Source organism: Girardinichthys multiradiatus, chromosome 18 (genome assembly GCF_021462225.1).
Source record: "Girardinichthys multiradiatus isolate DD_20200921_A chromosome 18, DD_fGirMul_XY1, whole genome shotgun sequence".
Taxonomy (NCBI): domain Eukaryota; kingdom Metazoa; phylum Chordata; class Actinopteri; order Cyprinodontiformes; family Goodeidae; genus Girardinichthys; species Girardinichthys multiradiatus.
Genome location: NC_061810.1, coordinates 51,096,886 through 51,319,385, shown reverse-complemented (window position 1 = coordinate 51,319,385; position 222,500 = coordinate 51,096,886). Strand labels below are relative to the sequence as shown.

The window sequence follows — 222,500 nt, the reverse complement described above, 5'->3', positions numbered from 1 at the left end:
TCATTGTGACTTTGTGGATCCAGTTGGTGAGTTCTGACTTGGTCATTAGATGTTTCTGATGTGTTGGAATTTTTTGTGTTTATGCAACAACAAACCAACTAACTTCCATCATCAGAGATTGTGAACATGTCCTCATTACATCATCTAGATTCTTCTCTGTAGACCAATGATATCTGTTTCCGTACTGAAAACCGTTTGTCCTGAAATCTTAAAGGGTGGCTGTCCAAAGAGAACCACAGCAAGGAGACCAATAACAACCAACATAAGATCTTTGACAGCTTAATTTTGTTTCTTTTGTGCAGCTTCTCCTCTGCATCAGCAGGAATTAACACAGTTGTTGCTGCTGTGTGTTTTCTGCACATACCCAGTGTGAAACATTGCATTGCATGATATGAACTCTTCCTGGTTCTGGTCTCACAGATGGCGTTATCGTGATTGACCCAGTGCAGCTGAAAGGAAAGAAAGGTGAGCTTTTGTCAGCATCATCTTTGGGAGCCTCAGAGTCTCAATTAGGGCTCAGTATTTGTAATCTGAAACACAGGTACGTTCATTATGTTCATCTGATCAATTTTAGTCTGTGGAGCCAAACCGCTCCAGGATGAAATCATTCCTTTGGTTTCAGGCTCGGGTGCACACTGCTTCTGCCTCTTTAGCTGATGTATGCCTCTACTTTTTTCTGTCTCTGTCAGTTTACGTGATGCTGTCATGCACATTTCGATATGGTCGCCAGGATATGGATGTGATGGGCGTGGCCTTCAGGAGGGACCTGTTTGTGGTGACCCGCCAGGTTTACCCAGAGATGCAGGACAAAGACAAGCTGACCCACACCAGGGTCCAGCAAAAGCTGCTGCACAAACTGGGTGACAACACCTATCCTTTCTTCTTCGAGGTGAGGATTAAGGTCAGAGGGTCCATGAAGGTGTTCATCCAGACCTAGGTCTGCTCTAACCAAGGTCTGACCCTGCACCAGGCACAGCTCTGTGGCAGGTAGAGGGCAGACACCAGGATGGAGGTCTGTGCTTAGACCTAGGTTGGACTGATGACAATGTCTGGCCTTGGATTAAGCAAGTATTGGGGTCTATATTAGGACATTTCTGACTTTGGACTTAGATGTCACTCTGGACCAAGGTATTTAAAAGTACGGACTGAAGCAGGGGTGACATCTTAGCCAAGACTAGTGTCTGAGCCCAGTTATGCCCTCATGGCAGACTAAGGTCTTATCCTGGACTGAGTTCTAATCCAGAGCTTAGGTCAGACCCAGAATTGAGATTTGTGATGCTCATCAGTTAAAATCTTGGAACATGTTCAAACATAAATCAGATGAATTGTTGTTGATAGTCCAGTTTGTCTACAACAAAACTTTTTCAGTTTCCAGACAACCTGCCATGTTCTGTGAGTCTACAGCCCGGTCCGAATGATGTGGGAAAGGTAACAGATCCTCCTCTATCATCCATCTGTTTGTCCATCTATCTCCAACCCTCTTGATGTATGAACTGCGGACTCACCTGTTGTGTGCTTGTGTTGGGCAGAAATGTGCGGTGGAGTTCGAGGTGAAGGCGTTCTGTGGGGAGGATCAGGACGAGAAGGTCAACAAACAGTGAGTGTATCTCAGTTTGATGCGCTTGAATTCAGTCCAACAGCGTTAATTATGTGCTTTTCTTTTTTTTTTTTTGCAGGAGCTCAGTTCGTCTCACCATCCGAAAGATCCAGTTCAGTCCAGAAAACACTGAAGTAGCTCCATTTGCAGACATGACCTTCGAGTTCCTGATGTCAGAAAAACCGCTACATGTGAAGCTCAGCCTGCCCAAAGAGGTCAGAGTGGGCCTGGTTCTGAGATTAGTCAATGTGAGACAAATTATCCATGGTGTAGGCTAAAGTTCAGTCAAAATCAGAAGGCCCAGCCAGGTTGGATGAGACTGTGGTCCAGAATTAAATAGAGAACAGGATGTTCTGGGATCAGTCAATGTATGACAGATCACCTGTAGTCAAGAGTAAAGTTCAGATCAGTCAATGACAGATCACAGACGTCAGACCATGGTACGAATATGGATTTATGATCTTTACAGCCTGTTTTCAGATTGTCTGACTGTTGACACAATGCCACCCGGTTTCTCATCTAATCTTTATTTAATGCATCAATAACCAGAGACATTTCTCCATTGGGATCCACCAATCATCTGCTCTCTTCTGATACTTCTGCCTGAGGTCTAGAGTGTGTTACAATCAGTTGCTTTTCCAGACTCAGTGTTTTCCTCCATGTTTTAGGTTTACACACATAATATTCACATATAATGTCTCTTTAACACGGTAACAGCTCATCTTTCCATCTGTTTCTTTGTCTGCAGACGTTTTACCATGGTGAGCCGGTCAAAGCTAACGTTGAAATCACCAACTCATCCAGCAGGAACATCAAAGACATCAGTTTGTCAGGTGGCATCCTCTTACTTCACATCAAACACCTTCCACAACTTTACACATTCAGTTTTACACACCTGCCATCCCTTTTATACAACCTAACTTACCTACCGTCACTTTTGCCCATCTGTACTCACCTGTCCCATGTGTGATTAAGAAGATGAGCTCCTTCTTAGCATCATGATGTGATCATGAGTTGATCACATATGAACATGACAACCTGTTAAAACACAGCTGTGTCATAGAAGTCATTTGAACATTCACCATAACTGAACGTGGACCAGGTGACCACCTGTATATGAACTAGTGACCTCCTGTCTGTCTTATTATTGTGTTTTTTTTTACTGTGTTCAGTTGAGCAGGTGACCAATGTGGTGCTTTACTCTAATGACAAATATGTGAAATCCGTGGCCAAAGAAGAGACTGAGTAGGTGTTAATGTCTCCAGTGTCCTGTGACAGTAGTGACTTACATGTTTTCTGTAAGAGTTGTATTGTTTATGTGGTTCTGATCCATGTCCCAGTGATTCGGTTCCCTCCGGTACCACATTGAAGAAGGAGTACACTCTGTACCCTCTGCTGGCGTACAACAAGGACCGCAGAGGAATTGCTCTAGATGGACGACTCAAACATGAAGACACCAACCTGGCTTCGTCCAGCATGTAGGGACACAGTGACACAGGACCTGCTGTAGTTCCTTCTGTAGAAAGTTGGAGGTGCTGCATTGGAGGATCAAGGAGGAGCTCTGATTCTTGTCTCTATGTCTCAGTGTGAAGCAGGAGGTGCTGAAGGAGGTCCAGGGGATGCTGATCTCCTACAAGGTGGTACTGAAGATGATGGCATCTGGGTGAGTGAACTTCTGCTGGTCTCATATCAACCATAGCGTTTTAACTGCAGTTTAGATGTTCATTCTGAAGTTCCGTTTATCTTCAGTTTTTTTTATACCTCGACAGGTTTGGAGAAATTATTTCCAGTAAAGATCTGTTGAACCTTCTGTTGATCACATGACCTGTCCCACTGAATGTTAAATTAATTATTGTGTCTCTGCCCTCCCTGCTGCTGCTCACTAATAGGATGGTGGGATCCAGGTACGTGCACGCTTCAACACTGTCAGTGTGTGTGTGTGTGTGTGTGTGTGTGTGTGTGTGTGTGTGTTCTTGTACTTGTTGCTGAGTGAGAACCATTTTTCGTATTTTTATCGCAAAGTGAGGACATTTTCCTGGTCCTCACTTTTTCAAATTCCGTTCTTGGGACAGAGGTTAGGTTTAGGACTAGGGTATGAATTGAGTTATTGTTAGGGTTGGGGTTAGGTATTAACTGGTTAGGGTTAGGCACTAAAAATCAAGGAAAATGAATGGAAGTCAATGGAAGTAATCGAAAAGTCCTCATAAAGATAGTAAAACATGGATGTGTGTGTGTGTGTGTGTGTGTGTGTGTTTCTTTTGTGATGTGTACACTTACATCTCTGTGTGTGTTTCAAAGTGAGGTCTCTGTGGAAGTTCCCTTCAAACTGATGAATCCAAAATCAGAACCAGGTAAGGACTTGTAGCCCAGACCCTTGAGATCCTTAGACTCTGACCCAAACCCTTAGCTTCACTCCTTCAGATCTCTGCAGCCAAGCTGGGCTCATTGTTTCAGAGTACAGTGATGTTTCACTGATTGCCCCAGACAGACTGTTCATGTCCTCTTTTCTCTCATCTTCTTCTGCTGCTGACCGTCAGCCAAGGACAGGTGAGATGTTTGCTTGTTCAGAAGACATTTCCGTCTCCAAACTGTAAAAATCAAGGCTGGAAATGACCTTAAGTTTAGCTACTTCGTGTGGCCATCCTAGGACTCTCCAGCTTTCTCTCTGACCTTTGCAGTGAACCTGACGACATGGTGTTTGAAGACTTTAAACGGGCTTACCTAAAGGGTGTGGTCTACGGAGATGACGATGAGTCTCCAGCTGAGGCCTAAACTACAAAGATGGCCGCCGGCATCGACAGTTCAGTTCTCCACCTGCAGATCAATAGTCCTTCAGGACAGAGGAGCCATCAGAGGAACCTCAGATGATAACTCTGAATGTTTCTTGTGAAGTTCTCAGAGTCAGATAGTACCTGTAGTTGTTTACTTCTGACACTTCCTCTGATGGTGAAAGTGGAGATGTTGTAGCTCAAGTCTGTAGAAATGTTTCTGTAGCTTCTAGTGAGTCAGTAACAAACCACAGAGTTCAGATTGGAGATTCACAAATTAAAGAACTTCTTAAACCCAAAAGCTTCTGTGATTGATTCCATCCATCCAGTCAGTTATTTTCTACTGCTTATTACATAGTGGGTCACAGGGGAGCTGGTGTCTATCTCCAGCAGTCTACAGGCGAGAGGCAGGGTTCACCCTGGACAGGTCACCAGTCCATCACAGGGCAACACACAAACAACCAAGCACACACTCATTCATACACCTAAGGTCAATTTAGAGAGACCAATTAACCTAACAGGCATGTCTTTGGACTGTGGGAGGAAGCCGGAGTACCTGGTGAGAACCCACGCATGCACAGGGAGAACAAGCAAACTCCATGCAGAAAGACCCCAGGCTGGGAATCGAACCCAGGACCTTCTTGCTGCAAGGCAACAGTGCTACCAACTGCGCCACCGTGCAGCCCGTCCATCCATCCATCCATAAATCCATCCATCCATCCATCATCCATCCATCCATCCATAAATCCATCCATCATCCATCCATCCATCATCCATCCATCCATCCATCCATCATCCATCCATAAATCCATCCATAAATCCATCAATCATCCATCCATCCATCATCCATCCATGATCCATCCATCCATCCATCATCCATCCATAAATCCATCCATCCATCCATAAATCCATCCATCCATCCATCCATCATCCATCCATCCATCCATCCATAAATCCATCCATCCATCCATCATCCATCCATCCATCATCCATCCATCCATCCATCCATCATCCATCCATCCATCCATCATCCATCCATCCATCATCCATCCATTCATGTGAAACACCCCTCTACGGTTTGTGGTACACAGACAAAGCTTCTTCTCTGTCTTTACTCAGAAGACTACATGATGGGACCCTGTATCTGGGGTCCAAACATTATCTGACCCGTTTTAATGCAGAGAAGCAGTGACTCAATCTGAACCGATAATGTCCACATCACAGCATACGTTAATACAGTTCAACACGGCTCCCACTCGTCAACATACTCTGACCCCTCTGCTCAGCTTGGGGCAGTGACTCCTTCCTCACTCAAAGCTAGGACTACAACTGTGTTTCTACCCTTTTCATTAAGAGCATTAAGGTCTCAACTGAAAAGGAAGTGGAGAAATCCTCATATCATTATGATGGAGTTTGTCAAGATGGTTCCAGTATGATTAGTTTTCTGAGTAGACTGACCTGGTGGCTGAGAAGTTAACTCATAACTGCTAATAAAACCAGCACAGTCATTCTGTGGGATAAAATCTAAGTCATGAGAAGAATTTGATAAAAATATTCTGAAAATGGTTCAAACTGAAGCTACAGCTGCTATAACCTTCTCTGTTCTGCTGGTTTGATCCTGAAGCCTCCTGATATCCCTCCTGCAACTTTGTTCCTGCTCAGATTTATAGTCCACGGGAAACTGGTTCCTCCTTGCTAAAACTTGAATGATTGACGAACACCTTGCTACCTTCACATGGGGTTGCAGCACATAAATTAGCTTATGATGCATGTTCCACTGCTCTGACATACACTTCTAAAAACTGGCTTAGTGCAGCCAAATAACGGTGCTTCTTCATCAGGACCATTTTAGGCTCCCAGCTTTTCTCTGTTGATATTATAAAGTCAGATTTTATCACACATTTGATTTATACTTTTTATTTATATATTTTTTTACCTTTTTGGATTTCACAATTCTAAAATTTCTGTAATTCATGTTTTATAAATTAATTCTTTCTCTTTTGATTTATCTGCCACAACAATAACTAAAAACATAATTTCATTCATCTGTTATTTTTACAACCTATACGATCTGGATAAAAACTCAGTTTTTAAACATGATTTTCTTCCTGGTCTTTGTATTTTTGCTCCTGATGGTTCTTTTCACTGTTTGGTTATTATTCTTCCAGTTGGATTCATCTGAGTCTGCATGTGGAGAACAGAGGATTATCACTTCATGGGTCCTTTTAGGCATAAAGTTAAAGAAATACTTAATTCACATGAGTATAGTTGAAGATTTAGGGTCCTTCTGTTACTTTAGTTGTTTTTGGATCAGGAAGTTGAAAATATATTTACAAAGACTGCAAAAAAAAGACAAATAACCTTTCATTCTCATTGTGACATTTATTAAGACTAAATGTTTCCTGTTTTAGGTCAATAAGATTAACATATTTATTTTTATTTGCTTAATATACGAATAATGATAAAAGATTTTTTCAGATTACTTTGTTTAAATTTAGAAGTTTATAAACTCTAAGATTACAACGGTTTTAAACAGCTTGTGAATGCCCAGATGATGAGGTCATGGATTAATGAGCTTCTGATTGGTTAACATTCAAGTTAAATGGAGGCACACCTCCCCATCTTTTAAGGGAAAATCTCAAACATACAACTTTTGTCAGATATCGACAAATCCAAAGATATCAGGAAGACAGCTGTGGGCCTCCACAAATCTGGTTCATCCTTGTGTTGAATTTTTAGATGCCTGAAGGTGCCATATTCATCAGGTCAAACAATTACACTCACCGGCCACTTTATTAGGTACACCTTGCTAGTACTGGGTTGGACCCTGTTTTGCCTTCAGAACTGCCTTAATCCTTGGTGGCATAGATTCAACAAGGTACTGGAAACATTCCTCAGAGAGTTTGGTCCATATTGACATGATAGCATCACACAATTCAATTCAGTTTTATTTATATATTTATCTGACTGGGTGAGAAATGGTTAGATGTCCATGGAAAAGATGTCTTCTTGAAGGCATCAAATGTTGCTCTGAAAACTCTGCTGGACTTTTCTGCACCAATGTTTTCACCACAGAAGTGGAAATGACACAGTCTCCTTCCATCATAGAGTCATAGAGACTGGTCGCTGTTAACATGCTGGAAGCTCCTTTTCCATCAATTTAATTCAATTCAGGTTTATTTATATAGCACCAATTCACAACACATGTTGTCTCAAGGTTCTTCACAACAGTCAGGTTCATACATTCCAATTAATCGTAACCATTGAACAGTTCAGTCAGATTCAGTTATTTATTCAAATTGGATAAAAAGTTTTTCTATCTAAGGAAACCCAGCAGATTGCATCCAGTCAGTGACTTGCAGCATTCACTCCTCCTGGATGAGCATGTAGAGACAGTGGACAGTCACTGGCGTTGACTTTGCAGCAATCCCTCATACTGAGCATGCATGTAGCAACAGTGGAGAGGAAAAACTCCCTTTTAACAGGAAGAAACCTCCAGCAGAACCAGAACCAGGCTCAGTGTGAGCGGCCATCTGCCACGACCGACTGGAGGTTTGAGAGAACAGAGCAGAGACACAAAGAGAACAAAGAAGCACTGATCCAGGAGTACTTTCTATGGGAAGGAAAAGTAAATGTTAATGGATGTAGCTCCTTTAGTCGTTTCATCTAGAAAGAAAGAACAGATCAACTCTGATCCAGTTTTCAAGCTTAGAGTCTGAAAGAGAGAACATAGAGTTAGTTACAGTAGAAGCTCAGTCAGTAGCCATGTCTAGGAGAGAGAAAGGGTTAAACACTGAAAGACAGGGTCATGTGGATCATCTGTAGAGGGTGAGCATTAAGTTGTCGCCAGGAGAAGCTCAGACGATGCCCCTCTCCAGAAAGGTGTCACAGGTAGACACAGAGTCAGGCCAGGTGTAGCTTCTAGGAAGAGAAAACAGAGAACAAAGTTAAAAGCTGAAATAACAGTAAATAATGCAAAATTGGAGAGTAGTATGAGAATGTAGCGAAGAGGGTGAAAGTGGTCATTATGTCCTCCAGCAGCCTAAGCCTATAGCAGCATAACTACAGAGATAACTCAGGATAACCTAAGCCACTCTAACTATAAGCTTTATCAAAAAGGAAAGTTTTAAGCCTAACCTTAAAAGTAGACAGGGTGTCTGCCTCACGGACTAAAACTGGGAGCTGGTTCCACAGGAGAGGAGCCTGATAACTAAAGGATCTGCCTCCCATTCTACTTCTAGAGACTCTAGGAACCACCAGTAAACCTGCAGTCTGAGAACAAAGTGCTCTGTTAGGAACATATGGACCAATCAGATCTCTGATGTATGATGGAGCTAGATCATTAAGGGCTTTATATGTGAGGAGGAGAATTTTAAATTATATTCTGGATTTAACAGGGAGCCAATGAAGGGAAGCTAAAATAGGAGAAATATGATCTCTCTTTTTAATTTTCATCAGAACTCTTGCTGCAGCATTTTGAATCAGCTGAAGGCTTTTAACTGCATTTTGTGGACATCCTGATAGTAAAGAATTACAATAGTCCAGCCTCGTACTCATCGTCTTCCGCTTATCCGGGACCAGGTCGAAGCTCATTTCCGCCGCTTGTATCCGGGATCTCGTTCTTTCGGTCATGACCCAAAGTTCATGGCCATAGGTGAGGGTTGGAACGTACACCGACCGGTAAATCGAGAGCTACGCTTTTCGGCTCAGCTCTCTCTTCACCACAACGGACCGGCACAGCGCCCCCATTACTGTGGCAGCCGCACCGATCCGTCTGTCGATCTCCCGCTCCATTCTTCCCTCACTCGTGAACAAGACCCCGAGATACTTTAACTCCTCCATTTGAAGCAGGAACTCCCCTCCAACCTGAAGAGGACAAGCCACCCTTTTCCGGTCGAGAACCATGGCCTCGGACTTGGAGGAGCTGATCCTCATCCCAGCCGCTTCACACTTGGCTGCAAACCGCCCCAGTGCATGCTGTAGGTCTTGGCTAGAGGGGGCCAGGAGGACCACGTCATCTGCAAAAAGAAGAGACGAAATCCTCTGGTCCCCAAACCAGACCCCCTCCGGCCCTTGGCTGCGCCTAGAAATCCTGTCCATAAAAGTTATGAACAGGACCGGTGACAAAGGGCAGCCCTGCCGGAGTCCAACATGCACCAGGAACAGGTCCGACTTAGTGCCGGCAATGCGGACCAAACTCCTGCTCCACGAGGGACACAGTCGAATGCTTTCTCTCCGGACTCTCCTCTCCAATACCCTGGCGTAGGCCTTACCAGGGAGGCTGAGGAGTGTGATCCCCCTGTAGTTGGAACACAACCTCCGGTCACCTTTCTTATGAAGGGGGACCACCACCCCAGTCTGCCAGTCCAGAGGCACTGTCCCCGTCCGCCACGCAATGTTGAAGAGGCGTGTGAACCATGACAGCCCTACAACATCCAAAGACTTGAGGTACTCAGGGCGGATCTCATCCAGTCCCGAAGCCTTGTCACCGCGGAGCTTTTTAACCACCTCGGTGACTTCAGCCTGGGTGATGAAAGAGTCCAACCCCGAGTCCCCAGCCTCTGTTTCCACCAGGGAATGCGTGATGGCAGGGTTGAGGAGATCCTCGAAGTACTCCTTCCACCGGCCGATAATGTCCCCAGTGGAGGTCAGCAGCTCCCCATCCCCACTGTAAACAGTGTTGGCGAAGCACTGCTTCCCCCTCCTGAGGCGCCGGACGGTTTGCCAGAAGCGCTTCGGGGCCAACCGGTAGTCCTTCTCCATGGCCTCACCGAACTCCTCCCAGGTCCGAGTTTTTGCCTTTGCCACAGCCCGGGCCGCGGCACGCTTGGCCTCACGGTACCCGTCAGCCGCCTCAGGAGTCCCACAAGCCAACCACAGCCGATAGGACTCCTTCTTCAGCTTGACAGCGTCCCTTACTGCCGGTGTCCACCACCGGGTTCGGGGATTGCCGCCGCGACAGGCACCCCAGACCTTAGGGCTGCAGCTACGGGCAGCAGCATCTACAATAGATGCGGAGAACATGGCCCACTCGGACTCTATGTCTCCAACATCAACCGGGATCTGGTCTAAGCTCTCCCGGAGGTGGGAGTTGAATACATCCCTGGCCAAGGGGTCCGCCAGACGTTCCCAGCAGACCCTCACTATGCGCTTGGGCCTGCCAAGTCTGTCCGGCTTTCTCCTCCCCCAGCGGATCCAACTCACCACCAGGTGGTGATCAGTGGACAGCTCAGCCCCTCTCTTCACCCGAGTGTCCAAAACATGCGGCTGAAGGTCTGATGATACGACAACAAAGTCGATCATCGACCTCCTGCCTAGGGTGTCCTGGTGCCAAGTGCACTGATGGACACCCTTATGTTTGAAAATGCTGTTCATTATGGACAATCCGTGACTAGCACAGAAGTCCAATAACAAAACACCACTCGGATTCAGATCAGGGAGGCCATTCCTCCCAATCATACCTCTCCAGGTGTCACTGTCGTTTCCCACGTGGGCGTTGAAGTCCCCCAGCAGAATAATGGAGTCCCCAGGAGGGGCACTATCCAGCACCCCCGACAGGGACGCCAAGAAGGCCGGGTACTCCGCACTACCGGCCCGTAGGCTGAAATGATAGTCAGAGACCTCTCTCCAACCCGAAGGCGCAGGGTTGCGACCCTCTCATCCACTGGGGTAAACCCCAACACGAGACGGGTGAGCTGGGGGGCGACAAGCAAACCCACCCCAGCCCGCCGCCTCTCCCCGTGGGCCACTCCAGAGTAGAAGAGAGTCCAGCCCCTCTCGAGGAGATGGGTTCCAGAGCCCACGATGTGCGTGAAGGCGAGCCCGACTATTTCTAGTCGATATCTCAACCTCCCGCACCAGCTTAGGCTCCTTGCCCTCCAGTGAGGTGACATTCCACATCCCTAGAGCCAGCCTAAGCATCCAGGGTCCGAGGTCTCCACCTTCGTCCGCCGCCCAATCCTCTTTGCACCGGTCCCTCATGGTTCCCCCTGCAGGTGGTGGGCCCACTGGGGGATGGTCTCGCGTCTCTCGTCCGGGCTTGGCCCGGCGGGTCCAGCGAGGAGCAACCCAGCCACCAGGCGCTCTCCGACAAGTCCCGACCCCAGACCTGGCTCCAGGGTGGGACCCCGGCTCCGCCGTACCGGGCGACGTCACGTGCCTCGATTTTGTAGTCGACATGAGGGGTTCTTGAACCGCTCTTTGTCTGACTCGTCACCTAGAGCCTGTTTGCCATGGGAGACCCTACCAGGGGCATTTAGGCCCCAGACAACATAGCCTCTAGGATCATTTGAGCACTCAAACCCCTCCACCACGTTAAGGTGGCAGTTTAAGGAGGAGTGGCGGTTCAAGGATGTAGCAAGCACAAAAACACAAACCCAGATCCTGACATCTTTTTTAAAGACTCCGGTCCAAAGACGACAACTTCTGTCTTGTCTGAATTTAGAAGCAGAAAATTTAAAGTCATCCAAGTTTTTATATCTTCAAGACATGCTTGTAGTCTATATAACTGGTTGGGTTCATCAGGATTTATGGATAAGTAAAGCTGAGTATCATCAGCGTAACAGTGAAAATTTATCCTATGCTGCCTGATAATTTGACCTGTTGGAAGCATATATATAGTAAAGAGAATTGGCCCAAGTACTGAACCCTGTGGTACTCCACAATTAACCCTGGAGTTTAAAGATGATTTATCATTTACATGAACAAACTGGAATCTGTCAGACAGATAAGATTTAAACCAGCCTAGCGCTGTTCCCCTGATCCCTACAGCATATCCCAGCCTTTCTAAGAGAATATTATGGTCGACTGGATCAAATGCAGCACTGAGATCTAACAGAACCAGAACAGACACAAGTCCATTATCTGAGGCCATAAGAATATCATTAGTGACTTTCAGCAGAGCTGTTTCAGTGCTATGATGAGCTCTAAAACCTGACTGAAACTCTTCAAACAGGTCATTTGAGTCCAGTGAACTCAGTGTCATGTTCACGAAACCAGTCTGAGATGATTCGTGCTTTATGACATGGCTTGTTGTCCTGTTGGAAGTAACCATCAGAAGATGGGTCCACTGTAGTCATAAAGGGATGGACATGGTCAGCAACAATACTCAGATAGGCTGTGGCGTTGACACGATGTCCAATTGGTGCTAAGGGGCCCAAAGCGTGCCAAGAAAATATCCTCCATACCATTACACCACCAGCCTGAACCGTTGATACAAGGCAGGATGGATCCATGCTTTCATGTTGTTGACACCAAATTCTGACCCTACCATCCGAATGTTGCAGCAGAAATCGAGACTCATCAGACCAGTCAACGTTTTTCAATCTTCTATTGTCCAATTTTGGTGAGTGTGTGCGAACTGTAGCCTCAGTTTCCTGTTCTTAGCTGACAGGAGTGGCACCCGGTGTGGTCTTCTGCTGCTGTAGCCCATCCGCTTCAAGGTTCCATGTCTTGTGGATTCAGAGATACTTTTCTGCATGACTTGGTTGTAACGAGTGGTTATTTGAGCTACTGTTGCCTTTCTATCAGCTCGAACCATCCTGGCCATTCTCCTCTGACCTCTGGCATCAACAAGGCATTTGCGCCCACAGAACTGCCGCTCACTGGATATTTTCTCTTTTTTGGACCATTCTCTGTAAACCCGAGAGATGGTAGTGCGTTAAAATCCCAGTAGATCAGCAGTTTCTGAAATACTCAGACCAGCCCATCTGGCACCAACAACCATGCTACGTTCAAATTCACTTAAATCCTCTCGGATTTAATGTCGAACTGAAAAAATGTCATTTTTATCCAGCTGCTATTCTCTTTGTAATGTGAAAGTTTCGCCAGCAGATGGCAGTATGTGCTCCTCTCAGCCCCTCCACTGTGCTGTCCACTATCTGCCGCTAGAGGGTGCTGATTCGCCGTTGATCATCGGGGTCCTGAGGATGACAGGATGGCGGAGGCAGGGGGACCGGAGTCCACTGCAGCCCGGTGCCCGGACGAGTCTTCGGACAGCGAACCGGAGCAGGAGCCCGGATCTCCGCAGAAACTTATCCGGAAAGTGTCTACGTCCGGTCAGATCCGCAGCAAGGTATGAGAGGCTCACACCCGGGGGCTTTATGGTGGGGTATCAGTGGTCATTCAGCGGAGTGGGCCCCGCAGAGCCCCGGACTGCTCCGCTCTGTTCGATGGAACATTGGTGCACCAAACCCCCGCAGAAAAACTGTCACTTTTTATAGCTCCAGCCCTGAAGAAGGTGTTTTAGAAAGTAAAAAAAATTATATGATCTCTTTCTGACTACATAAAGATCGTCCTATAATCCGTAACACAACAGACCGTCACTGGGTTTATAATAATCTGTTTGTTACCGAGACCTTTCCCCCTCATCCGCTGCCCGATGTTGGCGGCCGCAGCCAGCCTACTGAGGGTATAAAATATGCCACCCGAACCAGAATCTGGACTAATGATCCGTTTTAGTCGATGCCGAATTAAGGACTGGGGTTGTTTCTGTCCTTTCTGTCCAGTTTGTTCAAGCGACCGATATCGTAGAATAATTAAAATCACAATCACTAGAGTTTTAGCTGGAGTTTGGTTAGAGTGTTTATTTACCTAAAAATTCAGAAATCTTAGCTGATGTTCAGTTTGTTTAATGAAACTGTATTTAAAGTTCGTTTATTTTTATTCTCTAACCGTTTTTAGGTCTGGGTTGAAACCCATTTACTTTTTAGATATATATTCAAATTGACTTCTGACGGATTTTAAATTGAGCTTGGTTCGGTTGAGTTCTGCGTGCTGCTGGTGAGGTATAATGATGAAAGTAAAAGAGTGGTTTGTTTCTATCCTTCGACCGCTTTGTTTAGAGATTAATTACATTTTAGATCTGACGGTTCTGAGCTGGAGTTTGGTTAAGAGTTTATTCATCTAAAAAACTAACGGAACCTTGAGCTGCTGGTGAGTTTTCTGAATGCCGACATAAAGACTGGACGTGTTTTACGTTAATCCGGCGTTAATAATCGTTTATTGTGCAGAAACGACCGTTTGTGTTGAGATTAATGAGAAATTGTGACGGATTTTTGATGGAATTCGGTCTGAGTGCATCCGACAGAACACCGAGATATTTGTGGGTCAGAACCTGTTGGTGCTCACCAACTCTGCCGGTAAATCATTTCACACGAGCCGATCAATAAAAAGATAAATAAGTTTAGTTTAATAAACGTTTATCGGCCTGTAGCATCGAGCTAACTCCAGTTTAACGGTTTCCTTGAGCCGCAAAATCTGGTTCCGCTCAGGAAGGCGGAAGCCGGGCTGACCAGGGTTACGGTTAGTGTTCCTGCCGGAATTTGGATGCCCTGTTGCGGGAACACGCAAATCTATGAAGACAATGACCCACGGAGCTACTTTTAAATATATTCGTAATAATAAACTGCATGTTATCCATGTAGGTCCTGAAAAAGTGTTTTTGTTTGTCAGATTAATTCAAGAAATTAGGGTTTTGGTACCTTTTATCTCCCTTGCCAAAAAACGCAGGTCCTGTTATCTTGGAGGAATAGAGATTTCTGTAAGGTAAAACATTTCTACATGATGTCTGATGTACTCTGAGCTACTGCCCCTATTATCTGTTTTAGGGTTAAAGGACACAGGACCAGCATCTCAGCAGCAAAACTATGAGCAACACCACATCCTATAAGTGTAGAGATTTAGTGTTTGGAAGCAAATTGTTACCATATTTCAAATGAAAAAGCATTTCCAGAAATGCTTTTTCATTTTAAGAATGCGGCTGCATTATTTGACCCATAAATAAAATTAGTAATCAATCATCCTATTTGCATTTTCTTCTTCATGACTTCACATTTTATGCCATAATCAAAAAGAAAAAAAGCAGAAATTGCTTTTTCGTTTTCGTGGTCTGCCCGTAAAGTCCTGCCCAGAACTAGAAAATGAAAAAACATTCCGAGCTGCGGGCGCAGAAGAGTGACGTCAGCAGCCGCTCTTCCTCAGCTCCCTGCTGACCGAGCTACCCATCTTGTTCGGTAGGGGGCGCTGTGCACGTCTGCATTGCATTACATTGCAAACATGCCGAGAAATTGATTGAATTGCAGCAGGACCGATCTCAGTTTGTGGCAGTGGCAGGAAGAACTGGTAGTTCTGGTGGCAGCCTTATGGCATCCTTATGGCCTGGGACATCCAGCGTGCTTTTAAGCATTTATTTATAATTTTCTGTGAGTGACGATTCAGAATAGCCTCTCTATAATAAACCGGCTGTTTGTGCAATAAATCTTCGTCATCCTTTCAACACGTCACACAAACACATAGTGCTATTTATTTTCCATGTCAAGTAAATACAATCACCTTATGTTATGGGTCTAAAGCTGTTTATTAAATAATAATCAATAATGAAATCATTATTTAAAGGTAACAGGCTATAACAACAATGACATCCCGTTTGCCGATAATCAGCATCAGCTTCCACAAAAACAGTGGCAACTGTATTGGCAAACTTTTACAGCCGGTCTGGCACCTTCTGGCATCCTCGCAGAATCCCCTGCCACCCTGCGGCAGGCTGTGGCAGCTCCGGTGGCAGCTTCTACCAGTTCTTCCTGCCACTGCCACAAACTGTTGGCCCTGCTGCAATTCAATCAATTTCTCGGCAATGTAATGCAATGCAGACGTGCACAGCGCCCCCTACCGAACAAGATGGGTAGCTCGGTCAGCAGGGAGCTGAGGAAGAGCGGCTGCTGACGTCACTCTGCTGCGCCCGCAGCTCAGAATGCTTTTTCATCTGAAATATGGTAACAATTTGCTTCCATATTAGTGAGGATGCAGTGAGAACTCAGTAATAGTTTTTTAAGAGGGGTTCACATATACAGGTCCTTCTCAAAATATTAGCATATTGTGATAAAGTTCATTATTTTCCATAATGTCATGATGAAAATGTAACATTCATATATTTTAGATTCATTGCACACTAACTGAAATATTTCAGGTCTTTTATTGTCTTAATACTGGATGATTTTGGCATACAGCTCATGAAAACCCAAAATTCCTATCTCACAAAATTAGCATATTTCATCCGACCGATAAAAGAAAAGTGTTTTTAATACAAAAAACAGTCAACCTTCAAATAATCATGTACAGTTATGCACTCAATACTTGGTCAGGAATCCTTTTGCAGAAATGACTGCTTCAATGCGGCGTGGCATGGAGGCAATCAGCCTGTGGCACTGCTGAGGTCTTATGGAGGCCCAGGATGCTTCGATAGCGGCCTTTAGCTCATCCAGAGTGTTGGGTCTTGAGTCTCTCAACGTTCTCTTCACAATATCCCACAGATTCTCTATGGGGTTCAGGTCAGGAGAGTTGGCAGGCCAATTGAGCACAGTGATACCATGGTCAGTAAACCATTTACCAGTGGTTTTGATTTCCGAATGACATGCAGAATTTGCTTTCATCCGAAAAAAGTACTTTGGACCACTGAGCAACAGTCCAGTGCTGCTTCTCTGTAGCCAGGTCAGGCTCTTCTGCCGCTGTTTCTGGTTCAAAAGTGGCTTGACCTGGGGAATGCGGCACCTGTAGCCCATTTCCTGCACACGCCTGTGCACGGTGGCTCTGGATGTTTCTACTCCAGACTCAGTCCACTGCTTCCGCAGGTCCCCCAAGGTCTGGAATCGGCCCTTCTCCACAATCTTCCTCAGGGTCCGGTCACCTCTTCTCGTTGTGCAGCGTTTTCTGCCACACTTTTTCCTTCCCACAGACTTCCCACTGAGGTGCCTTGATACAGCACTCTGGGAACAGCCTATTCGTTCAGAAATTTCTTTCTGTGTCTTACCCTCTTGCTTGAGGGTGTCAATAGTGGCCTTCTGGACAGCAGTCAGGTCGGCAGTCTTACCCATGATTGGGGTTTTGAGTGATGAACCAGGCTGGGAGTTTTAAAGGCCTCAGGAATCTTTTGCAGGTGTTTAGAGTTAACGTCGTTGATTCAGATGATTAGGTTCATAGCTCGTTTAGAGACCCTTTTAATGATATGCTAATTTTGTGAGATAGGAATTTTGGGTTTTCATGAGCTGTATGCCAAAATCATCTGTATTAAGACAATAAAAGACCTGAAATATTTCAGTTAGTGTGCAATGAATCTAAAATATATGAATGTTAAATTTTCATCATGACATTATGGAAAATAATGAACTTTATCACAATATGCTAATATTTTGAGAAGGACTTGTATATTCATAAATCAAACTTCTGTGAAATCAAACTGTCCTCTTAGGAAGCAACACTGATTAACAATTAATTTCACATCTTGTTGTTCAAATGAAAAAGACAACAGGATGAAATCTTTGGTGATTATCAAGACACTCAATAAAGGAGTGGTTCTGCAGGTGGGGACCACAGACCACTTCTCAGTACCGATGCTTTCTGGCTGATGTTTTGGTCACTTTTGAATGTTGGTGGTTCTTTCACACTCGTGGTAGCATGAGACGGACTCTACAACCCACACAAGTGGCTCAGGTGGTGCAGCTCATCCAGGATGGCGCATCAATGCCAGCTGTGGCAAGAAGGTTTGCTGTGTCTGTCAGCGTAGTGTCCAGAACCTGGAGGCGCTACCAGGAGACAGGCCAGTACACCAGGAGACGTGGAGGAGGCCGTAGGAGGGCAACAACCCAGCAGCAGGACCACTACCTCCACCTTTGTACAAGGAGGAACAAGAGGAGCACTGCCAGAGTCCTGCAAAATGACCTCCAGCAGGCCACCAATGTGCATGTGTCTGCACAAACGGTTAGAAACTGACTCCATGAGGATGGTATGAGGGCCCGACGTCCACAAATGGGGGTTGTGCTCACAGCCCAACACCGTGCAGGACGCTTGGCATTTGCCAGAGAACATCAGGATTGGTAAATTCACCACTGGTGCCCTGTGGTCTTCACAGATGAAAGCAGGTTCACACTGAGAACATGTGACAGACGTGATGGAGTCTGGAGACACCGTGGAGAGAGATCTGCTGCCTGCAACATCCTTCAGCATGACTGGTTTGGCAGTGGGTCAGTAATGGTGTGGGGTGGCATTTCTTTCTCCATGTGCTCACCAGAGGTAGCCTGACTGCCATTAGGTACCAAGATGAGATCCTCAGACCCCTTGTGAGACCATATGCTGGTACGGTTGGTCCTGGGTTCCTCCTAATGCAGGACGATGCTAGACCTCATGTGGCTGGAGTGTGTCAGCAGTTCCTGCAAGATGAAGACATTGAAGCTATGGACTGGCCCGCCCGTTCCCCAGACCTGAATCTGATTGAGCACATCTGGAACATCATGTCTCGCTCCATCCACCAACGTCGCGTTGCACCACAGACTGTCCAGGAGTTGGTGGATGCTTTAGTCCAGGTCTGGGAGGAGATCCCTCAGGAGACCATCCACCGTCTCATCAGGAGCATCTCCAGGCGTTGTAGGGAGGTCGTAGAGGCACATGGAGGTCACACACAATACTGAGCCTCATTTTGACTTGTTTTAAGGACATTACATCAAAGTTGGATCAGCCTGTAGTGTGTTTTTACACTTTCATTTTGTGTGTGACTCCAAATCCAGGCCTTCATTGGTTCATAAATTTGATTTCCATTGATGATTTTTGTGTGATTTTGTTGTCAGAACATTTAACTTTATACAGAACAAAGTATTCAATGAGAATATTTCATTCATTCAGATCTAGGATGTTTTATTTCAGGGTTCCATTTATTTTTTGGAGCAGTGGATGTTGTACTGAGGAATGCGTGCTCCTGCAACATTGCATGCCCATCTCAGGACTTGGCTGGGCCTCTGGGTACTCCACTGTTCCCACCTGAGCATTGATAAGCTGTAAGGTGTTGGTGGGAGTCACCACAGTCTGGATATTGTTCCCTGCTGGTGAGCAGCTGTTTATTCAGGTTCTGTTCTGCTGAAAGAGGAACATCTGTGTAGATCATCGCTGATGAATGTGAGAATCCGTTACTGATTATCGATTAACTGCTGCATTCAGGGTTATGTTTAAAACTTGAAATAACCAAACTTCTGAGACACCGAGCTTCAGAAATTTTTGAATAAAATCAACTTACTTTTAGTTTTTGTGATGTAATAAACAATTCTTGTAACAATGTGACAGAAATGTTTTAATGTAAAAACAAACAGCAAGGAGACTTACAGACAGTGTTTTTTCTCCGCTGGAAGCAGTTTGATCCTTCATGTATATAAACTGATGATCTGAGGATGACTCTGTAAAGCTGTGAGTTTCTACGGCCCCTGAAGGCAGCGGTGGCTGGGTTCAGGAGGTTTAATTGGAGTCCGGTTTCTATTTAAAGCTGCATTTTTTCCTAGTTGGGGTTAAACACAAGGAGAATGAGTCTTGTGGGAATAACAAGGAAGGGCTTAGTGGTTTTCTCCACAGCGTTCCTTCGGAGCGTTCATACGTCAGATCATCAACATCAAAGTGATCTGAGCTTTAACCCCTCACAGTGAAACTTGGTGTTGTCTGACCTCCCTCAGAAAAACTTCCAGCCTGTCTCTGAACAGCTTCTTTTGACCGACTGTGTGACAAGGCGGTGACACAGCGCCTGCTAAGACAAGCAGATCTGGCTGGAGGTCTGCTTTAAGCCAGCCTCCAGATGAGTCCAGAAACATCCACAGGCCTCAGAATAGCATCCTGGCAGGCAAGGGATACTCCTATAGACCTGTAGACCATGTCCTCTGCAGCCTTCAAGATCTGATGAATGGTTTTAGAGATGGTGGTTGGATTGACAGAAACCAGATGATCACTTTAAAATAAAGAGCCTGATGGTATGAAAGTAGCTTCATAGATTTTTAGAAGGATTGTATTACAACTATTTCATACCAGTGAAAGCCAAACATTATTAGTATTTAAAAAGTTTGGACCTACCAGTGACCCAGCTTCTTTACTTAATAACAGTCATGGGCACTCACTGAAGTCTGTTTGAATGATGGGACCACAGCTGCCTCATACCAGCGACCTCAAGGATTAATATGATCATTTTTCTTCTAACACCGGATGAATTTCTTACCACAGAGGACTTAATGATCTAATTACCTCTATTAGAAAGATTGGATCAGAACCAGCTCTTACCAGTAAACTCCCAAGGATTCTTAGTGTCATTTGATTTGTTTTTCTTTGTTTGATTTTCTGTATCATTATAATATTTTTCCTCATGTGCAGCACTTTGAGTGCCTTGTTGCTGAAATGTGCTATATAAATAAACCTGACTTGACTTCATTACAGCTTAGATGTTTCTACAGCCCAGATCAACATCTAACAGATCTCAGTAAGAGTGGGAGCAAACATTTCATTAGAAAATTTATGCAAGGTCTTCAGTGGGTTCCTGTTTTGGATCGCCTAAATAGTCTGTAGGTGTCACACAGGTCCCAGATAACAGCCCTGAGAAACTCCACATTTAAATAAATGAGTTCTTAGAATATGCACACTGCTCTTCCTGGGCCCGTTTCCTCTAGCACCACATTAAGCATCAGAGACGCTCCAAGAGACTCTAAGGATTTTGCTCAAGCAAAAGGTGTTGATATCACAGTTTGGACATCTGTAAACCAGATCCCTCAAAGACAAAGAGATCTTCCTAAAACTGCTTATGCAACCGGTCTGAGCAGCTTCTGTCGAAGGACGGAGGAGGAGGATGGTGCTCTTCATTCTGTCCTGAAGGAGGGAACATTGCTGAACCTGTTGATGATGGTGTTCAGTTCAGCTTATTTTCATAGCACCAATTCACACAAATGTCACCCTGAGCAAATGTAGAAATGCTACAGAAATATATTGTTTCCTTTTAATTCTCATAAGTACTCTCACTGCAGCATTCTGGATCAGCTGAAGGCTTTTTACTTTTCTTTTGGCTTCCGGATAGTAAAAACAATTCAATAATCCAGCTTTCAAGTGAACAATATGTGGACTAGTATCTCTACATCACTCTGGGACAGGATGTTTCAAGTTCTAGCAATATTGCAGGGTACAGGAGGCAGTCCTAGAAACCTGTTTAATATGGGATTTAAAGTACAGGGGTTGGACAATGAAAGTGAAACACCAGGTTTTAGACCACAATAATTTATTAGTATGGTGTAGGGCCTCCTTTTGCGGCCAATACAGCATCAATTCGTCTTGGGAATGACATATACAAGTCCTGCACAGTGGTCAGAGGGATTTTAAGCCATTCTTCTTGCAGGATAGTGGCCAGGTCACTACGTGATACTGGTGGAGGAAAACGTTTCCTGACTCGCTCCTCCAAAACACCCCAAAGTGGCTCAATAATATTTAGATCTGGTGACTGTGCAGGCCATGAGAGATGTTCATCTTCACTTTCATGTTCATCAAACCAATCTTTCACCAGTCTTGCTGTGTATATTGGTGCATTGTCATCCTGATACACGGCACCGCCTTCAGGATACAATGTTTGAACCATTGGATGCACATGGTCCTCAAGAATGGTTCGGTAGTCCTTGGCAGTGATGCGTCCATCTAGCACTAGTATTGGGCCAAGGGAATGCCATGATATGGCAGCCCAAACCATCACTGATCCACCCCCATGCTTCACTCTGGGCATGCAACAGTCTGGGTGGTACGCTTCTTTGGGACTTCTCCACACCGTAACTCTCCTGGATGTGGGGAAAACAGTAAAGGTGGACTCATCAGAGAACAATACATGTTTCACATTGTCCACAGCCCAAGATTTGTGCTCCTTGCACCATTGAAACCGACGTTTGGCATTGGCATGAGTGACCAAAGGTTTGGCTATAGCAGCCCAGCCGTGTATATTGACCCTGTGGAGCTCCCGATGGACAGTTCTGGTGGAAACAGGAGAGTTGAGGTGAACATTTAATCCTGCCGTGATTTGGACAGCCGTGGTTTTATGTTTTTTGGATACAATCCGGGTTAGCACCCGAACATCCCTTTCAGACAGCTTCCTCTTGCGTCCACAGTTAATCCTGTTGGATGTGGTTGGTCCTTCTTGGTGGTATGCTGACATTACCCTGGATACCGTGGCTCTTGATACATCACAAAGACTTGCTGTCTTGGTCACAGATGCGCCAGCAAGACGTGCACCAACAATTTGTCCTCTTTTGAACTCTGGTATGTCACCCATAATGTTGTGTGCATTTAAATATTTTGAGCAAAACTGTGCTCTTACCCTGGTAATTGAACCTTCACACTCTGCTCTTACTGGTGCAATGTGCAATCAATGAAGACTGGCTACCAGGCTGGTCCAATTTAGCCATGAAACCTCCCACACTAAAATGACAGGTGTTTCAGTTTCATTGTCCAACCCCTGTAGATGACCTGGTCACAGAGGACCATGGCTCTATATATTACTGTTTGAGGCCAAGTTAATGACATCCAGAGTATGTTGCTTGTGGAGTACCACAGGGTTATGTATTTAACCCTGTGGTACTCCACAAGCAACCCTGGTGTGTGAAGTTTATAGGTTGATGATGGTGATGGTAAGGCTCTGCCCTCACTTACAGACTGCTCTCAGAAAAGGAATGCTGCTAATGCTGATGATGCTCCACCCCCTCTCTTCCAGACTGTCCTAAAGGAAGGAACGCTCCTGAAACAGACGAACTCTTTCCAGCGCTGGAAGAGACGATACTTCAAGCTGAGAGGAAGGACTTTGTACTATGCTCAGACCAGCAAGGTGAGTTGTCAGGTAGAGGAACTGTGGGTGGAGCCTGAGTTTGATCGGGAGCCACCTGAATGGTTAGTGATGGATAAGCCCTCATGTTTCTCTACAGTCGATCATCTTTGACGAGGTGGACCTGACGGACGCCAGTGTGGCCGAGTCCAGCACCAAGAACGTCAACAACAGCTTCACTGTGAGTCCAAGCACGTTCGCCCACTGATCCTTCCACCGCTGAAAGTAGTCCGAGCAGCATCAGTCTGCAGCGGGATGAGCAGCAGGATCCCGCTGCACGGCTCCACCGCTCCACCAGGTGGTGTCCGCTCCACCAGGAGCCGCCTGCTCCACAATAAAATCATACAGATGTTCTTTAGGACCCTTTTAAAATTCATTCTTATATTTTTCCAAATTTTGTTTTATAGTTTCCTAAATTAATTTTTTTGTGAGTTTTTTTTTCTTCCAAATTCCACGTTTCACAAAGTGAACAAATTCTTTCACCTCTTGGCCCGATACAGAGAAAGAAGGGCTTTAGACCAGAACTGGTTTCCTTTAGTTACCAGTAGAACAAACTGGGAGCAGAGGAACTCAGCTTCAGGACCACTGGGAATATTTCAGACTGATACCTGCCTCCAGTCTGAGCCCAGACCCGGTTCATTTATGTTGCATAATCCCATCTTCAGACCTCTGGCCCTGGTTCAGGTCCACACTACTGCTCTGAGTCCTGCAGGAAGTGATGTCACTTCCTGTTGTGAGCATGCAAATGGTTAGCTGCAGGGTGAGGCAGCGTGTGTTTGTGTGACTGATCATGTGGTGGAGTGTATTTACAGCCTGCAGGATAAACTGTGTGTGTGTGTGTGTGGGTATGTGTGTGTGTGGGTGGGAATGTGTGTGTGTGTGTGTGTGTGGGTATGTGTGTGTGTGTGTGTGGGTATGTGTGTGTGTGTGGGTATGTGTGTGTGTGTGTGTGTGTGTGTGTGGGTATGTGTGTGTGTGTGTGTGTGTGTGTGTGTGTGTGTGTGTGTGTGTGTGTGTGTGTGGGTATGTGTGTGTGTGTGTGTGGGTATGTGTGTGTGTGGGTGGGAATGTGTGTGTGTGTGTGGGAATGTGTGTGTGTGGGTGGGAATGTGTGTGTGTGTGTGTGTGTGTGTGTGTGTGTGTGTGTGTGTGTGTGTGTGTGTGTGTGTGTGTGTGTGTGTGTGTGTGTGTGTGTGTGTGTGTGTGTGTGTGTGGGTATGTGTGTGTGTGTGTGTGGGTATGTGTGTGTGTGGGTGGGAATGTGTGTGTGTGTGTGGGAATGTGTGTGTGTGTGTGGGTATGTGTGTGTGTGGGTGGGAATGTGTGTGTGTGTGTGGGAATGTGTGTGTGTGGGTGGGAATGTGTGTGTGTGGGTGGGAATGTGTGTGTGTGTGTGTGTGTGGGTGTGTGTGTGTGTGTGTGTGGGTATGTGTGTGTGTGTACGTGTGTGTGTGTGTGTGTGTGTGGGTATGTGTGTGTGTGTACGTGTGTGTGTGTGTGTGTGTGGGTATGTGTGTGTGTGTGTGTGTGTGTGTGGGTATGTGTGTGTGTGTGTGTGTACGTGTGTGTGTGTGGGTATGTGTGTGTGTGGGTATGTGTGTGTGTGTGTGGGTATGTGTGTGTGTGTGTGTGTGGGTGTGTGTGTGTGTGTGTGTGTGGGTATGTGTGTGTGTGTGTGTGTGGGTGTGTGTGTGTGTGTGTGGGTATGTGTGTGTGTGTGTGTGTGTGTGTGTGTGTGTGTGTGTGTGGGTATGTGTGTGTGTGTGTGTGTGGGTGTGTGTGTGTGTGTGTGGGTATGTGTGTGTGTGTGTGGGTATGTGTGTGTGTGTGTGTGTGTGTGTGTGTGGGTGTGTGTGTGTGTGTGTGTGTGAGAGATGTCAGACAGGAAGTGGTCATGAACTGTTTTAAGGGAGGTGGGAGGGGCAAGTCAAGGGAAAGACAGCAAGTGGATCAGAGCAGAGAGTCTGAGACTAGGATCAGGACCAGAATCAGGCCCGTCAGCAGGATTTTCAGGAGGATCTGAAGTCGGTAAGACGGCTGCTCGGTCCATTAGGTTTTGATGTCACCGTGTGTGACAAACTCAGACGTGTTTGCTGAGATTATTTCTCTGTTCTTAAACTCAGCTCACTGCTCAGTTTATTCTGTAGTTCATGGTGTTGGTGATGAGGAGGATTATCGTTCCTTTCACTCGGCCTCCTGCAGGTTTTTATCGCCTCCTAAACTCTGCAGCCTTCATGCTGATTGGACCTCCGCCCCAACTCCACCTGATGGTTTGTTGTTCGTTGTGTCTTGCGGAGTTTCAGTGGTTTCTTTTCTCTGCAGCTGCTCTGCTTGTCAGTATGATCATGTGACCAACTTTTTAAAGCTCAGATGAGTCCAATCCTCCAGATACAAGTCAGCTCCTGAAGCCCAGCTGCTCCCATCAAACCCAACAAACATTCAGAACTAACAGAACTATTAATTCCTCCTGGAGATACACTGATCTGAGTTATCCAGACACTGGACCAGGACTGGGACACACAACATGCTGGGGTCTGAACTGGTTTTCTGACTCCAGGTATGTCCAGGATCAGAGTTTTCATCCCAGTTTTTGGAGGAAATTTTAGTTGGAATGTTTTAATGTTTTGATCCAAACCTATTGGTCAGGATGGATGGTTCCTGAACTACATGCTGATGCCTCCTGGAACTGAGACGCTGAGATCTTCAGAGGGCATCAGGAAGACCTATCAGAGCCTCTGGGGTGGGAATGTTGTGTTGTGTAAACCATTTTCTTCAGGCGTGTTGCACCAGGGACACATCTAAGAGTTGCAGAGGACTGGAGTGAGTTGCCAACCCCTGATCTAGAGGTTTGGATCAGTGTATGTGCTGGAGCTGCTCCATGTCAAATCAGAGCCAGAACCTCTGTGATGATGAGTTCTGAGATGTGAAGCAGAACTGGAGGCGCAGGTAATACAAGTCCTTCTCAAAATATTAGCATATTTTGATAAAGTTCATTATTTTCCATAATGTCATGATGAAAATTTAACATTCATATATTTTAGATTCATTGCACACTAACTGAAATATTTCAGGTCTTTTATTGTCTTAATATGGATGATTTTGGCATACAGCTCATGAAAACCCAAAATTCCTATCTCACAAAATTAGCATATTTCATCCGACCAATAAAAGAAAAGTGTTTTTAATACAAAAAACGTCAACCTTCAAATAATCATGTACAGTTATGCACTCAATACTTGGTCGGGAATCCTTTGGCAGAAATGACTGCTTCAATGCGGCGTGGCATGGAGGCAATCAGCCTGTGGCACTGCTGAGGTCTTATGGAGGCCCAGGATGCTTCGATAGCGGCCTTTAGCTCATCCAGAGTGTTGGGTCTTGAGTCTCTCAACGTTCTCTTCACAATATCCCACAGATTCTCTATGGGGTTCAGGTCAGGAGAGTTGGCAGGCCAATTGAGCACAGTGATACCATGCTCAGTAAACCATTTACCAGTGGTTTTGGCACTGTGAGCAGGTGCCAGGTCGTGCTGAAAAATGAAATCTTCATCTCCATAAAGCTTTTCAGCAGATGGAAGCATGAAGTGCTCCAAAATCTCCTGATAGCTAGCTGCATTGACCCTGCCCTTGATAAAACACAGTGGACCAACACCAGCAGCTGACACGGCACCCCAGACCATCACTGACTGTGGGTACTTGACACTGGACTTCTGGCATTTTGGTATTTCCTTCTCCCCAGTCTTCCTCCAGACTCTGGCACCTTGATTTCCGAATGACATGCAGAATTTGCTTTCATCCGAAAAAAGTACTTTGGACCACTGAGCAACAGTCCAGTGCTGCTTCTCTGTAGCCCAGGTCAGGCGCTTCTGCCGCTGTTTCTGGTTCAAAAGTGGCTTGACCTGGGGAATGCGGCACCTGTAGCCCATTTCCTGCACACGCCTGTGCACGGTGGCTCTGGATGTTTCTACTCCAGACTCAGTCCACTGCTTCCACAGGTCCCCCAAGGTCTGGAATCGGCCCTTCTCCACAATCTTCCTCAGGGTCCGGTCACCTCTTCTCGTTGTGCAGCGTTTTCTGCCACACCTTTTCCTTCCCACAGACTTCCCACTGAGGTGCCTTGATACAGCACTCTGGGAACAGCCTATTCGTTCAGAAATGTCTTTCTGTGTCTTACCCTCTTGCTTGAGGGTGTCAATAGTGGCCTTCTGGACAGCAGTCAGGTCGGCAGTCTTACCCATGATTGGGGTTTTGAGTGATGAACCAGGCTGGGAGTTTTAAAGGCCTCAGGAATCTTTTGCAGGTGTTTAGAGTTAACTCGTTGATTCAGATGATTAGGTTCATAGCTCGTTTAGAGACCCTTTTAATGATATGCTAATTTTGTGAGATAGGAATTTTGGGTTTTCATGAGCTGTATGACAAAATCATCCGTATTAAGACAATAAAAGACCTGAAATATTTCAGTTAGTGTGCAATGAATCTAAAATATATGAATGTTAAATTTTCATCATGACATTATGGAAAATAATGAACTTTATCACAATATGCTAATATTTTGAGAAGGACCTGTATCTGATCCAATCGAGAAATCCTACAGATAATTTGGGTCTTGGTCCACAGCAGATTCAGTTTATCCATGTTTGGTACCAAAATGTTACTGGAATTGTAGGAAAAACTGTTTTTACCCTCAGAATTTATGTGTGTTCATGTCAGAAATCCATTGCACTGATCCCATTGAACGGATCAGAACATAACCTGTCTCCAATAAGGGTGCTTGAGCTGTTAAACTGGGATGTTACAATAAGGCCAGGAAATGGTTTGGAAACAGTGACTGAGGAAGATCCAGCAGAGGAGCAGCTTTCCTCTTCAGATAAACAGACACATGATGGTCAGGGAGCTGGAAGAGCAGATTCTCTATTTTACTGGATCTATTTCTGTCGTTGTGGGAACAGAGGCTTCATTGTTAAATGTCTGACAGGAAGTGGATGTCTATGTCACGCGCACACTTCCTCAGGGCTCAGAGAGATATTCAGAGTAAAACCACCAGATATTCCCTAAGAACTGAGACTGAAAACATTTTCGGTGGCGTCAGAGCAACTTTGTGGATAATTTCTGATGTTCAGATGACAGAAGGTCAGAGTGTCCCTGAAGGCAACGTGGAACCATCTATAACGTAGATGCCTTCTGAAAGGTGCTGTCACAACTGTGGGAGCTGCTTCCTGAAAACAGAAAAAAACAAGAATTTTACTGTTTCCAGCTTCCAGGACAGACCGCATGGAGATGGGAAAACTGAGACAGGACTTCTTGATATTAGTTTCATAACGGTTTTAACTTTTAACAAGTTCTCAATGAGGTCATATAACTTTAACACCTAAGCCTCAAAATGTCCGCCCGGTCTTTTTTTGACTATTTAATCTGTAAAAAGGCCAGAAAATATCTTGTGTGCTTCGCCCATTTTTCAGTCATAAACCAATGGTTTATGATTTTAAATATAAAATTTGAACAGTATGGAACATATTTACAGAAAAGATAATGGAGTATTTGTCTTTTAATGTGCAAAAACATGCCAATATTAAAAACTATGTGCAGGCGTTTTTCTGCGGTCATTTCCGCCTTAGGTGCAAACTCAGTACGTTCACACTTCAGAGTACTGGTGGTTCTGCCAGTGACACTTCCTGCCTGGTTGCAAACACAGGCCCACATCATAGTCCTCCCGCTACCATGCAGTGCTTTGGTTGCAGACATGCTGGAAAACAGTGGTGGGACCCCAACAGTCTTTTCCCAGTGCTGCATGGTGGCCCCAATACACTCTGGGTGGAGAGTGGAACACTTGGAGACTTCTCTGCTCCTCCTGATGAGAAAAACTGAAAGTGGAGATAAATATTCAGCTAGTCTCACACACACTGTATAGAACAAACAAGGCATGGTACACTTTGCAAACATTATACACATACATCCAAATAGAGCTGAACTCAGCCCAGCGACGCCATTTTTCACTGAGCAGTGCACATTTACTCTTACAAAGTACAAATAGACTTGCATTGTACACACTTGGCACACTGTTCTAAATAAGTTACCACACAATAAAAATCTGAATTTACACCAACAACAGTCTATACACAGTAAAAACTAGATCCTATCGAGCTTCAATCATCCAGAAAAACAACCCGGAAAAATGCACAGACCTAAAGTTACCAGAAGTTCCTCCATCAGCCGCTCCTTCAGTCTCAAAACTTTCAAGAAATCCAAGAAGAGTTCAACTTGTAACCTGGGAGGAACATTTTTTTACACATTTATGTTGTTGTTTGTTGCTCTGCTCTATATCTCCACTCGCATGTTTTTCTCCAACCCGTTCTGCACTGCCGGGATTGTGGAGACAAAGAGTCTGTTTCGCTAGCTTTCTGCAACAGCCTGAGTGAAATTACCAAAATAATTACATGTTGACTGTGAAGCACAACTCCGTAGCTTTCAGAAACTGTTGGAAGTGTTCAGATAGCACAAACAGTGTAAATAAGAGGACCTAACAAGGTCCTAGCAAGGTCTTACCGAAGTCTTAATGAGGTCTTACTGAAGTCTTAATGAGGTCTTACCGAAGTCTTAATGAGGTCTTACCGAAGTCTTAATGAGGTCTTACCGAAGTCTTAATGAGGTCTTACCGAAGTCTTAATGAGGTCTTACCGAAGTCTTAATGAGGTCTTACCGAAGTATTAATGAGGTCTTACCGAAGTCTTAATGAGATCTTACCGAAGTCTTAATGAGGTCTTACCGAAGTCTTAATGAGGTCTTACCGAAGTCTTAATGAGGTCTTACCGAAGTCTTAATGAGGTCTTACCGAAGTATTAATGAGGTCTTACCGAAGTCTTAATGAGATCTTACCGAAGTCTTAATGAGGTCTTACCGAAGTCTTAATGAGGTCTTACCGAAGTATTAATGAGGTCTTACCGAAGTCTTAATGAGGTCTTACCGAAGTCTTAATGAGGTCTTACCGAAGTCTTAATGAGGTCTTACCGAAGTCTTAATGAGGTCTTACCGAAGTATTAATGAGGTCTTACCGAAGTCTTAATGAGGTCTTACCGAAGTCTTAATGAGGTCTTACCGAAGTCTTAATGAGGTCTTACCGAAGTATTAATGAGGTCTTACCGAAGTCTTAATGAGATCTTACCGAAGTCTTAATGAGGTCTTACCGAAGTCTTAATGAGGTCTTACCGAAGTCTTAATGAGGTCTTACCGAAGTCTTAATGAGGTCTTACCGAAGTATTAATGAGGTCTTACCGAAGTCTTAATGAGATCTTACCGAAGTCTTAATGAGGTCTTACCGAAGTCTTAATGAGGTCTTACCGAAGTATTAATGAGGTCTTACCGAAGTCTTAATGAGGTCTTACCGAAGTCTTAATGAGGTCTTACCGAAGTCTTAATGAGGTCTTACCGAAGTCTTAATGAGGTCTTACCGAAGTATTAATGAGGTCTTACCGAAGTCTTAATGAGGTCTTACCGAAGTCTTAATGAGGTCTTACCGAAGTCTTAATGAGGTCTTACCGAAGTCTTAATGAGGTCTTACCGAAGTCTTAATGAGGTCTTACCGAAGTCTTAATGAGGTCTTACCGAAGTCTTAATGAGGTCTTACCGAAGTCTTAATGAGGTCTTACCGAAGTCTTAATAGGTCTTACCGAAGTCTAATGAGGTCTTACCGAAGTCTTAATGAGGTCTTACCGAAGTCTTAATGAGGTCTTACCGAAGTATTAATGAGGTCTTACCGAAGTCTTAATGAGATCTTACCGAAGTCTTAATGAGGTCTTACCGAAGTCTTAATGAGGTCTTACTGAAGTCTTAATGAGGTCTTACCGAAGTCTTAATGAGGTCTTACCGAAGTCTTAATGAGGTCTTACCGAAGTCTTAATGAGGTCTTACCAAAGTCTTAATGAGGTCTTACCGAAGTCTTAATGAGGTCTTACCAAAGTCTTAATGAGGTCTTACTGAAGTCTTAATGAAGTCTTACCGAAGTCTTAATGAGGTCTTACCGAAGTCTTAATGAGGTCTTACCGAAGTCTTAATGAGGTCTTACCGAAGTCTTAATGAGGTCTTACTGAAGTCTTAATGAGGTCTTACCGAAGTCTTGATAAAATCTCTTTGAGGTCGTAATAAGACCTAATGAGGACAGAATATAGAATCTGACCTGATGTTCCTAGTCAGACCATCATCAACTCTGACCTGACCTTTAACCCTATACCTGTCCTCCAGGTGATCACCCCCTGCCGGCGCCTCATTCTGTGCGCTGACAACAGGAAGGAGATGGAGGAGTGGATGGCGGCGCTGCGCAGTGTTCAGAACAGGCAGAACTATGAGGTCAGACTGGTTTATTCATCAGTACACAACAGGTTTGTCCAAGTTTGTGCAACTCACTGTGTCTCTGTCTCCCAGTCCACCCAGTACAGCATGGACCACTTCAGTGGGATGCACAACTGGTACGCTTGCTCCCACGCCAGACCTACGTACTGCAACGTTTGCAGGGAGGCGCTGTCAGGAGTCACATCCCATGGCCTGTCCTGTGAAGGTACGCAGATGTTACTACACACAACTACTACACAATAAATGCACAGCTGCACAGTAAAGGCAGAACATAGTCGGGCGTGACTCCGTCCGAATCCACGGTTTATTGTCCCCGGACAGCGTGAGGAGTCTGACCGACTGTGATCTGACCTTTAGACAGCAAAGCCTCAGACTGCAGCACCTAGAAGCCACTGACAGTCTGTTAAACACACACTATTGTTTTTAACCAGCAGCTGATCAGACTCACTTTATCCTGATACGCTGTGTTTGTGTGTGTGTGTGTGTGTGTGTGTGTGTGTGTGTGTGTGTGTGCTGCAGTGTGTAAGTTTAAGGCTCACAAGCGCTGTGCGGTCCGAGCCACCAACAACTGTAAGTGGACTACTCTGGCTTCAATTGGGAAGGACATCATCGAGGATGAGGACGGGGTGAGCCACAAAGAAACAGTCCTACACCTGAGACCCCTGACGCATGTTCCCCTCACCTGTCCTCTCACCTGTCTTTCCAGGTGTCGATGCCTCATCAATGGTTGGAGGGGAACCTCCCTGTGTCAGCTAAGTGTAGTGTCTGTGATAAGACATGCGGCAGCGTCCTCCGACTGCAGGACTGGAGATGTCTCTGGTGTAAAGCTATGGTTAGACACACTCACTCTCCCATAAAAACCTGATCAGGTGTGCTACCAACAGATGTGCTGAGCTTCAGGTGTGCTTTGTCTCTAGGTGCACTCAGGCTGTAAGGAGCAACTGTCATCCAAGTGTCCTCTGGGTCAGTGTAAAGTGTCTGTCATTCCTCCAACGGCGCTCAACAGCATCGATTCTGATGGTGAGGAATGCTCTGCTGCCTTCCAGTGGTTGAACACAGTGACTGCATGACAAAACAACATTCTTCCTCTACCTGTCTGTGCAACCAGGTTTTTGGAAGGCGTCCTGTCCTCCATCTTGTACCAGTCCTCTACTGGTTTTTGTAAACTCTAAAAGTGGGGACAATCAGGGTGTGAAGTTCCTGCGACGGTTTAAACAGCTGCTGAATCCGGCGCAGGTGTTTGACCTGATGAACGGAGGACCTCACTTAGGGTGAGACACACACACATCTATGTTTTACTGTCTTTATGATGACTTTTCAGTTACTTCCATTAATTTTCCTTGATTTTCAGTGCCTAACTCTAACCATAACCCAGTTCATACCCTAGTCCTAAACCTAACTTCTGTCCCAAGTCGGAATTTGACAAAGTGAGGACCAGGAAAATGTCCTCACTTTGTCAAAATCTCCTCGCTTTGCAATAAAAATATGAAAAATGGTTCTTACTCAGCAACAAGTACAAGAACACACACACACACTCTCTCTTTGACAGCATATTTCATAAGGAGCATGTGGGTGGTAACTATAAACATGTTTCTCTGGCAGTCTGAGACTCTTCCAAAAGTTTGACACGTTCAGGATCCTGGTTTGTGGAGGAGACGGCAGCGTTGGATGGGTTCTGTCTGAGATTGATGCCCTGACGCTGCACAAACAGGTACCAAATGTAAGGTTATCATTGGTACAGACCAGCCTAACAAGGCGCCCTTAGCTTGAAAGTGTTTACCGAGCACAATGACTCTAAGGAGGTTTACCTGTCTTCTTGTTTCAGTGTCAGCTGGGTGTTCTTCCACTTGGAACCGGGAATGACCTGGCTCGAGTTCTAGGCTGGGGCTCAGCCTGCGACGACGACACACAGCTACCTCAGATACTGGAGAAACTGGAAAGGGCCAGCACCAAGATGCTGGACAGGTGAGGGGTGTGACATCTGACAGGTGTGTCCTGTACTCCTGGTGAAACCGGTAACACTCATTTGTCCTTCTTATCCTTCAGGTGGAGCATCATGGTATATGAGACAAAGTTTCCACGGCAACACTCTGCCTCCACAGTCACGGAGGACTGCAGCGATGACTCTGAGGTAATGTGACATCACTTCCTCCTGCCGATGCAGTGGTAGATTGAAAAATATGACCACTGTATTCGTTAATAGACTTCACAAACAGAACCTCCTGTAAGTCTTATAGAGTTAGGCTCACCTCTTAAGGTAAGTTTATTTATATAGCGCTTTTCAGTAACAAGACTTTCAAAGCGCTTAAACAATGGACACGTCACATCCAGAATGATCTCACATTATATTCCATTGTAAAGTCAATTGTGTATTTATGTACATTAGATATTTTCTATTTTTAATATATATATATATATATATATATATATATATATATATTAAAAAAATCTTCACTGAGAGCAAAGTGTACCAGAGTCAAATTCCTAGTTTATCTGTTCAAACTTGGCAATAAAGCCAATTCTGATTCTGATTCTGAGGACCTGACGCTGGTTCCTGATCCAAGATCTCACATGTGAAAACTGTACGCAGTGATGCTGTGAACATAATGATTATATTAAGAGTTTTCTAGCAGGTTGTCTAAATGTTTCATCCTCGGATGCAGGTCCAGCAGATTCTCACCTACGAGGACTCTGTGGCCGCTCACCTGACTAAGATCCTGACCTCAGACCAGCACTCAGTCGTCATCTCCTCAGCCAAGTAGGCCCATTTCTCTGTTGCAGATCTCATAACCACCATGGGCTCTCGTGCTGTTCTGTAACAGACTGTGTTTGTGTGCTTGGACCCAGAGTTCTGTGTGAGACCGTGAAGGACTTTGTGGCTCGTGTTGGTAAAGCTTATGAAAAGAACACGGAGAATTCAGAGGAGTCTGAGGCCATGGCCAAGAAGGTACGCCTCTTACTTAATTTTATTTTGGACGGTCCTTCAGACAAGGAGAAAACAGGCTGTCTTATCTAAGCCCAGAGTTGAAATTATATTAGTAATGATTCTTGATTATATTTATGCCACGTCATGTTGTCATACTTATGTTATGTTTGTGTTGCAGTGCGGCGTTCTGAAGGAGAAACTCGACTCATTGCTGAAGACTCTGAATGATGAGTCTCAGGCCTCGTCGGTGCTCCCCCCAGCTCCTCCCCCCACCATTGCTGAGGAACAGGAGGAGCTGGAGATGGTCAGTCTGCCTCCCCCCCTTCATCCTGCTCCTCTTTCTCATCCTCCTTCTTCACCGCGGACCACACCCCCTCCATCAGCAGCGGCCACAATTTTTCAACCTCGGGAGCAACTGATGTTGAGAGCAAACAGCCTGAAGAAGGCGATCCGACAAATAATTGAACACACAGAGAAAGGTAGGTCACCTGCCAGGGAGGACAGCTAAATGTGTTTCCAGGTGTGACTGATGTTTGAACTTCCAGGTGTGACTGATGTGTTTCCAGGTGTGACTGATGTTTGAACTTCCAGGTGTGACTGATGTGTTTCCAGGTGTGACTGATGTTTGAACTTCCAGGTGTGACTGATGTGTTTCCAGGTGTGACTGATGTTTGAGCTTCCAGGTGTGACTGATGTGTTTCCAGGTGTGACTGATGTTTGAACTTCCAGGTGTGACTGATGTGTTTCCAGGTGTGACTGATGTTTGAGCTTCCAGGTGTGACTGATGTGTTTCCAGGTGTGACTGATGTTTGAACTTCCAGGTGTGACTGATGTGTTTCCAGGTGTGACTGATGTTTGAACTTCCAGGTGTGACTGATGTGTTTCCAGGTGTGACTGATGTTGGAGCTTCCAGGTGTGATTGATGTGTTTCCAGGTGTGACTGATGTTTGAACTTCCAGGTGTGACTGATGTGTTTCCAGGTGTGACTGATGTTGGAGCTTCCAGGTGTGATTGATGTGTTTCCAGGTGTGACTGATGTTTGAGCTTCCAGGTGTGACTGATGTGTTTCCAGGTGTGACTGATGTTGGAGCCTCCAGGTGTGACTGATGTTTGAACTTCCAGGTGTGACTGATGTGTTTCCAGGTGTGACTGATGTTTGAGCTTCCAGGTGTGACTGATGTGTTTCCAGGTGTGACTGATGTTTGAACTTCCAGGTGTGACTGATGTGTTTCCAGGTGTGACTGATGTTTGAGCTTCCAGGTGTGATTGATGTGTTTCCAGGTGTGACTGATGTTTGAACTTCCAGGTGTGACTGATGTGTTTCCAGGTGTGACTGATGTTGGAGCTTCCAGGTGTGATTGATGTGTTTCCAGGTGTGACTGATGTTTGAGCTTCCAGGTGTGACTGATGTGTTTCCAGGTGTGACTGATGTTTGAGCTTCCAGGTGTGATTGATGTGTTTCCAGGTGTGACTGATGTTGGAGCTTCCAGGTGTGATTGATGTGTTTCCAGGTGTGACTGATGTTTGAGCTTCCAGGTGTGACTGATGTGTTTCCAGGTGTGACTGATGTTTGAACTTCCAGGTGTGACTGATGTGTTTCCAGGTGTGACTGATGTTTGAGCTTCCAGGTGTGATTGATGTGTTTCCAGGTGTGACTGATGTTTGAGCTTCCAGGTGTGACTGATGTGTTTCCAGGTGTGACTGATGTTTGAGCTTCCAGGTGTGACTGATGTGTTTCCAGGTGTGATTGATGTGTTTCCAGGTGTGACTGATGTTTGAGCTTCCAGGTGTGATTGATGTGTTTCCAGGTGTGACTGATGTTTGAGCTTCCAGGTGTGATTGATGTGTTTCCAGGTGTGACTGATGTTTGAGCTTCCAGGTGTTATTGATGTGTTTCCAGGTGTGACTGATGTTTGAGCTTCCAGGTGTGATTGATGTGTTTCCAGGTGTGACTGATGTTTGAGCTTCCAGGTGTGACTGATGTGTTTCCAGGTGTGACTGGTGTTGGAGCTTCCAGGTGTGACTGATGTGTTTCCAGGTGTGACTGATGTTTGAGCTTCCAGGTGTGACTGATGTGTTTCCAGGTGTGACTGATGTTTGAGCTTCCAGGTGTGACTGATGTGTTTCCAGGTGTGACTGATGTTTGAGCTTCCAGGTGTGACTGATGTGTTTCCAGGTGTGACTGATGTTTGAGCTTCCAGGTGTGACTGATGTGTTTCCAGGTGTGACTGATGTGTTTCCAGGTGTGACTGGTGTTGGCATGTCTATTTTTGCGTTGCAGCTGTGGATGAGCAGAACGCTCAGACCCAGCAGCAGCACATATTCACAGTGGGTCGGACTGAGCAGCAGGTGGGTCTGGTGGAAGAAGAGGAGGAGGAAGATGGTGAGGAGGACAAGACGTCCCTGCAGTCATCCTTTAGCTCCAAACAGCGCAGCAGCCGCCGAGGTGAGGCTGGGTCCTAAGGACAGGTGAGGCTCATTCTACATACATAGATGCTCACCTGTTTGTCTCTCTGTTCTCAGTGAGCAAGACGCCGTGTGAGAAGCTGATCCATAAAGGTAGCCTGTCACTGGGGAGCTCCGCTTCACTTCCTATCCATACAGGAAGTAGGGACAACATGCCTATGCTGAACACAAAGATTCTTTATCCAGGTAAGATGCTGTCTCCATGCACCCACCTGCTTCACATGTACGAGTTCCTGTGAGGTCTGAGAGCTGTATGTCTGGGTGTTTCAGGCTCTCTGTCGAGCGGCTCAGTCGTCAGTCGGCTGCTGGTTAACGCCGACCCGTTCAGCTGCGACGCCGACAACATGTGAGGCCGCTGCCTGTACACATTTACCTTTAGGCTAAGCATACGTGTAACACAGCAGTGTTTCTGTTTCAGGGACTGCTACACGGAGAAGTGTGTCATGAATAACTACTTTGGCATAGGACTGGATGCAAAGATCACTCTGGATTTCAACAACAAGAGAGACGAGCACCCGGAGAAGTGCAGGTACAACATCTGCATCTGCAACTTTCCATTTTGCCTCCTCTGATCCAAACCTTCCTATCGTATTTTAAAGCGGCCCTGTTCAGCAGTTCTGCAGGCTTCTCGAAGGTCTTACAGGGTTGGCCTTTGGACCTTTGCTGATTAGTCACCCAGTTCCAGTTCAACCCAGTCCCTGGTTTTTTCGCAAATGTTGTTTTGGTTGTTAAGCATCTTCATTCTGACCTCTGAACCATTCAGCCAGAAAAAAGGTTCAAAGGATGAACCACCAACACATTGACACACAGAACTCTGCAAGGAGCTACTTTGGATCTTCTGGCTCTTCGTTTCCAGCAGCAACCGTTTGACAGACAGTAAACAGGGTTTCAGCTCCAAGATGATTCCCAAAGTAAACCTGGAATATTTGTGCATGAAGTATAGTTTGTGGAAGGTAACGTGAAGGACAAAAGAATCTGAAGATGCCAACAAGACGGTGTCATCGCTGTCTGCAGGCTGGTGAGAAAAACATTTCCAATGTTGGGAATTTGGTTTGCTAAATAACTGGACTGAATGAACATTTGAGGTCCCCATCAGTATGGTCTGTATATCTGGGGAAAATTAGGCCAGATGAGAGTCCAGCTGTTAAACACGGTGAAGGTTTCATTATGCTAAGGGGCAGAACTTCAACCTGCGGTTTTAAGGATTTGATTAAACGGATTTCTTTTTGGCTGATTTTCTGTTTGTGATTCTGTCTGTTCAGGAGTCGCACGAAGAACATGATGTGGTACGGAGTGTTAGGAACCAAAGAACTGCTGCACAGAACCTACAAGAACCTGGAACAGAGAGTCCTGCTGGAGGTCAGAACCAGAACCACAGTAAGACGCGGAGGCTGCAACAGGCTGCAGGTGTCACTCAGTGTGTTCTCTGTGTCTGCTGCAGTGTGACGGGCGGCCCATCCCGCTCCCCAGTCTGCAGGGAATCGCTGTGCTCAACATCCCGAGTTACGCAGGAGGAACCAACTTCTGGGGCGGAACCAAAGAGGATGATGTAAGAACTCAGCCACCTCTGTCTGTCTGTGTCCCTGTCTGCTGTGATTGGTCAGTCTGATGAACAGGTGTGCTTCAGGACTAAACAAAGTCATCAGAGTTATTTGAAGCATTGGTTTCCACAGTAGAAGTTCTTGATGATGGTTCGGTCCGACCACACATACCAACACTCACATCCAGCTTGTGGATCAGTCTGGATCGTGTTGGATCTGATGTTGTCACCTATTGGCTCCAGGAACAAATTAATGTTAAAACTGTTGCTGGTGTTCATGGTGTTTCACTGAGTTCTGCTGCTGCTGTCGGGTTAAACAATCCCTGTACTGATCACATCTGGATCAGTACCTGAACAGCAACAGTTCCCAGCTCCAGCTCTCAGTGTCCACCGTCCTGCAGGTTTCAAATGCGACCTGAAATAGCATCAGTCAGAGTGGAAATCCCTGGCTTCGGAACATGACCTGTGGTCAGCTGACCAGTGATGTCACGGTGTCTGTTTGTCTCTCAGACCTTCATGGCGCCGTCCTTTGACGATAAGATTCTGGAGGTGGTTGCCGTGTTCGGAAGCATGCAGATGGCTGTGTCCAGAGTCATCAACCTGCAGCACCACCGCATCGCCCAGGTACCTTCAGTATCTCTCTGCCTGTCCACCTATCTGTCTTACCAACTGTCTAGCGGCCTGAATAACTGTCCGTCTGTCTCTCCATATGTTTCTATGTCCCTCCATCTTCCTGTCCTCTGTCTCTAACATCCTCAGTGTCGGACCGTAAAGATCACCATCCTTGGGGACGAGGGTGTCCCCGTTCAGGTGGATGGGGAGGCCTGGATTCAGCCTCCTGGATACATCAAGATCATACACAAGAACCGGACCCAGACCCTGACCAGAGATCGGGTGAGTCCTTCTGCAGGCTGTTGGTCCCTTCTGTTCAGGTTCTGGTCCAGGCCCAGCAGTGGTTGTCAGTGCATATGTATGTCTTACAGGCGTTTGAGAACACCCTGAAGTCCTGGGAGGACAAACAGAAGTGTGAGTTCTCTCAGCCCCCCCACCCAGAGACCGTCTCTGAGGAAGAGGCCTTACTGATCAGTGAGTTTGGTCAGGCAGCTGGAGTCCTCATCCACAGGTAGATCCTTCTTTCCCTCGTTAACTAATTAACTCCTGCTTCCAGCTGGACTCTGACGCTGTCTCTGGTGCTTTCAGTATCCGTGAGGTGGCCCAGTTTCACCACAGCTTGGAACAGGAGCTGGCTCACGCTGTCAACGCCAGCTCCAAGGCCATGGACGTGGTCTACGCCAAGAGCCCCGAGGTACTATCCTCCTCTCCACTGTCCTCTGCTGCCCCCTTCTGGCCTATTTAAAGCACTGATCCTAACACACACAAAGAGGTCCAAAGAATAACAATTCCAATGATAGCAGAGTTCTGTCCATCAGCAGGACCTGAACATACAGTGTCTTCTGGGGAAAATCTCTTGATGATGTTCTGATCGATTAACCAGAAGCTTCCGTGTTTTCAGGCTCTCAGCTGCAGCTCTGTGGTCCACATGGTCAGTGACGTCAAAGCATTGCTCAGCGAGACCGAGCTGCTCCTGGCTGGAAAGATGTCCATGGTAACTGCTTCTTCATTTACCCCAACATTCCCATCATTTGGTACGGTTCTGGTTGTAGACTGCAGGTCTTCGGTTCCCCCTAAGACCCTGCTGATCTCGTTCTTTTCACCCAGAACTGATTTCTCTGCCCTGATGACCTGGCTCGGGTCCTCGCTAAACCTGGTTCAAAGTCTAATCCTAGTCCAGGCTTTGACCCTGATTTTAGGTGTGGCCCTGCACCGGGTTCTGACAGTGGTTCTGTATCTGTCTGTGCAGCAGTTGGACCCTCCTCAACAGGATCAGCTTAACGCGGCTCTGGGTTCTGTGGCTCAGGAGCTCCGTCGTCTTTCTGATGTTTCCTGGTTGTGTCCTGTCATCGACCCGTCGGACCAGGAGGTAAGCCTCACCCTCTGACGTCTCGATTCTGCAGAAATGTGTTTGTACCTCACTCAGAACATGTGGTTGGGTTCAGTTCCCGTTCAGCTGAGTCAGGACTCGGGTCTTTCTCTGTTCAGGGTCCACTGGCGGATTTTTCCAAGCGGAGTCAGAGCGGTAAGTTCCGTCTCGTCTCAAAGTTCAAGAAAGACAAAAACAACAAGAACAAAGAGATGTGCGCCACCCTGTCCCTGCCAGGTGAGCTCTGAACCCGTCCAGGTGCTTCAGTCTGTCTATAAGCTGCGTCCACAGGGCCCGGGATCACAGAATCACAGCTAAAAGGTGTCTTTCTCTCTGTTTGGGTCTTTCCTTTGTGTCTGAACCACTTCCTGTGGGTGTCTCAGTTCACCAGTGGGGGACAGAGGAAGTGGGGGCCTGGTTGGACTTCCTCTGTCTATCTGAGTACCAGGACATATTTACTGGTCACGATGTCCGTGGAGCTGAGCTGATCCACCTGGAGAGGAGAGACCTGAAGGTAGAGGAGAGGATGTGTGAGAGAGAGTGTTGTTAAACATGGATGTTAGATGATGAACGAAGGTTTAGATGTTTGGATGTCGGTCGTGTTTCAGGATGGATGTGGGGCGGTCTGCAGAATCAAGGCATGTTTTGTCTCACTGACTTTCCCGGTCCTTTCCTGTCCATCTCCAGGACCTCGGAGTGACGAAGGTGGGCCACATAAAGAGGATCCTGCAGGGCATCAAGGAGCTGACGAGGAACAGCAGCGCCAGCGAAGCCTAACTGCCTCTAGGTTGGTTCTGATGATCCAGTCAGACCAGATTTTCATGAATCAGGTCCTGGTCCCAGTCTTGTTCATCTGCTCTGAGCATTTGTTTTTGTTCTAGGAGCTGCTGCCTGCTGTCCTCCCACCTCATTCACAGTCAAAACCGATCTAGGTCCATAACTCAGTGGTTCAGACCAGGATCAGATAAACTGAACAGGATGTTTCATAGGGACCTCCAAGTTCTTACCTGGAGAAAGAACCAGTCAGATGATTCATCAGTGCCTTCTCATTTCAACCAGAACCAACCTGTCCAATTCAGAGTCTGCTCGGTTCTTTACTACTGTCCACAACCATTAGACTGGCTCTATTCAGAGCACTCAGATGTGTCCTGATCAGAACCACGAGGTCCACCTCAGAGTCCTCAGAGCCCACTCTTGCAGGTGTTCCAAACACAGTACCAAAGACTGGTTCTGAATTCTGTTTCTGTTTTAGTTGTCTTAAGATGGTGAAGATTTCTCACAGACTGATTCAGAACCCTGACTGGGTTCAAGCCGAGCCATGCCAGTAAAGTCCAGCTGCGGGTCTGCAAGCTGAAGTCTGGATCAGAGTGAGCCAGGACCGAATCATTGCATTGCTACTCACACAAGACGAATCAGTTACTGTGGTGGTCCATCATCACTCAGATCCACCTCTGGTTTACCCTGCATGGAACACCATAACCCAGCTGACCCATCAGAACCTCTCCAGTTTCTCCCTTTGCACTAAGATGCACCAGAACCCTTTAAGCAACAGCTCAGAGAAAATCAAACCTTTAATGTCCTCAAACAACCAACATCCAGGAGGAACAGACTGAGACCCAACTGGACGGACTGCTGACCCAGTCAAGGTGATCACGCCTGGCGGACAGATGGACCCAAACCAGGCCCGACTGAAAGCTGTGGGGGTGTCTATGTTTCTGGATGCTCTCAGCCTGATGGACTTCCTCGCATTAATAATGTTTGTAATCAGAAACCGCCTACAAGGTTCTGATGATACACGGTCAGAACACTTTCAAATATTTTCAGTCTTATCAACGGTTTGGGGTCCAAAACTGAAGGACAAAAAAAAAAAACGTTTATTTTTAAACTGAAACAACCCGACAGATTCAAGAACCCGTCTCAGGCCTGGACTCGGTCTAATATCGAGGGCCAGACCTGTGTCAGAACCCAGACTGAGCTTTGGACATGGACTTCCGGGTTCATGTTCTGCTGAAATATCAGAAAGACCCTCAGGCTTAGTCAGCAGCTTGTATCTGCCACATGGAGACTCTGATGTCCCACGGTCCTCGAATGCACCAGCAGGTGATGATCAATCACAGACTGAACATTTCTGACCAATCTGGTGGAGATTTCAAGAGTTTACCAAAACATTTATCAATCGGTGCCTTAAAGACACACCAGCTGATCTGAGGTCAGTCGGCAAGTATCAGAGATGTATAACTGAAGCTTGCAGCGGGTCTCGGATCAGAACAGAGGCTCCGGATCAGCCTTCATGGTGTGTCTGAGTGATAAAGCTTGTTTTATATAGATCTTTGTTGTTCTACAGTTGATAGGTTCAGATTCTAGATTAAGATTTTTGTAAACCTTGTTCCAAATGTTTGCAACAATCACTCCAAATGTTTTCTTGTGGTTCCAGTTCTAATCAGGAGCCTTTCCAGATCCTGTTTCTGATACTTCAGAAACCACATGTGTCTGTTTTATTGTCCAGTTGTTTCAGATTTTTGTTCTAGATGTTTCCAAATCTTCATCCAAGCATTTCACATACTGGACCCAGACATTTCGGAGTCCCTGTCTACATCTTTCAGATTCTGGAACCAGCTGTTTTAGGGACTTGACTCTAAAATATACAGGTATATTCCAGTGTCTGAGTCTTATTACAGATGTCTAACTGCTGGGTCCAGACTGTTAAACATCTTGGTCCAAATGCTTTTGAGTGTGACCCCAGATGTTTCAGAGTCCTGCTCCAGATGTTTCAGATTCTTGATCTAGATGTTTTGTGTCTGGTCCCAAAGATTTCTAAATCTTTATTAAAACATTTCATGGTCTGGACCCGGACAGCTTGAGTCCTGTTTGAAATCTTTTAAATTCTGGATCCAGATATGTACAGGTTTGGACCTGGTTCTGGATCTGGATCCAGATATGTACAGGTCTGGATCTGTATCCAGATGTTTCTGGTCCTGGATGCTAGTATTTTAGTGTCCAAAGTTTATTACAGATCTTTTCACCTCTGGATCCAGATGTCCAAATCAAGATGTTCTAGTTTGACTTCAGATGTTTTCTTTCAAAATGTGTCACTCTTGATCCAGATATTTGTGCCTGATTCCAGATATTTCTGAATCCTTATCCAAGTAATTTAAAGTGTAGACACAGAATCCCCCAGATGTTTCAATGTTTTAGTGTCTAGATGTTTCAGATTCTTGATCTAGATGTTTGTGTCTTCTTCCTCACATTTAAATGCTTCTTTAAAGCCTTTAAATTTCTAGACCCAGACACTTCTGAGTCCTGCTTTCAAATTCTGCATCCAGATATGTGCAGGTCTGGATCATAATGTTTCAGATTTTTTAACCTCTGTATCCACACCCTAAAACATCCACATCCAGATGTGTCTGATGCCCAGGCGTCCTCCTCCTCCTTAGTGCCTTGCTCGAGGGCATGTTGACATGTTGCTGTACTACGCTCATCATGCGTCTATTTATTGTGTAATTTATGACCAAAAGCTGACACTGTTCTGGTTGTAGGAGCACCCCCTGCAGGGCTGTCACTGTAAATACAGAGAACCACTGAAACGTGTGGGTAATAAACTTCATGTCTCCTCTGAAAAGCTGCTGGTTTTTCTTTTAGCTTCTCTCAGTCAAACTTAAGGTTTCAAACAGCAAACATCATGTGCTGTGAACCGTGGAAGACCGGTACTAAATGGTCCTGGAAGTTATCACTGGTCCAACCAAACATCTCAGACTAAACCAGCATGTCTGCTTGACTAGGTTCCTGAATTAGGACTGAAACCTAAACTCCGTAAAACTATGACAACCCAGATCTCATTAATAAAGAAGACACCGCAGCCAGAATCCTGGGTAAAGGGTTTCTGGAGCTTCAGTCCAGGAACTGGTTCAGACTGGTTTCAAGTCTGAAACCAGTTCATGCCCGAATGAAACCCCATTTAGAACTGGTTGTACCCTGGTTGGAACTAGAACACATTAAAGAAAGTCTGATTAGAACCAGATAAGCTGAGTTGTTTCTCAAGTTTAGCAGAAAAATAAAACTACAGATCATATTTTGTTGGTGATGTCAAGACAGAGTCCCAGTTTCCGACGGTAAGTAAATGCATCCTGATGTAGAGTTTGGTGGAGATAAAACTGAGAAACTGGATGATTCTCCTCTGGTTCTGAGATGGATGAAAACCCGGCAGAACTAATACATTTTAATAAAAATGTCCTCATGTCCCAGTACAGCTTGAGTTTTATTAATGTTGGTACCTTGAATGGAACCAGATTCTGCAGCAGGTTTGTTGGGACCTCGCTGACATTCTGTGTTAATGCTCTGAAGATGCATTTCTTGTAATGACCAAATGTTCTCATGAAAGTTTGTGAACACCTTTGGTGCTAAAAAACATCTTCATGTTACTCTAGGCTAGAAGAACACCTGACATGAAACAGCTGAGGAATGAAAGTCCAAACTGTAGAACCTCCAGAACTGCTGATAAATATCATTGGATTAACCGGCACCCAAAGCATGAAGTCAGATAAAATATGGCTGCAACATGAAAAAACCCTTTGTGAAACAGCTACAACTCTTTTGAATATTTAATCCTTAGTTTTCCTCATCCAAATTGCAAAGCACTAAAACCACTTCTGTTTGTTGATTTGTACCGTCCACCAGGTCCTTACTCTCAATTTTTAGATCAGTTTTTAGACCTTTTATCTGATTTAGTGTTAAATACAGATAAAGTTATTATAGTGGGGGATTTTAACATTCATGTTGACGTTGAAAGTGATAGCCTAAATATAGTATTTAATGCTATCTTACACTCAATTGACTTTGCTCAAAACATTAACAAACCTACCCACCTTTGTCTTCATTCTCTGGACCTTGTGTTGACATATGGCATTGAGTGTAAAGACATAACAATATTTTCCCATAACCCTGTCCTGTCTGACCATTTCTTAATAACCTTTGAGTTTAATTTAACCGAGTTCTCCACACCTGAAAGAAAATTTCATTATAGTAGATCATTATCAGGCGATGCTGTAACAACCTTTAAAGAATCTGTTCCACTTTTAATTTCCTCATTATCACTGAAAAGCACAATGGAGGGCAATAATTCTGTTTCTGCTCCTTCACAAATTGATTCTTTTGTTCATAGTGTTTCTTCATCATTGCGTGATGCATTAGACAATGCAGCCCCCTTGAAAAAGAAGGTATTTATTCATAGGAGGCTAGCTCCTTGGTTTAATTCAGAGCTGCGTACTTTAAAGCACAATGTTAGAAAATTGGAGAGAAAATGGCGCTCTACACACCTAGAGGATTCCTACTTAATCTGGAAAAATAGCCTACTGTTGTATAAAAAGACACTTCACCAAACTAGAACAGCTTATTTCTCATCATTAATAGAAGAGAACAAGAATAATCCTAGGTTTCCCTTTAGTACAGTTGCTAAACTTACACAGAGTCATAGCTCTGTTGAACCATCCATTCCCTTAGCTCTTAGCAGTCATGACTTTATGGGATTCTTCTTAAATAAAATTGATTCTATTAAAAATAAAATCTTTGACATACTCCTGAAGATGATTACTTCATCCTCAGCAAGTGAGACAACATTGGAAATAACTGCAGAACCTGATTTGTGTTTGGACTGTTTTGATCCTGTGAAGCTTCCTGAGTTATCAGAAATATTAGCTTCATCTAAACCTTCAACTTGTATGTTAGACCCAATCCCAACCAAATTATTTAAGGAAGTGTTCCCTCTGATTACCAGCCCCATTTTAGATATGATTAATCTATCTTTAGTAAATGGATCAGAACCACAGGCTTTTAAGTTAGCTGTAATTAAACCTTTACTTAAGAAACCTTCTCTTGATCGAGATGATTTAATAAATTACAGACCTATATCCAATCTTCCATTCTTATCTAAAATTCTTGAGAAAATAGTTGCTAATCAAATATGTGAACATTTATACAGCAATGACCTGTTTGAAGAGTTTCAGTCAGGCTTCAGAGCTCATCATAGCACTGAAACAGCTCTGCTGAAAGTCACTAATGATATTCTTATGGCCTCAGATAATGGACTTGTGTCTGTTCTGGTTCTGTTAGATCTCAGTGCTTCATTTGATCCAGTCGACCATAATATTCTCTTAGAAAGGCTGGAATATGCTGTAGGGATCAGGGGAACAGCGCTAGGCTGGTTTAAATCTTATCTGTCTGACAGATTCCAGTTTGTTCATGTAAATGATAAATCATCTTTAAACTCCAGGGTTAATTGTGGAGTACCACAGGGTTCAGTACTTGGGTCAATTCTCTTTACTATATATATGCTTCCAATAGGTCAAATTATCAGGCAGCATAGGATACATTTTCACTGTTACGCTGATGATACTCAGCTTTACTTATCCATAAATCCTGATGAACCCAACCAGTTAGATAGACTACAAGCATGTCTTGAAGATATAAAAACTTGGATGACTTTAAATTTTCTGCTTCTAAATTCAGACAAGACAGAAGTTGTCATCTTTGGACCGGAGTCTTTAAAAAATAAACTGCTTAGTCAATCACTTAACCTGGATGGCATTAAATTGACCTCTGATAATAAAGTAAAAAACCTTGGTGTTAACTTTGACCAGGACATGTCATTTAAATCCCATATTAAACAGCTTTCTAGGATTTCCTTCTTTCACCTCCGGAACATTGCCAAAATTAGAAATATCCTGTCAAGGAGTGATGCTGAAAAACTAGTCCATGCATTTGTTACTTCAAGGCTGGACTATTGTAATTCTTTACTATCAGGATGTCCACAAAATGCAGTTAAAAGCCTTCAGCTGATTCAAAATGCTGCAGCAAGAGTTCTGATGAAAATTAAAAAGAGAGATCATATTTCTCCTACTTTAGCTTCCCTTCATTGGCTCCCTGTTAAATCCAGAATATAATTTAAAATTCTCCTCCTCACATATAAAGCCCTTAATGATCTAGCTCCATCATACATCAGAGATCTGATTGGTCCATATGTTCCTAACAGAGCACTTTGTTCTCAGACTGCAGGTTTACTGGTGGTTCCTAGAGTCTCTAGAAGTAGAATGGGAGGCAGATCCTTTAGTTATCAGGCTCCTCTCCTGTGGAACCAGCTCCCAGTTTTAGTCCGTGAGGCAGACACCCTGTCTACTTTTAAGGCTAGGCTTAAAACTTTCCTTTTTGATAAAGCTTATAGTTAGAGTGGCTTAGGTTATCCTGAGTTATCTCTGTAGTTATGCTGCTATAGGCTTAGACTGCTGGAGGACATAATGACCACTTTCACCCTCTTCGCTACATTCTCACACTACTCTCCAATTTTGCATTATTTGCTGTTATTTCAGCTTTTAACTTTGTTCTCTGTTTTCTCTTCCTAGAAGCTACACCTGGCCTGACTCTGTGTCTACCTGTGACACCTTTCTGGAGAGGGGCATCGTCCGAGCTTCTGCTGGCAACAACTTAATGCTCACCTTCTACAGATGATCCACATGGCCCTGTCTTTTAGTGTTTAACCCTTTCTCTCTCCTAGACATGGCTACTGACTGAGCTTCTACTGTAACTAACTCTATGTGCTCTCTTTCAGACTCTAACCTTGAAAACTGGCTCAGAGTTTATCTGTTCTTTCTTTCTAGATGAAACGACTAAAGGAGCTACATCCATCAACATTTACTTTTCCTTCCCATAGAAAGTACTCCTGGATCAGTGCTTCTTTGTTCTCTTTGTGTCTCTGCTCTGTTCTCTCTAACCTCCAGTCGGTCGTGGCAGATGGCCGCTCACACTGAGCCTGGTTCTGGTTCTGCTGGAGGTTTCTTCCTGTTAAAAGGGAGTTTTTCCTCTCCACTGTCGCTACATGCATGCTCAGTATGAGGGATTGCTGAAAAGTCAACACCAGTGACTGTCCACTGTCTCTACATGCTCATCCAGGAGGAGTGAATGCTGCAAGTCACTGACTGGATGCAATCTGCTGGGTTTCCTTAGATAGAAAAACTTTTTATCCAATTTGAAGAAATAACTGAATCTGACTGTTTGATGATTAGGATTAATTGGAATGTATGAACCTGACTGTTGTGAAGAACATTGAGACGACATGTGTTGTGAATTGGCTCGATATAAATAAACTGAATTGAATTGAAATTTATTTTATGACTTGTTTGATTCAGTTCTGATGAATAAATAAGTCCAGGTTAGGATGTAAACTCTGAGGGTGAAATCACAGTGGGCTCAGTGTTCCCTGCAGCTTGTTTTACAGGATGTGGGTTCTTCCTACACCAATAAACAATCCAGTCACTCTTTACCTGAGCCACAGGTATTCTTCCTCAGAAGGTGACCTCCAACTTCCTGTCTTTAACGGTGAGTGATGAAAAACAAAGTCTGTCAGAACTCGGGTTGGACTTTCATCCACAGTTGTTCCCTGTTCTGCTGAGCAAATGTTTGAACTGTGGTGAAAAGTCAGCTGGACCTTCATTTCACCTGCGGACAGACCCTGAGGAGGCAGACATGTCGTTCATGCTGTTGACTCTAGCCTTCCTGCTGAGCTGCTCCATGCTGGTCCAATGTTCAGGTGAGAGTCTGACCGACATGACCCTTTGTTTTTCAGATCCACATTTTAAAGCCAAATTATAGCAACTGCGGCGAATTGTGACGTCGTTACCTTCTTCTGACACTGGAGTCTTTAACTGAGCTTCAGACTATTAAATCACTCACGACCGTCTTCACTGTTTGATAATTAAACACAGCAGCAGTCAGTGTGAAATGGACGTCTGAGTAAAATTTTGTTTACTCCTTAGTCTTCCTCGACAAGCTATCTGCTGTGCAGGTGCTGCAATCCTCCACTAGGAGGCGACGTGCCAACTCCTTCTCTCTGGAAGAGATGTTACCAGGAAACCTGGAGAGGGAGTGCTATGAAGAGCGCTGCTCCCAAGAGGAGGCAGCTGAGATCTTTAAGACCCACGAAACCACAGTAAGACACACTTTGACATCAGAGCCACTGTTATCAATTGACCAATTTAGGTGTTTTAGGTATTTTGTCCTGGAAGTTTACAATAACAACATTTTGGGCCTGGTTGCTACAGTGTCAGTGGGCATTAAATATATTCTGTTGCACAGTTAAGTTTATTTTATTCATGGCTGGAGAGGGTGTGTTTGGTTCAGGCAGCAAAAGGGCCCTGGAGCAGCACGGCCACCAGGCCAGTAACCTTTGTCCGCCGGCACAGGCTCCCCAAAAGCACCAAATACAGCCACCAGATGTCGCCCCTGAGAGCCACCACAGCCCCATCCCGGCGGGGCCACAGCCCACAGGGCTAGACCCTCCAGTGACCCCAGCCCAGGGACAGCCCAAATGCCCCAAACCCAGATGCTCCCCCACATCCGCAACAACACCCCACAGGATGAAGCAAAAGGTGCGCCACCTCCACTAGGTGATGGAGCCGATTAAAGGAGCCCAAAGAGATTGATCTGATGTGGAGGCAGAGGCTGTCTCAAGACTTACATAATCCAACAGAAGGTTTCTATAATGGGTAATATTAAGAAGGTTTTTATTCTTCCAATTCATAAGGATAGTTTTCTTAGCGATGCATAAGGCAGTGAAAACCATGTGAACTAAATTTGTCTCTAAGTTGCACAACAAGCAAACTGAGGGGAAAGGTGAAATATTACATCTCAGACACTTTGATAAGGTTTCACATATCAGGCACCAGAACCTCTGAACAGGTGTACATAACTATAGTGCGTGGATGTAATTGTCAGGTATATTGCCTGTACTGTGTAAGCAAGCAGTAGACAGTGCAAAACCCATCCTGAACATCCATTGACCTGTATAGTATACTCTATGAAGGATTTTATATTGTATTAATTGTACACTGGGGTTACTAGTCATTTTAAAAGTTCTGGAACATATCTGAGACCAAAAGGTTTGGTCAAAGTTGATAAGTCCACCTCTCATTTTGTAATAGGAAGGGAAATTGATTCATCTATATTAGACAGGGTCCTGTATATTTTAGACATTCATTTCAGGGGATTGAGTTTCAGGAACTCTAGTATACATGGTGGCATTTGTAACCCAATGTTTGTAGGCCTACATTTATTTTTTATTATAGATTTAACTTGTTGATATTCTAAAAATGTATTCTTGTCCATCCTATATTGTATAATTAATCTATTAAATGGGATTAACTGAATTCCTTCAAATAAATGTTCCAGGTATTCAATTCCTTTACTCCTCCAATCTGGAAAGTGTATCATATTATTTTCTGTAAGATGTCAGGGTTGTTCCAGATGGGTGTACGTCTGCATGGGATCTGTTCTACGTCTAGCCAGGGTTCATCTAGAGGACTGTGTTTAAACCATTTTGAGATGTATTGTAGCCTGTTGGCCAAGAAGTAATGATGAAAGTTAGGCAGATCTAGTCCTCCTTTGTCTTTAGTCTTTTGTTGCGCTTTTAAGCTACTATGCAGGGGTTTATCTATCCAAAGAAATTTCGTGATGGACGAGTCCAGAGATCTAAACCAGTCAGATGATGGTTTATTTGGGATCACTGAGAATAAGTAATTGAATTTTTGGCAAGACCATCATTTTTATTGAAGCAACCGTGCCCATGAGTGATATGGGTAGAGATTTCCATCTAGCGAGATCATCTTTCACTGGGTTTGGACATTTTCGACTTTGTTTTGATTTTGTAGTCATGGTTGTTTATTTCCTCCTGCCCCTGATTGTTTTTTTCCTTCTACTGCCTCCTAGTGTTTATTTATGGTTAGGTATTGGTCCGCAGTGCACTCTTCTTGTTTTTTTTTTCTCTGTTCCTCCTCGTCCTGGTTCCCGTCTGTGGTTTATTTATATTCTGTGTTCATTACTTTTATACTATTCTTTGTAGCTTAGTTCCCTTATGTTTAGTTTCTATAGTTCTAGTTCTCCCTCCTGTTTGGCCAGCTTTAATTATTCTTACATCTTGGAGCATTAGTAAGTCCAAATGGCATGACCTTGTATTCATAATGGCCCGTAGGCGTGTTGAAAGCCGTTTTCCACTCATCTCCTTCTCTGATTTGGACCAGATGATATGCATTCCTTAGATCCAGCTTAGAAAATATCTTGGCTCCCTGGATCTGATCAAAAGCTGTGTTCATGAGTGGTAAGGGATATCTATTTTTAACCGTTATCTCATTAAGGCCTCTATAATCAATGCATGGTCTCAATGAACCATCCTTCTTCCCAACAAAAAAGAAACCAGCACCTGCAGGAGAGGAAGAGGGTCGAATGTGCCCTGCCTTTAATGCCTCATCAACATAACTCTTCATGGCCCTGTGCTCTGGACCAGACAATGAATAGGTTCTGCCTTTAGGGGGTGATGTGCCAGGAAGCAAATCAATAGTACAATCATAAGGTCTATGGGGTGGCAGAGCTGTGGCCTTGATTTTATTAAAAACCTCCTTTAAATCATGGTATTCTTGCGGTACCTTGGATAAATCCGGATAGGTCTCCTTCCTCCAACTGTTAAGGTAATCTCCTCCGTCCTGAGATGTGAATTGTTCATGTTGTGACCATCCAATGCTAGCACATTTCTTGTGTCAGCTGACGGAATAAGATTTATGCCGTTCTTATTTGCGAATGTTTCGTCCATGAATTCAGTATCTGCTCCTGAATCAATAAACACGGCCCCCTGGAGAGACAAAGAAGAGGTTGGAAAATGGGCAGGAAACAAGAAGGAGGAGGCAGATAGTTGACTTCGGCTCAGTAGAGACCTCCCTTCCTCTGCTGAGCCTGTCCTTTTAGTGGACACCTGAGTGCTAAATGTCCCTTCTCTCCACATTAAAAACAGAGCTTGAATCTTCTCTGACGATCTTTCTCCTCAGGGGTAATCTTGGTTCTGTCCAATTGCATGGGCTCACAATTATCATTTTCCTCAGTGAGAGATGACCGACTCCTTCTCTCATACCGGTGTGCAGAAACCTGAGGTAATGATGAGCGACCCTTCTCATGTCGCTTCTCCCTCCTTCTCTCTGCCAGCCAAATATCAATGCGAGCAGCCAAATCCTCGAGTTGTTTCAGGGAAGAAGGATAGTCACGGGTCGCTAGCTCATCCATGATGTCTTCGTTTAATCCTTTCATGAATGCATCCATTTGTGCTGCCTCATTCCAACGGCTCTCTGCTGCCAACAAATGAAAGTCAATTATATAGGTTGAGACAGACTGATCACCCTGTTTGAGGGACAATAATCCTCTTGCGGCCTCACGACTTGGAATGACCGGGTCAAAAACTCGAATGAGTTCCTTGGAAAAAGTTTCATAATGATTACAAGATGCAGACCTGTTATGCCATTCAGCAGTTCCCCACTGTTTTGCCTTTCCTGCCGGCAGAGATATAACAAACGCCACCTTGAAACGTTTAGTGGGAAAGGATGAAGCTCAAAATGAATTTCACACTGAGTTAGAAAAGCTCAATATTGGTCTGAGTCTCCCCTGAACATCTCAGGTGGAGAGAGGCGTGGCTCCCTTACCTCTGCTGTTGTCCGTGTTACTTGGGCGTGGTTTCTTTGTGACGGTGGCGGCTCGGCGACAAGATTGCCAGAACGTAATGTGGAAATTATTTCCTCCATGCCGGAACCCAACCAGGAAAGGGTCTCATCAACGTGGGTACGCCACTGTTGTGCTGGCGATGGGTCCATACATGGGTTCATAGTGTGGACCCAGAATTCCCCAGATGTTTCAGATTCTTGAATGGAACTTTTATTGATGTAGTTTATCAATGTTATGTTCAGAACTTCTTAAAACAAGTTAAAACTTTCCCCGACTTCTTCATAGTTGGTATAAACCTGTTCACTGCTAATCTAAGCGATTAGATTGTTTCGGTCTTGTTCAACACTTTTCCTCATTTAACCAGTTTCAGCCTGTTCAGACTTGAATCCTACTCTGACTTGATTAAACTAGTCCAGGTCATCAGATCGGTTGACACCTGTAGATGTGACCTGTTTTCCTTAAGATTTGTGTTTTCCTCTGAATTCCTGGATCTAACTGTTAGGAGGTGGATTTTCTTTCTGGGTCCTATTGCTGCAGTTTTAGTTGCTGCTGCTTGGCTTTCTTCTCTGCAGGTATTAACTCTGAATCTTCTCATCCACAGATGGAGTTTTGGTACAGATACAAAAGTGAGTAAAACCATCACTGAGACCATCAACCAAAGTGTCTGATATATCCCTGTAAAGGTCAGTCACCTCAGGACTAAACTGTTTTTATAAAACCCTCCAGCAGCTGTCAGAAGCTGGTCTGGACCTGATCCTCCAATCACACGACTTCATGTCATCAAATCACATTGTGCCACAGGTTTTCTTGTTGAATTTAAAGCTGAATCATCGGTATAATGCAGCCACATTAGTTGCTCCATCTGATCCCATTATCTTGGTATGTGCCATTGTCAGGTGACATCACTCAGTCTGGTGACATCACACTGACTGGTGACATCACTGTCTGCTGAAAGAATCTACCTGTCATTGAGTGTGTCTTATCTGTGTCGCAGATCTGAATCCCTGTCACACCAACCCCTGTCTTAACGGAGGCATCTGCACTCAGGACCGAGAAGACTTTCTGTGTCTTTGTCCTCCTGGGTTCCACGGCAAGACCTGCAACTCAGGCAAAAAACCCTCTGTTACTCGGATAAACAACAACTGTCGGCCCGTGACACATCAGATATCCCACATTTTGTACCTGTGTCTGTGCTGTGTTCAGAGGTGTCAGAGTGTCGCAATAGAAATGGTGGCTGCCTGCAGTACTGTAAAGACCTGACAGGGGGCGCTGGTGTTCAATGTGGCTGTGCTAATGGATTTAAACTGGAGACTGATGGAAAGACCTGCACACCAACAGGTAACAAACTGTGGATACCTGATCCTGACATCTAAGACAAACATGATTTTTTCTGAGACACACATTTTCTGATTTGGGCACACCTGATCTGATCTCAGACAAATAGTGGCAATCTGATCTGTGACATGCAAATAACCAGGACCCATATTCCCAAAAAAATCCTGAGATTAAAAGTAGCTGCTAGTGACGTGATTCTAAGAAAACTCTGAGAATGGTGCAGGGATCCACCCCCTAAACAGTCCAGTTAATGAGAACATAAACTTCTAGAACAAACATTCAATAATAATATAGAGACCTTGAAAACTGGGTCAGAGTTTATCTGTTCATTCTTTCTAGGTGAAACGACTAAAGGAGATACAGAGGTTGGACAATGAAACTGAAACACCTGGTTTTAGACCACAATAATTTATTAGTATGGTGTAGGGCCTCCTTTTGCGGCCAATACAGCATCAATTCGTCTTGGGAATGACATATGTTGCGTTCACACCAAAAGTGGATTCTGCGATAGGAGCGGCCAATTTACATGTTATCCTTATGTAGAGGCGTGTTCAGGAGCGGAGCACAGCGGCGCGGCGCGGTGCGAAGGAGACAGAGGACGCGGTGTGGAAGGCGCACCGAGCGAAGCTGGAGCGGAGCGAGAGCGATGGACGAGTTGAAAAATCTGAACTTTTTCCTAAATTTGCGTCTCGTCAACCAATCAGGGACTGGATGTGGCTGTGACGTAGGGTGAAGGACCACAGCAGAGAAGAAGCGGTTGTCATTGAAGATGGAGGACCAGATCATAGTGGCGGTGTGCGGCAAGCCAGAGTTGTATGACTCAACTAATTACTTTTACCGATACAAGTACAGAAAGGACCTGGCCTGGTTATGTTTAGGCACAAATATCTTATATTATAGATGTGGACATTAAAAATCAGCTGTTTTTTTTTACTGAGCTGAGATTTATTTACTCACCAAAGACAGATGGACAGGCGTTCAGCAGCGGGGATATACGCCAGTAGTTGGAGTCCCGGAGGCCGATTCGTCTCCCAACACGGGACAGCAGATCTTTGAACTGGGTCCTGGATAGACGGAAGTACTGCTGAAATCAATCATCATCCAGACGCAGCTCCTGGAATAAGTGGTGGTAATCTCCGAACTGTTCCCGTCCCTGAAGAATCTGGTGAACCCAGGGACGTCGACGTCGGCGTTTTTCGGCTCTCCACCGGTAAAACACTGTAATTATCCATGAAATCCATGTCCCCCACGTTCAGTTGAAACCAGCAAACAACAGATGGAAGCTCCTCCTATTTGATGACGCGGCGAAACGTTGCCGCTTGTTGCCAAATGGCAACGCGAAGTTCACGCGGAATGTGAAGCGGACAAAAGCACACAAATGAAGCGAAATATTCGCAGAATCCACGTTCGGTGTGAACGCACCATAAGAAAACTTTTTATCCAATTTGAATAAATAACTGAATCTGACTGTTTGATGGTTACGATTAATTAGAATGTATGAACCTGACTGTTGTGAAGAACCTTGAGACGACATGTGTTGTGAATTGGTGCTATAGAAATAAACTGAATTGAATTGATAGATAAGATCAACTTTATCATCCCCCCAGGGGGAAATGAAATAGTTTCAGCAGCAGAAGAGGTTAAAGGTCAACCTCTAGTAAGGTAATATTAGTAAGGATAAATAAATATAGAAACAAAAAAGTACAGAATTATTTAAATATTTACAGACAGTAAAATACTTTCAAAAATAAACATTTGGCAAAAAATGGAAAAACTCAAAAATATGTATAAATTTAGAAAGAATATAGATAAATACATAAATAGAAAGTGTATCCAACAGTCCAATAATCTGAGCACTATATCCAGAGCAGGAAGATTGTTACAACTTGCGAGATATAGGACCCCAGAATGCAGAGTAGAAGGCAGCATGTCGGTAAGTAAAAAGGTTTAATAACAAACATTCACTCACTGCAGGAGGAAGGAACAAAACAGCAAACAGGCAAGCAAGACAGGCATGGCATGATCAAAAAAACAAGACTTGGTTTGAGAAATGTTTCTGTGATGACTAACTGAACAGGTGTGTATATATGGAGTGAAAACCAGGTGGAGCAAGGAGACAGATTAACTTGGAGCAGGTGAACCGAATAAACTTAACTGACAGACAGAACAAAACGTGGCTGCGGCAAAAACTGAGACTCTAATATACAAACAAAACCAAACTTAACAAAACATGAACAAGACTAAAACATGACCAGAAAAATAATAAACAGAAGCATGATTCAAAACTTGAGCAGTGAAAAACATATAAGGAAAAAACCTGAAACCAAAAAACCCTAAATCATAACAAGATGTAAATGAGGTGAATCAGTATCTGCTGTATTGTTCATGATGATGTCAACAGCCTCAGTCTAAATGATCATCTCCAACATCTGTGGAGAAGTTCTCTGGTGCTGCTATCTCCTCTCTAGCTTCTGAATGCAGCAGGAACCAGAGCTGCTCACATTCCAGGCTGGTGCTGAAAGCAGAGGGAACGACACATTGATCTACTGGGAATGTCTGTTGGTTCCCACCGTGATCCCAGAACCAAATCTACCTTTAACACTCCTCTCTTCTCCTCCACCAGCAGGCTCTGCTCCTCTGTTCACTTCGCTTTTCTCCACCTTTTATTTTGGTCGTTTTACCAAACTAAACCTCATTAAACAAGATAGATAGGTATATATATATATATATATATATATATATATATATATATATATATATATATATATATTCTAAATTCTATCATTGGTGAACTGGGACTCTTAGGATATTCGGGAATATGGGCCCTGACAGGCAGATCAAGTTACTTGATTTGCTCTAATTTACCTGTCTAATAAGTAAGCACTGCCTGTGCTCCTGGTCACAACTCTACCTTTAGTCTGGCTGACTTTTGTGTTGAGACTCATTGAACTTGTTTTACCATCCAGTGGAGTTACCCTGTGGCAGACAGCAGAGGACAGGGTTGTTCTATAGTCGCTCCTTGTTGGATCTCTCTGAAGACACAAACCTAACCATGGCAATGGACACCATGTTGGACTATAACAGCACAAACAGTGAAGTTCATGAACACAACAAAACAGAATCGTCTGAGGAGCCCATGACAACAAACTCAACATTAGGTGCGACAAGTGGAAACAAGACTGAGCTGGGGGGACAAGTGGAGCAGGATCGATCTCATCGTATCGTGGGAGGAAACCTGGAGAGTAGAGGAGGAAGTCCCTGGCAGGTGGGACAGCAACAGTCTTCTCCTACTAATTACTGATGAATCAAATCATGTTACAGATTGAAGATTCTGAATTATGTCTTCCTTCATTCTATGTTTGTCTGCCAGAGTGGGACCTTTATCAAAGTATATGTTTGTATGTTCAGGTTCTGATCCACAGGTCAGATGGGTCTGGGTTCTGTGGAGGAACCCTGGTTTCAGATCGATGGGTCCTTTCTGCAGCTCACTGCTTCGAAGACTCTGCAGACCACGTCACTGTAGGTGAGAAGGTGGTGGGACCATTAGTCTAAAAGACCTGCAGTAACTGGTTCCTGTTCCTGTCCCAGAAGGGCCTGGTGGACCAGAACAAATACTCGTGGAAACACAGAAGCCATCAGCAAGTTCTGATTGATCTCTGTTTGCACCACAGTCAGGACTGATAGGCTGGTTTACTGTTTGCTTTGCAGAATTGTTTTGACTTCGTGACATTGAAGGAGTTTTGGATGTGATGCCCCTGTTAAGGTCATACCACAGCCCATCAAGCAGATCTAAGTTTGGACTTTGGCTAGGTCACTACAAAGCCTTGATTTTCCTTTTCTGAGCCAGTGCTGCAGAATGTAAGTGAGCTGGAGCGTTTACAGCCTGATGGTTGGAACATCTTCCTCACCATTTTTTGCTAGAGAGGATAAATTATGGTTCTGTCAGTGACAAAAAGTAGTCAGAGTTTTGAAGAAGCAAAACAACTCCAGATCCTGACACTACCATCACCATGTTCGATTGTCAGTATAATGATCTTTTTCTGAGATGCTGCTAGTTTCACTCCAGATGTTCAATAAAGGTTGACTTTATCTTTCTGAAAAATATTTTCCCAGAACTCTTGGAGATTATCAAGATGTTTTTGGTCCTCCAATGCTGACCTAAGTGAGGCTGGAGATCTTTCGATTTTGATGTTGTTCTGGGTTCTTTCGTGACCTCCGGGATAAGTTGCTGATGCGCATTTAGAATAAAAGTCTTCCATGTTGCCAGACAGGTTCTAATTAAGGTACTTTCTGATTTTGCTGCAGTAATCAGGCCTGGATGTAGTTAGTGAACATTCTTGAAAAAGAGGGTCAATTCATGATTTCACAAGGGGGGCAAAACAAGACTGGGTTTCATTTTGAACACAAATACTTTTATTCATTTAGCTAATAATTTATTTCAGGCAACTATGATAAAAAACGTCTTGATCCAGGCGAGCAGACGATAAAGATCCAGGAGATCATTGTCCATCCACATTTCCACACCTTCACCTTCGATAGCGACATCGCCCTCCTCTACCTGGCCGAGCCCGTCATCAGGGGCCCCACAGCAGTACCAGCCTGCCTGCCGGACTCCCACCTGTCAGGATATCTGCTGAGGGTAACCCAGTTTCAGACATGTCTTGTTGATGAAGCTTTCAGGTTCTGACTGTGTGTTTGTGTTCAGGACGAGACCCGGGGCGTGGTAACGGGGTGGGGGGCCACTCAGTACCTGGGCAGCTCCTCCCGCTTCCTGAGGAAGGTGACACTGCCGGTGGTCAGCGACCAGGCGTGTTCTGCCTCCACTGAACAGGTGATCTGCTGCACCTGACTGCATCACATGCACCTGCAGGGGGCAGTGTTGAGCTGATCTGAAATCAGGGCGTGTTTATTCTGCAGAAATTCACGTTTCCAGCTGCAGGAGAAGATTTTACTTCTGAGTTCATATAAATACATGTTCGGCCTCTGAGCACACTTCTTAAAAATAAGTTGATCTTGTGATTTACTAAAAAAAAATGCATCATTCACCTCATCCTCAGAGGAAAACTCAGATATTTGTATGTTTTAGTAAAAATTTAAAGCAGGACATTTTCCAGATGTTTAGCTGACTGAGCTTTACTGAACTCAGACTTCAGCTTGGTTGATATGCAACTTGTTTACCAGTAGGAGGTGCTACTGTTCTTCCCAGTAACTAATCTTTGTGTACCTGCACAGGTGTCTGCAACTTTATGCAGGTTTTTAACTAGTTTTTTAGTTTTAAATTCAATTCAATTCAGTTTATTTATATAGCACCAATTCACAACACATGTCGTCTCCAGGTTCTTCACAACAGTCAAGTTCATACATTCCAATTAATCCTAATCATTGAACAGTTCAGTCAGATTCAGTTATTTATTCAAATTGGATAAAAAGTTTTTCTATCTAAGGAAACCCAGCAGATTGCATCCAGTCAGTGACTTGCAGCATTCACTCCTCCTGGATGAGCATGTAGAGACAGTGGACAGTCACTGGTGTTGACTTTGCAGCAATCCCTCATACTGAGCATGCATGTAGCGACAGTGGAGAGGAAAAACTCCCTTTTAACAGGAAGAAACCTCCAGCAGAACCAGAACCAGGCTCAGTGTGAGCGGCCATCTGCCACGACCGACTGGAGGTTTGAGAGAACAGAGCAGAGACACAAAGAGAACAAAGAAGCACTGATCCAGGAGTACTTTCTATGGGAAGGAAAAGTAAATGTTAATGGATGTAGCTCCTTTAGTTGTTTCATCTAGAAAGAAAGAACAGATAAACTCTGAGCCAGTTTTCAAGGAGAGAAGGTTGTTTTCCTGTTGAAAGCTGTGATTTTAAAATGATTAACCCCTTACCTTTCAGTCCAGTGTGAACTTATTAACCCTCCTCCTCCCTATGCATCCTGCAGGTGATCACAGACAACATGTTTTGTGCAGGTTACCTAGACACCAGCATGGACGCCTGCAGCGGAGACAGCGGCGGCCCGTTTGTGGTCCACTACAGAGGAACTTGGTTTTTGACTGGGATTGTCAGCTGGGGAGAGAAATGTGCCGCTCAGGGAAAATACGGCGTTTACACCAGACTGGGAAACTTTCTGAGCTGGATCAAAGATACCATGCAGGAAGTGGACCAGAATGGGACACGGAGATGATGATGACCAGGGTTTTAAATAAACCACACTAGGACCATCACCATCGGTCTGGAAGGATGTGCAGAGGGTAAACCTGAAGGTTTCTGCAGGATAAAAATAAAGTCAGAACATTGAGACAGAACCTCAGCAGGCATTAGTGAGCCCTATCACTTTAACACCCTGCTTAAGTCAAATCATTGTTTTCTGTCAGAGACACAGAAAGTTGTTTTTTTTGCTAATTCGAGTGTTTTTCAAAAAATTACAGGTTTTAGTATATTTTTGTACAAATCCATAGTTGAAAAGAAAAACTATGATTCAGTTCCTAACTGGATTAAGGTTGGCTAACATGCAATACTAAAGCAGGAAGATTGTTTAACTGCAATGTTCTACAGGCAGCTGGAGGTGCAGGATCCACTGTCAGCCAGAGCCGCACTCAGTACTCAGAACCCTGCAGACTGTGCAGCAGAACTCCGCTTCCACAGTTACATTGCTGCAATGCATGAGTGCATTTAGCAGCAGAAACCTGCAGGAGTGGTGGTGACTGCAGGTCGGTCCATTTCAGCAAGTCACATTAGATCATCCTGTTCACAATTGTTGGATGTTCATGTACAAAGGCTTAAACAAATAACTTTTTATCTGTTTGCAAGATCCACAACATCTTATTCTGCATTTAATAAAGAGTCATTTCACTGCTTTTTACAGTAATCCTGATTTCCTTTGTTTGCCTCTAATTCAGATGGTGAAATACCATCGTTGGTCAAATCTCCCTTTAGTTGTTCTGCTGTGTTGTTGTGATTTGTCTGAGTTGTGAATTTTAAAACTTCTTTTAACCCCTTCTAGGATGGTCTACATAAAACAGTCAGACTTTAGAGCTCACAGTAAAAACAAATCAGACACGTTGGACTTAAACCATAAATAGTTAATAAGAACAATGAAAGCATTTGTAAAATGTACAGATAGGCAACGCAGAGGCTTTAAATTCCTGAAGGGGTTGAAGTTGTGAGACACAGGAGCTCACCCGTGCTTGAGGAGATGCTCGGGTGAAAAGACTCAGATGACAGATCCTTCACAGCTCTGCTCTTGAGCTTTGAATCAAGGAGAGTTGATGTTGCATGGATAGTCACAGGCTCCATCCCCCAATCTTCCCAAACGTTCTTCACTTCTGAGTTTTTTATGAACCGCGTGATGAATTAGTCTAAAAATGTAATTATTTTTGAAGAAAAAACTTTTTTTCCAGGTGATGGTACCACAGTAGCTTCACTGAAGACAGCAAGAAGCTGAAGGAACTTGCTAAATCTTGGTCAACACTGAGATGAGTCAAAGAACAAGGCTGTTGTTTGACTCACTGCTTCACTGTGCTCCAGCAGATGATAAAATATTGAAAAGGCACTGTTCCAGAAGAAACTATCTTCCTTGACTGAATAGGTAATGAATGCAATTCAGATGTTTGTTCTACTGATTTATTTTCACCTCCAGATTCAGTGTCTGAGGAAAACATGTTGTACTTGTAGACATACTACACAGGCAATCATGCACTGGGTCCAGAGTCAGAGATTATGCTTGTGATTTGTTTCTGTATCTACCATGAGAGCAGAGGAACAGGCTTCACCTCCTTCAGATGAGTATCTAAACACAGTTTCCATTTTGCCTTTACTAAATTATATTTCTAACCCCAACAACTCTATTCTCCTCACAGGCAGCTACCAAACGTTTTAACAAGGATCATCTGTGCGGGGCTACAAGCCAGGTATTGAAATACTCAATAAATATTTGATAAATAATTCAAATGTTTTGTGTCCAAATGGTTCTAAGTTATGTGCAAATCAGCTCTTAAAGTGCAGCGCTAAATCAGGTGATAGTTAATATGCTTTTAATAGTTGGAAGTAATGAAAAACTCTTTGTTACTAAATTAAACAGTGCGGTGCATTTGTTTTCCTGCAGACTTAAAACACATTTACTGTGGATTCAAACAGGTTTTATTAAGTAACAAAACAGTGCACAATATAAATGATGCATATTCAGGAGTGTCGTTAATAAAGCATGTGATTATTAAAAATTGTCCGAATGAAACTAGATGTTTGTGTTAAAGCCTGATCAGCCTTTCTGATCAACAGGGGGTTTTATTTCTGTTTCTGAGGTTTCATCTGGATCCTGCTTAGTCCGTCTCACTCTCACAGCTGTCCTGACCTGTCTCCCTCATTCAACATATACAGGAAACAGTAGGAGAACACTGTATCTCCTAAAAGATAAAGAGAGGCAGGAACTTCCTTGTTTCATGTCCTTTATTGAGTGTTCATGGGTTTTCAATAGTGTAATTCTTCTGTTTAGTATCAATCTGGATCCTTTCTGCTCATGTCTGTGGACTTCAGGTAATCATTATTAAGGATTTTTATAATAGTTTTATGAGGATGTTGGTAATGGCTCTTTGCTTGGTCAGTTAAAGTGACCCTGTGTGAAGTTTGTGATCTTGACGATTCTATCTGCAAAGGTCTGAGCATCCCCGGTTTGGAGATTCAGGAGGAAGGTTTTTCCAATAAAAGGTAAAACAACTACATTTTTCCTCGGAATCCGGCGGATGATTCCTTTGGAATTAGTTTCCCATTGAAGTAATATTTACATAGTACTTTACATACCCTCACCTGTAGCTAGCCGAGGGAAAACACACACAGTCACCTGTTTACATTATGGGCTCCCAAGGCTAGCAGGATTCCCCAGGTTCCCTGAAAATGACTGAAAAATTGTCTGCAGCTGCTAAAGGAGGAAAAAAATCAATATTCATAAGAATTAAATAGCAGCTCAGATGGCTGTTGATTTGAGGCAGATTAGATGCCTCACATGGTTGCAGTTGAATTTGACAGCATTAAAAACCAGTCATACAGTATGAACTTCCAGTTAAACATCCAGGATCCAGGTAAACAGTAGGATTTACCTGGATCCATGTTCTTGAAAAACAAAAAAACAATGAGCTGCTGTTGAAAGAGGTGGAAAAGAAATTAGCAGCTCTCTTGGCTGCAGGTATGATGCAGATTAAAGACCTCACATTCCTTCATGTGAGGTCTATAACAAACTGAGTGAATAACCACAGAGTCGTGAGTCTGCAATATGGACCGCCTCCCCAGATAATGTCAGGATTTATCAGGATCCATTAAAATTTCTGACCAACCCAAAGATTCACCAGCATTCTGCAGTTGATCAAGCTACAGATGATGAATAAGCAGAACTTATTGGTCTGAATGTGTTTGGCTTGAGGTTCAGGAGGATGGTGGGGCCTTTGACATGGTGATAAACTGTGAGAACACCTGTCCACAGGTAATTGTTGCTGAGCAGCAGGTGTCTGGAGAGAGACACAGTGTCTCTGGTTCACCACCAGGGGGCAGCTTGAACATGGCTCTGAATCCAGTTCACATATTTATCCACCCGGGTGTAGACGCCATACACCCTCTGACTCCCACAGTCCTCAGGACCACCCCAGGACACCAGGCCGAACACAGCCCACCTCCTCTTCACTTCCATCACGAATGCCCCCCCACTGTCCCCCAGGCATGTGTCCCGTCCGCCCTGGAAGAAGCCGGCACAAAACATGTTGTCAGTGATGTTGTAGCTGACGGAGCGCAAAGTGTAGCTGGCCCGACATTCATCCAGAGGGACCACCGGCAGCTTGACATACTGCAAGAGGTCAGATGTCAGCGGGGACGGGGATGGGGTAGAGGAAGCATTGGAGATCCCCCAACCAGCAACTATACCCAGAGAGTGGGGGAGCAGGAATGAAGGATGGTCCTGGCAGAGACAGAAGTTAGAGATAAGGAACACCTCACATTATCAATCAGGCAGAAGCAGCAGCTATCTCACTTAAAAAGACACAATATCCTTCGGTGTCTCCAAGTGTGCCTTTCTCCCTTTTGTCCCTCAGTGTTTCACTTTCCCTCAATGTTTAACAGTGTCCCTCAGAGTCCTGCTGCCTCATAGTGTGCCCTTCTTGTTTTCTCATGGTGTCTCTCAGTAATGACCTCTAAGTGTTTTCAGTGGTCCTTTCCTTAGAACACCTGAAACCTTGAGTCCCCTCCTCACCTGACTGTGAGCTGGTGGCAGACAGATGGGAAGAACCATTCGGTTAAACTCCACCCGCTCACTCAGCCTTAGCAGGGCGATATCATTGTTGTAGTTGTTGGGCTGAAAGTCCGGATGAAGGAAGATCTGGTCCACAGAACGGCTGGTGGATGAGTGTTTGTCTCTGATGCTGTGGAGGCCAAGGAACACCTGAAGGACAGAAAGTCCTGACTGAGCCATGAAAGCAGAAAACACTTCATGTTTCAGAAAAAAAAGATCCCATTCCTGCTCCTTCAACCTTAACATGATCCGGAACCACCGGGACAACACTTGTGTCCCTCCTCTGAGACCGCAGGACGTGGGCGGCAGTCAGGATCCAGGACTCAGACAGCAAAGCCCCAGAGCCAAACCAGCGGTCCTCAGGGACCCGGGACAGATCCTCCACGCTGAGCAGAATCTGCCAGGGGAAAAGACCAGGCTCAGCACTCCGACCACCCACAATCCGCTTTACCTGAGAAGGGAGGGAACGGGAAGGCAGGCCGCAGCCTGGAGGGGAGAAAGAAAGGAGACGGACAGTTAACTGTGCAGCTAAACAAACAGAGAGACAAATGAACTGACAAACAGGTTTGTTTGACATACAGGCAGATAAACAGGTAAGTACACAGACAAATTAAAGGGCAGAGGGACAGGCAGACAGATGGGTAATGGGATAGACATGCAGGAAAAGAGGCAAACACTTAAAGAAACAATTAGATAAAAAACAGATTAGCAACTATACAGGTAAACAGGAAGGCAGACAGGTGACAGGGCAGATAGACAGGTAAACAGTCAGACTGACAGGTAAGCAGATAGATAGGCAGGTAAACAAGTAGAAAGACAGTTAAGCTAGTAAACAGGCAGAGGGACAGAAAAACCGAGAGACAAGCGGGTAAAAAGACAGACAAACATAATAATAGGCAGAAAGACAGGTTATAAACACAGACAGGTACAGGAACAAGTGAACAGGCAGACAGACAAAAATGGATAAAAAGTAGACAGACAAGTGCAGGACCTGTACCTGGCAAACAGACGGGTACCTCTGTTCCTCCTTCAGCATCAACCCACTCACCTGTGGGACCACACTTGAATGAACCTACAGCAGAAACAGAAACAGACTGAAACTGAATGATGGCTTTAGGTCGTCAGTATATAAGGTCTTTGGTTTGTTTAGGAGAACAGTTTGACAAATTAAAGCACTGAGTAAAATACGACTTCATGAACAATATTCCCTCATTAACCTATAATCTGAATCAGTATTTTATTAACTCTGATGATATCACCAGCTGCCTTACTGTTGCTCAGCTGGATCCTGTCCTCCATGCAGACGTAACGCACTGTCGCTCCTAACAGCGTGCTGTTGTCATGGTTACGAAACATCACAATAGCCCCATCAACCTTCTTAGGAATCCCACAATCCACCACTGCAACAGATGTGATTCAGCAACCAATCAGCTTTCAGGTAACAGCAGCCCAGTGGTGAATGTAATACAGATGTGAAAGCCACAGTTCAGGTTTTTAAAGTGGGGTTCTGTAGGGTTTTTTATCAGCAGTCAGTACCTTACCTGCAGAAGTTTAATCACAGTGAGTTTGTAGAAACAGAAAGAGTTAGGAGCCAGTCAGACTCCTGATGGGTCCTCTCCGACCAAATGAGGATTTCATTAAACACTTTTTATCTAATCAGCTTCATTTTATTTGGTCTTATCCATCATTCCACATCCCACAGACACATTAAACACTTCCTGTTACTTCTCCGTCATCTGTCTCAGTTTCTGTGTTGTCTATTTTTCAGTTGTTTCTCCATCAACATCCCAGCTGATGAAGGAAGATCTGCAACTTTTTATCTGAATTATCCCACTGGAATTACCTTCCCTCATTAACATCTTTCAGTTAAAGTTATCTCAATAAAATTGTCTAAAGTTAATGGCTTAGTCTAGAAATTTCACTTCAGGGCTTAAAAAACAGGTTTACTGAATCTATTCCCTGCGACGGACTGGCGACCTGTCCAGGGTGTACCCCTTCGCTTTTCGGCTCAGCTCTCTCTTCACCACAATGGACCGGCACAGCGCCCCCATTACTGTGGCAGCCGCACCGATCCGTCTGTCGATCTCCTGCTCCATTCTTCCTTCACTCGTGAACAAGACCCCGAGATACTTTAACTCCTCCACTTGAGGCAGGAACTCCCCTCCAACCTGAAGAGGACAAGCCACCCTTTTCCGGTCGAGAACCATGGCCTCGGACTTGGAGGAGCTGATCTTCATCCCAGCCGCTTCACACTCGGCTGCGAACCGCCACAGCGCATGCTGTAGGTCTTGGCTAGAGGGGGCCAGCAGGACCACGTCATCTGCAAAAAGAAGAGATGAAATCCTTTGGTCCCCAAACCAGACCCCCTCCGGCCCTTGGCTGCATCTAGAAATCCTGTCCATAAAAGTTATGAACAGGACCGGTGACAAAGGGCAGCCCTGCCGGAGTCCAACATGCACTGGGAACAGGTCCGACTTAGTGCCGGCAATGCGGACCAAACTCCTGCTCCGCTCGTACAGGGACCGGATGGCCCCTAATAAAGAGCCCCCGATTCCATACTCCTGGAGCACCCCCCACAGGGCATCACGAGGGACACAGTCGAATGCCTTCTCCAGGTCCACAAAACACATGTGGACCGGTTGGGCAAACTCCCATGAACCCTCGAGCACCCTGTAGAGGGTATAGAGCTGGTCCAGTGTTCCACGGCCGGGACCAAAACCATACTGCTCCTCCTGAAGCTGGGGTTCGACTATCGATCGGACTCTCCTCTCCAATACCCAGGCGTAGGCCTTACCAGGAAGGCTGAGGAGTGTGATCCCCCTGTAGTTGGAACACACCCTCCGGTCTCCGTACAGGGTACTGTATGGTACACCTGATTGGCTCTTCTCAGCTTTTCATTAAGCTGACTTGCTTAATGAAAAGCTGAAAAACAGGAATCACAGATGTGTATTCTATCTTAAAACCCTCCTCACCTGCTCCATCGCTTCCTCAGCCTTCAGTTGTTCATCTCTGATTCTGTCCTAAGCTTCTGTTATCATCGTCCTGATATATTTTTCTCCATGGCTCCTCATGCAGGAGACTTCACCAAACCTGTTCTGTAGAGATGAAATGCTCCTCTGGATTGATTATTTTCTAGTCTGCAGTTGTTTTGCCTTCAGAAAAAGAACTGTTTTCCAGTGAACCAACATCTGCCCCTTTGTCTTATTCTGCTAATTAAGTATTAAAATGAAATATAATTTTTTTCTGAACAACAGCAGCCCTTGGTGTTGTCTGCATGTGAAACAAATCGCATAGAGATACTGTTAGAACCTGGAGTTTGGTCCATAAAATGTTGGAGACAAGGCAGCTTCACAGTGAACGACGTGATTTAATTTAATTATTTTGAAGGAATAAATCTGACTTAAACAAGAGAAGCAACAACTGGAGGACAGGGAACTGGAGATCTGCTGAGTGAAGTTTCCGTTTGAACAGGAAACATGTCATTCAGCAGCTCTGAGCTCAGATCCGAGTCTTACTGTGACAACGAGGAGGACGGCCGCTCCACAAGCCATCGGCCTGACATTCCAGCTGGAGATGATCTGACATCCCACCGTCCTGCAAACACATGTAACAACATGGATCAGGGGTACAGCTTGGCCTTTCCCATGATTATCTGGGCCACAACATTACATAAGATATAATTTTTCCATTAAAAATCCATTTTATTTGCCTGATGTAACATTCAGATTTTAAGAGAATTCTGGGTTTCATCAGCTGTAAGCCAGAGCCATCGAAGCAAACATTAACAAGCACCTGAACAATATCGCTCTGTGTGGAATAAATATTTGAGTTTCAGTTTTGAACTGAAGTAAATAAAGTTAGATCAAATTCTAATTTTAACGTTGCACAAGTGTGTGATTCTGGGTCCTAATGGGTTGAACAAAACCACAGGAAATCAAGAGTCAATCAGACTGCTGGAATCTGAGCTGACACAGAACCTTCCAATGTCTTCTGTTCTAACCTCTGTAGCCCAGTAAGAACCTCCCTGACTGTTTCCAGCTCAGCTACTGGTTCCAGTTTTAGTTCCCAGAAACAGACAGAGATGAGCACACCTGGATCAGATTGAGAGCAGGAAAAAAACTTCACCTGGATCAGGAGGAACCCTGGCTGACAGCTGAACACCACGTGATCCTTGAAGGAGTACTCTGATTGGATGGGGACCATCACAGCATTGGACGGAGCCTTAGGGACTGGACACTGACTTCCTGTTATTTCAAAATAAAAGACTCATTAGTCTTTTCTCAGCTGCACATTTGTCTACCTGTTTACCTGCACACCTGTAGCTACACCTAGCCCAGCCTCCCGTGTATTTGCTGATGTTCTCCTTAAGACTTCATACCCTCTCCTCCTTCTCCATGTTCTCCTCACCTTTAGTGGTGTAGCTCAGCCTCCAGCCGAGGTTTTCTCCAGAATCATCGCTGTGGAATTGGATGGAGACGACGTTGCTGTCTGTCTGGATGAACCCTGGAGACCGATCTCCACAGAACGGTCCAAACTCTTTGTTTCCTGCTTGGATCTGACACACAGAACCAATGAGTAGGCACCTGAATGTGTGTGTGATTGGACAGGAGTGTGAAGATCCCACCTTAACATGGTCGTAGGGGCAGGTGATGTCCGGGTGGTCCTCCACATCAAAGCGGGGATCAAACTGGAGGCGGAGCCTGAATCCCTCCTCCACCTCAACGCGGTACGAGCAGTCGGAGCTCTTCGGATATGGAGACGGAAAATTAATGCTGCTCAGAATTCCAGAGCGTTCCTTGAAGACAGCACTGTTGCACTCCACTGGAGACACACACACACACACACAGTGCCTGATAAACTGTGTATCCTCCTCCAGATGGAAACATTTCCACCAATCAGCAGCTGTTATCAGTCACACTGAGGCCAGGGTTACAAACAAGCCCGGGCCCCAGAGGCCCCCTGAGGGGCCTGATGTTTCTGTGTGAGTGAAATGAGCTCCTCTGAAAGCTTCAGGCAGCTGAATATTTATGGTCTATCCAACTTTCAACACATGAAACAGTGATGAAAAAGTTGATCACTGTTTCATGTGTTGAAAGTCTGCAGCTCTTAAACCCTCTGGAAGCTGCTCCAGAATGGGTTTCCATACCACTGTAAGCGTCCTTGCTCCCCTAAATGTGTCCACGTCTCGCCATGGTCCAGCCACAAACTTCAGATTAGAGCATGATTGTGAAGTGGAAGCAAACCTCTGCCTTTTATTTACAACTAAAACTCTGAAAAGTGTGGAGGGCATTTTTATTCATCTCCCCTTTACTCTGATACCCATGGATTCAGTCCAGTGCAACCAAATGACTTCAGACGTCACCAAATTTGTAAATAGAGACCACATCGTGTGCATAGTTTACATAATTATAAATTCAGCTGCTCTCACAATGCCTCAGAGGTATGTTAGGAAACATGAGAGAACCAACAGCATCATGAAGAACCAAGGAACACAACTGACAGGTCAGGGAGAAAGTTTTGCTTCAGTTTAAAGCTGGGTTAGGTTTTCCTTCAGCAGGGACAGGAAAACTGGTCTGATGAGGAGATGGATGGAGCTAAATCCAGCATAATACTGGAAGAAAACCTGAATGGCTCAGTCAAAGTCTGAGTTAAATCCAACTGAGAATCTGTCGCACATCTTGAAGACTGATGTTTACAGTTGTTCTAGATCCAATCTGACTAAGCTGGAAAGAAAAATGGTTAAACATGTCAACCCCTAGATGTGCAAAGCTGGTAGAGACATCCCCAAATAGACTTGCAGCTGTAACCGCAGTAAAAAAAACGTTCTACAAGGTTCTGACTTAGATCTGAATACAACTGTTACACTTTTCAGATTTTTATTTGCAAACAAAGTTGGACCATGAATCATTTTCCTTCCACAAGCCCAATAAAACACCTTGAAGTTTTTGGTTGTAACGGGATAAAATGTGGAAAGCTTGAAAACACTTTGGAGACACTTTAGCCCTGAGAATAAAATTGGAATTCTCTCCACCCATATTATGTTCTGTTCCATCATCATTACACCAGAACCGGGGCTGTTTTAGTGAAGAGGGCCTATGTAAGCAGTTTTTTTTATGGTTCTGTTGGACTTCTGACTTTTTGACAGCAGACAATCATCTGAGTGAAGTCAGTTGGAGTTGAATCTGCTCAATAGAAATTCCACATTTAAGATCATTATGTTGGAAATTCTGCAGCTGGAGAGATTTCAGGCAAAACGCTGGTCTACACAACCAGAACCCACTGATGTCCTCACAGTTTGGATCTTCAGAGAGTTTCTGAGTAAGATGGTGCTTTCGTTCCTGAAAGTTAACACCAGAGATGAAGATCTGAAGATGACTCACAAACTGATTAAAAAGCTGATTCTCCTATCTCTGTGGGCTCTAATTGGCCCCTGAGCTAAGTGTGAGCTTCATTTCATGTTGTTGGTGGATAAAACTTGGCAGAACATCAGCAGTTCAGATCTGGTTCTGTTACTCATGGAGCTCATATTTTCAGTCACCCATCAGAGTCAGTGGGTTTAAGACTGAAGAAGAAAGTAAACAGGTGTTCCTGTGCCTGAAATTAAAGAAGGCTCCAGGTGAGCCTTCAGGGGACGCCAGCAAACTCACCTCTGCAAGTGTGGTTGTCTGTGTGCAGCTGGTAACCATAGCGACAGGAGCAGTAGTATCCCCCAATGAAGTTGTGGCAGAAATGATCGCAGAGCTGATCCTCATCGCTGCGCTGACTGCACTCGTCCACATCTGCAGAGGCAGAAGAAGAAAGTTCAGGTTTCAGACTGATGTGTATCAGCTAGGTGGAAGGAGGTTGGTTTGTTGCTCCTCTGACTCAGTGAGGGAAGGGTGGGTGTATTAGTGTTTTTTACCACAAGGTGGCTTTATCTCTAACTATTGTGGGGCTACAACACCATAATGTTGTTTGCAGCTCATTATCGGTGAGTTTCAACGTTTACCAGCAAAATTGGATTCAGTTGAAACTCTGAGTCCATTCAGGAAGCTGTGGTGAGCTACATTGCAGACTGACAGAAGTGAGGCTGCCATACAATCGGTGCCGCCAAGCCTTCTGCCCACTATCAGAGAGCGAGTAGGGTGAAGTGTCTTGGCCAAGGACACATCGACTGAGACAGACATAGCGGGGGCTTGAAGCCGGCAACCCACTGGTTACAAGATGAACCCCTGCCACCATCGCCACAGTCGCCCCTGTTTAAGGTCAATAATAAACGGGCATAATAAGATAATATTACCAAAAGAAAAAGCTGCTGAGCATCAGAACCTTCTGCTGGCTGAAAGAGAAATGTTCATGTCTCTTCAGTGTTTAATGCAGAAGGTCTGACAGGTTCAAGAGAGCCTTCAATACTGAGCTGAAATATAATGGGAGTGAATCAGAGCCTGGATGAGTGCTTCCTGCTCTCTGAGCTGATTTGTTAGAAAACTGTAAGTCCGACAGCAACAGGAGACACGTGGTGAAAGTAGACAGAAATACCTACGTTCTGGAGTCTAAACGTACATGTGGAGATGAAACTGGGGGCATGTAAGTAGTTTCAATCAAAACGTTTCTGAACATCTCACAGGGTCAGAATATGGAGTGACATCATCACATTTTGTGGGAAAATCAGAAAAATTAGGCAATCTTAAACTGGGATTGTATAAAACCTGTATTAGGAATCAGAATGATAAGTGAGTCAGGTAAAGTCCAACCTTCTGTGAGCCGCTTGAACTTTGAATGTTTCTGCTGGAAGCTATGACTGAGATATGGAGATCCAAACAGGCCTGGGTTTATCATCATCTTCCAGATGATGCTGCATGTGGTAAAAACCTTAAAATTGAAGGGTTCTGTGAGTTTTTTATGCGGGCTGAGTCAGACATTAATCTCAGACATGTTGACTCAGCTGATAAAGAGTCAGGAAGGTAACTTCAGAACCAGCAGCTCAGCTGTTCTGTCCAAGCAGCAGCTTGGTGTTCCTCACCCACGGCGCTGTAGTGAGCCATGAAGCCGGAGAATCGCTCCTCGTTGGAGAAGTCCGACACAAACTGGACGCTGAGAGAGTTTCTGGGGGAGGTGATAACCTGCTGGGTCGGTACCTCCTCTGTATCCGTCTCCTCCTTCCCACAGAACACAGCCAGAACCTCTCCGTCTGCCTTCACCTGCACACCAACACAACAGGTCAGAGAATCACCGTCAGACTGACAAATCAGACTTCTGGGTAATAGGAACCAGACCACATCAGTGGAACACAGGAGATGGGTCAGTAAAGGTTCTGACTTGAAATTATCTGATTATCAGAACAAAGTCTAACATCAGCATCAGCCTTCAGGTTTGTCAAAGACACCACAAAGCTGGTGGCTTCTTCTTCTGTCAGACCAGCTCCTTTCAAAGACGAATGGGTCAAACTGGAACCATTAACCTACCAGAGATCAGGGTCCATGAGGGTTCAGTCCAAACTGAGGAGAGAAAACAGATCCACAGCTCTGTTTACATTCAGCTGCTGTTTATCTGACCCAGAGACTGGGAGGGTCGATGGACCACAGGGCACCGATACACACCGACACACACACCCTCTGATAAACCCAACATCTACACCGACAAACACTGAGAACCTCGGACTCAGAGCAGCAGGTCTCTGACAGTGAAAACATTCTGACACCAGTATAGACCAGAATAAACTCGATCTTCAGACTCTTTAATACCAGCAGGATCTCTCAGAAGCACAATGTACTCTTAGCTCTTTATTGGATCTTTGAAGAGGACAGCTTGTCCTACAATCTGCTGTCCACATGTTCCTCAAATGTTCCTCGTGATGTTGGTTCTACAGAAACATCTTTAATCAGAGCAAAAAGTTCAGACCTGGTTTCATCCACGGGAACCAATCAGGGCCCAGAAGTAACAGATTGAGAAAAGCCAGCTCCTGGTTACACTGAGGCTGGTTTCAAACCGGAGAAAGATGGACTTCTCCCTCCAAATTAAGCTTCAGTTTCTGCTTTCAATGGAGAAGTTTGTTGACCTGGAGTTCCTTAGTTATGGTGGAGCAGGAGATGGATAAATGGACCCTAGCTTGGTTTGAAGATGGAGCTGAGCTGAAAGGAGAAGCTCTGGACTTACGGCTCCTTCTCAGTTTTCAAATGTCATGATTGAGGTTCATGATCCATGAGAACCTGATTATGACTTAAAGAAACAGATCCTGGATGCAAGCAGCTGAAATGAGCTTCCTCTTTTGGGTGTTCGGTCCAAAAAGAACATGGTTTGTCTTACAAACATCCATGTCTCTAGGACGGTTTCCTCTTGGGACCTATGTGGAGGACAGATGGATGGACAGATGAAATGATCGGTTGTTTGATCGATCAATGTCCTGCATGACGCGGTTAAGATCTCTTAATAATCAATTAACCACAGGACGTTTAGATGCTCTCAAGCAGATCATGAGTTTAACTTTCTGTTCTGGGTCTGGGTCAGTTCTGGACAATTTTAGGAGGTTAGAACAGAATTCAGGATAGAACCTTTGTTCCTGGTTGAATTAGCAGCTATTTGAATGTTATGGATGCTTGTTGTTGCAAATCTGAGTTAGACACTGACAGGCAACCAGACCCACCTGACTGATCAGGACAGGAAGCCTGAATAGAAATAAGAAAATATATAAATGAGTGTGTGAACAGCAGAAGCTAGGATCAAAGGTTCTGATGATGAAGGTTTGGTTTTGTTTTCAGCTCAGAACCTTCTGAATATTGTATCAAATCTAACCAGAATTCCTCCAAGATGGACTCAGCTCTGGTTACAGAGGTACAGTCCTGATCATACCTCCTGATCTGGTCCTTGGTTTTTACTGTTCTCCTGTGTGTGATCCAAACTTTCCTGGAATCTGTTAAAAAGGTTCTCCAGGGCTTTCTGACAGTCCCTGACCCAGTCCCAGGTGTTCCTGGCTTACCTTGACAAAGTCATACTCGCACAGGTAGGAAGGTTCTAGGTCAAAGTGGCTGAAGAACAGGCTGATCCGGAAACCGTCAGGAACGCTGATGTTCCAGTTCAGCTCCGTGTCTCTGGGATACGGCTCTGGGAAGTTTGGAGACTTCAGGCTGCCGTACATCTCCGAGAGAAGCTCGGTACCACATCTGAATTGGACCAGCAAGGACAGGATGAAAATCCTGAGGCAGAGAGAAAACCGGATCAGAACCAGAGAAGACTGTATCAGAACAACTTGAAAAGAACTGGATCAGAACCAATCAGAGAAAATCCAATCAGGGTTGTGCAGATCAGAAGCAAAACTAATGGACAGAATCAGAACTGAACATAGAGAACTTGATTACAGTTAGAATAGAACCTGATAGAGTGAGTTGGATTAAAACCCATCACAGAGAAACGGATCAGAACTCATCAGGAAGGACTTGATCTGAAGGAACTTGAAACCTTGTTCAGGCTCTGAGAGTCAAATTGGATCCAATCATCAGATGTTTAGTCCAGGACGGAACAGCCTGAGCTGATGGAGCTACTGAACCCAATGCGGAAAGATGAGAGTCCAGTCTCTGTGTTTCATTCATATTTTAGATGACCATAATAGCAGTAATATTCCCATGCAGACTCATAGTGTTCGGTGCCGACCTGGTTATTATGCTGATCTAAGGCAGGTCTGGATTGTAGAGATATATGAGATGTAAGTCTGGTCTGAAAATCTCAAGGTCAGGCGAATTGACCCATCACATGCTTTCTATACAGAACCAAAATTCTAAAGTTCTGGTAGATATCAGGTTCTCTACTGCAAACAGAGCCTGTTGAAGTACCTGCTGAAGAACCTGCAGAATAACCTTACTCACATGGACGCACACTGGTGCTGTCCAAGGTGTGAGTAGAAAGTGCTGAATATGTGTGTGTCTACCATGTGGTTCTGATAGGGATGTACAAGGTTGTCTGGTTGGTGTAAAAAGTCTATTTGTATGTGTAAAAGAAAAATTTGTGGGTCAGGCAACACAAACAGCACTGCTGAAGCCCAGGACCCACATGATCCTGAGTCCGGTCCTGGACATGACTTCTCATCGGTCAGAATGGGAATCAGCAGGTTTTAACCCTCAGAAATGCCTGTTCTGTTCTCTGATCGGTTTCAATCGTCCCATCATCTCTATGGGTCGGAACTGAAATCTTCTCACTCAGACTCGCACTGAAAGTCCAGATTCTGTGGACCCAAATCAGACGTGTTTTCTGTTCATTTCTGATCAATAAGTGATCAGTTGATCAATAATCACCTGACTAACTAGGACAGAACAAGCTGAAACTCACCTCATGATGAAGCACCAAAGTTCTGCTGCCCCTGCTCCGTCCGTCTGGACCAGAATCTGGACCCGCAGAGGGGCTGGAGGCGTGTCTGTTTTTGTGTTACTGAACTGAAGTAAATCTGGTTTTTAACTTGGATCCGCAGGCGGAGGGCGCCCCCTGCTGTCAGTGTGTTTAGCTCAAACAATGGTGAGTGTGTCAGAACAAGTGTATGTCTGGACCCCTATGGAGTCCAAGGTCCGGTTCCTGTGTGTTTCAGGCTGTCGGAAGTCCTTCTAAGGACGGTTCCGAGACAGTGAGCCATCTGTCAGACTTTACGGGACAGTTATGATCCCTCCGCCCTTCCGGGAGGTAATTGGAGCCCCGTTGCCATGGTGACGGCTGGAGCAGCAGAGGCGGTGTCATCTGATCTCATTCAAGTTCTGATGGAGTGTCGGATCATACAGAACACAGAATATTCCTGGGTTCTGTTAGTCTCTGTGATTCAGTTCGGATTTTTCGGACCAGATGGAGTCCCCCCCACCTGCGGTCCCGGCAGCCTGACCTGGACCCCCCTCCTCTTCTCCTCAATCATGCGGAACCGACAGAAGCAGGTCCTGTTCTGCTCCGCGGGCCTTCTGAGCCTCTGCTGCGCCCTGTCGGCTGCTGTCATCACCGGGCTGCCCTTCTGGCTCCGCGGGGCCGTACTCTGCCGAACCGGAGCCGAACTGGTCAACGCTACCGGAGCCGAACTGGACCAGTTTTTGGGAGAGCTGAGCTACGGACTGTTCCACGGAGAGAGGGTGAAACAGTGCGGCCTGGGGGGCAGACCGTCTCGATTCTCATGTGAGTCCCACTGGGGGTCCATGGAATGGATCAGAACCTCCTGGTTGTGATCAGAACTCCCAGAGGTTCCGTGGAGGTTAGAATGAGATTTAGTTCAAATTGTTAAGGATGAAATAAAAACAGTTTCATTTATCAAACTGTATTTATTGCAGAACATCAAAGAGCATAAACTATATAATGTTCTTTGGATTTCTCCCATATTTGTTCCGGAGTTTCCGTTTTGAAAGCTACTCCAGAGAAGTTATGAGTGTTCCTAGGATGTTCTGATGGTTCCGGATCCCAGTTTTTATTCCAGTAACATCAACAATATTCAAATTGAATGGACGTGAGAAAGTCGAGCTTTGGGTCACCACATGAACACATTGGATCCTGGTTGATCCTGATGTTTCCTTCAACCGGTCCACCTGCCGAGGAGAATCCTCCAGTTGTCCGACTGGTTCCTGAAGGAATGAAGGAGGCTGCTGAAGATAAACAGTGTCAGAAGAACAGTGCAGATAATCAAATACAAGTAGGCTGATACTAAAAACACGAGGTCCAGGGGGTCTCCAACAGGAACAGCAGGAACATCCTCCTGGATGATGTTAAAAATCATCATCAACAGATTTTCTGGATTTTTCCTTTCAAGCAGAAGTTGAAAACCGAAACACCTAAGATGCTCAGCATGCTCTGACCACTAGGTGGCGCTAAGACGCAGGAAAGGAAGGGAATTTAAATTAAGAGAGTTTCAGCAGCAGAAACCAGTTTTGGTATTTTAATCAAAACGATTCCGTGAAAGTTTGTAAGTTCAATCTTTTATCTTTTCCTGATCCAGATTTTTTCTGTTCCTGGTGCTTGTTGCTGCAGTCTCCTTTTGAAATGTTGCATTCTGAATCTCTGGTTCTGACCCGGATTAAAGTATTTTCTGGCTCTTGTTTCACCATGACTACTATGCTGAGACACGCAAATGTGAGTGCTTCTGCTGTTTCTTTCTGCATATTGCTGCAGAAATGCTGCAGTCAAACCATTTGGTTCTGGTTCTGACCCAGATTTTTCTTCTCCTGTTGTTTGATTCTGCACATTCAATATGAAATGCACCAGCCTGAGTCTTGGGTTTTAGTTCTGGTTCTCTGAGGTAGAAAACGCAACTGTAGCATTCGTCTCTCTTAATTAAGCTGAGTTTGTCAAAACTTGAATCCGGGTCGGTTCTCTGAAACAGCGTCGGTCCCTGAAGCTACTCTGATGTTGCTCTCCTCCTTTCAGAACGGGCCAGAACAAAGAGGTTACTGGTCTCAGTTAATGGTGCAGCCATCCTTCACTAATAAGCTTTCTGCCTGAGTGGGCCAAATCAGAACTGCTCTGTTCCTCTGAGGCACTGACAGAAATGAGCTCTGTACAAGGTCAGCCATCCAGTGTAGTGAACATTTGGACCCACAGGTTGTGGCTCTGTGTGGGCTCTAAGCCAGGACCCAAATACCTGAAAGAAAGCAGCGGAGACTGGCCAAGTTCTAAAGGTTTCCAGAAGAGTTCTGTGGAAATGTATGTAGCAGATGACTGTGGAAAATATACCTAAAGGATAAACCCGACAATCTCCTTCTAATATCTTGGCTGATTTCTTCAGCTTTTAGTGGAACTGAAAGTAGTTCTAAAGTGGAACCAAAGTCCAATTCCTTGATCCTGTGTAAAAAGCTGGTGAATAAAGCTGATTCTGATTTTCCCATAATGTCACACAAACAAGCAAAGCGTTTTTGACCTTTTACTTTAAAATACATCCACAGGTGTGTCTCCATTTAGCTTAGATGTAAAAGAAAATTGCCTATCAGGAGCTAACAATGACCTCATCATCTGAACTTTCTCCAATCGTTAAAGGCATAGTATCCTTAGTGCATGCAAGTTATAAAAGAAAAGTCTAAAAGTGTTCTCTCTGTGTTCTGGCATTTTCTTGTTGTAAATAATTTTGGTCATCCTAAACCAGGAGATATTTAGCCTGATGTAATCTCAGACAATGAGTAAAGAATGGTTCTGTTACTTACTTGCCCTGGGATGGACCGGCGACCTGTCCAGGATGAACCCTGCCTCCCGCCCATAGACTTCTGGAGATAGGCACCAGCTTCCCCGCGACCCACTATGGAAGAAGAGGAAGAAAATGACTGACTGACTGACTGGTCCTGTTACTTTTCGTATATTAATGTAAATCTCTTGTTTTCAGATATGTCTTAAACTGTCCAGCTACTAATTCAGGGACGTTGCAATCAGGTGTATTTTCTTTGGAGATGAGAAAAATAGAAAACAGAAAGAAAATAAAGTTAAGGCAGCGATAAGTGCAGATAATGTATCATTGGAGAGTAGTAGGAGAAAGTAGCAGAGTAAGGAAAAGTAGTCAGTATGTCCTTCAGCAGCCTACACCTGTAGCAGCATAACTACAGAGGTATCTATATGCTACACATAGAAGCTGTACCACTAGCAACAACTATCCCCTCTGCTGCGTTGTTGTTCCGTAGTACTTAGGGAATTTTTTAAGGAAACGATTCCTTAAAGGTTGTTACAGCATTGTCTGATGAAGACCTACTGTAGTGAAATTTTATTTTAAACTCAAATGTTGGAAAATTAATAAAGTTGGGAGGAAGTACTGTTAATCCCCATTTCTTCTTCTCTTTCCACCTAGTCTTTCCAGACCTGCTGAGTGGAATCCCAGCCGGCCTCCACGTCATCATCATCCTTTTCTGTAGTGTTGTGGTACTCTTCTCCTCCGTGGCCTCTGGCTTCTTCTTCTTCAACACCTTTGGACGGCCCTACGAGACACTGCAAGGCCCCGTGGGACTGTACCTGTGGACCTGTATCTGCTGTGAGACTCCACACAATATATTTACTAATCGGTAGAAGAAGAACAGCAGCTTTGGTCCTCCAAAGCAACTGGAAAGTTTACTTGGTTAGGAAACATGAGACAGTGAATATACCGGACTGTTCCCTCACAGTTTTCTTCTGTTTTTTGTGTCTTTTGTGACAAAATGTTTTTCATCAAAAAGAATCAGACGCATATAACCTGACAAAAACAAAAAACAGCTTGCCGGTACTTGGGGGGGGGGTTACTGGGGGCATATATGCATGTATTAGCTTAAGAACCACATTGTTAAGTCTCTTGTTGTCTGTTGAGACAGAACCAAGCACTGCATGGCAACATCTCATGACACGCTGAGCGCTTTTTCAAGCTTAGAATGACAAACCGGATCATATATCAAGCTTTTATTATACTTTCAAGATCTGGTCTAAGTATAAAACCTTTACTTAGTTGTTTTAAAGGCTGGCCGTTCATAAAAACCTCGAGCTCCGAGGGGAGAGAAGCAAAGCAGAATCACTGAGGCTCCATCATAGCAGAACAGTTCAGAAAGTATCTGGAATGAGGGGAAAAAAATATATTTATAAACAGATTAAGTCGTGTTTTAGACGGCCTGTTGGTAGCGGATCTGATCTTCTTTGTGTGCTCGTGAGTTGTTGCAGCCATAACTAGTTCTGGATGACGGCTTCATAGCAGACAGCCGCTCCTCCCTCTTCCTGGTACTGCATACCGGCGCAGAATCTTTTAGTGGTACGGAGTAGCGGACAGTACCGGCTCACTTTCACCCCTGCTAATAATACTGACAGATGTAGTACTGTCAAGTAAAACTAAAAATCCCTTAAATAGGATTAGTATTATGTGCTGGTCCTATTTAATTGCGCTCTTGAAATAATTTTGGTAGGCCAGTGAAAGTTCCCTACTGTTCCATTTGTTCTCCCTTTGTGGATAATGTAGTAGAACTATATTTCATTGGAGTCCCAAAACATTGTAGCCCTTTTAACACTGATAGATGTAAAGGAGTTTATCGTTTGTTCTTGAACTTCTTTAGATCACGGCTGATGTGTTGCTTTTTGAGATCCTTCAGCCTACTTCATCTCGTCAGACAGGTTCTAGTTAAGCGATTTCTTCATTCTATGGGTCTGGTGTGGGTAGAAAAATTAAACCAAATAAATTTAGTTAATCACAGATTTAACAAGAGGGCCAATGATATCACGTAGTGACAAGTTTAGTTTATTTCCATTAAAAATGAAACTGAAAATTGCTTTTTGTTTTTCACAGATTATCTTTGGTCTGAGGTTCACATTTTGTTTGATGATCTCAAAGTTTTACAAAAAGGCAACAGCAGAAGAAATCTGCTAGGGGCGAATACTTTTTAGGTGCATTGCTTTAGTTAAAACATGAGAGGAGTAAACAGAACCAATATACTGCCACCTTAGGCCAACACACTCTCTAATTAAGCCTTTACCGATTAATTATGGATCAGTTGGTCTGAGGATGATAAGAGAGTAGGAGGCAGGAGCAACCGGGCTCAGTTAAGAAGATCATCCCGGGACCTGTCCAGACATCTGTTCTCTTCTCTAAAGAGATGAACCCTGTTCTACTGAGGTGTTGTACAACCAAGCCTACACAAGTCTAATGTTAAAGGACATTCGGTCAGAACCATCAAAGTTCAGATTCATTTTGAATTCTACAGCTCCTGAAGTAGAGTTGTACAATCCCGACTGGTTCTGGTTCTTGTTCCTGACAGTTTCTTTGTGTTTGTTTTGCAGGTGTGACCAGCTGTCTGGTTCTGATCCTATTTGCATGTGAAGTGAAGATCCACCGCCTATCCGAGCTCATCTGCAACTTCAAAGAGGAAAACTTTGTTTTCCAGATGTACTCGGAGCGCTACGACAGCTGCTTCTGGATTTTTTTCCTCATCCTCGTCCTCCATGGACTCAACCTGGTTCTGATCCGGCTTGCAGGGATTCAGTTCCCGTTCCAGGGGAAGAAAGATGTGGAGCTGAGCGGTGGTGCGGCTGACCTCATGTACTAATGGGCCAACCAGCAGAAGATCACAGAACCACAACTGGCTGTTGTCTGGTGGTTCTGGTGAAAACACTGCTGAAAGAAAATATAGAAACACCCAAGTGTTCACCCTGATAAAACTGGATAATCAGGCTTGATTATTGATCAGAACCTGATTGATTGGGTTGATTCAAGATCTGACACTTAGATTCTTAATAAATTCTGTTTGCAACTTTTTTAGAGAAAAATAAACTTTTTCTGACTGAATGTGTTTTGAATTTATTGATTAAAGATTATTGATAGAAACATTTGGATCCAGTTTCACTTCCTAATAGAACCTCGCATGGTCTAATTTACACTGGCTTTTTTGGCACAAACCACTGTGAACTGGATCTTGCTTTCCTACTAGTTGTTAAAGTTTCTGTTCACCTTCAGGTCAAATATTGATCTGTAACAGACTGCTACTCCATCACACTTATAACGGGCTGAACCGTGTGTGGGCGGTGGACTGAAACAGAATTTTAAGGACCTGGCTGGTTCTTTTCTTTGACACATCCCCTGCAGTGACACCAAATCTGGTCATCCATCTCCAGACGAAGATGTGTTGACAGAACAGAGAGAATCAAACAATTGGGTCTGAGCAGGCCTGGATCTTCGTTGTTCAGCAGGGGGTTGGTGTCCGGTTGTTTGATTGTGTCTTCTTTAACAGGACGTCCAATTAAAGGCCAGGATTTCACCCGAGTGACGGCAAACTGAAACTTACATGGACCCCCTGTGACCCAAGAATCAGGAAGATGAAAGTTCCCAAGAATCTAGACGGATTTAAACACAACTGGTGAAACAAGACAGGACAGTCCTAAGTACCTAAATAGGAGGCAGATGGACTAGTTTTCTTGTTTCTTGAAGAAAAGAAGTCCAGCTGCCTTCTGTTTGAGCACCTGAGACAGATCAGACCTCTGTGAGCATCAGCATTGTCCCCTAGTTCCAGGAGGTCCACTGTTACAGATGGAGAGTACCGATTGGATAAAACCTGAGCCGTCACTGATTGATTGGCTAATTGGAGCTCAGTGATCAGTATGGTGCAAGTTCAGACACAGAAGGAAGGACAGAGTCTCCTCGAAGACTTAGGAGAGAGGAAGGAAGTGGTAGAGCTCGACCTTTTTAGGTGTTTGATCGACTGCAGGTAAGATCCTGATCAGTCTCAAAATGATTGAGTCTGATTGAATAGATCTATATCAAACAGATTAAACAGGATTATTAAAATCTTTCTGCTGCAACCGAGGAAGGTGGGCGAAGGTCCAGTAGTTCTTGCTAAACATATTTAGGTTACTTATCCTCCTTAAACAGTTTGAGCACAGGAGGATGAAACATGACTGTGTTGTGATTATTATTCTGAATATATTTTTTATTTTATTTAAAAATATTTAACAAAACATTTATTTATTTTGTTAAATAATAATTTGGTCTAAGTGTTGTCCTGTAAATACCAGCACAGTAAGGCGGTGGTATTAGGACAATAATGAAAGGGGTGAGCCAAGCTCTGACATTATTGAACAGGAAAACTCTGCACACATGGAATAAATTCACAAAATTTTTTAAAACACAAGAACTTATGAACAAAAAATAAGTAAACTCAAAGTGAAACATATTTCAATCATCAACTCTTTACTATGCTAAAGCAACCCAACTAAACTACCAAACAGAATGAAAGAATAAAGAAAACCAACTATATACAATATGAACAAGTGAATCAAAGATGGTTGAAAACCATTTCAACCTGGAAAGACTCACAAATGAGAGAAACACAGAGATGGCAATTAGAGAAGTTTATTAGCTGATGTTTGATTTCTTTTGGTGTTCGGACCCCGGTGGAAGACATGGATGCTGATAATGACATGAGCTTGGATAAACATCTTAGGGTTAGAATTAGAGAAGTCTTCCCCCAGGAGCTTGAAGCCTGATGGTGGAGATGGGGTGGAGGAGGGTCGAAGCTCAGCTGAAGATCAGGAGATTCTGTGTATGAAGGTCTTTCAAAGTGAAGCCTTGAGCAATGATTGGCTGAAGAGGAATGCAGACCAGAAGCTGATTGGTTGGAGTGGAGAACGTAGTGGAGTAATTAGACAGGGCCGGAAATAGAGGTGAGTTTTCCAAGTTGAATTTTTGTCGAAACTCAGTGACCAATAAAATGATGTAACATTGCCATTCAATGCTATTTATGTTTGAGAACAAAGGATTATCTTGAAGACTCTGGAAATTAAGTTAAGGTAGTCTTGGAAATAACTTAGACAATAACTGGTATACCTTCAAACAACCAATCACAATGCAAGATCAGATAAAACGTTTCAATAAAATAATGTTTTAAAGAATGATTTGCTGAATAAACCAACCTTCTGGATAGCTAATTCTTAACGATGTTTAATTAGCTGCCTTTATTTAGTACAATATTTAAGGAACCATTACTTTTAATAAAACCAACTACCTTTCTGGATACATTATTTTTAACTGGTGTTTAATTAGCTATTTAGCAAAATAATATTTGGGGAAATATTTTCCTAGATTGGAAACTAACAACATTTATTAACTGGCCCTCACCTAGTAACAACAAAGCCTATGGACTCATTAGATAGCGGCGAGTCACCTGTTACCCCTAACTTGACTGGCGCTAGCCGTTAGCAGTTGGAGCTAACAGGAAACTTATAGCTTGCTACCATTTCTTTAAAGTCAAATATGTACCTTTAAAATACCATCAATAAAAGGATCAAACTGCATAAGCGTTGACAGCACTGTATGTCTGATCTGTGTTTAAAAAACACCCTTTATGGCGCAGCGCTGGTGGTGTAGGGGTTAAGCTCGTGACTGTGTGCAGAGCCTATTGTCCCCGATGTGGCTGTCCTGGGTTTGAATCCCGAACCCAATGACCTTTGCTGAATGTCTTTGCTGTCTACCTACTCTTGAAAAATAAAGGCTTCTAGTGCTACAAAAAAAAAAAAACACCCTTTAAATAAAAATGTATCATAACTTAAAACAGAACACACCATTATCTGAGCAGTTAGTCTGTGAGCACTTAAATAGCTAAGCTTCTCAACAAAAACAAATGTCATGAAATAAGCATTCAGATTATTTCATCCTAAACTAATCTTCTCTGCCCAAACACCACCTCTTACGTGAACCGTGCTGAGGAAAAGGTTTCTGGGCGACGAGTTGAGGGAAGCGAAGCTGTCCGGTCATCCCGGTGGCTGAACAAAGGGACTAGTGTTGCAGCTGGGGGGGGCTGTATTCAGCCGGCTGAACTGTAGTTTGAAAAACTGCTTCAATTAGAGCTGCTGTGGAGAGTTCTCTGGGGCACAAGTTGCCCCTGTAGGCCTTGTGAGAATATCGAGCTTGTCTCAATTACCCCCTTTTAATAAATGAATGCTGGATACAGGAGTACCATCATTACTTAACTTTGTTGCATACGATCGGCATAATCGTAGCCACTTTTTGATCCAAGGATTCTTTGAAATTGAAACCTTACTTGCTCGCAAGTTTCAAGGCCTTCAGCTGACGTGTGGTCTGGTCCCTCCATTAGCCGCTATGAGAATGAGACCAAGCGGAGGGGGTAACCTGCTCTTGGGTCAAAGATTCCAGCTCTGACTCCTCCTCTTCATGGGATGGGTTAGGAGTAGGTTTAGGTTAATGTGATTTATATTGAAAGTTCCAAAAAAGTTCATACCGGCCTTTAATTAAGTTCAGTTCATGTTCATCCATGTTGTAACCCATGGCTGGGTCCCAACATCTGGGTCAATTATTAATCTAATTCCAGCTTCTGATTGTTAACAATGATCAGACCTTTGAGATTGTACAGGGGTTGGACAATGAAAGTGAAACTCCTGTCATTTTAGTGTGGGAGGTTTCATGGCTAAATTGGACCAGCCTGGTAGCCAGTCTTCATTGATTGCACATTGCACCAGTAAGAGCAGAGTGTGAAGGTTCAATTAGCAGGGTAAGAGCACAGTTTTACTCAAAATATTGAAATGCACACAACATGATGGGTGACATACCAGAGTTCAAAAGAGGACAAATTGTTGGTGCACGTCTTGCTGGCGCATCTGTGACCAAGACAGCAAGTCTTTGTGATGTATCAAGAGCCACGGTATCCAGGGTAATGTCAGCATACCACCAAGAAGGACGAACCACATCCAACAGGATTAACTGTGGACGCAAGAGGAAGCTGTCTGAAAGGGATGTTCGGGTGCTAACCCGGATTGTATCCAAAAAACATAAAACCACGGCTGCCCAAATCACGGCAGAATTAAATGTTCACCTCAACTCTCCTGTTTCCACCAGAACTGTCCGTCAGGAGCTCCACAGGGTCAATATACACGGCCGGGCTGCTATAGCCAAACCTTTGGTCACTCATGCCAATGCCAAACGTCGGTTTCAATGGTGCAAGGAGCGCAAATCTTGGGCTGTGGACAATGTGAAACATGTATTGTTCTCTGATGAGTCCACCTTTACTGTTTTCCCCACATCCAGGAGAGTTACGGTGTGGAGAAGCCCCAAAGAAGCGTACCACCCAGACTGTTGCATGCCCAGAGTGAAGCATGGGGGTGGATCAGTGATGGTTTGGGCTGCCATATCATGGCATTCCCTTGGCCCAATACTTGTGCTAGATGGGCGCGTCACTGCCAAGGACTACCGAACCATTCTTGAGGACCATGTGCATCCAATGGTTCAAACATTGTATCCTGAAGGCGGTGCCGTGTATCAGGATGACAATGCACCAATACACACAGGAAGACTGGTGAAAGATTGGTTTGATGAACATGAAAGTGAAGTTGAACATCTCCCATGGCCTGCACAGTCACCAGATCTAAATATTATTGAGTCACTTTGGGGTGTTTTGGAGGAGCGAGTCAGGAAACGTTTTCCTCCACCAGTATCACGTAGTGACCTGGCCACTATCCTGCAAGAAGAATGGTTTAAAATCCCTCTGACCACTGTGCAGGACTTGTATATGTCATTCCCAAGATGAATTGATGCTGTATTGGCTGCAAAAGGAGGTCCTACACCATACTAATAAATTATTGTGGTCTAAAACCAGGTGTTTCAGTTTCATTGTCCAACCCCTGTATATCTTGACAACTAATAACTCATAAGATGCTAGTTCTGTCATGGCCTTAACCCATTCCTTAAAAATTGGATCTTTTGAACTCTTCCACTTATGGATAATAACTCTAGCAGCTAAAACAAAGCCAGTTAGCACCAAAGTACATTTACTTTTTGACACAGTAGGTCAGTAAGGGATCAATAATTAAAAGCACAAATTGGTAGATGCATGCCCAAACATGCCTCAATTTTTTAATTATTGTTTTCCAGAAAGCTTGAACCACAGGGCAGGCCCTCAAAACATGAATAAATGTGCCCTCTTGTCTCTTACATTTCCAACCTAGATTTTCCAGAACAATTCCCATTTGAAAGAGTTGGGTGTGTGTATAATAAAATCGGTGCATTATCTTGCTGTGAGTAAACTTCCCTCGCACATCTCTCATAAACCATCCCAAAGATGAAGCTATTTTGCGCCATGTGTCCTTATCTATAGGTCCTTCTCAAAATATTAGCATATTGTGATTAAGTTCATTATTTTCCATAATGTCATGATGAAAATTTAACATTCATATATTTTAGATTCATTGCACACTAACTGAAATATTTCAGGTTTTTTATTGTCTTAATACGGATGATTTTGGCATACAGCTCATGAAAACCCAAAATTCCTATCTCACAAAATTAGCATATCATTAAAAGGGTCTCTAAACGAGCTATGAACCTAATCATCTGAATCAACGAGTTAACTCTAAACACCTGCAAAAGATTCCTGAGGCCTTTAAAACTCCCAGCCTGGTTCATCACTCAAAACCCCAATCATGGGTAAGACTGCCGACCTGACTGCTGTCCAGAAGGCCACTATTGACACCCTCAAGCAAGAGGGTAAGACACAGAAAGACATTTCTGAACGAATAGGCTGTTCCCAGAGTGCTGTATCAAGGCACCTCAGTGGGAAGTCTGTGGGAAGGAAAAAGTGTGGCAGAAAACGCTGCACAACGAGAAGAGGTGACCGGACCCTGAGGAAGATTGTGGAGAAGGGCCGATTCCAGACCTTGGGGGACCTGCGGAAGCAGTGGACTGAGTCTGGAGTAGAAACATCCAGAGCCACCGTGCACAGGCGTGTGCAGGAAATGGGCTACAGGTGCCGCATTCCCCAAGTCAAGCCACTTTTGAACCAGAAACAGCGGCAGAAGCGCCTGACCTGGGCTACAGAGAAGCAGCACTGGACTGTTGCTCAGTGGTCCAAAGTACTTTTTTTCGGATGAAAGCAAATTCTGCATGTCATTCGGAAATCAAGGTGCCAGAGTCTGGAGGAAGACTGGGGAGAAGGAAATGCCAAAATTCCAGAAGTCCAGTGTCAAGTACCCACAGTCAGTGATGGTCTGGGGTGCCGTGTCAGCTGCTGGTGTTGGTCCACTGTGTTTTATCAAGGGCAGGGTCAATGCAGCTAGCTAGCAGGAGATTTTGGAGCACTTCATGCTTCCATCTGCTGAAAAGCTTTATGGAGATGAAGATTTCATTTTTCAGCACGACCTGGCACCTGCTCACAGTGCCAAAACCACTGGTAAATGGTTTACTGACCATGGTATCACTGTGCTCAATTGGCCTGCCAACTCTCCTGACCTGAACCCCATAGAGAATCTGTGGGATATTGTGAAGAGAACGTTGAGAGACTCAAGACCCAACACTCTGGATGAGCTAAAGGCCGCTATCGAAGCATCCTGGGCCTCCATAAGACCTCAGCAGTGCCACAGGCTGATTGCCTCCATGCCACGCCGCATTGAAGCAGTCATTTCTGCCAAAGGATTCCCGACCAAGTATTGAGTGCATAACTGTACATGATTATTTGAAGGTTGACGTTTTTTGTATTAAAAACACTTTTCTTTTATTGGTCGGATGAAATATGCTAATTTTGTGAGATAGGAATTTTGGGTTTTCATGAGCTGTATGCCAAAATCATCCGTATTAAGACAATAAAAGACCTGAAATATTTCAGTTAGTGTGCAATGAATCTAAAATATATGAATGTTACATTTTCATCATTACATTATGGAAAATTATTAACTTTATCACAATATGCTAATATTTTGAGAAGGACCTGTATATCCACCTTCAGTTCTTTCTACCATACAGATCTCAGACTCTCATTATTGTCATACTTTGCCTTTGATGACATTTTAAAAAATGTAGAAGCCAACTGACTATTTTGAGGAAGTTTAAAATAAGTCTGTTTCACCGTATTGCATTCGGATACCTGATTCATTATTTTCTTCAGCCCACTTATTTGCAGGTATTTCCAAATGTCAAATTTACAAATACCAGCTTTTATAATATCTGCTATACTTCTAATGCCCCTAGACAGCCAGGAATCCCAAAAAAATATTTTCTTCCCTATCGTTATTGCTGGTTATTCCAGAGCGAAGAATATAATTGTTATTATGGTGAAACTCTCAAAAAGTTATAAAACATATATTTAGAGTGCTGTATATTTGGATTAGATTCCCGACCTGTAAATGGGGTTCTTTGTGATAGAACCTCAAATGAACTAAAGGGGGCAGTTTTCTCCTGTTCAATAGATACCCGCCCCGGATCTGTGCCACTCTTCATATAATGAGCTCACTCATCTCAAAGGCCATGTTATATAGCTCTACATCTGGTAATGCCAACCCGCCCTCTTTTCTTGTTATAAACAGCGTATGTAATTGTATCCTTGGTTTTTTACTATTCCAAATATATTGTTACTGTTTGATTATATTGCTTAAAGTAGTCTCAAGATATTGAAATTGGGAACCCCGTTGATAGGTAATTAAACTGTGGCGCAATAATCATTTTCACAGTATTTATCTTTCCCCAAAGGGTTAAATTCAACATTTTCCATTTTTCCAGATCAATTGAATTTTTGTGAGGATTTTATGATCATATTTATCTGCATTATTTCTGATAAATTTGCACATAATTTAATACTCAAATATTTTATTCCTGTTGAGAGCCATTTCAAATTACCAGCATGAACCATAGCTGGGTGGCATCCTTTCGACACGGCCATAGCCCCTGATTTATGCCAATGAACTTTATAACCAGAAATTTGAGAAAATAAATCCACCTCATTAAGAAGAGACTGAGTGGAAGAGGAAGAGTCTGCATATAAAACAAGTTTATGCTCTGCGGCTATGGAGCTAAATTGGGGCCATAATGTTTCTTCAAACCAAAAAAATTTGAACCTGAAAAATAAGAGTTTTTTTCAGCCCCTGGCTGTGAATCACTTCACTAAATGAAGACCAAACACGTTTAAATCAAATATGCACCAGAAACCGAGACCCGAGTCCAGTCCATGTGAAAACAAGTCCAAGCTTAATTATACAAAGATATTTGGAAAATACCGGCTCGTTTTGCATCTGGTTTCATTCCCGCCACTTAGTCTGGCGGTTCTTTTGCTTTACGTTGAGAGGATGGGAAATCTCCAACATGGACATAAAATACTGTGCAAATCTGTCAAGATCATATTTTCTCCTCTGAGATGCGCGTCGTGTTTTCACGTAAGCTGCTTCTATCGGTGAAGCATGTTATCTAAACCAGTCACATATATATAGAATATCAATGATGTAATACAGATATTTCCAGTCCCCACGGTCCCTGAATGCAACAGCTGGGAATATGTTGTTCAGCCGCTGTGTTGAGCTGTCAGTCATGATTCCTCACCACGTGATCTGAGGCCCCGCCCCCCATGCCAAAACAGGGCCAGAAGTTTGAAGCCGAAAAAAATAAAATCTGGAAGTTCGAAGAAAAAAAATTTGAATCTGAAAAGTAGTTTTGAAGTTTTTTTTTTCCAGTTTCACATCAGTTTTTTTTCAGTTGCAAAACTTTTTTCCAGTTTTCACATTTTTTTGGGGGAAGTTCAAAATATTTTTTCAGGTTCAAATTATTTTTGTTTGACGAAACTTTATGGACCCAATTCAGCTCCATATGCAGCCTGCCACTTCCCCTTCGGTATCTGTTTCATCCGTTATGGAAGTGGCTAGTGTTTGGTTGACCAATGTAAACAAGATTAGGGACGACAGATCCGCCTGTTTGGTGCCTCTTCATAACTTAAAAAAAGGTGAGATCCAATCATAACCACAGCTGCAGCTGGTTTTGCATAAATTGCCTTAATCCAACTCAAAAATCCCTTACCAAATTTTTTCTGAAACACATCATAAAAACTTCCACTCCACTCGATTGAACACCTTCTCTGCATTGAGGGAGAAGGCAGCTACCGGTACATCTTTCCCATAACTGTGCCAAAATAAGTGATGCAGACTCCTAAGATTGTTTCATCCTTTAACGAAACCCACCTGGTCAGAATGAACCAGCAGTGGCAAAACCTTTTCCAGTCTCGTTCATATCTTCACGAGACTTTTGTAATCCACATTTATAAAACTGACTGGGTGGAAATTAGTTGGATCTAATGGGTCCTTGTCCTTTTTTGGAATCACTGAAATATGGGCTTCATAAAAGGTTTCAGGCAGACAGCCAAGTGATGCCGATTCACTGTATAAGTTCATTAATCAGAATCAGATCAGAATCAGAATCAGAATCAGAAAAGCTTTTGGACATACAAGGAATTTGTTTTGGCGTAGTCGGTGCAATACAATACAAATGAAACAGTATAAACATATCTACAATATAATATAAATATATGTGCACAGTTTTAAGTGAGTGAGAGTAAATATAGAGCAGTATAAGATGCAAGAGCAATACAACAGTGCAGGTGATCATTGTGCAAGTAAAGCAGGAGTCCAACCTGAGCGTTAATGTAACGCATAGAGTTACAGGTTACAGGTGTCCTGTCAGCAAAAACAGGGGTGTGGGTGAAAGTGTGGTTTCTGGGCTTTGTTAACCAGGCTGGTGGCAGATGGGAAAAAACTGTTTTTGTGGCGTGAGGTTTTGGTCCGGATGGACCGCAGCCTCCTGCCAGAGGGGAGAGTTTCAAAGAGTCTGTGACCGGGGTGGGAGGGATCAGCCAGAATCTTCCCGGCCCGCTTCAGGGTCCTGGAGGTGTACAGTTCCTGGAGCGACAGTAGACTGCAGCCAATCACCTTCTCAGCAGACCGAATGACACGCTGCAGCCTGCCCTTATCCTTGGCTGTAGCAGCGGCGTACCAGATGGTGATGGAGGAGGTGAGGATGGACTCAATGATGGCTGTGTAGAAGTGCACCATCATAGTCTTTGGCAGGTTGAATTTCTTCAGCTGCCGCAGGAAGAACATCCTCTGCTGGGCTTTCTTGATGAGGGAGCTGATGTTTGGCTCCCACTTGAGATCCTGGGAGATGATGGTTCCCAGGAAGCGGAAAGATTCCACAGTGTCAATTGTGGAGTCACAGAGGGTGATGGGGGCAGGTGGTGCTGGGTTCTGCCTGAAGTTCACAACCATCTCCACTGTCTTTAGAGCGTTGAGCTCAAGGCTGTTCTGGCTGCACCAGTCCAACAGATGGTCCACCTCCCATCTGTACGCGGACTCATCACCATCAGAGATGAGTCCGATCAGGGTGGTGTCGTCCGCAAACTTCAGAAGCTTGACAGACTGGTGACTGGAGGTGCAGCTGTTGGTGTACAGGGAGAAGAGCAGAGGAGAGAGAACACAGCCTTGGGGGGAACCGGTGCTGATGGTCAGGGAGTCAGAGACGTGCTTCCCCAGCCTCACGCGCTGCTTCCTGTCAGACAGGAAGTCAGTGATCCACCTACAGGTGGAGTCGGGCACACTCAGCTGGGAGAGCTTCTCCTGGAGCAGAACTGGGACGATGGTGTTGAAGGCAGAGCTGAAATCCACAAACAGGATCCTGGCGTAGGTTCCTGTGGAGTCCAGGTGCCGGAGGATGAAGTGAAGGGCTAGGTTGACTGCATCATCTACAGACCTGTTGGCTCTGTAGGCAAACTGCAGGGGGTCCAGGAGGGGGTCGGTGATGTCTTTTAGGTGTGAGAGCACAAGGCGCTCAAAGGACTTCATCACCACAGAGGTCAGGGCGACGGGTCTGAAGTCATTAAGCCCTGTGGTCCTTGGCTTCTTGGGAACAGGGACGATGGTGGAGGCCTTGAAGCAGGCTGGCACATGACATGTCTCCAGTGAGGTGTTAAAAATGTCTGTGAAGACTGGAGACAGCTGATCAGCGCAGTGCTTCAGGCTGGCTGGTGAGACAGAATCCGGACCAGCAGCTTTCCGGGGGTTCTGTCTCCTGAAGAGTTTGTTGACGTCCATCTCCTGGATGGAAAGAGCCGTCCTCGGCGTGGGTAGGGGGCTGGTGGGGGGGAACTTCAGGGTGGGGGTTGGAGGTGCCAAGGCCCCTCTTGAGGTTGGAGAGGTGGGGGTGGTGGATTGTGGCTGCAGGTGTTGGGGGGCGTCGTGGGAGATGGTTGCAGGACTGTCCCTTTGTCTTTCAAAGCGGCAGTAGAACTCGTTCAGGTCGTTGGCGAGGCGTCGGTCGTTGATGGAGTGGGGGGCTTTCGGCTTGTAGTTGGTGATTTACCTGTCATCCAGCTGCACCTGATGTGTTCATCACCTTTTTTTGCTGTTGGTTATCCTGGATCAAAATGACTGTAAGCTGTAATTATGGGTGGAAGTCCTCTGAAGTTATGATATCATCTTCAGATGGAGGCAGAGCTTCAGAAGATCCTGGTCCAGGTGTCCGACCTGCAGAAGCAAAGGAAAGTTTACACTTTGCAGTAACTAAGAACCATCTGACTTATTAAATGACTGACTGTCCTGTTCTTCACAGTCTGACCTGGAATCCGTTTATTTCTTCCAGCAGGCTGCAGTCAGGCCACAGTATGGTAAGTGTCTGGAAACAGATTGATTTTGGATCATTATTTAAAACCTGCAGCAGTTCAGTCATCTCCACACACAGCACCTGTGTTCCTGTCTCAGGTATTATTTTACCTCATAGTCGGGCTGCTGTTACACATCTGATAACTTAAACCTAAGTAACAAGACAGAAGCTTCTCAGCTTCCAGCTCTATTTCATGACTGAAGACGGGACTAGCGCTCCTCCTACAGGCCACCACAGGGTACAACAGTCGTATTTTTAGGAAGAGGGCGCTGAGTCAAACTGTATCATCGATATTGGTTTATTCAGGATCTCCAAACTTCCAGCATGGGCTTCATCATACAATCAGCGTCACCTGCCTCCAGATTCTAACACTTCCCTATGATGTCATCACAGGTGGCCATTTGAGGTTTTAACTATGCGTAACATTAACACCACACAGCAGTCTTGTAAACTCCAGACCTATCAAAGGTTCTGGAGGAGTCAGAACCTTGGGTATCTAATTTGATTGTTGTGGTCCAGAGCGTTCTGGTTATTAGGCTGTTCTAGGAATAGATTGCGCTGCCCCCTGCTGGTGTAAATCATGCACTGCAGCCAGGTCAATTTTCAACTTCCAGGATCATGTGTCAGTCAGGAAGGATTCAGTTTCACTGCTGCACCAACCTTCTGCTGTCCCGCCCCAGGTGTCCAGCAGAACCGCAGTCGAACCAGGACTCCAGACAGTCCTGGAACGGTCGGGATCAGAAGGGTCAAACAGCAGAGTAGTCAGAGCCATGATGACCAAACAGAGTTAATCGTTGTGCTTTAAGACGTACTAGCTATACTCAAGACTGTGGTTCTGACAGTTATTTTGTGGTGATGACAGACTCCGGGCTGGACTACATTGAGCTGCTGCAACATGAAGTCAACAAGAATCCAGATGTGAGTCTACAGATTTCTTTACATTCTGCTGGTATGATCCAACATTACTTTAACAGGACAGACGCCAACAGCCTCAGGTTTTCATGCTTCTTCATCTTGAAACTTTTTAAAACGTCTTTTTTTTTTTCTTCTCTTCAGTTTTGGTGCCTGACGGAAAACTTTAGATTTTATATTTTGCAGAAAGAACAACATTCGTTTCAGTGTAGTTTCCGACATTCTACTTTCTTCTACCAGTATTTAAAGCCTTTCTGTCTTCGAGGAATACCAAGCCATGAAGTGTTCCAGGTGTTATTTTGTCCACATCTTCCTCCAGACACACCTGGGGACATCTACTGTACAGGCTCTGAGTCTAAATTCTCCAACATTCTTTACTGGGGACAGGCCAGTCCAGCAGTTGGACCCTCTTCTTCCTCAACCATGAATGGAATGTGGTTTTACTCTGACTGGGTGAGAAATGGTTAGATGTCCATGGAAAAGATGTGTTCTTGAAGGCATCAAATGTTGCTCTGAAAACTCTGCTGGACTTTTCTGCACCAATGTTTTCACCACAGAAGTGGAAATGACACAGTCTCCTTCCATCATAGAATCATAGAGACTGGTCGCTGTTAACATGCTGGAAGCTCCTTTTCCATCAATTCAATTCAATTCAGTTGTATTTATATAGCTCCAATTCACAACACATGTCGTCTCAAGGTTCTTCACAACAGTCAGGTTCATACATTCCAATTAATCGTAACCATTGAACAGTTCAGTTAGATTCAGTTATTTATTTAAATTGGATAAAAAGTTTTTCTATCTAAGGAAACCCAGCAGATTGCATCCAGTCAGTGACTTGCAGCATTCACTCCTCCTGGATGAGCATGTAGAGACAGTGGACAGTCACTGGTGTTGACTTTGCAGCAATCCCTCATACTGAGCATGCATGTAGCGACAGTGGAGAGGAAAAACTCCCTTTTAACAGGAAGAAACCTCCAGCAGAACCAGAACCAGGCTCAGTGTGAGCGGCCATCTGCCACGACCGACTGGAGGTTTGAGAGAACAGAGCAGAGACACAAAGAGAACAAAGAAGCACTGATCCAGGAGTACTTTCTATGGGAAGGAAAAGTAAATATTAATGGATGTAGCTCCTTTAGGCGTTTCATCTAGAAAGAAAGAACAGATAAACTCTGAGCCAGTTTTCAAGGTTAGAGTCTGAAAGAGAGAACATAGAGTTAGTCAAACATCTGGAATACTGATCTGTCTGACCGCAATCCTTGTTCCTACTGGGATAGTCCATCCCAGATGGCTCCGGGCCCAGAGGAGCAGACCGCGTCTCTGGACAAGGTTAACATCAAAAATATGCAGGGTTAGGTCTGTGGACGTCTTAGATGTGGACATCTTGCCTTCTCTGACACTTTCCTGGTAACTGATTTAGGACCAAATCAGGATTATAACCAAGCTGAGCAGATCCTAAACAGGTCTGTGATGTCTTTTACCTTCAAATGCAAAACCAGACAGATTTCAGAAGGTTCAAATGAAGCTGAGGAGATGCAATATCAAAAAGTTTGGTTTTATAATTATTGACAGGGTGTAAAAAAGAGAAGTTGTGTTCTACTTCATATGTTTTGGACTGAATTAATTGTTTTTAATTCAGCAGAGGTGTGTTAACAAGATGATGTTTGCCGTGGATATTTCTGTGGAGGATCCATGTCTCTTCCTTTCCACAGAGGCTGCTGGATGTGGGGAAGGTGGAGGATCAGGAGGAGGCCACTCCACCTTGCAGGACCCTCCCAGCTCTCTGCTCCATCCCCCGGAGCCTGGTGATCTCCCCCAGCCTCGGAGGAACACCGGTCACCCCCCAGCTGACAGAGGTAAGCGTGGCGACAGGTCACATGACACTGCTGCCATGCATAAAACCCCCACATGTGACTCAGAGGGAGAGAAGATTTTTGTAAATATGATCCTACATCTAATTTCGGCTAATTTATTTTCCTAAATCAATAAAATCAATCTCTGACGCTTGTTGGTTGATTTTTATGTTTCTCTTGACTTGTCATTAACAAATAACTGCCTTCAAGAGCTCAACCTTTACCCTTCAGACCCTGAGAAAATCAGATGCTCCTCATCAACTCAGGAAATGGGTTCAAGCCTCAGATGAAGAGCAGCACATGACATATCACACCATGGTATAATTTATTTAACTGAAGTGAGTCCACTCAGTGATTCTTTAGTAGTGGTTTTTGTCCATCAGTTTTGGTCCACTCTCCTTTCCATTGTTGCTTCGGTTGACTCAGGTCCCACCGCAGCATTAAAGTTGAAGTCTGGACTTGGCTAAACCATTGCAGCACTGTGATCCCTTTTCTTTCTCAGCTGTTCTGTTGTGGTTCTGCTGCTGTGTTTGGGATTGTGCTGTTGATGAACCCATGTGGACCAAGCTTCAGCCGCTGGACAGATAGACTCACGTTTAACTCTAGAATACTTTGGCCTGCAGAGGAGTTTATGGTCCATTCAGTGGTGGCCAGGGGGTCAGGTCCTGTGGCTACAAAGAACCGCCGCCACCATCCCTCCACGGCCGTGCTTGACAAAGGGTACAAGGTGTTTGTGCTGATATGCTGTGTTTGGTTTTCTCTAAAACATGGAGTTGTGCATTATGCCCAAACATCTCTGCTTTGGTCTCATCCATCCTAAGCCTGAGTCATGATGCCATGTTCTTTTTAGCCAGAGGAGGTTTTCTGCTTCATCTCTTCCAAACTGTTGTTTTAAAACCAGAACTCTAAACTGTGAAATGAAGCCTTCCTTCTTATCCCACTGTGTCTCCAGTGAAGGAGAAAATGAAGACCTGGGGCGTTTAGTAACACCACATCTGGATTAATGGACTGCAACAGTTGTTTCTCTCAGATCATTGCTGACGTCTTTCCCTCCTGGTGTTGTGCTAACACACACCTTGGTGCTCCAGAGCAGTAAACTGAGAAAACGTCTGCCTTTATTGAGGTGTTCACACTGAAGATCAGTTCACAGATTGATGCAGATGTTCAGTTCTCACTGAGCTCCTGTCTGCAGATGGTAGGTGGCAGGCAGCAGAGCTGACCAGGTTTCTCTGTTTTCTCACAGAGCCTCAGGAGGATTCTGTTCGGGGGAACGTTTCATGTCTTCAACTACGAGTGGAGGAAATCCTTCTTCCAGTTCAGAGAACCAGACTCTGAACTGTCATACGCTCTGGAGGCCGACAGGGTGAGAAACCCAGAAACTCTGATCTCACTGCAGTGGACCATCAAACCAGACCACTTCCACAGAGGTCCAACTGGTTCTGATTCACATAGGCAGAAACAGGTCCTGATACGCTAAAAAAAAACAACATTCAACTCAAAATTACCCAAAAAGTAAATGTGTCGGACTCGGTTCTGAAACGGACAGGATTCAGGTCTTGAACGAGGACCAGGATCTTAGGTTTAAACTAAGTTGAGGACGTTAATATGACTTTTATGCATCTGTTGCCAGGGCCCGGATGTGGGCCCCAGGTTAAGAGCCCTACCCACATTAATGTCTTTAACTGGATTATTTATAACTTTTAAGGCTATGCTTAAAACGTTCCTGTTTGATAAAGCTTATAGTTAGAGTGGCTTAGTTTATCCTGATCTATCTGTGTAGTTATGCTGCTATAGGCTTAGGCTGCTGGATGACATAATGACCACTTTCACCCTCTTCACTACATTCTCCTACTACTCTCCAATTTTGCATTATTTGCTGTTATTTCAGTTTTTAACTTTGTTCTCTCTTTTCTCGTCCTAGAAGCTACACCTGGCCTGGCTCTGTGTCTACCTGTGACACCTTTCTGGAGAGGGGCATCGTCCGAGCTTCTGCTGGCAACAACTTAATGCTCACCTTCTACAGATGATCCACATAGCCCTGTCTTTTAGTGTTTAACCCTTTCTCTCTCCTAGACAATGCTACTGACTGAGCTTCTACTGTGACTAACTCTATGTTCTCTCTTTCAGACTCTATCCTTGAAAACTGGATCAGAGTTTATCTGTTCTTTCTTTCTAGATGAAACGACTAAAGGAGCTACATCCATTAACATTTACTTTTCCTTCCCATAGAAAGTACTCCTGGATCAGTGTTTCTTTGTTCTCTTTGTGTCTCTGCTCTGTTCTCTCAAACCTCCAGTCGGTCGTGGCAGATGGCCGCTCACACTGAGCCTGGTTCTGGTTCTGCTGGAGGTTTCTACCTGTTAAAAGGGAGTTTTTCCTCTCCACTGTCGCTACATGCATGCTCAGTATGAGGGATTGCTGCAAAGTCAACACCAGTGACTGTCCACTGTCTCTACATGCTCATCCAGGAGGAGTGAATGCTGCAAGTCACTGACTGGATGCAATCTGCTGGGTTTCCTTAGATAGAAAAACGTTTTATCCAATTTGAATAAATAACTGAATCTGACTGAACTGTTCAATGGTTACGATTAATTGGAATGTATGAACCTGACTTGAAATCTATATGATTTGAATGAATTGACGTAGCCCATTTTAAAGTTACCCACCTTTCACACAATGCAACAGGAAACAACACTCTCCAATTATGTTTCCCTCCGTCTTCCTCCCTCCCTGTTGGTTGGAGTAAGGGGGAGTCAGGTTTAGCCTAAACCGGCTCAGTTATGGTTGAGGTCCAAACACACCCTCCATTTCTGCTACCTGTATGACCCCTTCTCTTTTCCAATGGTTATAATCAGTCTGACAGAAAGAGGTATCCCAATCCTTGTGGTTTTTAGTAGAACAATGACCATCAGTGGGCTCTACATGGACAAGCTTGATCAGTTAATTATTTTACTTAGTACCCCTACACATAACCCATTCTAAAATGTCCAAACTCTAACACTCCGTATTTTAATCTAACCTCCCCATCAACCCGCACCATTCCAAACTCTATGTGAAGAGTCTTGAGACGACATGTGTTGTTAATCGGCACTATATAAATAAAACTGAACTGAATTGGATTGGATTGGATTGATAGCCAGGTAGGCCTAGACATTATTGGATATGAACTGATGTCCCGTGTCTGAAAGCTCTGTGTTGGGATGTAGTCTACCCCAAAATGACAACGGATCAGCACCTGAAATGACTTCATCCAAGCAAAAAAAAAGAACCAAATGTTTTCACGATCCTAGGCCTGTCTGTGTTACATTTCCGAAACACACACAAGAAATGCACCTAAACTTTGCCGTTGTTACATTTGACTTACCATAGGTTTGGTCAGAGGCGGAGCTATGACATCATAGAGTTTTGTTTATCTTCACAAAATCCAACAAATTAAAACACTTCACCTGATATGGACTTTCGGGTTTTATAAAAGTTCAATGTTTGCAAAGAATCTGTTGACTGAAGAAAACAAATGTTTGTGGACCCCTAAAACATGGCGCCCTGGGCTGCTGCCCCTGTAAGCCTTTTCTAGTGTCTGGCCCAGGCCAGGGCCAGGTAGTCGGCCGGTACCCCTGAATTTATCTGGGTTGATCCAGTGCTTCTGCTCAGACAGTGTCAATTTTTTAGGTTTCTGGGAGTCCGCAGCTATTTGGTTGACCAGCAGGGTTGAGGCTGATTTTGTCGGGGCCTAGCAGAGTTTGGTGGGATTGAGCTGAATTTTTGTTTGTTGAATCTGAATTCAAGACAGACCGACCATAGTTTTCAGTCGGGTCAAACTGAGCACCCAGAGTTTTAGTGGGTTAAAGCTGTGGTTTGATTGGACCAAACAGAGGTCAAATCTGACCAATCAGAGTTTTAGACAGACCTGGCGGTTTCAGTCAGCAGAGCTGAATTTTAATTGGACCAACCAGAATTTCTGTTGATCGAAGCAGCGTTTTTCTGGGACCAGGCAGCGTTTTAGTTGATTGAAGTTGAATTTTAGTCAGACTATTAATTGGTTGAAGCTTGGCTTTGGTTGGAAGTGGCAGAGTTCTGGTCCAACCAGGCAAAGTTTTATTTGCCAGAGCTGAATTTTAGTCAGACCAACCAATTTCTGTTGATCCAAACAAAATTTTGTTGGGACAAGGCAGAGTTTTGGTCCATTGAAGGCGAGCCACCGCGTTACAATAATTACAGACATCTTTTTCAGTTGTTTCAGTTGTTTCACCTGGACAAGTGTGTGTTTCAGGGTGGAGCTCGCGCTATTCAGATGGTCATCCAGGCTCGCATCATCAAGTACCTGCTGTTCAGCCAACAAAGCAGCACAGACAGACGGACGCTGCACAGGTGAGGACAGGTGCTGACATGATCCTGTTTGGTACAATGACACCTTCTCCTGTATACACAAAATCACATGACACCTGAAACATGATTGACTGAAGAGACAACAGCAGAGTGGCATCAGAACCATTTCAATACCACTGAGAGCTCTGAAATACTGAGACTGAAAAGAACTTGGTACCTGGACTTAGTGGAGTCACAGCTACCTGAAGTTAAAAATATAGCTGTCCAGTGGTGGAGCACAGACTTTGGCTCCTAACCTTTGAAGGATCAGTTCGGTCGCTGTTAGTAGAACTGAAACTGTCAGAACACCTGAGGTCTTCATTGGGTTTCGTTCAGTTTCAGTTATAAACGGATCCACCTGAGGAGCAGAGGAACTGATCATCTACCTTTAAACCAAACCATCTGTTCTCTGATTGGATAGTTATTGTGGTAGAGACCAATCAGAGGAAGGTACTACCACAGGGTGAAAGTTCTCGGGTCTACCTTCAGGGTTCCACGCAGTGCAGGAACTCTCCCTGCCCTTTGACCCGTGAAGCTGTAATGATCTTCTTGTTTCAGAGATCTTGTTGCCACAGGCTGATTACCAGGCATGAAAGTGGGCCGTTATGGTCCGGTACTGCGTACCACTAAGAGATTCAGCGACGGTACCGGGAAGAGGGAAGAACAGCTGTCTGCTACGAAGCCGTCATCCAGAACCAGTTACCAGAAAGGCTGCAAAAACTCACGAGCACATAAAGAAGATCAGATCTGCTACCAACAGGCCGTCTAAAACACGACTTAATCTGTTTATAAATATATTATTTTCCCCTCATTCCAGATAGTTTCTGAACTGTTCTGCTTTGCTTCTCTCCCCTCGGAGCTCGAGGTTTTTGTGAACAGCCAGCGTTTAAAACGAGCACCGCTACGTTTAATGTCTGTCTGCTCGATGCTAAATACCCCAATTAAAAGCAAAGATGGAGTAACTAGTTGTGTTTCATGTTATTTTGCTGAATTACAGCAACACAGTACAGCTCGAAAACACCGCTTATGACCAGAGATTTCACAGACACTACACGAGAACGCATGCGCACTTACCTCCGAAACAGAACGGTTGCCAAGGAGATCGGTGCGTTCGATTTAATGGGCTGGGAGATTTTACACAGGTGGTGCACAGACATAAAAATTGATGCTTGCATTAGGACAGAACAATAAATCACTTACCATCTACAGACTTTTAAATAAAAACCGCGAAAACAACCAAACTGTCAAATTGTTAATTTAAATTAAATCAAAACTTGACCACAATGCAGAGAACAATAACAACTGAAACAGCTGTCATTTCAGTGTGGGAGGTTTCATGGCTAAATTGGACCAGCCTGGTAGCCAGTCTTCATTGATTGCACATTGCACCAGTAAGAGCAGAGTGTGAAGGTTCAATTATCAGGGTAAGAGCACAGTTTTGCTCAAAATATTGAAATGCACACAACATTATGGGTGACATACCAGAGTTCAAAAGAGGACAAATTGTTGGTGCACGTCTTGCTGGCGCATCTGTGACCAAGACAGCAAGTCTTTGTGATGTATCAAGAGCCACGGTATCCATGGTAATGTCAGCATACCACCAAGAAGGATGAACCACATCCAACAGGATTAACTGTGGACGCAAGAGGAAGCTGTCTGAAAGGGATGTTCGGATGCTAACCCGGATTGTATCCAAAAAACATAAAACCACGGCTGCCCAAATCACAGCAGAATTAAATGTGCACCTCAACTCTCCTGTTTCCACCAGAACTGTCCGTCAGGAGCTCCACAGGGTCAATATACACGGCCGGGCTGCTATAGCCAAACCTTTGGTCACTCATGTCAATGCCAAACGTCGGTTTCAATGGTGCAAGGAGCGCAAATCTTGGGCTGTGGACAATGTGAAACATGTATTGTTCTCTGATGAGTCCACCTTTACTGTTTTCCCCACATCCAGGAGAGTTACGGTGTGGAGAAGCCCCAAAGAAGCGTACCACCCAGACTGTTGCATGCCCAGAGTGAAGCATGGGGGTGGATCAGTGATGGTTTGGGCTGCCATATCATGGCATTCCCTTGGCCCAATACTTGTGCTAGATGGGCGCGTCACTGCCAAGGACTACCGAACCATTCTTGAGGACCATATGCATCCAATGGTTCAAACATTGTATCTTGAAGGCGGTGCCGTGTATCAGGATGACAATGCACCAATACACACAGCAAGACTGGTGAAAGATTGGTTTGATGAACATGAAAGTGAAGTTGAACATCTCCCATGGCCTGCACAGTCACCAGATCTAAATATTATTGAGCCACTTTGTGGTGTTTTGGAGGAGCGAGTCAGGAAACGTTTTCCTCCACCAGTATCACGTAGTGACCTGGTCACTATCCTGCAAGACGAATGGCTTAAAATCCCTCTGATCACTGTGCAGGACTTGTATATGTCATTCCCAAGATGAATTGATGCTGTATTGGCCACAAAAGGAGGTCCTACACCATACTAATAAATTATTGTGGTCTAAAACCAGGTGTTTCAGTTTCATTGTCCAACCCCTGTATATCTTGACAACTAATAACTCATAAGATGCTAGTTCTGTCATGGCCTTAACCCATTCCTTAAAAATTGGATCTTTTGAACTCTTCCACTTATGGATAATAACTCTAGCAGCTAAAACAAAGCCAGTTAGCACCAAAGTACATTTACTTTTTGACACAGTAGGTCAGTAAGGGATCAATAATTAAAAGCACAAATTGGTAGATGCATGCCCAAACCAGGTGTTTCAGTTTCATTCTCCAACCCCTGTATATATATATATAATCCCAAAGTGTTGATGGAAGTTGACAAACCTGCCTCCGGAAGAAGTCTGAGAGACCTGCAACCAATCGGAGCAACAGAACCTGGGGAGAAACCACTCCAGTTCCATTAGGAAATTCTCCTTGCTTTGTACAAAAACTGGCCCAATATGAATGGGATTCATCTAATGGACATTTATGTGTCTCTGTCCAACCAGCCTCGGGCAGGTGGACCAGAGGGACCAAGAAAAGGCACTCGCAGCTGCACTTTCTGACAGCCTCTGGTTGGCTGGTCAGGAGGAGCTGGCCACCGTTACCTTGGTAACCGAGGACTACTGCATCACTCCTCACTTGGATTACAAGCTGGACAACTTCACGGAGAAGGTCAGTTCTGTCTAGATGCTCTGAAATCTTTTGTTGCATTGTCATCCATATTGACTCCATGATGTTCAGCTGCAGCTGTTCACCTTCGACAAGAAGGACGACGTCTGGAAGTTCATCCTGGACCACATTCAGTGTGTAAGTACATTCAGACAGGCTCATTCCAGGCGGCTCTCTTGGGTTTTTCAGTCAGTGCATAGACAGAGGCAGACATCTCAGCTTGGAAAACTGTAAGATTCAACCTGAGAAACCGTTGAATTGCAAGTTTTTCCACCTGTGTGCTTGTAGTTTAAAGAGGAGGGGAGTCATGGAGTCATCCTGTTCCTGTACAGCCTGATCTGCTCCCGGACAGTCAACAGGTAACGCTCCAAAAACATCATGTTGTTTGACTTCAGAGACCAAACAGGCCCCGTAAATCAGGTAAACTAAATTAGAACTGAGACCAGAAGGGGGCAATAAAGAGTTTACTCTGGTTACCTGGTTTTACTATAGAGTCTCACATTACCCAGTTCTTCTTCTTCCTTCTAGGCTGATGGACGATCTGGACTCCAAAACCTCCCATCTGCTGCACCTCAGTCTGGGAAACTTTGTGTGTCAACAGGTAAGATGCTCACCTGTCTCAGGTAAAGTGGGTCCTGTAAGAGTAACTAGGTAAAACGTTTATACACCTTTCAAGAGTGCTTCAACAAAAAAGAAATACAGAAGACAAAATTAAACAAAAGCAGATTTAAAGCGATATGTGTCTAACTGAACTTTGAGGGAACCACTGAGGCTGCTGATCTCAGAGTCAAAGGAAGTCTTGGAGCCACAAACGAAAACACTCCAGTAAGGGTGTAGACCGGTGTCTGTCCATGCAGCGCTTTCCACCTCAATATTAGGATCTTGAAATGCACTCGATAATGAACTGGGAGCCAATGAAGTTGCATTAGCAGTGGAGTCACATGACAAAATAAGAGGTTTCTACCAGTGTGCTGTTTAGACTGCAAGTTCCTCTCATGTTGCATGTAGAAATGCAACAGAATCCTATGTGGTTCTGGTCAGGTGGTTCCGGCAGACTTGGCCCTACACTCCTTTAAATCACTTGCAGTCGGTGCACAGGTTTCTGTGCTCCCAGACCCCTAGCTCTGTAGGACCCTCTGGAATCAGATCCTGATGGCTAAAGAACCTGAACAGAAGATAATTCTGCAGGATCTCACCTGGTCCTCATGTTCTGTTTATGGTGTTGGTATCGCCGCAGGCTTTACTGAACCTTCTGCTGACGGGCAGAGCCAGTCCTCATGTCTTTAACGGGACGCTGCAGTTTGGGGAGGACGGCCAACCTCTGGAGCACCCCCTGCAGGGAGTCCTGTCTCGCAGCGATGTGGGTTACCTGCACTGGAGCCGGGAGCAAATGGACCGAGGCGGGCTTCCTCAGGTAACTAGTTCTCTGCCTGACAGTAGTTTACCACTAACCTTTACTCACTGCTACATCCATGATTCAGTGTCCCGTTTCACCTGGAGGATGGCTTCTAATGTCTCAGGACCACAGATAAGAACTTAATTTCATCCTGTCCCATGTGGTCTGAATTTGCACTCTGGAAAGTTTTTCAAGTTTTGTTTTCTGCATGTTTTATTCAGATGGAGTTTGCATGTTCTCCTCTTGCACACATGGGTCCTGTCCAGCTTCCTCCCACCGCCCAAAAACATTGTTGGGTAAATTGGTCTCTTTAAATGGGCCTTAGGTATGAGAGTGTGTTGCCCTGTGATGGACTGGAGACCTTCTCTCCCAATGACCACTGAAGATAAGCAGGAGCTGAATCTGGCTCTGGAGGCCTCTGTTGGTATTAAGGTGTTATATTACAGAGTTTCAGGGTGAGAATTGATTCTTAGTTCAGTCTGAATTACCTGAGGCATCAAACCAGGATGTTCCCTGTTCCTTTACAAGCTAAACTCTGTGTTCATGCCAGGTTTCTCCATCCTAGCTTTTAGAAATTAAAATATAAATTATTTTTTATCCAGGGATTTCCAGGATTATTCCCAACAGGAGAATTCCCCGTTAGATTCACCATTTCTCTGTTAATCATTTGAACAAAATGCTTTCTGATTCTCCAGGTGGGCAGTATGCTAAAGACACCTAGGTATCCGGTCTGGGTCTGTTGCATCAACAGCAGCTACTCGGTTCTGTTCAGCCTAAACCGGTCCCTGCTGTCCGACTGGAGGATGGAGCACCAGTTCAAGCTCTTCTATTTCAACGGCCAGAACTGCCAGAGAGCCACAGCCCAGTTAGCTGTCGGTAAACACCACTGTCACCTGTGATTCTGGTCTTTTACAGGTCCTTCTCAAAATATTAGCATATTGTGATAAAGTTCATTATTTTCCATAATGTAATGATGAAAATTTAACATTCATATATTTTAGATTCATTGCACACTAACTGAAATATTTCAGGTCTTTTATTGTCTTAATACGGATGATTTTTGCATACAGCTCATGAAAACCCAAAATTCCTATCTCACAAAATTAGCATATTTCATCCGACCAATAAAAGAAAAGTGTTTTTAATACAAAAAACGTCAACCTTCAAATAATCATGTACAGTTATGCACTCAATACTTGGTCGGGAATCCTTTTGCAGAAATGACTGCTTCAATGCGGCGTGGCATGGAGGCAATCAGCCTGTGGCACTGCTGAGGTCTTATGGAGGCCCAGGATGCTTCGATAGCGGCCTTTAGCTCATCCAGAGTGTTGGGTCTTGAGTCTCTCAACGTTCTCTTCACAATATCCCACAGATTCTCTATGGGGTTCAGGTCAGGAGAGTTGGCAGGCCAATTGAGCACAGTGATACCATGGTCAGTAAACCATTTACCAGTGGTTTTGACACTGTGAGCAGGTGCCAGGTCGTGCTGAAAAATGAAATCTTCATCTCCATAAAGCTTTTCAGCAGATGGAAGCATGAAGTGCTCCAAAATCTCCTGATAGCTAGCTGCATTGACCCTGCCCTTGATAAAACACAGTGGACCAACACCAGCAGCTGACACGGCACCCAGACCATCACTGACTGTGGGTACTTGACACTGGACTTCTGGCATTTTGGCATTTCCTTCTCCCCAGTCTTCCTCCAGACTCTGGCACCTTGATTTCTGAATGACATGCAGAATTTGCTTTCATCTGAAAAAAGTACTTTGGACCACTGAGCAACAGTCCAGTGCTGCTTCTCTGTAGCCCAGGTCAGGCGCTTCTGCCGATGTTTCTGGTTCAAAAGTGGCTTGACCTGGGGAATGCGGCACCTGTAGCCCATTTCCTGCACACGCCTGTGCACGGTGGCTCTGGATGTTTCTACTCCAGACTCAGTCCACTGCTTCCGCAGGTCCCCCAAGGTCTGGAATCGGCCCTTCTCCACAATCTTCCTCAGGGTCCGGTCACCTCTTCTCGTTGTGCAGCGTTTTCTGCCACACTTTTTCCTTCCCACAGACTTCCCACTGAGGTGCCTTGATACAGCACTCTGGGAACAGCCTATTCGTTCAGAAATGTCTTTCTGTGTCTTACCCTCTTGCTTGAGGGTGTCAATAGTGGCCTTCTGGACAGCAGTCAGGTCGGCAGTCTTACCCATGATTGGGGTTATGAGTGATGAACCAGGCTGGGAGTTTTAAAGGCCTCAGGAATCTTTTGCAGGTGTTTAGAGTTAACTCGTTGATTCAGATGATTAGGTTCATAGCTCGTTTAGAGACCCTTTTAATGATATGCTAATTTTGTGAGATAGGAATTTTGGGTTTTCATGAGCTGTATGCCAAAATCATCCGTATTAAGACAATAAAAGACCTGAAATATTTCAGTTAGTGTGCAATGAATCTAAAATATATGAATGTTAAATTTTCATCATTACATTATGGAAAATAATGAACTTTATCACAATATGCTAATATTTTGAGAAGGACCTGTAATCTACTTCAGGTCCAAAAAGACACTTGTTCTGCTTCTCCTGCAGATACTCATTCCCACCACTGGGAGGCACTGTCTACAGAGGCAGACCCAGAGAAAAGATTCCCGTCACTGGAGATGACCATCAGGACAAAGTGGGATGGAGCCGCCATTGACTGGAATGGGATTGACCCGTTCTACTGAGCAGATAAAAGTCCCCCCCTGCTGGTGGGGTGGTGACCAATCAACAGAACCTGAGGATGAGGCGACCAACCAAAAAGGTTTCATCCAAGGAAACATCAATCCAAGAGAAAATGAGAAACTGCATCAGTTTGTGTATAAGGAGGGAAATCGGCAGCATCCAGGAATTATTTTCACTTTTAAATAAAAACTGGTTTAAATTTCGTATTTTATTAATCTGTGTTATTCAATTCAATTCAAAAATACTTTATTAATCTCAAAGGGAAATTAAATGTTGTTGTAGCTCATACAGGTCCTTCTCAAAATATTAGCATATTGTGATAAAGTTCATTATTTTCCATAATGTCATGATGAAAATTTAACATTCATATATTTTAGATTCATTGCACACTAACTGAAATATTTCAGGTCTTTTATTGTCTTAATACGGATGATTTTGGCATACAGCTCATGAAAACCCAAAATTCCTATCTCACAAAATTAGCATATCATTAAAAGGGTCTCTAAACGAGCTATGAACCTAATCATCTGAATCAACGAGTTAACTCTAAACACCTGCAAAAGATTCCTGAGGCCTTTAAAACTCCCAGCCTGGTTCATCACTCATAACCCCAATCATGGGTAAGACTGCCGACCTGACTGCTGTCCAGAAGGCCACTATTGACACCCTCAAGCAAGAGGGTAAGACACAGAAAGACATTTCTGAACGAATAGGCTGTTCCCAGAGTGCTGTATCAAGGCACCTCAGTGGGAAGTCTGTGGGAAGGAAAAAGTGTGGCAGAAAACGCTGCACAACGAGAAGAGGTGACCGGACCCTGAGGAAGATTGTGGAGAAGGGCCGATTCCAGACCTTGGGGAACCTGCGGAAGCAGTGGACTGAGTCTGGAGTAGAAACATCCAGAGCCACCGTGCACAGGCGTGTGCAGGAAATGGGCTACAGGTGCTGCATTCCCCAGGTCAAGCCACTTTTGAACCAGAAACAGCGGCAGAAGCGCCTGACCTGGGCTACAGAGAAGCAGCACTGGACTGTTGCTCAGTGGTCCAAAGTACTTTTTTCGGATGAAAGCAAATTCTGCATGTCATTCAGAAATCAAGGTGCCAGAGTCTGGAGGAAGACTGGGGAGAAGGAAATGCCAAAATGCCAGAAGTCCAGTGTCAAGTACCCACAGTCAGTGATGGTCTGGGGTGCCGTGTCAGCTGCTGGTGTTGGTCCACTGTGTTTTATCAAGGGCAGGGTCAATGCAGCTAGCTATCAGGAGATTTTGGAGCACTTCATGCTTCCATCTGCTGAAAAGCTTTATGGAGATGAAGATTTCATTTTTCAGCACGACCTGGCACCTGCTCACAGTGCCAAAACCACTGGTAAATGGTTTACTGACCATGGTATCACTGTGCTCAATTGGCCTGCCAACTCTCCTGACCTGAACCCCATAGAGAATCTGTGGGATATTGTGAAGAGAACGTTGAGAGACTCAAGACCCAACACTCTGGATGAGCTAAAGGCCGCTATCGAAGCATCCTGGGCCTCCATAAGACCTCAGCAGTGCCACAGGCTGATTGCCTCCATGCCACGCCGCATTGAAGCAGTCATTTCTGCCAAAGGATTCCTGACCAAGTATTGAGTGCATAACTGTACATGATTATTTGAAGGTTGACGTTTTTTGTATTAAAAACACTTTTCTTTTATTGGTCGGATGAAATATGCTAATTTTGTGAGATAGGAATTTTGGGTTTTCATGAGCTGTATGCCAAAATCATCCGTATTAAGACAATAAAAGACCTGAAATATTTCAGTTAGTGTTCAATGAATCTAAAATATATGAATGTTAAATTTTCATCATGACATTATGGAAAATAATGAACTTTATCACAATATGCTAATATTTTGAGAAGGACCTGTATTATGAAGGTTTCCTCAAAGAGCCGTTGTAGATGCTGATGGTTGTGGGCAGGAAGGATCTCCTGTAGCGCTCCGTCTTACAGCAGATCTGAAGAAGCCTCTGACTGAAGACACTCTGTTGTTGTAGGACAGTCTCATGAAGAGGATGCTCAGAGTTCTCCATAATGTTCTTCATTTTATGAAGAATCCGTCTTTCCACAATGATCTTCAGAGGTTCCAGAGGAGTCCCCAGAACAGAGCCAGCCTTCTTTATCAGCTTGTTGAGCTTTTTTAAGTCCCTGGTTCTGATGCTGCTTCCCCAGCAGATGATGGAGAAGAGATCAGACTCTCCACAACAGACTTATAGAAGATATGCAGCATCTTGCTGCAAACACCAAAGGACCTAAGCTTCCTGAAGAAGTACAGTCTGCTCTGTCCCTTCTTGTAGATGGCTTCACAGTTGCATCTCCACTCTAGTTTGTTGTCCAGGTGAACACCGAGGTATTTATACTCCTCCACCACCTCCACTTCTTCTCCCATGATAGAAATAGTTTTTAACTTATTCCTGTTTTTCTTAAAATCTACAATCATCTCCTTTGTTTTAGCCACGTTCAAAATGAGATGATTGTTTCCACACCATGCCACAAAGCGGTCCACCACCTTCCTGTACTCAGCTTCTTGTCCATCTCTGATCCACCAACAACTGCAGAATCATCTGAGTATTTCTGCAGATGACAGGAGTCTGTCTGGTCCTGGAAGTCTGAGGTGTACAGAGTGAAAAGGAATGGTGAGAGTACCGTCCCCTGTGGTGCTCCTGTGCTGCCGACTACCTGGTTAGACTCACAACCCTTCAGTCTCACAAACTGTGGTCTGTTTGTCAGGTAGTCTTTGATCCAGGAGATTGTTGAGGCCTCCACCTGAGTCTTCTGGAGTTTCTGACAAAGCAAATCAGGTTGGTTTGTAATAAATGTTCTGGAGAAATCAAAGAACATGATCCTCACAGTGCTGCTGGCTTTGTCCAGATGACAGTGGGTTTGTTGAAGCAGGTGTATGATGGCATCTTCAACTCCAACTCCACAGCGATAAGCAAACTGAAGGAGGTCCTGATGGTTTACTGTTTGCTTACTCAGGTGGGCCAACAGGAGTCTCTCTAGGACCTTCACGATGTGAGATGTCAGGGCAACAGGTCTATAGTCATTGAGGACTGATGGGTGAGTTTTCTTTGGTACCGGAACAAGACAGGAGATCTTCCACAACACCGGAACCTTCTTCTGGACCAGGCTAAGGTTGAAGAGGTGCTGCAGAATCCCACAGAGTTGCTCTGCACAGACCTTCAGGACTCTAGGGCTGACATGATCTGGACCTGCAGCCTTATTCCTATTCAGTCTCTCCAGTTGCATCTTCACTAGACTTCTTGAGACACACAGGTGGAAGGGTGAAGCAAAGGAAGCATCAGCATCTTCTGATATGGTTGAAGGTAAACGTAGAAGCAGAAGGATCTAGGGCTGAGGTGGAAGATAAAAAATGTGAGGTGTTACTGGACAGCTGTGGGTCCTGTGGGTCAAAGGAGGGTGAGATGTCTGTTTGGCTGTGAGCAGGAGAGGAGGATGCTGAGCTTGTTTCTGAACTGAACCTATTGAAGAAGGTGTTCAGTTCATTGGTTCTGTCCAGACCTCCATCGGTCTGATTATCTTTCTGCTTGAAGCCTGTGATCTTCTTCATCCCTGTCCACACATCTCTGATATTGTTTTGCTGGAGCCTGCTCTCCAGCTTCTTCTTGTACACCTCCTTGCTGTCTCTTATCTTGACTTTAAGTTGCTTCTGTAAACTCAATAATTCTCCGTCTCCCTCTCTGAAGGATCTTTTCTTGTTAAGCAGGTCCTTCAGGTCACTGGTGATCCAAGGTTTGTTATTGGGGAAGTATCTCACGGTTCTGGTGGGGATGATGTTATCCACACAGACGTTTATATAGTCGGTTACACACTCAGTCATGGCATTGATGTCCTCTCCATGTGGCTGGCACAGTGCGTCCCAGTCTGTAGCCTCAAAGCAACCTTGCAGAGCTTCTTCAGCTTCCTGTGACCATTTTCTCACAGTCCTCTTTATTACAGGTTGCCTCTGAACAAGGGGCTTATATTTCGAGCAGAGAAAAACAAGATTGTGATCTGATTTGCCTAGAGGAGGTCTTGCTGTAGAGATGTATGAGTCCTTAACATTTGCATAAAACAAATCCAACGTTTTGTTTTCTCTGGTAGAGCAGCTGACAAACTGTTAAAACGTTGGAAGTGTAGCAGAGAGTGAAGCATGGTTAAAATCACCAGAAATTGCCACAAAAGCATTGGGGTTTTGTGTCTGTAGCTTAGCAACGACTGAGCTGATGGCATCACATGCAGTGTTGGCAACAGTGGAAGGTGGAACGTAAACTGTTGCCAAAATAACACTGGTGAAACGTACTGCCAACAGTTCAATATCTGGACTGCAGAGATGACACTTCACAGTAACATGTCCTGGATGACACCATCTGTTGTTCACAAGTACTGCCAGTCCACCTCCTTTACATTTGCCGCTCCTCTTTAAATCTCTGTCTGCTCATATGGTTAAAAAGCCCGGCAGAGAGACGCTGGAGTCGGGGATATGATCCTGCAGCCATGTCTCAGTAAAACACATAATACTGCATGCCCGGTACTCTGGCTGGGTCCTTCGTAGGGCTTGGAGTTCATCCAACTTGTTTCCCAACGATCTCACATTGCCCATCATAATCGACGGAAGAGATGGTTTGAACTTCTTCCTTCTCTCTTAGCTCCTGCTCTGCATCCACGGCGTCTCCTTTTCAACTCATCAGGGATCTGGGGTTGTAGTTGAAGTATTATTTGAGCTTTTGAGATATTAATCAGCTGCTCCCGGTTGTAAGAAACAACCCCGTTGCTATGGCAATGCATCATAACAAATGTCCAAAAATAGAAAGTATTAAGAAAAATCCTCCAAGCTGCACAGCATCGTCCCAAAACAAATCAACTGTATCCACCACAAGAGGAATAGTTCCGTTACGGCTGGTGGCCGTATGTGTTTGTTTTGTACCTTCATCAACAGACTGGCCAGCCGATGTCGCTGAAAAGCACCGTTTTCCTCCGTGCTATTGGTACCGCTGTTTCTGATGGGATCGGATTTCTTCTTCGCTGCTCCTGACGGACTCGGATCTCCCTGCGCGCTCCGCACTCCTCCTGCTGGACGTCTCCGGGAGTTCATGTTGGACTATTCATTTCCTGGTTCTTCTGAATTCGCCGCCAATCAAGAAGGGACTACATTATATAAACTCTCTGCACCTGCCACTAAAGGCAGCTGGTATTTGGACAGAACAGCTCGCCACTTCTGACTTTGGTGTTGTGAAATTTTGAAGCTTGGTTATTTTTGTATGCTTACATGCTTGATGACTTCATCTTGGCTCAAAGGAGTCTCTTTAAAGTTGATTGGGTTTTGTCTTGATTTGTTTGTTTGCTTGTTGTTAGCAGGGACGTTTTTGATTTAGGAAACTGTTGAATTAGTTTGTCCCTCCGTTTGGGGGATTATTTTTAGTTAAATTACTGATGGTTGTGTATTTTGTTAAATTTATAGGCATTGTGTATTTTGGGTTTTACCCCTTATTTCTTTATTTTCATACAGTTTGTACTTTGTTAAGTATCCTCCTTTTGTTTGTTTTGTTAAAAATAACGGAAACTGAACTAAAAAGAAATAAATTACTCTTTCTTTCATAAAACCAACAACACCTGGTTTGAATGTTTACTTCCCCCTACCCCTAGACCGAGTGGGGTCGTAACATTCCCAAAAAAAGAATAAATCAGAATCAAAAGTAACAGAGCGACTCCAACCTGCTGCCACCTTGAGCGGCACAATTCTAGAACATGATGCTTTAATCTGAGCAACAGTTTTTATCTATGTTCACAATAAATCAGATTCTCCTTTAACAAAAAGCTCAAATTTCCATGACGATCTTTTAATCATCTGAAAGTTTTCTGCTTCAATCACAACAGAAAACCTTTTTCTCCAAACATTAAGAGTTTGTTCATCTTAATAAACGGTAAACCGGAAGATAAATGTTCCAAATTAGGGTTACTGATCAGTCCACATTCAGGTTATTACTTCTTCATCCACCGTTTTCAATTTAAAGGTTCTGGGACCAAAAGAACTATTTCTGCTCATGAAGGAACCATAAACCTGAAACCTGATGAAGAACACCCTTCATACCAACTACTGATGGAGCAGCTATGGGTCCAGAAGCTCAAAACTAAGGGTCCAAAGGGCTCCAGGACTAAAGGAAGCTCATGGACCTAACGTGTCAGAAACCCAGAGACCAGGATGCCCCAAGTGTTGGGGGCCGAAAAGCTCGTTCACAGACACCAAAGAGTCCCAAGCCTCATAAGGCCCATGGCCCCTGAGAGTCAGCTGTACCATTTAGGTACTAACCTAGTGGGCCAAAAGGCTCCAGGACCCAAGGAGAATCTCTTGCGGGCCCAAAGAACCCAGGGCCTTGGGGGACTTTGAACAGAGATGAGAAAACTTAGAACACAAAAAGAAAAACGACATCAGTATAAACCCAAATCAAGTCCACATCAGCAGAGTTAACGGGCCTCAGACCACTGCTAAGGGCCCAATGGGGCCTAAATGGGTCTCCTGTCAGCAACTTGTGACCAGATCCTGTTGTTGCAGCTGGAGCCTGACAGGAACTCTGGTTTTACCTTCTAGGTCAGTTCAGCAGGTCCGCCAGACCATTGGCCTGGTTCAGTACTAATGCTGGTCCAGTTCTGGTTCAGAGCTGGTTTCTGACTTGTTCCGATCAGTTCTAAAAGTTTGTGTTGAAAACAGGGTCAGAATGTCCACAGACCTCTCTCAAGGCCTTGTCATTTCCTGATGTCCTGAATTCAGCAGAAAGTGGTCCGGTTCCACCGTTACATCATCCCGCTCCACTGCAACGACGTGTAGTGGACCGAGCCGTCTGGCGCCGGTGAGCACAGCAGGACTGTCTTCTTCACGTTGGAGCCTAGCCGGGCCACAGAGAGGACGTCCAGCATGCAGATGGACTCATCTAGAGTCAGACAGACGGCAATGAAGTGGGCATGGAAACGCAGCGGGTCACCTGAGGAGGAGGAGGAGTTAGCTGAAGGACGACAGCTCAGACGGGACAAACAGAAGAGGTCAGATCTTCAGCCTCACCTGGATACACCAGAAAGTCTCCTCCAAACTTCCCTGCAGACGTCAGGAAGAAACCCCGCCCCCACAGGTCTCTGAACACCTGGTACCTGGCGTCACGACGGGGACTGTCCTGCTCTCTGATAGGCCGGTCTGCCTCCAGGAAAGCGCAGGCTTCTTGACAGTGGCTAAGCCCCGCCCTCGCCGTACTCAGCTGCACCGCCAGCGCTGAGCGAGGGAAGGAAAAGTTCTGCTCGAGGGCCAGCAGACGGCACTGCAGGGCCTCATCTGAGCCTGCTCCAGACTCGGAGCCTGTGGATCACAACCAGAACTGTAGGATTGGACTACAGGAGTAAAGAACCTTCACCGTAGTAACACACTTACCTGATGATGATGTCATGGCTCGGAGCAGCGCCAACTTCCTGTCCTCCAGAGCGAGAATGCTCTGCTCCTCCAAGCTTCTCTGCTGCTCCTCCTCATACCGCTGCCGGAGCTCTGCTGCACCCGCTGCATCCTGACAACAAATATAAAACAAACGCACCTTCATTACCCACCTGCAGCTAAAGCCCCACCCACTGCATCCTAGCACCAACGAAGAAACAAATCCACCTTTATTACCTACTTCTGAAGCCCCGCCCTTTCATTTACTGCAGTTGAAGCTCCGCCCTCAGACAAGGTTTTGAATCAGAGGTCAATACCATCTGGTTCTGACAGCTTAGAGCTACCTGATCCAATGTTATCTCCCCTGGTTATGCTCAGTTGTCTACCTGACCCAGCTTTAACCTGTTTAACCTGATTCTGATCAGATCTGTGTTCTGACCCGAAGTATGACGTTACTTGGTTCTAACCTGATTGTCAAGTCAGCCAGATTCTGACCAGGTCTGTTTACTGGCCCAACTCTTGAGTTGGTCTTTTGTGTGACCTGGTGCAAAGACCCCCTTTTTTTTTTACCTGGTCCTGACCCAGTGTGCAATCTGACCCAGTTACAGGTCCTTCTCAAAATATTAGCATATTGTGATAAAGTTCATTATTTTCCATAATGTCATGATGAAAATTTAACATTCATATATTTTAGATTCATTGCACACTAACTAAAATATTTCAGGTCTTTTATTGTCTTAATACGGATGATTTTGGCATACAGCTCATGAAAACCCAAAATTCCTATCTCACAAAATTAGCATATTTCATCCGACCAATAAAAGAAAAGTGTTTTTAATACAAAAAACGTCAACCTTCAAATAATCATGTACAGTTATGCACTCAATACTTGGTCGGGAATCCTTTTGCAGAAATGACTGCTTCAATGCGGCGTGGCATGGAGGCAATCAGCCTGTGGCACTGCTGAGGTCTTATGGAGGCCCAGGATGCTTCGATAGCGGCCTTTAGCTCATCCAGAGTGTTGGGTCTTGAGTCTCTCAACGTTCTCTTCACAATATCCCACAGATTCTCTATGGGGTTCAGGTCAGGAGAGTTGGCAGGCCAATTGAGCACAGTGATACCATGGTCAGTAAACCATTTACCAGTGGTTTTGGCACTGTGAGCAGGTGCCAGGTCGTGCTGAAAAATGAAATCTTCATCTCCATAAAGCTTTTCAGCAGATGGAAGCATGAAGTGCTCCAAAATCTCCTGATAGCTAGCTGCATTGACCCTGCCCTTGATAAAACACAGTGGACCAACACCAGCAGCTGACACGGCACCCCAGACCATCACTGACTGTGGGTACTTGACACTGGACTTCTGACATTTTGGCATTTCCTTCTCCCCAGTCTTCCTCCAAACTCTGGCACCTTGATTTCCGAATGACATGCAGAATTTGCTTTCATCCAAAAAAAGTACTTTGGACCACTGAGCAACAGTCCAGTGCTGCTTCTCTGTAGCCCAGGTCTGGGGAATGCGGCACCTGTAGCCCATTTCCTGCACACGCCTGTGCACGGTGGTTCTGGATGTTTCTACTCCAGACTCAGTCCACTGCTTCCGCAGGTCCCCCAAGGTCTGGAATCGGCCCTTCTCCACAATCTTCCTCAGGGTCCGGTCACCTCTTCTCGTTGTGCAGCGTTTTCTGCCACACCTTTTCCTTCCCACAGACTTCCCACTGAGGTGCCTTGATACAGCACTCTGGGAACAGCCTATTCGTTCAGAAATTTCTTTCTGTGTCTTACCCTCTTGCTTGAGGGTGTCAATAGTGGCCTTCTGGACAGCAGTCAGGTCGGCAGTCTTACCCATGATTGGGGTTTTGAGTGATGAACCAGGCTGGGAGTTTTAAAGGCCTCAGGAATCTTTTGCAGGTGTTTAGAGTTAACTCGTTGATTCAGATGATTAGGTTCATAGCTCGTTTAGAGACCCTTTTAATGATATGCTAATTTTGTGAGATAGGAATTTTGGGTTTTCATGAGCTGTATGCCAAAATCATCCGTATTAAGACAATAAAAGACCTGAAATATTTCAGTTAGTGTGCAATGAATCTAAAATATATGAATGTTAAATTTTAATCATTACATTATGGAAAATAATTAACTTTATCACAATATGCTAATATTTTGAGAAGGACCTGGATGTTTGGTAACCACAAGTTCTGACCCACCCTGTTCCTGACCTGGTTCCAAGCGGACAGAGCAGCGGCGCCGTGGTGTTCCCTCAGCACTCTCTCTTCCTCCGGCATTAGCAGGAGCGGACGGCCCAGTCGGATATTCTGTCTAGGGGTTCTGGGAAGTGAGCCGAGAAGTGCCCCCACCAAGCTGTTGGACCTCACAGTCTTCAGGTCCTGGAACCGCCACAGGAGGGGGGCGGAGTCACAGAGACTGAGCCCGACAACGAGGGAGGAGCCATGTTCCTGTTCTTGCTGCAGCTCCTCCACCTGACTGCAGGGCGGCGCCTCCATCAGGACAATCTCTGACAGAAAGAGACACTTATTTAAAACCAACCAAAGAGGGACAACCTCTGACACCAGAATTAAACTAAGCCTCTGATTGGAGGATCTCAGATTATGAAGTTGACCCCTCCTCCTCGGTGTGAGCTTACAGTAATGCATCTAAAACCATGACTGATCCACTGAGGAACTCTTCAGCTGCCATCACACGTGGAGGAGAGGTCTGCAGATTTCTATTAGCACGTTTTACTCTGAGACACATTCCTGTCCAATAAGAATAAAGATAAAATATTCCCAATCATCTAAACCAAGGGTCTGCAACTTCTACAATCCAAAGACCCATTTCTGCAAGATGCAAGTTTTCCTGAGCTGAGAAATCAAATTATTTAACAAACTAGAAAACTATGAACATTTCATGCAAAAGGAAAAATAAAATCTTCCCTGAGTGACAGAACTGTGTGTGAGGGATAACAACATACTCTTAGCATTTTAAAGATCTGTGGAAGTGGCACAGGGATCAGTTTTAGGACTGCTGCTCTTTAGCACCAACGTTTTCGTCAGTGTAAAATTGCAAATATGATGATAATGTGCTGCACAGTTATGGGAGAACTTAATCAGAGATTACCATGACATAAAGGAAATGCTTTAGGTGGTTGGATGATTACATAGTTCCTGTCCAATTTGAATGCCCCCATTTCTGCTCTAAAGGGAGAAACCAACATTCCAGGATAGTAAACATCATTTGGGATGGAATACTTTCCAAATGGACCAGATCTCCTGTTGAGATTTATTGTAAATATGAATCTGAGAATATTATTTAATATTAATATTTTACCAAATAATATTTGGGTCTGTTAAGGGTTGTCCTGTGAATACCAGCCCAGTAAGGTGATGGTTTTAGGACAAAATAGAAAGGTGTGAGACGAGCTCTGACATTATTGAACAGCATAAACTCTGCACATATATGGAATAAATTCACACAATTTTTTAAAATACAAGAATTTATGAACAAAAATAAGTCAACTTAAAGTCAAACATATTTTAATCAACAAACTCTTTACTTTGCTAAAACAATCCAACTAAACGACCAAGCAGAATTAAAGAATAATGAAGACTAATGGACTATGTACAATATAAACAAGTTGGTTAAAGATGATTGATAATTATGACCAAAAGAGTGATGCAACATTACCATGCAATGTTTATGTTTGAGAACCAAGGATTATCTTGAAGAATCTGGAAATGAAGTTAAGTTAGTCTTGGAACCAACTTAGAAAATAATCAGCAACGTTTAGACAACCATTCACAATGTAAGATCAGATTAAATATTATTTTAATAAAATAATATTTTAAAGAATGATCTGCTGAATAAAACCAACCTTCTGGATGACTAATTCTCAACGGTGTCTAATTAGCTGCCTTTATTTATAGAAATAATATTTAAAGAAATATTATTAAGGGAGTATTTTGGAAAAGAACCAAATCTTTCTGGAGAAATGGGGCTTAATGGTGTTTACTTAGTTATCAAATCTAGTAAAATAATGTTAGGGACACATTATTTACTAGATTGAAAACTAACAACCTTTCTGTTGACTAGCCTTAATGCTAGCACACGTGTTCTTACCGGCTGGCCGTTGGCTAACAAAGAAGCTAGCTAAAGTGCTAAGCTAGAGATAGCTTAGCGCCAGAATCAACACATACCTTTAAAATACCAGGTTAATAAAAGGGTTAAAATGAATAAGCGCTGACGGCGCGTTATGAGCAATGTTCTGGTTAAAACCACCCTTTAAATAAAGTTTATCTTAGCTTTAAAACATACAAAGAACCCGAACCGGCCTGGGTGCTACAGGTAGCATGCTAGCACCAAGATAGCCGAGTTCCACAAAACAAACTTCATAACATGAAAACGTTTAGATCATTTCATCCTAAACCAATCTGTTAATCTGCCCAAAACCCAAACTCTGAACCTGTTGAGGTTGTAAAAGGGCGAAGTTTGAAGAAGATATCCGTCGTCAACAAAGAGTTAGCTTCCCGCTAACTTCCTCAGTTTCTTCCGATCAGAAGGTGTTTGTTCTGTGAACAAAAGGTTAACTTCCCGCTAACCTCCAGCTGTGGATGAAGAACGAACGTTGTCCGCTGCGGTCTCTGCCGTCTTCGGGGCTTCTCTCGAACAGTTTTGCTTCTGTGGGGCCTCGAATAGAAAATGTAAGCAACTCTTACACCTTAATTTCTCCGTTCATGAATGAAAATACCGGATACACAGACAGTATTTCATTCTACTTAACTTTTGCATATGATCGGTCCTTGGATCCAGTTGAATTTATGCCTTTTTGCCAGCAAAAGACCTCAGTGTTTCCCCTCCTATCCGGTCCCTCTGGAAGGCCGTGTGGAAGAGAAAGATTTGTGGAAAGGTGGGGGCTTTTATTTGGATAATGGCGCCACAGGAAGTCCGCAGTTATCCCCTTTTCTGGCTGTGCCGGAAGAAGGTTAATGCACTTTATTTTGAAAAGTTCCAGAAAAGTATGTACCGGAGTTTTGGTGTTGAAATCCATGGCTGTATGGTCCCAACAGATTTTTGTCTCATGACTATATCACAGAATGGTCTTTAGGATGTGGAAATGATTGTTCTGCAGTCTGATTTGAAAAGTTTCTTTATTTAATGCTTAAATTCTGCACCACTGCCTGAACACAGTGGGGAGAACAAGTATTTAATACGCTGCTGATTCTGCAGGTTTTCCCACCACCAAAGCTTGTAGAAGTCTTTCATTTTTATCATAGCTTCTCTTTAACTGTGAGTGATGGAATCTAAAACAAAAATCCAGAAAATCACATTGTATGATTTCTAAGTAATTAATCAGCATTTTATTGCATGACATCAGTATTTGATACATCAGAAAAATAAAACTTAATATTTGATACAGAAACCTTTGTTTGCAATTCCAGAAATCAGATGTTTTCTGTAGTTCTTGACCAGGTTTGCACTCACTGCAGCAGGGATTTTGGACCAGTCCTCCATACAGATCTTCTCCAGATCCTTCAAGTTTAGGGACTGTCGCTGAGCAATACGGACTTTCAGCTCCCTCGAAAGATTCTCGATTGGGTTCAGATCTGAAGACTAACTAGGTCCCTCCAGGACCCTGAGATGCTTCTTACGGAGCCACTCCTTCGTTGTTCTGGCTCTGTGCTTCAGGTCGTTGTCATGCTGGAAGACCCAGCCATGGCCCATCTTCAATGCCCTTATTGAGGGAAGAAGGTTGTTGGGTAAGATCTCCTAATACATTTTCTGGATTTTTGTTTTAGATTCCATCACTCACAGTTGAAGGGTACCTATGATAAAAATGAAAGACTTCTACAAGCTTTGGAGGTGGGAAAACCTGCAGAATCAGCAGCGTATTAAATACTTGTTCTTCCCACTTAATAAACATTTACTGAACTATTCAGTTTGTATTTCATCTCCATATTCCACTGTTGGGAATATAGTTTTCCAACTACCAACCCTGTTTAAATTTAGTTGTAAAATACCATTCATACACACGGCAATTTAAAGAAAAATAACAGGACAGACTAAGAAAACCATTCAAGTGATTCTTGTAGAGAAGAATCACGTTAAAATAATTACAGTAAACTTTAAGTCTCACATAAAAATAAATATTTAAAGTAGATAAGTAACAAAAACAAGAATAAAATTGACCAAATGACCTTTGGCCTTTATTAAACATTATTGTCCTCAGACCTGATTTGAAGGAGCCAACAGTTTCTGCCCGTTTCAGGTTTTCAGGACGTTGGTTCCAGAGCTGACTTCTGGTCCTGGTTCACAGATTCTTAGTAAGCAGGTGTCTGCAGGTCAAATGACCTCTGACCTCTTTTTCATGGGCTTAAAGACCAATGCAGTTTTAAGTCTGCAGGCTGTGGATTTAAGGTCATGGTCAGTTTCAGAACATCATTCTGGTCCCACCGGTACTTCCTTTTCTGCTTCCGGAAATAAGACTGTCAGGGGTTTGGACCAATCAAGTTACTCCAAACGGCCTCGGTTCCTTCTGGTTCTAGTCATCAGAAGAACTGGCTCGGAGGTGAAACAAACACTGGTCAGATCTATGTCCACCTTCATTGTTACTGACAGATAATCCGGAACCAGAATCTTGGAACTGTCTTTAGCAAGACAGCGCTGGTCTGTTCCAGGTTCTGGTCGAACTGAGGATGTTACAACCAGTTAACCAGTCACTAACCAGCTCTGTTTCCTTACCTGCATGTGTTTCCTGTGCTGCACGACCTGCCGTAAACTGCGCCAGCTGTACACTGCCGTCAAGTCTTCCTTCTGAGCTACAGCTCCCGGTACCGGAACCTCGTGGTGGAGGCAGGCATGAGACTCTCGAGAAAACACGGAGGGTCCACCCCGTTACCGTCAGCCGGGGGAGGATCCGGGGAGTAGGTTTGAGAGAAGCGCGTCTGTTCGTGGGAGGTGTTTAAACACGACCAATCAGAGCGATCGGCGTTAATGACGTCACTGACCGCTGACTACGCATATAAATCTAAATGAAAAAATGCTCAGCCTGGAAATCATGATGTTCTCCACATTGTTTTCATTTACTGTTTATACAAATATTTTATCTTTGTACCCAAAAAGCTCCATTACCACCTCTGTGCTCAGCCACAGACTGAAGACAACCAATAGGAGCACAGAGCACTGAACTGGCAGCACGCCGAACCAATCAGAGGCCAGTAACCATTTTCAATAGTACAGTTTTAGTACCTAAAATTCATTCTGGCAGGTGAAGCTAAAAAAAAAAAAAGGGAACTGGGTCTCAAGCGGAGTTTCTGGTGTACCAGCAGCAGTTAGAATCAGGACAGGTAATAACACCTCACCCAGAAAATCCAGTTGTCTGATGATACTCTGCCGCTGATGTGACTCCTCCTTAACAATCAGTCCCGCCATTCAGTGATCTAGTCAGATCTGCCGGGTTCAGATCCACCTGAACTGGGTTTTATTCAGCTCACAGAAAACAAATGATTTCTGAAGGATAAATGATGTATAAACTGACCCGTGGGTAACGTGTTCACAAACAGGTCATAGCTGGAAAACGTCCCAAACTCCCAACTGTTCTGGTGATGATCACACTAACTATGATCCACAGACATAAACAGCATCCTTCCAGTGAGAAGGTCCTGGAGCTGGACCCAAAACCAGGTCCTAACCAGAATCAGGAATCATGAATCCAGAAATAAGACACTGTGCTTCATTAGAGGCTTTTATTGTGAAAGGAACACTATACAGCTGAGGCAGCAGATCTCTTTCAAAACAGCTGTTGCACTACAATAGACACTCCAACCTTCAAACTGATCTGTGACCAGCCTTCCTGCTGCTGCCTACATTTCCCAGAATGCCTCTGACGAAAGCTATAACTGAATGCTCAGCCAAACAGCAAACCTGAAAAATAAAACGCCGCCTCCAATCCAGTCAGCGTGAAGTCTACCGATTCTGTCCAATCAGACGAAAACACCACCGTTCCTGGATGTGTCAGGGTGAAGCATGATGGGAAGGGCACATGGCCTCCTACTATTTGATCTGCAGCTCCTGCAGCTCCTGCAGCTCCTTCAGCAGCTGCTCCTCTTTCTGGATCTTCTCAAGCTGCAGCAGACAGACAGATCAAACTGACTTCATTGTTTACTCTTAGAGGGAGGAGCTTTTTTTAACCCCTAGTATTTAAATCCAATGTTTCAGTGTTTAGCAGACAGTTTCAAATCTGAATACGTCCCTCCACCACACTTCATCTGCTCCTGTCTGAGCTTTATGTATCCTGCTGTTAGACTGTTTGCAGATGAAGTCTATGTTTTGAGATCCATCACCTGGTTCTTCTGCAGAACTTTCCCAGACGTCTGCTGCTCCTTCAGCTCCTCAATGGCCTTCAGTTTCTAAAACACACACACATACCAATGAGACTCTGACCAATCACAGAGCAGAGCCACACTGGCCCCTCCCATCATCAAACACTCTATCAGAATCCTCTGTCCTTATCCAGTCCTGGTTCAACGAGCGGTTTTTAGTTCACTGCTCCTCCCACAGAGCTGCAAACACCCAAACAAATGTTCAGTTTGGTCATGAGCAGAGTTATGACTTTTGGTAGCGATAAGATTTGAAAGGACCAACCAGGAATCAGGACTGACCTATAAAGGAAGTTCACCTGCAGGGCTAGGCCCCTCCTCCTTGGTGGTGACTGGTCGGCTCACATGTGTTGCTGTTATGAAGCATTTACTTTTGCTTAGAGGTTTGTGGAGAGAGTTGGAGGACTTTCTTTCTGTTAGCTAAGTAGGGTAGAGCCACCCATGCGATGTTTTTGGTGAACCTGCTTTGATAGATAATGACATCAGGGTTTTTTCTTTCTGTTCATTTAGAACAGCTGTCAGTTTCATTTTGTTGGTTTCTTTGATTTGCCCCAACCATCCCTCTCTCCTCTACATGTTGTGCAGCCTTTTGAGACTTTTTTTGAGACAAAGACAAAACATTCACTTTGCTTTCAAACAACAACTGTTTGTATAAAGCAGTCCCCCCCTACCCGCAGAAAAGGTGGGAATCACCAAAGCATCAGTGACTCAGCCGCTTACATGATTACACGATGGCCTCCACCGCAGAGCCGGCAGGATCTTAGCCATCCTTAGTTAACCTTTTTAAACGGAGAATCAATTGAGGTTCTGCAGAATTCTGGATTTCTAGCAGCCTTAAAGGTTCTTACTACATAAAAGGCAAACAGGAAAAGGCTTTAACTTAAGGTACCAGGTACTAGCTCTGTCAAACCTTAGATGAGTATTAAAGTAGGCTCTGAATTCCTGAGGCCATAAAAGAACAGTTGATCTATGTTGGATTTTCAGGTAGCTAATGGTGAATTCATGACAGATTCCCCTGGTTTCATTTGTTCTCACCTTCTTTAAGTTCTTGATCTTTTTGTCTGTCTCTGCATCCCCACTACATGCCTCTGATTGGCTGTTGCTTACAGGGGCGGGAAGACATGCAGGTTCAGGGTCGGATTTGGCCTCCTGCAGAGGAATTCAACAAGTTCTCACACAGAACATCATTACGTTCATCAGAGAGTTGGAACAGCAGGTCTGCAGGACGAAGCATCAGCTGGCTAACCTTCAGTAACTCATTCATGTCTGATTTTTGTTCTAAATATGAACTGAGATCAAATCAAACCATAACAGTTGAAGCTGCTGTTTAATGAGCTCAGTGTTTACAGGATTTAAATCCTACCAGTGAATTATTCCTCAGCAGAAAGGATCCAGAGTGTGTTCACCTGTTTGGCTGCTTTCTTAGCTTCTCGTTTTCTCTGATTCTTCAAAGCAGACTTGGAGAGACTCTTCTCCCCTGAGAGTCCAGATCGGAGGTCCTGAGGAGGCTCATCCTCATGCTGATAGAAGACACACACACACACTCAAAGTGGGGCTTCCCACTATGTCTAAACATGCAGTACCACTTTAAATCAGCAGGTGGTGTAGCTTTACTGGTTAGTCAGAAGTTACAAATGTCGGATATTTAGTTTCAGGCACATTTATTATTAGTTAATAATAATGGAGTGGATTAGCTTCCTGTTGCTTCCTTACCAGTTTGGAGCTGGGAGTAGCTGGGAGGTGTCTCAGCGCAGGTGGGCGGTAAGCCTGTATGGGTGCAGCCTCAGTGGTCCCCAGCTCACTGGGCGCTGCCTGGTACTTGATGGGGCGCTCGGGAAAGGAACACTCTGGGAAGGGCTGCCAGTGGACTTTCCACAGCTCCGAGCCGGCAGCAGCATCTTGGTTGTGCAGCACCGTGCCTGTGTAGTGCCAGATCTTGTATCCGTTACTGACCCGCAACCGAGGCGAGCAGGTTGCCGTGACAATGTGCTCGCCATCAGGACACCAGGAGAAATATGTGGCGTCTGGAGCCTGGGGTTTGGACACCTGAGAGAGACCAGATAATAGTCATCACAATGAAGAATGAACATTACAGACAATGAATAAGGCAAAGGACCTTCAACTGCTACAGAGGGAAAGCCATCAACAGGTATGCTGACAATTCAGAACACACCTGTTTGATTTCATGACTGAGCTTTAACCTTCATTCAGCACCAACAAAATCTGTTCATTTATATAAGCTCAAGACTCAGTATTTATCTTATCTAACATCAGCTAACAGCTGCCTGCTAACAGGTAAATCAAACAGACAAAATTAAACAGCTACCAGAAGCTAACACATGCTGACAGGTAAAAGTATCAGCAGTTAGGAGCTTTAATGAGGTAACAAATTAAATGTTCTGCCAACAGGTACATCTCAGCTGCAACCAGGAGCTAACACCTGCTAGCAGGTACAAATAAAACGTACTTACTACCAGGCGCTCTCATGTGCTAATAGGTATAATCTGCCAGAAACAGATGAAGGTCAACTGCTAACTGGATGAGCTAACAGATAAAAAATTAGCTTTTAACATGAGAAAATAAAATTTCATCTGCTATCTGGAACTAAAGGTAGAAATAAACTGCCAACATGATTTAATAGGTAAGGAATAAGCTTTTACAACAACCAACATAAGCTAACACATACAACTTAGGTGCAAAACGCTGCTAACATGGGCCAACATAAAAATAAGGTGGTAACAGCTAACAATTTCTACCATAAAATAAGAGATGCATCATAACTGTTAGCAAGAGCAAACAGGTGAAAATATTATGGTAACAGGAGCCAACAGTAGGTAACAGTCCAAACAAAGCTACTAGCCTATGCTAATATTGACAAGTGCAGATAGGCTGCTAACAAGGGTTCACAGGTGAAAGTAAGCTAAAGGCTATGCTAAAGATCCTAACAGTAATTACAATGAGCTGACAAGAAATATGTAGATACTAACATGAACTAACAGATAACAGCTAGCTGCTAACATGCGCCAACAATCTAAAAACAAAACATGTAGCTCTATAAAACTGTAACAGAAATGATGCATTAAGCCTGGCTGTTTACTAGGAATTCACACGTTACAGTGAACAAGCGAAAGAGTTTAATGTCTGGAGAAAAGTAGACATTTATATTTTTACACATGAAGGAAATATGTTATCTCTACAGAGTCAACAAAATGAACAGAATTTATTTTCAAATAGTTGATTTCTATTTAGTGCACATACAAATATTGCTTTTCAGTGTCATTAAAATTCTGTTAAATTAAAAAATGGAGAAAAATGGATCTCCCATCACAGAGAGACACTTCTTCTTGGATTCATCCATCCTTCTGTTTCAAACTCCTTGTGTAACAGCGCCTCCTGCTGTTCGTTTGAATGTAAAACTGTTACTGTTTAAAATATGCTCTGCAGGAATAAGATGCAACTTAGACTGTAGTGGTGCTTAGGGATGGGTACCTTTCACATTTGAACCAATACGGAACCTGGGAATTGATACCGGTACTAAACAGTACCAGTTTTCAGTACTTTTGTGTGTGTTTATGTGGTAATAAAAGTTCATTTGTTTAATATCCATAGTAGTATTATATCTAGTATAAAGCCTGCTCATTCCCAGGCAATATTAGATATTATTACAGACATTATTCAGTCAATTTCTAGAATTAATAGATCAGGGAAGTCAGTGAAATTAATATGGGTTCCGGCTCACGTAGGAGTTGAAAGTAATGAGTTTTCAGACAGGTTTGCTAAAGAGACTACAAACAAAACTGAGATCACTGTTTGTTCCTTACAGCAAGGCTGGGGTAAAAAGCATTGAAGAGTGGAATAAAGAACAGAAAGGGAGATGTTTTTACTCAATCCAAAAAACAGTGGGTAAATTGAGGGAGACATCAAGAACCAAAAGGGACAAGGACATAATACCTAAGCTTAGATTTGGTCATATAGGTCTGAATAAAAGTTTAAGAGGAATTGATAAACACTACCGGATTTTGTGATTGTGGCCGTTCTCAAGAGACGGTTTTGGTACCAGGTATAGTAGGGAAAGACGTATTCTTCAAGATAAGTTTCTGGATCAATAAATACAGTTCAACTTAATTGAGTTACTTTGTCTAAAGTCTGATCATTGTTTAGTTAGAGCATTTCTTATTAAAACTAAACGTTTTAGTAGGATATGGGGCTTCAGTACTGGTTCACACTCCATCTCAGCAGGTGGCAGTAATGCACACCAAATGTTGCTTGTCAACCACCATTAAAACAAAAAAAAGAAGAAGAAACAGCAGCAGCAGCAACCTATAAAATATCAGTCAGCTTAAAATCGTCTAATGTGTGAATGTAGAACTTCTGTTGTTTCAGGAGGTTCTCCGACAGAATCAAGTAAGAACCTCGAAGGTATTTCTGTGTTTAAATGTCAGCTTTGCCTCTGTAGGCAACCATTTAGCTCTAAAACCAGCTTTCAGGTTCACCATTACAGCCTCAGTCCTGAGTGTTCACCTCTCACCTGTTTATACTTCTTCATGTCCCAAACCTCCATCTGCCCCCTCAGGTTCCCGAAGCCAGCCAGTACAAGGATGTGGCCCTGAGGACTGAGACCAGGAGGGGTAATTATTCTGCCAAACTTTACAGAGTGACTAAAACTGAAAGGGTTTTGTTTTCCAGACACTGAAGGCTTTTTAAAGTGACTGCTGTAAGTTTGCGTCTAATAACAGATTTGATCATCTGAAGGATCCTGATTTTCTGTCCTGGACTCTGAGGTTTCAGTGTTTTCATCCAGGTCAACAACAGAACACCAGCAGAGCCATGGACAGCCAGCTCTCTCACCTGTAGTAGGCAGCATTTCGGGGACCGGTCCCAAAGTCGAACACGGGGTCACACTTCAGGTTGTAGACTGTGGCTTTGGCTGGCATGAAGCCGTACACCACACAGAACTCTGTGGAGTTTGGACTCCAGGCCACGTCATAGATAGGCCCGTTCTTCGCTGTTTGAAAGTCAGACAGAGGAGGTGGTGCTCTGAATCAGAACATTATCGTTTATTCAGCCGGACTGAGCAGAATTCTTACCAAGCTGAACCAGCGCCGTCTCTCCGTTTGCAGCCAGGTAATGTAACGTCTGCTCGCCATAATATGAAGCTCCGGTTTTATCCACCTCAGTGCTCGCCGTTACCAGGACAGCAGATGCTGAGGGAAAGAGACACAGTTTGACCTTAGGGATGGACTGGATCCCAGCTCTGGACTTATTGGGGAATCTCACCTTTTTGGTTCCATTGCATGTTGACTCTGTCCGCCTTAAAGAAGCTCTTGTTGGCAAGGGCAGCGCTTGCCCCGCCCAGAACTGGGTACTGATACAACCGCACAAATGACGGCGCTCCTTTGCTGCCTGGGACATAGACGGCAATCTGCAGGGGACAAACAGGATGAAGATGAAGAGATGGGGCACAGTGGGTATGCATGTTCCTGCTTGCATGTCCTCACCTTACTGGGCTGAGCTCCAGGTGACAAAGCAAAGTCAGATACTTTCTGCATGTGCAGCTTGTTGGCGATGGAGTCTAAAGAAGAAAATGAGACGCTGATGTCACTAAAAGGACAAAAAGTTTCCTGAGGTTCTTCAACATGCAAGAGCAGCTGCTGCAGACCACCTGCAGACAAACAACCAACCACCAACAAGCCATCTACTGACAACCTCCACACAACCTATTGACCACCAACAAACCAACAGCAAAACCATCTGCTGTGGTCATCTATATAGAACCTACAGAGACGATCTGGGAACCACCTACAGACATCTGCAGACTAACCTATAGACCAGGGGTGGCCAACTTCAGTCCTTGTCCTCTGTGGTTTAGATGAGTCTCTGCTTCAACAGAGGTGTTTCAGATGGCTGAAGAACCTCCCCAGCATGTTATCAGGTTCTTCTACTACAGACCATTTGAAAACCATCTACAGACCGTTGGCAGACCCCCTGCTTGCTGATTCTATCAACCGATGACTACAGACCTCCAGCAGGTTATCTGCAGACCACCTGCTGTGTGTAACTGAGAAGTGGTCACCATAAAGTTCATCTTCTCTTGCTGATATTTAGCTTAGTTTATACTTTATTAAATGTTTTTCATTTTATTATTTGTTGTAAAATCGACAGCCTTGTTGCCAAGTCTTACTAAAAGAGATTTGAATCTAAACCAGGCCTGAATATAAAAAACGATTCAATAATAAAAAATAAAGTGATTGGTTTCTCACTGAAATCATTGTTCTCATAGAAGTGCAGCTCATTGTTGACGCTCCTGACACAGATCTTCTCATCTTCAGACCAGCTGGGACACCTGGATACAATCATAGACATTAAACCCGATCAGTCAGTCAATCAGTGAGTGTGTGCAGAGTGTATTGGACCAACCAGGACTCAGCTTTCTTCTGATACAGAGCTTTGATCAGTCGGCCACTTGGTAAGTCCCACAGCTGCAGGTTGGCTTCACCCTGAGGACTGTCCTGAGTCTCTGCAAAGACCAGACAGATATTGTCTCAATAACTTCTTGGACATTTCCTCTAATCTCTATGTCTTGTCGTCTCTTACTGGTGTACGGTTGCCAAGTAACCAGGATATTGTTGAGCGGAGAAAACTCCAGCAAATTTGTTTTTGGGAGATTCAAGGTGGACACAGCAGAGCCATCTGCACATCTCACCACGGAGACACTGAAGGACAGTGGACAGATGGTTGATGAGTCACCATCTTGTTGCTTGGAGACAATCACTTAAAAACTAACCTGTGTCCGTTGCACCATCCGAAGACCGTCCCGTCTCTGCTGAAGGTGAGACACCTGCTGGGCCGACTGTCCCTGAGAAACACAGACACGGTCACAGGAGTCTGCAGGTTGTTCGTTTACAGTAGGAAAGGAGGGGTGGTACCTCTGGAAGGAGGAGTCCAGCTCACACTGCGGTGGTCCACGCAACAGAGACGTTCCGTCGGATCCGCACACTGAAACAAAAACACAGTGAAGCTACAGGAGGAAAAACCTGAATAATATCAGGAAACACTCTGATTCCTGGAATATTCCAGATTGTCCGAGCTGTCGGTCTGATGCCGGGAAATTTAAGTTTTGAACACATTTATAGTTGATTTAGATATTATTTGGGAACTGATTCTTGATTGTGGCGGACCGCCCAGCAGATGGACATTCAAGACCAGCTGTTATGGCTAGCCAGTCCCTGTAGAAGCGCCTGTGTCTTTGGCACAAAAACAAGCTTTTCCCATAGCAGGATGGACTCCTTCAGGCTGCTCATGATCTCTAATCCTGTGTGTGAGATGTTCATGGGAAGGATGTGGAGCGGAGGGGGGTCTGGTAGGGAAATATAGGGTCTGAGGTCAGTGATTTTTATTGTACCTCTGAAGAAGAGCTGTGGCCTCGTAGGAAAAGCAGTTTATTTGAACTTATATCTCGACACCTTCAGGAGACCATGAGGTATCTGATCTGTGAGGACGTTTACAGAGTGAAGAAGACTCTAAATGGTTAAACATGAACTCAGAGGAATGATGAAGTGGAGCCAACGACTCTCTGGAGGTTCTTCACTGATGTCTCCATCAGATGTTACTTTGAGTAAAATTTGTGATTCAATTTTTTAGGGAAGCAGGGATGATTTTTCTGATTTAGGACTGAAGGCCATTCTGCTCCACATTCAACTCTAGAAGGTGGTAATGCACCTAGAAGCTGTTTGCTAACTACTGTTAAAAGAAAGAAGAAGTAGTTATTTGAAAAGACTCCTTTAATCACAGATGTGGTTTTTTTCCAGTCAGAAATAAGTTTACCTCTGATTTTCTGATTTATATCGACATGTGTCGTCTGTTCACACATCAGTAGCTTTATTTGACTGATCTCTGAGTGGAAACAAAACCAGTTGGATTGTCACGCTGGTTTATTCCCATGGAGATCAGATCTTACTCCAGTCTGAGCTTGTGACTTTAATCATTGTTTATTTCAGAAAACTAAATAAATCCTAACTAACATTATTCCATATGAACAGTAGATGCACTTGCTTTCCCCCAGATTTTGTCTAATTCACAAAAATAATTCCTAGAACTGTTTATAAAAGTCCGTTTTCGAGGTTCTCTTTCTGCATTGCCTCCTCTTACTCAGATCGTCTCTAATTTAAATGATTTCTGACTATCGGGAGATAAGACCATCAGATAAAATCAAAATGAAGACATTTTCTGAACTGAACATGAGAACTTTACAGTTCGGCCCAGACAGCAGTGGAACCAGCTGATCTCCGTGGGGTTTTTTTTTTTTTGCAGGGAACTTGAACCTTCAGAGCCCAGACAGCTACCATGTTGGTTCGGTTTAATCATCCTCTTTGTTTTACTGAAGACCACCAGGATGGTTTCATTGAAGCCGAATGAAGCGGCACGATCTGCTGTTCTCGGGGAGCTGAAGCTCCTGCCGCCGGAGTTTCAATATTTCACCCGAACAGATGTTAAACTGATGCTGAACGGATTTCTTACGAGCTCTGGTCAACCTGTGGTTCACGGAGGAGAGCAAAGCTTCACCTCAGAGTCTGACTTTAATTTACTGACCAGCTGCTGACGTCATAGCTTAAACAAACGAAGAGAGAGAGAGACGTAACAAAACAGACAGCTTTAACTGGGAATTACCTGCCAGCAGCGGAATGGGGGGCGCCATGTTTACATGTACCGGAAGAAGAAAGGAGTCAGACGGAAATGCGTGACAGGGAGAGGAGGCGGGACGTTCAGTGCCACATCAGCATAACATGTCTGGTTCTCTTTTTAAAAATCCTCTAAAAGCTGAATTTAACATTTTAAATATAACATAATACGTTTCTTTGGACGCTTTAACGAGAAATGTGCGTCTTAAATGACAAAAATACCAATTTAATTAACGCTGAACGTCACCTTAAAGTTGAACCAAGATCAAGATCCTGGGAAGTACGCAAAACTAACACAACTTCCGTTTTCAAAATAAGACAAGGTTAGCAGGTTATGTGTAGGGTGTAAGAACTGACTGTGAATAAATAAATAAAATGAAATGACTGTGTCTCACTGAGACCTGACCCAGTACTCTCCAAATGGACTATCCCTTCTGGCCTGGTATGCCTTAGGCATCCTGCCTGAGGTGGATGGAGAGGGTCACACAGGAAAGGGTTTCAGGTTTCCAACTTGGACCTGTTTTACCTGACTTTAGATGCAGGTAAATGGATGGACAATAGAAGTAAAAGATAAAATGTCACATGGTTATATCTACTTCAAGCTGTTCCCCTAAATGTGGTGCCACCACAAATTATCTTCTTCCATCTCATCTTATCCATACTATCCACCTCTGCCCCCCTACCTTCCCCTAATGCTCTGCAGATCCTCCTTCTAGAAATCCACAAACCTTCTCTGTGATCCTTCTCTTCTCTACAGATCCATCTCCTACTACATCTACCCTGCTTCTGCATATGTCCAAACCATCTCAGCCTTTCTGACATTTTCGCAATCATGAGCTGTCCCTCTAATGGACTAATTTCTAATCCTTGTCCACGTCGGTCCCTTCCAATAGCAATCTCAATATCTTCAGCTCCTCTGCTTTGTGCGTTGCAGTGATTCCTTCTCAAACCAACCATTTGAGCAGGTCTCTTCACCATCCTATGACACTAGTCTCCATCCACTCCACCCTGCTGCTTTCTAGTCTTCACTTCCTGCCTGTTGCTACTGATGGCTGAACCCAGGTACTGAAAATCTTCCGCCTTCAGTAGCTCTACTCCTGCAGCTTCATTAATTCTCTCAGTTCATATTGAAATGGAAACTTTATCCAGCCAGTAACTATTTATTAGGTTTGATTTTGTTTTCAAATTCAATTGAAGTCGTTGCTTTATTCTGAAAGACCGCACAGGAAGTTCTTATTTGGTAATCAGTTACTTGACGCAGGTCCGTGTGGTTCGCGGGGGCGTGGTTTGGTGAATGTGGGCAGGGCTTCGTGTTTTTGAGTACGTAGACAAAGCGGAGTTCCTCCCAGTCCGAGAGCCAGCGGTGCGGAGAGCGCGAGGAGAGTAAACAACGTAAATAAACCAAAAACAAACATCTAAAGAAGAAGAAAACATGGTGGCCAAGCAGAGGATCCGCATGGCGAACGAGAAGCACAGCAAGAACATCACACAGCGGGGGAACGTGGCCAAGTCCACGGTGAGTGACCAAACCGACCGGAACCAGCAGAACCAGGTCGCCGTGAGCGTCCGAGCCGCATTTTAGATTGATACTGACCCAACCGAACCTGTTTAAGCTCATGCTGCTGAGTCTGATGACATCATCATTAACAGAAACTGAGGTTCCTGAGGTCAATCAGCTGATTGGTTATCTTAATTAGTTAAGTAGAAGACAACTGGACTTCTTCTCTTGTTTCTTGAAGACGTTTCAGATGTCATGTAGAAGGCTTCTTCAGTTTTCACAACACCTTGTTTCTCCGAAAGTTCTGCAAATGTGGAAAAAAAACCCAGTTTCTGATCGCAAACCAAACTGCTGTAGATGATCGAGCATCAGGATCATTCCTGAAATCAGTCAGGAACACAAGGAGAAAGGTAGCTGTCAGGTTTCCAGAAGATGGGCTGATTATCAATGAGTGTGATCAGATCATATTCAGACTGATGAAGACTCCTCTCATCATCATATTACCTATCAGAGCTGATTAATCATCAAGCTGATCTCTGTGTTTCAGAGGAACCTGGTGGAGGAGAAGGGAGTGGGCCCATGGCTGCTGGCCCTCTTCATCTTTGTTGTCTGTGGATCAGGTGAGTCTTCATAGATCAGCTATCAGTCAGGTCTTTCAAATCAGTATTGATCTCTTAATAAACCTCCTTTTTAATGAAGCCACTGAAGAACCTGCAGCTCACAGTTACATGACAGCATTATGATAATGATGATGATGGTGGTGGTAGGAGGAGATAATTACCAACTTTATCAATAAATCTAATTAAACTCACTGTGCTTAAAATCAGTGAGAAGAGAGTCAGATGATCAACAGACAGAAACCCAGAGAGGAGGCCAGCTGCCACCACTAGGGGGCAGCAAAGGCCAAAGCTGCTCACTGCATTTGAAGACATTTTTTTTTTTTTTTATCAATTTGTTATATCCTTTATCACTTTTATGTTTTAAGACTTTTTCTTTTACAGTGTTTACTTCAGCTTCATTATTGGTTATAACAGTTTCTTACTTATTTTTTCTTAAAGCCGTAAAAGTTTTTTATCTTAGTTTTCCAACTGCGTCTTACAGCCTTCTTCAAATCTTTACTGTATTTTTTTCTTTGACAATATAAAATGTTTTCTTTTTTTCAAATGTTTTTAGAACTTATAATTTACAGCTGTTTTTATTTTATACATTTCTGTGTGCTTATTTATTTGGTTGGCCATCTTTACATTGGGGCGACTGTGGCTCAGGTGGTAGGAGTTTGTCCTAATTTGTGGGTTGCCGGTTCAAACACCCGCTCTGTCCGTCTCAGTTGTTGTGTCCGTGGGCCAGACACTTCACATGCTTGGCCTGCTGATGGTGGTCAGAGGGTCCGGTGGCACCATCAGTCTGCCCCAGGGCAGCTGTGCCTACCACTGTCAGTGTGTGAACGGGTGGATGACCCGTGCTTGTAGTGCTGGCCATTTAACATTTCATTGTTTTAGCACCCTATTTCTAATCTACATTTTTATGGATCTGTTTTACTGTACATATTTGACAGCAGTTTCTTTCACAATTAAATTTTTTGTCTTTCATTATTTTTGTTTTTTAATTTAAACTTTTTAAAATTGTTTTTAACATCAGTTCTTTATCTGTATTTTTTTCCATTAGTAGAAGTGTTTCATTTTGCTTTTTTCCCCATTCAGTCCTCATTATGAACAGAATAACAGCCATACTGGTAATAAGGAAAGGGAATAAAATAAAGTAAGAATGTAGACTTTAAGTTTAATACAAACTTTCAAATGTAGTCATGCAGATCAACTCAAAGGCATTAACAGAGAACATGTGACCTCTGTAAGCGGGCACTTTGACCTTTCACAGTAAATGTTGCTGCGCTCTGAAGTCGCTCCAACCTCAGAGAGAAACAATCGATAAGGGACACCTGGGGTGCCATTGTGTTTTTCTGAGCATGCTTGGTCGAACACAGACCAGTTATTGATCAGAGGTCTCTTGAATCCAGGCGGCTTGTTTATTCAGAGTCTGATGGCTCTCGCAGTGCCTGGTCAAAAATGACATTTATAAAATGAGTGGTTATTAAAGGTAAAAACAAAACTTAAACCCAAAGACATAATAAAAATTAAGAAATCAAGTGTTCATCTCTGTGACTCACCTGATCGTTTGTTTACCTGCAGCCATCTTCCAGATCATCCAGAGCATCAGAATGGGCATGTAGAGTGACATCATCAGCCGGGGGCGGGGCCTGAACTGAGAAAGCATGACATCATCAGACAGCTGAGTTCCTGAAGCAGAGCAACAAAAACATTCCTGAGATTTGACATCACTCTGACGACTCAAAGAAACCCCGCCCACCCTCATCTAGCCCCGCCCTTCAGCATTATCCCCGCCCCCAGAGACTCGGGCTATTATTTGTGTTGCTGCTTGCTGACTTTCCCACAGAACTTCACCCTGTGCCTTCCTCTGTTTACCTGGACTGTAGCCCTGCCCCCTCTGGGTACACCTTAACCTGAATAGGGGGGTGGAAGTCCAGATACAATCTGTCTCCCTGACAGGAAGTGACCTTTTGAATCAGAAGGTGTAAAGGTGCCGACAGGTGAGGCTGCACCGTGTGCAGCTGCACCTGAACATTCCTGATCCACCAATAAAATTTCACTCTAAATATCAACACTGCCTCTGTGTTTCCTGTCCCATGGCTCTCCTGGTCCTGGTCAAGGGTCTGGTTCTGGAATGGTCTGGTTTCTGATTGTTCTGTATTTAAGTTTTATTTCTGCTTTAATTCTAATTAAACTCGCTGAATTAATCCGGTTCGATAGTTTCAATTTGTAATGATCAATATTTATTATAATAATTGATAAAGCTGGAGCATTCTATTTGCCCACCAGGAGGAGCAGTTTTACCACTAGCAGCTCAGTGAAGCTTTCTCTGTCTGGATCCTCCAGTTTCTCAGATGAAGTCTCAGTGATGTTGGAAATGTTCTTTGCAGGGGTCAGAAAATCGCACAGCCACTCCACACGTATGTGGAGGAGTTAAGTCTGATGCTCGAACCTTGATCTCTTGTAAACAGATTATCCACATGAACTCAAAGCTTCATCTGTGGGACAAAATGACTCAACTTCTCCAGGAACCAAAAATGACCTCCCATCTTCCTACAGTTACTGACCCAGGACTTCTTGTCCTGTTTAGCCTCATGTTAGCAATAGGGTTAGTCTATTTTTTTTTTCCCCACGTTTAACCCTGGATTTACCTTGTTTTTCTCAAGTCAAATCAAGTTTATTTATGTAGGACTTTTCAGCAACAAGGCACTCAAAGCGCTCATGATTTTTTCTTGCCTTGTTCCACTTCATATTTGTTCCGTTTCTCCTGTTTTTGTCCTGTTTTCCTCATGTTTATCCCATGTTTGTCCCCATATTGTCCTCTTTTTGCCCTGTAATCATTTAATGACTGTTCAAGGTCCAGTATTGCCTGTTTTGGTGCTTAGTCCAGGTTTTATCCCATGTTGAATCAACAATTGCCCTGGTTTTGTCCAAAAATACCATTTCATTTGTTCCTTGATTCTATCAAATGTTTATCTCTGTTTTGTCCAATGTGTCCTGTGTTTAACCCATGATTCTCTTGTATTTGTCCCATTATTCTTTCGTTTTTGTCACATGTAATTCCCCGTTTGTCCCATGTTCAACCCTGTCTCCATCCCACAGTCTGTCCCTGCAAGAATGCAGCGTCTCTGACCTACATCAGCGTCTCTAGTTGGTCCCTCTGCGTTCAGAGCAGACGTTCTTTGTTCTCTGGCTTTTGTTCCCAACGTTCAGTGGGTCGTCCTCAGACGACAGCTGGACACTCATTCAGGAAGCTGGAAAACAACAACGGGCTGCTCAGACAGAGACGTCCTGCAGCTGAAGCAGGCTGCATCATCGTCATGGTAATAATCAGGACTCAGAGCAGTGAGGCTATTTCTGCACCCAGCTTTTGATCAACAGAACCAGGATGTGGTTCTGTCAGCTGCGCATAAACGGTTTTTGATGTAGACAAGTTCCTGAAATTCCTCCAGATTTCTAGAATGGTTTTAAGATATTCTGCTCTGTGAAGGACAAAATAAGCAGATTCCTTCAATCTTACTGTAAGAATCTTTGCTCTTTATCGCTTCACTGATTTACTTACACAGAAACAAACAGAACCTCTGAACAAAATAAAACTGATCAGGTCTTTACCAGGTTCTAAAGTCCTTGCAATGTGACATCAAACATAAAAACTGATAAGAGGCCACTCTGTCTACATTTAATAAAGATGAAGCCAAGATTGAAGAGCTGAGTGGAACACTGTCTCTACTGGAGTTTATGGGAAACTAACCACCCAGGAGATGGTGGTTGATTACCTGATCATCATCAGTGTGAGCTTTTCTATAAAAGCAGGAGTTTTTATCATGTGCTGCTCTGGAGCATTCAGGTGTGTTAACACAATACAAGGCTAAAATGAGAAAATGAGTTCCATCATGGCTGAAACCAGCAGACTTGAACGCTCTCCTTTATTAAACGTGGCTCAATATCCTGTTACTGATGTTGAAAATACACACATACAAAAAAATCTAGATGAAATAATCAGTCTGAAAAATTTAGGACATTGTATGCTGTTTTTCTTTTTTCCATTACTGACCCGGAAAACCTGAGACCCTTTTATATTTTGGATCTATGATTTAAAGACTCAACAGAAATCAGACTACTTTGCTTGTTTTATTAGAATATTGTGTTCAGTTTGTTGGGCAGCTAAAAAACACATATTTTGAGACTCCCTCTACTTTAGATGTGACATTTTTGGCCCCATGGGAAAACATTTGGAAACAATCTCTGCAGAAGTGAATCACAATAACAACACGAAGTAAAAAGTTTCCAAAACCAATGTTAGCATCCTGGCGCTAACGTTTAACTTAGCATAGGAAACCAACCCTAACAGACAGTATTGGAGCAATAATAGCAGGCTAATGCTATCAAGGCTAACATTTAATTTTACCAAGTGACAAAATGTTGCTAACATTAGCATGCTAGCAGTTAGAGCTATTTATTATGGTTTTTACATTGAGATTTCAGAAAATAATGCTCTGAAACTGTATCCTAGTCAAGTCTAAACTGTAAATGAAAACATAGAAATGAGCTGGATTTCCACTGAGTGCCTCGCAGCTGAATGATTTCTAAAACATCTGTTTGCTCTCCGATATTTCACAGCTTTGGGTGGTTGTGGATGAGGTTCTGCACAGAGACCTCTTCACCTGCATTCTCTCATGGTAGTAACAAAGACACAGCCTGACCCAAACAACCCATCGTTTGCTGATATGATGCTGATACCTCCTCCTCAGCACTGACACACCCATCTGAGCTTGGAGGACTAAAGTTGTGCTAGTTTTATCAGAGCTGGAATCATTCATACCAAGGAGAATACCTGGTCAGGTATGAAAATAATGATGGTGTTTTCTGTTCTGTAGCAAGGCTGAAACTAATGGTGGAGGCACAGAAAAATCCCAGGTATTAACAAAACTTCACAGATAAAGCTGAGGTCATAGAAACATCCAAGAGAGCAAAAGAGGATCTCAGAGAGGACTCGGAGTTTAGCAGCGAACTGATTGCCTTCAGTGTTGTGTTCAAACAGGTCATGTAGGTCATAGACAGCACAGCAGGGTCTTCATGAAACTGACTAACAATAAGTTGTGTAACCTGTTGATGTCCCTGACATCAATACAGATTATGAGGAGGTGAAGTAAAGTTCAGATCTATTCACCTGCCAGAGGGCCTGTAGATTTCTGGATCTATGTTTCCCCATCAGACGAGTGATTTGGGAATGAGGCATCCTGTTGGCACCACAAGCTGCATCAAATCTCAGAAACCTCACTGATCACCTGACCCTAGAAACTGATAGACTTTTCCTGAGGGTTATTATGTCCCACGACAAGTCTCCCTATCCTCCCAGCATCTGCTGTCCCTGTGTCCATCCCTGCAGATGTTCTCAGCTGTTTGACGGCTGCTCTGGTTTCAGCCGGATGGCCCATGAGTTGGCAGATACAATGTCTCCGCGTCGGTGGATCCGGCAGGTGTAGATGCCCTCATTGAACTCGTTTGCGACGATGCGGAGGTCTCTGTCCTTCATCACGATGTAACCAGGGATGGAGGTCAGGATCTGCTCGCCATCTTTGTACCAGCTACAGCAAACAGAGACAGAGGATGGAAGAAGATGGAGGAAATGGTTTGAGTGGTCGAATGCTAAGTACAGCCTCAGTAATAATCACCAGCCTCAGTTTTCATCTGTGCTGACCTGACTTTAGGGGGCGAGCGGGGGCTTTTGGTCCCACAGCGAAAACCCACCACCTTCCCTCGAGGAACCATCTTGATCTTTACGTTGGCCGGAGGCGACGTTGGCGTGGCAACCACATCCAAGGGCTCTGTGGTGGGAATGAGACAGACAGCAAATAAGTTTACAGACCAGCGACAAGGTCCACTAGAGAGAGTTACTATGGAGGACTCCAGTGTGGAAAATCACCATAGCAGAGGTCACAGCGCTGGGGACAGTTCTTCCTCATAAAGATCTTCCTTCGCTCACAGAAACCAAGTCGAGCCCATGGATCACAGACTCTCTTCTTATTTCGGCATCCTGCAAACACACAAACCCAACATGCTGCACTCAGGTACTGCAGCTGCTAGCATCCAGGAAGTAGAAATCAATTAGATTTCAGATTAAACTTAAGATAGGAACACATTTTTGCTCTGGGTTGGTACCATAGAGTCTTTGGATCCCCCACACATCATCCTGAGCAATGTTTCTCTGTCCGGTGTATGTGGCGTTGGGATGCATCAGAGCTTCAGGGTCTCTGGAGTGCCACAGACCCAAAGCATGACCAATCTCATGAGCTGCCACCTGGACCAGGTCGTTCAGCCAGACTCCTGTAGATTCACACAGAATCAGTGGGCCAAAACTAGCTCAGGTTCAGTCAGTCAACTGGGGTTCTGTTAGTCTGTTAGTGCAAACACACCCTCCATTTCTGCTACCTGTATGACCCCTTCTCTTTTCCAATGGTTATAATCAGTCTGACAGAGGGAGGTATCTCAATCCTTGTGGTTTTTAGTATAACAATGACCATCAGTGGGACCCTTTGTGGGGTTCCTTGAGACGACATTGTTGTAAATAAGCGCCGTTTAACTAAATAATCTGAACTGAAACTATCTCTGTAGTTATGCTGCTATAGGCTTAGGCTGCTGGAGGACATAATGACCACTTTCACCCTCTTCGCTACATTCTCATACTACTCTCCAATTTTGCATTATTTGCTGTTATTTCAGCTTTTAACTTTGTTCTCTCTTTTCTCTTCCTAGAAGCTACACCTGGCCTGACTCTGTGTCTACCTGTGACACCTTTCTGGAGAGGGGCATCGTCCAAGCTTCTGCTGGCAACAATGTAATGCTCACCTTCTACAGATGATCCACATAGCCCTGTCTTTCAGTGTTTAACCCTTTCTCTCTCCTAGACATGGCTACTGACTGAGCTTCTACTGTAACTAACTCTATGTTCTCTCTTTCAGACTCTAACCTTGAAAACTGGCTCAGAGTTTATCTGTTCTTTCTTTCTAGATGAAACGACTAAAGGAGCTACATCCATTAACATTTACTTTTCCTTCCCATAGAAAGTACTCCTGGATCAGTGCTTCTTTGTTCTCTTTGTGTCTCTGCTCTGTTCTCTCAAACCTCCAGTCGGTCGTGGCAGATGGCCGTTCACACTGAGCCTGGTTCTGGTTCTGCTGGAGGTTTCTTCCTGTTAAAAGGGAGTTTTTCCTCTCCACTGTCGCTACATGCATGCTCAGTATGAGGGATTGCTGCAAAGTCAACGCCAGTGACTGTCCACTGTCTCTACATGCTCATCCAGGAGGAGTGAATGCTGCAAGTCACTGACTGGTTGCAATCTGCTGGGTTTCCTTAGATAGAAAAACTTTTTATCCAATTTGAATAAATAACTGAATCTGACTGAACTGTTCAATAGTTAGGATTAATAGGAATGTATGAACCTGACTGTTGTGAAGAACCTTGAGACGACATGTGTTGTGAATTGGCTCGATATAAATAAACTGAATTGAACTGAATAGTTCATTTGTAATAGAAGGTGTCTGTGCTCAGGAATCACAGGATTTAGATGAACAAAATCACTTTTTAATTCAAAGAGTTAGTCTGTTGTTTCAGAAACCCTTTGTAAATCTGAAACAGCCTATTAACCATCGTTAATAGAGGATAAATGCATGGTCTAGACATTTTCAACAGGATGGAGATTGGAGCTTTAAGAGGACTATTGTCCAGTTGGATTACCTAACTATAACCAAGTTTCAACCATTTGACACAGACTGTTCCCCTCAGATGAAACAAAACAGGTTAGGATGCTCAGGAACGACACAGGAACCACCAAAGCTCTTGTGTGACCAGTTTGACTGTCCACATGGAAACTAGTTTCACATCACCATAGGCTGAGAGTATGGAGACCAAAAAAGAACCCTCTGCTCCAAAAGAGACATTTTAAAGCTGGCCTGAAATCTCCAGCTACCCACATGATTAAGCCAAAAATGTCTTCAGGAGCAAAGTTCATGGTAACAAAGATGGAGCTGTATGGAGCTGTAATGTTTAAGTGGTTCAAACCTAAAAACACTGTACCGACTGTCCAGCATGGTGATGGCAGCATCATGCTGTGGGGCTGTTTCACTGTCAGTGGTACGGGGGCATTGCACAAGGTAGAATAAATAGTGAGAAAGTAGGGCTAATTCTTTAACTTCCCCTCATAACAAGAGTTTATTGGATGAAAATTCGACACAATCGAGTGTTTCAACAGAACAATGATCCAAAACACTCCTGAACGACACTGTAAATAAATCTAAAACAAATCTCATGCTAGCATAGATGTATTTACACAATAATGACTGGTTTGACAAGGTACCCGTTATGATTACAGAACATTTTGTTGGGTCTCCTATTCTGGTCTACTGGTCAATCACCTGTGGAGTTCCTCCGGGATCTGTACCAGAGTCCTATTGTTTGCTTGAATTAATTAATTTTAGTGTTGAGGTATCACCTTGTTTCCAGCTGAACCTGGACTTCCCAAGGATCCAGAACTCGTGGTTGTCAAAATGGATCTCTCCTCGTGGCGGAAGGAAGGCGTGAGCCAGTTCCCCATTCAGGCCGTCAAAGCACGGGTGAAGAGGAGACCACCAGCAGTCGGTGTGATTGAAGGTGTAGAAACCTAACACACCAAAGACATTTTGATAAGTTCAGGGAACGTTAGATGCACCAATGTTTATATAACTCTCCTTTAAAGGATTTAATTTTTAAATCTAACAAAAGTTAAGAATCTAAACTGAATTCAGCTGAGAGGTAATGCAAGACATCATCAGAACATTTTATTTTATTTCCTAACAGCCGCTTTTATTCATCCATTGTGTGACATACCGATGGTGATGTCAGCAGTGGCGTTGCCATCAGTAACCTCGATGAAGGTCAACGGCGACACATCGCTCCACTTGGTGAAGGCGATGCTAATGGCCTTCCGAGTGTCCTCCTTGTTCAGAGTGTTGGGGAATTTGATGATCCTGGAATGATGAAGAGACAGCAGGTCAATGGGCTTTTTTGGCCTCAGCATTACCTGGCAGGTTGTTTCAAGATCCGCCTCGTTCACAGAGGCTGACAGACTTTCTCTGAGTCTCAAACACCACCAAGCTGGGTGCGTACCTTGTTGATACAGCAGCTCCATGGTTATAAGGGTTTTAAATGAGAACTGCTTTACGCTGAGCCACCCCAGCTCTGTGAAAACCTCCCTCAGCAGCTCAGAGGAGTAACATTTTAAACAGCACACAGAAATGTGAAGATACTGAAAGAAGCTACTGCTAAGATTTCAGAGCATCATCTGAACGGCTCCTCCGCATGATTGATCATAACTATTCCTCTACATAACAAGCTGAAACATTTTCTGCTGTATTCACAAACCGTTTGGATTACTGGGAGTTTTATTTAGCTCAAGAAAAAAAATCATTTTTTCTTTATTCTTTCAGACGTCTAAATTAACATTCAGTCTCCACCGAATTGGACTTCGTTCAGATGAACATCCAAGATGAAAATCCTCAGCAGGAGGTTATCCATAATAATGTCTCATGAAAAAGGAACGGGAGAACCATCCATATATCCACATGCTGTTCAGAATGCCCAAAGTCAGTGATCTGAGACCAACCAAAGGTCTGCAACACCATATTAAAGACCAGTTCTGATTTAGAGATGTTTAGTCATAATCCCACATGGAAACTTCATCCTACTGGCTCCTCAGCTAGGTTCATCCCCAAAACATCTGGACCCTTGGTTCCACTGACCCTCACATCATCAGTCAGATTAAAAGCAGTTACATTCTGAATGAGTGGGTCTGACTTTACATTTACCAAAGGAGCAGAGGTTCACTCTACATTGCTGCCAATTACCAGCTTCTGCTACCTACCTTTACAAGGTTTTACCATCTTCAAGACCAGACGCATCTATCCACCCACAGCCTACCTTAACACATGGAGTATGGCCTGACAGGTGACTCCAGGTCGAATCTCACCTGACAGTGAAGCCCTGCAAAGGACTCAACCAACCCACCTTTACACCTTAGCAGATAAATTAAAAGATGGATCTTTCCACCGTTTTTGACTCCAGGACATGGTGAAAAGTACCTTAGACTGCATTTACCAGGTGTGATAAACTTAGAGTAAAGCTTTGTCTGCTTTCAGATGTTTCTGGTGCTGATCTACCTGTATGTGATGTTGTGGTGAGTCCACTTGTGTCCCAGGGGGTTGATGGCATAGCGTCTGATTCTGATTCCTCTGTCAGAAAACCTTTCTGTCATTATGCTGCTGCCAGATGTCTGCAAATAAAACATCAACTTTCAGTCAGCTGCCTAACATTCTACTGGTCACGTTTTACACTAATATTTCACCTGCCTGACCCTGGCTCAACAACTACTGGACCAAGGTCTTTGTCATTCTATCAGATGGTTCTGATAAGAAAGCTGAGACCAATTCCTGAACTGCTCTATTTGGTGTTGCACCAGAGTCACATTAATGAGACAGAAATCTTCTCAGCCTCCCTTGTATGTTCATTGGCTTCAAGATATCCCACATTTTATTAAGTTGACAAAAATTAGTATCACCTTGAGAGGCTCCTCTTTGAAAGTTTCTGAATTTTGGAACCATCTTATTAGAGCTCTCAGAGGAATAGATTTCCCTGGTATCCTGGAATAAAAAGGGCTCATGTGTAGGTGGATTGTTTTGCTTCGTTAATTCAATTCAATTTAATTCAGTTTTATTTCTGTAGCGCCAATTCACAACACATGTCGTCTCAAGGCTCTTTACAAAATTCAATCCAATCATACAGATTCCCAGTCAGATTCATACATTCCAATTAATCCCAACTATAAATCAGTGCATCTAGATTATTCAAAATGCTTAAAAAGTTTTTCTATCTAAGGAAACCCAGCAGATTGCATCCAGTCAGTGACTTGCAGCATTCACTCCTCCTGGATGAGCATGTAGAGACAGTGGACAGTCACTGGTGTTGACTTTGCAGCAATCCCTCATACTGAGCATGCATGTAGCGACAGTGGAGAGGAAAAACTCCCTTTTAACAGGAAGAAACCTCCAGCAGAACCAGAACCAGGCTCAGTGTGAGCGGCCATCTGCCACGACCGACTGGAGGTTAGAGAGAACAGAGCAGAGACACAAAGAGAACAAAGAAGCACTGATCCAGGAGTACTTTCTATGGGAAGGAAAAGTAAATGTTAATGGATGTAGCTCCTTTAGTCGTTTCATCTAGAAAGAAAGAACAGATAAACTCTGAGCCAGTTTTCAAGGTTAGAGTCTGAAAGAGAGAACATAGAGTTAGTTACAGTAGAAGCTCAGTCAGTAGCCATGTCTAGGGGAGAGAAAGGGTTAAACACTAAAAGACAGGGCCATGTGGATCATCTGTAGAAGGTGAGCATTAAGTTGTTGCCAGCAGAAGCTCGGACGATGTCCCTCTCCAGAAAGGTGTCACAGGTAGACACAGAGTCAGGCCAGGTGTAGCTTCTAGGACGAGAAAAGAGAGAACAAAGTTAAAAGCTGAAATAACAGCAAATAATGCAAAATTGCAGAGTAGTATGAGAATGTAGCGAAGAGGGTGAAAGTGGTCAATATATCCTCCAGCAGTCTAAGCCTATAGCAGCATAACTACACAGATAGCTCAGGATAAACTAAGCCACTCTAACTATAAGCTTTATCAAAAAGGAAAGTTTTAAGCCTAGCCTTAAAAGTAGACAGGGTGTCTGCCTCACGGACTAAAACTGGGAGCTGGTTCCACAGGAGAGGAGCCTGATAACTAAAGGATCTGCCTCCCATTCTACTTCTAGAGACTCTAGGAACCACCAGTAAACCTGCAGTCTGAGAACAAAGTGCTCTGTTAGGAACATATGGACCAATCAGATCTCTGATGTATGATGGAGCTAGATCATTAAGGGCTTTATATGTGAGGAGGAGAATTTTAAATTATATTCTGGATTTAACAGGGAGCCAATGAAGGGAAGCTAAAATAGGAGAAATATGATCTCTCTTTTTAATTTTCATCAGAACTCTTGCTGCAGATTTTGAATCAGCTGAAGGCTTTTAACTGCATTTTGTGGACATCCTGATAGTAAAGAATTACAATAGTCCAGCCTTGAAGTAACAAATGCATGGACTAGTTTTTCAGCATCACTCCTGGACAGGATATTTCTAATTTTGGCAATGTTCCGGAGGTGAAAGAAGGAAATCCTAGAAACCTGTTTAATATGGGATTTAAATGACATGTCCTAGTCAAAGTTAACACCAAGGTTTTTTACTTTATTATCGGAGGTCAATTTAATGCCATCCAGGTTAAGTGATTGACTAAGCAGTTTCTTTTTTAAAGACTCCGGTCCAAAGACGACAACTTCTGTCTTGTCTGAATTTAGAAGCAGAAAATTTAAAGTCATCCAAGTTTTTATGTCTTCAAGACATGCTTGTAGTCTATCTAACTGGTTGGGTTCATCAGGATTTATGGATAAGTAAAGCTGAGTATCATCAGCGTAACAGTGAAAATTTATCCTATGCTGCCTGATAATTTGACCTATTGGAAGCATATATATAGTAAAGAGAATTGACCCAAGTACTGAACCCTGTGGTACTCCACAATTAACCCTGGAGTTTAAAGATGATTTATCATTTACATGAACAAACTGGAATCTGTCAGACAGATAAGATTTAAACCAGCCTAGCGCTGTTCCCCTGATCCCTACAGCATATTCCAGCCTTTCTAAGAGTCAGTCTCTGGGTTTGTTTTGGGTCAAAAGTCAGTTTTGGATGTTAACTTTGGGTCAGACCATAGTTTGGAGTATTGGGTTTGAGTCATAGCTCCATTTCAGGTATAGGTTTGGGTCAGAAGTCTGTTTTGGGTCAGAAGTCAGTTTTGGGTTTTGGGTCAGAACTCAATTTCATGTATTGGTTTAGGGGCAAAGCTCAGTTGTGGGTTTGACCATGGGTCAGAACTTAGGGTCAGGTAGAGCTGAACAATATTGGGAAAGCATGCGATAATATGACAAATCATTAAAAAGTGACATTGTCTTTTTGCTTTAAGTTCATAGCAGAAAGATGCCAAAGATGCTGTATTCATTACTTACATCTCAACATCATTAGAACTATGATGCAGTTTTTTGTGTTGAAGTTCTGAATAACTTCACCAGCTCTTTACCATCTGAAAACCTTTTATGGCGCATAAACCTATTTTAGAAAACATGATCCAGGCATAGAGATCCTGAATTCATGGTCTTCAAATAATTAGCTAACATTTATTGCAGTGCAGGAACGTATTTGTGATATAAATATAGCATGAAGTGATTTAGCAGTAATGGCAAATTTGTGATATATTGTGCAGGCACTAGTTTCAGACAGTTTTGGGTCAGAACTCAGTGTTTGAACAGAGTCGTGGTCAGACTCTGATTCCACACAGATGTACAAACTTTTCTTTCATGCCCGCTACCCTCCTCCCACATATATATCACCCCCAAGTGAACTGGGCTCAGAGTCTGCTCTGTTCTGTTCCTGCTTATTACTGAAACATGTTTCGAATCAGACTGGACCAGAACACAGAGAAAACTGATTCTGATCATTAACAGCAGCAGCGCACCCTGTTGGATCAAATAACAGAACCATTAACATAAATCAGAAGTTTCGGAACAAACAGGCTCACTGCGCAGACACATCTGAAAGCTCAGAATACAAACCAGAACCATCTGATCTAACTCCACCTCCCTCCAAATACCAAGGGTCCGATCCAAGAGTCAAACACATTCACCTCAAACATCTCCTCGGTCTGAGGATTCCTAAAGGATTACTAACATGAAAACAACCTGGTGAAAACCTTCACAGCTGCATCTGGACTTGTTCTACAACCAGGTCCTCCCAGTTACAGGCTGACCAGGTCCACCATGAATGGGTCCAGCAGGATTTTGGACCCCAGATTCTGATAATCAGTCTGGTTTTGGGTTTCAGACCCAGTGGGAGTGAGAGGGAGCTGCAGCTGCCTGACAGACACTTACGTCCATCAAATGTTCTGGTTTCAGATCCTCTGAGAAGTGTTCTGAGTAGGAAAACTGGAAAACACTGAGCTGCAGCGGCTTTATCCAAATGGACCTCTGTTTGGATCCAGTGTTTGGTTTATAAGAAGTAAGATGGGCAGCCGGACTGCAGAAAGGTTCCTCTGTGAGACTTTAACCAGACTAATTCAGACATTTGTCTCTGAGCTCCAACCTTCAGCCCGTAAAGGTGAACCGGTCCCGATAAGACTCACCTGGCGCTGCTCAGGACCCACCTTCACCTTCAGACCTCGTCCATCTGCAGATCTGCATGAAGACCAGCCTGTTTTTCAAAGTTTCCTGGTTCTGACTGAATCTCAGCACCTGGTGTATTTGGACTTCCATACCAGTGATATGGAGAACATCCTCATATCACACAGAGAACATTAAACTGGACCCACAGAATGAGACTAATTACTCAGAAGCTAAAGAACAGCTGAGCCAGAACCAACAGGGCGGCTGCAGAGAACAAAACAGAAACCCGTAGACGTGTACAGGGACCCAAACATCCCCAAAGAGACAAAGAGAGATACAAAAGTTCGGGAACTTACTGACTTTAGCTGAACTGAGGGGCCCCTGATGAAGCTCAGGGGCCCCTCAGTTATCATCGCCCAGATTTAATGATCGTCTGCTGCTTGTTCCTCAGAAGACACTCTGAGGTCACACATCCCAGTCAGCTGAGCCATTAATCAAACACTCACACTGACTTAACCGAACCGAACCGAACCGGACCGAAACGAGCCAGAACTTTACACTGACCTTCATCATCATCATCGTCATCAGGAGCAGGAGGAGCGTCATGGTGCCACCTATCACTTCTTTTTCTTCCCTTCCGTCCTGACCGAACTCCGCTCCGGACCGACTGAGGGAAGTTCACGGAGTGTGCTCGCTGCTGCAGGCAGGGCTGTCCGGGTGGGCGGGGTCAGGTGTGTGCGCGGTGTCCGTTTACATGGAAACATTTTAACCGTTTCTGGACAGAACCCATCCGGACCTGCCCAACAAAGAGGAAGCCTCTCCTCACTGGAAGACAAACAAGAGTCTGAGCACTGACTCCCAGATCCCCCGGGGCCTTCAGGGGCCCAGGTAGGGTGACCCTGAGGTGTTTTCCTGGTCCAGATGTTTCGGACATCTGTAAAAACAGACGATCCATCAGCCGCTCGAAAACAGAGTCCCATGAAGGAAAGGTTCCGAGCTTTTAATATTTGACAAAAGAAAAGAGAAGTTTTCTTGGGGTTAAGAGGCTTGAACTGGATCAGAACCTGCTGCTATCAGAAGGATTAACTAAATTGATGCATTTAGAAACATTTACAGGTTAAAAAATAACATTTTGGGATGAAAAAACAAAGAATCGAAACTCTATAACTCCAAAATGCTAATGTAGACTGGGTTCTGGTGGGTTTGGACCAGGGTATGTGATTGCTCAGTTCTGGTTCACATATGAACATCAGCATTGATTAACCAAGCATCATCAATAAGAGCACCTCTTTAAGAATAATGGTGTTTGTTACATGAGTTTTGTTAAAACAACACCAGGATGGAAAGACATCAGCAATGACCCTAGAGCAGCAACTGTTGCTGCCTATCAACCTGGGAAAGGTCATATGGACATTTCCAAACTACAGAGAGAAAGAATATTCTCAAGTGCAAAACATCTCGGGCAGCTGCTTATCTTCCCAGGAGTGGACATCCCAGCAGATTCATCCCAAGGTCAAAGAGTAAAGCTCAGAGAGATGACCAAAAAACTCCAGAGCTCCACCTCAGGCTCTACAGGCCTCAGTTAGCATGATAAATGTTCAAGTCCAAGACTGAAGAAGTGTAGATTGCTTAAAACTATTGAAAAGAAAACCTCTTCTCTGATGTGTGATTCTGAGGCTTTTTCTAATCATCTCTTTGCTGCCTTAATTAAATATTTCTGCCCTTGTTTCTTATCTGCAGCACCGCTGACTGCTACAGCTGACCCAACATAACTGTTGATTTCACATAAGATGCAACACATAGTCAAGATAAACTGATACAAGAGGATGACCTTTAGGAGGGTTAAAAACAGGCGTAGATAAAAGCAGGACTCATCATCCATTCTTTGCTCCTCTCGGTTCATCCCTAAGATGGGCTGAGGAGGGCCCGGTACCGAAGGTGAATGTCACTCTGTATCTGTTAAGTTGTATACTCTGTTCACTGATCATTTTGGCGTTAAATCTTGATTTAATGGTTAATGATAAATGAACCATTTATCATTATTTCACAAGGTAAATACTTGGTTTTACTGGTTGGGTCTTGGAACTGGAGAGAAACGGACCCGGTGGTACACCGGGAGGAAAGAGAGTAAAGACTCCCATTTTACAACAATAGAATAATGAAACTGAATCTAAATTCAATTCAATTCAGTTTATTTCTATAGCTCCAATTCACAACACATGTCGTCTCAAGGTTCTTCACAACAGTCAGGTTCATACATTCCTATTAATCGTAACCATTGAACAGTTCAGTCAGATTCAGTTATTTATTCAAATTGGATAAAAAGTTTTTCTATCTAAGGAAACCCAGCAGATTGCATCCAGTCAGTGACTTGCAGCATTCACTCCTCCTGGATGAGCATGTAGAGACAGTGGACAGTCACTGGTGTTGACTTTGCAGCAATCCCTCATACTGAGCATGCATGTAGCGACAGTGGAGAGGAAAAACTCCCTTTTAACAGGAAGAAACCTCCAGCAGAACCAGAACCAGGCTCAGTGTGAGCGGCCATCTGCCACGACCAACTGGAGGTTAGAGAGAACAGAGCAGAGACACAAAGAGAACAAAGAAGCACTGATCCAGGAGTACTTTCTATGGGAAGGAAAAGTAAATGTTAATGGATGTAGCTCCTTTAGTCGTTTCATCTAGAAAGAAAGAACAGATAAACTCTGAGCCAGTTTTCAAGGTTAGAGTCTGAAAGAGAGAACATAGAGTTAGTTACAGTAGAAGCTCAGTCAGTAGCCATGTCTAGGAGAGAAATAGCTGCAGACGGAGGCTCTGCTGGATCAGGATGGACCGGACAGGTTGCTGTGTTTGGTTCTGACTTGGTCACTGTTTAAATCCTTCCCCTCATCCTGCCGTCTGATTGGCTGTTCACTCAGAGTATTGATCCCTGCAGCTCCAGCTTTGCTGACTGATGATGTTTTATTGTCTGAATTAATCTGGAGACACAAATGAGCTGTTCTAAGACGCCTCATCGGCAGCTCGACTCACTCCTCATTTTTATTATTATTATTTGTATTATTGGTGTTGGTATAATTACCATTATTATCATTATTATTGTTGTTGTTTATCAGGAAAGGACAGCTGGTCACCTTCAGTCTCTGCAGAGCTCAGCAGAAGCTGCATGTCAATGAGCTGCACTGTTTCACTGCAGCGGCTCACAGTGACATCGATCTATTCTTACCATCATCATTTTTATAATCATCATTAGCATAACAATTACATCTTTATTTTCATCATCATCATTTCCATCAGCACAATCATCATCATGATCATCTTCATCATCCTCACTGGCTTCACAACCATTATCATCATCTTCATAATCAGCATCACGATGCTGATTATGAAGATAATAATCAGGATTCGTTTGGTTTTACTGGTGTCTGTGAGAGTGTTTGACTTCCTGTCCTGATATCAGTATTTAACTGTGCCATCCTGGTGGTAATGGTTCTGGTCATGGTGGTTCTGGTATTTGAACTAGAGTTGGTTTGGGTCAATCTGCAGCCTTTTATTTTTATCTCAGTGATACCGATCTGTTAACTTTCTCTAACTGAAGTGACCAGCAATGAATACGATCCGTCCTCTACTTTAAGGAAGGAGCGTCCGCACTGTGTCCCACCATGTCTCGGGCCCCCGAGGGCCTCCTTCAGCACATCACACAGAGAGGAGGAGACGGACTTTTAGAGCAAGCTGAAGAATGACAATTTAATTACGCTTCTGTTCATTCATCTGTCCATCCACACACAGGGACAAACCTCTGAACACACACTGAATACACATTGAAACCACACACACACACACACACACACACACACACACACACACACACACACACACACACACACACACACACACACACACACACACACACACACACACACACACACACACACACACAACCACATCCACAGAAACACTCTCACACTGACAGAAACAGTAAAAGTCACAGAGACACTCTCTCTCTCTCCTCTTCAGCAGGTTCCCACAGCGCTCCCACCTCCTCCTCCTCGTCTCTGAATGGAAACTTGCTGTCTGTTTACAGGCTGGTGGTCGTCATAGAGACCAGCAGGTCAAACTGGACTTTTCAGCGATGTGACGTCTCACTCTTTAAAGTCAACATCCAACTGTGCAAACACCTGCTCCAACTGTCAGGACTCACAACACACTAGTGATAAGGCCCCACAGACCATATTGGGACCTTAAGGGCCCACAGTGCTTTGGGGTCCCAAAGACCTTTAGCACCCACAAACCTTCAGAGCCCCCACAGAGCCTGTAGGGGCCCTCCAAGCAAGAGTGTTTGAAGAACGTTCTGTTTTTGTTGCTGGAAACAGAATAATAACATTTTCTAGTCCAACAAAATAGGAGTCTGCATGTTCTCCTCATACATGTGTGGATTCTCTCTGGAGAGAACGGGCTCTCTCCAGGTACTCCGAAGAGAACCCAGTGGGTTCAATATAGTCATGTTTTTGGACTCCCACAGTCCAAAAACATGACTGTTTGGTCAACTGGTGTCTCAAAATTGCCATTAGGTGTGAATGGGTGTGTGCGTGGTTGATTATCCTGTGTGTCTCTGTGTTGCCCTGCAATGGACCGCTGTCCTGTCCAGGCTGTACCCCGGCGATAGGTACCAGCTCCCCTGCGACCCACTATGGTGAAACCAGGTATAGAAAATGGGTGGATGGATGGTTCTGAGAACGGTTTTTGGACTTTCAATAATCCGTTCATTTTTACTGTGTTTTATTATAATATTGCATGTTTATTGCTGAGCAGGTAAAAAGAAAAGTATTGACAATGAATAATTTTGCGTCTCTAGTTGGAAAAAAATAAAAGGTATGGAACCTGAGTATTTTTAACTTGCCTGTTTAGCCCCGCGGTGTAAATGGTTTGGACACCAGTGGTCTAGACTGAGGTCTTCTGCCTGCGGTTATTAGATCTACAGCGCCACTCAGAGGACAGAAGAGGTAATGGTCAGGAGGCAAACATTCCAGAGACAATGTATTTGGCGGCATGGACAAAACCGACTAACAGGAATTAACGAGCAGAATGAACGATTGGACTGATCTGATACCAGGCAGATCGTTTCCTAACCAACAAAGACAACCAGTATGGTACCATCACCTGTTCTCTTGGCGCTTATCTAAACACAGTCGGAAATCCTCTTATGGCTGCGTTGGTGGTATAGTGGTTAGCATAGCTGCCTTCCAAGCAGTTGACCCGGGTTCGATTCCCGGCCAACGCAAAGTTTTTGATCCTCTGTCAGATTGAAATTTGGAAAAGATTTAGTCTTGGTTTGAGAAACTGTTTTCTGTTGTAAAACTGGGATATTGTATCGTAATATAAAGTCTTTCTCACATTCAATAATCATATTAAGGCTAATACTACCAAAACTAGACCTCAGCAATTTTTTCTGAATGGTCAGACTGTGAAATAATGAAACATCCGGGTCAATCCACGTTTAAAGACGTAAATGGTCATTTCACAGTGACTGGCTCCTAGTGGCCGCAGGGGACGCGGAAGGACATGGCATACAGTTATGATGCTGTTATTGGTCCCACCACGTGATCCTGGATGACAAAACAATAAATTACATAATAAAAACACAAAGAGCAGAGACACCGGTTGTCTTCGGGGTCAGACTGTACTGGAAACAGTGCGTTAAACGCCGGAAACCATCCAACCACCAGGGGGCAGCAGTTCATGTTACAGGCAGCGGAAGGAATAGCGGATGTGTCTGTGTAAAAGCCTCAGCGCGACTTTGGTCCTTCGTCCGAACGGTTCCGCGATTACCGGTACCAGAAATCAACAGGTCTAACCAGGACCCAAAAAGATTCCGAGAGAATCACCGAGACTCCTCTCCGGCTGTGGTTCCGTCATGGCAGCCGGAGGCGCTTCGGTTCCTCCGCAGCTCGGAGACGTAGAAGAAGACGCTTCTCAGCTGTTGTTTCCTAAAGGTGACAAAGATCAACACAACACCCCAGATCTGCTCCTGGTCTGTGTTCTGCTGCCACGAAGCCGAACTTGTCTTGTTTGTTATAGAACAGCGGAACCTTTAGGTTCAAATGGGTTCTAGTTCTGATAACCACAGACAGGGGATCCCGTCCCCATCACATTGTAACAGGCTGAACCCCTGACCAGTGGTCTGCTCTGTATCCGGGTCGGTCACTATGGTAACCGATGCCCTGTAGCAGCTCAGGTTTACAGCTTTAGGGTTTTCTCCAAAACCATCAACCGTGGTACTGACATGTGATCCAAGCTGCTGAAATGGGTTGTCTCTGCCTTAGAGATATGGACCTTCATCACCCGGGTTAGAGCTGCTGCTCCTCCACGTCGAGAGGACTCATCTAAGCAGGTTAATCTGATCTGGATGAATCCTGGTCTCACCCCTTGGCAGATTGTCCTGCCTGTCTTTCTGGGACAGAACCCTTCAGAGCCACATGCACTAAAAAGGATCATATATATAATATATATATATATATATATATAGAGAGAGAGAGAGAGAGACAGGTTGAAGGAGGGTTCTAAAATATAAATTATTTGGTTACTTCATATTTATTTATGAATCTATAATGAAACATCTGTAGCTGAACCAATGATACCAGGAGACTTTATATTATTTTTTTAATGTTCATCATCTCTGAAAACATAAAGCTGACTTCGCTCTGCTCCAGAAATTATTTGTTGTGAAGGTTTTGGGTTTTTTCTTCTACAATCTAGAACAGAAATAAATGAATTCAGTCCAACACAAACATGATTCGGGTCGAAAACCATCAGAACTCGGTTCAGACAGGGAGGTTCTCGGCTTCTCACAGGTTCATTCTGTAAAGCCTTGGGAGTTTGCACTGGTCAGAGACCCTGGGCCAGGACCAGAACCAGAACTCTCATGTACCTCCATTCTGGCCTGGGAACATCTTAAGGAGAGGGATGTTTCAGATTCCTGCCTGGACCTGTTCCCTCTGGTTGGGGGAATAAGATAAACCCGATCAGAACCAGAAATTATGTTCGTGACAATCGGGTTATGCTGTCCTAGTTGACGGACAGGTGGAAAAGCTCAGATCATAGTCCAGTTTTTATCCAGTGTTGGTCCGAGCAGGGGTGGGATCATGAGACAGAATCAGAATCTGGTCTTGATCGGATCTCCTCACACTGACATGGAGCAAGACTAATGTTTCTGATAATAAAGTATCAGAATGAGTTAGCTCCATCAGAACCAGTGAAGAACCCCAGGTTTATGTCCTCCACCTGCTTCCGGCTAAGATTTAGCTTGGGTCCTGATTGGCTGCTGCTGACCAGAGCTCAGCTCCTGATAGGCTGATAAACTGGACCTGAGCTCAGCTTACATCTCTGATAATGTGTCTAGGTTTTAACGGTCCTGTTGGTTCTGCAGAGTTTGAGAACGCGGAGACACTGCTCAACTCGGAGGTCCACATGCTGTTGGAACACCGGAAGCAGCAGAACGAGAGCGCAGAAGATGAGCAGGAGCTGTCTGAGGTCTTCATGAAGACACTCAACTACACGGCCCGGTTCAGCCGCTTTAAGAACCGTGAGACCATTACCGCCGTGCGAAGGTACTGTTGCTCTCCCCGCCACAGAAGAGGTTTTGACCCAGTTCTGTCTGGTTTTGCCACTGTTCCAGTTCTGTCTGCCAGATGTCTGAGGTTCTGACCCAGTTCTGCCTGTCTTCCCAGCCTTCTCCTGCAGAAGAAGCTCCATAAGTTCGAGCTGGCCAGTTTGGCCAATCTGTGTCCTGAAGCCGCCGAAGAGGCCAAGGCTCTGATCCCCAGGTGAGTTGGAACAAACCCTGCCCTGTTGGGTCAGACAGAACCAGGCGTTTCTCCCTGAGAATGGATCTGTACAGGTATCCTGTTCTCGTGCACAGAACAGTATGATGGTGTTAAAAATTGATCTGACAGAACTGCCAGCTGTCACAGTTACGGCTGGAACAGGTCCTAAAATCCAACGATTGGGTTGGTTCTGAACGGTTTAGTTCTTGGTTTCAAGAGAATAAGTGCTGATCAGAGGTCTGGGCCAAACTGCGTCTCACACAGTGTTCTGATCCAACTGAATTTATGGAATGAACAAGATTTCTAAATTAAAAAATGTATGGGAACCGATAAATAGCGCCCCCTGCTGACCTCTAAACTAGGAGTGTAACGGTATAGGAATACGTACGGGAAACGTTTGGCATAGCCTTGTCGCCGCGGCGCACTCGTGCACTGAATTAATACGACGTTGTTTTACAGCTGAACACATGCAGAAGGTTTATGTGCAGAACTAAGTGCACATAGTTCTGGTTCGGTGTGCAACTTTAAAACGTGACATCAGAACTTAACAGTATGGACTCCCAGCTATCACTGAAGTCTGCTTTTAGGTAACGTTGAGCTTTCTTGTTCAGCTACATGAAGAAAGAAAGAAGGACCAACTCAAATGGTTGTCAGTATTTTCAACACTTAATTGAAATACACACCAGAAACAACTTCTGGTGCTGGAGAAACAGAAGCTAAGGTCCAATTCCTGCTGCCTGTAGTAGCATTTAACCAGCCTTAAAGCTGCAGTAGGTAACTTCTGTAAAAATGTATTTTTTACATATTTGTTAAAACTGTCACTATGTCCTGACAGTACAATGAGTCAGATGATCTGTGAAAAAAATCAAGGTTCTCTGGCTTCTACCAGTGGTCCTACTGCCATATGCAGAAATACACCGTTCCTGGTCAGAACCAACCAATCGGAGCCAGGAGAAATGTCTTAGCAGTATCAATCATGCTCATGTATGCGCTGCTCACATCGTCCCCTGCACACAGCATGTCCTGCAAAGCTAACGACTGCCGGTGTGCTGCAGCTGTGCTACTGGTGGAGAAGCAGCCGAACGTTACAAGAAAACCGCCAATTTCTTGAGTGCCACCTGCTCAGAAAACAAAGACAGAAAAACAGAAGACTGATGATGAAAAGCTAGCTGCGTGTTCACGGCAGGATCCGCCATGGGGGAGGAGCTTTGGAAGGAGTGCTGTAGCACACAGAGAGCAAGGGGGAGGGACCTGTAAGGTTAAGTCAGGCTAAGTCCATCGTTTAGTTAGAACTTCCTACCACATGATGGCTGGATTCCCTCCAAAGAGAGCTGGGCCTCACGGTGCATTCAGGGACAACCCGTACACTGCATCGTCCTGAAATCAATTCACCACCAAAGTGAAGTCAACATTTTTATTCTCAAATATCAGCGAAGTCTTATAAACAGACTGGAGTGCCAAGTCAGAAACATGTCACAAGGAGAAACCCGGTTCAGATCCGGGTCGGCAGAGTAGAATCCTTCTGTCGAGAACCAATGGACTAAATATGGAGTCAGATGTTCTTTATGAAGAGCAGAGTGAAATGAATGAAGTCCTGTGCTGTTGATCCAGTTGTTCTACCCCAGAGAAACCGGCCAAAGGTGCTCAGCCTGTAAAGCAGCTTCATTATCCGGCCGTTCGGGTTTAATCAGAACCGTCACAGAACACAAACTAACATAGGGATCAGTTTTCTGTCATGTGACGATGAGACTATTGTTTTAAGTTTTAAAAGTTCTGTCTACAGCAGTCGGTACCACCTGAGGAGGAACTTCCAGTCTTTAGGATCTGGGTCGTGCAGGTTCTGAATGTGTCTCTAGTTAAATACATCTGATTTTAATTGAGCGGGTCATTAACAGGGTCAGGTTCTGAAGTAGCCCAGCTGTTGGACTCAGTTCTGTTGGATATGGGACATTTCTTATACTTGCAGGACTCCAAGTACTGTAACTGGACCACTGCTGTTCAGAAAGGTTCAAACTTTCACTGAATCGGTTCTGTTGATCCAACATGATTTTTGTTTCTTGTGTGATTTTGGGTTTGTTCTGGTTTCAGTTTGGAGGGTCGCTTTGAGGATGAGGAGCTGCAGCAGATCTTGGATGATATCCAGACCAAGAGGAGCTTCCAGTACTGACCAGCTGACCCGATCCGATTACTGATTACATCAGGACCATCTTGAGCTTTGAGTACTGATCCGATCTACCCCCTCTTATCATTCCTTCTACTGTATTAATAAAGTGTCGTCTGTTTTTTACCTCGTCAGTGTTTTCATGTGTTCATCTTTGAAAAGTTCTGGTTCTGGTATCCTGTGTTTGGGTCAGAATCAAACTGTTCAATTTCACACATTCACATTGTACTTTGGTCCATCAGGGTCCAGCAAGGCTTCAGGCAGAACTCCGGCTGCTGTTCTTACCATTCTCATTGTGTTCCGACCCAACAGCTTCCTCTCGTACTCCATCAGTTGCCTCCAGAACCCAGCATTGGGTCGAATAAACGGCCGGCACTCCAGAACCAGTTCATGGGCCTGACAGAGGCTGAGACCTTTGAATCTGTACAGAGCAGATCCAACATGTATCAGAACTGACACAGAACAGAAAACATGTTGGTTCTGTAGAACTTTTCAGGAAATAATCTATTAAAAAATTCTTGTTAAACTGGGTCAGGTTTGGGTCTGATCCTGACCTACCCAGGAACAGTTAGGATTCTGTCTGGGTTGATAGGTCTTTAAAGGTGAGATCAAAAGCAGCACCGGGCCAAAACCTCTGCTGTTACCTCATGAGGTAGGCCATAATCAGAGCTGGTGAGCGACTTCTGCCAGCCGTGCAGTGAACCAGTGTGGTCCCTGTTTGGTTCTGCTGGATCCGCTCAGCCACCGGGTCGAAGTAAAGACTCAGGAGGGCATGGGGCTGGTCCTGGACGGGGACATGGAGGACCTGCAGGTCGTCCAGTGCCGGGTAGGAAACGTCCTGCAACCCAGAAGCGTTGATGATCAGCGTGACGTTCCTGCTGGTCAGCACCCCCAGGTTCAGCGCTGAGTCCAGATCGCTGAGGAAGAGCCGGGCCGAGACTCGGGAGATCCTCATGAGCCCAGCCCACTTTCTGGAAAATTTAAGCAAAAGTTTCAGAAGCATCAGTGTGGACCACACAAACACAGTGAGCAGCTACAGCGCCACCATGTGGTCAGCTGTTTATTGAAACATCCGTCGGTCTGAAGGTGTTTTTCTAATTTAAATGAAATAAAAAGGCACTAAAGCTGTTTGGTAGCAGCAGAAGTGATGCGAGTCTCCATGGTGTTGAAATGTTTACAGCAGTCGGTTCTTCCCTCACAGCTTCTGGGTTAACCTGTGGTCCACATCAGTCTGGAGATCATCAGAGGGAGGAATGTGATGGTGAGAAAACTTTGATGAAATGTTTTGTGGACTTTGATTTTAGAGTGAAGTCGACTTATAGGCCTTTATATCTATGTGGAAGGGCCTTATGTAGTTCTGGCTCACCGGCACCGCATTGTGGTTCTGAATGCTTATGATGACGGCGATCTATGATTAAAGTTTGATATGGAGTCAAACTGAATGTCGGAGAGGAGTCATGATGCAGTGTGGCTTCAGTTCCCCATCTCACCATCTGCGTCGCCAGTTTCCCCCGTCTCAAAAACAAGCGTACCCATGGGTCAGAGTTCACGTGAGGGACCGCTCTTTGCATGGAAGGTGACGCCAGTTTCAGGTCCTGTTTTGTGCAACGCCACGTTTATAAATGAGACCGCTGGACTGTTGGTGAGAAAAGCAACCAACTATGGGGCTATAATCCTAAACAGGTCCAGTTTATTTTTTCAATCCCACCAGAACAGCAGAAAACAGTAACTGACACATCAACACTTCCACACTCAGGTGAATGAATAACACAAAGTATGCGGTTAAAATCCTGAGTGGCCACCCACTCCCACAGACCTCTGACAAATGTGCTTGACTCTTGCAGCTCCAAGCTGTTACCTGCTCATCTCCTGATCACCAGAGGAGGGATACCACCAGGTGCCTCTGGTTACCAGCCCCGCTCTGACTGAAAGAGTTCACATTTCATTTATGCAAATAACACAGAGCTGCTGCATGGGACTCTGGTCTGGTGGGGTTTCATTTGAATCCAGTTCAAATTTTGAATCAGTTGTGGCACTCCTGGTTTTCCAAACAGGACAGCTTTTAAATTGCAACGTGGTGTGGTAATGTTTCCTGTTATAAGAAATGTGGAAGTCAATGGTTTCCTGTTGTAAATGTCACAGGTTGCACATCAAGGCCCGTATTCCCAAAGAACCCTCAGACTAAAAGTAGCTTCTAATGACGTCATCCTAAGAAAAATCGGAGAACTTCTCGAATTCTAAGATTTTTCTTTTAATTTTCCCTCGGTACAATAAAAGTTATTCAGGAAGCATCTGAGGTCTTCAGAGAGCTCCTAACCTGAGATGTTCAGAGCAGTGAGGAGGACCTTTAGTGAGTCTAAGAGTGTCTGAAGCAGAGAAGATGGAGGAAAGACGGAGAGAAAGGAGAGATCTTCTCCTCCAAGGAACAATGACTTAATAAAATGTGAGAAATTGTAAGATTTTTCTCAGAATGGCATCACTAGGAGCTACTTTTAATTTTAGGATTCTTTGAGAATATGGGCCCAGGGGCCTCATGTACGAAGCGGACTTACATACAGAAATCTTCAGGGTAGACAGTAAGCTGAACGCCAGCTGCCAGAGAATGGTTCGGGGAAAAGTTGAAGAATGTTGAACATTACAGCCAATGGCGTTTCGGGAATATTTAAGAGCTGTTGAAAATGTTGAAATGAATAGCCAACTGTGTTTGAGGAATGTTGAAAGGCCAATATGGTTCTGAACAGTGCAGGTGCACAAACCCAAGAGAACCGGCAAAGATTCTTCAAGAACTCTACCAAGTCCTAAAGATGCTTTTCATTAAGGGGTTGAATCTTCTGAATGTAGTTTAGCAATAGTAAGTACACGTGTTTCATTTTATAATATTAGTTGTATACAGCTAACAGAACAATGATCATGTGTTATGACGTAATAAAATTATATTTGAAGCACGTAACTGAACAGCCGGAGCAAAAGCAATCTTTATGAACCAACAGGACGTGCTGTGAGAAGTGGGATTCGAACCCACGCCTCCAGGGGAGACTGATGTCATCACCAGTGTATTGTGACAATAACTGCGTCATGTGGGGTATTGAAATTGTTCCAGTGTTATTATTTCCAAACTTTATATAACACTCTGTCATTTGTTCTGGTTCTGGTCCGCCTTTGGACCGGTTGATTCTTATTTAATCTGAGTAGCCTCCTGTTTGTTGGTATTATTTACTGGACTCATTAAAGCTCATTTCCACACAGCAGACTGTGAGAGGAACATAGAAAGAATCGGTCGTCAACACGGGCACGAAACGTCCTCCTCATTTACGAACAAGTAAACGGCTCCATTTCGTATCCAAAATATCGAGTACTAAAATATTACGAAATGATCACCACCATCACTGAACACAACCCATTAGTCAGGATCACATGAGCTGGATCATGTTCGGACCTGTTTCGGGGTATGGGTCTGCCACGCCCTAAATTAGGATCTTTTCGGATCCGTTCGGTTCTCTTCTGTCAGTGGGTCGTCAGCTGCGTTTGGGTTTCGTTTCTGTTTTCCCTCTTCGCTATTAAAAGAAGCTGCGGCAGCAGAGGATTTTCGTTCCTGTCTGAGAACACCCTGATCGGGCTGAAACGGCTCCTGTCCGGGTAAGACTTGCTTCCATTAACTCACCTGTCCAGGTAAAATTCTCCTGATCTGGGAGGTTTCCTCTGAAACAATATTAAAAATAAAACACAGCCCTGAATCTCGCGGTGTGTTCCGAGATTATTCGTGATTGGAAACTAAACCAGGTTCAGACCAGACTTCCCCTAAAAAACTTCAAATTTATGTTTTCCTCTTGAACCGGATCCAGCGGGATTTATTTCACTGCAGAAACAGGATTTCCTCTGAGACCGAAAAGTTTCGGCTAATTCGGCCTTGACTGTTTCCACTGTGTTCATCGTTTACTGGAAGAACATTGATTCTTGATTATGTTCAAATCAATAAAACAATCAGATACTGACTTTCTGGTTAAATGTAACTTACCAATCATATGTTCCTTCAGATGAAATCACTTTAACTTGACAAAACCCAAAAACGGGACTTTCTGATGGAGTCTGAACAGCGTGGGGTTTTATATTTCAGGTCTTGGTCTCTCACCTCAAAGATCTGAATCTGGATCAGAAGAACAAGCTGAAGCTCAGGCTGTTCAGGGTCAGTATGTCTGCTGGAGAGCTGAAATAATCCTGATGATTGGACCATGCAATAACAGGGTTATTTTATAGTTATATATATTTTATTGCTTCACTAACTGCTCTTGCTCTCAGTGGAAGACACACGTGTTTGGTCTGAATTTTTCTCAGTCTCTTTGCATATCCTCCAAACTTGTAAATTATGGATTTGATCAGCTGGACTCTCAACGTAATGGATCACATTTATTCGACGGGAAGACAGGGTAAAGGAGAACCTCTTGTCCAGAAGGACGTTCACACAATGGATGCTTGGCAGCAGTGGAAGATTGTGTTCCTGACTATGATGTCGGAACCGCAGTGAAGTTAGTTTAAAGTTGGATATTCAAACTCCGCAGATTCAGCGGGTCAGCCTCCTGTTTTGGCCGGTAAAAGCAGGCTGATTCCGGGTAACTGCTCTCTGCTGTGTCGCTCCTCCAACACACGGTGGTTCGTTTATGGACCGTCGATAAATGTCCGAACCAAACACTCTGGAGAAACACACAATTAATAACTTTCATGTCTTGTAACCCAGTGACACAAAATGCATGTCAAATCATCATATTAGACGAGAAAGATGTGGCACACTAATTTATTTTGAATTTAAGTGCATTTTCTGTTTTTCTATGAATTTTTAATATTACAATTCACCATTTTTCTTCAATAGCTTCCAGGTCATGTGACCAATTCACACAAAATCTGTCTGAAATTGTTCTACTAGACTGGATAGATGAGACGCGCCCTTTTTTATTCCATTTTAAGCATTTTCTATTTTTTATACATTTCTTTCATCACAAATCATGTTTTTTTCCAATACAGTACAGAACTACTGTTAAATAATTTTATTAGACTGAATAAATGAGACACATTTCTTTTTATCTGATTTAATTGCATCTTCTATTTTTTGTCAATAGCTTTGAGGTAACATGACTTTCACAAAACTAATGTTAAATCATTCTACTAAACTTGACAGATGAGACAGTCTTAAAGCTATCTAACAGATCTACAGTTTTATTTCCAACATTATTTATTTCTAACATTATTGGACAAACTTCACACCTTGCTTGCATGATGGACATTTCCATCCTTTCTTTGCGTTGTCATTTTCTGTGCTGTTTGTGTTGAGGCACTGGACCTGGAGCCATCTATCAGTCATCATACTGGATCTGTTAATATCGCTGTAGATGCTGATGACTATGGGCAGGAAGGATCTCCTGTAGCTCTCTGTCTTACAGCAGATCTGAAGAAGCCTCTGACTGAAGACACTCTGTTGTTGTAGGACAGTCTCATGAAGAGGATGATCAGGGTTCTCCATAATGTTCTTCATTTTATGAAGAATCCTTCTTTCCACAATGATCTCCAGAGGTTCCAGAGGAGTCCCCAGAACAGAGCCAGACTTCTTTATCAGCTTGTTGAGCTTTTTTAAGTCCCTGGTTCTGATGCTGCTTCCCCAGCAGATGATGGAGAAGAGATCAAACTCTCCACAACAGACTTATAGAAGATATGCAGCATCTTGCTGCAAACACCAAAGGACCTAAGCTTCCTCAAGAAGTACAGTCTGCTCTGTCCCTTCTTGTAGATGGCTTCACAGTTGCATCTCCACTCCAGTCTGTTGTCCAGGTGAACACCGAGGTATTTATACTCCTCCACCACCTCCACTTCTTCTCCCATGATGGAAATAGTTTTTGACTTATTCCTGTTTCTCTTAAAATCTACAATCATCTCCTTTGTTTTAGTCACGTTCAAAATGAGATGATTGTTTCCACACCATGCCACAAAGCGGTCCACCACCTTCCTGTACTCAGCTTCTTCTCCATCTCTGATCCACCAACAACTGCAGAATCATCTGAGTATTTCTGCAGATGACAGGAGTCTGTCTTGTACTGGAAGTCTGAGGTGTACAGAGTGAAAAGGAATGGTGAGAGTACCGTCCCCTGTGGTGCTCCTGTGCTGCTGACTACCTGGTTAGACTCACAACCCTTGAGTCTCACAAACTGTGGTCTGTTTGTCAGGTAGTCTTTGATCCAGGAGATTGTTGAGGTCTCCACCTGAGTCTTCTGGAGTTTCTGACAAAGCAAATCAGGTTGGATTGTATTAAATGTTCTGGAGAAATCAAAGAACATGATCCTCACAGTGCTGCTGGCTTTGTCCAGATGACAGTGGGTTTGTTGAAGCAGGTGTATGATGGCATCTTCAACTCCAACTCCACAGTGATAACCAAAATGAAGGAGGTATGTAATATAATGCTATGTTTAATCAAAATGATCAATTGTGATTACAAAATGTTTTAAAAAGAAGTGTGTCTCATGTATTCTGTCTAGTAGAATGATTTCACATTAGTTTTGTATCACTGGGTCATGTGACCTAAAAGCTATTGAAAAAAATCATGATTTGTGATGAAAGAAATTTGTAAAAAATAGAAAATGCATTAAAATCAGATAAAAAAGGGCGTGCCTCATCTTTCCAGTGTAGCAGAACAATTTCAGACAGATTTTGTGTCAGTGGGTCACATGACCTGGAAGCTATTGAAGAAAAAGGCTAATCTTTGACCCAAAAAATTCCTTAAAATGTAAAAAGGCTTAAAATGGAAATAAAATGAGTGTGCCTCATTGATGTAATCTAGTAGCATGATTCACCATTGTTTTTGTTTCAATTGATCACAAGACAAGGAATTTATTTATTTTTATTTTCCACGATTGTTTGGTTCGGAAACTTATTGATGGTTCCTAAATGAACCACCGCAGGTCAGAAGAGGGAGCAACAGAGGGCAGCTAGCCGAAATCTGAATGCCTGAATCGGATCAACCATGAGCTAGATGCTGCTAACTCAGCGGAGCTTGAATATCCAACATCCAACTTCAAGCTAACTTCACCACGGTGAAGATGTGTACATATTTGGACTTTTGAGAACAGGATTTCTCCTTTTTGGAGTTGGTGGTTACCTGGCTTATCGAGTGATTCGCAGAACGTGGACGGATGTTCAAAGCTTCCTGCGATGTTAGATGGAGTCTGTAGAGCGATCAACATTCGGACTGAAATGTTAAGAGAGCAGAATCTCAAGCTGGACATGATTCTTGAACAGAATCACAGCCTGGCAGCGGTTGGACTCAGAGGTTAAAGGATATAATCTTGGAGAAGTTGTTCGCTCCAGATCTGCGGAAAATACCAGAAATTTGGCTATTTGGATTCACAATTGAGACATTCCAGTAAAACTCTAAGGTGGTTGGAAATTCACAACTGCCTGAACCACAACATTTATTGTTTCTCTAAATCTGGCGTCCCATGTGGTCTTGGCAACTTCTGCTAACTGGCTATCGATAAAATATCTCCTGGATGTTATATAAAGACGACGCTCTTCCCCAGCACTCCCCTACCAGCTGTGTGCTGATAGGACTATGCAGCCGATTGATAAAACTTCCACCTCTCTTCTCAAGGACAATGGCGCTTCTATCAGTGTTGACAGTCTAATTCTTACAAACACACTCAGACTTATATATATTCACACCCTCCAGATTTCACCGTACCCTTGATAACTCTTTACTTATGTGTGTTGCTTACCCCTGCTGAGGTTTTTTGTACTATTTCAGACTCTATTCTGCTAAGAATAGAGTCTGAAACATTAATTTTTTCCCTCCTATCTTACTTTACCTAAATGTGTGATTTCATTACTTTTCATAGATTTTCAGGTTTCTCAGAAGGATTACCAGCAAAAGCCAAATATTATTAGTATTTCATTACTTTTTCATTGATTTTTAGTTTTATCAGAAGGATTACCAGCGAAAACCAAATATTATTAGTAATTTGACAATTTGACTACAGCTGTTTTTACACCAATGACCAGAGATTTTTAGATTTCTTATAAGGATTGTATTACAACAATTTCATACCAGTGAAAGCCAAACATTATTCGTATTAAAAACCTTGGACCTACCAGTGACCCAGCTTCTCTACTTAGACTTCAGTGAGTCCCATGACTGTTACTGTTTGAATGATGGGACCACAGCTGCCTCATACCAGCGACCTCAAGGATTAATATGATCATTTTTCTTCTAGAACAGGATGAATTTCTTACCACAGAGGACTTAATGATCTAATTACCTCTATTAGAAAGACTGGATTAGAACCAGCTCTAACCAGTAAACTCCCAAGGATTATTAATGTCATTTGATTTGTTTTTTTGTGTTTGATTTTCTGTATCATTGTAATGTTTTTCCTCATGTCCAGCGCTTTGAGTGCCTTGTTGCTGAAAAGCTCTGTATAAATAAACTTGACTTCAAAATAAAAGTCTCTCCCAGGGATTAGGTTGTGTAATGGTAGTGTCGGTTCTAGTGTTCCTGCAGTGTAGATCAGAACCAATACTCTCAGGTTGGTCTGGTACTGATCAGTTAGTAATTACTGAAAGTGATTTTGACCTCTGATTTTTGTTCTGGTTCCTTTTAGACATCAGACACAATGACCACACAGAGCCAAGCTGCTACAAACCAGAGACCCATCATGCCACAAGTCCGGTACCACCCATCCATTCGGACTACGGGAAACAAAGCCTTAGCTGAGTCCATGCAGAGTTCCACAAGTGGTGCCGCTCAACGTCCTCAGACCAAAACTCAGCCTAAAATCGGCAAAAAGATGCAGGATTCCTGCAGAACGGGTCCTGCTGTAAGACCACATGTGGTGCGAGAACCACCTGACAAATCTCCAGGTTCTGCTGGAGACCAAGCCTTAAGCAAATCTACTCAGAGGTCTGGAACGGGTGCTTCTCGCCAACGTCAGACCAGAACTAAGCCTAAAATTCCCCTAGAGAACCAGGACTCCAGCAGAACAGGTCCTGCTGCCAGACCACATCTTGATGGAGGACCAGAACCTGAGAGAGATTCAGGATCTGCTGAAGGCAAAGTTTCTCCCACACCAGATCAGGTGCCACTGGATCTGAGGGCTGATCTTGACAGGGCTCTGCTGCAGCAGGTGGAGGTTCTGACCCGTGGACAGAGCACCAACCCGGACTGGTTTAACTGGAGGAAGAATCGGATCACGGCTTCGGTGGCTCATCGCATCACTCACTCCAAATTCGTTAATGGCAGGAGCACAGCTCCACCCCTTTCGTACCTGGCTGCAGTCACAGGTAGGCCCCGCCCACAAACACCTGGGCCCTGCTGGTTTTGTCAGTTCTAATCAAATCAGTTGTGTTAACAAATCTGTTGAGTCCACAGGTGAGGGGCCCAAAGTCCAGACCAGAGCCATGAGTTGGGGGATCCAGAGGGAGGCTGAGGTTGTCAGCAGGTACCAGGTGGGTTTATGAACGGGTCCTGACAGCACCGGGAAGGAAAAGTCTATTACCTGATCGCATCAATTACTCAGATGTGCATTTATCTGTTATCCATACCTGCTTCTTCATACAAGAAATAGAGAAAATATAAAATATTTAAAACATTTTCTTTTTAAATTCAGTTTATCATTAGCCTCATTGCCTAAGCCATAAAATATTACTTAGGCTATGAGGCTAACGTTATATAAAAGTCTGTAAAATATGATGATGAATAATATCATGGTTTCAGAAAATCTGATTTTTTTTCTTAGATGAAGACTTAAAACAAAATTAAATCTGATAAGTAAAACATGCAAAATATTCTGATGAAAACTGAAGAAAAACACAAAGCTCTGAACAGGAAGTCTTTAGTTATTCCTGATGATGTCATTGCTGATGTCTTCTGCAGAAGCTGAAGACAGCGGCGCTGGGCCGACCCGTCACGGTTCTTGATTGCGGCCTGTTCATCGACAGCCAGCGTCCCTGGTTGGCAGCAAGTCCTGATGGCATCGTGATGGACAAGCAGACTGGCCAAAGGCTTCTGTGCCTGGAGGTCAAATGTCCCTACAAACACAGAAATCGAAGCATAGAGGACGCCTGCAGGGATGACCCTGCCTTCTGTCTGCAGCTGCTGAACGAGGACAGACGGAGCCCTGGGAAGGTAACATCTCAGCATGCTCAGACTCATTTCACCCGTCTCCTCCATCTCACCTGTATGCTCTATTAATACCTCCGTCTCACTGGTCCTTGATGTCCCTGTCCCGTTCTGATGCTGACTATAGGCATTAGTGTTGGCATAGGAGGGGGGTTGGGGATAGGGTGCTAGGGACCATTACCCCCACATAGGGTCCCACCTGACTGCTGAAATGCTGTGACTGGTGTCTCTCTCCCTCTCCTTTCTCTGTCGTTGACTTTTGTGCCTCTTAAAACTCAACGGCAAAGCAGAAACTACTGCATTACTGACCAACGTGCATTAACATCAGAAGCAAAAAATAACACCTGCTGTCCAGTTTATATGTTTTACCAATATGCAGTAGTCTAAGTCATCAACATTCTGGGAAGAGTGGATGCAAGTTTGCAGTAAGGAGCCGATTTCTGAATGTAATCAGAGCTATGGATTGCACTCATATTGCTATAGGGGCCCCATCTGAGGTCGATATGCTTTAGTGAATAGAAAGCATCTTCATTCAATATATGTTCAACCTATTTGTGATGCGAATGTGTCACAAATAGGTGATGTAATGGCACATAGGCCTCCTCAGCTCATGATTCCTTTATACTATCAAAATAATTATAAATATTCTAATTATAATAGTTGTGTTAGGACCAAACCTCCATCAGACTGCGTCTGCGATGGCGGCTTCTAGGTCATTAGTTGTTATTGATGTGACGCCCTGAGGCTGCCATACAATCAGCGCCACCAGGGAGACCGGGGTGTGGCCCCAGTCTCTGGACGTGAAAAACTCAAACTGTGAATGGTACCTTTTAAAGAGGGGACAGGAAGAAGAAGGGTTCTGAGCTAAAGCCCCAAATGGTTCAAACCCTTAAAACACCCCTTAAATATGCACCAAAATACTATGTGACAAAATGGGCTCCTGAATTCAAGTCCAAATTTAAAATATATCTGGCGCCGCTGGTAATATGTCTCACCTGTCCTCCCTTACACCGTCTCTGTCTTATCTGTCCTCTCTATGTGTCTCCAGCCTGCGGTTTATGCCCTGAAGACATCCCACAGCTACTTCACCCAGATCCAGGTCCAGCTGGCGGTCACAGGCCTGTGGCAGGCTGACCTCGTCGTCTTCACCCTGAAGGAGACGGCCATCGTTCCTGTGGAGTTTGATCGTGAACTGTGGGCTGAGACAGTTTTCAAGCTGCAGATGTTCTATAGGGATGCCGTCCTCCCTCATGTCAGACAGAAAAGACAGCAGAATGTAGCAGCAGTCACATTGCCAGAACTGTAGAGACAGGATGGTCCAAACAGAACTGGACATTTCCTTGGACACGTTCTGTCCTTAGAGGATAGATGTGTTCTGGTGCTGGGTGTGATAGAAGACATTTGTTACGAACAAGGGTAATTTAGCTTTTTAACCTTAGTCTAACTTTCTGTTGAGTGACTGGTTGGGTTCTGTTGGGTGACTGGTTGGGTTCTGTTGGGTGACTGGTTGGGTTCTGTTCAGAAGCATTGAATCAGACTTGGCAGCAGTAGCGGCACAGCCAGTCTGAAGAACACAGTCCTCTAGTCCATTTTTGTATCAGAGCAGCAGAAGTGTTTAACCAGACAGACAGAACCCTAACAAGCTTTTGGATCAGAACCAGTGCAGACTTTCCCAACTGGATCAGCTACAAACACTTTTTGTTGTTACATATTGAACTTTTTACTGCAGTGGGTTTCCCGTTAACAAAATAAATTCATTTTATGTGAAATCTGTCTCAGATCATTATTACCTCTGATCATCAATTAACTGTTTATCAAGTAATGAATCATCAATGAAGTTATCAATGACAGATAACTAATTAACTGTTCATCAAAAACAGATCACGACTTAAATGGCGACTGTGGCTCAGTGAGAGGAGAGGTTGTGGGTTCAATTCCAGCTTACTCCTACCACATGTCGATGACAAATAACACACACACACATATATATATACATATATATATATAATCTCCACAAACCACATAGGCTGGTGTTCTTGAACCCGTAAGCTGTCTGTATCATTAGTTGTATAGATCCCATCCATGGTCTTCTACTTGTCTAAAATTCAGGTTCCAGAGTCAGCAGGTCCAGTGTGGAAGTCAAGTTTATTAATATAGCGATTTTCAGCAACAAGGCACTTCTTCTACCAAGTGACATTCTCCATTTTATCCCGAGGGGATCCCCAGGCATTCCAAAGCCTTGCTCCATCATTAGCATGCTAACATTACTGCTCGCATACTGACAATGGTATTTGCATAATTAGGTCTGTTAAGTGTGCTAATGGCCATTAATAATTTTAGTCGAAAAAAATAAATCTTTCTGGTTTTGTGTTAAGACATTTAATTTCTAATTCTTAAGTTTATGTAAAGGTTAGCATAATAGCGTTACACTATAATGCAAAGTTGTTAGCATGCTAGCATAGGTGCCACTCATAAAAATTTGCGTACTAAAAATTAAGCTGGTGATCATATGAGTCGATTCTGAACAAAGCAACTGCCTTTCAAAGTTCTGCTCGAAGAGAGTCCATGTCTTCCCACATTAAGCCCAGATATCAGACCACAGAACTGGTACTGTACCACCGGACAGATCTACCCAAATAATGAGTCATCAGCACAGAACCCCCTCCAACACTACCTGAAGATAACCAGAACTATCAGGAATGAGAGCTTCTCTCCATATGGCAGAAAAATGTACATCTCCTCCCCTACAACTAAACGCAAATCAGCATCGAACCCCCAACCCATCCCGGATTTTCACACATACTGAAAGATGCTTATCTCTGATTGGACTGGTAATAAGGTGAGGTGTATTTTGATCAAGTAGAACTCATAGTGTGAAATATTGTGAACATTCTGGTCCGTTTCAGTCAGATGAAGAAGGTGAACAGAAAGTAAACTCATGGTATTATGTTTTTATTTTCTGGTCCTTTAAATCTCGCCTTAACAGGTTCAATGTGACCTGATAATTAACTCGATTCATTACCAATCCAAAGTTCACTGGGACTTCACCAGGTGACCCCAAACAACCAATCATCTCTCAGCAGGTCACCTGAGCAGTGAAGAAGACAGTTCTGGTCCTCCGATGTGCTCCGACTGCTTATTGGCTGCTTTTCCAGGATTCCTTTTGTCATTGGTGGGTGTGTTCAGTCAGCAGTGGGCGGGCCTCACAGGTAACCCTCTTTCTTGAACTGTTCCTGCAGGATGTCCCGGTATTCATCGAAGCCACCATCAACGCGCCAAACCTTTCCACTATCACACACCCACAGCTCCTTACACACCAGCCGGATGAGTCGCTCGTCATGCGACACTAAGATGACTCCGCCCTGAAAGACGGACATCAGACAGGTGAGGGACACAGCTGAGACACTGATCAGGTAAAAGAGGAACAAACACACCTACCTTGAACTTGTTGAGTGCTTTAGCCAGAGCTTCGATGGTCTCCATGTCCAGGTGGTTGGTCGGCTCGTCCAGGATGTAGAAGTTCGGACTAAAAGACAGATAAATAGTGTCTTCTTATCATCATCCTCATGAACCAAGCTAACAGCTGACCCCGCCCGTGCGTTACCATGGCATGGTCATTTGAGCGAATGCCACCCGGCTTTTCTGTCCTCCTGACAGACTGGCCACTGGCCTTGTGGCCAGTTCTCCGGTAATACCATAACCTCCCAGCTGGTGGCGGTACTCCTCCTCTGTCCGACCTGCCGTACAAACAAAGTGGCCAATCAGAGTTCACCATCCAGCTACAGCTCATGTATTTGTTGTCACCATGGTTACCGGGAAACTTGTTGAGCAGCAACTCGACGGCACAGACATTCAGGTCAAGCTGGTCCACGTGATGCTGACTGAAGTAACCGATCTTCAGGTTCCTGATGAGAAGAAATCTGTTGAACAAGGGCTAAAAAAGCAACAGCTGCCTCCAAAGTTTATTCTGTGAAACTTTCCCCATCAAAGAGTACCTAGTGTTTCCCCTACCAGTATCCAAGGGGACCGCTCCCCCAACCCCCTCAAGAAAATCACGACAGGAAGTAATTTATTAAATGTCTGTATGTGTTCACACGTTACCAATTTTAACACAGCAGGAGAGGATCTATATTGTTTCCAACTCATGGCGGAGCAACACGCCTATTTAAGTCTTGATGTAAGGCTGCGCCTTGCAGACCCTTCCACCAGGAGGAGAACATGGAGGAAGTCAGGGTTCCTCTGGTAGCTTTAATTATTGCTCCGACAGTCAAGTTAATTTTTTTCTAAATCATGCTGGGGAACACGCAGAGAGGAAAAGAGAAAACCGTGGTGGGTGATGCCCATGTATGGAAACTCATATGGGCCAAAACTCTAAATCACCTGCCGCTGAGAGCGCAAGTTTTAGGTACGGACTCCAAATAAAGTCTATATTTAAATAAAAAAAAGTCTAAACAAGCCAGTATTTTGAATGGTCCTGACTGGGACGGAGGGAGGATTTCAAAAATAAAATCCAGCTCCCCCTCTCTTTGTCACATGTTAAACACATGAACTCAGACTGGATATCAGAGACTGTAAAATGTCTCAATGACTCCGTCCTTTGTTCATTGGCTGTGGTTCCTTATTCAGTTCTTCATTTAACGGGACATATGATGCTTTTACATCCTTCATATTCCCCCTTAAACCATCCAACTGTGGTCTATATAAAGTGGAACCTCAAAGCTTTGGTCTAAACTTCTTCTTGTAGCTCCTCAGGCTCCTCTTTTAGCTGTTTTCTGAGGAGCGTCTGAGAGCAACACGTTTTGGTGCCGTCTCTTTAAATGCTGCTGAGGCCTCTTACACACCACCCCCCTCCAGGTCAAAGAGTTGGACTTTAACCCATTTCTGCCATTTTTGTAATAAAAATGGCATTTTTGATAAACAATTACCTAGATAATTGATAAAACAATGAAACCTGTTTATGTAATAATAATACTAGAACCTGCAGTACGGTTCTGTCCTCCAGCAGCTAAAAGGAGCACAAGGCACTAACATCAGCAGAAGACCCGATGCTACTGCTATCAGAACAATGTCCAGGATGTTATATCAACACAATAAATTCATGTCTAAAATAAAGTTTACCGCTTTGCTGCATCCATTGTTTCCATAGACTGAAGGAACTGACCCTTAATCAGATGAAGTCTTTCAGTAAATCCTTCTACATACTGGAGGAGGTTGATGAAGAACTCGTCCTTGAAGAGCTTCATGCAGACAAAGAGGAATTTCTCCACTGATGTGGGAACATTTCCATGAAAAATGTAATTTAACCAGAAACTTGGAAGAGGTTCTGATGCTGGGGGACGGTGGAATGACTGGTGTGGTTTAATACACCCAACAACCAAACCAAATGTTTCCTCTTTCAGCTTCAGCATACTTCAGCTTGGACTACAAAATCAGTGAGAAATAAAAATGATGGATACGTGACATTGATCTGCTAGAAGTCCATGACCTTATTTAGCTCTTCAGCAGCAAACACTGAGAAAAATGTAACAGATGACAGAGAAAACTGAACGGACTGAAATATATGACCCAAACAGAACATAAAGATATCTCTGCAACACCTGGAGAGACTAAATTCAACGTTTCTGCTCTCCTACAGACTCCAAGTACACAACAACATGGATTTAAAGGCAAAAAATGTGGATTTTGCAGGATATGTCCCCGTTAAACATCTGATCCACTATTAAATCATAATAAATATGTTTTTATAACAGTTAAAAGGATTCTTCTTAAAATGAACATTATGGAGAATCCTGAGCATCCTCTTCATCAGACTGTCCTACAGTCTGATGAAGAGTGTCTTCAGTCAGAGGGTTCTGCAGATCTGCTGTAAGAGATGCTACAGAAGATCCTTCCTGCCCACCGCCATCAGCATCTACAACGGCTCTGAAGAAACCTTGGATGATATGAGCTACAACATTTAATTTCCCTTTGGGATGAAGAAAGGATTTCTGAATTGGATTGAATTAGCATCTTATCTGTTTGAATTGTTTGCAGACCAAATATTATTAAACTTTTTGTTCACATAAAAGAAATTTTAAAGTAAGTCCACAAAACAACTTTTTAATTTATCACCGATAAATTACAGGCAATTAATCCTGATCAAGAGTTTTACTAGTTGCTTAGTACTGATAGAAATATATTCAGACAGATAGATAAATAAAGCTCAGCAGATGGAGAGAAACAGAGAGATATGGAAAGATGAAGATGAATATAAAGATTTATTACTGGGGAAACATTGGGTTTCCTGATCAAACATTATTATTCCTGAGTAAACAGGTTAATTTAATAATACTTTATTGACCCCAGTAGGGAAATCAGTCATACTAATCACTTCAGTTTCTGTGGTTTCCTCAACAGTACATTCAGGCTCACAGCTAGCCAGTCTGAAGGTCTCACCTGTGAGCTTGTCTGACGCCGATGACTGGCGTCAAGTCACCCATCAGCAGTTTCAGGATGGTACTTTTACCGGCGCCATTTTCACCAACCTGCCAGAGATGTAAACCATCAATGCTGCAGCATAATCAATCTCTCTCATTAGTTATCTGATCAGTTCAGAATATGGTGCTATATGACGTCCATGGACTTTCTGATCGATACGTACGATGCAGATGCGGGACTCAAGGTCGGCAGACAGGTTGAGTCCGGCGAAGAGCGGCTGATCTCGACTGTAGTAAAATTCTACTTCATCTAACTGAAGAATAGGGGGAGACAACTTTTCGAAGTTATCTGGAAACCTACAGGAAAACATCAAGCAATCAATCATAGCCAGTATCATCTCTTCGCTGGTGGATCATTAAATTCTGTGAAGGCCTAAGCTGACAGATGTTGAACTTCTTACCTCAAAAGGGCCTCTGATTCTTTCTGGATGGGTTTTAGCTCCGGTCTGCAGGACACAACAGCAGGTATCACCACAAGGTGCAATGCAAAACAATAAAAACACTGACACAGCCTCCCTGGTATACACAGACACAACGAGAAACAACGTCTGGTCAGGATGAGAACTTACAGCTTCTCCAGAAGCTTGATCTTACTCTGGACCTGTGCAGCTCGGTTGGCGTTGTACCGAAATCTGTCGATGAAAACCTGAAACACAAAGAGTTCCAGTATTAGTCTGGGGCCAGGATTCAGTTCGGTTCAAGAGTTCTTTAAGTCCAACTGTCACAATAAGGTTCAGCTGCAATTTCTGGATACCATTGCCCCTAATCCACTGGCTCGATTTTGCCCGACTCAGCTCCACTCGGCTCGCTTTGCGAGTATTTCCGTTACTGTTATTTCAGTACCGGTACCTACTTTTTTGGTACCTCCTTCTTAGCAGGGTGAGTCGGTACTGTACATGACGTGAACAAACGGCCGTTCACTGATTGGCCGTGGCCAGCCGTAAGAGTCAATCAGCGTAAAATAAACTACCGCTCTTTTCAGACATGCGAGTGAGAGAAACATATGATGGAGTCTGCACAGTTATCCGGAAAAGTCACTCCTTGGAGCAACGACAAGATGCTAGCTTTTCTGGCGATCAGAGGATTTTGGTTTATATCTTGTTGGAATTGAAGAAGAACCCCAATCAAGCTCACAAATACGACACATGATGCTCTAAAATCGCGCCTCCAGCAGGTGTTCCCCTCAGTGAAGCAAAAGCGGGTCTATGGAAATGCAACACACAACGTGCAGAACCGTGCGGAGTGGTTCTGGGCTGGCCAAATCGAGCCAGTGGAAAAGGGGCATATAAAGTTCAGTAGGTATAAATACCTGATTACCACAGGTAGTACCTGTATATATGCTATCTGTAGCACCTGGTCGTGCTGACTGTACTTCAGTCGTAGTACCTGGTAGTACCTGTATATGCTGTCTGTACTGCAGCTGAGCCTCGTACTCTCGGTGCTGGTTCTTCAGGCGGTCTTCTTTGGTCTTAAGAAAGTTCTCGTAGTCGCCACGGTAACAGTCCAGCCTCTGCGAGTGCAGGTGGATGATGTCAGTCGCAACAGCGTTCAGGAAGTTTCTGTCGTGGGAGACGACCAAGATGGTGGACTGCCACGTCTGAGGGGGAGGAGTCATTCAGCTCACATTAGCTCGAGGCTAATGACCCCATTGTTCAATAAATGATGCTACGGGCACAGACCTGCAGGTAGTTCTCCAGCCACAGAATGGCTCTAATGTCCAACATGTTGGTGGGCTCTGAAACACACACACACAATCAGAATACTACCACAATACTACAGCTAATACTGATAGTGCAGGTAGTTCAAGACATGGTCGGAGCTGGTTGGGGGCAGATCTGACTTACCATCCAACAGCAACAAGTCAGGACTGGTGGAGAAAAACACAAACAGGTTCAAGGAATCATGTAACCAGCCAGAGCGGGAGGAAACATTTGAGCTGAAACTCACCGAGCGAAAAGCGCCCTGGCCAGCGCAAGCCTCATCCTCCATCCTCCTGAAAACTCTCTGCACACAGAAAACAACAGTGTTCTCTACGTTCTACACACAAACATGGAAAACGTGTGTTTGAGCATCACTCACTTTGTGGCCTGCTGCTGCATTTTAGGAGAAAATCCAAGTCCAGCCAGGATGACAGAGGCTCTGATTGGACAAGAAAGACATGTTACAGGCAGGATGAAGAATCTGTCCAACGTGAGGACAAACGTGTTGGTGTGGCTACCATAGTTACCGTGCTGGAGCTTTGTCAGCCTCGATCTCCTCCAGTTTGGCATAAATCTCTGATAGTCGGACACTCTCCATCCCGTCAGCCCTTAAACAACAACCGAACATCACCATCTGCTCTGTAAGTGGAATAACCTGCTGCGACCCGTGCCATCACTAGTCCACTCTTACGTTCCATTGGCGATGCGAGCATTCAGACGCCGCTCCTCAGCCAACAGCTCCTCTCGCTGCGTGTCACTTTGCAGGACGCTCTGCAGTGCCACCGTGTCATCACCCGCCACTTCCTGTTCCACATGCAAGATGGAGATGTGAGCCGGCACACGCAGATTCCTGCTGGCTAGCATCTTCAGCAGGGTGGTCTTTCCCAGTCCGTTTCGACCAATCAGACCGTACCGCCGGCCTGTTGCCAAGGACAGCTCCGCCCCTTGCAGCAGACACCTGAGTGCAACAACATCGGCTCAGGAATGAAGTCTGATTGTAAACCGCACCTCTGATGACGAGCAGTTCTCACCTCTCTCCAAAGGAAATGTCAAAGTTCTCGATTCGGATGTCATAACTGCGGTTCTTCCCTGACTGGTCGGCTCGGCTGTCCTTCTTATTGCTGGCCTGACTGGCCGAAGCCTCCTCCAGGACTCTGAGAAGACAGGTGTGAGAAAGACAGGTGAAGACAGGAGGAAAGGAGGAGAGACGTAAGGACAGGTGGTGGAGCTCAGTGACTCACAGTGGACCGGAGGCTTTCTGAGAGTCCCTCTCGTTTCTGCGCTCATTCTTGGCTTTCAGCTTGGCTTCAGCTTTCTCCAACTTCCTGGCATTGACGGTCTGCAGAGAGATAAAGAGGGACAGGAAGTCAGAGGAGAACCTGTCTCTAACAGACACATTTTTATTAACAGAATTAGTTCGACATAATAAGACAGAAACCAGAAGGAACCACAGAGATCCAAAACTGAAGGAAAGCTTTTTCAAGCTTTATCTTAACTCCACAAGTTTATATCCATGCCATCATATAAGGCTGCAGAACATTCTTCTGGTTCCTTCAGATCTGGTGTGTTTTAAGATCAGAGGTTAAATGTTTGAACAGACTCACTGTGTTCTGGGGACGTTTCATCATCCAGATTCCCTGGACATCTTTGGCTGCTGAGACTAAGGAGAACCACACAGACATCAGTCAGCACAGCAAAGAGTTTTAATCACACAGTTTTACAGTAAAAACGTCAAAAATGCATCAAAATAAGAGAAACCGGGAAGCGGTCTTAGTTAGAGCTCTCTAACATCAAGATGGTTAATAGGTGGATCATACTGTTGATCCACATGGAAGAAGAGAAGGTTAGGTCATCACACCTGAAGTTGAAGGGATTTTAGCCTTCATCTGAAACAGAATGAGTCTTGGGGTGGAGCCCTGTGTGACGCCACCAGCTGAGCTACAGCTTTAAAGGACCTGATCATGGTTGTAGATGTTAAAACCAGATGATGGTTCCAGTCAGACTCAGCCAGAGTTCCTTACCAGAGTCAGCAGACATCTGAGAGAGCTGCACTGGAGTCTCCAGCATCACCTGCTTCTGGGGATGGTGATGGTTGTTCCTGGGAAACACAGAGCTCACATTTACCTTCTGATCCTCGACATGACTGACAGCCAATCAAGCAGACAGCAGGACGGAGGAGCTCACAGCTTCAGGGTGTTGAACATCTGCAGGCAGATGTCTCTGATGTCGTCCTCGTTTTTACTGTCAGCCGAAACCTCCTGCAGAACACCACCAATGGCGTCGTAGACTTCCTCGCCATCCTCGAAGTCTGCGCCACCGCTGTCCAACACACCTGTCACACATTAACAGTGTCACAGCTACACCCCCTTCATCTAGACCTAAACACCTTAAACACGTTTCTACAGGCCCCTGGTCATACTTCTTTAATCTGGACCAGCTGGAAAGCCAAGCTATTACAGCTATTATTAAATCAATCCCCCACAACATTATGACCAACCCTCGTCTCTGGTTGGTCATGATTAGTCTGGGTCCTTTGGATTGTGGAAAAGGGTCAGCATGGATACCCTGCAGCTGTAAAGAATCAACCAACAAACTGGGATGCTCAGGTTTGATGTCCAGCAGCTCCCCAGTGGGGTCTCCAAGATCCTCTTGTCTTTTAACTGGTTTTGGTGATTCCTTCCACAGAGCTACAGTTTAGATCCAGTCACACTTTGGTTCTGTTTAAAGTTACTCAGATCTAACAGGCAGTAGGTGAACATGCCTACAGACCTTCCCAGTTATACCATTTAATGTCAGTGGTCCTAATGCTTTGGCTGGTCAGACTCTGTTATATACTTTGCCAGAGAAGCTAACTTTAAAATAATTACAAGACAGGGTGACTAACACGTGCTGGATCTCTAGCCGAGCCCTGTTTGTAGTCCAACCTGAGCCATCTCATTTAGTTTACTACAAACATGGCGCCGTGTTTCCTGCTGTTCTGAAGGGCCACCAGTGGCGGTTTTCTGTGGATCTATTTCTGACCTTGCTGTAACCCGGGCCAGAAGGAGGTCAGTGCTTTCCGTGTATCCCGGCTCGGCTGAATCATCCCGGGAAGCTGAGCCGCCAGAGAGCCGCGGCTGCTCGGCTCACAGACGCACTAAAGGCCGCTGAGTGGGTCTAACCGGAGCCGGCGGCCGCTGCCTCCGTCTCCTCGCTATTTGTAGCTCTGAGGTACCGCCACCCTACCGCTCTTTCAACGCAGCCTCACCTGTAATGTAATCGAAAAGCTCCGTGTCGATCTCCGGGAACTCTGTCTTCAGGATGTCCACGTACGTCGCCATGATACCCGGCCCTGGACACCACTGAAACGCGCATGCGTCAACATGTGACACCTCCGGATTATGGGGGATGGAGTCTATAGTTTCAGTGACCTCAGCGCGACAAGTCTCACACGTACTTAATACAGGTCCTTCTCAAAATATTAGCATATTGTGATAAAGTTCATTATTTTCCATAATGTCATGATGAAAATTTAACATTCATATATTTTAGATTCATTGCACACTAACTGAAATATTTCAGGTCTTTTATTGTCTTAATACGGATGATTTTAGCATACAGCTCATGAAAACCCAAAATTCCTATCTCACAAAATTAGCATATTTCATCCGACCAATAAAAGAAAAGGGTTTTTAATACAAAAAACGTCAACCTTCAAATAATCATGTACAGTTATGCACTCAATACTTGGTCAGGAATCCTTTTGCAGAAATGACTGCTTCAATGCGGCGTGGCATGGAGGCAATCAGCCTGTGGCACTGCTGAGGTCTTATGGAGGCCCAGGATGCTTCGATAGCGGCCTTTAGCTCATCCAGAGTGTTGGGTCTTGAGTCTCTCAACGTTCTCTTCACAATATCCCACAGATTCTCTATGGGGTTCAGGTCAGGAGAGTTGGCAGGCTAATTGAGCACAGTGATACCATGGTCAGTAAACCATTTACCAGTGGTTTTGGCACTGTGAGCAGATGCCAGGTCGTGCTGAAAAATGAAATCTTCATCTCCATAAAGCTTTTCAGCAGATGGAAGCATGAAGTGCTCCAAAATCTCCTGATAGCTAGCTGCATTGACCCTGCCCTTGATAAAACACAGTGGACCAACACCAGCAGCTGACACGGCACCCCAGACCATCACTGACTGTTGGTACTTGACACTGGACTTCTGGCATTTTGGCATTTCCTTCTCCCCAGTCTTCCTCCAGACTCTGGCACCTTGATTTCCGAATGACATGCAGAATTTGCTTTCATCCGAAAAAAGTACTTTGGACCACTGAGCAGCAGTCCAGTGCTGCTTCTCTGTAGCCCAGGTCAGGCGCTTCTGCCGCTGTTTCTGGTTCAAAAGGGACTTGACCTGGGGAATGCAGCACCTGTAGCCCATTTCCTGCACACGCCTGTGCACGGTGGCTCTGGATGTTTCTACTCCAGACTCAGTCCACTGCTTCCGCAGGTCCCCCAAGGTCTGGAATCGGCCCTTCTCCACAATCTTCCTCAGGGTCCGGTCACCTCTTCTCGTTGTGCAGCGTTTTCTGCCACACTTTTTCCTTCCCACAGACTTCCCACTGAGGTGCCTTGATACAGCACTCTGGGAACAACCTATTTGTTCAGAAATTTCTTTCTGTGTCTTACCCTCTTGCTTGAGGGTGTCAATAGTGGCCTTCTGGACAGCAGTCAGGTCGGCAGTCTTACCCATGATTGGGGTTTTGAGTGATGAACCAGGCTGGGAGTTTTAAAGGCCTCAGGAATCTTTTGCAGGTGTTTAGAGTTAACTCGTTGATTCAGATGATTAGGTTCATAGCTCGTTTAGAGACCCTTTTAATGATATGCTAATTTTGTGAGATAGGAATTTTGGGTTTTCATGAGCTGTATGCCAAAATCATCCGTATTAAGACAATAAAAGACCTGAAATATTTCAGTTAGTGTGCAATGAATCTAAAATATATGAATGTTAAATTTTCATCATGACATTATGGAAAATAATGAACTTTATCACAATATGCTAATATTTTGAGAAGGACCTGTATTAGTTTGCAGTAAACAGCAGTATTTGGGATCAGTCTATAGTTGTGGTTTGTCTGTAGTAATGTGTTGGTATACACTAGTAGCTGTGGTCAATGAAGTACTGTGTTAATGTACAGAAGTATAGTGGTCAGTCTGTGGTACTGTTTTAGTATAAGTAGTGGTAAGTAGTTGTATTTATGGTCCCTCTGTAACAGCGCTTCTCCTCGCGCCGTACTGCGCATGCTCCACACCTCAGCAGCCGTTAGCATCGCGGGCTAACAGCCGGAGCGTGTAATGGCGGCCTCGGTGTTACTGGGGTCTGCGGAAAGCACCGGACTCAACTTCACGGTCGGAGCCGGTGGGAATGCCCTACTGGGGAACTCTAACGGACTGGGTCAGGCAGGTCCGGCGTCCTGGAACCGTTCCCTAGACCGGGCGCTGGAAGAAGCCTCGGTTAGCGGCTGTCTGAACCTCAGCGGCAGGAAGCTGAAGGAGTTTCCCAGGAGCGCTGCCAACCACGACCTGACCGACACCGTCCGGGCCGGTGAGTGAGGTCTGAAAGCAAAAAAGCGGATCCATAGAGTCGGACTGAGGTCTGTTGGATAAGGGTTTTATGCGACTTTAATCGGGGAAAAGTTGAGTCCAACTTCCAGGTTCAGAAAGGGGATGATGGAAAACAGAGAGGGCCGGTGTTGTGACAAACTGTGTTCCCCGATTACATGAAGTCTGGCTTCCTCTTATCTCAGTGATTGTAGCACATAATCTGCCTGTTAGCATTCACTGCTGAGTTAAAGCTGTTATTATCTGTTAGAATTACAACTATCACGATATAAACCTGCTTTAGTAAACGGGGTCTCTTGCTGGCTTCCTTCTTATGGAGGTGAGGCGTGTCTGCAGGTGAAGGCCGGGAGGGGGGTGGGGTGCAGCCTGATGTCACTGAAACAGTACAAACAACACAGCTAGTTCTATTCTGCCCACTCTGTTAATTAGCTAGTCCATAATTCGGTTCGGTTCGGATCAGACCCTATAGGTGTGTATGGCGTCAGAAAAGCTCGAGGCACACCTGTGCTTGTTTTGTTTCTAACGGCTGCTGCTGGCTCCGCCCTTTTGGGACGGCGTCGACCCGGAAACAAGCGCACCCTCAGAAATCCAAACAAATGGTCTGCTGATTATCGATTAGGCCTAGCAGTAGCATTATTAACACAGAGATTAACCACATTAGGATTTATTTCCAGTTTTTAAGCAAATTGAGGTCATCCATGGAGTTCAATTTGCTCACAGGGTATGTTGAAGAAACACAGCAGATATTGATCTACAGAACTTCTCTAGGATGTGCCAGATAGGAAGAAAAGTCAAGTACAAGCACAGTGTATAGGAGAAGTCTAACAATAGCAAGTGTTCCAGGGGTGTGAGGTGCTAATTCTGATGGACTGCAGCCTCCAGAGGGGAATAAATCAAAAAGTACATTTTAAGGTGGGGGAGGTCCCAGTCCTGGAGAGAGGGGAGCATAGATGGAGAGCAGATGAGGCACTAGCTTCCCTTTGCTTGTGTCAGCTGATTATCAGACTCTGCTGGAGAAATGAAATTGCACAGTTTCTGTACTTCTTCAGCAGCTGCAGGAACTACATCATCTGCAGTACTTTAGTATCTTGAAAGGGATGGTTCCCAGGAGTGGGAAGAAGGTCCCTAACCCATATGTCAGATAGCTGGAACATCATACCTGACTATGGGAGCTAGGAGACGCTGTGACACCATCGACCATGTTCCTGGGAGAGTCAAGGGGACAGACAGGTTAGACACAAAATGAGGACACATAGGTTGAAGTGTGCAGGGCTGGGTGTTTTTTTTTTTTACCTTCTGTGTCTCTTCATGTCTTCAGCCCGGACCAAGCTGTTCTTTACTGGAGAACCCTGAGGACACAGATGGGAAGTCTGGGATTTTCTAAATATGATGCAGTTTAAGTAGGAACTTATTCAGGAACTCTGAGCATCAGTGATCTCTGCCTGAGCCAACGGGTTTTCCTGGTGAAATTAACCCTGAAAAAACCTCCAGCTTTAAGAGCAGCAGGAGAGCGGGGCCCTCACCTCTCTAGTGATGCGTCTCTCGATGTACGCCATGAACTGAGAGTCTCCTCCCTGCAGGCAGATTGATCCCTGAGATGATCCCACTGAGAACTTGACTGTGAGAAGAAGGAGCTTAACAAACTGGTGCGTTCAGCTGGTGAGTGATGCTTGGCCAGTCTCACATCCTGTCTCCTGTCAGTGATCCACCTCTGGGAACAGAAACATTTAGTTGGGGGAGCTGTCCTCCAACAGCACTGGATGATAAGCTTGAAGGCAGAGTCCAGGTGCTGGAGGAGGAGGTAGGAGGCACTGCAGGTGGGATCAGTGATGGATGTGAGGTGGGATAGCACCAGGAGCCCAAATATCTCCAGAACATGGACCTGTCCACTGGGACGTGTTCAATATATTAGTCTGAAGTCAACCCTGAGCTTCCGGGAGGATGGAGAGACAGAGCCCAGTTTGGCTGCTGTTCCTCAGTATGCGATTATATAGAGAGTGAATACATAGAACAGAACCCCACAGGTGTGATCCAGAACTACAACCAGATGGAGCTAATACTGGCAGACCACTTTAGATCAGTTTAAAGGATTAAAAGTCAAATTATTTAGCAAACAAACACCATACGTTTGACTATAGAACACCCAGTTAATGTGTTTCCTTTAAATAGAAACACGAGTCGGATGAAGTTCTGGAAATATCACATCTGATACCACAGATAGGCTTATCAACCATGATGAAGCTCAAGTTGGACTGTTGGGTCACCATGGTAACAGATGCCGAACACACCAGCTGCCCCAAAGGAGGTTCTGTCTCTGATTCTGTCTCTGCTGTAAACAGAAGTCTGTGTTCAGAGATCCTGGTTCCCCAAAAGCTGAGCGGCTCAGATCACCTGATTAACTGCTGTGACATCAGCTCTCTGAAGTTCTTGTTTGATCAAACTGAAACCCAGATCTGTGGTACTGGTTTGTGATTCACTGCTCTCCCTCAGCAGCTCAAATTAAGGTACCCATAACTCCCAGCTGCTGTTCTATCGTCTTAAACTCATCCAGAGTCTCAGCTGAGTAGTGATGGTCATTCCGGCTCTTTTTTGAGAGCCGGTTCTTTTGGGTCTGCTCACTAAGAAGTGCCGGCTCTTTTGGTTCCCAAGTGGCTCCTCAGATTTTTTGTTTATTACATGAATTCATGACCAAAAATAATATCAAATAGTGTGTAAAATGAAGTATGTGGCTTTATTTGTAAATTAAAAATAAACTGAAGCAGAGTATGACAAAAAGTATAAATTAAATATACAATAAAATATTAAATATAAAAACAAACATCTCAATCAGACAAAAAATACAATTATCATTGACCTAACCAAATGCAAAACAAAAGAGTCAAAACTCCTTTTATTCTTTGAGCCGGGTCGTTCGGGACCAACACATCACTACAGCTGAGAGCAGTTTATGACCCTGGTTACAAACAAACAGGAAGTTCTCTGAGGGATCACTTCCTGCTTGTGATGGTGGGTTAATAAGCATTATCAGCTGCTGTGTTAGAGGAAGTTGAGGTTACCATGGTGACAAATACTTCCTGCTGCTCTCACAGCTGCTCTGATAAATATAGCCTCTGTGGGTTGGCTCTGCATCCTGTCGCTGGTTGAGGGGCGGGGGGAGAGATCAGGGTCAGGAATACAGAGACCTGCAGATCTGCTGCTGCTGACATCAGAAAACAACCAGAGTAACAGCAGCAGGAGGAGTCTTCACTCATTAAAGAGCAGAGCGATGAAGGAACACAGCAGATCAATCAGTCTGATCAGCAGCAGTTTGGTCGGGCTGTTCGGGAAATCGATCAGCCTGCTCCTCAGTGGACCAGTCAGGCTGCAGATCAGCAGCAGATCAATCCAGTGTGACTCTGGTATCTATGAGTGGTCCAGTGGACTTACAGAATCGTTTGTTTTATCTGGAGACAAAGAACCTGAACAGCATCCTGGTAAAATAACACAACATTGTGAGAAGTTGAACACATTTATTCTGATAAATACTTTGTTTCTTCAGGTTGATCGAAACCCGTTGGACTCGGACCGGGTTTCTGAATTAAAAAAACACTGTGTTCAAAACACCTGAATCCAACCTGAACTGTGTCTGTTCAGATCTGTCCCGGAACCGCCTGTCGGAGCTTCCTCTGGAGGTCTGCCTCTTTGTGTCTGTGGAATATCTAAACCTGTACCAGAACTGTCTGAGGTCCCTGCCGGACGGCCTTGTAAACCTGCAGGCTCTGACCCACCTGAACCTCAGGTCTGATACACACACACACACACACACACACACACACCTGGTTTTCAAAGATCTCAGGCTCAGTTCCATTTTAGAGAAACAAAATGTTTAGTTAAAATAAGATCAGAAAATCAGTATTGATCAATACAATATTATTTCTGCCTCCTTTTGTGTCAAGAAACACAAATTGCTTCTTTTTAAAATAAAGAAGCAAAATGAACTAAACTTTCATTAAACAATAAAATAAACCCCTCCTTGAGCCGTTATCAATTCAAATAAAACGGAATATTTAAGAAACAGTTATTTTGTGCAAAGAGACACAACTAAATATTAAAACAAAGAAACAATATCAATAATAATACTAATATTAAAGCTGCAAGCAGCATTGGGCGGCCCTCGAATCTTGGTGCCGCTCAGACTTTGTCGCAACTGCAGGAGTCTCACATCACCACCTCCACGGCGCCGACGAGTCCGCCGCTCGATTCCACCCATCACCACTAGGTGGTACTGGGAGCAGGTTTCAAATGACCTTTGGTCATATGAACACTTCCTGTTTGGTGGCCCAGGATTAGTGAAGACTTCCTGTCGACTTCTGGAGACTGTCAAGGAAGGTCAGTCAGCTAAGAAACCTAACATTTGGTGGTCAGTAGGCGGGGCTAAAGTGATGTCATCCATTGACCATGCATTTGTTCAGCATTCGTTCCACAATGATGCACACAAAATTTAGTGTGGATCTGATGATGTTTGAGGGAGATAAAGCGTTTGAAATTTTCTAGGAGGCACCGTCGATTCAAATAGCAATATAATCCAATAGAGAAGTTTGTTGGCTGACAAAGATCAGCCATATCCAGTTTGGAGCAAATTGGATCATGCATGTGTTACTAAGAGCTGACCGTATGCAAAGGGTGAGATATTGAGATTCGCTACACCCACTTACTTTGATGCAGCAAAAAGCTGCATTTTTACTCCATTAAAATACAAAAATCACTGTGAAGTTTGGTGAGTTTTGAAAAATGTTCCGGCCTCCAACAAGCAGCTTCATTTGTCAGGAGAATAATAAACGAAGCGATTTCAGCAGCACTTTCGCTTCCCCTCGTTCATCATCACTAAACAGTCACCAGTATTACCTTTTATCTGTCGAATACTCATTTCCAAGACGACCTGGTTTTAATGTCTCATTATCTATGTAAAATTTAAATCTGAAGAACAAAGTAGAAATTAGAACAAAATGAATAGATTCTAAGATTTATGAAAAGGTCAAAGGAATACAGGTCAGATTGTATTTTAGTTAAGGTGGTCAGAAAGTACATTTTAAGGTGGGGGAGCTCAAGATTCTACAGTTATATGGAGTCAAAGGAAAAAATGTCATTGTTATTGTCATTGAAAAAAGGATTACACTTCTACAGAACCATAACGGCCAAATAAGTCTAGATTGATGTTTAGGAACATCAATCTAGACTCACACACGGACAATATTGTTGGTACCAGTCGGTTAATGAAAGAAAAACCCACAAAAGTCACAGAAATAACTTGAATCTGACAAAGGTAATAATGAATAAAAATTCTATGAAAATGAACAAATGAAAGTCAGACATTGTTTTTAAAACATGTTTCAACAGATTATTTAAAAAAATAAATTCATGAAACAGGCCTGGACAAAAATGATGGTAGCCCTGAAAATAATGTGACCAAAGGGTTAAATGTTAAATCAAGGTGTGTCCATTAATTAACATCACAGGTGTCTACATTCCTGTAATCAGTCAGTGGGTCTATATATAGAGCTACAGGTAGTCACTGTGCTGTTTGGTGACATGGTACCAGACTCAACATGGACCAGAGGAAGAGAAGGAAAGAGTCTCAGGACATTAGAAAGAAAATTATGGACAAACATGTTAAAGGTAAAGGTTATAAGATCATCTCCAAGCAGCTTCATGTTCCTGTGATTACAGTTACACATATTACTAAGAAATCTAAGATCCATGAGACTGTAAATCTCCCTGGACGTGGCTGCAGGAGAAACATTGATGACAAAACAAATAGACGGATAACATGAACGGTAACAAAAGAACCTAGAAAAACTTCTAAAGAGGTTAAAGGTGAACTTCAAGCTCAAAGAACATCAGTGTCAGATCGTACCATCCGACGTTGTTTGAGTCAAAGTGGACTTAATGGGAGACGACCAAGGAGACCATTGTTGAAAACAATCATAAAAAGCCAGACTGGAATTTACCAAACTACATGTTGACGAGCCACAAAGCTTCTGGGAGAATGTCCTACAGACAGATGAGACAAAAACTGAACTTTTTGTCAAGGCACATCAGCTCTTTGTTCGCAGACGGAGAAATGAAGCATATGAAGAGAAGAACATTGTCCCTACTGTGAAACATGGAGGAGGTTCTGTTATGTTCTGGGGCTGCTGTGCTGCATCTGGTACAGGGTGTCTTGAATCTGTTCAGGAATGTTGAAATCTCAAGACTATCAAAGGATTCTAGAGAGAAATGTGCTGCCTAGTGTCAGAAAGCTTGGTCTCAGTCGCAGGTCGTGGGTCTTTCAACAGGATAATGACCCAAAACACACAGCTAAAAACACCAAGAATGACTAAGAGGAAAACATTGGACTATTCTGAGCATCTTTGGAAGGAGCTGAAACATGCCGTCTGGAAAAGGCTCCCTTCAAACCTGAGACACCTGGAGCTGTTTGCTCATGAGGAGTGGGCCAGAATATCTGCTGAGAGGTCCAGAAGTCTCATTGACAGTTATAGGAATCATATGATTGCAGCGATTGCCTCAAAAGGTTCTGCAACAAAATATTAAGTTAAGGTAGCATCATTTATGTCCAGGCCTGTTTCATGAGATTATTTTTTAAATAATTCTGTTGAAACATGTTTGAAAAACAACGTCTGACTTTCATTTGTTCATTTTCATAGAATTTTTATTCATTATTACCTTTGTTAGATTCAAGTTATTTCTGTGACCATTGTGGGTTTTTCTTTCATTAGCTGAGGGGTTCCAACAGTTTGGTCCAGTTGTGTTTCCTACAGCAGAAAGTTCTATCACATCCTGAACGGTTTAAGCTCTGAGAAACCTGCACAGGTAACATATGTACCTGTCTGCCTCTGGTTCTGACCCGTCTGTCTGCCCTCCTCCAGCCGGAACCAGCTGTCTGTCCTCCCAGCTGTCGTCTGCAGCCTCCCTCTGAAGGTTCTGATTGCCTCCAACAACAAATTGGTTTCTCTGCCAGACGAACTGGGCCAGCTGAGACACCTCACTGAGCTGGTGGGTCTGTTATTTACCAGCTGATCAGACCCGTAATTTATCAGAACTGTTGATGGGTTCCTGATCACTTGTTGTTGGGTGCGACAGGATGTAAGCTGTAACGAGATCCGGACATTACCGTCCCAAATGGGTCAACTGGAAGCTCTGAGAGACCTGAACATCAGGAGGAACCACCTGGTCCAACTACCTCCAGGTAAACACACTCAGACACACACGGTTCTGTCAGGAACAGAACCACAATCTGCGCACAGGTCCAGATTAGAACACTGTGACTGTTTTTAGAGCTTGCTGAGCTTCCTCTGGTTCGCCTTGACTTCTCCTGCAACAAAGTGACTTCCATCCCCGTCTGTTACCGCGGCCTGGCCCAGCTGCAGGCCATCGTCCTTGACAACAACCCACTACAGAGCCCACCTGCACAGGTAAAAGGAGACATCCCAGCTGCTGCACGGCAGCTCTGTGGGTGACTTTAACACTGTGCTGTTCTGCCTGCAGATCTGCATCAAAGGAAAGGTCCACATCTTCAAGTTTCTGAACCTGGAAGCCAGCAAGACCACGCCGGAGCTGCCGGAGTACGACAGAAGACCCCTGACCTCCTGGTCTGACCCCACACACACTCAAACACACACATTGTAAAGCTGATCCTTCAGAATAAAAGCCTGAGTGACTGACTGAAGCTGTGTCCTGCCAGCGTTGATGAGACGTATCCGGGGCGACTGTATGGAGCGCTCGACTCGGGCTTCAACAGCGTCGACAGCGGAGACAAGCGGTGGCTGGGCAACGAGGTCAGCCACACCCCCACACACATCCACCTGCTCTGTGTGTTAAACTCCACAGTGTTGCAGACAGGTTCCTCCACAGGGAACAGAGACACACTGATCCTTATTCAGATCAGTTATTGATCTTCTGGCAACTGTGGGGTTAAAATATTTTACTTAAAAAACTTTCTGAAATGACTGAAAGTACACATTTAGCCAAACTGAACAGATTTCAGAGCCCACCTCTACGTACAGACAGACCCAGCTCTGGGTATGTCCTCTGAAACATTAATAGAACCACCTTTTCTGTTTCAGGCTTCAGAGGAGCTGTCAGAGCTGCCATTTAGAGACCACCGACGAGCAGGACCAGGAGGACCTGTGCTTCCCAACGGGACATGTGAGACTCTCTCAGGCGTCTGTCCTCCATGTTCAGATCCTTTATGCCCCTCATGTCTTTATCATGTTCTCCTTCTGTTCCCCTGTTGTCCTCCTCCTGATGTCCTCCTTTGTCCTCAGCAGATGGGGAACTAGAGCAGATAGACTTCATAGACAGCTGTGTAGAGGAGGAGGAGGATGGAAAGAGTCGTGCAGGAGGAGACAGGAGCAGCCTCAGCTCTCAGTTCATGGCGTACATCGAGAGACGCATCACTAGAGAGGTGAGGGCCCTGCTCTCCTGCTGCTCTTAAAGCTGGAGGTTTTTTCAGGGTTAATTTCACCAGGAAAACCCGTTGGCTCAGGCAGAGATCACTGATGCTCAGAGTTCCTGAATAAGTTCCTACTTAAACTGCATCATATTTAGAAAATCCCAGACTTCCCATCTGTGTCCTCAGGGTTCTCCAGTAAAGAACAGCTTGGTCCGGGCTGAAGACATGAAGAGACACAGCAGGTAAAAAAAAAAACACCCAGCCCTGCACACTTCAACCTATGTGTCCTCATTTTGTGTCTAACCTGTCTGTCCCCTTGACTCTCCCAGGAACATGGTCGATGGTGTCACAGCGTCTCCTAGCTCCCATAGTCAGGTATGATGTTCCAGCTATCTGACAGAAACATCAGAAGCAAGCTGATTATTCAGGTCTGACAGTCGCCTTGTCCGTGTGTGTGTTTGTATGTTTTTAGAGAGGAGCTCCTGGTTCTGGTTCTGGAGGTGTGGAGAGGATGAGGAGGGAAGCTCAGCTCGCTGCTCTGAGGTACGACGAAGAGAGGCAGAAGAATCGTTCTCTGCAGAGAGACGGTGTCACCACCTACGCCAAGGTACACCCGTTTAATCAGACACACACTGGTTTGTACCAGTCACAGTCCACTTTAACCAGTTCATTAGTTTACCTTGTTTAACCAGTCATCGACCACATGTGACTGGTTAATCTGGTCTGCCAGCAGGGAGAGCTTGTAACTGTGTCCAGATAAATTTCAGGTGTTGGATGGATCTAACTGGACCTGTTCTTGTTTTTCAGTATAAAGCTGCTCAGAGTCCATCAAAGTCCAGTCCAGAACCCGAGGTAAGTCTGTCCCTGCTTTTGCCTAATGACACATAAACATACCTTCTGTTTTCTTCATTTACCTGCAAAACCAGCCTCTTCTTCTTCAATTTGATTTGACACTACAGAGCAGTAGCCCCGCCCCTGTGTTTAGGCCACACCCCTTTATGTTTGGGTTGATGTTTGTGTGTCTGGTGTTTGTTATCAGAATGTCTACCCCTCCAGACGCTCCACCCACACAGATGACTCTGCCCTCATTATGGTAAGTGCTTGGTGCCACCCCCTAAAGGAAGCTCTCATGTCATTATCAGTTTTCAAAATAAAAGCATGCAAAGTAATCACTCTGGGACTTCAGTCACAGTATGTGAAGTCACCATTTCCTCTTTAATGCATGAAGCCGACTGAAACTGACACTATCTGAATGTTAGAGACTGCCTGTCACGTTATGGATCCAGAGATGAAACTTTTTCCTTCTTCATCCACTCTTTAGATTTCCTGCTGTCCTTCCATCTTTGCTGTTCATATTTGCGGTGGCTTCCATCCTCATTTCTGACCCCATGTCTGTTTGTGCATGTTGGTTTGAATTGGACTGCAAGACAGTGACAGCTTCCTGTTTCATACTCTCAGATCCCGACCTGCTTCAGGTTATGGATCAGGTATCAACTCCTGATTCTGCATGAAGTTGCAGGAACACCACAGGATCCACTGACTTCCAAACAGTTTTTTTCTGTTGGTTCTGTCAGTCAGCTGTCAGTCTCACTCCTCTGATACCTCTGCCTGCTGCCGGTACCTTTGCCTGCACGTAGCTGCTAGGTGGATCATCCTGCTCAATGGTTCATTTATCTGCCTGTATAACACCACACTGTTGTACAGGCAGACAAGAACCTCAAAGAGAAGAACCGCTGATGTCACAGCAGGATTCTGCCCATTTGTAGAACCCTGATCCTATTTACTGACCCTGAGCTGATTTGCAGACTCTGATCCAGTTTACCGATGCTGAGAGTGTTTACAGACTCCGCATCGGTTAACAGTGGGTGGGTGGTTCCATGGATCTCACGTTCAGCTGGAGCTTACAGCAGAGCGAGATGATTAACACTCAGCTGCAGAAATATCATGGTGGAGCTGCAGAGGAAGCTCAGAAACGTCCAGCTAGTTTGGATCTGATGTAACGAGCAGCAGTAGGAGGAGCTCAGAACTGGCCAGCTGTTTCCAGGTGTGTAACTGTGCTGTGTTGTGTCTCAGCAGGGGGAGGACAGATCCTCACTGTCTCCTACAGGTAAGAGAAACAACACAACCTGACACCTACACTCAGCTCACTGACTCTCCTTTTCACTCTGAGCCTTTTATCTTCTCTCAGCAAATCAGTCGCCTTCGTACCCCAACTCAGGGGGCGGGGCCTCCAGTCGTACAGCCAGTATGCGGCCTGAGAGCTTCCTATACCGCCTCGGTCAGAGGGATGAGAAAAGAAAAGGTGTGTGTTCTACGTTTCGCCTTCACTTGTACAAGTGCGGAATGTGACTGTTCCTTCTCTGCCCTGCAGGAGACGCTGTTGTTGCGCCTCCTCAGACCAAGGAGGAGACTCCGGCAGCTCATCCTTTGGTGGGAGAAGATGCATTCCTTGTGGAACAGCTCAGGAAGGTACGTAGCTCTGCCTGTTCCACCTGTGTAGCAGATGCTCTGTGATTTACTTACTGGCTTTTACTACCCGGCCAGAACATCGAAGCCCGACTGAAGGTGACGCTGCCATGCGACCTGGGATCAGCTCTGACAGACGGCGTGGTGCTGTGCCATCTTGCCAATCACGTGAGACCGCGCTCTGTCTCCAGCATCCACGTCCCTTCCCCTGCTGTGGTGAGTGTCTCCCATTGGTCAGATGGTTGAAGTTCTAGCCTGGGCTGACCCCTGCTGACCTCTCTGTCTCTGCACCCTGCAGCCTAAACTCACCATGGCCAAGTGTCGCCGCAATGTGGAGAACTTCCTGGAGGCGTGTCGCAGGATTGGGGTCCCACAGGTAAGCACACCTGAGAAACAGAGCAGGGGATGAGAGGCTGAATCCAAAGAGAGTCAGGCCTCTAGAAAACTACACAACCTTTGATTCCAGAGATGTTTCCTCGTGTCTGACAGACCTGACCATAGGTTTCAGATCTGAAATGATTCAGCCACATCATCAGACTGATAAAGGCTGCTGCAGTTAAGACCAGTTTGCCAACTGTGTGAACACCAACAAATCATTAAAAGGAACATAGCATCATACATATATCATCATTTTTTCCTTTTCAACTGTCCAGGCCTGTAGCTCACAATAGTTAAAATCATTTTCATGTCAGAAAAGTTAGTAGTTTGAACCAAAAAAAAAAAAAAAAAAAAACCGCAAAAGAGATCCGAGAACGCAGCCAGATGTCCGGCCTTGAATGCTGAACTCAGGCATTGATTAATGATAATGTGTCTTCCCAAGACAAACGTAGTGATGAGAAGTTCTGTAGTTGGCATGTGACTTCATAAACTAAAGGTTTATATGGGGATATATCCAGAAAGGAGGAGAAAATCAAGATAAATGGTGTCTGAGAGCAGCAGTTTGGGGACCTAACAGACCGGCATGCTAACCAGGGATTAAAAGCTCTCTGTGTTGAGCCCATCCTGCCTTTATAATGTGCAATGAGCTCTTCTGGCCACATCATTTCTGATCCACTTCTGACCACCATTATTACTCTCATGAGTGTAGGTTTACAACAGCAAGTTAATCCCTACAACTGTCACCAGAATACCTTTTCCTCACTTTTCTCCACACAGTCAGACCTTGTTTTATCTGCACTACAGTAACTGGTGGCTTTCTCACAACATGCTGTTTGTCCTTAGAAAGTCACTTCAAAACAACGCTTCATATGTGGTGCATGGAAAGGATGCAGCTGTAGTCAGACTGGATAACTGTCATAGCTGAAACTAATTAGCTTGGCCAAACAACCTGTAGAGAGGTTGTTAACACTGACCTATATTGCTGGATTGAACACATGTGCCATTATTATGCATTGAGTCAGGACTGCTACAGAATCAGGAGTACACAAAACTGGTTCTTTTTAAAGGCCAATAAAGGAAATATTGCTTTGACAGTTTGACTTGAATGTAACTGATATAACTGACATGAAATGTAATCAATGAAACATTCTAGAAAAAGGAGTGATGTACACAGGTATGCCACAAAAAGTAGTACAGTGTTTAAAATACTAAAATAAAACATTTACCTGGTTAAATAAAGATATAATAAAAGGATGTCAGTATTCACATACAGTAATTAATTAGTGGAGTTTTTGAAGAGTACACAGAATCTGAATTCTGGGACATATTAGCATGTCTCTGTGTCTCTCTGGCTGTCTGTCTCTCTGGCTGTCTGTCTCTCTGGCTGTCTGTCTCTCTGGCTGTCTGTCTCTCTGGCTGTCTCTCTGTCTCTCTGGCTGTCTCTGTGTCTCTCTGGCTGTCTCTGTGTCTCTCTGGCTGTCTCTGTGTCTCTCTGGCTGTCTCTGTGTCTCTCTGGCTGTCTCTGTGTCTCTCTGGCTGTCTCTGTGTCTCTCTGGCTGTCTGTCTCTCTGGCTGTCTCTGTGTCTCTCTGGCTGTCTCTGTGTCTCTCTGGCTGTCTGTCTCTCTGGCTGTCTCTGTGTCTCTCTGGCTGTCTCTGTGTCTCTCTGGCTGTCTCTGTGTTTCTCTGGCTGTCTCTGTGTCTCTCTGGCTGTCTCTGTGTCTCTCTGGCTGTCTCTGTGTCTCTCTGGCTGTCTCTGTCTCTCTGGCTGTCTGTCTCTCTGGCTGTCTGTCTCTCTGGCTGTCTGTCTCTCTGGCTGTCTATCTCTCTGGCTGTCTCTGTGTCTCTCTGGCTGTCTCTGTGTCTCTCTGGCTGTCTCTGTGTCTCTCTGGCTGTCTCTGTGTCTCTCTGGCTGTCTCTGTGTCTCTCTGGCTGTCTCTGTGTCTCTCTGGCTGTCTCTGTGTCTCTCTGGCTGTCTCTGTGTCTCTCTGGCTGTCTGTCTCTCTGGCTGTCTCTGTGTCTCTCTGGCTGTCTCTGTGTCTCTCTGGCTGTCTCTGTCTCTCTGGCTGTCTCTATCTCTCTGGCTGTCTCTGTGTCTCTCTGGCTGTCTCTGTGTCTCTCTGGCTGTCTGTCTCTCTGGCTGTCTGTCTCTCTGGCTGTCTCTGTGTCTCTCTGGCTGTCTCTGTGTCTCTCTGGCTGTCTGTCTCTCTGGCTGTCTGTCTCTCTGGCTGTCTCTATCTCTCTGGCTGTCTGTCTCTCTGGCTGTCTGTCTCTCTGGCTGTCTCTGTGTCTCTGGCTGTCTCTATCTCTCTGGCTGTCTCTGTCTCTCTGGCTGTCTGTCTCTCTGGCTGTCTCTGTGTCTTTCTGGCTGTCTGTCTCTCTGGCTGTCTCTATCTCTCTGGCTGTCTCTGTGTCTCTCTGGCTGTCTGTCTCTCTGGCTGTCTCTGTGTCTCTCTGGCTGTCTGTCTCTCTGGCTGTCTCTATCTCTCTGGCTGTCTCTGTCTCTCTGGCTGTCTGTCTCTCTGGCTGTCTCTGTGTCTCTCTGGCTGTCTGTCTCTCTGGCTGTCTCTATCTCTCTGGCTGTCTCTGTGTCTCTCTGGCTGTCTGTCTCTCTGGCTGTCTCTGTGTCTCTCTGGCTGTCTCTCTGTCTCTCTGGCTGTCTGTCTTTCTGGCTGTCTCTGTGTCTCTCTGGCTGTCTGTCTCTCTGGCTGTCTCTGTCTCTCTGGCTGTCTGTCTCTCTGGCTGTCTCTGTGTCTCTCTGGCTGTCTGTCTCTCTGGCCGTCTCTGTGTCTCCCTGGCTGTCTGTCTCTCTGGCTGTCTCTGTCTGTCTGGCTGTCTCTGTCTCTCTGGCTGTCTGTGTCTGTCTGGCTGTCTCTGTCTCTCTAGCTGTCTGTCTCTCTGGCTGTCTCTGTGTCTCTCTGGCTGTCTGTGTCTGTCTGGCTGTCTCTGTGTCTCTCTGGCTGTCTGTCTCTCTGGCTGTCTCTGTGTCTCTCTGGCTGTCTCTGTGTCTCTCTGGCTGTCTCTGTCTCTCTGGCTGTCTGTCTCTCTGGCTGTCTCTGTCTCTCTGGCTGTCTGTCTCTCTGGCTGTCTCTGTGTCTCTCTGGCTGTCTGTCTCTCTGGCTGTCTCTGTCTCTCTGGCTGTCTGTCTCTCTGGCTGTCTCTGTGTCTCTCTGGCTGTCTGTCTCTCTGGCTGTCTCTGTGTCTCTCTGGCTGTCTCTGTCTCTCTGGCTGTCTCTGTCTCTCTGGCTGTCTCTGTCTCTCTGGCTGTCTGTCTCTCTGGCTGTCTGTCTCTCTGGCTGTCTCTGTCTCTCTGGCTGTCTCTGTCTCTCTGGCTGTCTCTGTCTCTCTGGCTGTCTGTCTCTCTGGCTGTCTCTGTCTCTCTGGCTGTCTCTGTCTCTCTGGCTGTCTCTGTGTCTCTCTGGCTGTCTCTGTCTCTCTGGCTGTCTCTGTGTCTCTCTGGCTGTCTCTGTCTCTCTGGCTGTCTCTGTCTCTCTGGCTGTCTCTGTCTCTCTGGCTGTCTGTCTCTCTGGCTGTCTGTCTCTCTGGCTGTCTGTCTCTCTGGCTGTCTCTGTCTCTCTGGCTGTCTCTGTCTCTCTGGCTGTCTGTCTCTCTGGCTGTCTCTGTCTCTCTGGCTGTCTGTCTCTCTGGCTGTCTCTGTCTCTCTGGCTGTCTCTGTCTCTCTGGCTGTCTGTCTCTCTGGCTGTCTGTCTCTCTGGCTGTCTCTGTCTCTCTGGCTGTCTCTGTCTCTCTGGCTGTCTCTGTCTCTCTGGCTGTCTGTCTCTCTGGCTGTCTCTGTCTCTCTGGCTGTCTCTGTCTCTCTGGCTGTCTCTGTGTCTCTCTGGCTGTCTCTGTCTCTCTGGCTGTCTCTGTGTCTCTCTGGCTGTCTCTGTCTCTCTGGCTGTCTCTGTCTCTCTGGCTGTCTCTGTCTCTCTGGCTGTCTGTCTCTCTGGCTGTCTGTCTCTCTGGCTGTCTGTCTCTCTGGCTGTCTCTGTCTCTCTGGCTGTCTCTGTCTCTCTGGCTGTCTGTCTCTCTGGCTGTCTCTGTCTCTCTGGCTGTCTGTCTCTCTGGCTGTCTCTGTCTCTCTGGCTGTCTCTGTCTCTCTGGCTGTCTGTCTCTCTGGCTGTCTCTGTCTCTCTGGCTGTCTCTGTCTCTCTGGCTGTCTCTGTCTCTCTGGCTGTCTGTCTCTCTGGCTGTCTGTCTCTCTGGCTGTCTCTCTGTCTCTCTGGCTGTCTCTGTCTCTCTGGCTGTCTCTGTCTCTCTGGCTGTCTCTGTCTCTCTGGCTGTCTCTGTGTCTCTCTGGCTGTCTCTGTCTCTCTGGCTGTCTCTGTCTCTCTGGCTGTCTCTCTGTCTCTCTGGCTGTCTCTCTGTCTCTCTGGCTGTCTCTGTCTCTCTGGCTGTCTCTGTCTCTCTGGCTGTCTCTGTGTCTCTCTGGCTGTCTGTCTCTCTGGCTGTCTGTGTCTCTCTGGCTGTCTGTCTCTCTGCGCTGCTGCCTGGGAGCTTCAGTCAGGTTCCTGAGTTAGCCACATTAAATAATGGATTGTTTATTAAAAAAAATCAAGCGCGACCCGAACCGAGCCTTTGGTCCTGCCCCTTGGCGATAGCTGAGCGTGCCAGTCCACCAGCAAATGACCTGATGCTCCGGATGGCCATTGCACCCCTGGGCCTAGGTGACTGGAGTCACCTGTTTTAATAAATCCGTTTTGAAATTCCAGTATCAAGGCCTTAAAGTTCCTCTGACATCGTATTTTTATGATAAATCAAATTACATTCATGGAAAGTTAATATTAATTAAATATTTCATATAGTAAATTCATGCTACAGAAATAAACAGTTGTGGATATATATGGTCATAGATTTAACTAAAAAGGCACTTTTATGACTTTATAGGGGAACCCCAGCAGTAAACTGACTGCTGCTCCAACGGCAGCGAAGTATCAGATGTTTCTGTAGATACATTTCAGTCACTATCAGAGGGAGATGCAGCAGATCAGGAGAAGGAAGTCAGTTTTCATCAGAAAGCAGAGCTGTTAGAAACCAAATGATAGCATGGAAATCTTTGTAGTTCAGTAGTTGTACCAGTCAACACTATAATGCACAGTTCCCACACTTATAGATTTATGTTTAGGGGTGCTACATATTTCTATGTATCATAGCATCGGCAGTTTTCTTAGCTTTAATTGGATCCATATTTTACACAAATCTGATAAGAAATAAGGGTGCTACAACTTTTTGGTGACAGATGCATCAGACCAGCATGGTTTTGTTGACTGCATAGCAATGGCGCACCTCACTATCTATAGCGGCTCATAGGTAATGTCTAAACCAATAATATATTTCATTGGTTGTTAATTTAACTTGATCTGAGGACATCGGTAGATGTTTTTTACTCAGAGGATGGAGAAACTTTATGCTCACAGTCCCCTCTGTGGTCTGGCTGTTGACTCCCTGCTCAAGCTGGCTGTCTTAGCTTTGACATAAACTGTGTTGTTTTGTTACATGCCTGCTTTGAAGAAACAATGAAAAACCCAATTCTAATTTATTTATGTTTCAAACTTTTGATTTTTACATTATTTACAGCTTTAAGATGAGATTTACCTTTTAATTGATTATTTACATTGAAGTTAGTTATAAAACAGTTTCTTTTCTACTCTCAGATGTTCAGATGTTTGGATTCAGTCTGAAACCACCTGATGAAGCTGCTTCTTCTTCCAAACTAACAGCTTTCTTTCTCCTCTTCATCTTCCTGCCTTCTATCATTCTTCCTGCATCACTCCTCTTCTTTTTTTATCCTCCACCGTGTCCATCACTTCCACAAATACTCAGGATCGTCTCTGCTCGGTGGGGGACGTTCTGGAAGGGAAGGGGAGAGGGGTTTATGGGACACTACAGGCGTTGCTATCATTGGCCCCGCCCACTCTTAGCCCCTCGCTTCAGGTCCAGATGGCTGGCTTTGCCCTTTTTTACCTGTCTGTGATGTCAGCGCTTTGTGCCATCTACGTTCACCTGGCGCCACACGCTTAGATCTGACTGGAACAGAACTTCACAGGAGTTTTATTTCTTCACATGCGTCCACCACAGTAACCAGACAGTTTGTTCACATTTACAAACAGAAGTTTTAACGTGAAAATGTAACTCCTCCAGAGCAGGGTAGTCTCTCCCTCTGTAACCACGCTGTCCCCTGATGCACAGATTCCTTCCAGAAACTTGAAATACTTCCATAAATAAGCACAGCCACAGGTTTTTCTCACCTCCAGTTCATCCTGAGGTTCTGGAGAACTCCCAGTCCAGGAGGGATGATGGTAGCTCTAGTGCCTCCTTGCTTGTGGTCCCTTAGAGCAAAGTAGAGCAAAATGTAGACTAACCCAGAAAGTGATCCAGATGGCATCTTACCCGTCAGAGAAACGGCTTTGATTTATTTCCCCAGTCCCAGAACTCTGATACATCTTGTGGTTGTTATCTCGGTTCTGTGCTTGGTACACCATCTGAACTGTTGGTTCTACAAAGAGAAGAACCAGGTCTTTCTAAATTTTTTCTGCATTTGAAACAAAAACCCTTGAGATAACAGAACCTAAACACCCTGTTGTTGGTGGCTGTGGTACCACCGGTCCTGAGGATGCAAGTTATTCCTGCATTAATTAGTTTCGTACAGGAACCTGTTTTAACACTGCTGGTCCAGACTGGATCTTTCCACCTCAGATTAGGCATTTGGACCTGAAATCTGGGCTTTGAATTTGGACTTAGACTGGGATTTTTTTGACGTGAAATGGATTTTGTGGACTTGAGGACAACAGTCAAGAATAAGCCGTAGAGTGTCTTTGCCATTGTTAGCTGAGCCATAAAGGATCGCATGACCTATCAGGGGAAGATGGAACTTGATGACCTGTCCATTTGGCCCATTACCTGCCTGCTGAAGCTCCACCCCCTCTTTAAGGATCATGTGATCTATCAACTGTAGGTAGAACTTGATGACCTGTCCATTTGGCCTGTCACCTACCTGCTGAAGCTCCACCCCTTCGTGCCTTATGTTCGCCTGCCAGTCTGAGTGTGTTTTTTACTGCGTGAAGTGGGTCAGAACCAATCATCCTCTCTTACAGTCAAACTGTAAGTGGCGGTCTTCGTTACAGAGTGCACATGTCGCATATATCTGTGAATGATACCAGAAGCTGAACTAGGCTCTATGCTAGTTCTGCTAAAAGTCTGGTTTCACTTCAGAGCAGAGGATAAATATGTCGACTGCTCCAGTGATCTGAACCTGTTTGTATTCTGGTGAAATCTGGTTTCCTCATGGAGCAAAGTGTTGTCCCGGCCCATCCCACTCTAACCATGGCCAGCAGCAGAAACCACCTCTGGTGTTTCGGTTGTTCATTAGCCAGGCCACTCCATACACTGTACCTGGGACGCTTCCTGATAATTTGTATGTTGTGTTGCTGCTGTAAAGTCAGAAGATGAGATGAAAGTTCAGCAGAACCATTAGCAGTTGAGCTGTGGTGCTCTGATAGAGCTGTGGTAACATTGCTGAAATTAACTGCTGAACTTGTCATGGTGGATAGGGACCAAGAACACTCACACCTTTAGAAAACCTGAAGATGTCCCTTCCCTTTTTATAAGATGAAGAATGATGATGATGGTGGTTTTATCAGGCTCTGTGCCTCAGCTTAGTCCTGCTGTTGGGCTAAATGTTTCCTCTAAGTTCTCTGAATAAAGTGAAGAAAAGCAGCTCGACTCACGTTGTTTCTCTTCTGTGTTAATCACTATCTAACCGGAGCATCTTGGCGTTTCTCGCCTGAGCGACAAGAAATATTTCCAAACATCCAAACCATGATGGGAGAAAATTTACTCCTTTAGCCAGCTGACTGGCAGTGCCAAGCAACAGGTGAGGGAGGGGTAGGGCTGTGTTGCTTTGTGCTCTGTATAGAAGGCATGTCATTCATTTTAGTGGTTTAGAAATTATGACGTTTTAGAGCCTCTGGACCTTGATACCAATATCAATATACATCTAGTCTATTTAAACTACAACTCCCATCAACCCATGCACTCTCTTCTGGCTGTATGTAGGGGAAAAGTTAACCTTGAGATGGTTTTATTCAAACTGAAAGCTTTATACTGACAAAAGAACATGCTTCACGTTTCACTCCTGACTACTTCACCATCCTGCTTTACTTTCTGTTCATTATTTTCCTGCTTCTTTCCCATATGTTGCCCTGGTTACAGTTGTTTCATTCCTTTATTTAATTTGCCATCGTTTGACCCACCTTTCTGTTGACTCCCACCCTTCGCTGTGTCTTCTTCTATGGTGTTTTTCTATGCAGAGTAAGTTGTGTCTTCCTCTTCACATCCTGGAAGAGCGAGGGCTCCCCCAGGTGGCTGGAACAGTCAGTGCACTGCTGGACCTGGCTCCACCCCGACAGTCCGTCTCCTCGACAACAACTCCACCTGGACCATCTGTCATCATTTAGCCACCGTTGCCGCAGCTGCACGTGCTCAGTCAGCCTCCTGTAACAACCAGTCAGAAGTCGCCATGTTCCAACAACCGGACTGTAAATACTTGGTGTTATCAAACGTAAAAGGTTCACCTGGACAGTTTGAACCTGTTCAGAGTCTCGGACGCGGAAGCTGTGTGATGTATGGAAGCCCATCAATGCCAGGAAGGGAAAATCATGAGCTACAATAAAAAACATCGATAATGTTTGGTTGAACTGAACGAGCCAGATCAACACTAATATCTTTCTAATGAGTTTCAGTGTGAACAGCAGGTTTTACTGCTAGAACTGGAGGAAAAACACTTAAAACAGGTTGTTTTTTAAACTCTAAAAAGTTTACTTATTTGTTGGGAAAAATCCAACTTAAGCAGAGAGTTTTTGACCTTTTGTTCTTGTGGAACATCTGACTTTTTTATTTTTTGTAGGCATAGATTTTATAAACTGAGTGAAAATTTTATTTTAAAAATTTTCTCTCAAGCCTTTAAATTAATTTAAACTACAAACAAATTGAACTGCAAAAATAAAATGAAAAGCTGTTTAAATTTAGGTTGAAAAGTTGCATTTTACACTAATTTACCATAGTTTGATTTTAGTTTATTCCATGCAGGTTATTTTAGTTTTTTGCTGAAATGGGCTTCCATACAGTTTTCATACAGACTTCTGGAGGTGGGCATTTGTGTATGGATGTTGTGAGCATTCTCACTGATCCCAGTTCACAGGGGTCAAACAGACGCTGTCCTCCTGGTGCCGGACTGGTAACATGTTGAAAGTACCTCGCGGATCTGATGGAGACACAGAGCTTAGCACAAACTGAGAACAAACCCACAGGTGAACTTACACTAAATTAGAGCAGTTGAATGTGTCCTCTTAAACACAACGTGTCCTGAGACAGAGAGCAAGTCCTCATAAACAGAACAAGTTCTTTTAAACCGAACGAGTCCTCGTAAACATAACATAAACAGAAGGAGTTCTCTTAAACAGAACGAGTTCTCTTAAACACACCGAGTCATCTTAAACAGACCGAGTCCTCATAAACACAACGTGTCCTGAGACAGAGAGCAAGTCCTCATAAACAGAACGAGTCCTCATAAACAGAACGAGTCCTCATAAACAGAACGAGTCCACATTAACAGAACGAGTTCTTTTAAACCGAACGCGTCCTCGTAAACAGAACGAGTCCTCTTAAACAGAACGAGTCCTCTTAAACAGAACGAGTTCTCTTAAACAGAACGAGTTCTTTTAAACCGAACGAGTCCTCATAAACAGAACGAGTTCTTTTAAACCAAACGAGTCCTCATAAACAGAACGAGTTCTTTTAAACCGAACGAGTCCTCGTAAACAGAACATAAACAGAATGAGTCCTCTTAAACAGAACGAGTCCTCTTAAACACAACGTGTCCTTAAACAGAGAGCAAGTCTTCATAAACAGAACGAGTCCTCTTAAACAGAACGAGTCATCTTAAACAGACCGAGTCCTCTTAAACACAACGTGTCCTGAGACAGAGAGCAAGTCCTCATAAACAGAACGAGTCCTCATAAACAGAACGAGTCCTCATAAACAGAACGAGTCCTCATAAACAGAACGAGTCCTCATAAACAGAACGAGTTCTTTTAAACCGAACGCGTCATCGTAAACAGAACGAGTCCTCTTAAACAGAACGAGTCCTCTTAAACAGAACGAGTTCTCTTAAACAGAACGAGTTCTTTTAAACCGAACGAGTCCTCATAAACAGAACGAGTTCTTTTAAACCAAACGAGTCCTCATAAACAGAACGAGTTCTTTTAAACCGAACGAGTCCTCGTAAACAGAACATAAACAGAATGAGTCCTCTTAAACAGAACGAGTCCTCTTAAACAGACCGAGTCCTCTTAAACACAACGTGTCCTTAGACAGAGAGCAAGTCTTCATAAACAGAACGAGTCCTCTTAAACAGAACGAGTCATCTTAAACAGACCGAGTCCTCTTAAACACAACGTGTCCTGAGACAGAGAGCAAGTCCTCATAAACAGAACGAGTCCTCATAAACAGAACGAGTCCTCATAAACAGAACGAGTCCTCATAAACAGAACGAGTCCTCATAAACAGAACGAGTTCTCGTAAACAGAACGAGTCCTCTTAAACAGAACGAGTCCTCTTAAACAGAACGAGTCCTCTTAAACAGAACGAGTTCTCTTAAACAGAACGAGTCATCTTAAACAGACCGAGTCCTCTTAAACACAACGTGTCCTGAGACAGAGAGCAAGTCCTCATAAACAGAACGAGTTCTTTTAAACCGAACGAGTCCTCATAAACAGAACGAGTCCTCATAAACAGAACGAGTTCTTTTAAACCGAACGCGTCCTCGTAAACAGAACGAATTCTCTTAAACAGACCGAGTCCTCTTAAACACAACGTGTCCTGAGACAGAGAGCAAGTCCTCATAAACAGAACGAGTTCTTTTAAACCAAACGAGTCCTCATAAACAGAACGAGTTCTTTTAAACCGAACGCGTCCTCTTAAACAGAACGAGTTCTTTTAAACAGAATAAGTCCTGAGACCGTTGAGTAAAGCTTCAGACTTTGCGGGTTTTTGCACATTTTATTGTTTGGAATTATTAAAACCACGTTTATTTCCTACAAAAAAATGCTTTTTGTATCTATAGGACGTTAAAATGACCTTGTGTGATTAAAGAAAATCTATTATATAGAAAATAATTACGTAGATTACACCCATTGACTCGAGTTAAATATATTTGTTTTTATATTTTGTCCAATTTCATCCACAAATATCTGTAGACACCATTATTTCCTTCGTAATTTTACATAAAACTGCTAAAATTGTATTACTGTCACTGATTCAGTTTGAAAGCACTTGAATAAGTTAACTTGAACTGATAACTTCAATAAATTAGAAATAAATAAAATGAAAGATTCAAAAACTAAAGTTGTTTATAAAACTGACATTACAGTAACCCGTAAGCTGGATGATTTACCACAGAAGGTTGTAGCTAACGGTTAGAAGGGATATATAAAGCTGATCGGTAACTACCGCTCAGATTTTAAAGGATTTTTAGGGCACTAGTGGCCTTTATTCATTAGTAGCTTTACAGGAAACAGGGCAGACATGCAGGGGAAGACATGCAGCAAATGGCCCAGAGCCGGAAATCGAACCCGGGACAACTGAGTTGAGGACTGTAGCCTCTACACTGCTGACTAAACTTGTTTTAAAAGAATATTTAAGTTATATTACCTAAATCACAATAATATTAATTACTGCTGAGATAAACCAGTATTTTTAAATCTGTTAACTTTGCTACTAGCATACTTCCTTAGCTTCAGCTAACATTTGCAGAGATTTTGTTCAATTGTGAGGATAAAAGGGTTTAGATGAGGCCAACATTTGTAAACCAAAAACTTGAATAGACATTTTCCATGTCGTTAAGTGTGTTATCTTAAACTGTTAGCATGGCTTAACTAAAAGCTCACTGTAAAATGCTAATAGGTCTGTAATATAAGGAAATAAAACAGTTTTTTATGGTGAAGGCAAAATAGGAAAACCAAAGTGTTCTAAATTCCAGAAATTACCTGTCAAGGTCAATAGTTACAAGCTTAAGCTAAGACAAAAGAAAATAATGCTAGCCTTGTGCCATCAATCCTAAAAAAGACACTGATAATTGCCATCTACAGATTATAAACAGTATATTTTATTTACGTTTAAAGTGATTCAGTTATTTTAGTTTAGCAGTTAAAATCCTATCGTCACCACTATACACTTCTTTCCCATGTTTTGTGTATTTTTGATCTGAGAATATGATTTTCACACTAGTTAAATGGTTGGTGTCCTGGTTTTAGAGAAAACTATTAATGTAAATATGTCTGTGATACGGAAATAGCTGAATACTCGCCTTTCCAGTAGGTGGCAGTAAAACAAGGGGAGGACAACCTAGCTGTAAACCCGGCAGTAGCTTTCTCTGATAAAGAAAGCAAGCAGAAGAAGTATAGTCAAAACAGTGCAAGGATTTTTTCTGGAGATAAACCATGTTATCCTGATACTGTTAAGAATGAGCTGACTGAGCAGCTAACTGCCTGGTCTAGATTGGTATGTTGTCATGTATGGTCAGTTTGGTTGTTATGAGATGAAACTAGTGTTTCGATAGTATTCAGACAAATTAATATCCGGTGTCTTTAAACTTCATTATCATTTTAATTTATAATTTTTATTGTTTTATGCTATTATAAACAAACATCATGGTGTTGTCTGAAGCAGCTGTATTTACAGCATGCTTCTAATATCTGTCCTTTATGACTGTAAATCTGACAGGAATGGACAGAGAGGGATTATTGCCTTTCATTGTTTATTGTAATAAGAGTAAATAAAGGGACCGTAAACAAATTAATTGGATGAAGTAGCTGTTTGCCAGCGCAGTTTAGAGCACAGCACTGTTTTCCTCCTAATGCAGCTTCATGTTGTCCCTTCCTACTGAATGTTTATTCAGAGGATTAAAGGACGAATGTTTACAGCATTGGTCTGAGTATCATTGATCTGTCCTGCATCTCTGAGCTAAAACTAGAATCAACACTGGACCTGGGGGGGGGGGGGGGGGGTTGCTTCGGCATTAGAGGACGTGACAGATCCTCAAAGGTTCCTTCATAATCAGACTATCATTTAATATTCCAACCGAACTCAGCAACTCAATCTGTCAAACAAACTGAAGCAAGCGAACAAACCAAAAGCACATTGTTATTGGATGCTAATTATTAACAAATAACAGGTCATAGTCACACTGTGCTAGCAAAGTAAGTTTTTATGTCTCACTTGTTCATTTATAATCGTCTATCTCAAAAAAACCCTTTAACATTAGCCAAACTGTTAGCTGTTGGTAAAGTTCCAAATTGTTCCTGGTTTTAATGGAGGAGCGTGAAGGTTGGCAGAAACTTGCTCCGTTTCTGACGTCTCCATCAGATCCAAACACCTTTTTAAAGAACTTTGATCTGCACTCTGGGGGCCATTCAGCTGTTTGGGTTTCCTGTTCTGATGGACTCAGCAGGTGGACTTCTCACCTGAGGCTGACGATTGGACGAGCAGCATCAGGCGATCTCTGTTGCATGCTGGGACTTTTTCACCCGGTTAAGGAACCGTAAGTGTTCAGAAACCTCCTGTAAGTATATATACATGTGTAGATATGTTGTGTATATGAAGCCGGAGCCTGTCTGTTGTCATGACGACACAGCCGGTAAAAGGTCACTGTTGGTTTGCTGTAGCAGTTTGTCCTGCTCCGAGCCCACTACGTTTATTTATGCAGCTCGTTAAACGCAGGATCACGATGACAGGAAGCAGCTTTTCAATTTAAACATGTTTACTGAGGCCTCACGCTGTGTTCTGGTGCGGTGGGAGATCACTAAACACTAACCTAAAAACACTTCTTATAGTTTGTACATGAACCCTCATGTTTATACCCTGTACACCCTGAGTTTAGACTGCCAGGCTGGACTTTCTTTAAGAGACTCACATGGATCTGAGTGTTTTTCCTCATCAACCTGCTGCTTCCAGATCTTCCACAGAAATCCTCTCTGAAGCCTCGCAACCAGACACATATATTCACACCAGCTTCATTCAGGCTGAGAGATGATAGCTATCTTGGTGCTTCCTGTGGTTCTGAATGCAGTAAAACACTCGAATTGAAGTTGAAAACTTATTCTGCACTCGAGCTCCTGCTGCCGGCTAATCTGCAGAATTACAACTTCTCAGTCAGGTGGAGCCGGAAACTTTGAGATGCAGGTTGTTTCTGCATCTCAAAGCTCAGTTTTCATGATGTCTAGCAGCACACCAGATCACCGGTGCCTGATTTGACTCTAGATCAGATGGAGGCAGTGGAGGGTCACAGAGTTGAATATCGGAAAGCAAAGGAAAACCATCTGTGGAAGTTTCATCGGGTGTAATGCTGAACTCAGGGCACAACAGCTGCTCCATTCCTCAGAGGGCAGGTGAGCCTGTGTGACAGGTGTCTGGGTGGTGTTGGAGACATTTCATTCAAAGTTTCTGTCCTGCAGCTGTGACAGGTCATGTGACACAGTCTCACTGGTTTTAAAGGACATTCCACCATTTTAAAAGACAAACATGTTTTTACTTTTATCTGTATAAAAGATGAATCTGACTGTTTGAGTTACATAAAATAAATATTTTAATGTGAACTTTCTCCTTTGTTGTTGTCTTCCAAACTCAGACTGTTGGAGTAAAAGGTTACAGCAGATTTTTATTTTCATTTGTCAGATTTTAGACACATTTCAGGGCTGACCCGGAGAATGCTGCACAGCTCAATACCTGCTGAAAGAAAACTGAACAAGAATTGTTCTAAATTATTTTCAAAGTTCAATGCTTTCAATGTTTTCAATTTCTAAACTCTGAAGCAGTGATACATTCCAGAACAGGCTTGAATGTGTGTATGGGATCGGTGAAAGGAAGGTTGGTTGAGATGTTCAGGAACAACCCAGCAACCACCAAGGCACAAACCTGATGTGAATTACAAACTGCTGAAACACCAGTGTCACTTTCCAGCCTTGGACTGACCAAGAAATGTGCTCCAGCTGCAACATCAACTGAAATCTGCAGCTGCTAACATGAACAGGCCAAAAATCTTTCGGTGCCCAGGCGAACATTAGGATGTGTGGCAACAGTGATAAGACTGAAGGAATCAAAATGACGTCTTTATACCGAAGACCATTTTTACAGTAGTCAAGCATTGTGGCATGCTGAGGGCTGTATTCCTGCTCATGCTTTTCACTGCACAAAGATAATGGAAGAATGAGTATAGACCTCTACCTCTTTACAATCAACAGCTAAGTGTTTGAAAGTTGGACATAGGTGGGTGTTTCAACAGGACAATGATCCCAAACACATCCAAACAGGTTTTCAAATTGATGCATGCTAACCTTAAGCTTGAAGAATGACCTTCTCAAACCTGTTATGGACTGTATGGACTATAATTAAAAGTAAGGTCAGTGCAAGAGAAACATTTAAATCTCAATAAACTTGACCAATTCTCTCAGGGAGAGCAGTCAAATATCCAGGGCTACAAAACGCATATGGTTAAGGTGCAATATACTACAAGAAATTCAGTCAACTGGTGTGTTTATTTGGGGCATCTACTTGACTGTTTGCAGTAATGCTGTCTGCACAATAGGCCATTGCAGGCTTCCTGCTCGGGCCTAATTAAAGCTGCAAGCAGCATTGGGTGGCCCTTGCACCCAAGCGCCGCTCGACCTGTGTAGCGACCGCGGGAGCCTGCACCACTTCCACGCCACCAACGAGCTCGCCGCTCGATACTACACATCGCCACTAGGCGCCGCTGTGAGCAACCTTTCGTAGATTCTTTGGTCATGCCAAGTTCTGCCCTTTCGTTAAAGATGTATGGACTATAATTAAAAGTAAGGTCAGTGCAAGAGAAACATTTAAATCTCAATAAACCTTACCAATTCTTTCAGGGAGAGCAGTCAAATATCCAGGGCTACAAAACGCATGTGGTTAAGGTGCAATATACTACAAGAAATTCAGTCAACTGGTGTGTTTATTTGGGGCATCTACTTGACTGTTTGCAGTAATGGTGTCTGCAAAAATAGCTTTTTTCATTTAACATCATGGTGGTAACAACTTAATATCTGTCAGTAACTCCGTTCCTATGTAGCACCGTTCATAGACGAGGTGTATTAACATGCTTTACAGGAAAACAAAGAAATGGATAGAGAAGAGAATCACATTAAAAAAACTAAAGAATACCATTTAAACATGAATTGAAAGTAAAACAAATTAAAAGCATAGCCAGGATGTAAATGAAACAATAAAGTCATACATTTTTATTACTCTAAAGTAAAATATAAAACTTTTTGTCAGCAGTTGTATTTCAAGCTGAAACTATGATTATCGACTCTGCCAATATGGCGGCTTCATTAACGTGTTAAACTGATTGCCATTCGTGGATTGAAATTCCATTTTTTATTGAGAGTTTGATTTTCATAACTGATTATTTTTGTTTTACCTTTCATGAATGAGGGTAGTGGTTAATGTTAAACATAATCTTAGTTTTCCTGCGTGTTAAATTTGAAGGTTTTGTTATTTTTGATCAGGCAGCTCAGTGGACACCTCCCTGCACTGTGATTACCCGGCAGGCCTTGCGTCCTGTCTTTTCCTCCATCTTTGTGGACCGTTCGCAGGTAATTCTGTAACTGTACGATTAAAGTTGTATATCTCCCGCACACTGGCTTACCTGCGGTAAATATTCACCCGTGTAGAGAGAGTAGACTGCCCTCGCTCCTTCGGGGTGTTTATGTCCGCGGTGGGATCTCCGATGGCGGAGATTTAGGTCGGATAGTGGAGCTAACAGAAATTAGCGTAACCCGTTCCGACTCCGGCGTTCCGGTGAGTAGCCGGGCTCAGAGTGGAACGGAGGGGTCTCGGATCATTAAGGCGGATTTAAGTTCTTTGTGTGTGTCATTAAGGTTCAATGTTAGTGTTCAACCTTGTTATAAATCATTTAAACCCAGGACTAACCGCCCGCCATGAGCTTCAGCTAACCCACGTTTCTGCTCACCCTGTGGGCTTCAGTTCTGCTGAAATTTGGATAAATGATGGAAAACGAGCAGCCGATCTCCTCTCCACGTTCGGGTTCTAATAGACCATCGTCCAAAACGAACCCACTTTCTTTATCATCGCATCACGGAACAATTTGAGAAACGGGACGGTACTGATTACGGTTCTGAGTTTTATTATGTTGGCGCACCTGTAATGGAAAGTCATAGAAAGCTCAGGTTAGGGTTATAAGATGATGAGTTGCTGTCTGATCAGAGATGCCACGGAACATCTGAAGGTTCCTCAGAGCTTCTGCTGCAGTTTTATACAGATAATTTCATCTCAAATTCACCCGGTTTACAAAGAAATGCTCTGCATGTGTGTATATAATGTGTTCTGTGATTAAATTGTAATGTATGTCTGTTTGCAGGTGAACTCACCTGAAAAGGACAAACGATGCCTGGAAGGTACGTCCACCCTCTCACCTGTCCAGTGAGATGTCTCCTGAACAGAACCAGGACCATATGCAGGACCTGATAAGGGTTCAGTTGGTTCAAACTAAAACAGATTTTGGGATCTTTGATCAGCCGGAGGAATACCACAGAATCCTGCAGATAGTCCACCTTAATGTTACAGCTAAACTGTAGTGAGTTATCAGGATTTAATCATGGAAACTCGGACCTTCACGGGAACCAGTGTAGGAAAGTCTGGAAATGTTAGTATTCTCAGGTTTTGGCCCATGTCCCAGTTTTCAGAAGGATCTGAATGTAAACTGGGCTTTTTCCTGTATTTGCAGCTTCTGCTGCAGTTATCACAGAAATCATTCCAGGTAGAGCTGTTTGGGAAGCCTCAGGTGTGTTTCTGAGGTTCTTCAGGTGACTGCCAGGTGGTGGTGAAGGTTTTAGATCAGGAACTCTTTGAAAGGCTGTGGAGAACTCTTGTTCTCTGCTTTTTATTTATCGTTAGATTTTTGTGGCATCTGAATAAGTCCCTTGTTTATCAGATATTGCTAAGAGTGTGGAATTTAAAACCACAGGTTCTGGTTCCAGACCTGTTGACTAGGTTTATGTTCTGAAGTTCTGATCATGTTAAGTCCAACTGGCTTTGGTTGACCTCTGACCCCTGTCTTCCAGACTGTGGAGTAAGGCCATCTTCACCGGCTACAAGCGCGGCCTACGGAACCAGCGCGAGCACACAGCGCTGCTGAAGCTGGAAGGCTGCTATAGCCGGGACGAGGTGGACTTCTACCTGGGCAAACGATGCGCCTACGTCTACAAAGCTAAGAAGTGCGTGCTGCGGCCCGCGTCTTGATGCTGTTGCTGCAGGCTGAGCTTAATCTGACTGTCTGTGTGCAGGAATACAGTGACGCCCGGTGGTAAACCCAACAGGACCAGAGTTATCTGGGGGAAGGTGACCCGGGCCCACGGGAACAGCGGGATGGTCAGAGCCAAGTTTAGCAGCAACCTGCCAGCTAAGGCCATTGGACACAGAGTCCGGGTGGTGAGTTCTTCTGCTTGTTTCTGAGTCCTCCAGCTGCTGTAGAACAGGAGGTTCTATTGAGGTCCAGATCAGACTTTGTGTATACTCTGAGATCAGTCACAGTTCATTATTTGATATAATTATTTTATACCATTTATTAATTTTATGCATTCCAGGAAACAAAATGTAAAGACTGAACAGGGAACAGACCTCAGGTCAGTCAGCGTGCAGCTCCACAAGGAAAAAGCCTCATTTTAGCTCATATATAACAGTTTTTTAACCATAGCTTTAAAAATGACTAGTTTTTATTAACTTTATTATTAAGAACTTTTTCTTGTTTGAATCCTTTTAAAATGGCAGACAGAGCCAGCCAATGACAGGAGCCGAGCTCGGCTCATTTAAAGGTACAGAGACACGAACAGATGAAATCATAACTATTATATCAGTTAAAATACTGCTGGTGTTTTCTGGTCGATGTTATGTTGGTGAATCTCAGCAGCCATTGAACCCAAACTGCTTTTCACTGTACTCCTGTCTACATCCCAACCTTCTGATTGGCTGCAGATCTTCTAATGTTTCCCAGCCTCCTGCAGATGCTGGACCACAGTGAGTTGCTGTGTGGTGGTGGACAGCTCAGACTGAACATGAAGTTTCTGTGTCCTCTCTGAGAAGTGCAGTTATCACAGCGCCCTCTGCTGGTCCTTAGCATTTAGACCAAACCTTTTTTTTTTTTTTTTTTGCTTCCTGGTTCACCATTAGAGAAGAGATGCAGATTCAGGCCGTTTAAAATCCTGATCCATGTTTGACCTCAGATTGGGTCAGCCGGGTGAACTGCTGAGTTCTTCCTGTTGGACCAGGAGGACCTCTTGTTTCTAACAGCTTCTGTTTACAAATGGCTTTCTTGGTCCTGATGGAGCTTCTTCCTGGTGGGACACTTTAACTTTTGTTGTGGAGATACAGCTGATGGTCATTCTGTCAAATAAAAAAATGCATTTTAAAACCCAGAAAGTTTTACACGTTTCATCTTGGGTGGTGTTGGAGCTGAAAGGTGACGATAATTTCCTGTTTATTTCTCTCTTCCTTAAACATCATGTCTCCAGCAGTCTGTGAGCTTCAGCATCTGGACCACTTTAAATGGATCTCCAGTCTGGGCAGTAAAAGCTCATCCAACTGGCCACAATTATGACCAACATGCAGAATTTCCCTGCATGGTACCTAAAGTTTACCCTACCAGCAATAATTTAAAGCTTCGGGTTGAGCTGCTGCAGATTAAATGGGTTCAGACTTCAGGGAGTTCCTGATGTCACCCAGACCTGATTTCTTCTGATAGTCTGCGAGCGATACAAGCTAGACTCTGATGTTCTGCTCCATGTATGAAGCATCAGAAGCTGCTGGGGGTCTGCAGTGGTTCTGAAACGGTGCAACATTGGAACCAGGCTCAAAGACCAACAAGAAGACGCACCGCGTTTAAAAGTTGCGAGATTAATTCATGTAGCTCAGCTGAATCTCTGTGTGAAAACCAGTCAGAGATGATTGGAGAATAGAAAGGTGGGTGTTTCCCTGCTCTTGCACCAGGGGGCGCTCCCTCTGTCTCCATCAGTATTATCTTGATTCCAGTTTAGCTCTAAACCTCAGTCTTAAACTAAATGCCAATAGTAGGGATGGGTACCAAGTTCAGTACATTCGAGGAAGCACCTGGTTGGGCTCAAGATTTTTCTGGTCAGCCTCAGATCTACGGCTACATCTCCTGCATTCAACACCGTCAGCACGGCTGCATCCGCTAGCGACTCGTCTGCAGCCAGCAACGTGGCTGGGTTTAATTTGGGAATTATTAAGAAGAAACATGTTTCATTTTGAAGAAATGTTTGAAACAACTGAGATGTTCCAAAACAAACACCTACATGTTGTTTTGATTTATTCAGTTTATATATTAAGAAGAAATATGTTAAATTAAAATTTTGGGGATTTTGTTACTAAACAAATTTAACATTTATTACCACATAATGGTATCAAAAACTGGTACCGCTGACTAGTGGTATCTTCCCAGGTACCGAGCCAAAGGTGAAAGGTCCCATGCCTACCCAGCAGATCATCTCTGGCTCTTAATGGTCTCCTCTCTGTGGTGCTGTCCTGATGGGCTCGCCAGCACCAGGAATGGGTCTGTTTCTGGTCCCATGATGAAGCATGATTTTAAAACCTTTAAATTTTTCCGCCACGTTCCTCTTAAAAAAGTTAAGAAAAAAGTATTTTCTTTTATTTCTATAGAACCAATTCACAACATGCGTCGTCTCAAGTCGCTTCTCGAGTCGCTTCACAAGTCGCTTCTCGAGTCGCTTCTCACGTCGCTTCACAAGTCGCTTCTCGAGTCGCTTCACAAGTCGCTTCTCGAGTTGCTTCACAAGTCGCTTCTCGAGTCGCTTCTCACGTCGCTTCTCACATCGCTTCACAAGTCGCTTCACAAGTCGCTGGCATTGACTTTGCAGCAGTAAAATGAAGGAGAAAGTTCTGGAGCGAGCAGAGTTCCTAATTGCTCCCCTATGGCAAGCTGTTTTAACATTTAATAACCAGGGAGGTTCTTTACACCAAATGTCCATGAATCAGTTCCTCCTTCTGACTGGCCTCCGTGTCCACCCTCAACATCTCAGCTGTCCTGAACATCCCTCAGACTTTGATAAATAGGCATTTCAACTTTTCTTATACAAAACCTGGAAGTACATTTGTACTTCTAATGTAATTGATAGAATTGATCAGTGATTGCTTGGTAAATTGAGTCAGTGTTGCTCCATAAAGAGCAGAATATGAGGAAGGGATGATGTTCTTCACAATAAACATGTTTTCCTCAAACCTTCAAAGGATTGCAGGGTATCTTTATTCTGTATTTAGCTTCCATCTTTCTGGAGGAAAAATATCAAACAGCTGATTGTTTTTCACAGCAACCCTCAACATTGGCTTGTAGTAATTCTAGATATTCAGTGAATCAAGATAATAAATTATTCTCAGAACCGTATAAAAACTCAATCTGTTTATAATTTGAATTAAAGGCTGTTAGATCATTTGAATCAGGATTTTTACTTTGAAATGGATGTTCTGTTAAACACATGGAGTGAATAGAACCGTGGTTCGTCAACCGGTTTCATATGACCTGACAGAACCATTATTCACATACAGATCCTTCTCAAAATATTAGCATATTGTGATAAAGTTCATTATTTTCCATAATGTCCTGATGAAAATTTAACATTCATATATTTTAGATTCATTGCACACTAACTCCCAGCCTGGTTCATCACTCAAAACCCCAATCATGGGTAAGACTGCCGACCTGACTGCTGTCCAGAAGGCCACTATTGACACCCTCAAGCAAGAGGGTAAGACACAGAAAGACATTTCTGAACGAATAGGCTGTTCCCAGAGTGCTGTATCAAGGCACCTCAGTGGGAAGTCTGTGGGAAGGAAAAAGTGTGGCAGAAAACGCTGCACAACGAGAAGAGGTGACCGGACCCTGAGGAAGATTGTGGAGAAGGGCCGATTCCAGACCTTGGGGGACCTGCGGAAGCAGTGGACTGAGTCTGGAGTAGAAACATCCAGAGCCACCGTGCACAGGCGTGTGCAGGAAATGGGCTACAGGTGCCGCATTCCCCAGGTCAAGCCACTTTTGAACCAGAAACAGCGGCAGAAGCGCCTGACCTGGGCTACAGAGAAGCAGCACTGGACTGTTGCTCAGTGGTCCAAAGTACTTTTTTCAGATGAAAGCAAATTCTGCATGTCATTCGGAAATCATGGTGCCAGAGTCTGGAGGAAGACTGGGGAGAAGGAAATGCCAAAATGCCAGAAGTCCAGTGTCAAGTACCCACAGTCAGTGATGGTCTGGGGTGCCGTGTCAGCTGCTGGTGTTGGTCCACTGTGTTTTATCAAGGGCAGGGTCAATGCAGCTAGCTATCAGGAGATTTTGGAGCACTTCATGCTTCCATCTGCTGAAAAGCTTTATGGAGATGAAGATTTCATTTTTCAGCACGACCTGGCACCTGCTCACAGTGCCAAAACCACTGGTAAATGGTTTACTGACCATGGTATCACTGTGCTCAATTGGCCTGCCAACTCTCCTGACCTGAACCCCATAGAGAATCTGTGGGATATTGTGAAGAGAACGTTGAGAGACTCAAGACCCAACACTCTGGATGAGCTAAAGGCCGCTATCGAAGCATCCTGGGCCTCCATAAGACCTCAGCAGTGCCACAGGCTGATTGCCTCCATGCCACGCCGCATTGAAGCAGTCATTTCTGCAAAAGGATTCCTGACCAAGTATTGAGTGCATAACTGTACATGATTATTTGAAGGTTGACGTTTTTTGTATTAAAAACACTTTTCTTTTATTGGTCGGATGAAATATGCTAATTTTGTGAGATAGGAATTTTGGGTTTTCATGAGCTGTATGCCAAAATCATCCGTATTAAGACAATAAAAGACCTGAAATATTTCAGTTAGTGTGCAATGAATCTAAAATATATGAATGTTAAATTTTCATCATGACATTATGGAAAATAATGAACTTTATCACAATATGCTAATATTTTGAGAAGGACTTGTATTATGCCCCTTTTCCTCTGGCTCGTTTTAGCCAGCACTGCTCTGCTCCACCCGGTTTCACTCTACTCGGTACGGTACCTGTGGTCTCCACTGACCCACCAAAGGCTGAAACCTCGCCTCCAGCCATATGCAAGAATGTCTTATTTATGTTTTTTATGTTTAAAATGATCCACTGGACCACAGCCCAACCAGAACTTGTAGAATAATGCTCAGAGGTTCTGATGTGAGGGCGGGCAGGAGAAGCTGGGAGGAGAGGCACTGCTGTCTGGATGGTGAAGCTCCAGAGTTTGCCTGAAGAATTTTCCAGTTAGGGCTCAATAAGGAAGTTTTTCTCTCATCCGTGGCGATAATGAGGACCAGGACTTAAAAGCACAAGACCTTTGACCTTTTGAAGTTAGTTTTAGGTTGGATCTTTGTGCTCCATGGATTCAGCAAGTCTTCCTCTCTGCCTGCTGCTTCCTCCTGCAGACGCTGGTTCTCTGAAGGACCGTCAATAAATGTCAGAACCAAACCCGCTGGTTCATGGTGGTTCTGTTCTGTGTGTTTTGGGGGAAACGTTTGTGCTTCTGAACAGCTGACTTTAGGTGTGATCAGCTGGTTTAAATCCAGCGCCCCCTACCTGCGAGTCATTCAGAAAGCTGATCTGTCCCTTTTCTTTTAGTCTTCAGGCTGGTTTATGACCCGTAAATGGTGAAATTACATGTATGACCCGATCCGGCCACTGTGGTGCTTAGTATTAGTTTTATTAACTTTTCCTGCACTGTCTCAGTGAAAACCTTCTCATTCCTCCTGATCCCACAGCCAATCAGTGGACATCAGGCTGTTCACGTCACGTGTGGTCCCGACTCTGACTCAGTCGGACCTGCTCGGGTGCAGGGACGAGGTACCGGTACGGAAAAAACAGTAAAACGCTTGCAAAGCGGGCCGAGTGGAGTCGAGAAGGGCCAAATTGAGCCAGTGGAAAAGGGGCAATAGTCTCTTATTGTGAAAGTGTCCTGCTGCTTTTATTCTGATGGTGTGTCTTCCTGTCTCTGCAGATGCTGTATCCGTCTCGGGTTTGAAGAGGATCAATCAAGTTTGTACAGAAATAATAAAAACTGATCAATAAACTGATTGGCTCCAAACTGTCGTGTTTTTTTTTTTTACCTGCAGATTAACAGAACCAATCGGGTCATCACTTCAACCCAATAACAAAAGAATTAGTTTCAGTTTTGCTCTGCATCATTTTTATTTAAAATAATTTTTCCATTAATAAAATGTTCTGAGTTCAGTGTACCAAGCGGCAAATGTTTTCTATATTTCCTTCAGTAAAAGGTCCAAATATCAGCAGTTTTTAAGGCTGAATCTGGTTTTCTCAATTGTTCTTAGAACCAGACTTGGGTTCCCTGTTTCTGATGACTTATTGGACAGTTAAAACCTTAACAGGAACTGCTTTATAAAACCTCTGTCTTTAGTTCCAGAAAACTGAAGAACTTGTTAGCCTTGGACTGAAATGGGTTCATTTCTTGACCTGCTGCAGGACAGGTTCTTTAGGATCTGGTGCTGGCTCAGTTTGCTCCATTTAGAAATGATTAGTAAAGCAGATGAGAGCTGCTGATCCAGAAGAAAGCCTGGATGTCTGCAAGAAAACGAGGACTGCAGGGTTTCTGGAAAGTCCAACTGTTTCCTTTTTTTTAAATTTATCCATGAAACCTTGGAGACAAGCGGCTGATGTTCCCCTGAAATCTTTCATCAGGAAACTCCGTTCAACAACCTGATCATTTGCTCAGAATCGTACATTTTATTTTTGGAAGAACTTTAAAACCAACTTCATATTTACATCTAGAAGAACCTGAGCAGGACTAACAGAACAAATCTGTTTATTATCCTTGGGTTTTTTCTGTTTACTTCCAGTTTGTATTGGAAGAAATGATGCAGCTGATCAGCAGGTGGACCGATTCATGGTCAACTCGGACCTTCATCACTGATGTAACGTAGAACAGGTCGGGCCCAACAGAACCTTCAGGGATGCCATTCAGATAACAGACAAACCACTGAGGTGAACAAACTGCTAACAACAAAGATCATTTCAGATGAGCTGATGGTTCTGTCTGAGGCTGATCTCTGAATGTAAGGTGTTCTGATCCACTGGCCCACTGATGTTTTTTGTTCGGGGAACGGGTTTGATCCAGAGGAGTCGAATATTCTTTATAGCAGCAAAGTGAGTTTACTGCTGATGGGAGGCCGGGTATCATGGCACATGGGGTCCATCTGTATCGATTTCTTCATTCACAATACGAGACCAGAACCTTTGTAACTTCACACATGATCAGAGGCAGTGGACATAATTACCAGTCTCAGAGATGCACTCCCAACAAAGTGATTGGTGTCCGTTTAGTTATTAACAGCCGGTGTTAAATGTGTACGATGCACAATTCAGAGCCGTGTGGATTTGGTTGGGTTAGAAAAAGATATTTAAGACTTGAGACCAGACCTCCTGCCAGTCAGAATCATCTCTGGCAACACATAGATCTTCTCCCAGGCATGCTTAATGGCTTGTGAGATGTTCAGGGCCCTGTAGAAACAGTAATCCATTTCTTACTAATCTTTAAAGAGAGGGCCCTCCTTACAGATGACACGGTGTTACTTATTAAGAACATGTCTTTAACTATGAAATCTCTAAATAGTAATATCTGTAGAAGTAACTTCAATTAAATAAACCAAATTGCTGATGCAACTGCTAAAAAGATAGTATGATATGCCATCTAAACAGATCAGCCATTATCTTCAACCCTTAAGTTCTCCAGACTTTAAAGCCCGGGTCCCTACAGCCTGGCAGGAAGTCCAGGTTATTAGGAGTCAGAGGAGATGATAACTTCAATGGAGCGGATGGATCTCCAGGCTCTAATGGTACTGAGTGTAATAGGGTTGGGGCAATGTTTTATAACAGGCTCTAGATTCATCAGAATATTTAGATTAAACAATGGACACTTTGAGTGGATTTAATATCATGTCAAATCGAGGCTAGATGACAGTTTTGCCAACTTGCAATGACCGGTTGATTGGGGACATCTAGACCTCCATCACTGCCTGCCATTTGAAATTATGCCATCTTTTTGAAGAGGGAGAGGGGCCCAGCGGTCTGGATCTGCCCTTCTGGCCTCGAAGGTGGGGGGGGGACTTAAACATCTGACCAAAAGTGGGTTTTACCTGCGCTCCGAAGTGAATGAAACCTTGATTTAGCAAGGGACAGAAGTTTGGGGTTGCCACAGGTGTAACAAAATGTCGTCCGCGTAGCTGTAGGGTGATTCGGTGCTCCCAGAAATGAAGGGGTTTCGTCTCATTGTTTGGACCAGCGGCTCAACAGCAACGTCAAAGAGCAGGTCTCTAAGGGGGAGATGCAAAGTTAAGGATCATTTTCTAGTTAATAAAGTTTCAAACTTCTCTGAGCTCAGGGCTGATTATAATCAGAGAGTGTTTCCAACATGGAGCTGGAAGAAATCAGATATCTGTTAGACTAGTTCATCATTTCTGATTCAGGCTGTGAAATGTGCAGGTGAGGAGGAACACCTGGAACATCTTCCAGCATTTATTGGCTTGTTTAGGATGAATAATTATCTCATTTTTATTCCAAGTTCAGCCAGTGCGCCTCGGAGAGCTGCACTTCCAACACCAGGGGGCGCCACTTATTTGAGAAAAACGGAACTTTTAGGAAAAATGTTGAGTGCAAATTATCATCAAGAGGAAGAGGAGCTTTAAATCTCCCCTACCTTAAATTCTCTCGAAGCCTCTCTAATTCAAATCTAACTATTCTTTTAAATAACATTTCCGGTTGTGACGCATTATTTGCGTCGTTAGTGATGTCTCACTATGACTCCACTTCCCATGATCCCCCGCCGGCGCCGAGCCGTAGTATTTGAGCGGAGGAGAAGAAGGAGAGGGAGAGAGAGAGAAGAGCTGGACACGGACACGCATAGACACACGGACAGGTGAGAACCCGGACAGGTGAGGGCGGTCAGGTGACCAGCGGCTGGTGTTTGATCTCTAATAGCGTTCGAGCGCGCGGACAGCCCCGGTCATCAGCGCAGCATCACAGGCTTTTATTTTGAAGGAGCCCTACAAAGTACCCTGTAGTAGCCGTACACAGTGTTCCATCTGCTGTACTGCAGTACCTGAGAGTACTGCTGAGAAGAGGATGGGCATGGTCTGCATCAATGCTACGGTGGGCTGTGGGGTTCAAATGAAGCTCATTTGGAGCTTATGTCTTCTCCATTCATGGTACCAGCACCACACGGCTCCACTCTACTCGGCACCAAACCGGTTGTGTTTCCATGAACTCGCTGGAGTTATGGCTTGAAGCCCCGCCTCCAGCCATCAGCATCATGCTCTGCGCCGCTGTGAACCCTTCCTGTCTCATGGTTCGGTGTGACCCGACCAAACAGGAGATAAGCTTCAAGAACAAACATCCAAAGTAAAATAAACACTCACCATCGCACATCATGTCCTCCAGCCGTTGCGGTCCTTCCTATTTCTGTAGTCACCCTTGAGTTTTCCTGGCGCTGCGGTGTGCTGTAAAATCCGTGGCTTGTCGTTTTCTCCGCTACCTTGACAAACACTTTCTCATCCCTGCTTACATAGGGCTGAGCACGCTCGCGGCCAACCAGTGAACAGCAGTCTGTGTCACATCTCAGCCCTGCTCAGCCCCGATGGGACCTGACAATGAGCAGGTACCAAGAAAGCCAGTACCAGGCTGGAAAAGCCAGTAATGGAAACGGACACAAAACGGGCTGAGTGGAGTCGGCCATTAAGTAGAGCCCGTGGAAATGGGCCCTAGAGCCCCAAAGTGTGCCAAGAAAATATTGCCCATACCATCATACCACCACCACCAGCCTGACCTAATGATGCATCTATGCTTAATCATGATGGTTCATATTATTTACTCCAATTCCTGGGCCTACCATCTGAATGTTGGAACTGAAATCAAGAATCTTTGGACAGGACAACATTTTTCCAAGCAGTTCTGGTGAGCCTGTGTGAACTTTTTGATGTAGCCCATTTTGACTGTTTTCTGTAATCCTAAGAGATGGTTTTGTGTGAAAATCCCCGAAGTGCAGCGGTTTCTGAAGTAGTCAGTCCGCCCGTCTGGCACCAACGACCCTACCATATTCAAAGCCATTTAAATCCCATTTCTTCCTGATTCTGATGCTCAGTTTGAATGCACTGTGTTGCTGCCACTTGATTGGCTGAATTGCTACCTGTGTTAACAGCAATGGGTGTACCTAATAAAATGCCCAGTCAGTGTAGTTGTTGGACTTCCAAATTTCCTCTGCTGGTTTTCATTCTGAGCTCTGACTCATGTTGCTCCCGTTTCTTCCATAATTCCTCTGGAGTAATGTTAATGTGTTACTGTAGTATTTTAAGACATATTACTGCAGTATTTAGATGTTTTTCTTTGTGTCTCTACAGGGTTTTTTGACTTCACAAGTTCTCTGAGGATATTCCGATATTTTCCGAAGTTTTTTCCAGGGTCTGCCTGCTGTTTGGCGTGCCGGGATCATAGGTCACGGCTCCATGTTGTCTGGTAGAAGATGAAACAACATGACTTTGGAAGGAGCGAGTCAGGATTACTGCAGACCCCCTGCAATGCCCTGCTGAGGTCAGAGGTCAGCCAGAACCAGGTGAGAACAGATCACAGGACCCGCCCACCGTCCAGTTAGAGAGGACAGGAAAGGATGAAAGATTAAAACCTGTTGCATTCTTTAAAAGATTTCTGTAGTTAAAAAAAGACGTACTCCACAGAAA

General features: G+C 44.2%; 17 protein-coding genes and 1 non-coding gene across 38 annotated transcripts in view; 12 read left to right on the top strand and 6 right to left on the bottom strand.

The window, feature by feature from the left end:
- LOC124883594 (S-arrestin-like) overlaps positions 1 to 4,666 on the top strand; it is a 5,758-nt gene extending 1,092 nt beyond the window's left edge. For both annotated transcript variants that reach the window (XM_047390758.1, XM_047390759.1), the window contains exons 3-16: positions 1 to 26; positions 421 to 465; positions 690 to 889; positions 1,369 to 1,428; positions 1,530 to 1,597; positions 1,677 to 1,812; positions 2,346 to 2,430; positions 2,770 to 2,842; positions 2,938 to 3,075; positions 3,183 to 3,260; positions 3,487 to 3,501; positions 3,896 to 3,948; positions 4,135 to 4,144; positions 4,276 to 4,666. The exon at positions 1 to 26 is cut by the window's left edge and continues 35 nt beyond it. In XM_047390758.1, the coding sequence (XP_047246714.1) occupies positions 1 to 26; positions 421 to 465; positions 690 to 889; positions 1,369 to 1,428; positions 1,530 to 1,597; positions 1,677 to 1,812; positions 2,346 to 2,430; positions 2,770 to 2,842; positions 2,938 to 3,075; positions 3,183 to 3,260; positions 3,487 to 3,501; positions 3,896 to 3,948; positions 4,135 to 4,144; positions 4,276 to 4,369 (1,081 nt within the window). In that variant the 3' untranslated portion in view covers positions 4,370 to 4,666. The remainder of the gene's footprint in view (positions 27 to 420; positions 466 to 689; positions 890 to 1,368; positions 1,429 to 1,529; positions 1,598 to 1,676; positions 1,813 to 2,345; positions 2,431 to 2,769; positions 2,843 to 2,937; positions 3,076 to 3,182; positions 3,261 to 3,486; positions 3,502 to 3,895; positions 3,949 to 4,134; positions 4,145 to 4,275) is intronic.
- An 8,598-nt stretch (positions 4,667 to 13,264) lies between these two features.
- On the top strand, positions 13,265 to 43,879 carry LOC124884148 (diacylglycerol kinase delta-like). Of its 3 annotated transcripts, none has more exons than XM_047391845.1 (31): positions 13,265 to 13,438; positions 22,901 to 23,011; positions 23,109 to 23,189; positions 31,240 to 31,344; positions 31,420 to 31,552; positions 31,867 to 31,973; positions 32,054 to 32,179; positions 32,265 to 32,367; positions 32,456 to 32,618; positions 32,950 to 33,058; positions 33,173 to 33,312; positions 33,394 to 33,478; positions 34,011 to 34,105; positions 34,195 to 34,294; positions 34,452 to 34,752; positions 36,555 to 36,719; positions 36,797 to 36,925; positions 37,010 to 37,085; positions 37,158 to 37,268; positions 38,002 to 38,098; positions 38,181 to 38,288; positions 38,790 to 38,903; positions 39,039 to 39,173; positions 39,263 to 39,402; positions 39,480 to 39,585; positions 39,793 to 39,885; positions 40,141 to 40,260; positions 40,380 to 40,497; positions 40,644 to 40,774; positions 40,948 to 41,047; positions 41,142 to 43,879. In XM_047391845.1, the coding sequence occupies exons 1-30, from the start codon at positions 13,301 to 13,303 to the stop codon at positions 41,035 to 41,037; spliced, it is 3,630 nt and encodes a 1,209-aa protein (XP_047247801.1). In that variant the 5' UTR covers positions 13,265 to 13,300; the 3' UTR covers positions 41,038 to 41,047; positions 41,142 to 43,879. The 3 variants fall into 3 exon arrangements, with proteins under 3 accessions (XP_047247801.1, XP_047247800.1, XP_047247802.1); XM_047391844.1 differs by having other exon boundaries at positions 32,950 to 33,067; XM_047391846.1 differs by lacking the exons at positions 13,265 to 13,438; positions 22,901 to 23,011; positions 23,109 to 23,189 and adding an exon at positions 24,910 to 25,036 and having other exon boundaries at positions 32,950 to 33,067.
- A 4,663-nt stretch (positions 43,880 to 48,542) lies between these two features.
- LOC124884100 (coagulation factor VII) lies at positions 48,543 to 60,968 on the top strand. The gene is made up of 11 exons (XM_047391740.1): positions 48,543 to 48,624; positions 48,755 to 48,835; positions 49,062 to 49,234; positions 53,384 to 53,408; positions 53,777 to 53,890; positions 53,986 to 54,120; positions 57,084 to 57,382; positions 57,526 to 57,640; positions 58,560 to 58,756; positions 58,823 to 58,948; positions 60,053 to 60,968. The coding sequence occupies exons 2-11, from the start codon at positions 48,772 to 48,774 to the stop codon at positions 60,293 to 60,295; spliced, it is 1,491 nt and encodes a 496-aa protein (XP_047247696.1). The 5' UTR covers positions 48,543 to 48,624; positions 48,755 to 48,771; the 3' UTR covers positions 60,296 to 60,968.
- A 752-nt stretch (positions 60,969 to 61,720) lies between these two features.
- masp1 (MBL associated serine protease 1) lies at positions 61,721 to 75,817 on the bottom strand. Of its 2 annotated transcripts, XM_047391738.1 has the most exons (14): positions 75,680 to 75,815; positions 75,404 to 75,575; positions 74,337 to 74,553; positions 72,384 to 72,561; positions 71,029 to 71,160; positions 69,006 to 69,202; positions 68,789 to 68,936; positions 68,507 to 68,625; positions 67,897 to 67,975; positions 65,653 to 65,781; positions 65,379 to 65,453; positions 64,620 to 64,867; positions 64,343 to 64,531; positions 61,721 to 64,051 (listed from the first exon to the last, which is right to left on the bottom strand). In XM_047391738.1, exons 2-14 carry the CDS (start codon positions 75,427 to 75,429, stop codon positions 63,635 to 63,637), a joined length of 2,154 nt encoding a protein of 717 aa, XP_047247694.1. In that variant the 5' UTR covers positions 75,430 to 75,575; positions 75,680 to 75,815; the 3' UTR covers positions 61,721 to 63,634. The 2 variants fall into 2 exon arrangements, with proteins under 2 accessions (XP_047247694.1, XP_047247695.1); XM_047391739.1 differs by lacking the exon at positions 75,404 to 75,575 and having other exon boundaries at positions 75,680 to 75,817.
- A 218-nt stretch (positions 75,818 to 76,035) lies between these two features.
- clrn1 (clarin 1) lies at positions 76,036 to 81,584 on the top strand. Its single transcript, XM_047391741.1, has 3 exons — positions 76,036 to 76,498; positions 79,140 to 79,319; positions 81,080 to 81,584. The coding sequence occupies exons 1-3, from the start codon at positions 76,045 to 76,047 to the stop codon at positions 81,343 to 81,345; spliced, it is 900 nt and encodes a 299-aa protein (XP_047247697.1). The 5' UTR covers positions 76,036 to 76,044; the 3' UTR covers positions 81,346 to 81,584.
- An 11,530-nt stretch (positions 81,585 to 93,114) lies between these two features.
- Positions 93,115 to 107,812, top strand: mindy4b (MINDY family member 4B). 4 transcript variants are annotated; one of them, XM_047392196.1, is made up of 11 exons: positions 93,115 to 93,210; positions 95,831 to 95,974; positions 97,215 to 97,334; positions 100,242 to 100,339; positions 103,345 to 103,510; positions 103,580 to 103,645; positions 103,796 to 103,866; positions 104,036 to 104,108; positions 104,745 to 104,921; positions 105,599 to 105,779; positions 107,472 to 107,812. In XM_047392196.1, exons 1-11 carry the CDS (start codon positions 93,130 to 93,132, stop codon positions 107,606 to 107,608), a joined length of 1,314 nt encoding a protein of 437 aa, XP_047248152.1. In that variant the 5' UTR covers positions 93,115 to 93,129; the 3' UTR covers positions 107,609 to 107,812. The 4 variants fall into 4 exon arrangements, with proteins under 4 accessions (XP_047248152.1, XP_047248151.1, XP_047248150.1 ...); XM_047392193.1 differs by lacking the exon at positions 93,115 to 93,210 and adding an exon at positions 93,683 to 94,124; XM_047392195.1 differs by lacking the exons at positions 93,115 to 93,210; positions 97,215 to 97,334 and adding an exon at positions 93,678 to 94,124.
- Positions 107,813 to 113,374: 5,562 nt separating this feature from the next.
- Positions 113,375 to 121,980, bottom strand: tsen34 (TSEN34 tRNA splicing endonuclease subunit). Of its 6 annotated transcripts, XM_047390681.1 has the most exons (6): positions 121,781 to 121,957; positions 121,271 to 121,596; positions 117,253 to 117,560; positions 115,053 to 115,182; positions 114,693 to 114,980; positions 113,375 to 114,615 (listed from the first exon to the last, which is right to left on the bottom strand). In XM_047390681.1, the coding sequence occupies exons 3-6, from the start codon at positions 117,547 to 117,549 to the stop codon at positions 114,428 to 114,430; spliced, it is 903 nt and encodes a 300-aa protein (XP_047246637.1). In that variant the 5' UTR covers positions 117,550 to 117,560; positions 121,271 to 121,596; positions 121,781 to 121,957; the 3' UTR covers positions 113,375 to 114,427. The 6 variants fall into 6 exon arrangements, with proteins under 6 accessions (XP_047246637.1, XP_047246641.1, XP_047246640.1 ...); XM_047390685.1 differs by lacking the exon at positions 121,271 to 121,596 and having other exon boundaries at positions 121,781 to 121,980; XM_047390684.1 differs by lacking the exon at positions 121,271 to 121,596 and having other exon boundaries at positions 117,265 to 117,560; positions 121,781 to 121,955.
- A 790-nt stretch (positions 121,981 to 122,770) lies between these two features.
- Positions 122,771 to 132,173, bottom strand: eif2a (eukaryotic translation initiation factor 2A). The gene is made up of 16 exons (XM_047390574.1): positions 132,085 to 132,173; positions 130,344 to 130,413; positions 130,202 to 130,273; positions 130,012 to 130,130; positions 129,835 to 129,934; positions 129,678 to 129,760; positions 128,916 to 128,989; positions 128,695 to 128,839; positions 128,505 to 128,621; positions 128,266 to 128,422; positions 127,946 to 128,030; positions 125,131 to 125,463; positions 124,824 to 124,937; positions 124,453 to 124,566; positions 123,382 to 123,447; positions 122,771 to 123,163 (listed from the first exon to the last, which is right to left on the bottom strand). Exons 1-16 carry the CDS (start codon positions 132,110 to 132,112, stop codon positions 123,092 to 123,094), a joined length of 1,749 nt encoding a protein of 582 aa, XP_047246530.1. The 5' UTR covers positions 132,113 to 132,173; the 3' UTR covers positions 122,771 to 123,091.
- A 1,256-nt stretch (positions 132,174 to 133,429) lies between these two features.
- serp1 (stress-associated endoplasmic reticulum protein 1) lies at positions 133,430 to 136,270 on the top strand. Its single transcript, XM_047392431.1, has 3 exons — positions 133,430 to 133,611; positions 134,141 to 134,213; positions 135,780 to 136,270. The coding sequence occupies exons 1-3, from the start codon at positions 133,528 to 133,530 to the stop codon at positions 135,818 to 135,820; spliced, it is 198 nt and encodes a 65-aa protein (XP_047248387.1). The 5' UTR covers positions 133,430 to 133,527; the 3' UTR covers positions 135,821 to 136,270.
- A 1,835-nt stretch (positions 136,271 to 138,105) lies between these two features.
- mmp23bb (matrix metallopeptidase 23bb) lies at positions 138,106 to 149,193 on the bottom strand. Of its 3 annotated transcripts, none has more exons than XM_047392429.1 (8): positions 149,020 to 149,193; positions 144,392 to 144,504; positions 143,064 to 143,203; positions 142,690 to 142,857; positions 140,361 to 140,525; positions 140,125 to 140,235; positions 139,900 to 140,026; positions 138,106 to 139,786 (listed from the first exon to the last, which is right to left on the bottom strand). In XM_047392429.1, the coding sequence occupies exons 1-8, from the start codon at positions 149,059 to 149,061 to the stop codon at positions 139,594 to 139,596; spliced, it is 1,059 nt and encodes a 352-aa protein (XP_047248385.1). In that variant the 5' UTR covers positions 149,062 to 149,193; the 3' UTR covers positions 138,106 to 139,593. The 3 variants fall into 3 exon arrangements, with proteins under 3 accessions (XP_047248385.1, XP_047248384.1, XP_047248386.1); XM_047392428.1 differs by lacking the exon at positions 149,020 to 149,193 and adding an exon at positions 148,812 to 148,972; XM_047392430.1 differs by lacking the exons at positions 140,361 to 140,525; positions 149,020 to 149,193 and adding an exon at positions 148,812 to 148,976.
- A 4,468-nt stretch (positions 149,194 to 153,661) lies between these two features.
- Positions 153,662 to 153,733, top strand: trnag-ucc. Its single transcript has one exon. It is a non-coding gene; the product is annotated as a tRNA-Gly (tRNA).
- Positions 153,734 to 154,142: 409 nt separating this feature from the next.
- On the top strand, positions 154,143 to 158,562 carry polr2d (RNA polymerase II subunit D). Its single transcript, XM_047392408.1, has 4 exons — positions 154,143 to 154,445; positions 155,879 to 156,059; positions 156,180 to 156,275; positions 158,364 to 158,562. The coding sequence occupies exons 1-4, from the start codon at positions 154,367 to 154,369 to the stop codon at positions 158,440 to 158,442; spliced, it is 435 nt and encodes a 144-aa protein (XP_047248364.1). The 5' UTR covers positions 154,143 to 154,366; the 3' UTR covers positions 158,443 to 158,562.
- Positions 158,369 to 162,579, bottom strand: LOC124884471 (dual specificity protein phosphatase 18). 2 transcript variants are annotated; one of them, XM_047392407.1, is made up of 3 exons: positions 162,452 to 162,579; positions 159,081 to 159,407; positions 158,369 to 158,857 (listed from the first exon to the last, which is right to left on the bottom strand). In XM_047392407.1, exons 2-3 carry the CDS (start codon positions 159,389 to 159,391, stop codon positions 158,647 to 158,649), a joined length of 522 nt encoding a protein of 173 aa, XP_047248363.1. In that variant the 5' UTR covers positions 159,392 to 159,407; positions 162,452 to 162,579; the 3' UTR covers positions 158,369 to 158,646. The 2 variants fall into 2 exon arrangements, with proteins under 2 accessions (XP_047248363.1, XP_047248362.1); XM_047392406.1 differs by lacking the exon at positions 162,452 to 162,579 and adding an exon at positions 162,098 to 162,294.
- LOC124884470 lies at positions 161,645 to 170,358 on the top strand. Of its 2 annotated transcripts, none has more exons than XM_047392404.1 (5): positions 161,645 to 162,072; positions 167,073 to 167,751; positions 167,840 to 167,916; positions 168,344 to 168,595; positions 169,638 to 170,358. In XM_047392404.1, exons 2-5 carry the CDS (start codon positions 167,085 to 167,087, stop codon positions 169,893 to 169,895), a joined length of 1,254 nt encoding a protein of 417 aa, XP_047248360.1. In that variant the 5' UTR covers positions 161,645 to 162,072; positions 167,073 to 167,084; the 3' UTR covers positions 169,896 to 170,358. The 2 variants fall into 2 exon arrangements, with proteins under 2 accessions (XP_047248360.1, XP_047248361.1); XM_047392405.1 differs by lacking the exon at positions 161,645 to 162,072 and adding an exon at positions 162,497 to 162,619.
- A 1,167-nt stretch (positions 170,359 to 171,525) lies between these two features.
- Positions 171,526 to 180,161, bottom strand: abcf3 (ATP-binding cassette, sub-family F (GCN20), member 3). The gene is made up of 21 exons (XM_047392664.1): positions 180,013 to 180,161; positions 178,950 to 179,097; positions 178,787 to 178,863; positions 178,370 to 178,425; positions 178,007 to 178,104; positions 177,797 to 177,919; positions 177,457 to 177,723; positions 177,293 to 177,373; positions 177,145 to 177,204; positions 177,013 to 177,069; positions 176,910 to 176,932; positions 176,745 to 176,800; positions 176,462 to 176,662; positions 175,635 to 175,711; positions 175,467 to 175,511; positions 175,230 to 175,362; positions 175,025 to 175,113; positions 172,403 to 172,494; positions 172,194 to 172,326; positions 172,028 to 172,115; positions 171,526 to 171,951 (listed from the first exon to the last, which is right to left on the bottom strand). The coding sequence occupies exons 1-21, from the start codon at positions 180,083 to 180,085 to the stop codon at positions 171,793 to 171,795; spliced, it is 2,136 nt and encodes a 711-aa protein (XP_047248620.1). The 5' UTR covers positions 180,086 to 180,161; the 3' UTR covers positions 171,526 to 171,792.
- A 1,863-nt stretch (positions 180,162 to 182,024) lies between these two features.
- Positions 182,025 to 208,282, top strand: lrch3 (leucine-rich repeats and calponin homology (CH) domain containing 3). Of its 5 annotated transcripts, none has more exons than XM_047391126.1 (20): positions 182,025 to 182,341; positions 185,992 to 186,136; positions 189,264 to 189,390; positions 189,478 to 189,583; positions 189,673 to 189,809; positions 189,883 to 189,986; positions 190,079 to 190,172; positions 190,461 to 190,542; positions 190,665 to 190,801; positions 190,976 to 191,031; positions 191,119 to 191,164; positions 191,262 to 191,396; positions 191,597 to 191,641; positions 191,829 to 191,882; positions 192,866 to 192,896; positions 192,978 to 193,091; positions 193,161 to 193,258; positions 193,334 to 193,471; positions 193,554 to 193,631; positions 199,455 to 199,652. In XM_047391126.1, exons 1-20 carry the CDS (start codon positions 182,092 to 182,094, stop codon positions 199,650 to 199,652), a joined length of 2,175 nt encoding a protein of 724 aa, XP_047247082.1. In that variant the 5' UTR covers positions 182,025 to 182,091. The 5 variants fall into 5 exon arrangements, with proteins under 5 accessions (XP_047247082.1, XP_047247085.1, XP_047247081.1 ...); XM_047391125.1 differs by having other exon boundaries at positions 182,026 to 182,341; positions 192,863 to 192,896; XM_047391127.1 differs by lacking the exon at positions 199,455 to 199,652 and adding an exon at positions 201,941 to 208,282 and having other exon boundaries at positions 182,027 to 182,341; positions 192,863 to 192,896.
- A 1,918-nt stretch (positions 208,283 to 210,200) lies between these two features.
- Positions 210,201 to 217,843, top strand: rpl35a (ribosomal protein L35a). The gene is made up of 5 exons (XM_047392674.1): positions 210,201 to 210,298; positions 211,084 to 211,120; positions 211,787 to 211,939; positions 212,009 to 212,153; positions 217,757 to 217,843. The coding sequence occupies exons 2-5, from the start codon at positions 211,110 to 211,112 to the stop codon at positions 217,778 to 217,780; spliced, it is 333 nt and encodes a 110-aa protein (XP_047248630.1). The 5' UTR covers positions 210,201 to 210,298; positions 211,084 to 211,109; the 3' UTR covers positions 217,781 to 217,843.
- A 2,586-nt stretch (positions 217,844 to 220,429) lies between these two features.
- Positions 220,430 to 222,500, top strand: part of abcc5 (ATP-binding cassette, sub-family C (CFTR/MRP), member 5) — a 20,910-nt gene continuing 18,839 nt past the window's right edge. Inside the window, exons 1-2 of the mRNA XM_047392394.1 lie at positions 220,430 to 220,687; positions 222,165 to 222,376. Coding sequence (XP_047248350.1) covers positions 222,287 to 222,376 — 90 coding nt within the window. The 5' untranslated portion in view covers positions 220,430 to 220,687; positions 222,165 to 222,286. The remainder of the gene's footprint in view (positions 220,688 to 222,164; positions 222,377 to 222,500) is intronic.

Excerpts from the sequence above, each read along its gene's own strand:
- abcf3 (XM_047392664.1), bottom strand. The coding sequence starts at position 180,085 with ATGGCGACGTACGTGGACATCCTGAAGACAGAGTTCCCGGAGATCGAC. Across the intron at positions 178,864-178,949 it reads ATGTTCAACACCCTGAAGCT|GAACAACCATCACCATCCCC; the intron begins GTGAGCTCCTCC and ends TGTGTTTCCCAG. Across the intron at positions 177,070-177,144 it reads ATGCAGCAGCAGGCCACAAA|AGAGTTTTCAGGAGGATGGA; the intron begins GTGAGTGATGCT and ends TTCTGTGTGCAG.
- LOC124884100 (XM_047391740.1), top strand. The coding sequence starts at position 48,772 with ATGTCGTTCATGCTGTTGACTCTAGCCTTCCTGCTGAGCTGCTCCATG. Across the intron at positions 49,235-53,383 it reads TTAAGACCCACGAAACCACA|ATGGAGTTTTGGTACAGATA; the intron begins GTAAGACACACT and ends TCTCATCCACAG. Across the intron at positions 53,409-53,776 it reads GTTTTGGTACAGATACAAAA|ATCTGAATCCCTGTCACACC; the intron begins GTGAGTAAAACC and ends TCTGTGTCGCAG.
- LOC124884470 (XM_047392404.1), top strand. The coding sequence starts at position 167,085 with ATGACCACACAGAGCCAAGCTGCTACAAACCAGAGACCCATCATGCCA. Across the intron at positions 167,752-167,839 it reads GTACCTGGCTGCAGTCACAG|GTGAGGGGCCCAAAGTCCAG; the intron begins GTAGGCCCCGCC and ends TTGAGTCCACAG. Across the intron at positions 167,917-168,343 it reads AGGTTGTCAGCAGGTACCAG|AAGCTGAAGACAGCGGCGCT; the intron begins GTGGGTTTATGA and ends TGTCTTCTGCAG.
- mindy4b (XM_047392196.1), top strand. The coding sequence starts at position 93,130 with ATGACTGACTGTCCTGTTCTTCACAGTCTGACCTGGAATCCGTTTATT. Across the intron at positions 103,511-103,579 it reads TGGACAACTTCACGGAGAAG|CTGCAGCTGTTCACCTTCGA; the intron begins GTCAGTTCTGTC and ends CATGATGTTCAG. Across the intron at positions 104,922-105,598 it reads ACCGAGGCGGGCTTCCTCAG|GTGGGCAGTATGCTAAAGAC; the intron begins GTAACTAGTTCT and ends CTGATTCTCCAG.
- lrch3 (XM_047391125.1), top strand. The coding sequence starts at position 182,092 with ATGGCGGCCTCGGTGTTACTGGGGTCTGCGGAAAGCACCGGACTCAAC. Across the intron at positions 189,391-189,477 it reads TGAGACACCTCACTGAGCTG|GATGTAAGCTGTAACGAGAT; the intron begins GTGGGTCTGTTA and ends TGGGTGCGACAG. Across the intron at positions 191,165-191,261 it reads CTCCTAGCTCCCATAGTCAG|AGAGGAGCTCCTGGTTCTGG; the intron begins GTATGATGTTCC and ends GTATGTTTTTAG.
- masp1 (XM_047391738.1), bottom strand. The coding sequence starts at position 75,429 with ATGTCCAGGACCGGACTCAGGATCAT. Across the intron at positions 72,562-74,336 it reads GCGAGTATGACTTTGTCAAG|GTGAAGGCAGACGGAGAGGT; the intron begins GTAAGCCAGGAA and ends GTTGGTGTGCAG. Across the intron at positions 71,161-72,383 it reads GGCTCACTACAGCGCCGTGG|ATGTGGACGAGTGCAGTCAG; the intron begins GTGAGGAACACC and ends CTGCCTCTGCAG.
- serp1 (XM_047392431.1), top strand. The coding sequence starts at position 133,528 with ATGGTGGCCAAGCAGAGGATCCGCATGGCGAACGAGAAGCACAGCAAG. Across the intron at positions 133,612-134,140 it reads GGAACGTGGCCAAGTCCACG|AGGAACCTGGTGGAGGAGAA; the intron begins GTGAGTGACCAA and ends TCTGTGTTTCAG. Across the intron at positions 134,214-135,779 it reads CTTTGTTGTCTGTGGATCAG|CCATCTTCCAGATCATCCAG; the intron begins GTGAGTCTTCAT and ends GTTTACCTGCAG.
- LOC124884471 (XM_047392407.1), bottom strand. The coding sequence starts at position 159,391 with ATGAGGATCTCCCGAGTCTCGGCCCGGCTCTTCCTCAGCGATCTGGAC. Across the intron at positions 158,858-159,080 it reads ATTATGGCCTACCTCATGAG|ATTCAAAGGTCTCAGCCTCT; the intron begins GTAACAGCAGAG and ends TGCTCTGTACAG.
- polr2d (XM_047392408.1), top strand. The coding sequence starts at position 154,367 with ATGGCAGCCGGAGGCGCTTCGGTTCCTCCGCAGCTCGGAGACGTAGAA. Across the intron at positions 156,060-156,179 it reads ACCATTACCGCCGTGCGAAG|CCTTCTCCTGCAGAAGAAGC; the intron begins GTACTGTTGCTC and ends CTGTCTTCCCAG. Across the intron at positions 156,276-158,363 it reads GCCAAGGCTCTGATCCCCAG|TTTGGAGGGTCGCTTTGAGG; the intron begins GTGAGTTGGAAC and ends TTCTGGTTTCAG.
- mmp23bb (XM_047392428.1), bottom strand. The coding sequence starts at position 148,868 with ATGATAACTGAGGGGCCCCTGAGCTTCATCAGGGGCCCCTCAGTTCAG. Across the intron at positions 140,027-140,124 it reads GCGCTGTGACCTCTGCTATG|AGCCCTTGGATGTGGTTGCC; the intron begins GTGATTTTCCAC and ends TTCCCACCACAG. Across the intron at positions 139,787-139,899 it reads CGCTCGCCCCCTAAAGTCAG|CTGGTACAAAGATGGCGAGC; the intron begins GTCAGCACAGAT and ends TGTTTGCTGTAG.
- tsen34 (XM_047390685.1), bottom strand. The coding sequence starts at position 117,549 with ATGGAGGCGCCGCCCTGCAGTCAGGTGGAGGAGCTGCAGCAAGAACAG. Across the intron at positions 115,183-117,252 it reads GGAACCAGGTCAGGAACAGG|GATGCAGCGGGTGCAGCAGA; the intron begins GTGGGTCAGAAC and ends ATTTGTTGTCAG. Across the intron at positions 114,616-114,692 it reads AGACTTTCTGGTGTATCCAG|GTGACCCGCTGCGTTTCCAT; the intron begins GTGAGGCTGAAG and ends CCTCCTCCTCAG.
- clrn1 (XM_047391741.1), top strand. The coding sequence starts at position 76,045 with ATGGTGACGGCTGGAGCAGCAGAGGCGGTGTCATCTGATCTCATTCAA. Across the intron at positions 76,499-79,139 it reads CAGACCGTCTCGATTCTCAT|TCTTTCCAGACCTGCTGAGT; the intron begins GTGAGTCCCACT and ends CTTTCCACCTAG. Across the intron at positions 79,320-81,079 it reads CCTGTGGACCTGTATCTGCT|GTGTGACCAGCTGTCTGGTT; the intron begins GTGAGACTCCAC and ends TTTGTTTTGCAG.
- LOC124884148 (XM_047391844.1), top strand. The coding sequence starts at position 13,301 with ATGGCGGAGGCAGGGGGACCGGAGTCCACTGCAGCCCGGTGCCCGGAC. Across the intron at positions 23,190-31,239 it reads ACGTCAACAACAGCTTCACT|GTGATCACCCCCTGCCGGCG; the intron begins GTGAGTCCAAGC and ends CCTGTCCTCCAG. Across the intron at positions 37,086-37,157 it reads AGCTGCGACGCCGACAACAT|GGACTGCTACACGGAGAAGT; the intron begins GTGAGGCCGCTG and ends TTTCTGTTTCAG.
- rpl35a (XM_047392674.1), top strand. Across the intron at positions 211,940-212,008 it reads TACGTCTACAAAGCTAAGAA|GAATACAGTGACGCCCGGTG; the intron begins GTGCGTGCTGCG and ends GTCTGTGTGCAG. Across the intron at positions 212,154-217,756 it reads TTGGACACAGAGTCCGGGTG|ATGCTGTATCCGTCTCGGGT; the intron begins GTGAGTTCTTCT and ends CTGTCTCTGCAG.
- eif2a (XM_047390574.1), bottom strand. The coding sequence starts at position 132,112 with ATGGCGCCCCCCATTCCGCTGCTGGCAG. Across the intron at positions 123,448-124,452 it reads AGATCAAGAACTTAAAGAAG|AAACTGAAGGCCATTGAGGA; the intron begins GTGAGAACAAAT and ends TGTGTGTTTTAG. Across the intron at positions 123,164-123,381 it reads AAGTTCTGCAGAAGAACCAG|CTTGAGAAGATCCAGAAAGA; the intron begins GTGATGGATCTC and ends TGTCTGCTGCAG.